The sequence below is a fragment of the Podarcis erhardii genome (genome assembly GCF_964252035.2).
Source record: "Podarcis erhardii genome assembly, chromosome: 2".
NCBI lineage: Eukaryota > Metazoa > Chordata > Lepidosauria > Squamata > Lacertidae > Podarcis > Podarcis erhardii.
The window spans coordinates 93,115,000-93,372,479 of NC_138498.1; the positions used below are offsets into that span (position 1 = coordinate 93,115,000).

At 42.1% G+C, this 257,480-nt stretch overlaps 2 protein-coding genes and 1 long non-coding RNA gene across 19 annotated transcripts; 1 reads left to right on the forward strand and 2 right to left on the reverse strand.

Annotated features, from left to right (window-relative positions):
- Nucleotides 1–958: 958 nt before the first annotated feature.
- Nucleotides 959–5,809, reverse strand: LOC309337405. The gene is made up of 3 exons (XR_014154263.1): nucleotides 5,657–5,809; nucleotides 4,036–4,125; nucleotides 959–1,090 (listed from the first exon to the last, which is right to left on the reverse strand). It is a non-coding gene; the product is annotated as an uncharacterized lncRNA (long non-coding RNA).
- Nucleotides 5,810–6,007: 198 nt separating this feature from the next.
- LOC309337273 (uncharacterized protein) lies at nucleotides 6,008–138,745 on the forward strand. Of its 10 annotated transcripts, none has more exons than XR_014154146.1 (7): nucleotides 6,008–6,664; nucleotides 12,264–12,392; nucleotides 26,288–26,345; nucleotides 26,896–26,978; nucleotides 33,298–34,387; nucleotides 38,482–39,572; nucleotides 52,684–52,769. XR_014154146.1 is itself a non-coding variant. In XM_081854040.1 (6 exons), the coding sequence occupies exons 1-5, from the start codon at nucleotides 6,133–6,135 to the stop codon at nucleotides 51,328–51,330; spliced, it is 378 nt and encodes a 125-aa protein (XP_081710166.1). In that variant the 5' UTR covers nucleotides 6,017–6,132; the 3' UTR covers nucleotides 51,331–51,377; nucleotides 52,684–53,154. The 10 variants fall into 10 exon arrangements, 4 of the variants coding, with proteins under 4 accessions (XP_081710166.1, XP_081710165.1, XP_081710168.1 ...); XR_014154148.1 differs by lacking the exons at nucleotides 33,298–34,387; nucleotides 52,684–52,769 and adding an exon at nucleotides 45,360–45,523 and having other exon boundaries at nucleotides 6,017–6,202; nucleotides 39,070–39,273; nucleotides 39,402–39,572; XR_014154147.1 differs by lacking the exons at nucleotides 33,298–34,387; nucleotides 52,684–52,769 and adding an exon at nucleotides 45,360–45,525 and having other exon boundaries at nucleotides 6,017–6,202; nucleotides 39,070–39,572.
- ITPR1 (inositol 1,4,5-trisphosphate receptor type 1) lies at nucleotides 26,980–242,449 on the reverse strand. Of its 8 annotated transcripts, XM_081852233.1 has the most exons (62): nucleotides 242,245–242,449; nucleotides 239,213–239,319; nucleotides 219,929–220,036; nucleotides 211,458–211,528; nucleotides 176,511–176,626; nucleotides 171,366–171,452; nucleotides 169,913–170,071; nucleotides 166,358–166,456; nucleotides 165,064–165,147; nucleotides 164,825–164,971; nucleotides 163,508–163,603; nucleotides 162,365–162,409; nucleotides 156,880–157,034; nucleotides 156,225–156,324; nucleotides 154,870–155,030; nucleotides 154,180–154,321; nucleotides 153,173–153,331; nucleotides 152,573–152,745; nucleotides 151,250–151,369; nucleotides 150,686–150,880; nucleotides 147,621–147,872; nucleotides 147,123–147,264; nucleotides 145,396–145,549; nucleotides 140,843–141,030; nucleotides 139,383–139,518; nucleotides 138,106–138,160; nucleotides 136,216–136,381; nucleotides 135,950–136,120; nucleotides 134,120–134,185; nucleotides 132,855–132,992; nucleotides 131,329–131,454; nucleotides 130,194–130,394; nucleotides 129,192–129,443; nucleotides 128,652–128,777; nucleotides 127,642–127,770; nucleotides 122,975–123,095; nucleotides 120,188–120,372; nucleotides 116,309–116,457; nucleotides 114,709–114,820; nucleotides 113,258–113,290; nucleotides 104,596–104,631; nucleotides 102,741–102,788; nucleotides 97,936–98,068; nucleotides 96,127–96,317; nucleotides 80,334–80,514; nucleotides 78,925–79,181; nucleotides 76,346–76,546; nucleotides 75,134–75,244; nucleotides 73,394–73,489; nucleotides 72,037–72,159; nucleotides 71,441–71,545; nucleotides 68,834–69,026; nucleotides 66,717–66,839; nucleotides 64,191–64,366; nucleotides 63,650–63,814; nucleotides 61,677–61,872; nucleotides 58,140–58,244; nucleotides 53,505–53,644; nucleotides 52,626–52,791; nucleotides 51,134–51,294; nucleotides 33,194–33,355; nucleotides 26,980–28,809 (listed from the first exon to the last, which is right to left on the reverse strand). In XM_081852233.1, exons 3-62 carry the CDS (start codon nucleotides 220,018–220,020, stop codon nucleotides 28,723–28,725), a joined length of 8,259 nt encoding a protein of 2,752 aa, XP_081708359.1. In that variant the 5' UTR covers nucleotides 220,021–220,036; nucleotides 239,213–239,319; nucleotides 242,245–242,449; the 3' UTR covers nucleotides 26,980–28,722. The 8 variants fall into 8 exon arrangements, with proteins under 8 accessions (XP_081708359.1, XP_081708358.1, XP_081708360.1 ...); XM_081852232.1 differs by lacking the exon at nucleotides 239,213–239,319; XM_081852234.1 differs by lacking the exons at nucleotides 162,365–162,409; nucleotides 239,213–239,319.
- Nucleotides 242,450–257,480: the final 15,031 nt, after the last annotated feature.

Here is a 257,480-nt window from a genome sequence, read left to right on the forward strand (position 1 = left end):
GGAGAATATGCTGCTGTTCCTGCTCACCAATGCCACCTATGCCTTTGTCCTTTCCCTCCACCTAACCAAATCATCCCCCTTTACACCTCATCCACCCCCTCAACATATGCCACCTTGCTGCACACACATTTGATGGAGGCAGGAGGCGCTCCACCTCCGTTAAACAGTTTGCCTGGGCCTGCCTGCTATTCCTCATGCTGCAGTTGCCGTGGCCTCCTATTGGCCATGCAAATGGCAGAATGTGATGACACCTACATTTTTATGTCTATAGCAAGACATACACACATGCATATGTAAATACAGCAAATCAAATTGGTTTAGGCTACAATCCTATACCGCTTATCTAGAAGCAAGCCCCAGTGAACTCAATGGGATTTGCTCCTGAGTTGACATGCATAGGATTATTCTTTAAATCTGCTATATTTAAACAGCAATGGAGAAGAAGGGGAAAACTTCTGATTCTTAAGAATGGGAGTCTAATTTTAGCCAGGTCCATTGTGAGGTAAGTGTGTGCATGACTCAGAAATGATTGTGTGATGTTACATAACCCACTGTATGTGTTGTATTTCTTAAGCACACACTGCTAGAAAGGAAGATGGTGTTTTTGCATCCGCTTCCTTGCCCATAAGTATGCTGGAACATTCATTTCAAGAAAGACCCTTTATGCCAGTCAAAATGTATTAAAAGGAAAAAATAATTAAAAATAGCAGTGGGTTAGTTATGTAATGTGATTAATTGCAGTAGTAGGGTGGAAAAAACCACCATAGGCCTTAAACATTCACATGCAAAGTCATGTGTAGGAGTGAGAGAAGAGGTTGAAATGCACAAATTATCTGTTTCATTACATACATTTCATGGGACATTGATTTATTCCTTGTATAATTTAATCAGCATATGGAGAAATTAGATAAGTCTATGTGATGCTAAAGCAAGCAGGAGAAACTAGTTCAAGACACAGAAGCAAATAAAATCTATGGAACTTTGAAACTCAAGGCACTTTCTAAATGTTATAAAGTCCCTTTGCAGATGTCAGTAGCAAAATAACCTTCCTGCTCATCTTGTGCATCCTGTGGTATTTGCATGCCTTACCCTGAAAAAAAAATGTGCATTTTTTTTTTGTCTACTGCGCCCACATTTCTATAGAAATGGAAGGCTTGCTGTAATAACCTCTTGGAACATTTACAATCCAAGTAACAGAAATTCCGGGATTTTTCTTTGCAATTTGTTTATCAAAGAAGAACTAAAGACACTCAGTGGAACTTTGTCTACGCAGAAATCTTATTTAATCCAATGGAAGTTTATTCCCAGGTAAATGGGGGATTGTTGCGCCAGTCTACATTGTTTCATCTGTCATTGGCTGCCACAAAACAGTGAGTATTGATAAAAGACCAGAGCTGAAGGTGTGGAATGTCTAACAGCGCTGTGCCCAATTTTGTTATCCAGCAGTCTTGCAGAAGAATGTTACATCCTGGAAGCTTTACCAGGGCACATGGCAATGATAGCTTTTATCAATACGTCAATACTTCCGACAGTGCTTCTTGTCACTATGACATCCTTGTATGACTTGTGGTGTGAGTGCTGTGCCACAACTTCTTCTTCTTCTTCTTCTTATTATTATTATTATTATTATTATTATTATTATTATTATTTTGTTCTGTTGTTGTAACTAGCCATACCATAAACCATTACTTGCCAAGCACTAGCTGCTAGAATCAGACCATAAAAAAGGTGCAGCAAAGTGTGTCAAGCTCAAGGGTAAATTTATAGAGATATCATTAAAGCTTCCCCTCAGCTACTTCTCTACAGAGCAGTTGCAGTTTCATAAATAATAGTGGTCTAATGAGACTTTGGTGAGATATTTTTCTTCCAATATTTTTTCTAGTCTATGCTCAGCAAGGGTTATAGTTTAATTAAAGGATGTCAGAAGAAAAGGAAGCTGCCCCTGAGATAATCACTGCCTGTTGTTAGATAAGTACTGAGGTGAAGACAAGCAAAAAGGGCTATCATGAAAACGATAAATTATGGAGGAGAGGGGATGGCTGATGGTTCAAAAATACAACTGACTTTTTTTCCTTTTAACTTATAAAGGATGCACCAGCACTGCTCTCTGAGTTGCCCTGTGCAGATGGTCTCCAAGTGGGAACGATCAGCTCCATGATGCTCATGGGAAGCATGTTTACCTTTCAAACAAATGCCTCTAACACTCATTTCAACATTGAAGAATCTGTTACTCTTGCACAAGCTTTTAATACTGGTATCCTTTCCTTGTGGTATGACTTTTAATATTCTGATCAAGGTCTTAAAATATTGTAAATTACCAAATGAGTCCATGTACATTTAATTATGAAAGGTCAACCAGTAACTAAATTTGCATGTGACATCTATTTGCATGCTAAATTTTGAATACAAAATTTAGGGTTTCAGAATTTTAATGACCATAAGTGTTCAAGTAAAAGGGAAGATAGAAGTGAAATAAAAATGTATGCAACACTGATAGCATCTTTATTAAGTTAAGCCTGTACACAAATTACCAAATCTCTCTCTCTCTTTACTGAAGCACTGTCAAGACATTTGAGTTGTAATTAAGCAGATATAGGATAAGGTTAATTCAAAATATCATCTATATTTAGTGGACAATTTATTTTATTGGTTTCAGGAATGCCAACACACAAAAAGGACTCTAAATGTGTGCAGTTTCACAGCTTTGGTGTCTGAACTACCAACTCCAAGCCTAGCCTACCCCACAGAAACGTAGTGAAGATTAAAAGGGGAGAGGAGAAAACACTGTACACAGCCTCTGGGAGGAAAAATGAGACACAAATCAACAACAACAACCAGCCATCTAACCACGTGCAGTCCCCTTCCCATTTTGCCAATCTTGATAAACAAAAAAGTAGCATTGTGTTGAAGTACAGTCTATATGAATTTTTAACTTGTTACAACTATAAAGTGTTTGATGCTTTTATGGTTGTATTTGCTGAGTCATTTTTTATTTTTGTTTTATACTTCCTGTATAACAATAACTATAAATAACAGCCCAGTGATGGCAATCAGGTCAGGTCAGTGGTAGCTGTGTGTGAGACATGAAAAATGGTGGTGGTGGCAACTTTCAAAGTCACAATTTCTTTTCAGTAGGAAGGAGGCCTCATTTACTTCTGAGTAAAACAATTGCCAGCTAATTGTTTTTTATACTGTAAAGGCAGCAAACTTGGGGAATAAATGAAATAATGTGTACATGGAGGACTCTCATCTGTCCAGTGTCAAGCTAGGAGCAAAACAAACAGCTTCTCCTATTTTTTCTGCTGCTCTAGAGGCCCCCCTCCAGATGTTTGATGCCTGCTGATGCTTTGGAAAGTTGCCTCCACGTTTTGCTTCCTAACTTTCTTTGTACTGCCAATTTATTTACTTTCTTTTAAAAGGAAAGCTAAGAGCCTGGGCCCCAATCAATATGTACCCGCTGAACAAGCCTTGTGAGCAGCCCTGATTTGTTATATTATTAGCTGCCCTGTTAGATCAAGTTAAGTTAGGTCAAGTTAGAAATCTAAGCTAGTGTGCAATAAAATCTTGGCAATGTTTCTGTGGACTCTGTCATACGGGTGGGGCAGTTGTCCTAATTTTCCTAGTGTTGTATGGATTCATGAGCAAATACATTAATAAGTGTTGGTTATAGTTAGTTACAGTGCTTTTTTGCTAAAAAATGTTTAGGGGTACTCTCATTTTCCTACTCATATTAAAATACTGCCCCTCAATGAGGCCAAACTTAGATTCACAAAATGTTTAGGGGTATGCGTACCCCTGTGTCCCCCCAGAAAAAGCACTGGTTAGTTACAAGGCTCGCTGCTATTTCAGTTTCCTCTCAGTCATTCCCACTTCTTTCCTCAGTTAATTTCCATCTTACCAAGAAAACTTGACTAGGCAGGAAGTATATTATATAAACTGAGATGTGATCAGAAACATTGACACCAGCAATCCTGCAAAATATACATTGAAATTTATTGGTAGTTTAGGCTAACAGTGAATTTCTCTTAATCTTACCTCACAAAATATTAATTTCCAATAGAACATCCTGGTTCAGTAGTCTGTGACTTAAGTATAATACTTCAAATATTTTCTGGCTCCTCTTAGCTGAAACACCAAATATACTTTTTCCTTAGTGCACTGAACAAATTATCTTTAGAATATACTGCTGCCAGGGCAACACTCAATGCAAATCTATTGCTACATATCTTTGGTTGCAATTGTAGTCACCAGCACAATATGATAAAATAATGAGCACTGTATGTTTTTCCTCCCCCAATAACCTTTTCCCAAAGGGGACAGGCTCCAAGCTGAAAGACCGAGTGCTTTATCGTGAGGGAGCCAGATTACTGCTGAGAAAAACAGTGTGAGGTGACTATAAATAACACACGTTTTTCAGCCAGCCAGAGCCACATTGTGGCTATTAATCTTTCTGTCAAACGGACATCATTTGCCACCATGAAATTCAGACTATGTCTCCAATTACCCCCCTCCCATGGAGGAGTTGTCCCCCAGAGGGTTTTACATAAATATCTACTGGCAGTTGTGGGGGAGGGATCACTGCCGACAAGGAGATGTTTGGTTTTTCACATTTCTTTTTTCTGTGTCCTAATATTTTTTTTAAACACACACCCCAATCAGTTAAGTAAAGGAAGCATTATTTGGCTTACTATGAGATACAGTCTGACAGTGCATCAGTTTGCAGGTATATGGGTCGAGATGCACGTGCGTTGTGTGTATGTGTCTTTGTCACATGGACATTCATCATTGCCTCAGGAACCTAAGAGTAGCCTTGCTGCATCAGACCAGATATGCCTCTAATCTACTTTCTATTTCCAGCAGTAGCCAGCCAGATGCCCTTAGCCAGGCATAGGCAAACTCGGCCCTCCAGATGTTTTGGGACTACAACTCCCATGATCCCTAGCTAACAGGACCAGTGGACAGAGATGATGGGAATTGTAGTCCCAAAACATCTGGAGTGCCGAATTTGCCTATGCCTGCCCTTAGCTATTAGCAAGGAGTTAAATTTGCCTGGTGGTGGGAAAAGGAGGACAGGGCTCTTGCATTTTCAACAGTTGCACAAAGGAGGGGTTTTCAGCAAGTGTTGCTTGTGGGAGAGGGATTAGGGAAAATCATCTTCATGCTCCGCTTTTGCCAAGAGGCCAGATTCAAACGAGGATGTTGCTACTGTACCACAGCTGTCGGGTAGAATTTCAGCAGGTGCAATCTGCACATCTCTTGCATTCTGGAGTTGAGATGTGTATATCCAAACTTCAGGTTCCATATGTTCTTATATACCAAAAAAAGTAATCATAAAGGGTAGCCCAAGGAGGAGACTATGAAAACGCATTCTGTGAAGATTCAACGCATCCTTGTTTAGGCTGCTAGAACCTTCTTCCGAAACACATTACAAGTCATCTTTCATTGTGACTTTTGTTTGTCTGCTTAATTGGCTCAGACTGTTGTAAACTGCATGATCTTGTTCCTACAGCTTGTAAGCCACCTTCTGTGCAGCAATACAGAAAGGCGGTATACCGTACAAATTGAAAGTGAAATGAAAGCAGCGTCGCACCTGTCATTGCTATTATTCATAATAATGATAACGATTTAAAAAAAAGGTTTGCCTTGACAACCCTACTACACATTGTAACATATGCGAGGCACGGGCTGAAATTCTACGACGTGGGGGGGGGGAGGGGCAGATCCGTCCCGACCCTTATCGTGTGGTAAACGTCTTTATATATTTTTATTGCCAACAGGAGACAAGGCGCAGATACTTAGTTAACGAAGCGGCCGGTGGGCGGGGCGTTGAGAGGCGCGAGAGGGGGAGAAGGGAGCGCGGCTTCTCATTGGCTCCGCGTCGCTCGCAGGAGTCCTCGGGCCAGCAGCCCCTCCCTTAACCGTCCCTCCCGTGCGCTCTCCTCCTCCCTGCGGCCGTTGGTGCCTCCCGCCAGCGTGTGGAGCCGCGTGAGGGGGGCGGGGCCGCGGCGCGCGAGCCCACGAGGAGGAGAACGTGCTCGGGGCGTGCCCAGGGCGCGCTCCCCCCCTCCCTCTTGGCCTAGCTGGCCTCAGCCAGCCTAGCCTAGCAGCGGCCTCGAGGGCTGAGGCGGTTGCATGACCGCCTCGTGCTTCCTCCTCCTAACCCCCCGTCCAGGTCCCGCCCTCACTCGGGTGCTGTCTCTGTGTGTGTTGTATGTGGCCGTGGTCGAAGCTCTGCTGCTCACGGGGCAAGGCGGGGGCCTTGTGGGGCTGACGCGGACTCCCGAGGAGGGCGCCGGGAGGGAGAGGCTGCCTCGGCGGCTGCATTCGCCTTTCCTTTAAGGGCCTAAGCTGCACGTTAGGACGGTGCGGAAAACCCGCGTGGGGTGCCTCACTGTGTAAAGCCTGTGCTTGCGCGCGCCTGACAAATCTGCCTCATGGCCTTTCCCTCGTCAAAATGATCTCCCCACCTCCAGTCTCCGTTGTTGTGTTCCCTGGCTGAGGGGGAAAACGAAGGCACCTCGTTCTTTTTCTTTCTTTCTTCCATCCCCTCGCCGGCAGAAACCGGGGCAGGAAAACGCTTCATGAAAATGATGTGCCAAATAGGGGGGGGGGGGAAGCACTGCGTAGCGGCGGCATTTTAAGCTGCTCCCAACCCCCGCCCCCGGTCGGTCCATTTTTCCTGTACTGTATTGCAAGGAAGCACTGGTCCCTGTTTGTGTTTTGCAGACGCTTCTCTGAATTCATTCGTTTTACAAACGTGGTTGTGTCAGAACGCCCTCTCGCCACGCTGGCCCTTTGCGCCGTCTCCCTTGAAGGTTGTTGCTCCACGTTTTCCCCTCCGTATTTCTTGCCGGTGCCTTATTGACCTGCCCTCCCTCCCATGCGTGTCTGGCTGCCGGGCCTGTCTGTGTCTCCCCGGGTTTGGCGCACCCTGTGGCGGTTATTTCCAGAGCCCTTTCCCTTTTTCTTTCCCAGGGTTTCCAGCTCCCTTTTCGCCCACAGCCGAACTGGCGCTGTCTCGCATGTCATCCTTTCCAGACCGCGCAGGGAATTTTCCAAGCCTGTACTTCCTTTCCTTTTTTTTTTTTTTTAGGGGGGCAGTGCCATTTTTACCAGAAGATAGGTGCCGGAACTCACCATGAACACCTCCCTTGTTCTATAATGGCAGCATGAAAAATAACAGTATGGGGGTGGGACCCAGCTTATGCAAAGAAGTCAACTGCAACTCTTAGCTGGACAGAGATAGCCTTGCAACAGTTATCCATACCCAGATGGATTACTGTAATGCATTGTCGTGCATGGAATGCACCTTTTGAAAATGGTCTGTAAACTTCAGCTTGTGCAAAAAACACTTAGTGATATGATCACATCATGCTGGTACTTTGCTGTTAGCACTGGCTTCCAGTTTATTGTTGGGACCAATTCAAAGTGGTGTTTTTTTAACCTAGTACAAGTACCAGGTTACCTGAAGGATTACATATCCTTCCACATACACCTACTTCAACCCCCAAATCTTCACAGAATGCCTCTGCCAAGCGGAGTGTGCTGGGTAGCTTGTAGAACCCAGCAGTCATGGAATGCACTTCCTGGAGAGGCTGGAACCTATGCTCTGGATTTTGTGTGTGTTTGTGTCATTGAATATATTTTCTCAGGCCTTTTAACTTTAACATTTTTTATGGCTCCATGAGATTTTGGGATAAGAGATTTTGTTAAAAAGGTTTGTAGTCAACCAATCTTTACTCAGAGTAGACCCATTGAAATGAATGGCCATTGCTAATGGCCCATCCTTTTGTTGACAGCTACCTAGAGAAAAAATTGTTATTTTCATTTTTGTATTGTATTGGATGGCAATACAAATACAGCAAATAAACAACTATTATGCAGAACAATACTCTCTAAACAGATAGGTTCCATTTGGCTATCATGGTAAGCCTTGCTCTCTATTCATTTCTTTAATCCTATTTAAAGTAATATGCGCCTGCAGCCATCACCTGTTGCTTTTGTCTGCTAGTCAAATTTTATTAGATAACTTTTAGTGGAGTAAGTCTGTTGCGAGGAGTTCTAGTGTTAAGGGTTATAGAGGGGGGAAAGCCTATCTTCCTCTATACCATGCATCATTTTATAAACCTTTATTGTGTTCCTGTACCCCCTTCAACTTTCCTTGCAGGGAAGGTACTTCAATCCCTTCATATTTCTTAGTTGCTTCTTTTATTGCTGTACAGTGCTCTTTTTGAGATGGGTCAACTAGAAGAGGAGGTTAAGGGGTGATATGATAGCCATGTTCAAATATAGAAAAGGATGTCACATAGAGGAGGGAGAAAGGTTGTTTTCTGCTGCTCCAGAGAAGCGGACACGGAGCAATGGATCCAAACTACAAGAAAGAAGATTCCACCTAAACATTAGGAAGAACTTCCTGACAGTAAGAGCTGTTCGACAGTGGAATTTGCTGCCAAGGAGTGTGGTGGAGTCTCCTTCTTTGGAGGTCTTTAAGCAGAGGCTTGACAACCATATGTCAGGAGTGCTCTGATGGTGTTTCCTGCTTGGCAGGGGGTTGGACTCGATGGCCCTTGTGGTCTCTTCCAACTCTATGATTCTATGATTCATACACTATTCCAGAAGTGACTGCAACATAGAAGTATTATGATACTGGCAATTGTATTTTCAGTCTTTTGTCTCAAAATCCCTAGCATGGAATTTGCCACCTTTATTGCCACAGAACATGTGAATTGGCATTTTCATTGAGATATCATGAGAACAATATCACTTCACTGGTTAGTCGTGGTCAGTTCAAAGCATATCAGTCTATATGTGAATGCAAGGCTTTGTTGTTTTTGCTGCAAAAGACTAATACTGCTATTCCTCTGGAAATTGATATGAGAATTAATAAAATGTTGCCTCAAAGTGTATCAATTTATACTTGTATCGGACAGCATTTGCCATTTTATTGCCCATTCATCCAGTTTGGAGAGGTATTTCTGGAATTTTTTTACTGTCTGAGGAATAACTGGGTCAGGTGATGAGTAGGTTTGGGGGATTCTCTGGTCCTGAATGGGGTACCTGTGCCCCTAAAGGACCAGGAGCGCAGCCTGGGAATCATTTTGAACTCACAGCTGTCCATGGACGTACAGATCAATTTTGTTTCAAGGGCAACTGTAGACCCTACCTGCTTATGCCCTGTTTTGTCAGAGTGGTACATGCTCTGGTTATCTCCCGCTTGGTCTACCGCAATGTGTTCTACCTTTGAAGATGACTTGGAAACTACAATTAATGTAGAATGTGGCTACCAGACTGGGAGTAGCTGCTGGGACTATATAAAACCTATCTTAAAAGATCTACATTGGCTTCCAGAACATTTACAAGCACAGTTCAAAGTGTTGGTGCTGACCTTTAAAGCCCTAAATGGCTTTGGCCCTGTATACCTGAAGGAGTGTTTCCACCCCCATTGTTCAGCCTAGACACTGAGCTTCAGCTCTGAGGGCCTTCTGATGGTTCCCTCATTGCGAGAAGTGAGTTATGGGATCCAGGCAGAGGGCCTTCTCAGTAGTAGTGCCTGCTGTGTGGAATGTTCTCCCATCAGATGTCAAAAGACATAAACAACCCTGTATAGGGAAGTTTTTAATGTTTGATGTCTTACTGTGTTTGATGTTTTAATTTGTTGGAAACTGCCCAGAGTGGTGGGGCAACCAGGTAGGATGGGTGGCATATAAATAATAAAGTATTACTATTACTTTTAAAATTGTGTGTTTAAAAGTAGGTTAATTAATAGTTAAATTTAGAACAAGAAAAAGAAGCAGGTTTTTATTATTGAATTATAGTCTTACTGGAGTTTGATATTTTTCTTTTGAGGCTTAAAAAATATGTTTATTAAGAACACATCTAGCTGTTAAACAAAGAAGAACAGCATTTAATTGACCCAAAGTCAGAGACGTTACCTCATTATCATGAAGTCAGTTATAATTGGCCTTGACTGAGAAACCAGGATGTGGCAAATAACACATTAGTTTGAGGATGGGCTTCATTTTGATAGGCACTGTTCTTTTGAGGCATGCATTCTTTTGAGGTGGCCAGACATGGTATTTTTGTCCCATGCTAATGGCCTATCCAACTAGCTCTGCTGAGCTGACTTAGCTTGCTAGCATAATTTCCAGGGGGTTTCTGTTGTTTGGCAAAATTTAATCAAACCTTGCTTAATTCAAACTTTTACTAAATTATGGGGAATTATATGATACCCAATGAGAATTCTGTTTTGAGCATTAGACTTTTTATTGAAGACTCTATTAGAACAAAACGAAAAAGATAGGTATTGCTTTTTGTGTAATGGGATCAGCAATCCCTTTGGCTCCTGTGAGCATCCAGGGGCAATAGGAAGCATCAGATCTCCCTCTCTGAAAGTGGAGTGAGTGTCACTGGTGAGATCTCAGAGACTGAGATCTGTGTCGGATTCCCTCCTTCCAGCCCTAGACCTACCACCGTTGGAATGGTAAAGCTGAAAAGGGGATATCTGGAGGTGGATTAGAGGTGTGCCAAAGGAGAACTGTGTGGAAGCCTTGGATCCAACACCTTCCAAGAACTCCAAACTCAGAGAGGGAACTGTGGCAGCCCTGGAGTTGATATAGTCCAGTCCCATTTAGTTCCCTCCCATTGAAGGGGAAAGAATAGAAAAGGATGTAGGAGTGCATAAGCAATTCTCCACCCTTATTTCCTCCATGTCAACTAGGGCCTGACACAGTGTTGGATATGACTGATGCCCTGCCATCAGCCTCCATCCCCTGCCTTAGGATTGCACACTTAGGGGATTTTAAATTCCTTGAAGACCAGCTTAAATTTTTTTTTGGATGCACTCCTAAGCAACGCTTAATTGGAACTAGCTGCATTGACTGCATTTGGGCTTACCACAGCGTAGATATGGTTCGAATCATGTCATAAGTGGGAAATAAAATGCATACCAAATGCATTTCTGGATTGCACTATACATTATTTGTGCAAAACATAGAATGGACAAGCTTAAACAATCTAACTCATAGGAATGTAAGAGAAAATGAAACTCCTCTGTTGTACATCTGATTAGATTTATGTCTATTTTGCTGGGCATATTAAGTATTTTAAAATCTGTGAGCTGACATTTAGCTGCTTAAATTATAATATATGAAGTTGCAAACAAGAAATGCCTCATGCACACAATCTGTGAATAAAAGAAGTGATGTATAGAGCTACTGGGTGGAATTCACCTGATGAGTCCCCGTCAACAGAGGTGTCAGGAGTTGGAGTCAGGAGTAGGTCAGCAATGAAAAGACACCGGTGTCAGTGAAGTTAACTCTTTAGTCAAAGAAACCAAAACAGTGCAGGCCTAGTGATCAGAGCAACTCTTCCCAGAAGGTCTTGCCACAATGAGTCAGTTGCAAGGACTAAAGGTTCCTGCCTTCCCCAGTTCTTTCCCCAGCAGCATAAGGCTCTGTCGCCTTGTCTCTCATTGCTTTGGCCTCTTCAATTCTCTGCATGTTCTGGGAGACCAGTGAGGAGGGGAGGTGGTCACAGCAGGATAGGGAGACTCCCTGGATTCTTCTGCAACCTGCTTCATCTCTGTCTCCTGGCCCCTCTCCTCTCCTGCCTCTGAGTCTGTCATGACTTGTCATCTGCCACAGCCTCTTCTGCACACTAAACCCTGTTGCCTCTTCAACTTCCAAACCACCTCCTCCCAGTCTTCTCCCTCTGCATCCAGCCAGACCCTGCACAAGGACTTCCACTAGGGCAGCGGGGTTTTCCCCTCTCTTTACCCTGTACCCCCCAAAAATGATATGGGGGGAGGTTGGGTAGGAGAACCCTCAGAACATTGTGCTGGGGGAGGGGGATAATTCCATCAGGCAAGCTGATCTCATAGAATTGTAGAGTTGGAAGGGATCCCAGTGGCCATCTTGTTTAATGCCGTACAATGCAGGAATCTCAACTACAGCACCCATGACAGATGGCCATCCAACCTCTGCTTAAAAACCACAAACAAACCAATGTATGTATGTATGTGCATGCTGATGGAGCAATCAGAAGAGTGATGTTGAATTCCTCCCACTATCTTTTCAGAACAAACACATTCTCAAAATAATCATTGCAAGTAGGACTAGTGAATTACTAATTTTCTAAAAACAAGTGGGCAGTGGAATTGGGCTGGCAGAACCTTTGAAATATTCTTAAGTACAATCTTCAGCTATAGACTGTGGGTGTGGACCAGGTTTTAATTATTTTGTCTGCACCTCTGGTTTTCTGTCTAGATTGGCAGTACAAAGACATCCACAAATCAATTCACCAGCTCACAAAAACATCTGCTTCCAGCTCTGGAGAACAGAACACTCAAGACCATACAGATCCAGAGGATTCATTTCCACTGCATTTTTTAACAGGTAAGAAACAGCAGGAGACTTTTATGAGTATCAACAGAGAATGTTTCTTACCTTTTCCTTATCTCACATTAATGAGAGATAACCTGCCTCTCAAGCTCTCTGTACATGCCTGAGGACTTGAGGGGGCAGTGGTAGGTAGCTGACTAGTACGCTGAGCCAACATTTTGAGACCCTGGGATATACAGATACCCGAAAGTTTCCCTTCAGTGGAGGGTGGAAGAGTGATTTTAATCAGGGCAAAACAACAGTAAATAGCATCAAATAAAAAAAGCAGATCACTAAAATATAGAGAGAAACAAACATTTAAAAAGAGCCAGGAATTTATATATATGTATGTGTGTGTGTGCGCGTGCGCGCATCAGTCAGATAAAAAGATCACTGGAAAAGTATTCAAGCAATGATGGGATATCAATAAAAAAGGAGCTGGTTTAACATCCCTGGGTGAAGGGTTCCATGTAGTGGACTCCACAGCAGATAAGGTTCACTCATAAGGACCACCGTTCCACTGTATCTCAGGAGGCAAAACGATGTGCAAAAGGCCTCACTAGATGACCTCAGATGGTAGATGAATTCATTTGGGAATGGTGTGATATGATCCTTGGACTTGACACCCAAGTTTTAGTCTCTACAAGTAGCTATATTGTTGCACGCCACCCCAATATAAAAGCAGTGCAGTATTCCAGGTGCTTACCCTGGGTCCATGTTTCCTTTTGGAATGAGGCACAGTGAAGATTGTGGTTTTATTAGGATATATGGTTTATTTACACACTTAGGATATATGGTTTATTTACACACATATGCAATCTGAGCCTATGATGGAGGGTTTCACAGCATCAGCACCCCAAAAGGGCCTTGCTTTCCCCATAGCTACACCCTTAGATTCAAACAGAAATCAAACATTGCTTGACTCTCTGGCTTCCCAGCTCGATGCTTTACTTCTAGCTCACATCACACAACTCTCTGCTCTCAACTCTGCCTTTGTTCTTCTAACCATCAGCGAGTTGAGAGAGGGGACCCCACCTATTTCCCATCTTGCACAGAGCCCCTTTCTTTGTTCCCTTAATGACCCATGACCTCACCAGGAAGCTAGCTTGGCTACTCCAAGAATTAGAAGGGGGCTAACCCCCACGAAACTCATAACACAATTATCTGTGTTGAACAAAGGCATCATGGGAAAAGAAGCCCAAGCACTACTTTTAACATTCACAGGAGCAAATTGACTAGGTAACACATGTGCATAAGGAAGTTCATATTCCTTTTTGCTCCTCATGTAGAAGAGTTTGAATATTGGGCTTTATTGAAACATGACGAGAGAGGAATAAAGCAAAAGCAGCTTATTATACTATAAATGGGAAAAATCTATTTGTATCAATCAGTCTAGTAGTTGAATTACAGTAATCAAGCCAAGGTCCTTCAGATGTTTTGACCTATAGCTCATTGTCCCAGACTCCCATTGACTATGCTGACTGGGACCGGTGGGAGCTGTATTCAAAAATGTCTGAAGGGCACAAGGTTGGCATAGGTTGCATAATAATTTCAAAACTTTCCAGGTTGCCTGGCTGATGCTTTGAGGTTTTAGCATGATAACCATGTCAAGGACTCAAAACTAGTACAGATTAGGGTCACTATTGTATATTCTGTGTACATGTTTATTATTATGAGAAAATAATAAAGTTTAGAGCAGATAACAAGTATTTCTCATAAACACATTTGAGTACATCTCCTGTCCATTGAAAAGCACATAGGTAGCATTAGATTACATTTCTAAAACTCTGTTGACATTTACTTTTTCTGTTCTTTTATTTCACTTGCTGTGCACTTTTTGCTTAGTGTCTAGGGCTAGTAGCCTGGAAGGCAACAGGGGCATGTGGTCAATCATTTGTGTGAATTGATGAGATGGTATTTGTTACCATAGATTTAACTAGTCTTATTCAGACATGACATGCAGATTTCCCTTTTGATAGAGGATAACAGTCATTTTGAGAGACACCCACCCACAAAAGCCACAGACATGATGTCTGACTCAAATCTTTACCCACTGCTTTGCAATGCAAAACTGGTGGAGTTTTTGGTACTTTCTGATTAAAGCAAAAGTATTTTACAGGGGTTTTCCAGCATCTTAGATGGTTGCTCAAAAACAAATCAGCTGAGGTTAGTGGAGGGGGACGGAGACATTTTTTTTTTTTTTTGCTTATCTTTGACGCTCATTCAAAACAAAAAATAAATCAACCCCAAAAGAAATTGAGTGTGGTAAAACATGGCAATGCCACTCCAGGTGTAGGAGAACAAATAATACTGCAAGGGCTTTAGTGGAAGAAACAGCTAAGGTGGGCTTTTTGATCAGCATCCACTCTTACAAGCTCTGGCACCCATGCTAATGCTATTGCACAGTGTTTCCCAACCTGCTGTTTTCCAGATATTTTAGACTACAGCTTCCATCTGTCCCAGCCAGTTTTGGAGTTGCAGTCCAAAACATCTGGAAAGCACCAGTTTGGGGAAGGTTGTTATAGAGGCATAGGAATCACTTTGGAACTTGTAGCATTTGGACACAGCATACCAAAATATTGAAAGCCTTCTACTTGAAAACATCCAAAGCACAAAAGGCATGATATATTGGTTTTGAGGAAGCCTTTATTTCTTATAGTGCAGGTAGTCATACTCTGGGAAAGAAAAAGGACTGTTTCTAGGTGGTCACTGTTGTGTATTGATAAAGTGAATTGATAGTATACTAGTGAGGTATTTCACAAAAGGAGAACATGAATGTGCTTATTCATATACGCAAACCAATGGTGAAAGATGGCGGATGAGAACTTTTAGAAGTAACATATACTGGAGTATTCTTTCCATCTTTCAACAAATCCTATGTATTCAGACGCAAGTCACTCTGGGTTCAGTGGGACTTACTCTGAAGTAAGAGCATAGGACTGCAACATTAGTAGCTTAAATAGAAATGAAGAAGTTTGGTTCAGTTAATATGGCACTCTGTTGTTGAATAGTTATAGAAGTTGTGCATGGCAAGATATGGCGGTTTATGCAACTATATTAGACACAGGAACCCAGTCCATATAAATTTTTGGAGCTCTAGAGAACAATAAGGCAGGAATCTGTTTTGACCCATATCACTTTTATCCCCTTTTATCCAGTGAGACATGCCTAATGTTCAAGAATTTTCAGTTGAAAGTAATGAATTGATGCCACTAATTTTAAAAGCCCTTTTATTGTATGATGTTCCCCCACCCCCATGCTTTAGGTGTAATGGAATGGGAGTGGAAAGGAATTCCCCCCAGATCAGATGTGTCAGCAGTTCTTTTTCCTGTAGTGAGTACAATAGGTGTACTCTGCCTCTGCCTATGTAACTACCGGTACGTATTTTCCAAAGCACATTTTACCTTTGTTGCTCATATTTTCTGCTTTGGCACAAAGTCTGTTAGGGGCAACATACCTAGAGAACCCTGCTGCCTCAGTAGAGGGGATCAGGTCCCTACATTATAGTGTACTTTATTAAAAGCCACCCTCACCACAAAATCATCCTTGTTTGTTGGTTATTTGAAGATGATGGCCAGTTTATTATTTGCATGTGTCCAAGAGCTGTTGCAGACCAACAATGGATGGATATTTTTGTTGTTGTTGTTGTTGTTTAGTCGTTTAGTCGTGTCCGACTCTTCATGACCCCATGGACCAGAGCACGCCAGGCACTCCTGTCTTTCACTGCCTCCCGCAGTTTGGTCAAACTCATGCTGGTAGCTTCGAGAACACTATCCAACCATCTTGTCCTCTGTCGTCCCCTTCTCCTTGTGCCCTCCATCTTTCCCAACATCAGGGTCTTTTCCAGGGAGTCTTCTCTTCTCATGAGGTGACCAAAGTATTGGAGCCTCAGCTTCAGGATCTGTCCTTCCAGTGAGCACTCAGGGCTGATTTCCTTAAGAATGGATAGGTTTGATCTTCTTGCAGTCCATGGGACTCTCAAGAGTCTCCTCCAGCACCATAATTCAAAAGCATCAATTCTTCAGCTCAAAAACATTGCTTTACAACTTCCTATCAAGGCAGATCACAGATTCAGCTGCAAGTATAATATGGAAGATGAAAAATGATATACATGAGAGGCAGTGTTATATAGTGGTTAGAGCTGGACTAGGGAGACCCACATTTACGTTCCCTTCTTAGCCAGGAAGCTCACTGAGGAGGTCATTCTCTCTTAGCTCAACTTAAAGCAGGCAGGGGGAAAGAATTATTTATGCTCTCTCAAGCTTCTTGGTGGAAAAACAGGATATACAGTGGTACCTCAGGTTAAGTACTTAATTCGTTCTGTAGGTCCGTTCTTAACCTGAAACTGTTCTTAACTGGAAGCACTACTTTAGCTAATGGGGCCTCCCGCTGCTGCCACGCCGCCGGAGCATGATTTCTGTTCTCATCCTGAAGCAAAGTTCTTAACCCGAGGTAATATTTCTGGGTTAGCGGAGTCTGTAACCTGAAGCATATGTAACCCAAGATTCCACTGTATATTGAACAGCTTAATAACTTAACAAATTGGGACAACGGCTGCCAAGAGGCATTCTGTCTTTCAGACACCTTATTACTTCTGTGCGGCCCCTGATTTACTTTTGGGGCTTCAACTCCCACCTGCAAAGGGGGCCATAAATGCGATTTCAGTGCAAGTTGTTCTTTTGTGAGTACAGCAGAGGGCCCAATCCATATACTGTGCACTTGGCCCCAGTAATTCTGGTAGTACTCCTGAGGTCACCTAAGCAATCGCCTCGCCACATATATCTCTGCCCAGCAACTGTGTTCCTGATAAGGGGAAATGAAGAGAGTACAGTGGTACCTCTGGTTACATACTCTTCAGGATGCACTAAATTCTTCCAGCCATCTGGAATCAATTACCAACTAGAATTAGGCACCAAGAGTCAGGATGTTTAGACACCCATATTTTTTATTAAGAAGCTTTTTGCGAGATGTGACCCATTCTTTTGTGAATTATTAACTATGTCTGTAGGAAAGGTTTTATTGTTTTTTGAATTTGTAGGAAGCCTTGTCATAGGCATTGGGCGTGTATCTGAGGCATTACAGGGTCTGTTCAGGGGTGGATCCATAGCAAAACGTAGGTTTACGCAGATGGCCCCCAAATGCTGCGGGAAGCCCACTAGCCCTGCACAACTGACTCTTTGGACAAAGACTTCCCTCCAGACCCCTCTAATGTGGTACCCTGTTATCACTGTCACAGGGATGAATGTATGAAAGACTATAGGATTCTACCCAAGGCCTAAACTGCCAAAGCTGTGACTAGTGCTATGGGGAAGGCGAAACCTGCAGAACAGGGAAAAATCCTTCCCAGCCCTGAATATGATGACTGTCAAAAAACCACAGCAAAGCCTGAAAAGGAATTGATTAAAACAGCAAACAACTAAAACGAAGGGAGAGAGAAGGGTGGGTGACGCTCTTGCCTGACTCGATGAGGAGGGTAGGATCGGCTAGGAATTACAGTTGTCAAGCGGACCTGAGTGAAGCATTTCTCCCTCAGGTCCATTCGTCAATCCACGCCCCACTAAGGTGGCCACGGATTGGCTCATTTGAATCAGCGGGTTTGGCGGGAACCCATGAGCCTCCATGGTGGCTGAGGGGGACATGCTGTACATCCAAGCAGCAGTGGAGGCGTTGCACCGGGCCGCAACCACCGCTCACCAATGAGGTACGGTAAGCGGCCATTCTTTGCATTAGAATGCATTTACTTTAACTTCATTCAATCTGCAGAGGAGAGATCACATACTGTTTCTAGCCACTGAATTCCAAATGTGATGTTGGCATCTGTGAGACGATCCAAAGCAATATCTTCAAAAGGTTAAGTACTCTAAATATGGTTCCTCTATTCAGAAACCCAAAGGACAGTTTGAAAATCCAATTATGACACTTGAACTTGATCATGTTATAGACAACTTGAACTGTTGCTGGGAACTACATTATAACTTTTCCGACAAAAGTATCATTCAAGGCTCCCTTTTGCAATTAGGGAGCCATCACACTCAGCCTTTTAAAAATCCCTGCTGTGAGAATACAGACTTTCAACTCACATCTTTGTGTCATATTCTGTGCCAATCAGCTGGAAAAGTGAGACATTGTAATAAACATGAGACACAATGATATAATAGTTTGCCTCTTCTTCTGCAGCTCGTCGCCTCATCTGAAAATTAGCATGACTACACAAACTGAATTTGTTCATTCAGTTTTCTCCCCTTCTCAATATTGTTTGTAAAAAAATAAAAGAATTGGAAAAACAATTAAACAAAAAGTTTAGAAACAATAAAGAGACTAAGAGAAACTGCTTGATGTTAAGAGCAGTTCAGCAATGGAACCACTTAACTAGCAGAGTGGTGGATTCACCTTCTTCTGAGGTCTGAAGGGATGTCCTAGTGCTGGATTTCAGACATCGGACATGGGGGTTGGAATAGATGGTCTACAGGGCCCACCTGTCATTTAGACATACATCATCATGTGCAAGTGTCAAGCACTTAAAATATAGAAAGACAGCAAAGGGGGTGTGTGCAGGGTGAGGGGTGGGGAGCTTATTAACAGACAAAACTTCTGTACAGCAGCTGCACACACAAAGGTGCCCTGTGTTATGGCTTCTTAGTTTTAGTTTTAGTTTTAGTATTACAACTACTGCTAGTTTTGATTTCTTTATTTAAAATGTTTATATTTGTCATCTAACAGGATTTATGTTACACTTAATAATCAATACAAAGCGTCATTAGAGTCTAGATTAAGCCAGCAGGTAATAGCTGAATAACCTCTTTAGCCAATGAATCAGATTAGTAGATGTATTTTTTTTGGTTTTTAAATAAAGTTTCCTCCAATAACCAGGTTTCAGATCTTGTTTTCAGATCTACAAAGAATAAGCACCTTCTGTTACCCCCTGTCCTTGTCACCACATGTATATGACACGGGGACTCTCCTGTGTGAGTGTCTGAGGGCCCTGCTCTTGCCGCTTACCACCTATCTGGCCCAGGGCAGGGCCTGAAGCCTCACAGGGACTGTTGCACTCTGCTGCCCAGGAGGACTCTCCTGTGTGAGTGTCTGAGGGCCCTGCTCCTTCCTGCCACTTACCACCTGGCCCAGGGCAGGGGCCTGAAGCCTCACAGGGACTGCTGCGCTCTGCTGCCCTGGAGGACTCTCCTGTGTGAGTGTCTGAGGGCCCTGCTCCTTCCTGCCACTCACCATCTGGCCCGGGGCGGGGCCTGAAGCCTCATAAGGACTGCTGTGCTCTGCTGCCCAGGAGGACTCTCCTGTGTGAGTGTCTGAGGGCCCTGCTCTTGCCGCTTACCACCTGGCCCAGGGCGGGGCCTGACAGGCCTCACAGGGACGGTTTCTGTCACTGCTGCTGCGGCCCAGGGGGATCCGGAGGGGCGCAGAGTTCTTTTTAGAATGTTTTAAAATTTTCCTTTTCCTTTTTATTTTATTTTTTGTATATGCGGGGACGGGGGGTGGGGGTGGGATGGATGTATAGTTGGGAATTTGTTTGATCTTAATGGATTTGTAATTTTTATAGTTTTTTATTTGTATTGCTTTTTGTTTTCTGTTTTTTTTTTGTTTTCTGGGGTTTTTTTTTGTTTTTTTGTTTTAAGGTCTTATTTTGTTCTTAAGGGGAGGGGTCAGGGCAGCCGGGGAGTGGGTCCCAGCCAACAAAATGGCTGGGCCATGCTCCACAGAGGGGGATGCGCTGGGACAACCGATCTCAGTGATCATGGGGAGGAAGAGGAGTTACGCTAAGACCAGACCATGTCATTACAGAGGAGGCAGGTTTAGTCGTTGTCTGAGGACTATCCCTGCCTCCGGGTCTGGTCTTGACCGGACGGATACTAGAATCAGCAAGGGAAGGTGCTGCTGTGCAATGCCAGGTCAATGATTCATAAGACCACTGCCATCCATGACTTGATCATGGATGGAGGATTTGACCTGGCATGTGTAACAGAGACTTGGTTGGATGAGGCAGATGGGCCTGTTCTTGCCGCTGCTTGTCCACCAGGTTTCTCTTACGCACAGCAACCCAGGCCTTGTGGGCAGGGAGGGGGGGTTGCAGTGATTTTTAGGAAGTCATTAGTTTGCACCAGGCATCCTATTGGGAAGACCCAGTTCTCTGAGTGCATGTTCTGGAAGTTGGGCAATAGGGGCAGTACAGGATTCCTTTTGGTGTACCGACCTCCCCGCTGCACCAAGGATTCCCTGCCCGAGCTGCTTCAGGTCGTGGCGGATGTTCTCCTGGAGACACCTAGTTTGGTTGTCCTAGGGGATTTTAATATCCATGCCGACACGACCTTACAAGGGGCCGCTCGGGACTTTGTGGAAAGCATGGCCTCCATGGGGCTGTCCCTGAATAAGTTTTGCCCAACCCATAGCCGCGGACATGCCTTGGACCTGGTGTTTACCTCCATGGATGTTGGTGATCTGACACTAAGTAAAAGCAAAACGAAAGAAGTGCCATGGTCAGACCACTTCCTGGTGCAACTTGACTTCTCCGCGACCCTTCCCCTCTGCAGGGAGGTGGGACGGATTCGGATGGTCTGCCCCCGCCACTTAATGGATCCGAATGGTTTCCAGAGAGTGGTAGGGGATGCTTTATCCCATGTTGATGGCCTTTCAGCTGATTCCCTGGTGGCCCGCTGGAATGTGGAGTTAACCAGGGCTATTGACTGTTTGGCTCTGAAGCGCCCTCTCTGATTGCATGGAGCCCGGACAGCCCAGTGGTTTTCCACGGATCTGAGGGCAATGAAACAATCGTTGAGACGGCTAGAGCGCGGGTGGCGGATGACCCATTCTGAAGCTGACCGGACACAGGTTAGAGCTCAATGTCGAGTCTACCAAGTGGCGGTAGCGACGGCAAAGAAGACTTTCTTCACCGCCTCTATTGCATCTGCAGAAAACAGCAGCAGGAGACTTTTTCAGGTGGTCCGCAATTTAGCGGAACCACCTTCTACATCGGGGCCCAGTACGGGCTACATGATCTCCTGCAATGATTTTGCAAAGTTTTTTGCAGATAAAGCTGCTCAGATTCGGGAAGAGGTAGACTCCACCATGGGAGCAGGGCCGGGGCGGGAGAGTGCTAGAGTCCTGTCTAGTCAAATTGCGTGGGATCACTCTGAGGATGTGGACAGGCTGCTTGGATGAGTGAAACCAACCACCTTTCTCCTTGATCCTTGCCCATCCTGGCTTATAAAAGCTAGCCGGGAAGGGCTGGGCGATGGGCTTCGTGGGGTGGTGAAGTCTCAAATCTTCCATTCTTGGGCAAGGTGATTGAGCGAGTGGTTGCTGAACAACAACAGGCACGCCTGGAAGAAGCGGACCATTTGGATCCCTTCCAGTCGGGATTCAGGCCTCATCATGGGACTGAAACTGCCTTGGTCGCACTGGTTGATGATCTCCGGCGGGCTAGGGACAAAGGTGAGAGCTGTTTCCTAGTTCTCAGCGGATCTCTCAGCGGTGTTCGATACCATCAACCATAACATCCTTCTGGACCATTTTGAGGGTCTGGGAGCTGGGGGCACTGTCATACAGTGGTTCCGCTCCTTCCTCCTGGGCCGTGTTCAGAAAGTGGTGGTGGGGGATGAGTGTTCAGACCCCTGGGCTCTCACTTGTGGGGTGCCTCAGGGTTCTGTCCTCTCCCCCATGCTTTTCAACATCTACATGCAGCCGCTGGGAGAGATCATCAGGCGGTTTGGGCTGGGTGTTCATCAGTATGCGGATGATACCCAGCTCTACCTCTCTTTCAAATCAGAACCAGTGAAGGCGGTGACGGTCCTGTGTGAGTGTCTGGAGGCTGTTGGAGGATGGATGGTGGCAAACAGATTGAGATTGAATCCTGACAAGACAGAAGTACTGTTTCTGGGGGACAGGAGGCGGGCAGGTGTGGATGATTCCCTGGTCCTGAATGGGGTAACTGTGCCCCTGAAGGACCAGGTGCACAGCCTGGGAGTCATTTTGGACTCACAGCTGTCCATGGAGGCACAGGTTAAATCCGTGTCCAGGGCAGCTGTGTACCAGCTCCATCTGGTACACAGGCTGAGACCCTATCTGCCTGCGGACTGCCTCGCCAGAGTGGTGCATGCTCTGGTTATCTCCTGCTTGGACTACTGCAATGCGCTCTACGTGGGGCTACCTTTGAAGGTGACCCAGAAACTACAACTAATCCAGAATGCAGCAGCCAGACTGGTGACTGGGAGCGGCCGCCGAGACCATATAACACCGGTCTTGAAAGACCTACATTGGCTCCCAGTACGTTTCCGAGCACAATTCAAAGTGTTGGTACTGACCTTTAAAGCCCTAAACGGCCTCGGTCCAGTATACCTGAAGGAGCGTCTCCACCCCCATCGTTCTACCCGGACACTGAGGACCAGCGCCGAGGGCCTTCTGGCGGTTCCCTCACTGCGAGAAGCCAAGTTACAGGGAACCTGGCCAGGGGCGCCGACTTATAAAAAATATTGGGGGGGCCCATACCGGGGTCCTCGCCACAAGATCCTGGCTGCAGGGTGCAATTCGGGAGGGCTCAGCTGGCCGGGCCCAGGCCCGCAGGACTCCTCCGCGCTCCCCTCCCGCGGCCGGGCGGCGCCTGCAAAGGCTGCGGGTTCCGTTGCACCTCCGTCTCTCTTTCCACTGGTAGCGAGAGCGGGTGGGAGGAGGCCACCCGGGAGCCGGAACCGGGCACCAAATAAGGAGAGCGGGGCGGGCCTGGATCCTGGCCTTGTTTGGCGCTTCCCCTCGGCCGGCGGCCCAGCCAAGCCTGCGGCGGCGGCGAGGCGATGCCCGCGCAGGGGGGCGCCCACCCCTTGGCCCCCGCCCGGCGCTGCCGCCCCAGCACCTGCCCGCTCCTCCCAAGGGGCTTCCTCTCCCTCCCGCCTCTTCGCAGCAGTAATATAATTTTCTTAAATTATTGGGGGGGCAGAGCCCCCCCAAACGAATTTTTGAGGGGGCTCGGGCCCCCTCAGGCCCCATGGAGTTGGCGCCTATGAACCTGGCAGAGGGCCTTCTCGGTAGTGGCGCCCGCCCTGTGGAACGCCCTCCCACCAGATGTCAAAGAGAACAACAACTACCAGACTTTTAGAAGACATCTGAAGGCAGCCCTGTTTAGGGAAGCTTTTAATGTTTGATGTATTACAGTATTTTAATATTCTTTTGGAAGCCGCCCAGAGTGGCTGGGGAAACCCAGCCAGATGGGTGGGGTATAAATATTATTATTATTATTATTATTATTATTATTATTATTATTATTATTATTAATTTATTTATTATTATTACACACACATCCAAGAAACACACACTTGGCCCTTTAATCGTGAGCCATGGTGTGCCACAGCACAAAAATGGTGAGCATTCATTGGAGCTGGCAATATTTTGGTTAAGCCTCTAGAGAGAGTAAGAGATGAAAAACCTGATGAGAAGCAGCAGCATATGAGTGACAGGAAGGCAGAGAAGGAGCAAAGCAACCATTGTCAAATAAGGATACAGGATGACAATGGAAAGTAGGCCAACAGATGGGTAAGGAATCAGGTTGGAGCAGTTTTTCCCAACCTGGTACCTTCCAGATGTTTTAGACTCCAACTCCTGTCAGGCCCATCTAGCATAGTTAATGGTCAGGAGTGATGGGCAATGTAATCCAACAACATCTGGAGGATTCCAGTGTAAGGAAAGCTGGGTTAGAGGAAGAAGCCAAAGGTTTATGCAGAATGCATGCAGCCATACATTCCCTGGGGATGCATGGTTGACCAAAGCACTAGAGAGGCAAGAGAGAAATTAGTTGGAGAGGAGGGAAAAAGAGATCAGAGCACAGTTACTACCAAGACAACCAGTGGTGGGTGGGTAGAAGCAACTCTTCCTCAGGGATTTACTCTGCACCGGGGGTCACATGGTTATTCCTTATGGTTTGCAATCATAGAATTGTAAAGGATCCTGATAGTCATCTAGTTCAACCCCCTGCAATACAGGAATCGCAACTAAAGCATTCATGCCAGATGGCCATTTAACCTCTGCTTAAAAACCTCCAAGGAAGAGTCCACAGCTTCCTGAGGGAATCCATTCCACTGTTGAACAGCTCTTACTGTCAGAAAGTTCTTCCTAGTGGCTAAGGCACCCTTTGAGAGAACAAGGTTTAATTATTATTTTTCTAGAACATCTATGAAAAGGCCATGTTGAAGAGCTATAATCTAAGCTGTGAGTTGCTTTGAACGAAAAAATACAGTGTAAGGAGAAGGCTGCATGGTGGGGGGTGGGGAAACAAGCCACAAGCAAAATACAAACATGGTTCTACTTGGGAATTCTTCTTAATGGCTTGGCTTTTTTTACTGAAGTAGTTTTACTAAAGCATAGGATGGGGAAAATATCTATAGTGTTGGTGGGGTTTTTCCTTTCTCACCGTGGGTAGTGAGTGCAAAGAAAAGTCTTCATTTAGTTGTGGGGTCCTATATGTGTTCTACCAGTGGACTTCATATAGTGCTTTCCCTTTTTAGGCCCACAGGAATCCAAACAATAGCTTTGCCACAAGGCATGATTAGGTTGGAACAAAGGGAGAATAAAGCTCATGCCTCCTGAATAGAGGTTGCGAAAAAGATGATCTCCTGATGAAACATAGAGAAAGTATCCCCAAATTTGTTTTATGAAGGATATATTGTGACAGACTTCATATAGTTGTAAGTCCTTGACTGCAAATCTGCTTTGACTGCAATTGCCAGGTGGTTTTTTTTAACTTTGGTTGTTGATTCATTAGGGTTTGTTGGCTTTTTTATTAGTATTTTAAAGTTTTTTTTCAGTTGTATAAAATAAAGTGAAAAAAGAGAAAAGAAGAAAGTGCAGTATATTGTATACAAGCATGGTGGCCATAATGCTAAGGTTGCAGGTTTGATCCCTGTATGGGACAGCTGCATATTCCTGCATTGCAGGAGGTTGGACTAGATGATTCTAAGTGTCCCTTCCAATTCTATAGTTCTATTATTCTTATACGTGCTAATACATATATAATTATTAATAACCACCTATATTCTGTATAAACTTGTTTCACATGAAAGCATATTTATTCAAACAAAGTCTGATGTTGCAAGTGCCGTCATGTCTTCAGTCCATTGATGAAAGGAACGATATTTTTATTTGTTGGCTTAACTAGCTTTTCTTAACCCCATGCAGTTCTGCTGTTTATGCAATGGAAATAATTCCAGGGGAAATAATTCCCTTTTTAAACTTACTGTAAGTAAAACTACTGGATTCTCAGTATTACCCATACCTGAGTTCTCAACTGAAACATCTCACTTAATGACTGTACCTATAAATGCCAAGCTGCTTTCCTTTAAAAGAGAAATGTTGAAGGTTTGCAATATATAAAGTAATATATTCTTTGCAAATTCAGTATTTGACAGATTTAATTTTTAATTATAAACTGACTTATAATGGATTGAAGAGAAGTAAAAGTTTTATCACTTAAAATTTTACATGTACTGATTCTTCCCATTTTGGAATAATGGGAACTTCAGTACTTGATCCACATTTAGGCTGCAGTTCTGAGAACACTCACCCGGGAGGATCACCTATTAAACACAGTGGGATTTCTCTGAGTAAACAGGAATAAAATTATGTTGCAACAGTTGTACAGTTGTGAAGCATTTACAAATATTTCTCCTTGCCTAGTCACAGTCATTGGTGAGATCCAAAACATCCTGCAGCATTCTTCCTATTCACTAAACAACAATTTTGTTTTTCCATGAATATTACTTAAGAGGATTTTTAAAATATATACAAGTTTTGGTGTAAGAGAAATTGTATGATAATGCTCATGAAGAGATGTCCATTGGAAAGAGCATAGTGCTCAGTTGTGCAAGAGTTCTGAACATTCATAAAAAGCTCATTATTCCCATTTGTTTTAACAGATCCCAATCAGCCTGTTCTTGAGACACCATATGAAAATCAGTTGAGCAGCCCACACAGGTAAAAAATATGCACACACAAACACATGAAGATCTCTAGCTTGGAACAACAGGTTTTGTTTTAGCTATAATCACCCATAGAAATTTTTATAGATTCCTCTACATCAGCCTTCCCCAACCCTTGGGTCCCCAGATGTTTGATGTTGTTGAGATGATGACAACTCATACCATCCCCAGCCAGTATGGTAACTCTAACCCTTCATTATAGGCAGGATTGAGAATGTAACTGGAAAGAGAAAGAATTGTGATAAATTCAGAGTTTATATTCTCACATCATGTAATGATTATGAGTAGTGACCAGCATTGCAACTAAGATCCACAATGTAGGGTTCAGAGTTGAATGAATGACACAAAAGGCCACTAGTTTTGCAGGAGGTGTAAAGAGTTTTAACCTGTTTAATATAAATAAATCAGCATGCTTTTTTTTTGTTTGGTAATTCCAGTATGGCATAAGGCGTGTGTGTGTGTATGTATAAGAGAGAAAATATGCAAAAACAGAAGTATTGAAACATGTGTTCCAATAACAGGCCATCTTTTGTTACTTTTCACAGTGCCAGGACCCTAGTTTATCCTTTGTTTCCAGCAACATATAAAGCAAACACTGAGGAACTCAAATACGGAAGGAAACCAGTGGGTAAGGTTAACATGAAATTTTTAATTTAATTAAACATGGGTTTGAAGAGGAACACAGCTATTTTTGGTTTGGTGAAGCATCAACTGCCTTAAGACTAAAAACACTTGCACATAGAAACATTAGCCTTTGCACATTAAAGTAATACCAGATATGCTGCCTGGCTTGGAAATGGACTTTAGTATTAGACACAGTGCATAAGGCTGGTGTAGCAGTAAGTGATCAATCATTATCTACCCCAGCCTTTGGTTTTCAAGCACAGTACTTTATTGGCAAATGCATTTACTTCCCCTTCAGGTAAGCAGTGTTCATGACAGCATAAGCTGAATGGAGAATAGTTTCATTAGTGCTGAAGAAGAATGAGACTATCACACTGAAGTACTATACATTATTATTATATATTTTATTTAAATATCTATATTTATGCATTTACAAACTTTAATAAGCATTCATCATCTCCACTTTTTTATAGCAGAGAATTAGTTTCTGTAAAATGACCATGTACAAAACTAGGCAACAGGTTTTTTCTTCCATATTTCTCAGCTGTCGTGAGCAATAAAAATGTGACCAAGATGGAATGAAAACTAAAATACAATCTCAAACCAGTGGCTCTTTTGCAAGTATTACAAAATCAGTGCTCAGCTAGGAGTCCCAAAAGGGATATTTAACATTTTAATTGGTTTAATGCATGGGGGAATGTACTTCTGTCTGAGTTACAAAGTGCAGATGCTCAACTGAGGTGGTAGCCTGCAAACCCTTCTAGGATCCTCTAAATCAATATGGCACACGCACACACAAGTGGGAAAAATCTAGAAGATTACACTGATCTGCAGCAGTGTCAAATCCTCCTAGTTTTAATTTTTCCATAAAGAAAAAGGTTCATTTCAATACTTCAGATTTTTTCATAAATGAATGCTTTAGCCTCTTCCACACCTCTTGAGATTTAGGGATCAGTCCGCCAAGGTGCAGCTTTGCACTGTGGTGGGTTCTGGAATCCTCAAAGTAACATTTAAGAACTTTGGGTGGTATTCAGAGTTTTACTCAAAGGAGACCTCTTGAAAAATAATGCACCTAACTTAGTCATGGTTATTCATTCCAATGGGTCTATTCTGAATAAAACCTCATTGCTCATTTTAATTTAAATCAAAAATAGATAAAGAGGAATGTTAGGAGGTGGGGGTGGTAAGAGGAAGCACCATTGCCATGATGTGTCAATCTCTCAGAATGCCATGTGTTACAAAAATGTCCTGGAGGACAAAACCTCGCCAGGAACACGGTTTCTCAGCAGCCTTTCTTAACTGTGTCATCTGATGCCATTTAGTAAATGATGTAAGATGACACCAAAGATATGTGCACTCCCTTTAGGACACACAGGAGTAAAGAACAAATATAGTGTGATTGCATAATTCATATTGCACAACTGTATAAAAAACCCATAAATACCAGCTATCTGAAGGTCTTAAATACAAAATACAGGTCACGTACTATTTTAATCAATAATCATTTTCAAGTGCAAGTTAGGTGTGCCCTTCACTTCTTCCTATAAAAGGCATTTTTTTTGGCACAAATGTAAGCCCCCCCCTTCCAATAATGTGCCCATACTTTCTCAATGAAGCCCTATACATACAGTATAAAAAGGTTATTTACACACAATGAACTAGGTATACAGAAACAGCTTTAAGGGTTGAATCTCAACTCCTGTTATGAAAATGGGGAATAGGGTGGGCAGACAAGCCACCCATCTGATTTATGCTGGTTGCTGTGGGTTCACATTGATAGAAGCAGGATGTCCTAGGAGACCAATACGCTGTTTTTGCTTCCTCTGCTCTGTCATCTGGAAAATTGAAACATGTACTTGGTTAGACATAAGCACTTCCTGTACGTCAGACCACAGAATGAGCTATTGCTGTTATATTGTGGTCAAGGTTTATTCTGAAAGCCATTTGCAACAGAAAGCACGATCCTGTTTGATGCATCAAAAACAATTAAGAGAAAAACAGCTACCCCACCCCCGCCCAGTTGGGAAAATCCAGAGAGAAAGTTTGGGAGTCTAGCACGAAGTGCTCATTGACTCCTCATGACAGCAAGCAAGCTACGTGGTAGAATGGAGAGGTTGGGACATGGGAAATGCAAAGGAAAATCCCCACTCAGTCCCCACAGAGCTCAGCTGGGTGACATGGGCAAGCTATCAAATAAGAAGTTCAAACAAACAAATGCTTGCATGGTAGCTGTATTAAATCCAACGTTGGAGAGCCTTCTTTATATGTGGCAACATTCTGTGTGTAGCAGCTCCCTAGGTAGAATGTTCAGTTCTGCAAAATGACAGCCCCATCATTTTGGCTGGCACAGCTATTTGCTATTCTCCAGGATCTTGCAGAAGGGAATAGGAATGGACTCTATTCTATCCCTGCCTGCTGATGCAACCTACTCTAAGGCTGTGTGCCACACATATCCCTGAGTAGAAACTTGAGCTTAGGAACACAGAATGCTACTGGATTGGGAACAGAGTTCAGCCCAATGGAAGGGAGGCAAGTTAACCCTTTGTTAACACAGCAGCAGGCTATGTTAACCTGATCCTGCATCTAGAACTGGTACACTGATTCATAAAATTGGGCTGGAAGGTATTTGAATATGAATTTGCAATGTACCCAAGATATAAATGGCAATTAGAAAATTACATTTTAGGCTGAGGAGATACACTGCACTGAGTGTTTACAACAAGCTGGTTCAAAAATAAATTTTAAGTATCTGCAATGTTACACAACTAGGAGTATATTGCAGTGGACTAATTTCTGAGTAGACATGCATAGGACTGCATTGTAAGAGCCACACCTCTGCAGAAAAGTGCTTTGCCCAGCTACTGAAAAAGTGGCATTTAAGGGCTAAAACAAAATAAAAATAAACACAGTAGCAAGTGCAATTCAAAAGACTGTTTCTGTTACAATATGAATGTTACATTCTGTGGAAGTCAATTTTCTCCCTTTTTGAAAGGAACTTTGTATTACTAAGCAAATATTTAAGCCCCACCCCAACTGCAAAAAGTATTTACATTATTTTTAAATTTGCATATGCTTGAAGCATGTACTAAAATGTATATAATTGTTATTGAGATTTTATGTCTTAAACTACATAGAGAATGGGCAGATTACAAAATTAACTGCTAAAGAAAACAGAACTAAAGCACACTTAGCTAATTTAGTGGAATGAGGGCCTAATCATAATCTTCATGCAATATCTCTAAATGTTCATGAAATATCATTCTGTCATGAATTAGCTACATTTCCATTATGGTGGAAGAAATGTTTAAGCTTGATGCTTCAGTCCCTGATAACTTTCTGTTAAACCAGTTCCCTTAAATTATTTGTTATTTGCAGCATATTGCTTGCCAATTAGCATTTGCAACACATCACTTAAGTGGATCCTGAGGCAAACTATTAGTTGTTTTCCTTCCCTTCCTTTTAAAGGGTGTATGCACCTTTAAAACCTGGTTGTTTGCATATTCATACGAGGTTCACAGAGTGCATTCGTGAGATGTACAGGGCTGGGGTAAGTGGAGGCCACAAGTCACTGCAGAAAGTGCTTGGTCAGTACAAATCTGGTCCATTCTTAGCATTATGGAGAATCCCCCAAAAAATTTGAGTTATGTAATGTGTGAACAAGCAATGTTGCCATAGCAACAGACCCTCCAATTGTTCCTCTTTTCCAAGGACAGTTCTGGATTTACAGAAGCCATCTCGGTTTCTGATTTGATCCCTGAATGTCCCACTTTTCTTTAAGGTGTCTCTATTTTCACTGGAAAAATGTTGGAGGGTATGGCGTTATGAAATCCCCAAGCCAAGGAGACATCTGAAGGCTTTTAAAGGGTATAGGGAAGATTTTAAATGTTTAATGTTTTAGTATATTTTTATATATGCTGGAAGCTGCTGAGAGTTGATGGGCAACCCAGTCAGATGGACAGCGTATAATAATAATAATTGGATAGGGTGTCCCTGTTTTCATTGGAGAAAATTTGGAGCTACGTAGCAAAGGCGGTGGGAGCATATGGGAGAGGTACAATCACATGTACAACTGGATCCTTCTCTGGTATATTGCTTGCAAACTACTAATTTTGTGTGTGTTTGTGTGTGTGCTTGTGATGTAATGACATGCTGTGGAGTGTGGTATAAAAAAAGCAGACCAAGGCATTTACTGAAGAGAGAGAAAATGTAAAGGTCATATTAACTCCTGCATAAGTGCACTGAAAATTCGTAACAAACCAACAACTTTGTATTCATTAAATTGCCAGTGGTATTTTTTTTTTTAATAGTTTGCCAGGAATGTTTACACCACTTGTTGCAGTTCAATAGTGTTTCAAATGGAATTGTTGAATTTTGGCGTTAATGACAGCTCTAGTCTCTAGAAACCAATTAGAAGTGACAGCTGTGAAAGGGAAACTTGCTCTTATTTCATTCAAACCAGACTCTCAGTTAGCTCTTCTTTCTAGAAAGGGTTGTTCCTAATGAGAAAGTGATGTATTGGTATGGTCACACAACTGGTACATGCTGCAACTTGATCTGGGCACACTCAATGACTGCACTTAGGGGAAATTCCAAAGAGTCCTCTCCTGTTAATAAACCTGGTTTCCCCTTCTTCCTCAGCAGGGCAGAGGCCCTCTGAATGCTAATGTCATTCTCATTTTCACAAGGGCAAAGTTTAAAAGCTGGGCAAGTTAAAAGTGGAAGGCTTTAAACATTAAGGCATATTCGGGCTTTAGCTGGTGAGGTTGAAGCAAAAGGTAGGGAAGGAGAAGAGGGGCCTCCCATTGAGCTTGCTATCAAATTCCATTCTGGATTACTTCAGTCACATGTTTTAAAATACTGGCTACAAATCCAAAATGCAGCAATGCATATTGTGGTTGATAAGGAACAAGCAGGAGGCAAAAGGATGTGCAGTATCCAAAGAAATTCCGAGAAGGACAGTGCATTTGAACTGAAATCCATGCCTTTACAGTGGTACCTCGGGTTAAGTACGTAATTCGTTCCGGAGGTCTGTTCTTAACCTGAAACTGTTCTTAACCTGAAGCACCACTTTAGCTAATGGGGCCTCCTGCTGCCGCCGCACCACCGGAGCACAATTTCTGTTTTCATCCTGAAGCGAAGTTCTTAACCCGAGGTACAGTGATGCCCCGCAAGACGAACACCTCGCAAGACGGAAAACCCGCTAGACGAAACAGTTTTCCGTTTTGGAGGCGCTTCGCAAAACGAATTTCCCTATGGGCTTGCTTCGCAAGACGAAAATGTCTTGCGAGTTCCTGCGGGGGGTTTTTCCTCTCCCCCCCTTTTTCTAAGCCAATAAGCCGCTAATAGCGCTAATCCGCTAAGCCGTCAATGGGCTTGCTTCGCAAGACGAAAAAACCGCTAGACGAAGAGAATCGCGGAACGGATTCTTTTCGTCTTGCAAGGCACCACTGTACTATTTCTGGGTTAGCGGAGTCTGTAATCTGAAGCATATGTAACCCGAGGTACCACTGTACTCAGCCCTTAATCCTATGGTGTGTGTTTTTAAAAGATTATTAAGGCATAAACTTTTTTAAGTTTAAAAGGCAAAGAGTAAGTCTTGTAGTGTCAGATAGACAGGGCATGTGCAGGAGCAGGATGTTAGCATCTTTACATATTATATGTAAGTTAGGGATGTACTACGAGAATAGAAGTGAGGGTTGCCACATTGCCAGAAATCAAGAACCAGAAGCATGCTTATTTGCATGTGTCAATTTCCCTCTGACTAATTTTAAGCTAGAACAAATTAAAAATCCCGGTGGAACAAAACACGTCACAGAAAAAAAACAAATAACCCCTCTTGCTAGGCCAGTTTAAACAAGCCTGGTGAATGGTAACCTAGGATATGTGTGTGTTTGGGCTTCTAACTTAGCAACCAATGTCACCAACCCTGCAGAACAAGCAAAGAATACCAATAATTTTGAAGCTTCTTGCTGTATTACCTATTACCCATCATATCAAGGCAGGGGGAGAGTCTGTCATACTCTCTCCCAAGTCCAATATTATTTTGTAAATTGAAGGCTGCATTAAAAACACAAACAGTTGGTTTCCCCACCCTCAGGTTTTCCATTCAGTGACACTTATTAAATGTGACTAGGACATTTCTGGTTTTCCAAAATTTGTGAAAACATAAAGGCTTTGTGTAAACTCATACCCTGTCTGCATCTTCTGGAAGTCTCTTACCTGCTCTTTAAGCTCAGACAGCTGATTAGAAAGATTGGACACTAGCTTCATGGTAGATTCAAGCTTCTCTTGCAAGTTTCTAAGTTCATTCTGTTCTCCTTCAGAATCACTGCTCACTAGCGACATGGCACGCATCCGAGGGAACCAATCCAGATTTCTCTCCTGAAATTCAGGCATGACAATGACATAAATGCCCGGCAAAGACACAATTGCATATTGGCCACTGTAAATTCACTTGAATATGGGTAACTCTCCAAAAGGTTGTTCTAAAATACAATTTTGTATCACTAAAAATGCATTTCATGTGCTTCTGGTGTAAAAAAAATAATCCAATTAATCTCAGACAATTTTAATGACTATTGCTCAGAAGTCACAAAACAATGCAATATTAGAATTCCTTCACACCTCATAACTGTGAAGTTATTCCATGCTTAACTGTAGCAATTCAAGAAGAGATTGTTTGTTGTAGCCTCTGCTTTTGAATTACAGGTAACATGTTCCCCACATTAATTTTTTCCATTTACATATCTAGTAACAATGTTTTCTTGAGCCCTCTACACTTGAAAAACAAGATGCTCATTTATATGTCTTATGAAAACTTAAACACTACTTAATTGTAAAACCCCCCAAAACCTCTATGTGGTTTACAAAAATAGAAAATAAAACATTTTAAATTATCTATAAAAACAGTTAAAAACAGGTATTAAAAATATTAAAAGCAGTAAAATCAACAGTAGCTAAAAAGAAAGAAAACACATGTAACTTCTATATGATGGATAGGCTGTGCCTAAAAATTTTTTAATCAGCAGTATGTTTACCAATCAATTTTATTCCCCAAATTATGGGAGAAGGCTAAAGCTTCACAATGCTAACTTTCATAATAGTAATGTGTTCTGTGATCCTTTCAAAGTATTCAGTTAAAATAATAAGATGCCTTCACAAGATATTTGGGGCGACTTTACTCACTAGTTGGCCTCTTTACATCTATTACAGGTGATTTGGGAGTAAGTCTTGGGATTTCCCTTGCAACTTTCCTTATGAGACAAGAACAACTGAACTGGAAGATTCCTTGTGTATTTGAAACTCCCTGGTTCTGCAGGAGAGAATCCATTAGAAAGCTGGTTCTTCCCTACAGAATATGGGTTCCTTGCAGAACCTAAGATCTCCTGGTGGTCTTGTTACTTTCTCCCCAAGGTGAGGAAGTGGAGGAGTAACCTCTAGTGAAATCAACATACAGTGGTGCCCCGCAAGACGAATGCCTCGCAAGACGAAAAACTCGCTAGACGAAAGGGTTTTCCATTTTTCGAGGTGCTTTTCAAGACGAATTTTCCTATGGGCTTGCTTCGCAAGACAAAAACGTCTTGCGAGTTCTTGCGAGTTTTTTCCCTTTCCCCCCCTTTTTATAAGGCGCTAATAGCCGCTAATAGCGCTAAGCCGCTAATAGCCGTGCTTCGCAAGACGAAAAAACCGCAAGACGAAGAGACTCGCGGAACGAATTAATTTCGTCTTGCGAGGCACCACTGTACATACCAACACTTATTGACAGAATCCAGAGGAGCAAGTAATAAGTGAATGCTAAATCTAATGTTGAAACCCTCCCCACCCCCAGTTCTAGAACCTGTTTTGATTACATATTTGGGGGTTCCACAGCTAATTGCTTACAGGTAAATCAACTCTATAAATGTGATGTTGCATGCTTCTGTACTAATGTATACAGTTAGTGATGCAAAAGAAAAGGGAAGGAAAACTGGCAAAAAGAAAACCCCCTAAGTACTGTGGGAGCAGAAAGGGAAGAGAAAGGGTGCGTAGCAGACAAAAGTTTCTCAATTCATTAAAGGCCAGTACTGACAGCCATTCAGTGCTACTGTTTGATTTCTCTCCCCTCCCACGTTGGAGGCATATCTTTAATGCTGAAGTTCAGACGAGGAGGAGGAAGCAAGAAAGCCTGGGTGTAAGCAGATGCACTTTAATACTACCTCATATGAAACCTGGGACAAAACTAGTCTGATAGCCAAGTTTTATCTATTGTAACAATCAATTTCAACCACACGCTATGACAACTGCCAAGTTCTAGCTATTTCCATTTAGTCAGTGGAGCATCTCTAGGTTAGGCAACAGAGGTTGTATCAAATGCTGTGCCAGTGGTACTCCACTCACGCAACAGGACTTCCTCTCCCTCTGCCCCAAATCTGCTGCTGAGGATCCTCCAATCCTGTGGTGCAGATTTTGACAGTGCATTTGGGGGAGAGGGGAAAGGAGCTGCAGGAAAGAAGGTGAAGTTCTGTTGCGCAAGCTGGCGTCTGTTGTGTGAGGAAAATAGCAGCATCGGATACAACCTGAGGAGAGGAATCTGGCATTCACCTTCATGCTCCACAGAACCACACCTGAAATTGATAGGTGGCCTTTCAAAAACCAGTTCTTGCTTTAGGAACCAATATTTTATTATTCTGAGGTTCTAGTGCCTTTGAGTGTACATATACACATGTACCAATTGGATCAGACCAAAAGTTCATAAAGTCTAGCGTCCTACTTTCTAGTAGCCAGCCATGCACCTGGAAGGCACACAAGCAAAAACATGGTGACCATAGCCCTGCTGTGCTAGTTGCCTCTATGTGGCATTAAAAGTACCATTAAAAAGTAAAATGTCATTATATTAAATGGAAAACCAGAAACAAGTAAAAACAGAAATTCAGAACTAACAGCTCAGTCCTATTACCATTTATGCAGCTGCACCATCAATGTAGATAGCGCTTTAGAGCACCTCAAAAACTAAAGCAAATTATGTTGCCCTCTTCCAATGAATTTACAATCTAACTTCTATTTTCAACAGGCATATGCTTGTAATAGTAATGGGTGAATCAAAGTTCTCACTGCAGATGAATGGATCACAAGATCTTCTCAGAACCATTGTTACCATTTTTGAACTTGTTTTGCAGCATTCTTGTAATCTAGTGCTAGCATTTTATCAGAAACATAACTAAAAGAACAATAGAGTTGTAGAGTTGTAAGGGATCCTAAGGGTCATCTAGTCCAAGCTCCTGCAACTTACGTTTCTGGAATCCCTTGTGGGATCCCTGTCCATACGTACTCAACTGCCACAGTCCCCTTCCATGAAAACATTTATTCTTCTTCTTCTTCCCCATGGGTTTAACGGTATAGCAAGGCCATAGATAGGTCCCATTATGGTCAGCAGCTGGCAACAGTGTGATCATGTTTCAGTTACAACCTTTCATATGGCCTTGTCCCTTTTGTAAACTGCCATAAATTCTCCAACACCCCCCCCCCCGAGTGTCTTGTCCCAGAGGGCAGGCCCCACAGACAAATCTGTAATACCCAAATCATAAAACCCATGTAGGACAGGCCCTCTATTTTCTATATAGCACAAACCCATAAAATCTGATCAGCCATTTCCCCTACCTTATAAACCTCACATGTTACTCCATAGAGCACAATGCACAATTGTCTGAACTCTGAACAGACCAACTTGTTTCTCCTGCCCTAAGTTTAAAAACTATAAGAAACTATAAAACAAATCCTTCGGTGATGGACAAAAGGAGAATGCCGTCCTACCAACACAACCCATCTCCCACTGCCTTTGCCATTCACCTGACAGAGTCTCAAACCATTTTCCTTTGTAATGAGAATTGAAAATGCATGAGGGAAAAACATCCAGTAACCAGAGAAGAGATTCTCAACTGGATTTTTTAAAGGCATACTGAAGAACATTAGGAGAGGTGGCTTGCTTGGCCCTCACCCCAGCATGAGGCAAGCAGTACACCTGCCGAACCTTACGTATTCTTCGCTGTTACTGGATTCACCCTTTAACCTACTCAAAGCAGTAAATGGGAGCAGTGGTGCTTGGCAACTGGCTGGTTTTATCACAGATCTATGACTGTTAATCCCAGCTGGCTATGAAACCTAAGACAATGACCCACATTAGCTCCCTTGTCAGCTGCTGAGGATATACATCACAAAACATTTCTGTATGGATAACTTACTTGCATGCATATCTCCACTTAATAATTAGTGGTTTGTGCACATGGGGAACAAGGGTTTCAGTACAGTAATACCTCCGTGAACGTCTGCCTCGTCTAGCGTCTGCTTTGGCTAACGTCCGTGGCAAACCCGGAAGTACCGGAATGGGTTACTTGCGGGTTTGTCGCTCACGCGTGCACAGAAGCACTAAATCGCACTTCGCACATTCGCAGAAGCGCAAACCGCTCTGCGCACGTGTGCAGACACAGCACTTTGCCCTGCGTCCTTTTCGGCTAGTAGCCGGGGCTCTGGAACAGATCCTGGTCGCAAAACAAGGTACGACTGTACAATAGAAATAAGGGGCTGCTCATTAAAACTGGGCCAGCAGCTTGCTGTGATTTGTGGGAATCAATCAAGGTACAGTGGTACCTCCGGTTACAAACTTAATACATTCTGGAGGTCCATTTGTAACCCAAAACTGCTCATAACATGAGGCGCGCTTTTGGTAATGGAGCCTCCTGCTGCTGCTGCGCTGCCGACGCGCGACTTCCGCTCACATCCCAGGGCAAAGGTTGCAACCGGGAGCATCTACTTCCGGGTTAGCGGAGCTCATAACCCGCAGCGTTCACAAGGGGGATGGTACGTAACACAAGGTTCCACTGTAGTTAAATAGGACTAAAAGCAATAAAGCACATATATAACATTTTATGCAAACACCACTCCATACTCTTCCTCCTCCTCCCAGAGTCATGATACCTTCTTAAATCATAGAATAGAACAATTGAAGAATAGTATGGAGATACTGACTATACATACAAGTTTGTGTGCCATAGACTAATGGGTTTAGTTAATGAACATGACTAACTTAAATACATTGCTTTCTATGGGTTTATTTCTAAGTAGAATTTTGTTGGATATAACCCATATATTCTCTCTCGGTCATCACTCTTCCTACCAGCTTACCCAAGAAATGGGTATTTGTGACTGGGTGGTAGTTATAAACCATGGGCTGTATTTAACAACAAAAGAAGGGGAGGGAGCTAGAGTGAGTGAGTGGTTACCACCGTAGAAATATGGTGCCACCCCAAGCACCACACTCCTGACACATTCAGCAAATCTGGTTTTCAGAAACCCTACACCGATTACGTTGGTCTTCAAAGAAATATCAAAAGCTGTGAACTCCATACGTAGTAAAATGGAACAGGTACACCTTCAGGGTGGGAGGAAAGGGGGGGGCAGATAATAGTTTCTGTTGCTGAGAGACATACAAAACAAATATTTTTGGCAAATAACTTGACACCCTTGTTTCACAGATCTTGGTCATAACCCAACAAGCAGCAAATCAACTGGATTAGTAGCAACTGACATGTTTCTGCAAGATTGCGCACCAGCTTTGCTTCTCAATTCCCTGCATGAGGTTATATTGATGTTTTCAGGAGACATAAGAAATGAACCTGAAACGTGCATTCAAAGCAGCTCATTTTGCGGGCCAAAGAATTCTACAGCCTATATAACAGAGTGCACCTTAACCTGCTTCTCCCCTCTCCTTCATCTCACTATCAAATCATACCCATTTTGGAGGATTGTTTGTTTTTTATTAAAAAAACATTCAAAAGTTACAATACAATACATTTTAAATCAATATATCCCCTCCAGAGACACCTCTGCAATGATGGTGGCATTAAAATAAGAACAGGATATTTTAATTTTGGAGGTGGTGTGTCCAAGGAGTAAGCTTGACAAGCAGGTTTCTGTTAAAAGTTCAACAAAGCCCTTAAGGTGTCTGGTCTTGCAAGCAACACATGTTGAGTTAACATGGCTCCCCCCACCTCCTTTTTGCATGCATTAAGTGAGCCATAATCTTGAGCCTTTATGTTTGGTCTGTTTCCTTGCCTCCACAGGCACACCCCTTTCCTACTGGTGTCCCACATACCAATGCTGTTATGCACTGTCTGCTTTGGCCCTCCTACAAGCCTGGTGGTGCCGTCAGCTCCCTCTTCCCGTCACAGCAGCAGCTTCCTCTCTTTAAACAGACCAACTGAATTAAGCCACTGACGGAAGCTGGCTAACCACAAGTGTTGTGTTTCTGGCTAGCTCTTTTCTAGGTAAAGTTGGAAAAGTCCCTTTCAAGTAGCAATCGTCAGAATCTCAGACACGGGGGCGGCGATGGCCAGAGCTTTTAAAATGTCCATGATTGGTAACTTGTTTTGTTTTTTCTTTCTTTCCAAAAAAGGAAGCTGCTCTGTGCGATGGAAATGATAATTCATTCTGAGAAATCTCACACTTCCTTGCTTTCACTGAACTGAGCTTGCTTTAGGGGTCTTTCCAACCTTGGATTTTATCTTTATCGTTAAAAGTCAAATCTATCTTTCAGTGCGCAGTCCTGATCTGTAGTTGATTGGAGGTGAGTGGGGGATAGCTGCACTTTTACCCTCTTTTAAACCATGGCATATGGGTTCAGCACTCGGGGGTTGTGGGGGGGGGGGAAGCGCACCTTCTCCAAAAGAACGAAAAAACAGCATGGCAGCAAATGTATTTCAAAGACAATGTGCTGTTGCGGTGAGGAAAAGGTAACTCTGTTCATCTCATCACATTTCATCATAAAAGAATGCTACAAAGAAGTAAAATTAAAGACTTTAAACAATTCCTAGAATGGTACAGACATGAAATGGAGTTTGTAGTTTGTGTTACTATGGTTAACACATGTCATATCTAATAGGACCTCGTGACTACTACTTACATGCAATCGCCACATCCTACACCTGCAGTAACAATTGTGGTGGACATACTGGCCGGAGAATTTTATTTTATACAGTGATAAATATCGGAGTGCTGGAAAATGCAGTATCCCTTTCTGGGGGAAAGACATCTGAACTTGCAATATATGAATAGCAGTATTTATTGCATTCTGCATGGATCTTTTGGGTACAGTGGCTAGGAGAAAAATATCCAAGAGTTATTGTTTGTACCACTTTTTTAAAAGATAGAGAAACCTCCACTGAATAATAGCCAAGTCTGAGATCCTTCTCCCAGTTTTTAATTTTCATTCTTGGAATCTTACTAACAGCGCACAGCCATTTTGTGGAAAGAATGACTATCCCTAACTCAGACGGGGATGTATCTAAAAGGATCCTGAAACAGTTCAGCCTACTGCCATGACTATGGGGAAAGACCAGTTGAAGCCATTCCACATTATGCTTATAGCCATGCTGTGAATTGTAGATGCAGTCTTGTAAGAACTGGAAATAAATTCAAAATTTGTTTGAAAATCAATGCATATGTAGCATGAGAATTATGGTCAACAATTCTGTATATGAAAAGGGCAAATGAACTCTGGCGTGGGTAGAGAGTTTTGTTGTTGCCATGTAAAAAAACAGATGGAGAAGCTGTGGTCCTCTAGTTGTTGTAGGACTCCAGCTCCCATCATCCCAGTTCATTGGCAATACTGGCTGGGGACTGATGGGACTTGGAGTCCAACATTTGGAGAGCCGTAGGCTCCACATCTCTAAAAAAAAAAAAGGAGAGCGAGAGCGAGAGTGAGCACACCTGCATCTGCTGGTGATTCTCTCCTTAGGCCTTTCTCAGACGCAGAAAGCTAGCCAGTTGCTTCCAATGCTTTGAGTTCAGTTTAGTTCTAATATTAAGCAACTTTAACCACACCCAACACCACATGCCAACCTGTGTGCAGAGAAGGAGACAAGGCAATTCAACAGACCATTGATCTTGGTGGAAACTTTTCCAGGTAGCAGCCCTTCGCTATTAAGAAATGAGTTCTTCTCAGTAAGCCACCACTCCACCCAGAGGCCAAGCAAGACAAATACTTGAGAGCTCATTCTTTCTTTCTTTCTTAATTTAAAATAGTTCACTGGCTGCAGGGAAATTCACAGCTCACAGCTGTTTCCCATGATGAAGTAATTTTCATTACGAGCAAACCTTGCCCAGCTTTTACATAACCAGTGATGAAGAGCTGCTGAGGGATTGCCCAAAGGAGGTTCCCTTTTGTGTTTCATACTATGACAGTGCTGGCCCTTCCGCTAACCTAGTTCTTGTTTGGTACTGTAGGGATTACATAAGTAAACCAGGACACATTATATCATGTGCAGCTGGGCTAGAATTAATTGGCCGATTGCATAAAATGGATCATTAGAAAAACACAACACTAGCATACACACACACACACACACACACACACACACACACACAAAACAGGGATTGTCTATAACCTGCCCATGGTAATGAATTCCACCCTAAAATTATTGTGCAATGGATAAAGTGGGTAGTAACCAAGGTGTTCTCTGAGTAGAAGGGCTAAGCAGGTAATGCAGAGCTCCACAGCATCTAGGCTGGGTACACGGAATATGGCAGCACACAAGATGGGCTAAGAACCAAGCCAATGTATGCTGCAAGTATTTTGGACTGGGGAAGCTGTGATTGAAAGATGCAGTTTTCTTAAAGAGAAAGAAAAATGGAAGCAAAATTAATATTCTTGAGTAGGGATGGATCTGTCAGTTTCAGTTCTCAGTTTCTTATTTTTCCAATCTTAAATTTATTCTCCACATTTCTACAGCAGTTTTGTGATTAAAATTAAAATAAAATAAAAAACCTCATGAAAATTATTCAGCATTTTAGTATGACTTTCTCCAATAAACACATTTCGTACTGAGTACTCATGCACATATTTTTGGCAAGTGATTCCCCCTAGTATTTGTATGTTATTTTCACCAATACAATTGCCTTTACGCACACTTTCCCCTAATATATGCATTTTGGTTGGAGAACTGCACTGCAAAATTTGGATAAGTGTGAATTTTGAAGGACAGCTATATTTTGTTTCTCACACTGTTGTGGAAAGTGTGATTTGGTAGAAGCACATTTAAATCAAGCCAGATTGAGTCCCTGCCCCCCTTGAGAATTTCAAACATTATATGAAATTCCCTGTTATTATTTTGGGACACGAACAGTTTCTTATAAACCGTGAACCTGAATTTCTGCACTCACAATCTCCTTCTGGACCTCAGCTATGAATAAAAAAAAATAGTACTCCGTGTTTTTTTAAAAAAAATAAATCTGCAAATGGCACAGAAACAAGAGACTTCCAGTATTCAAGAACTTGAGAGTTCTTAACTTACTACTCTGTCACAACTTCTAGTTGCTGCCCTACTTACAAAAATCCCTTTGCACTTGCTTCTTCATCCCACTATGACTGGAGTGATCATGCCCACAGGGGATGGTTCTGGGGCACGGCTTTCAGCTAGTCAGCACAAGCAAAGCTTTCCTCACAGACATGTTGGCAGCTTGGGCTTGTACTGAATGGCTGATGGAAGGTCCCAAAGACCTCTATGGGAATGTTCAGTTCAGGGAGACTTAGAAAAGTTTAATCATTACCAAATTCTAGCAACTACTTCATACCCACATTTCAGAAAACAGCAGATTTCCAGAGGGGACAGCCACATTAGTCTCTTGCAGTACAAACAGCAGTGTGAGAAACACATATTTATTTTGACATAAGCATTCATGGACTAAAGTAAAATTTATTTATAATCCAAAGAACGCAATTCTATATACCACCCCCTGCATTTCGTGTCAATGAAATGCAACCTGTTTCTGAACACAGCACTCTACATAGCACTCTGGGACCCAAACAATTTACAAGAATGGACAATTCCACACAAAATGTGAAACTTCAGTGTTGCCATGAATGGCAGCTTCTCTAACCTTGTCTCTCTGGACTAGGATCCTGAAATTGGGAGGAATGGCCCATCCTTCCTATAACAGAAACTCCCCTCTCATGCCAAGGGACAGGGTACCCTATCAATCCCGCCCATGTACATGCACATATTTTGATCCCGGCCATTGGAACTTCCTTCCTGTCCAGAAGTTACACACTTTTGTATAGATCATGCACAGGCATTAACCATATTGAGAAGGGTTCATGCACAGGGTTTCTGGCTAAATAAACAGATGGCAATAATAAAGGGGTTAAAATTGAGTCAACACACAGGACTTGGAGGGAGGCATACTGGATGAGAGCAACAAATGTACTTGAACATAACAATCCAGGTAAACAGAATAGATAACTCATAGATTAGCAAGAGAGTGAGGCAACTGAACACCTGTCCTGAAAGTTTACAGTGAGGCAGAGCCACAGTTATCAGTCTAGCACTGGTGTGCTGCCTTTAAATTTAGTGCATTAGCTCACCTCAGTGTTCCACAATAAGCCACTCACTGGCGGAAATTGTTACTGTTCCTATTACAGCATGTAAAGGCTGCAATCCTTGTTCCACTAATCTTCATGACAACCATAGGAAGGTGGTAATTAATGTTCCCATTTGATGGTTAAAAAGCAGCCATTAGTATGGCCAGCTTCAGCCAAGGCAAAGCAACAAGTTTATTATATCTACTTTTTATCAGGCTGCAGGGCAGAGGGAGAGAAAGGAAGCAGTACAATTCCATCATCTCTGTGGAAAATCTGGCTGTTTTTTGGTCCGCCCCCTGCAAACTTGGGATCCTAGCTATTTGTTGTAAGAAGTGTAAGCTTAAGAATTACTTGAGCTTACTTCCCTTGTCCTCCCTCCCTCTTCCTTCTTTGTGTGTCAGATTGTAAGCCTAAGAGCAGATACTTGTCTTACTAACAATCTTTGCAAGACATGGTGGGAATTGGCAAAAATGCTTTAAATAAGTGTAATGGTTCTAGGGGTTGCTCGTGCGTAAATCGGCGCCACGCTTGGCTGAGTTACCTGGGTGAACCCTTTCTGTCCGGACAACCACTCACCCATGGCTGTCTCAATCGCTGGCAGAATCTGTCAGTGGGCATTTCTTGAACTTCTTCCAGCAAAGAAGCTCTTTGATGCCTAGTCTCTGCCTACTCTCCCTGCGCGGAAGCCTTCTGCGCAGGGAGGGTGTGGGCAGCAGAGGACCCGTGCTCTCCCCGCTGGTCTCCGGCGAGGAGTCATGGAGCCACCTCGCCGATTCCCCCATCTGCCCCCCTTCTCCACTAGTGTTATGCTGATTTCCCTCCCCAGAAGATGGGCTGCTTCTCTCCCTCCCGGTACACTCTCTGGAATCCCTCTGGAGCCCTCCCTCTCCCTCTGGCTCCGATGGCAGTTCCCTGAGAATAAGTAAATGAATAAATACTTGGACCATGTGCACTTTCAGATTTGACACACAATTATCTCTTTCCCTCCCTCTTTTAACTTCCAATAAGTTAAGCAGTGGCACAGCAGAAAGACTCTGAATAACTAGTTCGAGCATACTTCAAATGCAGTTTCCGACTTTACGTCTAGAGGACAGAATGTACTAGATATGAACAGGACAGACTTGTTTCTCCCTGCAGCAATGGCTGATGTGTGGCACACCCATTTTTTTTAGGCCATTTGTTTCAACCCTAGCATTATTTAGGCACATTTAATCCCGAGGCCTAATGATACCCAGCTTCCAGCAGCCTTGGCCCAGTACTAGTGACACAACATAGTGTTGCATGCCACCCTGATGTTCAAGTGGTGCAAGATCCCAGGGTTTCTAGGTTCTGACCCAGGGTTTGGTTTCCTTGGAATGTGGGGCTTTAGAATACAGTGGTGCCTCTCAAGACGAAATTAATTCGTTCCGCAAGTTTTTTCTTCTTGCGAGTTTTTCGTCTTGCGAAGCACGGTCTCCCATAGGAATGCATTGAAAATCAATCAATGCGTTCCTATGGAGACCGTCCGGGGACAGAGGGGAAGCGCCGCGCGGCTTACCCTCTGTCCCCTCTTTTGAAGCAAGGGGCGGAGGGGAGAAGATCGCTTCTCCCCGTTGCCGCCCCTTGGTTCAAAAGGGGTCCGGGGACAGAGGGGAAGCGCCGCGCGGCTTCCCCTCTGTCCCCGGAGCTTGCGGGGCTGGCAACGGGGAGAAGCGATCTTCTCCCCGCCGCCCCTTGCTTCAAAAGAGGTCCGGGGACAGCGGGGAAGACGCGCTGCGCTTCCCCGCTATCCCCGGAGCTTGCGGGGCAAGCTTCATTTTGCGAAGCAAGCCCATAGGGAGATGCGTCTTGCAAAGCGCTAAGAAAACGAAAAACTCCTTCGTCTAGCGAGTTTTTCGTCTTCCGATGCGTTCATCTTGCGGGGCACCACTGTATATGGTTTATTTACACATATATTCAGTCTAAGATGGAGGGGCTCATGCATTAACACCCAGGAATGACTTGCTTCTCCCATAGTCACAGCTTTGGATTCTAGCAGAAATCAAGCGTGGCTCTCGCTCCCTGGCTTCTGCCTGCTTCTAGCCCTGCTCTCTCTCACATACTGGCTATTGTCCTTCTCAGTACCAGCCAGGTGAGGGAGGGGCTCACACACATTTGATGTTTTATTGTGTTTTTGTATTTTGCTGGAACCACCCAGCCACCCAGAGCGGTTGAGGCAACCCGGTCAGATGACAGGAATCACCATCATCATCATCCCTTGCACAGAGAAGCTTCCTTTGTTACACTAAGGACCATACTTTAGTACTTCGGTGGCAACTATGACCCTTGCCCGGCTAATTCAACAATGGAATTCTTCGTTAGATTTTAATCCTTGCTGGATCCAGAGGATTAGAAAGGACTCAGGCATTATACAAAGTGACACCCCCCCCAAAAAAAAAACCCATCACAGCAATAGTTTTCCTTTGCTTCTGAAGTTATTTAAGCATGTGATTATGTGAACTGGTTCTCTAGACATTTGGGTGGCGACAAAGCATCAATTAAACTGTACCCTACCGTAATTTTAGTCACTCATGCTTCATTTGTATGGGTACACTGGTAGTTAGCTATCATTCTGGGTCGAAGACATATCACACACATAGCAAAGAAAACATACAAATGAGGCCAATCCACTGAATTTCCCTTACCCAAACAACATCCATCAAAACCAACAAATTTCACTGTTGTGGAGCTTACTCAGGAGAAGAGTAAAGTGGATTCTGCTCATGATCAGCAGTTCAGCGACCTCAAGCTTAGGCCAAATATAGCACTAAACAGGATGGTTAGAATAACAGAATCATAGAGTTGGAAGTGAACCTGAGGGTCATCTAGTCTAGCCCCCTGCAATTCAGGAGTCTTAACTAAAGCATCCATGACAGATGGCCATCCAACAAATACAATGAAATGGAATCTGTGATCTGCTCACTGGCAAAAATAATTAACCTGTGCAGAGACCCAGGTATCCCTGTAATCCAGCTAACTCAAACCAAAATTTCATGTTTCTGTGCTTCGCAGTTTCTTGGACTGTAGTACCACAAAAGGAAATATTACAAAAAAGGAGGAGAGCCAGTGTGGTGTAGTGGTTAAGAGCGGTAGTCTCCTAATCTGGGGAACCGGGTTCGCGTCTCTGCTCCTCCACATGCAGCTGCTGGGTGACCTTGGGCTAGTCACACTTCTCTGAAGTCTCTCAGCCCCACTCACCTCACAGAGTGTTTGTTGTGGGGGAGGAAGGGAAAGGAGAATGTTAGCCGCTTTGAGACTCCTTAGGGTAGGGATAAAGCGGGATATCAAATCCAAACTCTTCTTCTTGTTCGAATTCTTTCTCTACTCAAATGCTATGATGATGCCAAGACTGCAAGAGCAGGTAATCAGAAACTATGGCTGCAGCTACCTACTGCACACAATAGAAATTTTATTGTGGTCTTCCCTAAAAGGCAGCGGACCACCTCTTCTTGAGATTTCGCTCTCTCTCTCAGAGCCAATTCTGATGTTCTGCTTTTGGTAGGGTGCAGCTAATAATCACAGCCGTGTGGGCAAGGCTCCATGCAGCTTAGAGAACAGTTTGATGCTCTTTCCCTATGAGTCTGCTAAATCACAAGGGAAAGAACCACGCCAGCACTATTCTTCCCCAGAATCTAGCAGAAGAGACAGCATGCAGACTTCTCTCCCAGTTTGACAGACTCACGTGATAAAGGCATTTGAACTTCCTTGCAACTTCACAGGGCCTTGGTCAAATGGCTCCATCTTGTAAAACATTTGAACCAGGCCTCAAGAGTAACTTGGGCTAAATATGAATCAGTATCTGAAAGTAAAAGTGACCCGTGCATCTCATTTCCTCACTTCTCCATAACTTCCACAAGTGGAAGTTTCACATTTCCTCCTGTGGTTAGACTTAAAACTGTCTCCACATTTAAAGCATTCACATCTTACTGCAGAGGGAGAAGTTCACATAGAAGCACAGGGAAGAGGAAATACTTGCAAGTCCCTGTTCTCTGAACCCCTGTCTCTTGAGCTTCTGAAGCAGGGGAAGGGATCCCCAACCAGCTCTTTGCATTTTTAAACGTCTTCTGATATCTTAATTTCTATGGTGTATGCCACTGTTATGCTTTTCTAACTTCTTTCAGAGCACGTGTGTGTGTGTTTTGCAGCAATAGAACATAAAACCGTACAATAAAAACCATATGAAAAGTTAACTTTGAGCTTACCAGTGTGGTCACAGCTGGCATAACCAGCAGGAACTGGTAAATAGTATTCTTGGCCAAGGGTCATTGGGACCTCTGGTGATGGATCAAGGAGAACCCCCAGGCTGTGTATCTGCTCTATTATTTTGGGCAACTGGTGCACCATGTCACTTCTGTCCCTCTTACTGAGCCCTAGGCATGGAACTATTATGAAACTGGAAAAACAAAACATACATATATTCTCTCTCTCTGTCTCCCTTGAACACACACCACTTAAGTCACCCTCAAGCCATGCTGTGCCATGGATGCTTGACTAGCAGAGTTCAACTGCTGGCTTTTCTTGTGTTCACATCCTAAGGAAATCTATAGCCCCAAACCTTTCCACTATTATGTATGCGACTCCCATGATCAACATATTTTTTTGGGAACAAACTCCTGCAGGGTGCAAAAAAACAACAACACAAAAAACACACGTTACATAACCCATTTTAAAGTTCTGCTTCGTTCCTCGATTAAAACAGACATTTAGGCAAAAGCACAATGAGCCTTCTTCCAACAGTCTTTAAGGAAATAAGTTGTTTACAGTTATGATACTGCATCACAATGCTGAAAATGTGCTACAGCATATGTAAGTGACGAAGAACAGAAAATTCAGGAACATTGCGATTTGAACTAGATTTAATAACTGCATTATGGAACAGACTGCCCATGCATCTTACAAGTGTGTGAAACTATAGCACTGGATTTTGGAAGATTCAGGACAGATAAAAAGGAGTACTTCTTCATGCAGCACATAATTAAACTATGGAACTTGCTCCCACAGGAGGCAATAATGGCCCCCGAACTTGGCTGGCTTTAAAAGAAGTCTGGACAAATTCACAGGGGAGAGGGCTATCAATGGCTACTAGCCATGATTACTTTGTCCTGCCTCCACAGTCAGAGGCATAATGCCTCTGAACAGCAGTTGCTGGGAATCACAAGTGGGCAGAGTGCTGTTGCGCTCATGTTTACTTTACAGGCTTCCCATGAGCATCTCTTCAGCCACTGAGAGAAAAGGATGCTGAATAAGAGGATGCTGAATTATGAATGTGGCAGATTAGCAGCCAGACCTAAAATGCATATTGCTGCTAGTTAGCCTGAGAAGGGGCAAAGTCTACAGTGCTGCCCTGATGACAGGCAGATCATCAGACCACAGAAATACAATTGGTAGAGAGGGCTCCGTGTGATGTCATCTCTCCTGGACAGGAATGAGCATACTGTACTTCCTGTTCATCTCTCTTCCTTTGACCAGCATTGGATGAAGACATGCCTCTGCTTGCTCCAGCCTCAGGCATGCTTATATGTGTTTTGCAGGTTAAACAGTAAATACAAGTGTTTTGCCTGCATAGTTTTTTTTACTGCTACTCTTACTGTGAACCAATGCATGAGTATTTTTAAACTTAATTTACAAGTTCAATGCACTTTACAGGTCCAACACCCAAGATGCTCTTACAGAGATTTTGTCTGCAAATTCCTATGCTTTTCTCAGACATACATGATCACAAGGGTAACACCTTTTTAAGTCTAGGCACTTTGAAAGGAAGACACTATAGCTTTCCAGCAAAACATGGAATTAGAAAGGTTTTCCATATGTTATATTAGCATTCCGTCTGAACTACAAAATCCATTCCAACAGAATGCTGCATTTCCCTGGCTGCTGCTTTTTCTAGCATGCCGAGGAGCCATAAAATAACAGGCTGTTTACACAGAGGACTGCAACATGCTTCACTTCACCACTAATCCTCTGTCAGGTGACTACTCACAAGATTTCTTTAAGCCCTTAGGAAGCACTCCAAAACCAGGACATAAGAATTCAATGACCCTGAGATAATATAGGTTACCTAATAAGAGATTTTGACAACAGGATTTATATTCCCAACAAGTTAGCATATGTTGCACCTAAAAAGGGCAGTTCCATGCCTTTAAGAAACATGCAAAACCAGCATTTAATTGGATTTGCCTCATAGGAAGTTTTGATGCAGAAGCTGGGGGGGGGGGATGCAGCTCACTCTCCTGACCAGTCAATGTGCCAATCAGCAAATCAGACTATGAAGAGAGAATTTTTTTTCAGGACTTATTAATCTAGTATGACCAGGAAAAAAAGGGGGGGTCCACTTTTTTCTACAGAAAAGTGACTTAAGATAAAACCCTCATAAATCAACATGAAGTACCGTATTTTTTGCACCATAGCACTCACTTTTTTCCTCCTAAAAAGTAAGGGGAAATGTCTGTGCGTGTTATGGAGGGAATGCCTACGGGTGGCATGCCTACGGATTTTCCTCCTCTAAAAACTACGTGCGTGTTATGGTCAGGTGCGTGTTATAGAGCGAAAAATACGGTATATAGGATAGGAACACACAATAAATGTGTCCTGATTTAAAGTTTTCTCACTCATAAGACAATTGTTTTCAAAGTAAAGTAAACTGTCTGCTAGGAGGCTGATCTCAAAACACAATGGCAAGACTTTGCTATTTAGCCCTGTTTATTTGGCTCCCTTGCATAAATATGTTAAAGGCTTAACAACTTTAGTTATGAAGATGCTAACACTGATTGCTGCAATGAACATTTGGGTCTCACCAAAGAATCCTTTGATTAATTTAATATTAAATCAGAAAGGAACCTAAAACAAATTCACCCCTCCTTTGCTTGCATATTATGGGACTATTGTCATTACAGAACCCAAACTAAGGTAAAGGTAAAGGTACCCCTGCCCGTACGGGCCAGTCTTGACAGACTCTAGGGTTGTGCGCTCATCTCTATAGGCCAGGAGCCAGCGCTGTCCGCAGACACTTCTGGGTCACGTGGCCAGAGTGACAAGCTGCATCTGGTGAGCCAGCGCAGCACACGGAACGCCGTTTACCTTCCCGCTAGTAAGCGGTCCCTATTTATCTACTTGCACCTGGGGGTGCTTTCGAACTGCTAGGTTGGCAGGAGCTGGGACCGAGCGACGGGAGTGCACCCCGCCGCGGGGATTCGAACCGCCGACCTTACGATCGGCAAGTCCTAGGCGCTGAGGCTTTTACCCACAGCGCCACCCACGTCCTAAACCCAAACTAATCCTAGTTTAAAAATTAGATGTATTTGACGATGACTCCATATTAATGAAAAAGTAAGAAACAGTATTAGTAAATTTCTCTTTTTTGGACTATTTTGCAATTAAGTAGTAGTACATTAATGTTTCATCTTCACCACCACCACCTCTTCTGATGCATATTTTGGGATTGGGAAAAGCCAACGTACAGGCAGACAGAATGGCACACTACAGCCTCTGGATAGTGACTAGGGTGGTAGGCAAAAAAACCAGTCACCTGAAAAATAATTGGAGCATTTACCACCTTTTCATGCTTTCTGCATGTTTAACCAACAATGAAGGAAACAATACTAGACTTGTTTGATTGATTGGGATACTTTTGGTTTCCCCATCTTCTTTTCCTTAGGTCTCACTTAATGGTACAAACTGGATTTGCATTTAGTTAAATCAAAAGCAAAGAAGTCTGGAAAAGCCACAGTTCAGGAACAGCATGCCCAACTCACCTTTATCATTTCAGCCACGTAGCTTTCAGGCCCAGTATATTCCGTAGAATCCTTTACTTTGACCAAGACAATGAAGAACAAGTAGTGCCACATATTATGCTCCTCTTTAATATGCTCTTCAAAAGTGACAGTCTTATTATCAAACTTGTCTCTCTCCAGACCTAAAGGGGGACACACAGCCAAGTCACCTCCCTTAAGATTTTTACAGTGGGAAAATTATCACAATGAGATGAACACATTGATGGTAACAGGATTTCCCAAATTTGTCCACCTGTCCCTTCAGAACAAAGGCTTCCATTTACACTGGTCTGTCATTTGTTCATATGGGTGAGCAGGATGTGTTGGGGGAGGAAGGCAGTTTGGCCACAGCAGCCTGCAATTCTGACCTCCCACTGTTGACATGTGGGTGCCTGGGCCCCTATAACCTAAGGTGTTCCCACCTTAGATATCATAGATTGCAACCAGCAATGGAGACTTTTTCACCTGTGCAATGCGACTTCCTCTTCCCTCCCCATGTGCCTCCAAATCTGCTCTGGAAGGCTGGAGGAATTTCTTAAAATCTTAAACAAAACCTACTTCAGGGAAGAACAGTGAATTGGGTTTGTGACCTCACTGGTCCCCAGCCAATTAAGGCATCAGTGCTGCTCCTGCAACCAGGAACGATGTGTTGCCCCTGAGCTCAGCTGGAGGTAAAGTATTTATGTCTGCTCAAATTGCAGAAAGTGGGGCGCTACCACGGGCTCTCTGCTAAAATTATGTCTTGACACCCAACTGGAGCTTTTGGTTTCAGCCACATTGCGGGGGGGGGGGGGATGTTCTGCAGCTGTTGTATATGAAACTGCTTTACGTAGCACACTTTTTTCCGCTGCTTAAAAAACTCAAGGTATTCCATATATTGCAGAAAAAAATTGTATGGGCTTTATAGTACCCATATAAAATGCAGATGCTCAGCATGGTGCAGACCTAGAAACATTATAACACATTATAAAAACCACAGTCTTTTCTAAGCTTTGAAGAAGTTCAACTCTCTTTTTTTTGAAAATGAAGTATCTCAACTCTGCATAAGTATCTGATGACTATTTATATGCCATTATTAACACTGAGTTTGTGAAAACACAATTGTTATCTGCCATTCAGGTGCACATTTTACAAATACACAAGTAAGCTTGTACCCACAAGCAATTCATTTATAAAATAGTTTTAAAAACATGTATACAGACATAAAACAGGAATGGAAAGTCCCCTTACCAAATCAACATATTTTACAATATCAAATCAGTCATTCAGATTTACATGGAGATTCCTTCCTTCCATTCATTCATTCATTCATTCATTCAAAAAGTAAGAAAAATTCTACTAATTATACAAGTGATTACAAACATCATCATCAGGGAAATACTGAATCTGCTGTGGAAGCCATACATTACTATTACTGCATTTGACTCTGGGGCAGAACAGCTGCTAGTTTCATAGCACTGGGTTCAACACTTACCACAAATAAAGCATGTTGTTTTTAGTATTTCTTCTTTCTTTTGTTTCTCACTTCTTAGATCCGCAAAGGTATCAATAATAACACCAAAAATCAGATTGAGGACAATAATGATCACCATGAAGAAGAAGAGGAGGTCATAGATCACTCTTGCAGCAAAAAGGGGCTCCTAAAATAAAATAGTTTTAAGATGAACAAAATTGGAGCCTAAAAGGCTTTGGCGCAAAGAAGAGCATGCTGCACAATGCAACATGAAAAGAAAAATGATATCAAGAGGGGCGTAAACTTGTGACCACTGCATACATAGATGTGTGTTTGGGGGGAAGCCTTGCTATTTATTTGCAGGGGGTGGGAAGAATTTATTTTTTGTACCTGTGGCCTTATTAAAATTGTTAGTAACTACTGTAGTGCTAGCATTCCAATAACATTAGAAAAGTTTTTACAGTAGTTCTGATATTGCATGTATTAACTGCTGCATTTCATAGGAACCTCTTTGCGTGACCAAAAGATGCTTGTATGTCACATATAGTTTTTTTAAAATCACAGCATTGTTGGGGAGTGCTTGCACAGAGCTTAATTATTACAGCAGTATTTTTCCACTTAAGAGTACTTTTAAAGTATAAGTCTCCAAGTACTCATATTCCCTTACTCTTGACAGTACTAGAACCTGTTCATTTAGTAAAGGCAATTACACACACCTACACTTAAAGTCAAATAACCAAACTCCTTTGTACATGGCGCACAACTAGACTTTTTTCCAATTGATGCAGCAACATATTTCCCCCCCCCCCATGGAAAAGTGTTCTAATCCTTTAATGGGCATCTAACCCTATTTGGTTCTCTCTTGCACTACATCCCCTTTCACACATGGTGGTAATTTACCTCCTTGGAAGGTTTCCTGAGGACATCTCCAACACCACCCCCACTCCGCAGGCCATGGCTAAGCACAGTAACGATGCACATCAGCAATGTCTCACACGTATGTTCTTTATCCTCTTCCTCAGCTTCTTCAGAAAACAGCTCTGTTAAACAAAGCAAGTTAGGGTACCATTGTGAGACAAGGTTGGTTTGGAAAACTCTCATCTAGTATATTTTTATCTTTGCTTGAATTTGCACCACTGCTTTGAAGATACTCATGAAGTCAAAGGACAGACCTCCCTTTCTTTCGCCTCTTGAGATGCCACACCTTGGGTACAGAATGACACAAGTTGTGAGGGTGTAAAAAAAAAATTGCACCCATTAGGAATATGGCAACAGCACACCCCATCTAGTGATAAGGGCTCAACCGAGTTGTGGGGACTTTAAAAATACCTCCAGTACACATAGGAGTGATATAGGTAATCTTTTAAGACATAGATGAATAGAAAATCCTAAAGCAAACCTAAATGAATCTTAATATAGTCCTTTATCAGTTCTAGAAACATTGAACATAGTAGCTAAAGCCAAACATGTGCACATGTGAACACATACAAAAGATACAAATCTCAATTTCTTGTTACTAATGCAGAGCACTGAATCTCTCTGAACATAATTTTTAAGCTCACAAGAGTTACTTTGGAGCAGGACTATGGGTAGTTGTAGTCCCCCTATGATCTCCATCTCCCTGGAAGAATCCCAAATGCTGTTTGCAGCTCTTTCCCACCTCTTCCTGGAATGGTCAGGGATGATGGGATTTGCAGTTCAGCCACTGGTTAGCCACCTCGGATTGAAAGTCTACCCACATCTATCAGATGTGCAGGTAGAAATGGAAAATTGCCTGTGCCTTTACATCTGCACTGCCCTTCTCTTCCTGGATGCAGAGGTACATGACGCAGCTGGGGACAGTTTTGCCCGTGGAATGCAGCTAGGCAGCCAAGTTGTGTAGCGCAGACATTTCCATTGCTCCCTGGGCCGCAGGGTGAGCAAAGCACCTTGTGGGCTACTGTCACCAAATTCAACAAGGTCAGAACAGAAAAAGGTACAACAGATAAATTTTAAAAGGAGGGGCTGAAAGATGGGGGTGCAGAGAATGCAATGGCTGGCCAAGTTTAAAGCCATTTTTTAAGGAGATGCGATTAAGCCAGTGTATGCTCTTTGTAAGCAGAGAAGAACTGTTTTGTTTACCAAGAGGGCTAAATAGAGCTGGTCCTGGAGAAACAGAAAAATAGGAGTGTAGCTCTGTGGTGGTACAGAAAGAAGAATGTGTATGTGCTGGTGTGATCAAGCTATGGGGTACATCCAATGGAGAGAAAGAGAACATTATGGACAGAGAACAGGAGACACAGAAGAGACCACGTGGTATGGGTTACAGAGAAGAAAGCAGGGTGGTGGTGGTGGTTTAAAAAACAGAGTCCAAGTTAAATTATGAGTATTTCTTCTTCTTCTTTTTCAAATAATGCAGCAATGTAGCAAAGAGAAAGTGATTTGACTTATGCACCACAATCATCCAGAAAACGTTTCTGTTCTGTTTGGTTTATTTAAAAAAAGTACAACATATCTCCTTTTTCCCCAAGGATAGAAGCAATCTACCAAGAATGACTACATCCTCGTCAGGTCTTCCGACACCACTTCCTCCTCCTCAAGGTGACTGGGATGAATCATTCTGTGCTTCTTAATTTGTCTTAAGGAATGAACCAGGGTAATCTTAAAAGGACTCACTGACCTTCAGAAGTTTGAGATCTTAAAACCCTTTGTCTTCCTAAGATGCCAAAATTCCATCTGGGCCTGATAGCATATATTATTCATTGCAGTAACAAACAAAAAAAGTTGCAGAAAATGATGGGGGAAATGGCACTACTTAAAAGTCAATCACCATAATAAATGTGACTGAACAATCAGCCGCTCCTGAATGCTTCCAGATGGGGGGTGATCCCTTGCCAACAAGCCACTCAGATCCCATTTTTTTCTGTGTGCAGTTGGCATAAGAACATAAGAAGAGACTCTTGGATCAGGCCAGTGACCCTTCTAGTCCAGCTTCCTTTTCCCACAGTGGCCTATCAGATGCCTGCAGGAAGCCTGAAGCAGGTACCTGAGCACAATAGCACTCTCGCCTCCTGCAGTTTCCGGCAACTGGTATTCAGAAGCATATTGCTTCCAACTTTGGAGGGGGAAATATAGCCTTGTCCTCCATGAATCTGTCTAATCCTCTTTTAAAGCCATCCAAGTTGGTAGCCATTTCTACCTCCTGTGGGAGTGAGTTGTACAGTTTAGCTCTTTGCTGTGTGAAGAAGAACTTCCTTTTGTCTGTCCCAAACCCTCCAGCATTCAGCTTCATTGTGCAGATTCAATCTTACGCTTTTCAAAATGTATCTACAGGAAGCGCTTAACAGAAAACACAACCAACTTATATTCCCATGTTTCACAATGGGGTCAGTGGAGGTTTGTGCCTTTTTCAGGGGCTGGACAACACCCATCTCCATTTGTTTGTTTGTTTTTGAAAAAATAATCATAATACAGAGGTCTTTCACCAGTCTGAAATTTAGCTGTATTATTAATAATCATTTATTAGTTGTTCACTATAAGAGAGTCTCTGAGTGAAAAATTAAGACCTGAAGCCAAAGCATAAAATAAAGAACTGCATACAGTAGACCATTAAAGGTAAAGGTACCCCTGACCATTAGGTCTAGTCGTGGACGACTCTGGGGTTGCAGCGCTTATCTCGCTCTATAGGCCGAGGGAGCTGGCGTTTGCCCACAGACAGCTTCCGGGTCATGTGGCCAGCCTGACTAAGCTGCTTCTGGCGAACCAGAGCAGCACACGGAAACGCCATTTACCTTCCCGCTGGGGCGGAACCTATTTATCTACTTGCACTTGACGTGCTTTCAAACTGCTAGGTTGGCAGGAGCAGGGACCGAGTGACGGGAGCTCACCCCATCGCGGGGATTCGAACTGCCGACCTTCTGATCAGCAAGCCCTAGGCTCTGTGGTTTAGACCACAGCATCACCCGTGTCCCACAATAGACCATTACAGTGAACCATCAAAGCAGACCCAGACAAACAGCAAAACTTTAGCAGCAGAAACTAGTTGCAGCGGAATATACTGAAATGCTGATAAAGAGGTCTTGTGCTGTAGAGTAAACTGAAACTCTGATAAAGAGGTCTTGGGCAAGACCTTTGTATTAAAAATAAATTAAAAAACTCCTGGTGCATGTACAGTGTTTACAGTCTCCAAGGTAATCTCCCACATAGGTTGAGAACAGCTCTTCTGAGCTGGATTATTGATGTTCTAATGTGCCTTCTGCATACAGCAATTGGTGGAAATAGCTACTTTCACTCTCTCGAGTTGTTAACACATTTTTTGTTTGCAGACTGGTTAAAGAATAAAGTTTATTTGATAAGGTATTTGATTCCCCTAACGAAATACAATGGTTCTAAGTAATTTTAGTTTTGTGTATACACTGCTATTTTGGATTGCGGGCAGGCTGGTGGCTGCAGGGTTGAGCCTTCTTTTGATGAAAGACATCATAAATTTTAATATTTTAAAAAATGGTCATATTGTTTGGGACACTGGAGACAAAATAGCAAGGTTGTGCTCAGTTGAGGAGCAAATGGAAGTAGAAGCGTGGCAATAGAGAACAATCACAGAAACGTTACCACGTACAACAAACCACCCACCAGAAAAAAAGTAGAGGAAGCACTAACAAACTTCCACACCAGTGGCAACTACAGATGCATAATAGATTATTATTATTTGGATTTTCCTCAGTAAGAGGAAATCCAGATTATATGGGCAATAAAAAGAAGAAATAAGAAAAAGATGGGCTGGCATTTAATTAAGACCAATGGGGCAAAACACTTGTGTGCATGAGCAGCACTGATTCTGCAATAAACTTCCTGCTGGGGGGGGGGGACACATCTTTGTGGAAATTGAATTTTGGGGAGAAAATGATTTTGGGTGGGCAGGCAAGGGTTCTGAAAGGCAAATTTATCTGCAAGGAGAGAAAAGGCTTTGAAGCATAAGTAATGGTAATTAGATGCTGCTGCTCCATAAGAATATACAAAGATCTCTGCTAGATCAGGCCTGGCTCAGGATTCTGTTTCCAGCAGCAAGCCATGAACCTCTCTGGAGGCTTGCAAGAAGGGCACAAGGGCAACAGCGTACACTGCATCTGAACACTGCATTCCTTTTAGATGCAATAGCTGGTAAGAGCAGCTTCCATAGGGCTGAGCTTTGAGCATGTGGATCCCAAGGAAAAGGTTGGGTGGGAGTGGATTGTACCTTTTAAGTTTTCACTAGTTCGTGTAAACATTGTATGATGCCGATTTGCTGCCTCTAACAACGCCACTGAACACCAGACCACTGCTTCTCAGCCTTTTGGCTAAGACCAAGCATGGGTTATCAGAGCACCAGCAACAACCAACATTGTTATGTGGGTCCAATGCTCTATGCCAGCTTGGGATTCTAGCACAGCATCACGTGTTGTCATCTCAGTATGTGGTAGGACTAGCATGCAAAGGAAGTTGGTGTGTGTAGGTTCCATATGACATAGAAATCATGCATTGAGGAGCTGCATTTAAAAACTGGTACCTGATACTTACCTGCCGAAGGAACAACAGAAGAGCAGTTTTCCCCACTCTCTATTCTGCATACGTTAGAATACAGGAACTCTGCGGTCATTGCCTCACCAGCTTCAGTATGCTGATCTGAATGTGTGCAAATTAAGAGACCAAGGATGTAGCTTTAGAAACAATACACCAAAGTTCTTACTCAACCATTAGCATGCACGGTTATCACTTGTTTTTTTAAAAAAATATATATTGTGAATTTTAAAATGTCTGTGTTGCCATTCAGTCTAAATAGACTCTCAAGAGGACTTGAAACAAATAAAAATGTATAAAATTTATAGGCAAAGGAAAATGCGTACTGTACAAGTTTTGCCAGCTTTCTTTATAAGCTCACCAGGGTTTAACATTCAAAACTATTGATATTGAATTAAATGTAAAAAAAAAAAAAAAACCCACCAAAACTCAATTGTTCCTGTTTACTTCATTCAAAATGATACAATTACTCCATATCCCTGCTTAAAAATCTGAACAACAGCTCGCAGTCATCATATATGTTGCATTTCCAAAACAGACATGGCTTTGTGACACTTCTTTTTTGTTCTTAGGTACTTGTTGTATGGGAAAGGTAGCATGTATGGAGCAGGGAAAATATTTCATTTGAATCTGTTTGAGAGATGATCTGGCATTTATCACATGAGATTGGGGGGGGGGGTTAGTGGATTTGCCTAGTATGGGCTATATCCCACATCTCATTCAAGTAAAAAAAAATTCTCTGAGCCAAAGTTAACACAGTTTTTTCTTGACTTCTTTCATATGGCAGTCAGAACTGGGCCCAATTCTGTGGCAAAAAGAGACTCTTCACCTAAGGACAGCTAAAACGTGATCATGACAAAATTCCTCTAATTCATTCCACCTGATGAATGGCTATGGCTAAAAGTGTTGTTATGCCAGCCCTGCAAAAACCTTTCCAGTACTGCTATCCTTATACCAGCCTAATTGGTAATCCAGATTACCAGCCTAATCTGGATGTTCCTACCTAGTCCCCTGATACTGGTTATGTTTAGGGAAATACAGCTGAGGGGGAGGGGGGAGGCTGCTGCAAAGTTGATTGTAGCAGCAGTGCTAGGCAGACAGGGTGAAAGGGGAAAGAAAAGGACTTGGGGTGGGGGATTCTGCTTGCAAAGACAGCTTAAAGAGAAACTGTCAAGCCACCCTCTTCCAGTGCCCCTGCTGCAATGAACTATACAGCCCCTCCCCTTATTTCCCTAAAACAAATAAACAAACCCTGAGCAAGGCTATAGCTGGGGGGGTGAGGTGGGCCCCCGCCAGAGGCGCAGGCAAGGGGGGGCACAAAATCAGCTGCTGAGACCCTCTGCAGCCCAGGCAGAGTGGTGAAGAGGGCGTGCTGGGCGTCGCCAGCTCTGGGCTGCCCCCCTTGCCCCTCCTGGTAGCTGGCCTGGTGGAGCAGCCCTGAGTGCCTCATCCTGTTTGGCCTTCTGGCTCTGCCTCTCCCAGACCTTGCTCAAGGTCGGGGCTGGGAAGGTCCACCAGCCTCAGCCCCTGACACTGCCTGGGCCCACCTCACTGCCTGCGCCCCTGCCTCTCCAGACGCCAAGCCTTCTCCGGAGTCGCGTCACTTCTCTCTCCTTTTGCACACCCTCCCTCAAGGGTGCTAACTTGAATAAAATATATGGGGGAGGGGGGTAGGTAAGCACCACCCTGTATAATTGACCACAAGATGGAGTGCATGCACACTATTTGAATGTGAATGTCCATTAACTGGGGGGGAGGGGTAACTCCTCAAATATTTTCGGGTGTGTGTGAAGGAACCTTGGCCCAAGGAGTTGGCTCCCATGCCCTTCTCCCTATTAAAGTAGGGTGCTCCGCGCGTAAGTAGGGAGACGCCTATATACCATCATTTAGGTCAGCCTTCCCCATCTTAGTGTCCCTCCTTCAATCAGAATTCATTAAAAGGTGAAGTGTGTGAGGAATTGAATGGGTGCGGGGGGGGGGAGGCTTGGAGGAGAGGCAGAAAGAAGAGCTAATTTGTCCGTGGCTAGGGGGCGCAATATGGACGGTTCTGACAGGGGCGCAAGATCACCTAGCTACAGCTCTGACCCTGAAACAACTTAGTGCTGCCTGAGCCCCACAGTTGTTAAACAGAATGCAGCTGTAGGAGTTATTACCTACCACCATCCTTCCTCATCTGATCTATTTGCTTCGATTTCTAGCCAAAATACCCTTCCCACATTTGCACCACACAACAGGTCCCAGCAAAAGTCAGTATGGTTCAATTTGCTCCCTTCTTTAAACTCCCTCCCAACCCAACCAGCGCTTAACTGCCTTCACACTCCATTGGCCAGTATGCAGGCATATACTGTATTTTTCCATCTATAAGACGCCCCCATGTCTAAGACTCCCCCTATTTTTGGGACCCAGGTTTAAGAAAATAGGGGGAGATGTATCCATGTATAAGACGCCCCCTAATTTTTGACATTATTTTTTAGGGGGGGGAACCTAGTCTTATACATGGAAAAATACGGTACTTATTACACTTTTGCCAGAGCAAAAGTTAACATTCCCCTCCCCTTTTCTTTTGCTCCAGATCAAGTTAACCTTTAAGCTGCACAGTGAGTCACTCTAGACTTTTCCTATGACTCTGCTGATAATCTGCTTTATTTTGGCTACAGAAAGTTAGAGATGCAACAGAGGCAAATTGTATGCATGCTTCTCTGCCCCACCCCTGCCTGGAAAAGCAACTGCAGGTGTCCAGGCATGCGGGGAGTTTCTAGAGGCATATGAGTTTGCATTTCCCCAGTTTGCATTTCCATACTCTTTGCATTTAAATTTTCCTGGACCAGAATTCCCCAATCTGGTGCACTCCAAATATCCCTGGAGTCTGATGCCCAGTGCTTTTTTCTAGAAAAAGAGGTGCCAGTACTGCGTACCCTTGCACACCCCCCTGAAAAAAAAGCACTGCTGACACATTTCAGCCCCTGGCAGTATGGCCAATGGATAGGGATAGCATGAGCTGCAACCAAGCAACATCTGAAGAGCAATGGGCTGCGTGAAGCTATCTTAGGCATCCCCAAAAAACTTTTCTTTTTTTTCCTTTTTGCCAAAAATGTACAACTTGGAAGCAGAAAAAGGAAATTATGTAAGATGATTATATGATCTTTTTAAAATCACAAGTATGTCTAGAACACCTAACATGATTATATTTGGTCCTCTGCTGGGTCACTATGGGCTATTTTGGAACACACGCACATAGTTTTGATCACAAAGTACTAGATAATCCCTACTGTGTGCTACGGGGCAAAAAACATCCACATTATTCTCTAAAGGAGATATTGATGCAGTCATGTTTTATTTTCAGCCTCATTATCTATGCTTTCAAAGCACCGAGACCTAAATTTTTGGCAGAATGCTCTCTAAGGAAATCTGATTTTAGCAGGCAGTCATCTGCGGAGAGAGCATAATATTCACAGGATAAACCCCTTGGTGCATTTGCACGGATAGAAAACTTTGGGGGGCGGCGGGGGGGAGGTTTAAGATGATTCTGGTACGAACCTGGCGACAACGTCTCATTAGGGAGCTTATCTACTTCCAAGATAAAGTCATCCTTGAAGAACAGGTAGCCCACTATCGAGAACAGGTAAACCAAGATAAGAGCAAGAACAGCAGTCAGGATGATGGAGCGTCCATTGCGAGTGACACTTTTAATGACATTCAACAAAGTTTCTTCTCTGTACACCAAGTCAAAAAGCTGGAAAAAGGGCAGTTCAGAATGTTTAATAAGTTCACTTTTAACTACAGATAGCACCACGATACCTAGTAACCTATATGAACGGTGCAATATTTTGATGTATATGCTTTTCATGGTAATTAATTTTTGGAGGCCTCGGTTTAGAATCACTTTCTAAAACAACTCTAACAAAATTAAAAACAAACAAATGAAAACAGCAACATTATTAAACCAAGAACGTGGAAAGCCATAGTAAAGGGGTGTATTGAGGGCCAGAGTTTTTCTTTCAAAATCCCCTCAAAAGTTATAAACATAGCTGGTTTTCTTGTTCCAGAACCTTGCTGAACTTAGCTGGTTTCTAGCTCATAAATTACAAGATATGCCAAGTCACAAATAGTGTCATAGTGATCACATCACTGCATCCTTCGAGTTTTTCTCCACTGCCTGTCTGCTCCGTATGCATACCATTGGGCTGCAATATAATCAAAGACTGAAATTGGACATGGAAATTCCCATATGAGTAGTTAATGTATCAGTGAAAAGCCACAATGCAGCCTGATGGAAAATTTGCTGCATCTTTGACTGCAGTAACACCAGAAGACAGTGAGCCTGAGTCAAAGGAAGTTAGTCACCCTGAAGTTCATTGACAGAACTATACATTACCTTGTAAACAGCATGTCCCCAAATCTCAATTTGCTCAGGTAACAGAACCCAGAGGTGGATGGATCATAATTAAGGGTCACTTCAAAAGTTTCTCAACAATATCCCCCACTTTCAAGTGAGGAGAGATTTGAGGTGAAAGAGGCCTGTTTCAATCATGCTCACTCTCCCACTCCCCAGGTTTTGTGGCAGTGGCAATATCCCTACGTAACTAGCTGCCTACTCTTCCCCACCCACCTGGGAATGATGGTTTGTTATCACATGACATCATTCCAAAGGGAATTAGTTTTGTTTTTTAATTTTAAGAAAAGGTGTCTGTGTTATTTAAACCCAGCAATGCTACTTGTAATGATGAAACGGCGTAATTCACAGGAGCAGGTGGTGGTGGTAAAATGTCTTCTTCCTGTCACCAGAAGAGCTACTGCAAGCATTCTGTTTTGATCCCTTTGTCATCCCCTCCTGAAAATTGCCGAAAATGCCTGCCATATTTGCACCCCACAACTGGGGTGGCAAAAATGGTTGGGGGGGGGGGTTCTGGCTCTTGGCACATCTGCAGTAGAGATGAACAGGATGTGAGAAGAAAACTAGATGGGTCATTGGCCTGATTCAGTAGGCTCTTTTTACATTCTTAATAGGTGTTCTCAGTGTTCTGTAGTGATGTCATTTGAAGTTTGCAATATAAATTGGCCAACTCATAACTTTAGGCTGCTTTATGAATTGAGCAGCAATTCACCCATAAATTCTACTCTGGCTTAGAATAAAAATGAGGTTCCGTGCAAGGACATAAAAGCGAGCTGCTTTGTAGTCACATGTAAAAGATTTATTTCACATTGAACTGCCTTTGCTTATGTAAACACTTGTTAACTGCTGTGAAGTACATGACCAGATCACATGCTGAATATCTTTGCTGTTTTGGTAACTGTCAATGATTTCTTGAAAATATTGTATGTCTAACCTAAAACCTTCTCTTGTCCCTTTGCGTATTTGTTTGGAAGTGGCAGTTGAATTTCCGAGCTGTTTTCTGCCATGGCTGGTGCTGGGAATCATCTGAAAGTCAGCTTAAACCCATTTAGGGTCACTAATATCTACAGTCATCAAGTACAGTAAAAAATATAAATTGTTGGGATTAAATGCTTACCAGCAAGCTGTAGAAAAATTCATGAACGAAAAGCCCCATTGCGCAAATAAGAAGATATAATAGATGATAAAGGAACTCCACATCCAAGATCATGGCTTTGTATCCTCGAGTGAAGGTTCCACAGTTACCAACAAAACTCATCAGAAATATTATTTTGTTACAAACCTGTGGAGCATAGGACAGAAGATGAATGTCTGGAGAACATTCGTTCTTAAGAATACTTTAGAAAACCTATTAACACACCAGTTCCAGCATTCTTCTTTTAAACTGGGGTAGCTAACCGGTGACTCTCCAGACCTTACGGAACCACAGTTCCCATCATCCACAGTGAGTGGTTAGGGATGATCGGGAGCAACATCTGGAGGGCTGTAAGTTAGCCACAATTGGTTGAAACCCTGGGGGGGGGGGTTGTTGTTAATGATTTATGATTAATGATTAATGATTTATGGCAGAACAATGAATTTTTAACATACAAGCATGTAGAGAATATTTCATGGTGCAGGGCAAGAACATTTCAGAGAGACTTCTATCTGATACTTACATTGAAAGCCCCCAGAAGAAATAATGTTGGCTGCAAGCCTACAGAAAATATTAGCCGCAGTATTGTGGAAGCTATTAAGGCTCTAATGCCGTGGGGTTTAGGTAAGGCAACAACTATGGCAAATGATATCAGCATGGCTGTCCAAAGTAAGCCTGACAAGTGGGGCTCCAACGTACCTGAGGAGAGGAAGACACCCAAAGACAGTTCATTGTTTATTCAGTTTAAAATTTATCCTGCTTGCTCCACAAAGCCCCCTGGGCTGCTAAGAACAATATCTCAAACAATATCAGTTTGAAATATGCCAACAAACAGCATCTATATCTTACAGACTGGCATAGCCAACAGAGCAAGGCATAAAAAAACAACTAAGCAGTAGATTATAGTAAACATGCACCAGCCTTCCCCACAGCCCCCAGACAAACCATCTAGGGAGGGGGGAATTTAACTGCCCTGGTTTGGCAGCATCCCTACCCACCTGACACAAAATTTTCAAAACTACCCTTGGAAATGCCATATTCTGATATACACATTAAGTATTGCTTATTAACCTTTTTGTCTAGACCTTACTGTTTTCAGACTGATAAGTGATTGAGTACTGCAGACGCCTAAGTAAATTATACTTAAAAGTCTGTTGTGGTTAGTCACTGATCAGTCTAAAATGGCCCTGGCGCAAACAGCGCACTTTTGTTCCTTCTGTTCCTGTTTCAGAAAACATCCGACATGAACTCCAATGCGGTAGCCAACATCAGTCAAAATACTCTTTTCATTTTAAATAAATATCTTGAAAACCTAGCTAGGAATGTGTCCTATGGGGATCCAATAGAAATCACCTGACATTAGAGATACACGGTCTTGCCATCATTTTAAGGGAATTGGAGTTATACTGAAAGTAGGGCATGAACTCACCCTACTTCTCTCCCCGCCTTGTAAACAGGCTTTTGTATAGTTTCACAAACGTTACACCTTGAAGGAAAAGTGCTTAAAATAATAATATGAAGCAATTATTGCAGTGCCAAAGTTCTCATTGCAAGGGTCCCTCGTTGCCAGTTTGTGAGCACTCAACACTTTCTCCTTCCATGGCCAAAATTGGTGAAGTCCCACTTCCACATGTGAGAACTAGCTTACTTGTCAATGGCCCATAAGTCAAATGGTGGTGAAAATTGTGTGTGTGTGTTTAAAGACCTGGTTTTGGTTTCTTTCTACTATTTCTGCTCATTATCTTTTCAAGTCTCAGTAATGGGAACCTTGTGCTGAATGGCCTCATATAAATATACCAATTAATAAATTAATACAAAATAATGGATAGAAACCTGCATTAAAATGTGAAAGCTGTCATATTAATAAAACTCCAACTGAACTTGGAGCTCAACTCCAGTTGAAATGGATTATAAATCACGCCAACATTGATGCAAAAGCATGTTCTTACTTCTCTTTCCCAATAAGCCACATAGAAATGTGACTTAACTGCAACATGCATTGTGAAGCCCCCTTATTTTAGGTTTACAAAGTAGCTGCAGTGGAGCAAAGCTGGTAGGATGCAGCTCTAACATCACAGGCTATATTAATGAACCTAACATCCATTCCATAGCCATTGGCTGAAGTATTTATGGAGTGCACTCAGAACATAACTTTCCGCAATATTCTGCTCTCTTGGGGCAGATATACACTGCAGATACAGATTGGTTCCATACGAGTTTAATGGTCATGACGTCCTCCAAAAACTCCTGGGGACTCTAGTTTTGTGAGACTGCTGAAAATTCTGAATCTGGGATCTGTTTTATACAGCTATCATCCTCAGGGTTCCCTGAGGCAAGGAACTGCTGAAACCATTTTTAAGTAGGGAAATTTGCAGCTTCCAGTCTAACTTGAAGTGTACCATCTGGACTAGCATGCATGCTCTTTGCTCAAAAACATCAAAATGAATGTTAAAATTTGCATTTTGAGATTAAACACCTTTAGACCTGTGCATTTTGAGAGCCAACACTTCTCCCAGATCCTAATCTGACACACTGCTTGAGATGTAAAGGTGAAGGTAAAGGACCCCTGACAGTTAAGTCCAGCCGCGAATGACTCTGGGGTTGCTCATCTTGCTTTACTGGCCGAGGGAATCGGTGTTTGTTCGCAGGCAGTTTTTCTGGGTCATGTGGCCAGCATGACTAAGCTGCTTCTGGAAACCAGAGCAGCGCACGGAAATGCCGTTTACCTTCCCACCAGAGCAGTACCTATTTATCTACTTGCACTTTGACGTGCTTTTCAACTGCTGGTTGGCAGGAGTTGGGATCAAGCAATGGGAGCTCACCCCATTGCAGGGATTCGAACCGCCGACCTTCCAATCAGCAAGCCCTAGGTTCAGTGGTTTAGACCACAGCACCACCCCTATATCCCTTGAGATCTAGAGTGTGCTTAATAATACAACTGATAAAAATTCACCAATACTAAGATGCTTAAGTTAGCTGCCGCCACCCACCTGCATTGTGCTTTGATTTTTGTAAAAAACTACATTTTATAACTTTGAAATACTAGTACCTCCTTTGACTCCTTTAAAAGGATAGAAAAATGCTACCAAAAGATTCATAAGGACTGCAAGATTAAAGGAAATACTGCTCCAGAAGGACATGTTGCGCGAGCACCAGTACAGTATATGCTGAGCTGCAAAAAATAAAAAAATAAAAATGTTTACAAGGGATTCAAAGTACAAGATTGCCCCTAACAATGAATAAATCAACAGAGATCATTGTATTGCCAACTTTTCCTAGAATCACACACTGTGAACTGTAGTAATCTTTATTATTTGATTTAAAGTTTGTGCTTTAATTGTTGTTTGCAGAGTCCATAAGTTCAGGGCACTTGCTTCCTAGAGAACCTTTTTTCAGATCAAAGGCCATACTGAACAGAAACCAACTTTTTATATAAACACTTGGTTTACAAGCACCAGGAGAGCAAAAGCTGATCGTGCGTTAAAAAACACAAAAAGGTCAGAATGTGCTGACTGCATGCCATGGCACTCTGCACTGTGTGAACTTTTGAGACCGACACACCCTCATTTTCATTTCCAGTCTTTATTCTCTGCAGTGGAAATGGTGGCTTCAGAGCTAAACCAGATAATTGCACCTTAAAGACCAACTAAGTCAGTTCTTGGTATGAGCTTTCGTGTGCATGCACACTTCTTCAGATACACACTGAAGTGTGTATCTGAAGAAGTGTGCATGCACACGAAAGCTCATACCAAGAACTGACTTAGTTGGTCTTTAAGGTGCTACTGGAAGGAATTTGTTTTGTTTTGACTATGGCAGACCAACACGGCTACCTATCTGTAACCAGATAATTGCATTATGCATTTAATGCGTGACTGGTAGCTACTAAATGGTAGCTGTGGGACCAGATTGGGACCACAACGTTCAGGATGGAGGACAAGAGAAGATTTGACCCTTTAGTCCTGTTAATGGTCCTGCTCAGGATCACCCAGCCACAGATGCTATTCTGCGGCTGTGTAGTGACAGTGGTGCAATCCGAACTGTGGCAGGGGAATAATATCCCTCGGCTTCCATGCTGCTCTAGATCACCCTTCCCCACTCAAGCTATTTAGTAAACAAACATCAAGTATATCTTGATAGGTTTAATGTCACATCAAGTTTGGCCCCCGATCATTACACTGCCAAACTTCAAAATGATGCAGTGGAATGTGAGCTTTAGAAAATGTCATAACTGAGAAAGCAACCAAGATATAAGTGGACCATTGTGCCAAGCAGATGCAGCTGTCTCAGTGGTTTCGACTTCCTGCCTACCTAAGGCCAGTATTGCTGAATGTAATGTTTGGTTCTTATTTACAAGTTCTTCTCCTTTCGCAACTGTATCAGCTGAAATGATGTAGCCGCAAAAACAATAGTCACAGATGTGAGCTTTTGTAGTTTGAACATGGGCATGAGCATAGGCATGGTGCAGGAGAACGGTGATAAGAGTCTCCTGTGATTATATACATATGTAATTTTAAAGCGAATTTGATCAGAGGAGCAGCACTGTGAGACAGCTGGAGTTGCTATTAGCCCTGCAGGCAATATGTACTATATTCTCTCCCCAAACTCCACTCTGAGCTGATAGTAGCTTTGTACATTAAGAGGTCTGCCTCCAGGAAATAGTGCAGAAAAGGGTGCAGCACACTTTCTCAGAGAGCTACTGCCCCAAATTAGCATCCCAATGCAGCTGCTTGAAGTAAAAACCAAAGCAAAACCCCACAGGAGATTGTGAACACAGATCTCCTGTGTCATGTCTAGTTTAGTCCTTATGTAACATATCTGACAAGGATCCTAGGGCAAATTGCCCCTAAGATTAATGGCTGGCCATTCCCTTCCCAATGATATCCATCTGCATAATCTTCTGGCTGCTTCAAAGCATTTGTTTTCACAATAGTAATCAGGAAATGTAATGCTGGAAACACACAACAATATGCACAGCTAATGATTAAACCAAGTCTTTCTGAAAATATTTAAGATACTGAAAGCAAAATTACATGGAGAATAATTTTGTGCGAGGATAAAATTCCCCAGAGGCTGAAATTGCTTCTCTGACACAGAGAAGAACTTTGCAGTCTCTCAGATCAAGAATTAGTATCTTGAAAAATTGCCTTTGGCAGCAATCCAGTTTACCTCTGAGTTTCTTTTGCCAGTTCATTTCATTGAAGAGGTCTTCTGATCTCAGGAAAAAGTCATTTATCTTACTGCCTTGCTCATCCCTCTCGGTAGTATAGTACACCCGTAGTTTAGATTCCTTCGTGAGGAACTCACATATACTGGGCACAGGGAAAACTATTTGCTCCATGGTGCGATCTGATCTAACAATCTATAGAAGAGAGGATTTAAGTATTACTTTGTATGGCTGCCCCTTAAAACGAGCATGTATCATCCCCCACGATGCAAACTCTTCCTTTATCAGAACCTCACTTATGCAGTAGACCTGCTACTCTCCTCACAAAAATACTTCATGATTTCCAAACTGGGAGGGGTGGCTAACACCCTAGAGGACAGGATCACACTTCAAAACGACCTTGACAGATTAGAGAACTGGGCCAAAACAAAGATGAATTTTAACAGGGAGAAATGTAAAGTATTGCACTTGGGCAAAAAAAATGAGAGGCACAAATACAAGATGGGTGACACCTGGCTTGAGAGCAGTACATGTGAAAAGGATCTAGGAGTCTTGGTTGGCCACAAACTTGACATGAGCCAACAGTGTGACGCGGCAGCTAAAAAAGCCAATGCAATTCTGGGCTGCATCAATAGGAGTATAGCATCTAGATCAAGGGAAGTAATAGTGCCACTGTATTCTGCTCTGGTCAGACCTCACCTGGAGTACTGTGTCCAGTTCTGGGCACCACAGTTCAAGAAGGACACTGACAAACTAGAACGTGTCCAGAGGAGGGCAACCAAAATGGTCAAAGGCCTGGAAACGATGCCTTATGAGGAACGGCTAAGGGAGCTGGGCATGTTTAGCCTGGAGAAGAGGAGGTTAAGGGGTGATATGATAGCCATGTTCAAATATATAAAAGAATGTCACATAGAGGAGGGAGAAAGGTTGTTTTCTGCTGCTCCAGAGAAGCGGACACGGAGCAATGGTTCCAAACTACAAGAAAGAAGATTCCACCTAAACATTAGGAAGAACTTCCTGACAGTAAGAGCTGTTCGACAGTGGAATTTGCTGCCAAGGTGTGTGGTGGAGTCTCCTTCTTTGGAGGTCTTTAAGCAGAGGCTTGACAACCATATGTCAGGAGTGCTCTGATGGTGTTTCCTGCTTGGCAGGGGGTTGGACTCGATGGCCCTTGTGGTCTCTTCCAACTCTATGATTCTATGATTCTATGATTCCATTAGTGTAACACCATTTACTGTAGGTCTCTCCCTTTTGTTTCAGTAACATTTCAAGTCCAAAAAGCTGGGTATATACATATATCATTATGGTTGATGGCCAACTATTCCTTTTGTTAGGCAAATTTAACAGTCCAGGGTGGTTAAATTATGTTTCTATTAAAAAAATGAGTTACAGTGGTGCCTCACAAGACGAAATTAATCCGTTCCGTGAGGCTCTTCGTATAGCGGTTTTTTCGTCTTGCGAAGCAAGCCCATTGACAGCTTAGCGGATTAGCGCTATTAGCGGTTTAGCGGCTTTTAGCGGATCAGCTGATAAGCGGCTTATCAGCGGATCAGCTGATAAGTGGCTTAGGGCTTAGGAAAAGGGGGGGAGGGGAAAAACTCCGCAGGAACTCGCAAGACATTTTCGTCTTGCGAAGCAAGCCCATAGGGAAATTCGTTTTGCGAAGCGCCTCCAAAACGGAAAACCCTTTCGTCTAGCGGGTTTTCCGTCTTGCGAGGCGTTCGTCTTGCGGGGCACCACTGTAATGGTTATTTGGTGTCCTGAAAGCTAAGGACCTTTCTCTCTCTGTTTTTGAATGATACTCTCATCAGAGCTTAGAAGAATGAAAACATCCGTAAAAAACAGGTTTTCATTTGGAATTTCTAAAAACAGAAGAACAGATACGAGAAGTTGAAACACTGTGCCATGTCTCTCATTAGCAGTGCTTTTTTTAAAATATGAGGTGCCTATACTCACATGGATACCAGGACAAAATGATTGCAATGACAGTGGGGGTGGGGTGGGGGAAGGTGACAGATCTCTGTCCTGGTGAGTACAATCACAAAGAAGGACTGCTCATTGGGATCTGAGATAGGGCAACAGTTCTGCTGGGATACAGTTGGTTCTGATATTCATTCAGTATTTGCAAATATAGCAAATGTCTTCAACACTCACCCCTCAGTGAACAGTGTACACCCAGAACAAATCAAGCCAAACAGTCCTTCCCCTGCTTAAGTGGGGGATATGTCAAAGTATGAAATTTTGTCCGTATATCTCTACTACAATTACACAGAGCTATGTAGCTAAGATCCACGTGGCTAATCTGTCTTGTCTAAAGCTTGCCACAAGCACCATTTTTTAAATTTAAAAAATGTTTGATTTAGAAAAGAATTGGCAAACTCAATTAAATTCAAAAGAGGATGGAATATAAGCCAGTTTAGAACATATTGGATAGCATTGCATTTGCTATAATATTCCATAGGTGCAAGTTGTTTTTGATGTAGTACATCTGCATTGTTTGCACAGGACACTTCTGCTGGTGTTCCCGCCTAATTTTAAAACAATTTCTTGGTTTATCTTTCCTTGGACTGGCACAGCAAATATTACCCAGAATTTCCTGTAGCCTTTACCTCAATCTGAGCTGTGTGCTTAGCATAGAATTCCAAAGCTTCATCTCCATCAATTTGACCTCCAGGCTTCAACATGTTCTGCAACTCTTTGTTATGACGAGCGAGCTAAAATAAATGAATAGTACATTTGGTGATAGTGGCCTGCATCTCAATGAAAATGTACTTGCATTTTCTTTGTACTCTTCCAGGTGCTGGCTGGTCAGGGTAACTGAAAATAAATTTTTTTCCTGAAGTGGCCTAAAGCTGTTTTGAACCTGTGCTCCGTAAGTTACAGATGTAGCATTTCAGTGGTAAACCAGAAATTTAGGACAAACAGCACCAATGGGAGGCACCAGTCTGTGAAACTTTATGCAACATTTCTGCCAGTGGAATGAATCTATGCTGACCTCATTACTCTCCTGGTCATTTGTGTACGAAAACATGATCAGCATGCAGAATCAGAACATCTGGGCTGTCCCAACAGAGATCAGATTTCCTGAATCTGTGCACTTGAGCCCAAATGATAGGTTACACATGGCCATGCCTATATTTGGGTATAGGGCCCTGCTACTCGTAGAATGTGCCACGAAATTCTCCTTGCATAAATGCAATTGTACCTGATGGGCTAATATGTAAATATTATGCCCCACATTTCTAGGAGATGCAGCAAGATCTTCACCATTCTCTCCATCCTCAAACTCAACTTCACCTTGCAGATAAGCCTTCTTAATCACTTCAACCTGGGGAGAAAAGATAAATACAACACTCAAAACTGTGGTGTTGGTGGTGGTGTGAGAGACAGAAATACCAAGGCCAAAGCCAAAACATACTGCCAGTGGACGACTCCTCTAAAGGAATTTCACATTTATTGCTCCCTCCCTCCCTCCTGAAATAGAGGTCTCCATTTCAAGTTATAAAAAGGTTGGTTTTTCCGTTTTGTTTTGTCTTTAAAGCAGCTGGTATTTGCTGTCAAATTGAGTCTACATTACAAATCACTTGACTCAGTGGAATAGGAGCCAAAATAAAGACTGAAACTTTATCCCCAGCTCACCCCTTTGTTGCTGGATAATAAATACATTGCATCACACACCCGTCTCGGACTACTGCCATAACCAAGGCACAATGTGGCGAGTTTATAGACTTTCGGCCCTGCACTTTGGAATCCCAGGCTTGACGTTTTGCTGTTTATTAATGCTGGATGGAACAAAACGCTTAGAAACTGTTAAATGGCTTTTGTCTCAACTCGTCAAATTGATATCTAGTTGTGATAGATTATTTGAATCCAAACACTGTCACCCCTCATCAACACAGGATGTTTTCATATGGGTGTTGATGGATCAGTGCACTTCACGCTTGCAAGGTTTTCATTTCTTTTTTACAGCGTTGCCAACTACCCATTTGTGATATCTCAATGAGTCACTTGCAAATTAAGCAGCCATACTACTATACAGATGATTAGCAGTTACATCAAAATAAATCTGAGGGTGCAGAGAGGACCGTCATGGAACCTCAGATGTTTTCCCTCCCTCTGCTATCTGATCTTCAAAGAAGCAGGCGGAGTGGACCACCATAGCTTTCCAGGCTGCCAAGAGCTACTGAGCTCTTAGCCCCAAGTTGCGCAGGAGATAATTTCACAGGAATTTGTCAGAAGAGAACTGTACAACAATGCTTCTCAAATCCTTATAGGCTCTGATGCTGCACAAACAGTGCTTTCTGGATGCACCCTTTTACTTTTTAATCTCACTTGGAAAAATTAATTTCCCCATCCTCAACTGACCCGTGTGCTTATGAACTCCCCCAACATCTTTGCAGTCCACTTCAAGAGTTCAGTGAGTGGAAGTAATTACTTTACTTAGATCCTGAACTTAGTATGAACTTAGCCACCCAACCAGCAGCAAGATTATTGCATACTGCCAAATTCGCCTTTGCCACCACAACCCCTGAAAATCTGGAGGCATATCCTTGGAAACGTACCAATTCTTTGGGTCTCATATTATACAGGATCCTTTCTGCGTTCTCACTGTCGTGCCTACTTTCCATTATTGCCAAGAGTAACTTAGAGGCATTGTTCTGGTAAAAGTCAAAGAAAGATATCTGATGAATAGTTGAATGTGTTATAAAAAACTGAAAGAAGTAAAAAAGACAACCCACAGATCAATGTGACTATTTCCAGCTGCATAAACCTGTCAAAGTAACGAAGATGAGCAAATGTGAAAGACCGCAAGGTATCATAAAGTTGAAATCTAACACGATTTCTACTAAGAAGCAATGATGTCATTTAGATACATAAATACAATGAAAGTAGGTTTCAGGCAACACACAAAAGATAGCTGCATCTTTTCTCCTTTTAAACTGTGAAGTCAAGTGTCTATCAGTTTGGAAGCAGAACAGGACCACTATAAACAATTAGGTGATGGGGTTTTTTGTGTTGTTGTTTTTTTTGCATTTGGGGCACTCCCTAAATATGCGGAAGTATAGATATTTATACATTAAAAGATTTTTAAAAACAAAACAAAACAAAAACAACCTATCTGTTAACCTGTGAGCTGACAGAATACTGATGGCAGCTGAGCTTGAAAGGGGAAAAATATAAAGAACCGCAAATTGGTTGAAATCAGGTGAGACTGTGTATACATTACCACCTTAGGACACAGTGAGGTAGCTTTCTCCCTACTGCATTTCAAGTCACAATTGAACTTTGCTGTACACATCAGTATGCTTTGGTATATATCCATGCCACCCACTGCCTGTCTGTTTCAGTGGGCACAGGTGTTTTCCATGGTGTAAGTTGCCTGCTTGGTTTCCTGATATGGTTTCAAATCAGACTGAAGCTGGATTTCTTTTGGGGGCAGGGAGAGAATACATCAAACCACAGTATTTCACAAGAAACTACAGGATCACTCTACACCTCCTGTAATATTGGGTATGCACAGCACACTGCAACACTGTGTACTAGACACAGATGGTAGTTGACCCATCTCCAATATAGTGTGAGGGGACTCAATGGGACTTTTTCCTTTCCTATCGTCTTGCTTCTCCCAACTGCAATTAGCACTGGAAGTCTCCCCTATGTTAAGTTCTGTATATAAAAATTATGTTAAATTCACAATGCAGAAGTCGATGCTGGAAGCAAGATCAGCAACTATGTCCAGCAATTGTGCACTAACGCAGAGTAGAGGCTCCACTGATTTAATTGCAACTCAAAGTTGAGCCTAACCAATGGATCAGGATCAGCACTGGATGGCTTGCCCAAAGTAGCTATTGATCAATAGATGACTGGCTCCTGTTCCCTCAACGTCTATCTTCTGCCTTAAATTGCAGGACAGCTGTGCATAAGACCACCTGATGGTTTCTGTCACAGGACTGGTTATGTATACAGCTCTGATCACATGTCCTAAGCCCCTTAACAGGCTGAAATAATTTTGCAAGTTACAGTATCATAGCTAAGTAATTGTACTTAGTTCTCTTTGAAACTCAGGTTTTGAATGTATGAAATACATTCCATATATTAAATTAAGAACAGGCAAGCAGCTTGAAATAAAATATTATGAAGTCTTTATTTTAAAATGATTTTTTTAAAGAAAAAAACCCCATGTGATAGCAAACTGCCCAGGGCACTCAAGGAGCCTGCTAGAATTATCAAGATCTGGATAGAAGCTTTTGCTTCTTCATTGTGATACTACCGTCCATCTTCAGAGTTGAGTATCCACTTGCCTTCAGTTCTAATACTAGATCCATCCGCTTCTTTCCTAGAGGGTTGATATCATTGAGAATTAATGCTGTAATTATATCTATACCATTGGACTCATGCGTCGCGATGCAGTTCTGCACAGGGGAGAAAGAAACGTAAAAAGAAGAAACCTTTTTTAAGTGGCTAACCAGAAAACATAACCTTTCTTCCCAAAGGCCTGTTAAGTCTCTCTCTGCCCACCACTCCCATGAAGAGTTCCATAGGGAAGAATTCAACTAAATTATTACACTAATGCAAAGGAATTTCTTCCCTTTCCACTCCATGTGTGTATCCCATGTTGTTCCAAAACCTCCTCAAGAAAGTTGGAGAAAACCCCAGAATAGATTGAGCCGGGGAGAGGGGAACAGGGGCAGGAGGAGGGGAAAGTGTCCCATTGCGCAAAGAGAAATCAAAATGCTCACAGAGCATTCTACTTAATGCTACTTTCATTGCAGCCCATAGTAAGCTAAACTACTGGGCTTCCCTTTTGTTAAAAGTAAAGTTAAAGGTAAAGGTAAAGGACCCCTGACATTTAAGTCCAGTCGTGAACAACTCTGGGATTGCAGCGCTCATCTTGCTCTATAGGCCAAGAGAGACGGCGTTTGTCCGCAGACAGCTTCTGGGTCATGTGGCCAGCATGACTAAGCCACTTCTGGTGAACCAGAGCAGCGCACGGAAACGCTGTATACCTTCCCGCCGGAGCTGTGCCTATTTATCTACTTGCACTTGACGTGCTTTCGAACTGCTAGGTGGGCAGGAGCTGGGACCGAACAACAGGAGCTCACCCCGTCGTGGGGATTCGAACCACCAACCTTCTGATCAGCAAGGCCTAGGCTCTGTGGTTTAGACCACAGCGCCACCCGCGTCCCTTTTGTTACCTTACTACAAATCCAACTATTCTTTATTTGCACTAAGGCATTTTCAGAATCTCATGCTGAGACCAGCTATTCGCCTGCACTAAGAAAGAGTTGGGGGTTCTCACTGATGAGGATGCTCTGTTCTAGACTTCTCATTTCTGATTTCTTTGGGGTGTTGTAGTTAAGCAGCACATTTTGGAACAATTGGTGGTATGGGAATGGATGCCCCTTTGAGGTCCCTTCCAAGAGTTCTGTGATAAGTTCTTAGGGTTCCAAATTGTACATGAGATTCCCAATTTTGCGACCACGTCACGTTTTCTACTGCAATAACTAGATTACCTGGTTTTCATGGCATGGTCCCTGGCAGTACTCAGTCAAACTTTCCAGTGTCTGGTTGATCAATGCTACATTTTTCTCATTAATGTACAGCCCAAGAAGTCCAAGTCCTCCAGTTGTGCTTCCACAGATACAGTCCAGAAACTGCAGAGTCTCACACACTAAGTTGTAATTTGTCTTGTTGTTTTGACAACGCAGGAAATTCTATAGATGAATATGAAATAATGGAGAGGGGAAAGTTCAGTTTCATTTTTGAACATTGATGCTGGTCAAAAGAAATCAAAATGTGCTATTTTTTTGCAACAGATTCCCACAGTTTTCCATTCACACATCACTTTCTAAAAGCAATAATGAACATGATCTGAGTGTGATCTAAGCCTCTCAACACACCCATAGATAAATATTTAGGGCTTTTGACTTTTGTAATGTTTTGCAAGTGCCTATAGGTCAATTACACTCATTTCACTCTCCTCAAAACTTTCCTTTTAGTTAGTTGTCTTTGATCTATAAAGAGCAACAAGTTTTCATTCCACCCACTCAAAGTTCCTGCAGATTACAGCTAGTTAGAAATTCCCTCTTTGAGCTTAATTCTTTTATTTTCCCCTCATGCTTGCTAAGTATCTTTGTTCCTAAGTTAGCATCTGGGGCAAGCATTTTTGGACACGTGCCAAGGCTCACTGCCAACCCCAGAGGCTTGTTCTTCTACTATTCTGCCCCTTATGAAATCTTGTCACATGTCTGCCTATGACATGGGGAGACAGATGAAATTACGCTGGTATCTGGGATAGGGGAAGATAAGACAAGCAAGCTTGAAGATGGAAAGAGAGATCAGACATCTTTATGCTATTCACTTATCCCCTTCCAGCAGTGGAAGTCTGAGGGCAATGTTTCTTGCCCATTGCTTTAGCTGCCATTTAATGCCCTGTTGGTAACTGGAAAGCATTTGATCCTGGATGAGCGGGATAACTGGGTGTGCAACAATGAGATCCTGATTTAGTCCACCACATCTAAGGGAGGCATTCACTATATTTGGGTTATATTCAACAGTGTCTTGTTCATGGAGGGCTCTCTGATAAAAGGGGAAACTCCCATGAATGGAAGCAGAGAGCTGGCTGGTTTTTTGGCTGACCGCAGCCTTCAGTCTTTAGCCACCATCACTCCGCCCAAAAAATCTGTTCCAGAGGGTTAGAAAAACCATCCAGAAAAGCATGAGATGGGTGTGTGAGGGTATATTTTTTAAAATTGCCTTCTTCCCTGTTCCATGCACTGAAGCCTCTACTGAATCAAGCCTTCAGCGAATGTAGGAACACATCTGGCTACAACCCATCATCACCAGCAGCCTAAATTTGATGAGGGTCTATTAGGATCCCACTTCCCTTGCTAGGTATTCTATCAGTCACTCACTTTTGAGTGTATGCACCTGGTTTTGTGTGCCTGCCTCCCTGCCTGAGTCTTGTCACTGGGGTGGACCCCAGGTGGTTAAGAATGTGGCCACCAGGATACTGGCCAGGGAAGGCTGCAAGGAAGAACACAGTGTCACTTCTGAAGCAATTTCATGCTCCTCATTTTAAGGAGCTGTTTTTGATCTTTATGATTTTATCTGATTTGGGTCCAGGGTGTCTTTAAAATCTCCTGCTTCGTATGAATCCATTCATAGTGTTTTAGGCTTGAAACTATAAATGACCCAGCTCATGCCTGTAAGATTTGTTTGAGATGCTTTGCTTATAGCTTTTGGCAATGGAAAATATGTCCTGGGCCATCTCACCATTGCGTGTTTCAAAGTAGTCTCGAAGACTGTGGAGCTTCAAAGAAAACATATTGTCAGGTTTTCAGTTCATTGGTTAGACCTGGAACCTTTAACACGCCTAATGCAGAACAAACAGCCCATCTATTGTTAAGCACTGTGAAATTATCACAATCAAAACGGCCTCACAGATAAAACAGTGCTGTAGACAGACCTATCTTCTTGGATCAAAGTAAACCGCACCGAATCAAGATGATCAGGGATAATCTTTAGAGGGAAGCTACATGAATCAACCCTCTTCATGGATCACTGCCTTGTTGTGGTGAAGGGGCTTGAATAACGAGCTATGCCATGCAGGGCCACCCAAGATGGACAGGTCATAGCCAAGAGTTGTGATCCACCTGGAGAAGGAACTGGCAAACCACTCCAGTATTTTGCCAAGAAAACTCCATGGACATAAAAAAAGAAGAAGCTTTGAGAAGAAAGTCAAGAGTTTCCAAGGCATGCTGTGGTTCATGGGGTCAGGGAGAGTCGAACACGACTAAGACGACTAAACAACAACAACATGAATCAACATCTCCCCATGCTTCCTCACCTCTAGCAGGTTTCCACTCAGGAAGGGAAAGTTTTGATATCACATGGGCTTCAGTTCCAAGCTACCACACTCCATCAGAGAAACACTTTGCTCCTCAATGAGCTGGCAACAACATGTCTTGGGAAGGAACTGCTGTTCATTTAGGGGTAAAGTATGCCCTCAGCTCAAGTCTGCTTTTCTACTGAGAGGATGGCAGAAAACCTTTTTTTGTAGAGCTGAGCCTGAGGATGCTGCATAGCCTACCTGCAGGTCCCGGTTGTGGTTTTCACACAGCAGCTGCAAAAACCGCAAGATGGGCTGCATTATTGTGATAACAGGACTCATCTCCAGTTCGTCTTTGTTTTTTTCTGCTGCAGACTGTGCGCCATCTGCAGCTGAATAATGGTCGTCGGGATCAGCTTCCCTCCTGTAAGTGTTGTATGCCTTCCTTGTAGCAGCAGAGGCTTCAACCAACTGATCTCGCACCTCCTCTGTTATTTGGGTCATGGGTTCTCTCAAAGCTACAGAACACAGAGACAAAGGTCCATTAGCAACAACAACCAAGCAGACTCAATTCAACATTTTCCAGCATGTTGACACATCTACCTTTGTAGTAAGTCTTATCCAAATTAATGCCGCAAGTTTTACTGAGACAGCCTGATTTGGTTTATACTACCACACAAGACACAGCAATATCCTTTCTGTAAATGTGAAGGCTGTTCCCTAAAGAATAGATAAGCATCCACCATTACAGTACAGGAATCAAATGAGATTTAGGGGCGGGGGGAAGGATTTGAGAAGTTTTATGGGGAAGCTCCAAAGTTCAATTTTTGCAATCTCCATGTAGTGCTGGGACATACTGTGTATACAATACTGAGCTAGATGGACTTTGGTCTGTGTCCCTATGATCCTGTCATACTCATGTCCATGCTATTCCCCCTGCCCAACCCTGAATGCTTGCATCTGGTGCCTAAGTACATGCTGCAGGGTTACTGATAATGCAAATAGGTTCTTCAGATATTGCAAACGAGACACTAGCAGCAGGGCGTTCTAACAAGTATTGAATTTTCAGTAGTGAGGGTAAATCCTGATTAAATAGGAGGTAATGCAAGAATATGTGCTGGCATTTTGATGCCAACTGACACTGACAAATCTCATATATGAGGGGCACCAACCCCACAACAGAACACCTGACCGTAGGCATGTAAAGTGCCACTAGGAAGCAACCTTTTCTGTTTCTTCCAGTGTCATGTTATTGACAATAAACAGTATGTACTGATGCATCAGACATGTACGTTATAATGATTCCAAAGGAAAAGAGACGTTTGAGAGTGCAAGTGCCCATCTCAATCCCTCTCTTATTACAAACGGAGAATATGGGACGTCTGTTTTTAGCTACAGAATCCTAGACCTATTGCACGCAGAGCAGAGTGTTAAAAACAAGGATTAAGCAACATGTCAAGCTACTCAAGCTGGCTGGCCCATTAATGCTAAAAATACCTGTCACCACCACAGCAACTGCCACATCCCAAATGGATGGAGGAGGAAAGCAGTGCCATGGTAGGGCTGAATTTTTAACTTCCATGTCGTGGACCAGAACCTCTGGATCAATAAAAGACTTCACTGAAGGGTTTGATTTTCATATCCTTCTTTAAGGAACACTGGAGAATTACCTCTTTTCCTGGCTGGTACATCTCTGTCCGAGTCATCATCTTTCTTTTTATTTCCTAAATCACTGGTGTTAACTGTGACTGTAGCCTTGATCTCTTGCTGAGCCACTTTCATGCGGTCATAAAAAACTTTGAAGAATTTTTCTGACTTTTTATCTTCCGTTAGTCGGCAGAAGAATGAGTGCTACAGAAACAAGAGAGATGCAGAACACCTTAAATGGTAAAACCCAGTATCAATGGCACATAGATACCATGTAGTGAACCCCACAGTCACTGACTGAGCTTCTGTTAATGAAATAAAGCAAGTGAAGGCCCCGGAGCCAAATATAGCTCTTGAAGAGTATCAAAATGCTCCCAACTGCAATATTCAGGGCAAGAAATGAGGGGATAAATGTTATGGAAATGGGTATTATTTGGAATATGCTTTGTAAGGGAGGTTTGGCCGCCACCTTTACCTCTCCTCCAAGTAATCCTCCTGTGAAACCAGCTGCTGGGCCCAGGGTCGTATGCTTATAATTGCTGGTGAAAGGGAGATATTCGAATCATGGAATACCTAGAAAACACTGCAGATCCTTCAAAGGATGTGAAATGTAAGTTTGGCTACAAAAGATTGCATTTTTAGTCACTTCTCAATACATCTGGGATTAGGGGATAGCACTTCTGGGCAGAGGGATTTTTTGTTTGTTTGTTTAGCACTTACCTTATAGAATTTGCCGGTTTGATATGATATACTACATATGATGCTTTCAGAAGGGACAGGGAATACTCTTTAAACCTGGCATGAATGCTGCTGATGCATGGGAAAGACTATTCTCTAGTCATAGTCAGACCTAACGTTAGTGTTTCACTTACATTTAGTGTTCATATCATTTCGATGTGGAGAAGTCAAATAAAGCACCATCTCCCCCAAAACTGTGTGGAATACAGATCAAAGACTGTGTGCATGGAAGAAGCTAGAGCAAGCAGCCAGGGACTACATCTGACAGCTATCTGATGAAACCAATATGCTGTTACGTAAATCAGGAACAAAGCTTAAAGCATGACTGCAGGATGAACTTGTAAGTGGGTCACCTTATGCGGGGTATTATGAAATTAGTTAGCATTCTGCAGTGGCTCATGTTGCAACAGCTTCTCCTACAGCAGACTGACACAAAGTCAGATTTATTGGAAAAGCAAATCGAAAAGAGGAAAAGAAGAGGAGGATGGCAATACATCCTCTGAGATGCAGAGAACACAAGGCTGTCCCCTGCACGGTGCCCTTTAATCACTCTCCAGAGAAATTGTGTGGCAAGGTGACTTTGAAATATGGGTAACATCATTTCCCCTTACTTTATGGAAGTATAGGCAGATAAGGCAGCTGTCACAAATACTATGTGAAGCTTTGGAAGAAGAGATTTTTGATACTAAGGACAAACAATTTATTGACTTGTTCTGCATGTGCACAGACTTCCCTGGGAATGCTGGACTGGGTGAATCTTAAGTGTGTGATTAGAAAGTCATTTCTCATATTCTTTGCACCAAAGGAGCAAAAGGGAGAGGATGCTGCAGCCATCTTCCTAAGACACATGGTCCTTTCCTGACATGCACCAATTAATTTCCAAAAATGCAGGGTAAAATGCTTAAGCTTGCCTGGAAGCCATACAGTCTTCTAGCCAAGCTAGAAGTTTCTCCCGGACCCCAGATACATACATGATAAAGGGAGGATAAAGTAATGGAAGAACTCTGCACATGTTCAGAGGTACTTTCAGATGCTCTGCAGCTGAGTCAAGTTAAGCTCCTATACTATCAGTAAGCCTCTATCAATGCAAGCACAGGCAGGCAGTAGTTTAAAGAAGCTGCCTTAAAACTGGTCCACAAATCTAATTCTAATTAGATAGATAGCAAATAAATTATATTAAATAATTACTAGACAAGAAGAAATATAAAACCTGATTAGGCTACCTACTTTATTACAAAGAATTCAAGGAGTGGAGCAACATAACAGGGTGCATTATGCAGCTGCAAAACAGAGAATCTAACTGCTAGTAAAAAGAGCTGCATACACAACCAGCCTCAAAAGTATAATGAACATGTGTTTAAAATGTCCTGGACATTTCCAAGAAGAAGACCTTCCTCAAACAAGGCAGCTGGGTACAAATACTGAGCAAACATGAACCACAGCAAACTGCATGCTATTAATTTTATTTGCTCAGAGATTATGGCTCCTTTGTCCTTATTTGGATGTTGATTTGTTTCCAGTATGCTGAATCTGGGTGGCTAGATAAAGATTTTGAAATATGTCTCCAACATTTCATGGATGAAAATAGAGACATTCTTATTTTTAACCCTAAAAATTTTAACTAATTTCATACAAAATATTAAAACACTTATGTGCTTCCCTTCCATTACACGGTGGTCACATATTATGTATTATTTCTGTAGCTGTGTTAACTTATTCTGGCTTCTAAAGCTATACCAGCATGGTCAATAAACTGACCATAACAATTTTAAAACAAAAAGATCGAAATGTTTAATCCCATCATGGATCTGGGTTAACTTGTTAGAGAACTACAACTCAAAACACAACTAGCAACCACCTACTTTCTGCAAAAAAAAAAGGAATTTTATTTATTAAATTTATATACTGCCCTTCATCCAAAGATCTCAGGGCGGTTCACAGAATAAAATACAAGATAAAACACAAGTAAACAATTAAACCAAAACAAAAGTGCAATTGTTTAATTTAAAACAATGGCTAGTAGACCATGTTTTATTTATTACTTATTTACTGCATTTATGTTCCACCTTTTTTTTCCAAGGAGCTCAAGGTGGAGTGCATGGTTTGTTCATGTCAGGGAACTGCCATCGGAAAGGCAGGTGGTGGAGGGGCTCTCAGAAGCTAGGAGAGAATTAGCAGCGGGGGAAGGTACCAGCAGGGGGAGTGCGGGAGATCAGAGAGAGAGTGAGGCGCAGGAATTGCTCAGGGAATCTTCCAGCGAAAACAGTGGAGAAGTCACAGGACCTCCTATAGGTACACCCACTCCGCGCCGGAAACTGTCGCGCCGAGAATCCAGACGACGCGTTTCCGTTAAGGAGCTTCTATGCTGGAGTCGTTTCCGTAAACGCCCACTGTCGGATTCTGCCAGCGATTAAGGGAGTCATGCTTAAGGGGCTCCGCTGTACACAGAGTCTTGAGAAACATGCCCAAGATCTGAGGGACTGAACTTTTACGCACAAGTAGCTCATAATCCCATCACAGCAATCCGCCAGTCTCCGTAAGCGCTTGTGCAAAAGGCATCATGAGCAACCCAACCGGAGCTGGAGACGCAGGAGGAGCTGGAGCGGGTCCAAGCCTGGAAGAAAGGTACAGGGTGTTGCAACTCCAGCTAGCGCTGCAAACAGCGAGGCTCGAAGAGAGGCAGGCTCAGGATGCAGACAAGGGCAAAACCACCCCACTTGCCAGGAAGGTGCCAGGGTTGGTGCAAAAGTTTGGGGGTGATCCCAGAAATTGTCAAGCCTTTAGGACTGAGATGCAATACGCCCTCAATCTGCAGTTTGATGACTTCCCAGATGAGGAATCGAGAGTGGCGTATGTCATTGGGCATCTCGAAGGTGGGGCGAAAGACTGGGTGAGGCCCCTGATGGCAGGGCACAGTGACGCTCTAAAGGACACGAGGAAATTTTTTCGCGCCATGGACCTGATGTTTTCCAGTGAGATTGAGCAGGGGGTGGTGCGCAGACAATTGATGGCGTGTAAACAGGGGAACCGCTCCGTCCGAGAGTACTGGACTGAGTTTACCATGTTGATCCATAAACAGGGGTGGGACCTGTCTGCAGACCCAATTCAAATGCTTTTCGAAGAAGGGTTATCCTCGGCGGTGAAGGATGAACTTTCCCGCGCGCCCAGGGCGGAGTCTATGGACCAATTGACTAAATCAGCGCTTGCCGTCGGAGCGCGCCAAGAGGCAAGAGCCTTGGAAAAGCGGGAAGGGAAAGGGGAACGTTGGAGTGAGTTCCGCATTCCAGAGATACCAGGGCAGCAGTTACCGACAGTAGAACCGATGGAGATTGGAACAGCGCGTGCGCACGGAGTTTCAAACGCCAACGAAGGGCGGAAGAAAGAGGGAAAGAGCGCCAAGAAGTGTTTCCTCTGCCAACAGCCAGGTCACTTTGCCAGAGTCTGCCCTCAGAGGAAGGGATGGCAAGGAATGGCGGGAGCTGTTGGGGGGGAGGAGGAGGGGGTTAAGGAGCAGGTAAAAGCCAACGCCTGGTTGCCAGCATCGGGGCACAGCAGCCAGGCCAAAGAGCAGTGAATGTGCCCAAGCCTGAACCCCCAAGACCAGCGCTTGTCGTGGAGGTGGTGCTAGAGCTACCAAACGGACATCCGCTAAAGATAAGGGCGCTATTGGACTCAGGCAGCTCCTGCAATTTTATGAGTAAGGAGTTTGCAGCGGAACACCAGATACAGACTGTTCCTTTAAGTAACCCTCTGCAGGTGACAACGATTGATGGGAGGGAGCTGTTGGGGGGAGAAGTTAACCTCCAGACTGTTCCCATGATAATGAGGGTGGCAAGACACACGGAGGTCATAGCGTTTAATGTGGCTACCCTGGGAGGAGCGCCCATCATATTGGGAATGAGCTGGCTAGCGCTGCATGACCCGCTAGTGGGATGGCACCAGAGAGTAGTCTCATTTGGGTCAGCGTATTGCCTGGCGCACTGCAAGGGAGGGGAAGCACAGGCAGAAGCCCAGGCCACGCTAGCAGGGATGGAAGTAACAGATAAAGGGGAGGTACCACGACAATATGCCGACTTGGTTAACGTCTTCAGCGAAAGAGAAGCAGACAAACTGCCCCCGCACAGACCCTTTGACTGTCAAATTAACTTACTCCCAGGAGCACAACTGCCAGTGGGCAAGCTGTATGCTATGTCAGACAGGGAGATGCAGGAGTTAAGGGAGTTCATTGACAAAAACCTCAAGCGAGGTTTCATCAGAGAGTCACGAGCGGTGGGGGGCAGCCCAGTGTTCTTTGTGGACAAAAAAAACACGGATAAACCCAGATTGGTCGTGGACTTCCGGGCCCTAAATGCAGTGTCAGAACCCGTGACTTTCCCCATGCCCAGAATCGATGACATTTTGACCCGGGTGAGGAAAGGGAAATTTTTTACCAAGCTGGACCTAAGGGGGGCGTATAACCTGATACGTATGAGAAAGGGAGACGAGTGGAAAACCACGATGTTCACACCCTTGGGGGCCTTTGAGTACCTCGTTATGCCCTTCGGTCTACAGGCGGGCTCAGCCTGTTTTCAATCATTCATGAATCACGTCCTGGGACCCTTGCTTTACAAGAACTGTGTAGCGTTCTTAGATGACGTCTTGGTGTACTCAGAGAATGAGGAGCAGCATGTGCGGGACGTAAGAGAGGTACTGAGCAGACTGCAAGCAAACCAGCTGTGGGTGAAACTGGAGAAGTGTCAGTTTCATACCAGAGAGGTGGAATTCCTGGGGTACCGGTTGTCAGACAAGGGATTGGCCATGGATCCCAGCAAGGTTCAAGCGGTACTGGAATGGAAGACACCGAAAACTAAGAAGGACGTGCAAAGGTTCCTGGGCTTCGGAAACTTCTATCGGAAGTTCATCAAGAACTTTGCCCACTTAACGGCTCCCATCACTGATTGTCTCAGCAGCAAGAAGAAATTTGTTTGGACGGAAGAGGCGCAGCGAGCGTTCGAAAGTTTAAAGAAGGCGTTTGCGTCGGAAGAACAACTTTTGCACGTGGATCTACGGCAACCAATGAGAGTGGAGACTGACGCATCAGACCGAGCGGTGGGGGCGGTGCTTCTACAGCCGGGAAAAGATACGTCGGAATGGAGACTGTGTGCCTTCTTCTCGCGGAAGTTGAACAAATCCGAGAGAAACTACACCGTGTACGACCGAGAACTACTCGCCATTCATGAAGCGTTCCGGAGATGGCGACATTTGCTGATCGGAGCGCAGCACAAGGTCCAAGTGCGGACCGACCACAAAAATCTAGAATACTGGAGAACTGCCCGAGTACTGAACCAGAGACAAGTGAGATGGGCCCAGGAGTTTTCCAAATTCCATTTTGAAATTTGCTACGTGCCGGGGAAGGAGAATGTCAGAGCGGACGCTCTCTCTCGAAAACCAGAGTCTTTGAAGGGAGAGGGAGCGCCAGAGGAGAGACATATCATTCCCGAGGACCACTGGGTGTGTGGGGCGGCATTGGTGGGGCAAAGAGAACTGGTAGAGAGAACCGAGAACGATAATTATGCCCAAGATAAACTCAGAGGACTCCGGGGAGGTGGAGAGAACACAGGGGGTTTTGAGGAAAGGAACGGAACGTTGTATTACAAGGGGGCACTGTACATACCGGAAGGGGAATTGAGGGGCAGGGTACTCAAACAATTGCACGACAGCCCCACAGCGGGGCACTTCGGGCAACACAAAACATGTGGTTGGTTACCAGGGAGTTTTGGTGGCCCAAGGTGAGGGAAGACGTACGGGAATATGTAAGGGGGTGCGACCGATGCCAACGAGCAAAAGGAGAGAGGCTGGCACCAGCGGGGTTATTGGAACCCTTACCCACACCAGAAAGGCCATGGGAGGCAGTATCCATAGATTTTATGACGGATCTGCCAAAATCCAAAGGGAAGACAGTTGTCATGGTGGTGGTAGACCTATTAACTAAGATGTGCCATTTTATAGCCTGTTCACACGCGGTCACAGCGGAAGAAACCGCCAAGTTGTTTGTAAAGCATATTTTTAGGTTGCATGGCGCCCCCTTGAGGGTGGTCTCAGGCCGGGGAAAACAATTTACTTCCAGGTTCTGGAGGAAGCTCATGAGATTACTGCACGTAGAAGTCAATTTTTCGACTGCCCGACACCCAGAAACAAATGGGCAGGCGGAAAGGGCAAACGGTATTTTACAACAATACCTGAGGTGTTATGTAAATGACAGAAAAAATGATTGGGTAGATAAGTTGGCCCTGGCAGAATTTGCCTACAACAACGCGGAGAATGTGTCCACAGGGATGAGTCCCTTCCTGGCTAATTATGGGTGTCATCCCAGGGCATTCCCAGGAGAAGGAGGGGAAAGATGGAGTGTCCCAGCAGCGGAACACTTTGTGGAAGAGATGGAAGCTATCCACAGGCAACTCCAACTCAACTTAGAGAGGGCCAAGGAAGAATACAAGAAGCAAGCAGACAGAAGCAGAAGGGAAGGTGAAACCATAAGGGTGGGGGACCGGGTGTGGCTGTCCACCCAAGGACTGCCGTTCAAGGGAGGGTGTAAGAAATTGAGACCCAAACGGCTAGGACCCTTTGAGGTCATACTACAGGTCAACCCGGTAGCATTCAAACTCAGGTTGCCCAACCACATGAAACTGCACCCAGTATTTCATAGGTCCTTACTGCCGCCGTACCGAGGAGGGCGGGAGTGGGGGGAACGTGAGAGGGAGGTCATTCAAACACCAGTCATAGAGGAAAGGGAACGCAATATGCAGATGGCAGAAATCATTGATTCCAGGTGGAAAGGGAATCAGGTGGAGTATTTGGTTGTATGGGAAGGGGAACCGGAATCGGAGGAGGTCAATGACGAGGTTCTAATAGAAGTGTTTCATCAACGGTTCCCAAGGAAACCTCAGCCCGTAGCACGGTTCGGGAGGGAACACTTCGGCACCACCGATGAAGAAGAAGAGTTCGAAGGGTTCCCAGAATCAGGGCTGGAGGAGGGAATAGACTCCGACGAGGAAGGGGACTCAGGGAGAAGAGACGGGAGTCAGTGGAGAGAAGTGTTTGAATCCTCTGACGATGAGGAGTGTTCTTTCCGGGGTTTTCCATCCTCACCGCCAGTAAAGGAGGGGGCGGGAGGGGGTGAAGGGGGCCCTGGGGGGGAGGTGGATGTCAGGGAACTGCCATCGGAAAGGCAGGTGGTGGAGGGGCTCTCAGAAGCTAGGAGAGAATTAGCAGCGGGGGAAGGTACCAGCAGGGGGAGTGCGGGAGATCAGAGAGAGAGTGAGGCGCAGGAATTGCTCAGGGAATCTTCCAGCGAAAACAGTGGAGAAGTCGCAGGACCTCCTATAGGTACACCCACTCCGCGCCGGAAACTGTCGCGCCGAGAATCCAGACGACGCGTTTCCGTTAAGGAGCTTCTATGCTGGAGTCGTTTCCGTAAACGCCCACTGTCGGATTCTGCCAGCGATTAAGGGAGTCATGCTTAAGGGGCTCCGCTGTACACAGAGTCTTGAGAAACATGCCCAAGATCTGAGGGACTGAACTTTTACGCACAAGTAGCTCATAATCCCATCACAGTTCAGTTCCGAGAAAACTTTTTTTTATGAGGCAGAACATCAGTTTGACTGTATTCAGCCTGAAATATTTAATCAGATGCTTTCTTTTGAATTGTCTTGAGCTAGCTTGCAGTAACTGGTTAACTACATCTAGATGAAAAAAAACACTGCGATAACAATATATAATTCATACTGTATGCATCCGAAAAAACTGCTTCAGTTTGGAATTTGTATCCTATTAAAATTTGTGGAAAATGCACTACTAAGACTAAGTGAAGTTATTTAAAGTGACTGAACAAATATTAGAAACTGCAACACATCAGTTCTGGAAATGACAGTTTATAGTCTTGCACACAGTAAGATCACAAGTCATTCTAGTGTTTCATGTCAGATTTTATCTGCCGAAAGAATATCGCCTTTTAGGAAACAGTGAAAGCTGTGCTGTATTTCACATACTATTGGCAGCTATATCTTTTCTCAGATTTAAATATTGTTTCATTGCATTTCACACACAAAACTGTATATCCTATAGGGCACTTGTGCTTACAGCTCACATTGGATGAAGATTGTCCTAAAGTAGCAAATTCCACCCGGGTTAATTCCTTCACGCTGTATGCTAAGAGGCAATGTTGTGCTATTTTCTAGGCGTCAACAAGAACCAAAAGTTTGAAGCACCTTTGTCCTGTGAAGTGACTAAGAAACATGAGAATGGGCCTTTCTTGTGGTGGCTCCTTGCTTATGGAATGCTCTTGCCAGGGAAGCTCGCCTGGCACCTTTGTAACATATCTTTAGGTGCCAGAAAAAAACATTCTGCTCCTCTCAGGCCTGTGGCTAATTATGCAGTCCATTGCCTTTTAAACTGTATTGTTTTTGATTACAGATAGGTAGCCGTGTTGGTCTGCCATAGTCAAAACAAAACAAATTCCTTCCAGTAGCACCTTAAAGACCAACTAAGTCAGTTCTTGGTATGAGGTTTCGTGTGCATGCACACTTCTTCAGATACACAGTGTATCTGAAGAAGTGTGCATGCACACGAAAGCTCATACCAAGAACTGACTTAGTTGGTCTTTAAGGTGCTACTGGAAGGAATTTGTTTTGTTTTGTTTTTGATTGTTACTATGCTATGTATTTTTGTGTTTTTGTAAACTGCCCTGTGATCCTGAGATGAAGGATGGTATGTAACAACAACAACAACAACAACAACAACAACAACAACAACAACAACAACTTGAAGGTAACCTTTTCTGGTTCTGGGATATTGAGGGGAGCACTAAGGTTGTGTTTCTTGCCAGACTTAAGGTTTTCAATGTTTTCTTTAGCTATCCCCCAATAAAGAGTTATGAGCTAATGTAATCATATCTTCCTTCTATATATAGAAGGGAGATCAACTGTCCAATCTTGTCCATGCATGAAAGGTCTGAGTACAGTCACCTCTATTCCTTTATTTTTCTAAAGAAGTACTGAACCATGGCATCAAACAAGTGGTTGTTTTTGCTTGCTTGCTTGCTTTTTAAAGGTTGCTAAACATCCCACTGTTATCTTGCCAGTTATGAATTAGGGTTGTCTCAGAAAAACTGCCGACAGGCAAAACTCTGGGAAACCCCTAGTAAGAAACCCCTGTGAATTTCCCCAAGGCCTCAGCAGCAGCAGCAGCAGCAGCAGCAGCAGCCGCCGCCGCCTTTTCCAATTCCAACTTGTTGAAAGTGCTTTCTAGACTTTTTGCTGAGGTCACATATTCAGCCCACCTGCTGTTCTTTGTCACCTCACACTCACTTATGCCTACATTACTACTGCCTCTCCTCCTTTTCCTCTTATTAACAAGGTCCTGACATGTCTCAACAGTGGGAAATCACAACTTCCCCATGTTTCCCTAAAGGCACTGTTTGGAGCCTCACATTTACTTCCTTTTATCTTGTTTCTGGTGCTGCATGAACCCTTCTACTTCCGACTGGTAAGTTCACCCTGGAACTTACTTGCCTTTTCCCTTCCTTCCTTCCTTCCTTCCTTCCTTCTTTCTTTTTAGAAAAAAAGAAGAAAACGTTTGAAAGAAAACTGTACAGTCCCATATGCCAGTGGTGATGGGGGATAACACTTGGGAGAACGAGTCAATGCCAGACATATGGCAAAGCCTGCTGCCATTGATTCTGCATTTTGGAGGAACCGCTGATAATCAGATGGTATTTTGTTTCACAACCAAATCATTTGCCATGAAACAAGAACTATCACATGACGTGCAGAGGTCATGAGGCATGCTTCACAAACGATGGGCATCAGTAGCTATACATGCAGCCCAAGCACACTTTCATTTCTAAACTGAATGTCTTTCTTCTGGTAGGACATTTGAGATAATGATTGTGACTGACTGCCACAGAATTTCAGAAAAGTCATAGTAATTCACATATTTGAATTCTTGCCTTTCATAGCTTTTCTCCCACCCTCCCCACTCCTGATGCCCTCCAGATGTTTTGAACTACAATTCCCATAATCCCCATCCAGCACATTAGGACTGTTGGAAATTGTAGTCCAAAGCATTTGCATGGCACCATTTTGAGGAAGGCTGCTCTGCACTCCATTTAACCAAGCAAATCTTCCTATAGACTTGTGTCTTTCCTAGTGCGCTATATATTTCATTTTTCATGCTTTTCCAGACTCAACCATCCTAGCTGCACTTTTTGGTCTAACTCAGAATATCTAAAATAATAATAATAATAATGGGGGGGGATATAACTGCTTGTTCCTTGTTCCTTGATCCTTTTCTCTTTATTTGCTCACTTTATCACCCCTATTCTGCTTTGCATAACTGCCACAAGTGCACTTCTCATTATTAAATAGCATCCTGTTGCAGCTTATGACTCGAACATTTCCTCGGTATCTGCTAATGCAAGCCATCTCCTGCTTCACCTTTATATCTTCCTATTCCTCCTCATATTTCATCAATTCCCCCATCTGGCCATTCACCACTGTCCTGTTATTTACAATGCAAAGAAGCACAGTGTAATGGAACTCATTCACATTAATTGATCCTCTTATCTAGGTCCATCAAACTGCTGCTGTTGCTAAATAATAAACATTGGTGTCCAGTTATAAGTCAAGGGTTGCATCTTAGTTGGCTGAAGCCACAAATCTGCCCTTTCAAGATTCAGGGAAGTATTGAATAGCAGATCATATGCCTTGCTGATTGATGTCTTCATTCCAAAGCACACTAGAGAACCGTAGTTTAAAAGGTGGACACTCAGCATGGACCTCTCTCTGCCGCTGCAGGTTTGCTGAACTGGTAAAGCATATTCAACTGTTCAGGGGCCAAACTTTTTTATATTAAAAAAACCTCCAACATTTCAGATGCAATGGACTAGTTAAAGGTAGCTTAAGGATTACTCTTGCATATATATGTGGCGTATCAGGTTTTGCTCAGATTTTGAAGCGTGTGCATTTGCCATACACATGGGGAACATTATCATCCCAGTTAGCTGTTAACTAGGTCTGCCCTGCAGTTACAGCTATTTATACTGTAACACACACACACACACACACACACACAGAGAGAGAGAGAGAGAGAGAGAGAGAGAGAGGGGAAACAGGAAAATTTGGATCAGGTGGTGTGGTTTTTGCTTAGACTTGATAATTAGAGGTTTGCTACTGCATAGGCTTTGCTTGTTGCAAGCTCAAGTTGTAAGAGCAGTAGGATTTATCCACATTCCTTCATAAAGAGAACAGTAATGTGATTACAGAAACATTCATTAGGAATATTTCATGCATAGGGTTTCTCACGCTTCGTCATATGCATTCCCCCCCCCCAAAAAATGTCTTTCATGGTATTTTGACCTTGAATAACTTACATGGAACATGCAATCTGAATAAATACTTTTCACATATAAGCATCCATAGGCTCTGCGCTCACAGGCACAAAACCATACACAGGGAGGTAGAGGACTACAGGGACTATGGAAGCAATCCTGCTTCTCTCCTGTATAGTCACTATATATGTCTTTAGATTCAAGACAAATCAATGAAATGCGACCTTAGGTTTCCATTAAATTTTGAAGAAAATGCGCAGAGACAAATCATAAGAGGATCTGAAAAAGGATTAGCTTGGATAAAGGGTTTCTGTAAGGGGGTGGGCATAACCTGGTCACATTAATCACTGCTAAGACCCTTTGGACATACATAAAACTTGTTTATCAAGATATGGGAGTCAGCCCTTTATGCTTTCCCTAAGATTAAGTAAGGTCAAATATTAAATTCTATTTTCAAAGCCAACAAGGCACATCAAAGATGCACTTTTCTTGGCCTGAAACCAATATATAACATATACTTAATTATTGTTAAATTCCCTTGCTCTTCTTCAAGTATCCCCCCAAAAGCAAGAAATGTTCTGGTGGCAGTCATCCTTCTCAGCCTAAAGAGGAAGCTCATTGGGGATTTCTGCTTTGTGCCTTAAGAGTTAATATAAGCTTACAATCTGGTTTTAAAATAACCAGAGAGTGTCATGGGGACATCACGTAGTCAGAGTATGAAGTTCTAATATGAATCAAACGCACAGTTCGGTTGTATTCCTGATGCTTCCCAAAAGGCCAATCATCAGAATTGGATGCATGACATTTTAACAAGAAACCTGATTAAGCAGACACTTTCAAAGGGACAAAATTGTTTAAGGATAGGCTTGGGTTGCTACTTGTCTTCCTTTGCAAGCAATAAAATGGATGTCGGATGGGGCCATCTGTGATATTTGATTCCTGAAAAAGGTATTTCATTTGATGGTTCCTCAATAGGCACACCTAAAATCCTGATTGTCTCCAATTTAAAGGAGGCAGTTAACCAAACAGGAGAGATGGGGGGGGGGGGAGGAAAGGACAAAAGGACTCTGAGACCTTAAAGCAACTGATTGGAGGCTGAATGAGCACACTTTACAGTTCTGCTTCTGTTACGAGGATTAAACATTTAATAGAATGCAGCAGATGATTCTGGTTATGTGCAACGTGTGGGGCTACCATTTCAATACTGCTTCAAAAAACAAAAACAAAAAACGGAGCCTCTGTGTTCATACATTTAAACACAGCTCCACACAAACACATACCCACACAAGTACACGAGCCTTTAAACCACGCAGCACTATCAATACAAGGCAGCACACATCCTACTTCCTTCCTGAATGAGGGAGTTTTATGTAGGTGTGAGAAACAAGGATGTTTTACAGGCTCCTGGAAGTGAGGAACCCTCAAAAAAATTGGGGGGGGGGGGGGAGAAAGTGAAAGAGAGGGGAATTATAGAAAAAACCATAGCAACTAGTCAGTCCATCTTCCCACACCACCCACCAGCCACCAGCTTCATTTGCTGACGCACTTAAAAAAAAAAAACCTAGCAGAAAAACTCAAGCTGTCTCTACCAGCCTGGGAAGGTGAGCAAGCCTTGAGAGCTCATTAAATTCCCTCCTCAGCTTCTCTTGTATGCCTGCAGCTAGTGAGCAAGTAGGATATAAATAGAAGTTATATAACATCTTTGTTGATTCCTGTGCTTACCAAAAAAAAAAAAAAAAAGTAGCATGACCTTGTTTTCAATAGCCTGCCTCTGCCTGCTTGTCAGGGACTTTAATCTTGTTAGGGATCATCTGAAAAGTCTGAATAAATGTTATATAGACTTTGCAGATAAAACAGGGATATCTGGGCCTTCTTGTGTGACTGTAAACACACTACCTTCTGTATATGCCTTAGTTACAGATGAGAACCACCTAGTGCTCAAACGAACTGAGATAAGACAATGTTATCACTACAGCAGCAACTGTTACCCAACTTTCAGAATGTGATTTCTAAGACACAGTACTGCATATAGAGGCATCTTTAGAATGGAGATACCATTTCGGAGGAAGAGTGTGTGACTTCTCTAGGGAAAAAGAAGTTAGCTGACGGACTTTCAAGTGAAGGCACACACTCAGATAAAAAAGACCTAATAAAATAGACCAATGTGCATTACAAAGAAAAAGAACACACATACACTGTGCACAATGATGCAGCTCCATACACCCAAATGTTAGCATTGGTAGATACGAGACAGTTGGCGTTTGTAGCAGCCCGCTCTGCCAGCACCCAAAAAACCTCTTTGGGGATCAAAGTGCAAACATGGAATGGATTGTAACACAAGGGCATTGTCAAACAATAAAGAGTTTTTGCTTTTGTCACATAAGAAGAGCCTATTATGCTATTTCCAAGAGATTTAAAAAAAAACAAAAAACCACAAAACCTGTAATTAAGATGGGAGCTGGCTATGAAAACATTTGTGAATAATATGCTAGTATTTTAATGCTCTCCAAAGTAAGGATGAGTTCAACACCGTGCAAAATGAAAAAAACTGCTGGAGCTATCATGATCACATCAGCTCAAAATACTGCAGATTCAGCTACAAGTCTTCAAATTATATTAAGGGGAAAATCCTATAGCAAGATTTGCTGGGATCAGTGGCTTCAAGATGCAGCAGATCCTCTGGGCTCCGCCAACATGAAGTCTCTAACTCCAGCTCAGCCAAAGATACACTGTTGGAACTTGCTCATCATAGCTCAGAGTTCAGCTAAGGTTGGTGTGATTCCCCCCAAAAGGGGTGTTCCAGGGTGTGGTCAGGACATGACTAGAGGAGGAGGACCTAAGCTGGATCCTAAACCTAGTCAATTTGATCACATGACCTGGCAACCTGGCATAGAACACTCTTTTCACCAGTGTTAGATCGAGCAGTAGCTTGTCTACATTTTTACTACTAAAGAGAATGTTTGTGAGACTTTCTGCCCAAGGTGCTGAAATAACTTGGTCAACTTTTTGTATCATGAACATTGATTGGGATGCAGGGTTGCGGGGTGGGGGGGTGGAGATGGAGAAAGGGGCTGTTCTAACTCAGGGACCAAAATGTCTTGCATAAACCCTTGTACACAGAGAGAAATATACAGGCATGACAGTAGATGTTGCAATATTTGCATGCCGAGACTGCTTAAGAGTTTGGGGCATAGATGTGAAAAACCCAGCCACTAAGGAAACTGCAGTCTTATGCAAATCAATATTGCTGAACATAGCCTAACTTGCAGAGTATAGTCTATTTGATAAAGTTTCAAAATTCAACATTTTTTTTAAAAAAAAATCCCTGCTGCTTGCGGTTGTTTTTTTTTTAAAAGGAACAGTTTATCAAAATTATGTTTGTCTAGAAATCTTTAGTTAGCTTTACACATCAGTGCTAACTCCTAATGCTGCTTTTTCAGGATTCCCCAGACCTGCCTGGGAAGCTGCGGCCGAGAAAACCCTGTTAGATTTTTCCTTTGAGTACTAAATCTGCCACACCAGTATGACTATCTCCCCAAATCCTCCAGCAGTGAATCTAGAGCAAAGAGTGGAAAGCAAAGTTATTGTACTTCAGTATCAGCAGAGTGACTTGAACATGATGGATCCCACCTCTTTACAATGCACTGGGCTCACCGACTTTCATGTTAAACCCACAAAGCTTATCAACAGGAGTACACAAGCACTTTCCCTACCTGTATAATAGTGTTTCCACCTTCCAAAAGGGCAATAGCCAGAAGGATGCTTTCATGAAAAACTCTGTCACTGGTGGCATTCATGATGAGATCTATGACCAGATTGGATGCACCTTCCTTATCCAGGTGACACTGGACTTCTGACAAACTCATTTCACCTCGGTTTGCTGGGCTGGAACCAGACCCGCCTCCTACAGAAAGGTAAATCACACAGGTTGAGCAAAATGAAGCTTCTTATGAACCCAGCTTCATTATTTCTATCTGAAAACATTGGTCACTCACCTATAAAAACGAATGAATCAAAGTGTAACTGTGAACATATTCCATTTATTCACAGCTTTATTAACCATTAAAGTGAGAACAACATGCTTGCCTCTTAATAATACAAGCAGATGATGCTGTCTTTAAGACTGATTGATTTATGTAAAGAGCATTCATACTCTCCCGCTCCTCAACAAACCCACGGCAGCTAACAGACGTTAAACCAGTCAGTTAACAGTACAGCAACAAACAATAAATACAATTAAACAGCCATGACATACAAAATCAACAGAGAATAAGAAGAAAAATACAACGACCATAAAAAAAACCTTTCCAAAAAACAGAGCAACTGTTTGTGGCCCAAAAACCTATCTAAAAAAAAGGGGGGGGGAGCTATATAAAGGACATTAAAAGAGACAGACAATACATTTTATTTCTCTAATTACTTTCAGTTGTGAAGAAGTCACATGAATTCTTATATAAAATAAAATCACATAGGGGCTACTTCTAACATGTAATCTTGGTCTGGAGTAGGAACATAGGAAGCTGATTGATACTGAATCAGACCATCATTGGTCCATGTAGCTCAGTACTGTGAAGCTGTTCTCAACCTGTGGGTCCCAGATGTTGTTGGACTACAACTCCCATCATCCCTGACCACTGGCCAGGAATGATGGGAGCTGTAGTCCAACAACATCTGGGGACCCACAGGTTGAGAATCACTAGTCTACATGGTTTGGCAGCGGCTCTCCTGGGTTTCAGGCAGGAATTCTCCAGTCCTATCTGGAGTCGCTGAGGAGTGAACCTGGGGCCCTCTGCCTACAAAGCTCTACCTCTGAGTTACAGCTTCTCAATACCAGGAGATTCCAAGTAAACATCGGGGGAAACTTTCTGACAGTGGATCCATATAGATTTTTTGTATTTTAATGGGATTTTTTTTGTTCACTGCCCTGTGAATCTTTGGATTGAAGGGCAGGATATAAATTTAACTGATCATCATTATCATCCATGTGTCAGAAATCTCTTTAAATAGCAAGGGCTTGGACCCAACGGCAAGTCATGTAAGGTTAGTGGAAAAGGCACTATCTTGTTAACAGTAGGCCATCAAGCCACCTCTGTTTCGAAAGCAGTACTAAGTCCTTCAAAATGCAAATAAAGGTTTTTTTAAAAACAAACAAACAAAAAACGTGTGAAATATGACGAAAGACCACATGTTGGGAATGGACTTCTACATACAGATTTTGGAAACTGGCAAGAAATTGGACCTAGAAAAATATATATATATATATATATATATATATATATATATATATATATATAAAATTGAAAAGTCTAGAAATGGAAGGATGGAGAAGGCAATTAGTGGATTAATTTTCAACTTTTTAAGGAACTGCAGTAATTCTCTTCTGTAAATGACAATGTGAAAAAAATACCTGCTGACAACCTGCCAAAGCTATTAAATAACTGATTTGTTATTCAGAGACAGAACGTTCAACATGGCAGGCTAGAGTCACACAAAATTCATAATTAGCACAGCGAACATCCTACCTCCTCCCCCAGCTTTGCCAGGACCTCCAGGAGACAATGGGCCATTGCCAAAGCTGGTCAGGCTCTCTCTTCTTCCTGTGCTTCTGACGTTGCCATAGTAACGGTTGACCAAAACCTGTCTGAGTGCCTCACCCTTAATTCAAACAAGATATTAAATTAAAGAACAACAACATGTAGACAAATTATGAGTGTAGCAGGGTTGCAGGACTCAACAGGACTAGCAAAAGTTATTTTTAGTACAATTATACAGCAAGACGACAACAGCAATGGGGCTGAGAAAGAGAGAGAATGTCATTAAGGGATTAAAATATTATAATAATTAAAAAACACTGTTGCCAGATATATACTCCTTCACTTCAAAAAATCTGTCTCCATAAGTTGAGATAAATATTATGAAATAGTAACAAAAAGATGCTATTTCCAGAATTTATCCTGACCTTTTCTAACTAATACCAGTTATTATTTATTCATTAAGTGTTATGAAAGCATATTTTGAAAGGCAACATTCTTCTTTAATTTCAGACTTGATACAAATTTATTCGCTACTATGTAACAAGTGTCACTACCTACAAAGTATTTTGAATATGATCACTACACTTAGAATAAAGCTATTGTGGTTCAGGTTATCCCTGATTTGTTACATTCATAGATTTTAAGGCCTATTACCTCTTTAAATCAGACAGCTAGTCCCCCTACTATAAACACACTCTATGAGCACTGACCTCTTAGTCACCAAGATGTAAGGCCCCACATGGTGGGTAGGATATCTAGGTTATTTGAACAGATACATCACACAACAGGAGATAGAACCTATAGCCCCCTTCATCTACTCCCACACACCTCACAACACTGGAAACAGTCACTAATTTATCTGCCAGCAAATTATGGGAATAAGTGGCTGTGAATCTTCACTGTAGACTGGATGACTTTAGATAGTAAAATTCTCACTAACTGTCCAAGAAAACAAAAGGTGATATGTTGAAAACAAAAAGATACCCAACTCCGCAAAGAATGAATCCAATACCTGATCTAGGTATGGTCTTTGTATCTCAGCCTTTTTTGCTCATGGTGGTTTAGAGAGGAGTGCAGATGTTCATATACAGCAGGGACATCCAACTCCCAAGAGACTGTGATCTACTCACAGAATGAAAAACTGGCAATGACATTTTTTTAGGGAGGGAGGTCGGAATTGTCAACCTTTTTCTTAGGGGTCGGGGCAGCAACAAAAATAGATAGACAAGAAGTCATCCCGCCAGCGGAGACTTCATCTTCCGCTTTTGAAATCGTGCACGGATAAAGGAAAGAGGTATGACGCAAGGCCAAATGGGAAAAGGAGCCCTGAGTCAACTAATAACAACCAGGGGTTGACCTGTCGATCGCGGTCGACCTGTTGGACATCCCTGATATACAGGATCTGTGCTTTCCTGATATAGATTACAGCAATAGGCCTCTACTTGGGGCCTGACCTTGGAAAAGGTTTGGAGACTACAGCTGTGGCAGAATCCAGTGGCTCAGTTTTTGAGCACAGTGACTAAAGGACAACACATCATTCCAGTTCAGAGAGCACTGCACTAATCTGTACCCAATTCAAGGTACAGATACTTGTGTGGTGATTTGGCGGGCCTACCATATGCTCCAACCACTAGGTGCCAGTCAGGAGGAGAGGCCTTTCTCTCACTACAGCTGCCAGTATGAACACAAGAGAGGACTTTCCCCATGACAGTGTCCTCTTCTCTGAAACTCCCTCCTGGGGAAATCTGGCACTCCCTTCCCTGGCTTTCTTGGGGGACGGGTAGGAATATTCTGCTCTTTAACTTGTTTGTCCCCACCTCCTTGCCTAAATGAACCATTGGTGCTGCCACACACACATAACTGGCACTTTTAGCTCCTCTCCAGTGAGTTGTTGTAGGGCTGGGTGAAGATTTGAGAAGCCGAAAGTCATAATAGATCAGTAATAGGCACTGTACATTAGTTGCCCTTTGATGAACCACCTTAAGAGCTCTCCAGATGTTTGCAAAACATTATTTGCAGCCTATTTCAAGATAATTCATGTAATGAAGTGTGTTTTTTAAATAAAAATATCCCTCTTAAGCACTCCCTCATAGCAAGAGATATGCTGCACTTGGGACTTGTTCAATGAAGCATATTTAAATGGTATCATTGGCTTTGGGACTTCCTAGTACTTTTCCCATCCACAAACCTGGATGGATTAAGCCCAGAGAGACCCACATCTGCTTCTGAAAGTGACAATGCTCATCATAATGGAGTGACCGTAAGTTTTTAAGTAGGCACTAGATGGCTCCCAGACTGGCAGCTCTCCGTGTTAGTAATCATTGTTCTTCACTCAACTGAATCCACCTGTGAAAAACTAATGAAGCAAAAGGATATATTTAATAAGTGGAATTGAAAAGGAAATGACCCGTTTAGTTTGAATGCTTCCTTACTCTTTACTTTCAGGAGAAATGCACCATAAGTTGCAGATTCTCACTGCTCTCCCTAGATAGCCTTAAGCAACTAGTTATAGAAATGTCCTTATCCGTTACACTAGCATTCGTTTGACAGCTGCAACAAGGTGCTTCATTCTTCTAACATACCTCCATGTTAAAGGTAAACGGGTTATAAACTGGCTAGAAAAATCCTGACATAGGGCAGTTCGTCATAATCTAAAAACAACCGGTTTCTACTGGAGACAGAAAAACAATAATTTTCTATAATCAGAATGAACTTCATGGCTTAAATATTTTCATATTTTTCCATCTAGTAGAAAATAGATGCACTGGCCTGTTGGCCACCTTTAGAACAAACACAGAAGTCCAACTTATACACTTACTTACCTGAGTAGGATCATTCTTCTGTAGTGGAGGAAACTGGCTTATTCAGATTCAGATCATTGGTCTACCCGGCTCATTACTGTCTGCCAGGGACTGAACCTGGAGCCTTATGCATGCAAAGCATGTGCTCTGTCGCTGAGGTACAACAGTGCCTCGTAGACATGGTAAGGAGAAGAACACATTCCATTCCTTCCACCATGGAACAATGATCTGTGACACAGTGAGTGAGCCAGTCCAGAGACTCAAATGTATTTTAAGCATCTCATTTTTAATGAGACCAAACTCCACCTTTCTCACTAGAGTTATTTCTGCCATACACACAAAAACACATTGTGGAACATGTTCCACCAAAATATTCTGTTAATAGTACCCACTATCTGCATTTTCCAGAAACAACTAAATATATTTTTGTTCTGTCAGGCTTTCCTAGCTACAGAAACATCTATTTTGTATGGTTTCTGTCTTGTTTTAAATGTATTTTTTGTGCTTTAACTGTTTTAATAATTTTTAGTGCAAATTGCCTTTAGATGGTTATTTAGGAGATTATTAATAAATCAATTATATTTAGTGGTGGCGACAACGGCGGCGGCGGCAGTGGTGGTGGTGGAGGAGGAGGAAGAAGAAGAAGAAGAAGAAGAAGAAGAAGAAGAAGAAGAAGAAGAAGTTGTTGTTGTTCAGCATCACAATGAAGCATTAATGACAATACAGACCTCACAAAACCCAATTCAAACAATCATGGGGTGAGTTAATTAGAAGGAGACAACAAAATCTGCATAGCTGTCTATGTTGACATCAATCCTGCACAGTTTGCATGGCTGGAAGCAAAGCACATACAACAGACCCAGGCAAGTTTAATAGGCATCCAATTATATTGTATTTCCTCCCCCTAGGAGAAAATTGATTTATGTTAATGAAGTGCTAGAGCTGAGTTTTATATTCTTATTTCTACAATATTTACTACCAGTTGCCGTTAACAACTGGCCCACAGAAGTCTTTCTCAGTTCCTGTAGGGCCCCCTCCATCTGTCTTGGCTGAAGTTCAGGTTGCAGTATGCGGTTTTTGTTCAGGGTACACGCAGCACCCACAATAGTTCCTCCTGTTTGAAAATGTGCCCACGGGGCCTAAAAGATTGGCAAAAGCTGATCTACAGTATATGGAACAGTAGTATTGATCCTCAAGCCCAGTAGGAAAAAGAAGGCATGCCTCTTCAGAATATTAGTATGGGGCAGCTGTGTTACTTCCAGTAAAGAAAGAAATCACATTGCTAAAATCATGCATTGAAATAGGCAGACAGTAGGCTACTGGAAAAAACACAAATAATTTTGTGTATTCTGCCGCTATATTTCAGCATTGACTTCAAGAGTTTTCCAACTGATTATGTTAAAATAAATCCTGAGCTTTAGGACTACTGGGTTGGTCAAGTGAAGACACCTCTATTTCTAATAGTCTATGCAGCAGAATACTGCAATATTACAGGACCCCTAGAGATACACGCCCTCTAAATTACAGCTTTAGAAGACTTTGAGGGACATGGATTTACTACAAGTGGGGAGAGGGGCACACAAGGAAAGAGACATTGCGCCAATGTTTTTTCCCTAAAAGCAAGCCCTAATTTCTAAAACACTTACTACCAGTTTCCACTGCAGCTACATCTATATTAACTTAATTTACAATGTCATATGTCACAAGTCAGGTGACACCATTAAAAATAAATAAAAGAACACACCCACACATTCTCTAACATCCGAAAGCCTCCAGAATCTAATCTGGACCTATCAAATGGCATTTGTCATCTTTGTTCAATAATATTTTATTTTATTTTTAAATTTGCAACAGCAACAAACAGATGGATCCTTCAGCTACTTCCACATTTTCTTTAAGCTATTTAAAAAGTGAGAAAAAGGAACAAAGAAAGCCCAGGTATAATTAGCACCCAACATATTAAACCTAAACACCACCACAGAATATACGTACCCTTTTATGATCTTCAAGCTGTCTCTGTGGTAGACTTTGATCAAGCTCCTGGCGAGTATGCAAAAATTCTGTTTTAAAGTCTGATACTAAAGAGACACTAAATAAATTTAGCACCAATAACTAACTAGTTGCTGCAATGGAATTTGTTCAACATTCATCTAGCTTTGATAGCACTGGCTCTAGCATTCTTTCTCTACCTAACCATAATGAAAGAAGAGAAAAAGAAATTGCCAATGGTTGCCTCCATGCAATATACAGACACATCACAGTTTAATGTGCAGTTATTCTGGACACAATTCACTCCAACTCCCTGTTTCAAAAAATAGAACTCAAGAAAAAGTACTTCATTTCTGCTTGATGTAAACTAGAAATGTTAACTTTAAAAGAAGGGCCAATACTACAAATGGATCTTTTATTGTCAGTCTTCATTATTAGTTTTTAAATAAATGTTTTGGAAACTTGGTCTGGTTTGTAGATAAGATAAACTATGGTTTAGTGTTTCATGCAGAAGCCATAGTGAGTTGTGGCTTTAAGACATTCCCTTTCTCCTCCCTCTAGCACAGACCTGAGGAGAAAACACAAAGTATCCACTTCTGATTTTAAACCAATCACAGTTGTTTCCTATGTCTGAATTCTGGGAACTCTGGTTAGTTTAAAAGCAACAGATTTTAATTTCCTCTCGTGTGTGAGAAGAGGAAGAAAGGGGTGCATGTAAGTCTGACTGTGGGTCCAAGCACAGTGAGCCAGTGACCTGGGTGGTGATTTTGTAATAGCAGGAATGATGACAAAATAATAATCTGGGATTTAAATTGGCCACAACTTCATTGATTACAGATGTAGTAGACTTTGGAATAGGCACTGAGTGTGTATCCTAAATCAACCAACCCACTTGCTGATTGATTACTCCTTCAGGGTTGATGGGGGATTCAAGGATCTCCCCATGACGCAGATCAAATGAGGCAATCCCACCAGGGCGCCAGTAGGATGTTCTTTGGCCTAACGGCCCCCGTCTGGACCACTGGACAGAACCTTCCCTCTGGATCCTTTACTGGGGTACCCTGAATTAAGTAGACCCACTGAAATCAACTGACCAAATGACTAATACGGGATATCACCCCAAAACAAAAGTAAAAAGTTTGCAAGTAACATGCAAAGTACTCTCTCTGATAAAACGTTCACACATGACAGTCACCAATGTTTACGCATACAAAACACTGAACCACACTTTCCCAATACATGCAAGTTCATTATGTTACTGAGTCATCCTGTAAGAAAAGGTCAGTAAATCCATTTAAAGTAAAGTAGCTTATTTTCAAACAGGATTACACGGCCTACAAGATTAATGGGCATCATGTTCCACTTCAAAAGCCTCATGGAAAGTGGTATAAAAGTTCAAAAGATAAATAATAAAAACAGAAGCACATAGCTCAAGGGCAATCTACTGTAAATGGAGATCCAAGTACAGGCTTCTCTTGCTACACCAAGGTGATAGGTATTTTGAATTTCAAGAGACTAAGTACACTGCAGTTATATTTAAATATTCCAACTTTTTGAAGTGTTCAATATTTCTTTGATAGTAAGATGTAGTTAGGCATCTATCAGAATTAATAGACATAGCCCTTTGCTATTTTGTTTTTCCATTTCTCTCTCTCTCTTTTTTAGTGAAGCAAGATGAATTTGTCCACTTAGCACTATAATCCAAGCAGTTGGAACACATGCAGAGATCACTGGTTAAACTTCACTGATCTGAACGGAACTGGAACCACCAAAAAGACAGACAGACATCCAACCACAGCTACTTTAAAAACCACCAATATTTGTATGTTTTACAAATATAGGTGAGCGAGTGACAGACCTCTATGGAGCTTTCCATTTCTGGTGACTGTGGCAGCTATTTAAAAGCAAAATTGTAAAAAGAAAATTCATTAGTCATCAATCTTTCCTGTAAGCCAATGATTGGCACATGGAGATATTGACTTTTTTTTTTTTACAAGACAACAAAATACTAATTTGACAAAAGTACAGAATCCTGTCCCCCATCCAAAATAAAAAAAATTTAAAAAGATCCTTGGAAAAATAGGCATATGCCTAAAGTACATGGTCATTAGCAGAATGACCACATGCATATCTTGCTCAGAAATGTCAATCCCAGTTGTATACACATCAATATGCTAGGGATGTAGTGTTAAATATCTGTTCCCAGTTCATACAGTTCCCTTTTATTAATTTAATTACAGTGGACTTCTCACCTCCAGTCCAAAATAATGGAAGAAAAAATGTTCAAGACATACACAAGCAGGAATGCCATGTCCAAGAATACACAATTAGATTCTCACCTTTTCCAATACCAAACCTTCCTCTTCCACAATATATGTGGTACAGATTTGCTATGAGCAGCAGCAAAACAGAATGTCTGCATAGCTGATCAGTAATGCTTTCAGCATTCAAATGTTTAAAAAATGACTAAGGAACATATTCAAAATGACTAAGGAACATATTCAAACTTTAAATGACTACACCAAAATCCATTAAAAACATGAACATCTATTGCAAACCAATACCGCATGCACAAGGAAACACCTAGGAAAACACAAGGAAACTGAAGGCAAACTACATCACACAGACACACCAAGCACTGGACTATCACCTGTAATAGCAGCAGTAGTAGAAGTAATGATGATGATGATGACTTGGAATTCGGTCATGTTACACGAAAAAGGGATGCTTCTCATAATATGTTTAAATATATGGAACGGCAAGATTCGGGTCTATTTCTGAAAATACGTGTAAATTATAGTCTTGCCAAAGAACATTACGAGCAGCTAACACCCAGACAATCTTCTACAATGTCCAACTATTTCTGGAGTGGTCTCTTTTCCTGAACTAGTTCCAAGAAGATGGATGCTTGTTTTCAGGAGACTTCATAAACCCTTAAATGAGAAGCAGCTGTAGTAGCTTATCTACCTTCACCTAACATCTAGCTCAGGGGTCAGCAACCTTTTTCAGCCATGGGCCGGTCCACCATCCCTCAGACCTTGTGGGGGACCGGACTATATATATATTTTTTTGGGGGGGGGGATGAACGAATTCCTATGCCCCATAAATAACCCAGAGGTGCATTTTAAATAAAAGGACACATTCCACTCATGTAAAAACACGGAGATTCCCAGACCATCCGCGGCCGGATTGAGAAGCCGATTGGGCCGCATCCGTCCCACGGGCCTTAGGTTGCCTACCCCTGATCTAGCTCATTCTGGCATATCTATCCTCTTTTCAGATCATACTGGAAGTTTTAAACAAAATAGTATTCTTCCGGTCCAAAGTGTATAAAAATGTTAAATAGCTTGCCTACAACTCCAAGGCCCATTCACTCCAATACTACCACCTTTTAACAACAGGATTGCAAGGTACAAGCAGTTAAAGGAAGAGTTCCATTCCCCAAAAATGTAATTCTGAAAGCATTTCCTTGCTGTTTTGCTATACTGTTGTTAAGTAAAGGGGGACTTTTCTTGGCCAACTATTTACATATTATCAAAGATTTAGCAAAGTAAAGTTACTGTAATGGTTAAGCATATATATATATTGCTGAAACAACAAATCTCAAAAGAGAATTTAGTCATTATAGATTAGAAATTAATGAATGCTAGGGTTTTAGTTATTTGTGATAGGAGAATGCAAGCTGCAAAGGTTGGCTGGCTTAGTAAAGAGAAAACCTGTTAACATGACAAAAGGTCTTGATTGGCCACTGAGGAGAGGAATCCTTCAGCCTGGGGGATAAGATGTTACCAAGGTGATGGGGTGTGTGTTTGAGGGGCAGGAAAAGGGAGTTTTCAAGCAAGGGTAGCTTGGAGAAAGAATCAGGAAGAGGGTCACACCATGGAATTCAAACACAAGGATTTAAAAACACTTTAAGGGTAATAAAGATTCCTTGGCCACATTGTACAGTTAAAAAAGTGTGTTGTTGTTTAGTTGTGTCCGACTCTTCGTGACCCCATGGACCAGAGCACGCCAGGCACTCCTGTCTTCCACTGCCTCCCGCAGTTTGGTCAAACTCATGTTTGTAGCTTCGAGAACACTGTCCAACCATCTCGTCCTCTGTTGTCCCCTTCTCCTTGTGCCCTCCATCTTTCCCAACATCAGGGTCTTTTCCTGCCCCCAATTTCATTGGTTCCCCCAGGTCAAGAGCTCAAGAAATGTTACCTCCAGTTTTGCAGGTAAGGAATGGACCGGTGAAACTGGAGAATAATGTTTGGCCCACCTTTAGTTTGAACTAGTGTGCCCCAATCTGATGGCCTTCACATGGACTGCAGCCCCAGTTAACCCAGCCAAGTTGTAGTCTAAAAAAATATATGGAGGGGACTTTGGTAATGAGAGAAGGCTGGTTTAAACTATGGTTCCTTGGAATATGCTAGCTTCAGAAATGACAAACTTATTTTTGCTTGTTTCAATGAACCATAGTTTAAACTAAGCACAGTTTATCCTTTCTGGGCATAATGCTACTTATTTCCTCTTCTGGGATGCATCAGAAAAGAGGGAATGGGAGCACTGAAGCTTGAGACAGAGGCAGTCTTGTTAGTGTAGCACTGAAATATGGTTTCAGTCATTAAAATATATTTCATACTTTCAAAGAATGTACCAGTGCATTTTGGGGGGACTTGACTATACAGGTACAAAATAATCACAAGTCCACTTCATTACTCTTCAGTTTAAGTGACCATTAAAATGAGAACAGAACGTTTTCAAGGAGACATAACCTGAATAGTACACCTGGAGCTATTCTTATCCCTATTTGTGGCTTAGGGCAGTTTCCTTAAAGTACTTTTAGTCAGCAAAATTACAAGTTTAACTGTGTCCCAAAATTTCAGCATTCCTATTTCCAATGCATATTTTTTTCTAAACAAATTCTAAAGTGACAAGCAAAGCGTGAAAACAGATTAAAAGCAAATATGCAAAAACATGAATTGAAAAAATTCACACACACACGCACATACATACTTTGTCTTTGGGGTCTACTATAGTATGCTGTTCCCCAGATTATTTATTTGTACCTGCTTGTATCCAACAACACTGGTCTGCTTGTGCAATGAAACTTCCCACTCCTCTCCTCTGCAGCCCCACACCCATCAAAATGTGTTCCAGCAACCTGGGAGACATTCCAGAGCAGATTTTGGAGAGCAAAGTCCTTATGTGACAAAACTCTGTTCACACAGAGTTGCACGTGTGTATATTACTTCCCTCTTCCCTCCATGCAGGGAGGAACTTAAAACGAAAACCTTCCCTGAGTTGGTAACAAGTCAAGGCAATGCTGGCAAGGTTAGTTACATTAGTGGACTGACCCCTCTCCTCCAACAGCAATCTACAGCAGGGGTAGGCAACCTATGGCCCATGGGCCACAAACAGCCCACGGGGGTCATTTATCCGGCCCACGAGCCACCCCCGAACCAAACCACCCGCTTGGTGAGTCCTTGCGCACTGCACTAAACCAGCACAGTGCGGCACGGGGACTTGCTTCCACGGCACTGGAAATCGCGTCTGTGCAGACACAGACACCGGAAATTGGGGGGGGGGCACTCACACACACATGCAGTACAGCCCACAGAGGGATCTCTGCTGGAGTGAACCGGCCCAGGTGAGGTAAACCTTGCCGACTCCTGATCTACAGCTTCTATGTAGGAGAGGAGAGGAGAGGAGAGGCATGAAACACTTGGCTGAAAACACTCAATATTATGACTAGTCTTGAAATGCTTCTCTTTCCCCCTTTCTCGTTCCACACAGCTACTGGAGCTGCTGCCCTTTCTTCTGGCAAGACACCCAACAGTTATAAAACAGTGGCCATGGGAAAAACTTCATTTGTTGAATGTGTGCCTGGCATGCAGCCGAAAAGGAAAAGGCTCAGAAATACTCCCTTTATCCTATCAGTTGTCTTTGATAATAAATGCAAATATGCTTATGATGTACGCATGAAAATATACACGGGGATGGGGGAGCTCCCTTTAAATACAATCACTTAAGCATAATGAGCCGCTTAGTAATCTGGACCAAAGTCTTTTATAGACGAGCAAATTCTCCAGCATAGGGCTGGTTATAAAATATTCCCTCTTTCTTTTTGTATGCAAACCCCCACACACACACCTCTCTTGCTTTTACAGCGCTATTATAGCTTTGGGCACAGTTCCCTGTATGCTTCCTTGAAGCTGTATTAGCATTTTAATGTTGTTGCTTTTTTCTTTTTCTTTTTTTAAAAAAGAAATGCTTTAGCAACCACACAGACTGCAATATCTGCCAGCATAGTCTGGGATACTGACAGCCAGAGTCTGGGCTGAACTAACAGTAAACAGCTCCACCACATTTTATTGGCAATTACTGCTGAAGGTCACACATCAGCAGTGAGCCTAAATTCCAGGAAGAAAAAAAAAAAAAGATGCCTGTTATGTAACTGCTGCTTGGCTGTTGGCAGGTGCCCAACTGAGCAGTTCACTGCAATGTAGGAGGGAGAGAGAGAGAGAAGGCAAGTAGGACATCTCTCTGTTCCATTCAGCATCACCAGAATGCCCCCTTCAGGCAAAGTTTAATAGTTTCAGAAGAGAGATCAGTTCTTCTAAACGCTATCTCACTCCAGTGTTCCATTTGATTACTTCTGCTTTCTTTATCAAGGCCATTAAGATTTTCAATTACTCTTCCTCCTCCTTTTTTAAAAAAGAGATAAGGCTTATTTAATATATCCCAGTTGTTACTGAAGGAACAACACACCTCCAAAATCAATTAAAGGTAAAGTGACCCCTGACCATTAGGTCCAGTCGTGGCCGACTCTGGGGTTACGGCGCTCATCTCACTTTATTGGCCGAGGGAGCTGGCGTACAGCTTCCGGGTCATGTGGCCAGCATGACTAAGCCGCTTCTGGCGAACCAGAGCAGCGCACGGAAACACTGTTTACCTTCCCGCCGGAGCGGTACCTATTTATTTACTTGCACTTTGACGTGCTTTCGAACTGCTAGGTTGGCAGGAGCTAATTAATTGGCAGGGCACTTAATCCATTTATGTAACCAGCAGAAATACAAAATTAAAATTATATTAGTCCTACATGCATATATATCCCCCCCCCCAGCACAGAAACCCATTTCACATAAGGTCCTTGGGCAACAAAGCTCTGAAGCTGGTTCTATGTAGGAAATACCATAGAATCATAGAGTTAGAAGGGACCCCTAAGGGTCATTAGGCCAACCCCATGGAATGCAGGAATCTCAACTAAAGCATCTGTGACAGGTGGCCATCCAACCTCTGATTAAAAAACTCCAAGGAAGGAAAGTTCACAACCTTCCAAGGGGGCCCTTTCCAATTAGTTAGTTCCTCATTTCCCATTTGTTCAATCCCTTTTGTCCAGTATGGCCAGATTCACCTAAGATGGCATGTACTTGCCTTTATTCCAAGACTAACTGTGCACATTAGGGTAATTGTTCGCCAATGTTTTCTGTTTCCTTCATTTTTCTTAGCAGAACTGCCGAAGGAGTTTCCAGGAGCTGGAGAGTTCTTATTCTGCCATTCTTCTACCTTAAGGCAGCAGTTTCATGACTGCATAATTACTATTCACTGTAATTTTATCTCACCTTTCTTCTACTGATACTTGTTCTGAGGTTAGGTTTAATATAACCAATGGTTCACACTCCAAAAGGAATTTGCTTATCAGCAGCCAGTCCACAACTGCAGCAATGGAGTGTTAAGTTGAAAGCCCAGCACTTCAAGCAGAGATTCCATTGGAATAAATGGGGTATTTCTTATTTGGAAAACTCCACAGCTGAGTTAACCATTGCACTAGGCTACTGCTATTCTTTGTCAACCTAGCCAGGATCCCTTTCTTGACTTAATGTGTCACACAGTATGTGCTGCTGGTGATCAGTACAAAGCACTAGTTAAATGGAGGACGCACACCCACAAAATTAAGTACTGCTACTTTTATTTCTGCATTGGACAAGGTGAGTTCTAGTACATGAAACCTTGTGGAAGAGACCTGCAGTTCTATACATGTCAGAAACCAAAGACATATAGTTGGGCTGGCAAAGAGGATGAGCAAATAATTGGACTTGCAAGAGCGTATTTTATCAGAATGAACACTAAAAGGGTGAGTTTCTTTCATTCCATGCTTTTACACTGGCTGGTGGAAATTACACAAAGGAAAACACTGCGGCTTCCTTACAGAGGCTTCAGGGAATCCAGACTACTGCCAGAAGACACTTTTAATAAACAGACAGCGCTCATTTCCTATATTTATAAACACACCTGCTTGAAGCATGAAATCCCTTCCATGCAAGGCAGCCAACAAAGTTCCTACTTGAAATCAAGAGCCTAAGTTCTAAATCGAGCCTGATCACTGTAGTTGATTTACTGCAAAACACAGCAGGCTACAATGGCCAGAGGCTTGGGTGGGGAAGAGGGAAGAGTTTAAATGAAAGTCAAAGCAAAAAAACAAACAGCCCCAAACTCCATCTGAATTTGTCACAAATTAATTAGACAGAGAAATACATGAAGCTTCTCTACACCAGCTTTCTCCAACTCGGTGCCCGCAGTATGTTTTAGAGTGCTACTCTCATCAGCCCTCTAAGCAGCTGCGATCCAAAACATCTAGAGGGCATCTGGTTGGGGAAAGCTGATCTATACTTTGAAGCCAATGTGGTCTAGGATGAGGCTGAAGAAACTTAGCACCTTGGAGACAGCGGATTTCCAATACAGCATTCTAGGAAGGAGTTCACTTTAGTACAATTTTTTTTAAAAAAAAAGCCTACATATCAATGCAAAAAGGCTACAATATGCTTACACTTGATCAACTCTGCCACTTAGGTTATGCTCTCTTCCAGAACCTTGGAAGTATCTAGGTCCTAGAGTCCCTAATAGCAATGTAGACATAGACCAGATCCTAGTGGCATTTAAACAGCAGCAGTCAACTTGGATCGGAATGAAATTTTGGCAGCGGAGAAGACGACCAACACTACCACCTTAAGCCAAAGTAAAAGCAATCTAGCCCTATCCATTTGCCTGAGAAGGAGCAGCTGCAGTAGGCTTGTTCCCAGTCAACCACTCTCCAGACACAACTGCCAGTTGTCCTAGGACTGCAGCAAAACATATCCTGGCCTGTGCTATCAGCTAGGGGACATAGGGTTGCTGAATTGTGTGGACTTTGTGTGCATCTTATTGCAAACTACTTTACGCCAGCTTTGGGATCAAAAGAGGTGAGATGTAAATATTCTAAATAAACCTTCACCATTTTCTCAGAGCTATTCAGTGGAGAAATAAGAAAATTCGCTACACTTAAGAGACATTTCAACACCCATCAATGAATGTCTTCATGCTTTCAAAATGTACATTTTTCAAGTTATCTAAAGTGTACCCCAGTTCTACCCATGTCTACTCAGAGTAAACTTTAGAATTCAATAGTTCTACTCCCATATGCAAAGGTTTGCTGATTTTGCTTTATAGGTGTCACCTTCAAAGCTGCAGTCTTATTCAGAATTGATTAATTAATCCACAATAAAAAATTCACCACTTGGTTTTGCTCTCCCATCATTTACCTAGATTCAACTTTCCATTCCAAGTTTTAGGGCGTATGGCCACTTTTCACTTTAGGAGATAAATGTAAATCTTTCAGCGTCACTGATCCCAGCTCTCTATTAGAATGAAAACTTTGTTTTGGTTTTTTAAAATTGTCTTTATTTTTTGCATTTCTGTTTTTTCTTCCCTTTTTGTTATAATGTATTAACTTTGAAAACTTTAATAAATATTTAAAAAAAGAATGAAAACTTTGGGTCAGCTAGTCACTGACCCACTGAAAGACTTACTCTGTTTAGGTGTCAGCATAGGAAAATTAAACAACAATATAAACAGTTAATATTGGACTGCACTGTTCTAGGGTGGTGTCTCCCTGGTAGCAACAGTCATTTTCCAGGATCCAAGGCATCACACAACTACTTCTGCATATCTAAACATACTTTCCTGCTGCATGGCAAACTATTTTGGAAACCGAAAGTCCTTTAAAAGGCAATTTGAGATATGGCATGGGCTCAAAAACTTCACTAGACACGCTCAAGTCTATTTATGAATAATGAAACTATTTGGATCCCTTATTCTAGTTGTCTTTCCCACATTTAATTACTCAGAATGGCAGACAATGGGACAAAATTTCCTCCATCCTTGCATCTTCATTAACTGCTTCTATATGCACGCAAATAATCTTTGGGTGGGGGGGGGGGGGTTACATTATGTTTAGTAAATGATGGCTACCTCTCCATTCTACCTTTCAAGAGAGGATAAAAATGTTGCCTCCAGAGGACATTTGGACAAAATTAATGTTGAAGGATAAGAGACAATATAATTAATTGTTTCCTCACTGCAGGCACTGGCAAGTTACATTCTACTACGTCACTAGTACAAGTACACAAACCACAACGCTTAAGCACTGGCAAAACAGCACAACAGATTACAAGGCTACAAACACTACATTTTGAGGGGGAAAGAAAGAAATGCAAAACCTCAGCATTATCCAATTCACCAAGTGCAATCAACTGGAAAGTGGAAAAAAGGAGGAGAAAAAGTTGAAAACAAGAATTAATACAAGAGAAATTGCAAGTAACCAGGTGATAGGAGCACCAAGATTCACAATGCATACTCTACCCACAACCACTGCCAATATTGTATTTGGAGGATACTGTAACGAAGAAAAAAGGTGGCAACTCATAGGAATGCAAGGTTGCCCGTTTAAGTAGAGTCAAGGAAGTAAGTACTTGTCTAAATTCACTGAAAACAAAAGCAGTAATGGATCTCTTCTTCTACTTTTTTGAGACAGTAGAATCTTCTTTATGCCTACCACATACTTATAAGCATCAGAACGCAAGTGATCCCATGCAGATGATTTAGAGCGAAACCAGTTGTTATTGTTTCCTAAAGCGTGGAAGTCACATGCCCAAAAGAGAACCTAATATCAGATAAAATATTAATCCTGAGTTCTTAAAGAGGCATGAAAGGTTCATGGGTTTTGTTCAAGAATATACTTGGGGAACAAAGGCGGAAGGACAGAAAGGTAAAATGTCCCCTCCCTATGTGTAGCCATGGCTGGAAGGGAGAGCTTCTGGGACTAAGAAATACAGAGGGAGCCAAGAATGCTTTTCTGCCTCCGAGTCAGGGGTTTTAAGAGCTCACGCCTCATGCGTGCTAGTTTTTTGCAAAGCCCCTGGATTTCTTATCTGATTCTTAACTGAATGAACTTCACTGACACCTCAAAACTTACATAACCTTAAGATTCAGATGTAACATATAGTTTATCCTCATACAAGTGGACTTCATAGATCATATGCATTTTTATTTTTATTTTACACTAAGGATCCTGGGAGACCATGTGAAGTATAGTAGAACAATCGTTTAGGGTTTACATTGGGGTGGCTGTCCTTCGGCCCACCGGGTTTTGCTGGACTACAGTTCCCATCACCCTTGACCGCTGGCTGGCTGGGCTTGGTGGGTGTTGAGGTCCAACAGCATCTGAAAGGCTGCAGGATAGTCACCTCTGATTTAAACCATTGGTTATCCTAGGCTAGCAGCCCTACAAGTATTTTCACTGATTTCAACATTTTCAGTATTTGTTTACACAGTGAGTAGGAAGGGAACCCCTGGAAAAAAACCAGAATCACTTTCCCCTTGATTCTGTATTCATGATGTGATAAAAAGCCAAGTAAGCCATTCTATGATCGGTTATCCTCAACAGCAAAGAAAAAGGTATGTTTGAGGTACTTTGGTATTCCCAGCCTATGTTAAAAATACCTGGAATAATAATAACAGCAGCAATTCAATTGTGCACAACAATGTTTCAGATGTTTTTACAATGCAGAAAGTAGACAAAGATAAGGACCCAGTACTGATGTTTGTTTTACTACACTGCAAATAGAAAGACAGAATAAAAGACAAGATAATATACAGTAAATTAAAGTACCTTCTCTCCATAGCCTCTATCTTTGGTCATCATTTCCCTGAGTGTCTGTAAAACTTTAATACAAAGTTTCTCCTCATTTTCCTCCAGCAGCTGTTTAGTATGTTTTATTAACCTGAAAACAACCAATTGATCACAGTTTGTTTCAGTACTAGAATTTCTAATTGGTTAGGAAGGCATTCGTGGCTATTTAAAATCAAGGGTCAAGAGGGAGAAGAAATTAGCTAGCATATGCCATATTCATCTGTTGTTTATATTTGCCGTGTTACTGGTGATAGGTGTCACGTAACAAGATAATTTTGACTCACAATTCTTCTATATGTAAGGACTATAAGGATTAATGATAAAATAAAGGCTGCTTTAAATATGCAATAAGGAAACTATAAGTGTGCAAATGAACCATGTGATTCTGGGGTGCTGTTTTTGGAAAGTATTGGGTCACTTACCTATTTTCATGCTCTAAAAGTATTTCTGGTCTAAAAGTTATCAGACTCTTTCATTGTGAATTGTCCTGAAGGACTGAACAAAGGAACATAACTACAATCTAAAGAAAGGCAAGCCTCTGGGCACTTAGGGCTGAACTGTTACAAGAGATGCATGGCTTCTACCAAAAACAGCAGCCCCACCAAATCCCACATAAAGTTTAGCAAATAGAAATGACATGGCATCCCCACACTTCTGAGAATGAGAAAACCCCAAACATGACAATGATCTCATTCATCATGGCTTAGCATGAACAAGCAAACGTGTTGGTTCCCAAGGAGAATATCACAGTCACCTTGCTCATCCCTAATCATCCTACTGCTGTGTTGCGCTAAGCTATAGGATTGCTTGACCCTGGACTTGTGGTGTAGCTACCACAGACAAACCATGAACAGCAAACCACAGGGATAAAGAAACATGGTTACAGCTCATGGTTTGTTTTGAGAGCGCTAAACCACAAGCCTGGGTTCAGATGACACACTATAGCAAACTGCAGCTTAGCTCAGTGCACCACAGGAGTAGAACGACCAGGGAGGAGCAAATCAGCCAGGATCATATCTCTGGAAGCCTTCATATTTGTTTGTTCATGCCAAGCTATGGTTAACACTTAAAGAATGATGTGTGAACTGGGCTAATATGACGCTACACATTTTTTTCATACAAGTCATTATGGAGGGAAGGCTATTTTTGAGGGCAGTCACACGTCTAGTTTTGTCATTGAAATCCTGGGAACCAGCAGAAAAAAATGGAAATTTCTTCAAAATAAACTTGAGAAAATGCCACTGTCCTACTGGTCCTGATACCGCCCACACGGCAGGAAATATGGTGAACAATAACTCTGCATCCAGGTTGTTGAAGCTGCACTTCATATTTTGGGGGGCCCCATTGATCAGTGTTCCTGTTACAGAACCTGCAGTATAGTATAGTTTTCCTCAATCATAAAGATGTTGCCTGTATCCAGAACCTTTTACTGACAGCCTGATCCATGTGCAAATCTGCAAATATCTCACCAAAGATAAATGATAACAAGCTGAGATTAGAATACGGTGCAACATCCTAAAAGGAAAAAGAACCAGGATTTACTGGAAGAGAATTAAGTAAACACAACTCCACCACTCACTTGCAGATGAAACCTCCACTTTCGCATTTCCTTCTTGCATCTGTATTCTCTGGGAAGAGCAGCTCTGGTCTATGAAGGACGTCCACCAATACAGACAACTCAGCCTGGACAAGCGGGCGCAAGCGATCTTCCAGAGCAGACACTATATCCTGAAGTACAGATATATAACAGTTTAAAATTAACATTGGGAAATTCGTAGGGACTAAAATGTTTTTAAAGGGACTAAAATGTTTTAAATGTTTTCTGGCTACGCCCATGAGTCAGTGGTGGATTTTTGCAGCCCTCCACGGTCTGTGAAGAAGTTCAGATAGGGGAAAGGGAGAAAATGTGGTATAAATCCTCCGATGCTTCTCTGCGGGGTCTGGGGAGTTCACTGTATCCGGCAGTGCCGTGTAATCCTGTGTCTGCCAACTTGAAAGGCAGAACAGGAGAGACCTAGGAGTGTGTCCCTGCCATGGAAGAGCCTCCGTTACTGGCATGATTTGTGAATACAGTGGTACCTTGGTTCTCAAACGCCTTGGTACTCAAACAACTTGGAATCCAAACACTGAAAAACCTGGAAGTAAGTGTTCCGGTTTGTGAACATTTTTCAGAAGCTGAACATGCTCCATTTTGAGCGTTACGCTTCCGATTTGAGTGTTACACTGAGATCTGTCTGTTTTTGCTATTTATTTTGCATTTTTGTTTTTGCAGCTCTTGTTTTGGTTCGTTTTTGTGACTGTGTGGAACCCAGTTCAGCTACTGATTGATTGTGTGACTGCAGTACATTGTTTATTGCTTTCGTTTTATGGATCAGTGGTCTCATTAGATAGTAAATTTCATGGTAAACTGCTATTTAAGGGGTTGTTTTTAAAAGCCTGGAACAGATTAATCCATTCTGCATTACTTTCCATGGGAAAATGCACCTCGGTTTTGGAACGGACTTCCAGAACGGATTAAGTTTGAGAATCAAGGTAGCATTGTAGTTCCTCCTTAATCTGGACAATTGGCATTAATCAAGAGGCGCTCATGAAGCGACATATGCTAATGGACTGCAATCAATCAGCTGCCAAAAGGACTGGGCTTGGCTCTCTGAAGGTATTTGACTGTTTTTCTGAAGCTTGAGAATCCTTGCAACAGCTGGGAAAGGAAGGTGCTTTGCGCTTTATGGTTTCCAAATGGTCCTTCTTTTTCTTGTCCTCCACTGCACAATGAAAAAGACGTGTGTAGTCGTTGCTTTGTTACTCTGTTTGACACTTTGAAAAAGAGGGGGGAGCCTTTTAATTTATGCTCAATATGGAATTTAATGAGGTTTTGCTATGCCCTCCTCCCTCAATCGAGGCAGAATGGACTTTAACTATGACCACTTCTTGATGGGGGTGTTGTCAGAGGACTGCAGTAGGGGGGGAAATAGAATGTCCTGCAGCCGAATAGATGTGGAAGAGAGGCTGAATTTGAGAAAAGACCTTGCTGTTAACTGTGTGCCGAGAAACAACTCCAGAGGGGAACTTAATGGCGGAAGCCTGGGGTGCACCCTGTGAGTTATTTATGGCTGTGGTTCGTAGGTTAGTTTGAGAACAGTGGAAAGAAATGGCATGTGACCTTGTACCATCCAGATAAACACTGCAAAAAATTGAACAAGAACGAAAGAAAGAACTGAACTCTCTCAACACACCAAGTCTGGAACAAAATGTATATGAAGGATTACACACATGAAATGGATTATATATTTATAAGATGTAACAGAGCTGCTGTTTGTAAGGTGAAAATTGGTCAGCTAGAAGAACCGTTCAATGGCAAGTGAAGGATGTCAACTGGAGACAAAATAAGAAATGAAGCAGCAACAGGGAGTATTATGGACATATGTCTGCAACAGGAGCGGAAACCTGATTTTAAGAAATCGCATTAAAGTAATTTGGTTTGATTTGTAATAATTTCAAAAAATATTAAAAAAATGTTTTTAAAGTGTGGGAGAGTAAGTCTGATGCTTACTAGCAAATGAACTTGTCATTGGGAATGCTAGGTCTTTTCAGCATATTGCAAGCTTGCAGAGCTTTAATCTAGCAAAAGCATTTGTTTCAAGGAATTATTTTTCCTATCTACTAATAGGAAACTCATAGTTTTGAGTGGCAATCCTTATTTAGCCCAAATGGCACCATCTATGCAGAAGAGGAAGCTATAAGCAGGCTTGGGGGAAAACCCAAATGTTTTAGGAAGTACATATATTTAAAAAGATTTAGAAAAAGAAATAAAAAATGAACTTTTCAGAGGTCATAAATGAACATGCTCATTGGCCATGAAACTCAGAGTGTCTGTTGGGGTGGGGGAATGTAATGGATTATCTGGAAGAAGGCGTGGCTGATTGGTACGCTGAATATTCCTCATCCCCACTGCTACAATTCCCACCAATTTAATGGTCTGTGTCTTCTAGACTGTGGTATGGGAGGAGGGACTTCACACAGCTTTCTAAATGTGTCATCTGTGCAGTTCTGAATTACATTGAATACAATGCTCATTGTGCAAGACACATCCCTGTTAATGAAAGTATGTGTGGCTTAACAGAAGCAAGACATGCTGTCTTGAGTATCTCTTCCACAAGCAATTAATACCATTTCCTGTATTTGCGTAAATACAACCTAAACCTTTAAAAAATAAATATGAGAAGACTACTGGCTGGATCAGGCCAATGGCTCATCAAGTCAAGTGTCCTGTTCTCACAGTGGCCAACTTTGTCTATGGGATGTCCACAAGCAGGACCTGAATGTAACAGCACTCTTCCTGCTTTTGATTCCCAGCAACAGATACATAGAAGCGTACTGCCTCCAACAGGGGAGAACTGAGCATAGCCATTGTGACCAGTAGCAATTACCAGGCGTTATCCTCTAGTCTTATGAATTTGTCTAATCGTCTTTAAATTAATGGGAGGATTTTAAGCAGAAGTTGGATGGCTATCTTTTAGAAGACAGCTGAAGGCAGCCCTGTTTAGGAAAGCTTTTAATGTTTGACGGACTATCGTATTTTAATATTTTGTTGGAAGCCACCAGATGGGTAGGGTATAAATATGATGATGATGATGATGATGATGATGATGATGTCATGGATGCTTTAGTTGATATTCCTGCATTGCTTGGGGTTGGACTAGATGACTCTCGGCATCTCTTCCAATTCTACAATTCTTTGATTCTATGGAATGAAATCTGTAGTGTTGTGTGAAGAAGTACATTCAGGTTCACTGGATGAATCTGAGTTCTAGTATTATGAGAGAGATCTAGCCATTTTCTCCACACCATCTTCCACCTCTATATCACATCCCCTCTAACTTGTCTTTTCTCCTAACTAAGAAGTACCAAGTGGTTTGGTTGCCCCTTTCTGAAACTTTTCTAGCACTAGAAAAGCCTGTTGGAGGTGATGCAACAAAACTGTACACATTATGCAAAGTGTGGTCTCAGTACAGTCGTACCTCGGGTTACAGCCACTTCAGGCTGCGTTTTTGGGGATGCGGACCACCGAAACCTGGAAGTACCGAAATGGGTTTTGGCGGTTGTGCATGTGCAGAAGCGCTAAATCACGCTTTGCGCATGCGCAGAAGCACCAAATCGCAATTCGTGCATGTGCAGATGCGGGTTGCAAATGCTGTGGGTTAAGAACGTGCATCCCGCACAGATCACATTCGCAACCCGAGTGTCCACTGTATATGTTTCTATTAAAAGTTTTATGTTTTATTTTCAGTCCATTTTCCAATGACCCCTAACACTGAATTTCACCTTCTTGCAGCTTCATGAAGCTATCTACCAGAACCCCAAGGGCTCATTCCTGGGCAGTCACTGCCAGTCCAGACCCCAATAGAATATTTTTTGAAATTTGGATTTTTTTTTCTGTCCCACTGTGCTATGTACGTACCTGCAATCTCTCAATGATGTTGCGGTAATCCCTAGAAGCAGCCATCACCGAATCTCTCCGAGCGGCATTCCTTGCTGTCATCCTCCAGTTCATTGCTGTTTTTTGTACTATGTTATGAGATTTCAGGAAGAGGTTGTTTACTTGGCTGTCCAGGTCAACCGGGATGGCAATTGCTCTGCTCTTTGCTGAAACAGACAAATGAAAGTGTCTCCATGATCCAACAGTATGTCACAGAATGTGCATTTCAGAACGTTTCTCTTCTCATAAGGTGCTTATTCATATTGATCATACAAAATCTAGATGTATTACGGCGAGTTCCAACAAGGAATTTTGTTCACCTCAGGGGAGGGAGGTAGAGAATTGTTGTGAGTAGAACAAACAAATGTTGTTTTTCACTCCGTGTAATCACACACACACACATTGTTGTAGCACACTATGAAATAGTTGCATGGGCTGGATCAATAATTGTGCAGATGAAAGGCTGCATGTGTAATTGGATTTTCTGAGCTGTTCTCTCCACTACAGTACCCTGAACTTTCTGTTCAACATTTTAATGACTTGGACAAGGATGTATATAGGGGGTGGCTTATCAAATTTCCCTATGACCCAAAGCTGGGAGGGGAAGCCAACATCAAAGATGACAGAATCACGATTCAAAATGATCTTAACAGCTGGAACTGGAATTGGAATTTAGCAGAGATAATGAAAACTCCTGCATCTTAAGTACAAAATAATAGCAAAGGGTGCAAGGACTGGAGAGAGACCAGGTCTAGGTGTCTTGATCGCAAGTTGAACGCAAGCCAGTGGTGTGATGCATCTAGAATTTCAGGCTATTTTAATGGACATATAGAGCCCAAATCATGGGAAGTAATAGCTCTGCTCTATTCTATGTTGGTCAGACCCATACAATTAGTACACACATCAACTGAAACAGAACAGTGTGTTAAAACTATATTATGAACGTAAATGTCCACAAGCATATTTCTGCATTACCATGGTAATGAACTGTTCTAGCCATTAAAGTTCTTTTATTCTACTTAGATTTAATTTCTTAAAAATGCTTTATAACCATCTCATTCTTCTACACAAGTCACATTAAAGTTAAAAAGAATATATGCACAACTGTATATTAAACACGGTTCAGTTATACAGAAAAGCATGGCCCCTTGGCAGTACCTTGCGGCAGGAACAACCATAGGCTAAGGATGTGAAGCAGTTTTCAGTATGCAGAATGAACAGCACATATCTGCACTGATGGAAAAGCACCCCAAGTACCACATATGTAGCAAGTTTGAGAATGTTGTTAATATTTTTGCCAAAAACAAAAATGCAAGCAGCCAGATATATACGCTTTTGCAAAATTGTAGGAAGAGCGGAGGAGGTCTCCTTCCACATCTTCTCAATTCTGGATTTCAGAACCTAAGCCATGGGTAGGCAAACTAAGGCCTGGGGGCCAGATCCGGCCCAATCGCCTTCTAAATCTGGCCTGCGGGCAGCCCGGAAATCAGCATGCTTTTACATCAGTAGAATGTATCCTTTTATTTAAAACGCATCTCTGGGTTATCTGTGGGGCCTCTCTGGTGTTTTTACATGAATAGAATGTGTGCTTTTATTTAAAATGCATCTCATTTTGTGGGGCATAGTAATTCGTTCATATATATTTTTTTCAAAATATAGTCCGGCCCCCCACAAGGTCTGGGAGACAGTGGACGAGCCCCCTGCTGAAAAAGTTTGCTGACCCCTGACCTAATCTTTCTGTGTCAGGTCAGGTCATGCATCCATAGCACACAATGAAATTCAGCTTTTACCAATTATGGATGTGGCCTCAAACCAGTTTCAGGAACCAGCAAATAGTTATTTACTCAACAAAGTTTACACACCAGCATGAAGCTGATTTAAGCCAATGAATTCCTGAGCAAGTATGTGAATTCAGCTGTCATTTTTTTTAAAAAAAAATAATCAATAGAAATAGACATTATTTGAATCTGATGACAAATCCAATCAATTGCACCAATATATACATCATTGATATACATCAATCAGCACATGAGAAGGGCAAAGTATTAGCAAGGGCAAAGAAAAATATTTTGTATGTACCCAGAACATATGTATATTTTGCATACAGTAGCAATTACATGGAAGGGCTGTTTTGGTCTACGAAGAACATCCACCAGTAACCAAGAGAGACAAGTCAGCCTAGATAGCTGAGTGATAAGGTTAAAACAAAAACAGCCTAATAAGAAGTCATGGCTTGTATGCATAAAAATTTGTAGAAGGTTTAGAATGGCAAAATAGTGTCATCTAAATATAGAGAGTATTCGAAGTAGGGCATGGTTATTTCATCCCTCATTTATCTGTTTAGTAAGAAAGTCTGTTTGTTCTTTCAAACTGACAAGAGCTTGCCAGGCAACTTCAGGACCACTTTATTAAGTGATGGTACTCCAGATCTGCTTATTGTCCCACATGGCTTGGGACTAAAGCCAGCCACATCTCAAAAATCAACTAGAAATTGAATATCTCATGTGTGTTGTGTGCCTGATCTTTGTCTTTGTAACCAACAACAGTTCAAATTATGTATTTTATTGGACTTGCTATTATTGCTAAGGGCAGTAAAATTTGAGATTGCCCAGAACTTGGCCTGTAAATCTTAAAAGGCTCCTAGGCTCATCAGTACAAATTGGAGCACTTCTGCTGCCACTCAACAGATGTTCTGATAAGCACTGATGTAATATAAAGTAACAGATGTTGCATAGATTATGTTTAAATGCATGCACACAGTTTTCTTACCTACATCTGAAAGTACTCTGATACAGCTTTCCACTGATGCTTTTTGGCTAGGCATGAGCCAGTTGCAGTGATACACTCTGAACACACCTTGCAAGAGCTGCACAAATACAGGCTGGCGAGTCTGAAACAAGCACACACACAAGCATAAGTCTGAGGCAGGGGAACAGTTCCAAAAGCTTCTTCTTATATTTGGAGAACTAAGGGGTCTGTCAGGATGCTAAGCAAACTAGTGGGTTTGTTCAGGAGTCCAAAGACACTTTGAAAGCAAAACCAAATTGAGCTTCTGAGCTACATATGCATTGTAAAACAGTAAAAAGATTGTGACTGATTTTGATGATCAAGTTTAACTAGGATATGCTCAGCACATGCTAATTTGATAAAGGAAAAGATAGAAAAAACATTTTTCTTTAAGAATTTACGGAGAAAAAAGTAATTAAATTTACAACTGACCAGCAGGTGGCTCTATAATGTTATTAAAACTTAAGGAAGGATGAAGAAAATATTAAAGCTCTATTGCACAATTAAAAGTGTTCCTTAATTATTTTTATTTTGATCGTTCTGGAACACAACTTACCATATTTTTCCAAAATTAAGAGATTTTTCAAAATTAAGAAAATGCACTATGCACTATCCGTGTATAAGATGACCCCTTACTTTAAACTTCAAAAATTCAGGAAAAAATATAGTCTTATACACAGAAAAATATGTTATATATTTTAAATGTCTCTAAAATCTACATTCCTAGCTTCAGGGTTGAAAGCAACATAACCAACTGGTGTGGAACAAAGAGATACAGGAATATATTGTAATATTTTTCCACTATGGATAGGCTGGATACCCCGAGATTATCAGAACTCTGCTGTGCCAAATCTCACCCATGACTGACATTTCCTAAACCAGTAATATAATTACTGTGTTGTAGAGCAGGAGTAGTAATTTTGTTCAAGCTCTGTATTTTAGCAAGGACTAACAACCCCAAAAGGAAGATTTTCCAGGGATGTGTAGACAAGCCTACCAATAGTAGAAAAAAACCAATTAATAAATAGTAATATCTATTATACCTATTATCTACATCTTAAGCATCTAAACTAGCTAATGGAAGTTAGTGACACTAACACAGAAACTAAAGCAGATCAGGAGCTTCCAAAAAGTACCTCTTTTAGTTTGGCAAAGACTGATTGCTGTTATATGGAGAGAGTATGTAAAAAGCATTAGAGAAAAGAAGGGGGGAACGTATTTTGAAAGAGCATGGGCAGGAAATAAAAGCAGTCATTACCCACAGGAACTAAAACTGTCAGTTACATTAGAGAGAAGTCAATTTAAATACATCCATCCATGTCATTTCAGGTTAAGCTCAAGCACTCGTGGATAGACTTTCAAGCCATCACATCTTCCTCTCTATTTCAACATGGGGACAGTAACAATTTTCCTGGCGTAACTGTGGGAAAAGTCCCTGTATTTCTATGGGATCCATTGACAGGCACAATCCCAAAACAGTTGCACGGACAAATTGATTCAATTTAACCTCTCCAAATGCAATATCTCTCACAATTCTCTCTGGTTTAGATAGAAATGGTTCTACATCCAGTGCACAAAGTGATCCACAACAGTGTCTATGGCAGCTGCATATCAGCATATACCCAGCAGATGCATCCCAATTGCTAATCTGCCAGTATTGCTCAAATACCCAGAATGCAATGAAATCCAAACATAAACCTAGCCATGTTTTTGAATGAGTTTCCAATAGCCACTGCAAAATGTGAGAACTGAAGCATTTGGTGGGGGGTGGTTGTAGAGAATAGTAAACCACCCACAAGGCACCATATGAAAAACTATTTAGAGGACTAATGACAGATACTCGGAAAGTTTCCTCTACTATTAAAGTGTCACTGAATTCAGCCATTCGCTGCTATTGTGACAGGAGCCGATGAGCAGCTGTCAAGGCTGCCACACAGCTCTCTGGAAGGAGGAAAAAGTCAGTCGTGCAAGAAATGGTACAAAGGAAGACAGGGGAAGAATGAGGCTTTCTGCCACCCCCTGCGCATTAGTCTTGAGGGATTATATGTAGGGTGAGGCAGAGCACATTGATGCACGGGGCACATTGATACACCAGCAACATTTCAGTTTTGAGAAACGTTATTCGTATCGTGACATCATTAAAATGTGTCTATACATGTGTGAATACAACACGCTGCCCGCCAGTTAGCTGTTGGCGTTTGATGAGAGTAGGTGTGTTTTTAGTGCAGCCAACTAGAAAAGTACGTGAAATGTAAAAGTGTTCCAACGCTGTTTTATGTCATTTAGTTAAGATTTAAAAATACCAAATACTGAGTTATTCCACTCAGTAATCAGGTTTACACGTGATTTTTAAATAAGTTCAGTGGTTTTATTAATAAGCGTTAGTTTTTTTAAAATGTCCATTGGGGTACTTTGATACACTAAGACACGGGGCACATTGATACGTATAAAAGTGCCCCGCTAGTGTACAATAGTGCCCCAATATACAAGTTTGCATGAAATCTCTAAACTAGTTATTCTGTTTTCCAAAAGATGAGGATATAAATTTTGATGTTCCCAATCCTGAAATGTTGGAGATTTCCTACTCATTAAATTTGAAAAGAAAGAAAACTGTTGTTTACTACGAGGCCAAAGTCATTTCTAAATATAATATGACCGATTTTCAAATGTCGTATATCAGGGAAAAACCAAGATCTTGTATGTTTGTCTTCCCCATTGTAGAAGATAAGGCAAGCGCCAATTTCAAGGATGTTGTTTTGCAGTTGCCAAAACTGAATTTCTCAAAGGGCACATCTCAAACATCATCTCTTTGTACGTTTTCTATTGACTTCAGTGGATATAATGTGCAATAGAAGCTAAACATTAAGTAATTATCTTATTTCTTACAAGAATTTTGTTTAAATTACTATTTTTTTATGATCTAATGTGAGTTCTTATACTTTTTAAAGTTTTTTCAAAGTTTTCTTTTAAATGGAGAAGTGTTTGAGGAAAGATTAATACAAGTTTTGATGTTTTGTTAAGAAAACCACAAAGTCTATGATATGTGTGAAACACTGTTGGTTTTGATACGTTATTTAGATTTTAAGTAACAAATTGTAAGGCTGATTATGATCTCTCACAATAAAAACTGTTTTTTCTTTAAATTTTTGTAAATAGTTACCATTCTCATAAAATTTACGCTTTGTATCAAAGTGCCCCATCCCATGTATCAAAGTGCCCCGTAGGTGGGGCAGAATGATACAAAACCCATTTTTTTACTCAAGTCATTATATTCTTGTTATCTTCTAACTACAATGGTTCTTTTGATTGCTATTATAATATTGATTAGTTAGTCCATGCATAAAGCAAAAAATATATTATTAGACTCATTTTTTGTTACATAAAATATGATATTGAATTTTTCTGCATCGATCTGCGCCACCTCACCCTAAGAGGACATTGTTCAGGACTAGGAGGCACAGGTCAACATAAACATTCCATGAATGTTCACTTTATGTTGGCCCTAATCTTTTTTTATAATGCTGGGACAGGTGTAGAAAAGGACAATCAAAGTGATTAAGGGCCTAGAGAAATTCACACCAAATATTACAATGTATAGAGCTTCTCAGTTTACCAGGAGCAAGGTGTTGAGAAAATGGATAGAGAGAAGTCCTCCCCACCCCCTCTTTCATTAATACAGTGGTACCTCGGGTTAAGAACTTAATTCGTTTTGGAGGTCTTTTCTTAACCAGGAACTGTTCTTAACCTGAGGTACCACTTTAGCTAATGGGGCTTCCCGCCGCCACCATGCGATTTCTGTTCTCATCCTGAAGCAAAGTTATTAACCTGAGGTACTATTTCTGGGTTAGTGGAGTCTGTAACCTGAAGCATCTGTAACCCAAGGTACCACTGTATTAGAACTGGGCTCATCCAATGAAGCTAAATTACATTTTCCCTATTTATAGACCACTTAACCATCTGGAGGTTCCAAAGTGAATAGTGGGAGATTTGGAACAGGCAGAATTTTCTGCTAAAGGATGTGGTGACAGCCATCCAACTTCAAAAGTGGACGAGACAAGTTCACGGAGGGTTATCAATGGCTACTAGTAACTATGGCTAATATTCTACCTCAGCATGCCTCTGAATACCAGTTGCGGGGAACAGCAGTATGAGAGGGCTAATGCCTCCCTGAGCTGGTTGTCAGTTTCCCACAGGCATATGGTTGCCCATTATAGGAAACAGAATGCTCAACTTGATAGGCAGCAGTACATGTCTCAGTCATGGGGACTGGGGCAATCGCAGGAAACATGCACACAGTCTGCATGGAGGGGAAATGTGTCAAATTTTTCCTGTTTTTCAGGGACTTTCCCGTACTCCAGCATTACTAAATGAGTACTAGAGATGAGCAGGAAGCTCCCATCCCCCCCCCACACTTTTAGGGAAATGAGAAAAGACCGAAGCAATGGACTCACTGCTTTTGTAAGGTTCACTGCCGTTAAGTTAACCACAGAGAAACACTATCAGAAGACACCACCGTTTTCAAACTCATGTTGGTGTTCTAGTCTGATGCACAAATGCTGTTCTGCTTCACAGGTGGAGCAAATAGTAAATAGTAGAACAAAATATGTTTGTGTGTGTGCGGGTGTAAATGATTCTTCTTGGTTTCTTACCTGCAGAGTTGTGCTTTGATCTGAGAATGGGGAACTGAAGAAAGTGGTAACTATACTCATCACTATTTCAGTCACATACTTCTCTAATACAGAATCTGCATGCTTCCTGTCACTGGTGTTGTTGCAAGTCTGGAAAACAATTCACATTAAAACAAAACAGAATAAAAACATAAACAAAACCCTATACAATAATAACAATTCCCCGACAAATGCAAGCTAATATCATTGTGATATGCACTTTCTGAAATACCACAGACTGTACTAGACATAAACTCAAGTGATACATCATTCCTGATAGTAATGAGCGATACCAGGACTATAGTAAAAATTGTGCCACTGACAACTGTGAGATATCTCAATTCTCAAGGGAACTTCAAGGTTTGCAAAAAGAAGCGGGGGAACCTGAGGCAGCAAAAGAAAACAGCCCGTTGAGGACAGAGCGTGTTCTGTGGTCATGGAATAGAAAGTGAAATTGGATTGTGAGGGTGGGAGAGAATAGAATGCTCTCTACTTAAAGGGAGTGGCCAGCTGAAGATCCAAACAGAAACGCTCATTTTAGGAGGGAGAATAAACTCTGCAACGTTTTGTTGTATGCAGCATTTGTACAACACTGTAGCAACGTGAACTAAGGAAGAAGTTCCCACAAATTCTAACGAAGAGACGACGAGTCAAGAGAACAGAGAATTTCCCCCCACCTAATTTCAATACTTTATTTTGTTATAGCTAGAAGCAACCCAAGAGTGAGAAGGACTAAAGTGCTAGGAACCTTGACTATGTGAAGAGCTTTCAAGGCATGCGCAGATGTGCTCTGTACATATAATTAGCTTTGGCCATGCATCATCATTATCATTGAATCCTATAGCCATGGATGAATGAAAATGTATGAAACTAAGGCAATGGATATTACTTTCATGAGTGTCAACTATATGATGTGATGTGATTAGCAGTCAGTTATGGGTGCTTTGTGTCACTCAGCTTTTTTAATATTTCCAAATATTGAAAACACTTACCCTACAGATGTCAACGAGGAAATTCTCAAATAGCTTCCACATGTGATTGCTTGTATAAATCTCTTTCATTTCAACTTCTGTGTCTACATAGCAATGATTTAGGAAATTTATATAGGCAATTTTAACCTGCAGACAGGAAAACACAGGCGATAAGAAAACCTTAGTAATGACTTGCCATCAAATTATCTCTAATAATAAAGTTAATTGTTCTGCTGATAGCAAGAATAATCTGCAGTGAACAGGATTTAACCCTGCTTCTGTAGTTTCCCCCCAGTATTATATGGATACTGACAACCACAGTGAGGTTAATGTGGCAAAACGATTGTTTTATAGGTAGGTTTTGAATTTATTATAAAGTTCTATACTTAAAAGCTAACTTGGAATCCTTCTGCCGACTTACATAAGCCTCTCTTAGAAAACTTGTCAGGGAGCAGCAGGTCCTTAAATTTGAGTGACAGATAAAAGTGACCAGAGAGTTATTTGGATGAGACCTCTGAATGAGAGAGAAAGGGGAAGAAAGGACGATGGACAGAACCTCACCTCAGGTATGCAGTCCTCATGGGTCACCACCCTAACAATGTCATCCAAAGGGAGGAGAGAATTGCACTTGATTTCTGTGTAGACATTTTTGCCCTCAGTGCAAACAGCCAACAGCTCAACTAAATGGATATGATACATTAGAGCACTGTTTTCATCCATCCTGTCCCGTTCTGATCTCATCATCTGCACTAGTGTCTGAAAAGAGGCCCTGTCATTGTAGAAAACAAGGACATCTTCCCCTGCGTTGACAAGCTGGCAAAAGAATAGCATTATTGTCCCATTAAACATAAAAAACAGAGAAAATGTAAAGTAAGTTTTCATATGCACCAACATGCATGCTATCTCTGTCTGAAGATTAATGATTTCTACAGCTCTATCAGTGTACAAAGCACTTTACGATGTTTGTTTTGATTGCTTATTTACTTATTTCCTAAATTTATAAGCTACCACTAAAGCACCAGACTGGTGCAAGCTACAAACTTTCAAAACATACACAACTACAATGTACACAATTTTAACAAAAGTAAAATTGCGGAAGCAGCAGTCCATAACCAGATTGAGGGTAAACAGAAAAGAACCAGCTAGTTAATATAATGAAATGATGGATTAAATCAAAAAGTCTTTCATTTCGCTGCCGGACATTGGTGATGGTGACATGCAAATTTCTTTAATAAGAGACTTCCTAATAAAATGTTCCTGATTAGCTAACCATTTTGTTATTTTTTAAAAAAAAAACCTGTGCTTCATGTGTTATTGTATACATATTGCTGTACACTGCTCAGATATTTCCTGAGTTAGCAATAAATACATCCTCCCCACCTATGCGCAAACGGCAACACCAGAAAATAAAGAATTCAATTCCAACTTTGTTGGAGACAGCCAATGCAATTAATCTGAAGTTTCATAATGCTGACACCTAGGCAGCAGTGCCTGTGCACTCTTTGCATGGATTTTCCTCAGGCTGATTTTATGCTCACGAATATGTATACACAGCCTTCTCACCTCAGCCATGACCATATCCTGGCACTTCTTAATGAACTTTCCTTCGGCCTTAACAATTGTCTGCAGGAACTTAATGTACTGGACATTCCGTCCATGAGTTTCAATACAGTGCACAAAGTGTTGAACCACCCGCTCATTAATCTCGCTGCATAGCTGGAAGTTATTCATGAAGATATGTTGCATCGTTACAGCCTCCAGGATCTATTAAAAGGGACAGTAGTAGAGAAAAATGTGAATCCTGACAAAGTCAACACTACAACATTTGGAAGCTTTTAGGGAATGCATATTAGAGCAGAACAGTAGATTTAGTGCTAACAGACAAACTTCCGAAAGCAAGCTGATGGAAGGCGAGTTTGGTCAGAGAAGATTCAGAAATCAGGCATTCTGAACATATTGACACAGAAGTAGTTAGAGGCTATTTTCCTTTGTCCCTGAACTGCTTGAACTCTCTTTTTCCTTAGAAAACCCCCCCGCAATAGGCGTACACCATGCCAAAAGCAACTTAGCAGCAATGTATTGTGGCCTTCCAGGTACACTACAACTTTCCCTGTTTTTTGCAGTTCCAGCAAACCAGTAGAAAGAAGAAGAAAAGGGCAGGCTGCACTGTAAGCTGTAGTGCATAAGGAGCATAAGTTGTGCAGGCCTAGTGTGCACAATGCAAGACATCTCATTCCTTCCAACTTATTATGTATTTCCTCCCCCACCCCTCCACATACAGAAGCACAATCTCACTACAACACTGGGGAAAGGACACTGTCCTCCATGCACCTGAGATCAGCAGAAATAGTCTAGGGGTTAAAGAACAGCCTTACTGCCTGAGATGACTGTCCCACTCTGTCTAATGAATGATAGTCCTGCCGAAAATCTGGAAAACTCATGAAAAGACTGTAAAGTGCCGAAATGCCATAGCTGTGGTGATGGGCTTGTAAGAAATTAAACAAAGCAGCTTGGAAAACGAGAAGCAGCCCCCAGGAGAGCTTTTGGAGAACACAGGGGGTGCAGTAAGCAGGGCAGGGGGTGTGGTGTGGGAAGCTACTTTGCAAACGAGGATTTCCACACTCAAGTAACTCTGGTTACAGCCCCCAATCAGGAAAAGGTTTGCATTCTTTTCTATATTTTTAACTTAACTTCTTACCCCAGGGTTGAGAAACAGATTTATATGCTTGTGGAGCAATGCTTGGTTCTGTTGGTTGCCAGCACAGAAGTTCTGCAGGAACGCATGGGCGAGCTTCATGATCTCCTGCATCCTTGTATCTTCAGCCTGGAAATATAAGGCACAAGTGCTCCAGAATAAATTAAAGTTAAATTGATTTACGAGGTGCTTAAGCAAACTGACCTGTCTGCTCAGTTCTAATTTCAAAATACCAGTATTCCCATTCTCTTTTTAAAGCATGCTGCAAACTGGGATAAATTGGGGGGGGCTGGGGGAGAGAGAGAGATTAAGTTTTTAAAGGCTTTGTAATGTTTAAATGGGGACGCGGGTGGCACTGTGGTCTAAACCACTGAGCCTAGGGCTTGCTGATCAGAAGGTCGGCAGTTTGAATCCCCACGAAGGAGTGAGCTCCCATTGCTCGGTCCCTGCTCCTAACCACCTAGCAGTTCAAAAGCACGTCAAAGTGCAAGTAGATAAATAGGTACTGCTCTGGTGGGAAAGTAAATGGCGTTTCTGTGCGCTGTTCTGGTTTCGCCAGAAGCAGCTTAGTCATGCTGGCCACATGACCTGGAAAAACTGTCTGCGGACAAACGTCGGCTCCCTCGGTCAGTAAAGCGAGATGAGCGCCGCAACCCCAGAGTCATTCACAACTGGACTTAACTGTCAGGGATCCTTTACCTTTACCTTTACATCTCAAGCAGTGTGTCAGATTAGGATTAGGATCTATAACAATATGCCTTGAAATATCAGCCAGAACTAGTTGCATTATTTTTATTTTTCTGCTTCTTAACTAAAATACTTGTAGGGCTGCTATGTTTGCTTCCCTCCTGTTTTACCCCCCCCCAAAAAAAATTATGAGTCCAGACTCCTTGCCTAAGGATGCACAAATCTCCTTCCTTCTCATTTTCTCCAGCACAATGCTTTTTTTTTGCGTGGACTAGAGGACTTCCAAGACTAAAAATGGAATACATATGCTCCCCCCCCCCCATTCTGAACCACAGCAACATGTGCCTCCATTATCTTCATTTGACTGACCATTCTGGAAGCAGATACAGCATATTGCCCTTTTATAAGGTCATTTAAAGCAGGTAAACCAACTTGTTGCTGTGACTTAGAATAATTACCACTGTGTGAACTATACAGCTTCAATTTGTCTTTCCACAGTAAAAGGGTTTGGAAAGTCCTCAGCTGACTTATGAAGAATTTGTACAAGAGAAACTCAGAAACCTTGGGGGCACCTTTGTAATGTTATGCCTAGTGCCTCCTTGAGACAGCCAGGAAAGACTATATAAACCTTAGTTCCTATTTTGTTCGTCCTTGCAATAATTAATGTATGAAACTGCTTCAATAAACCCAAAACAAATGAATTATTCCTTAAGACATGAATATTTAGCAACTGCTCCTTTGATGTTCAATGCAACTTGTAAGAGACAACTTTTAGGAAGATCTAAAGACACTTTAGTGGTTTGTTGATGGATTGTAAAGTAACTGATGCATGCAAACCTCACTTTCTCATACGGGATCTGTAAGAGCTCCAGGACCACAGTGTGAGCTCCCATGTTTCGGAGCAACCTCTGTTGCTGCTTCCGGCTTTTCCTGACCAAGATGCTTTCTTGTACACAAAGCTTGCTAAGTCGAAGCAAAATCTGCAGAAACACATTTCTTTTAGAGCCAGATGACATACTAATGTTTTTTCCCCCCAGACAGGCTGGAGGAAAAGCTCGCTTTCAATAGATCACAGAATAACATTAAACAAGCAGAGTGAAATTAAGGAGATAAAGACAAAAACGCGTACACCATGTTGCATGCAGCTGACACAGCAATTACGTTTGGATGACATGTATTGCATCATGCATGTACAGGAAACTGGCACTGGCTAAGGTATCTTGGCTTTCCTTTACCAAGGAAAATGAATGTCAGCCTTTAAGTGCTACAATGACAAGTCTTCTGGTGCCTTCCAGATGTTTCAGACTACGACTCCTGTTGGCCATGCTGACTGGAGTTAATGGGAGATTCAATCCAAAACACTTGTAGGTGGAGGGGGGGAGAGAGGCTGGTTTAGACAACGCCAGGCAAAACTCTCATGTCAGTAAGTATTATTTCCATTATATAGGGATCAAGCCTTCTTTGCATCACACAACTTTCTTGCCCTTTCCAAAAGGACCAAAAGAAGCAGAATGCTGTGGACAAAGTTGATTCTTTTGCCTAATGTAGCTTTTCTTTCATTCACATTCACAGCTTTTTCTTTTTACCTCATGTAGCTTTTCTTTCATTCACACACGACCCTGAATATAACCCTATAATTAATGTTAAGACTGAAAGACTGTCCGTGGAAATTATACAACAATGTTGCATAAGGTTCTTCTTACTTTCCTTCTAAAAACTAGTGGTAAACCTGTGTAGATTATTTTAAAGCTCGCACTTTGAGTACATTTTAGTGCATGCATTATATAAATCATTAACACGTACATTAACTGTCTGTACTTCATTAGTCTAGTCCATAGCACTATGAGATTTTAATGATTTCGTTAAATCAAGTTATTATACATACTATACACCCAGGTGCTGTGATCAACAACTCATTTGGCATACAAAGTCTCCAGTATATGCACAGAGCTCTTTGTGTGCAGAGGCCTATTATCTTCTAGGAGGCAAGGAATATTCTATATTCAGACAGGTAAAGGTGCATGGTATATATTCATAGCATTCCTCAACTCATAGAAAAGAAGAAGAAGGCAAAAGTAATGGGCAGCTGGGAAAGGATGAGTCTTACCTCTTTGACCACCCTGTAATTATAGCTACTAGTGCTTTCGGGTTTCCGTGATTTGCTGTGGCCTTCCTAGGGGACAAGCAAGATTTATTAATTTATTACATTCCCCTTCTCCCCACCCCCAATTCTGGTGATCATTACAGTGATACCTCGGGTTACATACGCTTCAGGTTACAGACTCCGCTAACCCAGAAACAGTACCTCAGGTTAAGAACTTTGCTTCAGGATGAGAACAGAAATCGTGCTCCGGCGGTGCGGCAGGAGCAGGAGGCCCCATTAGCTAAAGTGGTGCTTCAGGTTAAGAACAGTTTCAGGTTAAGAACAGACCTCCGGAACGAATTAAGTACTTAACCCGAGGTACCACTGTAGTACAAATTTTAGCAGCTATTTCGCACCAAAAACTCTCCAGAAGTTTTAAAACTTCTACCAACCTTTCTCCCTTCACCAATATTCAGTTTTAACACAAACTTAACAGCGGTATTGTCGGAACACGCCTGGGGGGCACATGCAGCCCCCGGAATGAGACAGACCTCTCTGGGCATCTTCCTGATGAAGCGCAGCCCGGGACATTCACAAATCAGTTCCGATGCACACAAGTGGCACATATCAAAAGACATGTGCACGCTCATTCAGCAGAGTATAGCAGAAACAATTGTGGAGTGTGTATAAGCACTCTAAGTGATTTATTAAGCAATATATACAGGACAAAGTAACTATGGTGTCCTCTCACTTCTTCTCCAAGAGAGAGAGAGAGAGAAAGGAAGTACAAAAGTACAGCACAGTGGAAGAGAGATAAGACTGACTTCCGTTCTCACACTTTCCAAGCCTAGAAAGTAAACATTGACATGTGATGTAACAATCACACATCCAGCTACTGAGGAGTGAAATGCTAACAGGTATTTCTATAGTGAGTCTTCACAAATTATCAAGTCACACACTCGTGCTATTTACCTAAGGCCCCCTTCCCAATTCATTTAAATGGATAAATCTTATAGCAGCACAATAATATAACTGCAGCATTCAAAAAAAAATACTAGTTACATTAAAGGCACAATATGATTAGTGGTACTGCTTGCAAGTAAACAGTGAGGAGATATTACACATATGTACACTGCATTATTGGTCTTTTATTCTAAATTTTAGTTTAATGTGAATAGCTATGGAAGAGGTGGTTGAGGCATAGGGACAGGGGACAGGGGACGGAGGTTAGAGGAAGCATATATAACATGATGAATGGAACAAAAAAGGAGAAAATCCGATTTTAGGGATAAAAGCAGCTGGGAAACAGACCAAGAAACCTCTTAGAGGAAATCTTCAGGATTCCCATGAATTAAAAATGAATAAATATGTAAATGTAGCTTTAATAATATATTGCACAAACATGAACAACGATACAACTGGCCGGGAGCAGGGGGAATAAACATAAACTGTGGAAAGAGAAAACAGCAGCAACAACAACAAAGGTGTAAGAAGATGGTGAGAGGGGTGGGAGGAGAAGAGAGGGAAATCAAAATGATAAAACTATGATTCTAGCATAACTTTGCTAAAGTCTTTTAGAACTTATGTTTAAAATATAATACTTTTAAGGTTGTGTACAACATTGAAATGTTATTCATGTTAATCAACCCAGTCAACCTTCACAAAAGCCATCTGAGTTAGTCAATGACATTGTTCTGGAGCATAGGGCAGCACACAAAATGAAGACTGCAAGAAAGCAATTTGCCCCAAAGCCACCATTACTTTATATAGCTTCAGGCTGAGATGAAATTTGAACTCTCCTGCTCTTGACCACTACGTTACGCCGACAATGCAACAAAGAAAAGCTATTCTTACCTCCTTTTTCTTATGTTCATTCTCTCCTGTTGTTACATCCATTGTTTCATCAGGTCCCTGGCCTTTGTACACCCAGAGTTCGGATTTTTCCACAATTGATCTCAACTGATCCAAATCTTGCTTTATCTGCTTGTAGTTGTCCACATCTTGGCTGGTGACAAGCAGTTGGACCTTACATGAATTGCAATCCATTAGTTGCATAACACCCTTGCATCATCACACAAATTTAGAGTGAAAGTGTAGACGGTATAGAACACTACATTTACCTGTTTAAAGGCCTGAAGGACTTCTTGCCTCTGACTAAAGTGCCTAAAGAGTAGCTGAAGGGCTCCAGACACGAGAGGAGGGTAGTCGTGCATCGTTAAATGGAGCAATACTCTAAGGAAAGTTCTGCCACCATGATCATCCAAATCTAGTGGTGTATTCTCTTCACTGAAAATAATAAAAATATATAGAGTAAAATTGGGGTGGGGGGTGGGGGGTGGGGAGGAAATGGTTCCATTTAAGAACTTCCAGGCAGCTTCCCTAACTGTGTTAGTCTATCTGATGTTGGGAAAGGAACCAGAAACCACCACAAATTCAAATTCAAATACAGTGGTACCTGGGTTTTCGAACGTCTCCGTTGACAAACACGCCTCAAAGTCGAACAAGCCACGCAGCTTCCGCTGAGTGTAAGATCCTGAGGCCTAGCTGTCAGCTATCGAGTTTTCGGTTTTCGAATGTTTCAGAACTCAAACAGTCTTCCGGAACGGATTACGTTTAAAAGCTGAGGTATCACTGTACAGTGTAAGCTACCAGTGACAATGGAGGAAGGGCACCCTTTTTCATATTAGAATCATAAAACTGTGGAGTTGGATGGGACCCAGAGGATCATCTAGTCCCATGGTTCCCAACATGGCCAACGTTAATGGCCTTTTAGGCTTCCTCCATTTCTGAATAATAAAAATTATATGTCACCGGGGGGGGGGTCAGGATTTTAGAGATGCTTAAGTGGGGCAAGGCCAAAAAAAGTTTGGGAACCACTGTTTTAGTCCAACTCCCTGTAATGCAGCAATATCACCAACTCACCACCACGATCTCAGCACTGCGAGCACCTCACCTCCTCATTTATTCTCTTGAAACTTAGCAACACCCTAAAAAAAGTATTTACCTTTCTCTAACTAATCTAGACCAAGGTGGGAGATTTGTGGCTTTTCAGATGTTTCTGGACTCCCAACTCTTATGAACCCCAACAAGCATGGCCAGTGATCAAGGATGATGGGAGTTGTAGTCCAGCAACATCCCTGATATAGACACTTTTTAAAAAGAGCAGCCCTCATCATAGTCACTCTTTCTCCAGGCTTCCCTCCACAGCTAACACCTTGGATTCTGCAAAGTCTTCTCCCCTTTTGCCATTCTGAAAACATTATTTTTTAAAAAGTTATTTTTCCCCTAACAGCAAACACTAGCAAGGCTGTCCGACCTGGCAGTGCTACCCAGTCATTGGCAAACTCTCCTCCTCCCATCAGTTAAAAGTGTATTTCTTTGATTTACATTCTTCTTCATTTTAGGAGTACGTATCTATCCCATTAAATATTCTGGGTGACATTTAGCAATGACTGCTTGCTTGCACCACCAAAATCTGTTGTACAACAGGATACCCAGTTTTTATTCTTTCCCCTCCTGCTCCTACATGCCCCCCACATCTGTTTCAGGGAGTTCCCCACAATGCTCCTGGGCAGATTCTGGGGTTGCACAGGGAGCTGAAGCAGGGAGGAAGGAGATGTCTTGTTGCACAAGCAGCTGCTATACTGTATCACACCCCTGTTCTGCTGTATGGTATTCTTAACACCCACACACCCCACAAACAGACACCCCCACCCACTGTTTGCAGGGGAGGGGGACAGACAATGGGGTCATGAAACCATAGCTGCAAGAATACTGTTTACATCCCCGGTCTGCCCTCTCGTTTAGTAAGTACCTTAGGAAACATACATGGATAATTCTTTTTAATCATTCATGATAATTAAAGTAACAATTAATGTATGAGCAAATGGGTGCATGAATGATTAGTGCAAGTGACTTGCTCCTCTGAAGAACTGTGACCTGCAACTGTCCAGAAGCAGTTCCACATACAGTTCAGAACAGACAAATGCAAATCGCAATAGTTTACTTTCCTGCCTCCAAATATCCCTTCTGCTTGCTCTTCAATGTGTTCAAAGTCAAGAGCTCCTGTAAAGGAAAACAAACAGTTTTGTCTTCTATGCGAAGCTGAAAATATAGCTTAAAATTCATTAAGGGGAACAGAGGAAGCAAGCTACTATTCTTTCCATCACAGAAACTACACTATAAGAATCCTCTGCTGAAAGGCAAGGAAATCCTCTGTGAAATAAGATCCAAAAGGTTGTTTTTCGATCCACTTGTATAATTGTATAAATTTAATCCAGTTGGCATCCATTTCAGTTGTATGGGCAACTACTGTGTGAGCTGTTTCAAACTATACAGTAGAATATGTGAGGGTATTGTGTGAATGCAAACTTATGCCTGCATCCATACACAAACACGCAATATTTAAAGGCAGCCTTGGATTTTTCCAGAGGAGCAATATAGCAATTTGTGCAGCCTCCAGCTTACATAGTTTCAAAGGGAACTAATGTCTTCCATAGTGTGAGACTGTGCACATATGATTTCTTTATTAAACTTTATTTTTGGAAATAAAAGTTTAAAAATGAAACAAAAAGTGCAAAGGATAAACTCAATAACTATGCATGCTGATAATCTTCGTATTTTCTTCACAGGGTTTTCTTTACAGAAATTTTCCTCACAGGATCAAGATGTGGAGGTAACTAATGAAGTCCACAATCTAGAGGAGTGTTTCCAAAAATTAATAAAGTCATTATAGTTTGATAGCATATTATTGTATCTTGCTTAATTAAAAAAACCCCACATGGACAATGGAATGGCTGTTTTTCTGCTTTTATTCACAAATGTTTCAATAAGTCATTACTGAGGGAATATACCATGTGGCACATTGGGATGCAGGTGGCGCTGTGGTGTAACCACAGAGCCTAGGGCTTGGTCTCAGCATGAGACTCTGAAAATACCTTGGTGCAAATAGAGAATAGTTGGATTTGTAGTAAGGTAACAAAAGGGACGTGGGTGGCACTGTGGACTAAACCACAGAGCCTAGGGCTTGCCGATCAGTAGGTTGGCGGTTCAAATCCCCGCAACAGGGTGAATTCCTGTTGTTCGGTCCCAGCTCCTGCCCACCTAGCAGTTCGAAAGCATGTCAAGTGCAAGTAGATAAATAGGTACCACTCCGGCAGGAAGGTAAATGGCGTTTCCGTGCACTGCTCTGGTCAGGGGTCCCTTTACCTTTACCTTTACCAAGTGGCCCATACCGGCACCTAAGAAAATTTTTACAGTACTTTTAAGAGAACATGTTGTAACTCACCTGGTACATTTGGCATTTCTTGGTTATTACTTCCTGTAGGTGAATCAGGTGTCTGTGCATTGCTTTCATCAAACTCATGTTTAAATATGCACAGAAGGCATGAGATTCTATAATCCAATCTCACATTCAAAATGAACTGATGATTCCATAGTGTTTTTAAAAAGAAGAAGAAGAAAGAAGCTTCAATAGCACAACTCATTACCTCCCCCTTTTGCATTTTTAAAAGCAAGGACCTTCCCTTTCACGTGCTTAAAGCATGCATTTAAAATATATTATATATCAAAAGTAACTCCTACTGTGAAAACCAAAATCTACCGGTCTAGTTTGTATTATATATATTATATATGGCGTCTAGACAAAAGCATACACAAAACAAAACACAAAACACCTTTTTCAAAACAACACAATATATCAGATTTTTTCCTGTTGTAGCTAAGTAAAAATAAGAAGATGGTCATTCTGGCTTTTCCTGTTTTAATTCACATTGGCAGCATCAGTCAGTACTACCCTGTCAGTTCATGCTTATACATTTTGGTAAGTTAACCAATAAATCTGTATAAGCATAACTAGGGAACGAAAGGAACTGCCTTGCTCATGAAGCCCAGTTCTGTGGACCCTGTCAGCAGCTCCTCAGGGTTTTGAGCAGAGAGTTCCCTTTATTGTCACCTGTGACAAGATGTTTTAGCTGCAGAATGCCCGAAAATGAACCTGAGGCCTTCCACTTTCAAAAAAATGTACTTTATCCAGTGAACTACAGTCCCTTCCTCATGGCATTTATCTAAGAGTAGCACAGGCTACAGAGCAGACACAAAAAGTTTCAGTTTCCTTCTAATTTATAATATATTTTTTCAGTAGTTATCCAAGGGCTGTGCACTCTGACCCAGAAACCTTGCCCCAGTTGGGTTGATGAAAATGCATAGCACATTGAACGTCAGGCAGCCTGTTGCAAAGCCGTAGCTTTCAAAATAGGATCTGCAGTGGAACTCAAACAAAGCCTTGGAAATACTGTCACGGGAGCATGCAGCTTTCTGAACACCTCCATTGGATTGCTCTGCTCCAACTCTCCTGAATAATGTCTGTCTTTCAATCTGACTGCTCAATGTTTTATAGGAGCTGGGTTATTTGAAGTTACCTTGCACGCAAAAGTTTTAAAGTATGTAACTGGTTTAAATGAGGGCATGGGTTAAACATCTGCAACTGTTTGCAATAAGTAGTTGTTATTAGTATTTTGTTATTAATACTTGCAACAATGTTTATTAATTTTTTTCCTAATGATAATTTTTTAAAAAAATAAAATAAATAAAGCTTACACGCAATCCATCCAGTGAAAAAATTATTCATTTCTAATTCTGTCAAAAAGAGAACAATAGTCTAGAATGAAAAATCCCCAAACAACATAAGCATGACAGTACAGCTCTTGCGTCAATATAGTTCTCTAAGCTATGTCACCTGAAGTATACCTGAAGTATCTCAATGATTTTCAGCTTGGTGTCCATTACCAGGATGTCTTCTTTCTCAGGTTCAACCTGTTTCACATTACCTTCTGGGGCAGCAGCAAGAGGAGTCATGGGCAAGAACCCTCCACCCCTGAGCACAACTTGGGTCATCAGCTCCCCAACACCGTGGATAGATCTCATCACATTGCTCCCTTCAGAGAGACAATACAGGATAAATTTTGTAATACAGTAATTAAGGTAAGACCTGTCTCAGCATTACCTGTCTCAGCCTATTACTCACATTACTGTATAGCGGAATCAGATTTAATGTGTACCTGCTTCTTATCTATCAGGTGCAACATGTGCAACCTGCAAACTGCAGAAATAACGTATTTGTAGTATTCTGCTATTTATTAAAATGCTTTGAGATCGCCCTTCATCTGCAAAGATACAAAATGGGCATGCAAAGGCAGAGAAAAATAAAACAAACAAATCCGATATAATACAATTAAGGATACAACATTGTTATAAAAATTCTACATGCTGTGAAATAGGCAACACCCTCCACACTTACAGAAAGTAGCAGGAACGTTTAATGGATACTGTGTTGTACGAAGAAATTTCTATTCCAGGTTGTAGTTATAACAGCAGTTACTTCAAGAAATAGGACCTGTTTTTCTTCCCTCTCCAACTCTTTCTCCTTGTGTGACATATCTTTTACACTGTAAGCCTAAGGGCAGGGACTGCCTTACTAGTGATTTTTGTAAGGTGCACTGAAAACCTTTTCAGTGGGGCACCAATGCATTAAATAAAGAAACAAACCCTACCACTATATCATATTGAAGGGAAATCCACAAATTACATGCAACATGGGAGTTGCCCCCAAAATTTGCATCCTTATACTTTATTTTTCCTCTCCCCTGACCATGTGAAACAATGGCAAAAGAAATGGATCTTTACCTGCCTCTCCTCCCCCATACTATGCACCTCAAAAATCTGCTCCAGAGGTTCCTTCAGCCCTCCGGAGCAGATTTTGAGATTACATGGAGGGCTGCTGGGGATGGGGAAGAGCAAGGTAAAAATATGTTGTATGAGTGGAAGTCCATTCCGTTTGTGTACAGACAGTGTTGGATGCATCCCACTGATAACATTTGGGAACAGATGCAAGCCAGCTATAAATGAGATGCTGAAGGTTGCACAACAGGTATAAATGAGATGCCATGCATTTTGTGCCACCAGCCCATATGCTCAGTCCACGTTCAATCATGCAGTTTCAAGCTCATGAGCATGTTGTTGTTTAGTCGTTTAGTCGTGTCCGACTCTTCGTGACCCCATGGACCAGAGCACGCCAGGCACTCCTATCTGCCTCCCGCAGTTTGGTCAGACTCATGTTTGTAGCTTCGAGAACACTGTCCAACCATCTCGTCCTCTGTCGTCCCCTTCTCCTTGTGCCCTCCATCTTTCCCAACATCAGGGTCTTTTCCAGGGAGTCTTCTCTTCTCATGAGGTGGCCAAAGTATTGGAGCCTGAGCTTCACGATCTGTCCTTCCAGTGAGCACTCAGGGCTGATTTCCTTAAGAATGGATACGTTTGATCTTCGTGCAGTCCATGGGACTCTCAAGAGTCTCCTCCAACACCACAGTTCAAAAGCATCAATTCTTCGGCGATCAGCCTTCTTTATGGTCCAGCTCTCACTTCCATACATCACTACTGGGAAAACCATGGCTTTTACTATACGGACCTTTGTTGGCAAGGTGATGTCTCTGCTTTTTAAGATGTTGTCTAGGTTTGCCATCGCCTTTCTCCCAAGGAGCAGGCATCTTTTAATTTCGTGACTGCTGTCACCATCTGCAGAGATCATGGAGCCCAAGAAGGACACAGTTCAAGAAGGACACTGAGAAACTGGAACGTGTCCAGAGGAGGGCAACCAAAATGGTCAAAGGCCTGGAAACGATGCCTTATGAGGAACGGCTAAGGGAGCTGGGCATGTTTAGCCTGGAGAAGAGGAGGTTAAGGGGTGATATGATAGCTATGTTCAAATATATAAAAGGATGTCACATAGAGGAGGGAGAAAGGTTGTTTTCTGCTGCTCCAGAGAAGCGGACACGGAGCAATGGTTCCAAACTACAAGAAAGAAGATTCCACCTAAACATTAGGAAGAACTTCCTGACAGTAAGAGCTGTTCGACAGTGGAATTTGCTGCCAAGGAGTGTGGTGGAGTCTCCTTCTTTGGAGGTCTTTAAGCAGAGGCTTGACAACCATATGTCAGGAGTGCTCTGATGGTGTTTCCTGCTTGGCAGGGGGTTGGACTCGATGGCCCTTGTGGTCTCTTCCAACTCTATGAGTCTATGAGTCTAAGAAAGTAAAATCTCTCACTGCCTCCATTTCTATTTCTATTTGACAGGAGGTGATGGGCCCAGTGGCCATGATCTTTGTTTTTTTGATGTTGAGCTTCAGACCATATTTTTCACTCTCCTCTTTCACCCTCATTAAAAGGTTCTTTAATTCCTCCTCACTTTCTGCCATCAAGGTTGTGTCATCTGCATATCTGAGGTTGTTGATATTTCTTCCGGCAATCTTAATTCCGGCTTGGGATTCAACCAGCCCAGCCTTTCGCATGATGAATTCTGCATATAAGTTAAATAAGCAGGGAGACAATATACAGCCTTGCCGTACTCCTTTCCCAATTTTGAACCAATCAGTTGTTCCATATCCAGTTCTAACTGTAGCTTCTTGTCCCACGTAGAGATTTCTCAGGAGACAGATGAGGTGATCAGGCACTCCCATTTCTTTAAGAATTTGCCATAGTTTGCTGTGGTCGACACAGTCAAAGGCTTTTGCATAGTCAATGAAGCAGAAGTAGATGTCTTTCTGGAACTCTCTAGCTTTCTCCATAATCCAGCGCATGTTTGCAATTTGGTCTCTGGTTCCTCTGCCCCTTCGAAATCCAGCTTGTACTTCTGGGAGTTCTCGGTCCACATACTGCTTAAGCCTGTCTTGTAGAATTTTAAGCATAACCTTGCTAGCGTGTGAAATGAGTGCAATTGTGCGGTAGTTGGAGCATTCTTTGGCACTTCCCTTCTTTGGGATTGGGATGTAGACTGATCGTCTCCAATCCTCTGGCCACTGCTGAGTTTTCCAAATTTGCTGGCATATTGAGTGTAGCACTTTAACAGCATCATCTTTTAAAATTTTAAATAGTTCAGCTGGAATACCATCACTTCCACTGGCCTTGTTATTAGCAGTGCTTTCTAAGGCCCATTTGACTTCACTCTCCAGGATGTCTGGCTCAAGGTCAGCAACCACACTACCTGGGGTATACGAGACATCCATTTCTTTCTGGTATAGTTCCTCTGTATATTCTTGCCACCTCTTCTTGATGTCTTCTGCTTCTGTTAGGTCCTTTCCACTTTTGTCTTTTATTATGGAAATCTTTGTACGAAAACTCCATGGACAAAGACAACAGGCTCATGAGCATATGCACATGTTAATAATGTGCATTGACAAGGTTGGATGATAGCAGCTTTTCAATATCACCAACCAAACATCACGGTCTGACAATGTACCGCAATGTTGAAAAAGTAAGCCACATTGGCCTCAGCCTGTGAGGTGCTGGGTGCAATTGCGACAGCACTCACCACGGGTGCTGAGACAGTTTCACCTCAGTGCCTGGCCCTAGCGGGTTGGGGAAACGCAGCTTGTTTGTATGGCTCAGCTGGGGCGTGGGAGGGCTGAGCCATCCCTGGTGCTTCCGGCTCACAGACAAGTGGGGAAAGTACCAGGTATTTCTTGTGCGGCTCTGCCAGGGATGGGGAGGGCTCCCTATCTCTGGCAGAGCCATCCCCAGTGCTCTCCCCATTTCCATGGTAGCCAGCACCAGGCTGAGGTATCATTTAACAGCTCGGCTGAGGGGAGCGGCAGCCACACACTTCTCAGCCAAGCACTTTAAAGATGAAGAGGGAGGAACAAGCTGTACCGGCGCCTCGTGGATGCAGCTTTTTTCTCCCTCTGCGCAGTATGATGTATGATGATATATCGCTACTGAAACCACCACAACTCCTGAGTCCCTCTGCTAGCAATGCTCGCTGGAGGAAGTCGCTAGTAGAGGGACTCAGGAGTGGTGGCAGTTTCACCAGTGATATAGCTGACATTGCGGTCTGCTCCTCATATACTGATATATCGCCCATGCCTAGCATTGACTGTTTCTTTGGCTGGCACAGACTGAGAGCAAAGGAGAAGCCATGTGAAAAATGCAGAAGCCATGTAAAACTCAAACTCCTGTGAGTATTGTCTGCAACCTGGAGCAACGAACCACCACCATCATTAACCAGAGGAACCTTCTCAAATACGGATGGAAAATTAGGTGTTCCCCATACCTGACTTTCATGATAAGAAGCCTCCACAATAGGAGTCAACTTTCTCAGGAGGAACAGTGCTAGATAGCCTTTCTTTTACAATTTACAAGCCTGCTTCCCCCACTCCTTGACACAGGGTGACAAAAACGAATGGCACTGACAGAGACCAATCATTCTTCAACAGCACATTTTTCTTCCTCTATGCCTCATGGCCATTCATACCTTTACTCTCTTCTCCTTTTGCAACCTTTGTGATAGGAAAGATCGTAGCAACATGGACACAGTCCAAAATAGCCAGGAGGATTTTTGTTAGCCTGAGCAGGTCACAGAAATTGTAGAAGCCAAAATAGATCAGGTTTCGGGCCAAGTTTACCACCTATTGTTTTAAAAAGAAACAAAGAATGGTTTGTTACAATCTCTATGATATGTACCAAAGCACCTGAATATTGACTTTCTGGCACCCCTATTCAAAGGATCTGCGCGGAGCAAGTGAGGTACACTGGTAGACTTCAAACGTGGAGATGAAGCTCAGTGGAAGATCTCAGGCTAGTTACTAATTCTAAGCCTATCACAATTGACTGGGCCACTGGGAGCATTAAAAGTTGGTGACACCCTGAATACCACCCTGAGCTGCTTGGAGAACAGGATGCAGCTATCCTTTATTTTTCAGAATATATAATCATAACACACCATGCTGTACCACTTCACTATACCTTGCTGTCACAATAAACATAATTTTCTGTATTTTAATAAGCATTCTACTGTGCTTTACTGCATATACAGATGTATTATATATAGAAACTGAATATTCTGGATTTAAAACTGCCAAATCATATTTTTTACGATTTTTTACCATTGATTTTTGGACACCAACCTAAGGCATTGCCTTTTCAGAGAGCTTTTCTCAATATTTCGTAACAGAACCGATCTCCTGCAACTGTTTCTGTGGGCTTTTTAATGACTTGCTATTCTTTCTGGTCTTTTTTGTATAATTTCACTTGCTATTGTTGTGCTTTGATTGCTTTAATTTACTGATATTCAATGATATCTGATGTTAGCAATTCTCAAACTTAAGTTCAATGATTTCCATGGGTCTGGGTCTACCCAGAGTATGAATTACTTGGATATCACCTATAGATTTAAACTGAATAGGGTCAAAGCTACCCCGCAGACATTTTAGATCAAGGGCACTATTGTAGTGCTCTAATAAATGAAAGTAAATAAATATTTGTGCATAATGATGTGATCTGCCACAGGGTCATTTCAAAGAAGCAGAAAGTGGTGTACGTGAAGCCAAAAACCCAAATGTCTTTGGCATTTTGTTGCTACTTTAACCAGGTTGCAACAAGGCAAGCATTCATAGTACAATTTTAGAGCAAGCTAAACCTCTGGCATCTCCAGTGACAAAAATCTCTCTTCCAATAGGGCCTGAGATCTTGAAAAGCCATCTCAAGTTAAGAGTGGACAGTACTGAAAAATATATGAAACTGCCTTACATCAGGCAAGGTTATTTCTTCTGTATTTTCTACAGCACCCTATCCAAACCTGGTGCCCTGCATCTGTTTTGGACTACAACTCCCATAATTCCCAACCATTGGTCATACTGTCTGAGGCTGATGCGAGATGCAGTCCAACAACATTGGGAGGGTATCAGGTTGGAGAAGGTTAGTCTACACTGATGGGCAGCAAAACTTCCCTGTCACTTGCTACCTCATCCTTCCAACTGCAAATGCCAGGGGTTGAAAATACCTGGGACTTTCTGAGTGCAAGTTCACTAAACTGCAGATGGACCAACTGCCTGTCTTAGTGTAAGGAAGTTTCATCTGTTGATACTATTAGTCCAACTATGTGGGCAATTTAGGATTAGCTCCAGCGCAAGTTAGCATCTACTGTATTCAGAAGTCTTGCAACTCAGCTTTATTTTTATTTTTTTAAAAAAAGATATTTACCTCAAATGTGAGTTTATTTTTTTCTTTGTCGGAGAAAGGAAATCTCTGACAGACAACATCTCTTAAATATTCCTCAACGAAGTCCATGGTTTGTGCAAACCGCTCCTTGATTTCATCTTTGGAAGTTCCACTGCTATCATAGCTGAAGAAACGAAACGAAAAACTTCGAATGGGTGAATGCCATAGGAAACTTATGGTTCTTTTCCTTTTCTTGAGTCAGTCAGAAAGTACACAGAAAACTGTCTCATGCCGAATCAGACCACTGGTCCATATAGCTCCATTCTGCAACATTTTTAGCATATATTTTTTTTAAAAAATGTGGCTCCTGAAGCAAGCATTCCTGCTTTCCAAAAGCCAGCCACCAAGCAGTCACTCCTGACATTCCTGAATACAGTCTCACAGTAGGACTGCTACAAGGCATTGTGCAAAGGAGCGAAAAAGCATCTAGGTATTTGATGGCCCTCGTTTCAGAGAACCATTTGATCACAAAATACTCACTCATCGATTGCAATTTCAGAAGGTATCTCTGACCACAACCGGGCATATTTTACTGGTGTCACTTGTTCTTGCGGATCGCGGTCAACATGCATATGCAGCATCAGCCGGCAGAACGACGCTCTCAGGTCATAAGGCAAATTTTCGTCGGACATGCAGCGAAGGATGAGATCTACATCTAGCTGGCCAGATATTTCATTTATAGCCAAGTACTGCCGATCAAGGCACATCCTAGCAAAAAGATTCAGCTGGTACCTTTGGGAGTTGGGAGAGAAGGAGAAGAGTATCATTTTGCTTGCCTGGGACTGAAAATTAGAAGATACCTCAGAGGGAACAATACAATGCATATTCTGATGCAGCAGCAGAAATAACACTTCTTCAGGAACAGAAGTACATTAGCAGTCCATGGGAGGCTAAATTTCTCACTTCTGGACCCATTACATACATACATACATATACATATATATATATATATATATATATATATATATATATATATATATATGCAGGTTTTGGTGTCCTCGGGTGTCTTCCCGTGTAAAAGTTGGGGTGTCTAGGCGACGTTTCGACGAGGTCTCACTCGTCATCTTCAGGCTGGTGCTTTCGGCTTCTTGTTACTGGAACAGAGCAGGATCTCAGTGTTTGAGTTCCTATAAATACTGTAGAGGGGGTGTGGTGTATAGCCTCCAATGTTCTGGGCAGAGAGGAAGTTCCCAGGCTAGTGTGCCTTTTCTTCTTTTGTTCCTTAATTACTTGAGAGATATCTTGAGTGATTTCTTGAGTGATATCCTGAGTACCACTTAGGTGGGTCATTAGGTGTGGATTAGTTGTTAAAGTCTTTGTGTCTTGACCTCTTGAACTTTGTGAAGAGTTTTCCTGAGAAGATGGCTGTACTGTACTTAGTTGTGCTCTGGCTTGGCTTCGTGTATAGGGGCGAGCTGTGGTTTTGTGGCTTGTGTCAGCCAGATCTGTGTAGGGATTGCAGGGGGGTGCAGCATCCGGAGGTGCCACCATGGATTGGCTACTGGATGGTGTCTGTAATTCATCTGTGGAGAGGGTCTGGGTTTGGGTCTGGTGTGGTTGATTGGTGTTGGCGTTCTGTGTGCCTCTGGATCTGGTGTCAGTTTTTGTGGGGAGGGCTAATTTCCAGATGTCTGGCAAGCGGGATGTGTCGTCACGCTTGTTCATGTTGTGAGGGTGTTTCTCTATCTCGATGGCTTCCATGATTATTCTCTTGTGGTGATGTTCCGTGTTAAAGAGCAATTTGGAATCTGCAAAATTAATTTCGTGTCCTGTTTCTTTCATGTGTTGGAAAAGAGAGGAAGTTTTTTCTTCTTTTTTGACGGCATTCTTGTGTTCTGCGATACGTGCATTTATTCGTCTGTTTGTTTGTCCAATGTACGTGGCTGGGCAGACTTTGCAGGGTATTTCATAGATCCCTTGGTTTTCCAACTGGATTTTATCCTTGGGGTTTCTGAGGATATTGGCTATTTTTTGGTTGGTGCAAAAGGCTGTTTTGATATTGTGTTTATGGAGGATTTTGCTAATTTTATCTGTAGTGCCCTTGATATAAGGAAGGAGGGCCATGCCATTGTTTTCTTCTGTGTCTTGGTTTTTGGGGGGTGTTTCCTTTTGGATTAGCTTCGTAATCCTGTTTTGCTGGTATCCATTGGCAATTAACACGTTTGAGAGATTCTGTAACTCAGTTGTCAAGTGGTCTTTGTCAGCCAGGCGTTTGGTTCTGGAGATGAGAGTCTTGGCTACGGAGTTTATTTGTGCAGGGTGGTGGTGTGATTGTGCATGTAAGTAGCGGTTGGTGTGTGTTTTTTTCCGGTAGATAGTGTGTCCTAGGGAGTCATCAGGTTTTTTGTAGATTAGGACGTCAAGGAAGGGAAGTTGGTTGTTGGCTTCTATTTCCATAGTGAATTGTATTTTGGGGTGTAAGTTGTTGAGATGTGTGAGGAAGCTATCCAGTTTTTCCTTCCCGTGTGGCCAAATTACAAAGGTGTCGTCAACATATCTGAGCCAAAGTTTGGGTTTGTGTTCTGACTTGTCTAAAGCATTGGTTTCAAAGTGTTCCATGTACAGGTTTGCGATGACCGGTGAGAGGGGTGATCCCATAGGTGCTCCTTCTATCTGTTTGTATCTTTGTCCATTGTGGATGAAGTACGTGTTGGTTAGGCAGTGGTTGGTCAGGTCCAAGATGTATTCGGGGGGATTGTATTTGTTTTGAATAGCTGTCAAGGCTTCATTAATGACCCACCTAAGTGGTACTCAGGATATCACTCAAGAAATCACTCAAGATATCTCTCAAGTAATTAAGGAACAAAAGAAGAAAAGGCACACTAGCCTGGGAACTTCCTCTCTGCCCAGAACATTGGAGGCTATACACCACACCCCCTCTACAGTATTTATAGGAACTCAAACACTGAGATCCTGCTCTGTTCCAGTAACAAGAAGCCGAAAGCACCAGCCTGAAGATGACGAGTGAGACCTCGTCGAAACGTCGCCTAGACACCCCAACTTTTACACGGGAAGACACCCGAGGACACCAAAACCTGCATTCCTGTACCCGTGAAAATCTACGAAAGCAAATATATATATATATATATATATATATATATAAAATCTATATATATCTGCATATAATTCAACATTACTATCATTTCTTTAAATCCAGTTTGAAAAATATCCCAGATGAACTGCTGATGAATGAACCTTTAAAAAAACTAATGTATTTTATGTATGTATTTTAGAAATTTGGACAAGTTCCACCAAACAAAGATGAAGCCTCCAAACAATTTTAAGGATTTTATAATACAAAAGTAGATTTGAACAACCAATTCTGCCAATGATCAGTGAAAAATGCCGCTTGATTGTAAAGAATCAATATCACAGCTGTATGAAACTGTTATGGAAAGCATCATTTGAGAGCTATCTCTTTAACCAATTATATCAATTAACCTTGAAGTCTTCTAGAAGCTGGTTAACATTACAAATAGCTAGAGTCAGTTGTCTATACACTTCAGGTTACACTGCCGTAGCCAAATATCGCTTGCGGTGTTAACCTGTAGTAGCTGAGCACATCCCGGTCTTCCTTCTGCCCTTCTTTAGCATCCTGAGCCAGCTCTCTGATACTCTTACTGCGGACCTCTTTGTTGCTGTCTCTCCAGAATAACCAGACTTCTTCCTCATCCTCACCAACCTCCAATGAATTCTCTCCAGATGACAGCTCTTCAAATTCAAACCGAGACAGGACCAGTCTAAGAATTGAGCAAGAGTGAAAAGCAATTATTCATATGAAATATCTTAATGAATCCGCACAAGTTTATTCTATTTGTTATCAGAAATCCATTTTCTACCAGCCAAAACTACATACAATGACAACAGCACACCTCGGCGTAGGGTAAAGGCTTTTGTTAATTTTAAATCTACTTCATGACACACCTACTTCTAGGATTAAAAGCTTGTTGAAGAATCCATTGTTCCATCAAAAATAATAATAATCTACATATTATCTGTATTTTCCCCAAACTGGAGGGGGGGAAATTTATGTGTCATTATTGTCAGGTTCAAAACACCGCAATCTTCTTATTTCTAAAAGAAAGTTCTTGAAAAACATCTCAACTTACTTGGTTTCAATGAGTATGTCTGCATTTGCTGGGTTTAACACAGCTTTACAAATCAGCTCCTGGGTCACCGGAATAGATTTGTTCATGGACACACAAAGATCTGAAAGGTAATCCAAGAACCTAATGGGGAGGGAAAGCGAAAGCCCATTAAACTTTGTACAATGTTTCAGATGCTAAAGAGCTGTATTAAGGAAGGTGATAAAATATACCTCCCCCCACCCCCGGACAGGCCCTCAAAAGATTAAGGCCTAGGGTATGCAACAAATAACTTACCAGATGCACCTAACCTACCAAATCATTTTTTGTCATCAGACATCTCATTTTTAAAATCTCCTTTTCTACAAAAAAAGTATTTTTAAAAAATCATAAAATCAAAGAATTGTAAAATTGGAAGGGACCCTGGGGGTCATCTAGTCCAACCCCCTGCAGCGTAGGGATCTCAACTAAAGCAGCTATGACAGATGGCCACCCAACCTTTGCTTAAAAGCATCCAAGGAAGGAGAGTCCACCACCTCCTGAGTGAGAGCATGCCACTGTCAAACAGCTCATACTGTCAGTAAGTTATTTGTGGTATTGAGTTGGAATCTCCCTTGAATCCATTGGTTTGGGCCTACCCAGTGCTCTTTTTTTAGAAAGAGCCATTAAGTAGTTGCAGCAAATGCCACGCTTTTAACATTTGAAGAAAAACAAAGGTGCTGTTACTACATATCCTTGAGTATCCCCCCTCAAAAAAACCAACCAACTACCAGTCCTACCCTCCAGAGCAGGAGAGAACAAGCTTGCTTCATCTTTCATGTGACAGTCCTTTAGATATTTAAAGATGGCTATCACAGCTCCTCTCAGTCTCCTCTTTCCCAGGCTAAACATACCCAACTTCCTCAACTGTTCTTCATAAGGCTAGGTTTCATCATGACTACTCCCACGAAACCAGTGTTTATTCATTTTTGAATCAGCAGTAGATTTCACCCCATTAGGCTGCATCCAGACATTATAACATATGACAGAAGTAGGTGCCTCCAAAAATATTCACTGGGTGTCTGCTGACAACAGCACAGGGCACAGGCACTGATAATAACCCCTACCTACCTGTAACAATAACCCCTTCAATAACTTATGTTGTGCCCCTTGTGCATCATTACAACTCATGACATCGTGTGGAAAGCTCACAAGTGTTGTTGGCACGTCAATTTCTCCAAGCAGAAAGACCCAGGCAGGCATGAAAACAGACTACTGACCAATCGTTCAGGTAGTTTCAGAAACCTACAGGAGTGTTTATGCACCGTTTATTTTGTCTAAGCAGTAGAAGGAAGAGTCTTCTCTTACCTCGGCTCTCTGTTTTTCCTTACAAGGCTAACAAAGGTATCAATCTCAGCAGCAGTAATGTGCTTCTCCAACAGCTTGCGGTTATTATGGAGCAGTGCTGTTATGGTGTCTTCTGCCAAGACGTCATACCCAATTTGCTTCTGCATAAAGCCAAACTGCTTGGCTATATATTCCTTGCAAAGAGAAAGTGGGTGGGGTGGAGAGAGAGAGAGACACTAGATACTTACATCACTTAAAAACCTTAGAGTGAAAGGAAATGTGAAATTATCCATTTATGTTGATTTCTTAATGTGATTTCTTGTTTTTAGGAAAAGACTACTGAAAAGCAGGGTGTGCATGATCCTTTTGTCATATGAACTGCCCGGTCTAACTTGGATTTGCAGTTCCAGTTTGCAATCAGCCCAATTGTTCTTTGCGTAAGTCATAGTTTTTTCCGGTTTGGGTTCAACAGCAAACAATTGTTATTATTGATCATTATTGGGTGGTGGTGGGGAGGCTAGAGAATGTAAATGATTCAAAAGCCTTTACACCAAGCAGTTCAGTTGTCCTTTATGGTTACATTTTAGAAACACACTAGACTGTCTCAAACTCCTTGCTAACCTGGTTCTTCCTGTAGTCTTGTTGGGAGTGTCTCAAAACTCTGTAACAGAGCCGACATATGTGTCTGAAAGGAGCGTGGCGTTGGTCTCCAAGTTCTTCTAGTCTCAGCATTGGTCCATCTCCACAGTCAGTAAATGGTGCTTGTAATAGCTTGAATATCTGGCAAATTATTTTAGAAAGAAGAAATGAATCAGCATTAACATTGCAGCATTAGAACCATGAGTATCAAGTCTTGCCTTAAGTTTACCATGAGACTGAAGTGATCCTGTCTACATGCCAGGATCCTTGCCTACAGCAACTAATCACATGATGGAGAAGCCTATATTGCCAAGCTGCTAAACCCTATCCATATGCAAATTAGCATTTTAAAAAATAGGCTTCCGAGCATGGCAGGTGACACCAGACAAGCAAACTTCCCCTTATAATCAGTTATATAAGGGCTGGTTCACATGTTACAGTAGACCATGGTTAAAGGTTTACCAAGAATGAGCAGACTGATTTACTTCATTCCTCTCCTAACATGTGCGGGAGCAATCAGCCACACTCCTTGGCTAAGTGTTATGCCCAAATCAAGTATCATAGTTTGTTTTGCTCACACCATAGCCGGGAAGTCAACAAGAACAATCACTGGCTTTAGATCATGTTTGCTTGGAGCAAATATTCATTACTGTCATGCAATGGGCTGACACTTTTTCGTAGAGATATTCACTATGACTTCAACTTCTCTCCCCCAGTTAGCATACACCCATCACTGTAGATGTGAACTTCAGATATTTGCCCCACTATTCACAACTTACATTGAACAACATTTGATATTTTGTTGCCCATTTATTCAGGGTCCAATTTCCCAAATACTTCTCAATTGAAATCTGGGATTCTGGCCAGGGATTTATGTTGTGGCATCTCTATTTACAAGCCCCTTATCCCAAGAAGTCCAGACCATCAGCTATTTTATTTGTGACATCTATGTCATCAGAAACAACCTTATTAAACACAATTTACTGTACCTGTTTCAAAATATTTTGCTCTCTCATTAGCTTTTGTCGTTCTCTGTTTGGCTTTGAGAACATGACTTCAAGCACATCTTGTCCAGAATTTGTTCCGCCGGTAACAAAATATACCAAATCTTCCAGCAACTTTGTAACAGACCTACAGTTCATTTGTTTTGAAAGAAAATCCTAGCTGTTAATCCAAAATATAATATGAACAGTGAAAATATCACCCTCTTAAAATAAATACAAGCCACTGAGTTACAATGAAGAAAAGATGCTCATATTAAAAACAGAGCCCTGTATTCAGAGCCACCCCAAAAATGCATTACATTTAAAAGTTCAAAGTTATATTTTGATTAATTGTTGAAGGAGAGGGGTTGTTAAATTCATAGGTATCAAAGAAACTGGTACAAGAAACTCATGCAAGATCATTACAGTATGTAACAGTTTTATTATTGACTCCTTTTTGAACAATCCCTAGCATGTTTTAAAAACTAAAAATAACTTGATGCTTATTGTTGCAAATGCTCCTTTTCTGTACCACTCTGTGAAATCCACCTGAAAAGCAGCATATATGGTAAGTAACTTAAATATTAAATTAATGAATGAAGTAAACAAAGTTGCCTTCTCTGCCTTTCAACCCTTGTCTTATGTTGGAGAACATCTTTTTTCCATGAAGAAGCTCGCATTATTATTTTTCCTTACCTCCGTTCATTCTGGGTTATTGTCCCCTTTTCCAACTTGCCAGCAATGGAACCCAATACTTTGCTTGCGTCATTTGCAAAATCCAAGTCTCGGACTTCGGCAGGAGAAACTGGTACTATAGCAAAAGCTTCTTTGTCTTCTTTTACTGGAGAGGTGCCAATCTTTAAAAACAAGGCAATTTTAGTCACAATCTCACAGAGAAAACACAGTTGTAATGAAGACCCTAGGGAAACAATGCTCAGGTTCTCGAAACATTATTGTGAAATTGTGGTAGGAATAGTTCCATTACCACAATAGGCAATTCATTGTCTTTAATTATCATAGTTCAAGCCAAACTCATTGCTTCAGATTCTTCAGTTTTTTTATTGAATATTCTACTATTATCCATTGGTTTTTATTTTATTTTTTAATTATGGGCTATGATCTGACTTCTGTTTTCCCCTTTGACTCTAGTGCTAAACCAGAAAAAGCAGCAGGGACAAAGATGATTTGTTAACCATTTTCTTATCTTTTCTGATGAAAAGCAGTACACCAATGCTTGAAATAAATAATTGGATGAGAGACTAGCTGCTGTGTTGAGACAGTAGAGGGACTTGTCATTAGACAAATGGACAAGCACTCAGCACAAGTATCGTACCTGATACACAAAAACCTTTGCAAGGTCTTCCAAGCAATACTTATTTCTTTCAATTTAAGATGCAAAGTGTTAATTTATGCCCTTCTACTATTCCATTTTAATAGAATCATAGAATCATAGAGTTGGAAGAAACCACAAGGGCCATCGAGTCCAACCCCCTGCCAAGCAGGAAACACCATCAGAGCACTCCTGACATATGGTTGTCAAGCCTCTGCTTAAAGACCTCCAAAGAAGGAGACTCCACCACACTCCCTGGCAGCAAATTCCACTGTCGAACAGCTCTTACTGTCAGGAAGTTCTTCCTAATGTTTAGGTGGAATCTTCTTTCTTGTAGTTTGGATCCATTGCTCAATGTCCGCTTCTCTGGAGCAGCAGAAAACAACCTTTCTCCCTCCTCTATGTGACATCCTTTTATATATTTGAACATGGCTATCATATCACCCCTTAACCTCCTCTTCTCCAGGCTAAACATGCCCAGCTCCCTTAGCCGTTCCTCATAAGGCATCGTTTCCAGGCCTTTGACCATTTTGGTTGCCCTCCTCTGGACACGTTCCAGTTTATCAGTGTCCTTCTTGAACTGTGGTGCCCAGTTGGACTGGCGTTGTGCCAAAGCAATCATGTGTGAATCATGTCCTAAATAAGAATTGTGTTCATCAGTGTCTTCTCTGAAATAGCTTTATTGGTAGCAGAAGAGATGAGATTCCATTGCATGACTTACTTTAAGCATCACAGGTTTTTCTTCTTCTTTATCAATGGGGATATTTGTGCTGTGAACCCAGGTATTTGTACACAAATGTCTAAGTCTGACATAGGAGTTCCTAAAAAGAACCAGGTATTATTTATATTATTAAGCTCCTCAGTAAGCCAATACTTTTCAAATAAAAACAACACCTTTTCAATCTCCTTTTAATTTTTTACTTGCAAGGTTTTATTTCAGCTGGAATATGAAATGCAGCCAAGTCTTAAATTGCAAGGTATTCAGTATGTAATGACTTCTATGAAGCCTGATTCACTATTTCAAACGATCTTTCCCAGGTAAAAACAGGATGCTAGTTGCAGAGGTGTAATATGACACTGTTTTTTTAAGGTGAGATCCAGTGTTGTGCTGGCAGCTGCAATGCTTCATCCTGCAGCCCTCAGCTATTCCAGAGGGGAGCTCCCCAACTCACTGGCACAGATTTGGGGGGAGTGCTGTTTCCTAGCCATAAACATATCAAGGAAGCAATGGAAAATAAGTCACAGTTTGTTTCTGCAAAAGTGCTGCCTTTTGTAACTGTCTGCCGCAGCTATCTAAGACTGCCTAGCAAATGGTCTGGCATTTTAAAGTGGTCTCACAACAGCTGCAGACACCTTCATTCTTTATAACATCGTACCTTGGGACAAGGCTGTCTCCCCCTCGTAAAGTAGTGGGGTCAAGCTCAAAGATGGAAGAGATATCATTTCCTTCAGGCACAGAGACTAAAGAGTATGCCATCTTCTCTGGAGTATTATGCAAGCCCCTTCTGGATGCATCCTGGTCAGGATCCAGCTGTGGAAGAAATTGCAAATCAAATCAACATTGCAAAGCTGCCTGCCCAGGCTGGAAGGCAGAGCACCTCATGGTTATGACTGAAGCATTTCAAATATAGATACAGGCACAAGAACTCAATGGCACATCACATCTAATAGGGTTAACTAGAACTGGGCAGAAGACTTAGAAGCAACAGTAAACCATCAAGCTGGGTTGTGTCAAAGTCACTGAGAAGCCAAGACATAGCCTAGGGTTTTCCAGAGCTCCTCAGTCTCCTAGAAAGGACAATTCTACCCAAGTTAGGCAACCAAAATGACAGCTGCCAAGTTTTGGCAATCAACAATTAATTCATATTTGTTCTCATTGTTTTAAGGGCAAGTTGATATCCTCTTAACCCCTGAATTCCGCTTGTGTAGGGAGAGGCCTACACAAATCTACTTGGAGGGTTGAGAGACCCTCTGGAGGAGCATGAAAGGTGGTGTAGAGGGCTTCAGAGAGAAGGGGGGAAATAGTGGAAATTGCCTCCCACTAAAAATAAATCTTATGAATTAAAAAAACTGAAGGTTCTTGGAAAGGCCAAGGATACAAAGGGGGAAAAAATGAATTATCTTTTCTTCAATTTTTATAATAAATATGAAGGTGCTGGACCACCCGGAGATCTGTGGCTATAAGGTGATATGTAAATTTAATTAATTAATTAATTATATTGTTACAAAGCTGAATTACAAGAAAGCAACCCTAAATACAAAAGGGCATACGATTTTTACTTGGAGGAAGTAACAGTTTCTATGGGTGCATGCACATAAAATAAGTAACTGCAAAGCGGCTCGTCCATGCATCTTCCTAGAGGCAAACTTGAATCCCTTGCAACCCCTCCACAGAAAATGTGAACAATCCCTTCTGCAAAAACACCTCACAACGAACTAGAAACATTGTCCAAGAAAACCATAGCGAAGAAGCACTCCGCAGCGCTGTAAGTGAAAGGAGGCAGAGGAAAAACAAAATTCAAACCACCGAACAAATCAGATGAAGAAAGGTAAAAGTGGAGTTTGGAGTGAGGGGAGGTGATTTAGTTGAGGCACCACAAACTGCCCTGGCAGTGTATGGACGGAGCAGTAAAATGCAGATCTAGAAGGGGCAGCATAGATCACCTGTATAGATTTTGGCCCGATGTCTTGCTGAGTACACTGCCAGGTATTTCTAGTTCAAAAAGAAGAGAACTTAAAGGAGCCTGATTTGGTTGATGTGGAGCTTCAGGGAAGTGGGAAATTTCAACCTTTTGGGTTACATTCCAAAAGACAAAATTGTGCCTTCTGCGCAAGAGACTGAGCCCTTGATGTCTTATTTTACTATATGCTTATGTATCCAGCGACCATCTCCACACCATCTTGTCATTTCTCTTACACATCCTGTACATTGTTGTACAGGAAAAAAACCAATTTGCCTCACACTATGTTTATCTTGCTTACGGTCTAATCTCGCCATCTGGTGGTTAAAAGCAAGAAAAGAGGAAATAGTGCTAGTAAGACCTCCAACCTCTGTGTGTGTAAGAAACGTAGTTGTTTATTGGTTTCCCAGTTTCCCCCTTAAGGCTTTTGGAATGTTGCTTTTTCTGTTTTAGAGTAATATGTAACAGAGGAGGAGAAGATAACGATGCAGCCCTTATGCCAAGACAAGAGCAGTGCCACATGGGCCTGTGCCACAATCATGGGGACCTACAGTAACACAGTTACTGGCAAGACAACTCGTCCTATCCCCAAAGCCCATAGCATTGTGTAAATGCTGTGGACAACCCTGTTGTGCACCCTAGTGGCTCAGCACCCATTTAGCAAAGTCCCCTCACCCTTGGACAGTGGGAAATCATGCTCAGAGTGCACAAGCCCCCAGATGCAATCCCTGATTACACAGAAGGGATATCAAAGAACTACAGTCGAGAAATAAGTTAAATAAGGCATTCCTGGGATTCCTGCTATTTTACTTGATTTAAAGCAAACCCTGGTAATAAACTGATAAAGCAAAATACCAGGCCTGTTAAATTATTCTTTCCCTCCCGAGGAGACTCTGACAGTATCTGTCAACCACAAAAGTGACCTCACCAAAACTTAGCATTTCCTACAGATTGTATTGCAAGCAAAATGTGTTGAAGCTAAAAAAAGAAAAAAAGAAAATGAGGAAACTGGCAGCCATTGGCTCTGAGCATATAAGGCAGCAATCTCTGAACCTCAATAAGCTAGTTCTTCTCATTAAAAGGACCATGCTGCAACAGTCTCCTTCTCCTGAACCTAAGTACTTTAGCCCTCTTCCAGCTTCCACTGTTTCTGCTTTCTTATTTGTAGCATTTCTCCCACTCTAACCAAAAGGGCTCCAAGATTGGCTTACCAAAGTAATAAAAAAAAGCTCCCAGCTCTCAGGCCTACAATCTAAAATAAAACACACACACAAGGAAAATGTGATGTGGAGGGAGGAAGAAAAGGGTAAGTTAAGGAAGCTGGTTATTTTTAGTTACATTTCTTATAACAACCAGCTGGGATGGAATGGCTGAAGGCAGATTAACTTTCAGCAAAAGGGATGAAATAGACTTGCTTCACTTGTTAGCACTTTTCTCAGCAGTTCCTTCATTGTCTGCTTTACAGATTGATTTCAACTTCAATTAGCATTGTTGGATTGTAAGCCGACAGGGGAATGTTGGAAATTGGACATGTTGATGAAGGTGGGGATGCTGGCTGCAAGGAAAAGCAGCTGGGTTCTATATTTAGATGGATGTAAGTTGGATCAGCACCACTTTGGTGAACTGACTGAATCTGCCCTGTTTAACTCCTGCCAACCTAGCAGTTCGAAACACGTCAAAGTGCAAGTAGATAAATAGGTACCACTCCGGCGGGAAGGTAAACGGCGTTTCCATGCGCTGCTCTGGTTCACCAGAAGCGGCTTAGTCATGCAGGCAACATGACCCAGAAGCTGTACGCTGGCTCCCTCGGCCAATAAAGCGAGATGAGCGCCGCAAACCCCAGAGTCATCCGCGACTGGACCTAATGGTCAGGGGTCCCTTTACCTTTACCCTGTTTAACACAGCTATAAAGTGGGGAAAGGGGTTTTGGGTGGAAGCAAAGAAAAGAGGGAACTACTTTAATTCCTCCCCCCTTCACTAATATTTAGGTTCAGGGCTAGGGCGCTTCATGTGTGTGTTTTGAACACTCTGCAGGACCCTTCTTCATAACCATATAAAAAAATATATGAACAGCATTATTTTAAGGTGCTACTGGAAGGAATTTGTTTTGTTTTAGCATTATTTTGTGTGACAGCCTATATCATGCATTCCAGGACCTTAAGTGGTAAAGAGAATTTGGGTTTGACATATTAATGATGATTGCAGTGATGACTTACCCACCCTTCATGCAAAGTCCCCGGGCAGGTTACAGCAATTAAAGTAGAGTGTTTAAAACAGTTCAAAAACAACTTACAATTGCTGCTTATAGTTGCATTCCCATCCCCCCTTCTCCTCCTGTCCCCCCAAGTTCTGTGTTGCAGAAGGCAAAGCATGATAAAATGCTGGAAACAGCTATGAGAAACAAGCATCTCTTACAGCAATTAGCATGTAGAAACAGAAAGGGGAAAACCCCAAAATTTCTTTTTTAAAAATTATCTGAAATCAGCAACCTTGTAATGAAACTAACATGTTATTGAACTTCCTCCGTCTTTTTTTTTTTTCAGAAGTTACAATTTTTTGATAAGTGTCCTTAAGGGCTTTTCCAAATTCCCCTGCCCTCCCCAAGAGTTCACAACTCTAAATAGGAGAGAGTCTTGTCTGGGCCCTGGGGTGGTAATTCAATGCTGTTTGCCAGGAAGGAAACTGTCATTAGTACAGGGGAGGGAGCTAATCTTCGGTGCTGCTTCCTAAAGGCTCCCTAACCCTCTAAATCTGCTCTGGAAGGTCCTAAATGCAGGGGGAGGGGGCTGCAGGGAGATATCTCTTAAAAGCACCTCAATCCCCCATTTTGTTAATGTATTCCTTCAGCCAGTAAATGAGCAGCGCTGAATGAACAGCACAGAATACCCACCTCTGTGATTTGCTGCGCACAAACCACCATTAGAAACCTTTTAATAGTTTCTGAAAGAGCTGAACAAGTCTCCTTAATTTAGCACTGAAATCATGTCCTTCTGGTTACCGACACTCCCACTGTCCTACACAATATCCTCAATCAGGAGATGGGATACAATTTCCTGTATCTATACATATACTTTCTCTGTCTCTCTTTCCACACACACACACACACACACACACACACACACACACTTCCTGAGGTCCTTTAATTACAGCATCTCGCTTCCAAGTGCTTAGAACCCTGTGAAAATGCTGCCGCTCAATTCACGGACAAAGATCTGCAGTTTCACCTCCACTATTCGTACACAGTGTGCTCCCTGCACTACATAAGCATTTCGAACTGCAACAGCTAGCTTGGCACATTCAAATGCTGACACACACATCCCACTATTATCCATACATTGGAGACATGACCTTCAACCTCCTACAGTCTGGAGGACAATCAGCAGCTGCATATACCATACTTCCGAAAGACTAAGTCAGGAGTGGGGAACATTCAGCTCCTTGTTTTTTTCTGGTCATGCAGCACAGAAAATGCTTGCTCACTGTTCTGGAAACTTATCAACAGACACATCGTTTATTACAAGCAAGAGTGGAGAGTGACTACAATTTCAATGGAGGGATATAATTTCCCTGTTTCTAAGGTAGAGAAACACTGTTCTAACCAAGGTGTAAGAAGGGCTTTATAACATGCTTGGATATATAAAGGTGAGATTACAGCAGGCAGAAGGATAGCAGATTTGTTTAGCTAGGTATCTTACCTAGGTAACTAAAGATTACCACAGCCCAGTATCACTGAAGACGGCAGTGGAAAACGCCACGTTTAAATACTTCATCAATTAAGAGGTTAACAAAAAGCTGCAATACTAACCCTGCTTAGTGAGTAAGCCCCACTGAATTAAATAGAACTTTTTTTCTGAGTAGACATGGTTATGATTGCACAGTAAGCTTTGATTTGTCTACATGCTTGCCAATCATACCAGGGCCTGTGTCAACACCAGTGCTCAAATTACAGGGGGCAGGCGGGGCTTAGCCCCCTTATTTTTTGTGTTGCCCCCTTAGAGACTTACTTTAGAAACTCTAGAAGCATATCAGGGGCATAATTTAGCTAAAATTTGGGGGGGTAGGCAGGGGTTGAGTTTGTGGATTTTGTTAAGGGCCCCCTTAACTTCCACTCCCCCAATAATTTGAGCACTGGTCAGCACCCCTTGATTAGAGGCAAGAGGATACTCTTGCCTATACTTACTGAGGACTGACATTCCTGGTAATCTTCCACATAGTCAGGATTTACCTGATGGAAGAGAATCACAAGCAGGTCAAAACAACAACTAGCTTCCCCCCCCAAAAAATCTATAACACAGTACACAATGAGCATAAATAAATTCATAAAATGCTATCATAGCCGTGCTATGGCCAGCCACTCACAAAAGCAAGCTAAGCAACTGTAAGGCTAAAGCAAAAGAAAAAAGAAAAACCCATCAATGTAGTGTGCTGGCTCAGCTCTTTAATATGAGCAAATTTGTGCAGGACATAGGAAGAGCTTGCTGGATCAGATGACCCATCTAAGTCCAGGATCCTGCTCTAACAGTGGCAAACCAGATGCACGTGAGAAACCTGCAAGCTGGACAAGAATGCAACAGCTCTCTGTCCACTTGTGATTCCCAGCAAGTGGTATTCAAAGGCATATTGCCTCTGACAGTGGAGGTAGAATGCAGCCATTGTGACTGTCGCTAGCCTTGTGGCTCCATCAATTTGTCTAATCCTCTTTTACAGCCATCCAAGTTGGTGGCCCGTGGCTGCCTTCCGTCGGATAGCGTTCCGTTGACTATGTGCTATGTGAAGAACTTCCTTTTATCTGTCCTGAATCTTCCAACATTCAGCCTTCATCGGATGCCCATGAGTTTTAGTGAGAGGGAGAAAAACTTTTCTGTATCCACTTTCTCCATGCAATGCATCATTTTATAAACTTGTATTATGGTACCTCTCAGTCATCTTTTCTCTAAACTGAAAAGTCCCAAAGGCAGCAACTTTTCCTCACAGCGGAATAGCTCCGTCCCCTTGATTATTTTGGCTGCCCTTTTCTAACTCTACAACATCTTTTTTGAGGTGACTTTATCAACCAGTTCAAGATATCACGGTTTTCAGGGCACTTATTTATTAAAGTACATCCACAGAACTCTATAGTAGGAAAGTCACTTATGGAGAGAGTTTAGTCTTTGTTTCAAGCTTAATTCAAAGAAATGTCGGTCCTGCCTAACTTGCGACCCCTTCAGATTAAGATATTCTTTCCAAGTCTCAGTTTAGTTACCCAGCACTTATCCTGAGTAACAGTACCTATAAAACAAAGGAGGAAGGCAACACGTAAGGAAAAGGTTCTCGGGATACTGACCTCTGCAGCCAAGTAGTGTCCAGTGGCAAGATGTTTGAACCGAAAAAGGCTATTCCAATATCCCGCACCACCTCGACAAGGGTCATGCTGTACTACCTGTAAAGCAATAAGAAGAGATGCCCTTCCAGAAACCACCTCTCATTTGTCCTTAAGAGGGTAATCAAGAGAATGGGCCAAAGCTAATAGATAGGAGGAAGAGAAGGGGGACGATCAACAAGAAAAAAGTTGTCTAAACAGCTATGACCAAATATATTTCCAGAAGTTTCAGGTAAAAAGTGCTTGGTTATCTCGTTATCTCAACATGTTTGTGATAGTGCATCTTCCTATGATGAGTAGCAATGCTACGCTGAAAGAACATTGGCACGAGTGAATGTAAACAGAATGGCTTGGTGTCGGAGGATAGCTGCCTTGAGTGAGATCAGGAAGGAGTGGTTCTATGACCACAGGTGAAATGGACTGAGTTCTGGAGGAAAGGGTTGTCTTTGGTGCCTGGACTCCTCGCTGAGAGATAATGTAACATCCATATTTGAGGATGTATTTGTTTGTGGAGATGTATACTGTGCATTTATTGGTCCCACAATAAATGTTGTGCAGGCAAAATGGTGCTGTGATTAATAATAATACTAATAGTAATAATAATAGTAATAATAATAATAATACTAATAATAATAATAATAATAATAATAATAATAATAATAATAGATTTATTATTTATACCCCACCCATCTGGCTGGGCCTCCCCAGCCACTCTGGGCGGCCCCCAACAAAATATCAAAACACAATAATGCATCCGACATTAAAAGCTTCCCTAAATAGGGCTGCCTTCAGATGTCTTCTAAAGTCTGGTAGTTGTTGTTCTCTTTGACATAATTGGTCAAGACACAACATCCTCCTAGCCTCAACAGTTTAGAGGGCTTGTTTTTAGCACCCTCTAACCTGGTCTGCAGGTGCTGCTCTGAAATGCCACTCTGGCAGGTGGAAAGGAAGTTTAAACACCAGCCTACTGCTTGAACATCAAGCCAGCCTGCAATGTGTAACATAAATCAGGTGAGACAAGGGTGAGGGGTAAAGCTCTCCTAAAGTGTTCAACCAGCTTTCCAGGCACAACACCAGGTGGCCAGGTATCCAATCCAGTTAATAACCTGTCCTTGAGAACATGTTGCTGTTTTTGAAATCTAAACAGTGTTTCCAGGTAGGGGGAAAAATATAGGATGGGAAGCGCAACAAGCTTTAGTGTATGTGGAGCTTTCCATCTATCTTTAAATAAAGGCAATACTCATAACAAACCTATTCAGAAATCTCTATTCCCATCTTTACCTCAACTTCCCACAGAGCTTTTGAGCTAGTTGCAGAAGTAGCTGACTGTCTCCCAGTGGTTCTCAGGAAGACGTGCTGCTTCTTTCTGTGCTCATCACAAGTCAGAAATTTTTCCTGCTCTGCATGAAACAACCGCACCACATCTCCCTGCAAAGGCAATGAGAAGGCAAATGGGTAGGAAGCTCAACAAATACTTTTTAAATTTAAAACCTAGCAATGAGGCGCATTGTTCATCTTACCCCTTTCAGGATATCGTCTTTGTTATCGCTCCATTTCATAAAGAGGACTATCTTCCAACTTGTGTTGCAGTTCACCGAGTTCACCTGTAACAAAAGCAAGCATAAGCAATTAAAACAGAAACATGCAGACACATGAATTGTTACGAAATACTTTTGTTCAGTTGGTGCCTTTTTTAAAAAAAACCAACACACACACAAACACGCTTCATCGGTGATATAAATTTTGCAAGGGAAGTGGCAGTGTGCATGAAATATTTGGAATGGTAATGGAAACCATGACTGATGCTAACTAGGAATTTCTCTCATTGAGGGCTTGCTAACCATGGTGAGAACTGTCCTTTTTTTGGAGTTTTATTTATTTATTAACATTCTTATGTTACATCAGTAAACATTATCATATTACATATTACATCACAAGGCTTATTATAATTTTCAGCATGTATACAAAGTTTATATACCTAAAGGAAAGAAACAAGGACAAAAAACTATTCCAAAATCATATATGTACCAACACTTTGGATTTCCTGTCTATTCCTTTTTTACAAATGAATGTACTCTTATTATTGTATATTTCTTTACATTTTATCTAATGAGAGATGTCTGATAAATGGAATTTCTGGTGAAAGAGCAAACACTCCCAAAGCTAATTTCATGCAGCATAGTCAAGTCTGGGAGCATTCACCAAAAATACAGGGAATCTTTACAGTTTAGGAGACAGCTATAGAAACAGACAACAAAGCTTAGTTCAACAACCTTACTGAGGCTATGATTCTGAACAACTTGAATGCAGCTGCCTAGTTTGCTCAGCAAAATTTACAGCATGCTTATGCAGAAGTTTTCAGAATTCGAAAAGACTTACAGTGCAATCCTACTTATATCTAATCAGAAGTAGATCCAAGTTGAATTCAATAGGGCTTGCCTCCAGGTAAGCTTAACCCAATGTCCCTAGGAGTAAGTTCCATTGAAATCACTATAACTTACTTCTGAGAAGACATGGGTAGGTTTCTTGAATTTAACAAATTTACTTCTTCATAAGCAAGTTGGGAATTTTGCTGTTAGTGGTCAATTCAAGGCTCTGTCCTTCAATAACATCTTTAGTAAAGCTAACTGAGCTACAGATGAAAAATGTGTCACAGCAATATTACTATTAATGTAGTATTACTATTAATGTAAGTGTTGAAACATCTCACTTATACTCTTTATTTGCAGCTTAAAAAAACCACTCCAGTTAATCTGCAAACCAGTTTATAGTCCAACAGTTTTTTATTGGCTTAGGTACTTTGTTTTAACTTACCTCATTACAGCCAGGATTGTCTACTAGTTGGTGACTACTGGCGTGCAGAGGCTGGCCAGCATTAACCGGGTTCAATACCACCTTGTCCCCTATGACGACCTGAAAAACAAAAGAGTAAAGGTACAGTGTTGCCCCTATAATTCTAGTGACCTCCTGTTTGCGCTACTGCAATGTTCTCTTTGTGGATTGCCCTTGAATTAGCCAGATGCAGAATGAGGCTGTCAGGCTGATGCATGGCACAGTTCAATAGAGCTGTGTGTCATTGGTCCTGAAAGTGCTGCACCGCCTACCAGTGAGCTTCAGGGCCCAATTAAAGAGTGTTAGCGCTAGAGTACAAACCCATAAATGGCCTGATAACCCAAGCAGCATCCTAAAATGTCACCTTCTGAAGGAAGCCCACTGTTAGTGGTGCTGCTGAATGGCTGACACTGACACATGACAGGGCTTTCTTGGTTGTGGTCCCCCATTTATGTTGTTGTATTGTTTTTATTGTTTGCCACCCTTTGTCCCGTTCAAGAGGAAGGGCAGGATAAAAATCCAAAAAAATAATATGAATAATGAAAAGGATATTTCTACAAGTTCATTTCAGAGTAATACCATTATTAAGCCAACCGAAACGTCATGAAAAAGTGTGTGAACTTTTGAGTTTCCCAGAACTCTTCTTCAGGCTAGATGATTTTATTTAAAACACACACAAACAAAACAGGTAGGGGAGAGAGAAAGAGAGAACAACAGTTGGTGTTTGTCAAGTCCTCCATATCCACATCTTGTTAAGTTTTAAGATGGAGTGTGGGATGAGTTAGCAGACATTCAAAGGAGGCACTTTCAGGTGCGCATGAAAGTTTCAGGTTGCGCTTTTGCCTCTTGGGGGAAAAGAAACACAGAATGGTTGAGCCACAATCTCTGCATATACAACAACCAGCTGCTGCTCTGTTCTGCCTCATGGAAACTTTGAAAAACAAAGTTTCGGATGGATTGTTTGACCATCAAGTAATGGAACTCAAGACAGAGGCACAGTTTTTCTAGTGCTCCTTCCACCAGCATTCATACTTCGAGGTTAATCTGAAAGTTGACAAAGTGAGTCTTTTTCCATCCACGACAGTTCAGAGATTAAAATATTTTATCATCTCTCTCACAGACATGACTCAACAACATCAAAAAGTATAACCAAAAATGCAAAATAGCGAACAATAGTTTACTTCAGCGATGCCATCCGCCTTCGCTAGTGCATGTTATCATGAGTCACGGAAACCTCTCTTTAAAAATAATAATGCTTAATGCATTTTAAATGAAGCTCTCGACTCTTGAGCAGTATTTCCACAGCAGTACTGAGACATTACTTTAAAGTGTTCACACACATGGGGGGGGGGGAGACAGCAAGGATGGAAAGTACCAGCTCCACCACCCCCATCATTACAGTTTGCTGCTTATCAAGTCATTCACGGAAGGCAGATGCCTGAAGCAGGAAACCTTTTGTAGGTTCCAGGGCACTTCAGAACTCTGAACAATCAGAGGTCTAACAGGTACAGGGAGTCTCCATGAAGACAGGAGGCCCTCCCTGCCATATTGTTGCCTTCCATAATTTGGAAGGTGACAGAAATGGTAACCAAGCGTAAAGGCTATGCACTTGTCCCTGCTGCTCTTCCTCACATGTTAGCAAACACATTTAAATAATTCCCGAAGAGGGTTCATATCCTCAATAAAGCTACACTTAAATCATTCTCACAAAAATATGTACGGCAATATAATCTGGAGCCTCTCTTGAAAACTGGCTATTTAAAGTGCTTTGGCCAAACTGATACAGTACTTGGCTGTGTTTCCTGCTTGCACTATTATAAAAGGGGCATGTGAGGTGCATCAAAACTTCATAAGCTTCAGAATCTTGCAACTATAGTACCCAATTATCTACCATCACTATCAAGAAACAGTATACTAGAGTTGCCATGTCCTTCATGTTATTTCCATAAAGCAAAACAAAACATATTAAAAATGTCTCAGTCATACATCTTCTGCCACAGAATCACCTATGTGGAAAATCAAGGTCATGGAAAGAATTATAATGTGCCACGTTAAAGATTCCCAACAAAAGCCTGGAATCAGCAATGGACTGGATGAAGGCCAATAAACTGAAACTCAGCCTTGAGTTTTTGTGGGAAAGTTATCTGGAGAGAGAGAGAGAGAGAGAGAGAGAGAGAGAGAGAGAGAGAATTCTCCCTCAAAGAGCTAGTATTTTGGGGGTACTCCTAGATTCAGCTGTATCCAAAGTGGCCTAGGTTTTTCTCTGCCTTTCTTCAGATTAGGCTGGCGTGCCAGTTGTAGCCTCTATTGGACAAAGGCAGCCTATCCAGTATGTTCTAGTAACATCCGGTTTTGCCTAATATACTATGTTATATGTTAGGCTGTCTTTGAAGACTATTTGGAAACTTTAATCAAAGCAAAATACATTCTCATAAATCAGTCCTGGGTTAGAGATTGCATCTCAGTAGTATTAAAAGAACCTTCAGGTCCATTTCCAAACACAATTCAATATATCAGGACAATATATCACTTAGGACGCAGGTTCTTAAAGGAATGCCTACCACTGCCAACTTGCCTGAGATAAGGTGTGCAGTGATCAGAGGGTGCACATTCTCAGAGAAGGCACCGTAGGTCGATTTCCTTCCCTAGAGAGACGTGTCTGACACATATTGTAAGAGGCAAATGGATTTTTATTCCCCCAGGCTTTGAAATGCATTTTAACATTTTCATTCTTAAAATGCACAAACAAACTATTACATATTCAGCTCTACTGAAGGGGATATATACAACTTTTAAAGAAATGAACAATACTAGCCCCATGTAACTGAGGGGCAGACATGCTAAGCTGTTACAGAAAAAGCAATGGAGACTACCATGACACTTTAAAGTGAATGGGTGACATCCAACAGGGTTTCTCCTTCCTCTCTTCTCCCCATGCAGCCACACAAGTGCCTCCATATTATGCTCCAGAGGATTAAGAAACTATTTGGAGCAGATTTTGGAGTGTGCCCAGGGGGCTGGAGGGAGAAAGGGAGAACAAGAAATCCAGTTGCACAAGTAGATTTCTGTTGTGCAAATGGGCAGACAACAGAGGATGTCGCCCAATGCTAATTTTGGCACACAACTTTCATGGATGCTGTGCCCCCTCCCCCCAGTTTTTGCTGCAATGAAAGTAAATTAAAAAAAAGTTCCCAATCGTTTTATGATCAGGAAACTAAATGCTTGGTGCATTGCTATATTTTAGCTTAAGAACAAATTAATACATCAACAAAATAACTTAAGTGTTTTCATAACCATTTGAAGTAAGTGGAGATTTAGATGGCTACTGTTCCAGTCTTTAAAAAACGTCCCTTGTTTCCAAAACATTTGTTGCCATAGCAATTCACCTCCCACTCTCTTCAGTCCAGGAAAAAGAGACATGTATATTGTACAAACTCTTGTGCATTTAATTAATCACAAGAAAGTAAGCTACTGATGAAACAGCTTTGCAATATATTGCACCGCACACCGTTTTCTCTGACAATCCTGTAAACTTACGCTATCTCCTATGGAACGCAGTTTGTAGAATGGCTGTATGTAAAACCAGGACCCTTCATTGCCAGCCTCATCCAGAGTCACCCTCATAGCATTCTTCTCTAGCAGAGCTGGAAGTCTCTTATTTACCGTCAAGTATTTGTTGCTTTTCAAGTGCAAAAGCTAGAAGTTAAAAAGAAAAAAGGGGGAAAGAGGAGGAAGGGCACCACAAACACAATTAAAACAAAACAAAACAAAAACTTTTATCCCACTGACTACAATAGTCAAAGTTTTCATAGGAACGATGAGAAAATTCATTTTGTTCCTTAATGCTTTCACATACTGTACTCATACGTACTGTACTTGTACAGTTCATACTGAGGATGAAAGCAGAAGACAATTCAGTTTTTAAGGCCCCCTTAATTATCCCAAGACATTTCTTACACGGAGTGGGAAAGCTAAAAGTTGAAACCGCCTACCCAAAATTCTCCATAGTTGAAGGAATACTGCTCACTATGGAGTAAAAATCTGTAGAACACCAATATAATTAAGAGCTATATAGGGTGCTATAAAGAGCATTAAATGTTCACTCAGTATATTTATAAATACCTTACAGCTATTACTGCATATACCCTTGTATCAGCTTTAGGAAGATGCTAAAGGCTACAAAGATGCCTAGGCTACAAAAGCTAGCAACCAATCTAACACCCTCCAAATACCATATTTTTCCGTGTATAACACCCCCCCGTGTATACGCCATCCCCTATTTTTTGGGACCCCAAATTAAGGAAATGGGGGGAGATTGCCCAGAGTTGTTAAGCTTTTAGCATTTTTTAATAATAATAATAATAATAATAATAATAATAATAATAATAATACATTTTATTTATATCCCGCCCTCCCCAGCCGAAGCCAGGCTCAGGGCAGCTAACAACTATAAAACAGTACAAAAGTACAGCACAAACAACACTCTACAATCATTCATTATAAAATTAATTCGAATCAAGCCACTGGCAACCATTGGGCCAGAGCTCCGCAAAGATTGCCGAGGGAGGGAGTCAGGCTGTGCTCTGGCCAAAGGCCTGGTGGAACAGCTCTGTATAATAAAAAACATCGTCTAATGGAAAAATCTACATGGAAAAATACGGTACTTATTGGGATTTTAACCTGCGTCTCTCATATTCAAACCCATCACTCTAGGTGCTGCACCACATTAACACCTCAGAAGAATGCCTACATATATATGGATAAAAAGTACAAGGCCCAAAGTGCTGTGACAACACAGGGCAACAAGTGCTCACTAAAGCACAACCTCTTGTGAGTCGAAGAAAGGCTATGATGCTTGTGCATCTCTACTTGCAAAACAAGGAAGTTGCAACTTCATGTCAATTCAAGCCAGTCTGTGTGGCATATACAGCTGCATAGAATTATGGGTGCCAGGTTCACGGAGACTTCTTGAAACACAGCTGCAGCATACCTGAATAACATTGCCATACTGGATAACTGTGCCAAGCAACTTCCTATTCTCTGTCTCGTTCTGCTTCTTCTCCAAATCTGCAGCATGCTACAAAGAAAAAAAGAATGCTGATAAGCAAGGATGGGAAACTGGGTGACCAACTGCTTGCTTTAGTAAACCAACCAACAAACAAAAGTATTTTATGAAGACTGCTTGTAGAGCAAGGCAGCGGTGAAGCTTGGAAAGAACAGAGTTCTAGGGAGGAAAAATACCGTGGAAGTCTAAAAGGATGGCCCCTTGCTGAATGCTAGTTTTAAAACCATCTAGCTTTACTTATAGTTTAAAACATTTTCAAAAAAACCCCCACAACCACCCCAAAACCAAATCAGGACTCAAGTTTCCCAAAAATACAGCTATACAAATATATAAAAGCCAACATTATGAATTAAAGTGATATGTGCTGTTGCTGTTTTATTTATATCCTGCCTTTCTCCCTGACAGTGACTCAAGGTAGCTTACAGCTCAAATAAGCACAGCTCAAATAAAAACGGGGGTGGGGGCGACAACAAAAATTGAAACACACACATACATGATTCATTAAAAAACATACCGATAATTACAGTAAAAACAGCACAACACCAGCCCTTTCATTAAAAGCAGTCAGTACAGGGATAGAATCAGTCTAACTTCTCTAGGGAGGGAGTTCCAAAGTTTTGGAGCAGCCATGAAGAAGGCCTTCTCAGGACTAAGAAAAAGGCCTCCCTCAAGCATATAAACCCAGGCACGTTCGTATGAGGGAATACAGTCTTTCAGAAAGCTTGGATCTAAAATGTACATCTAGATGGTTTGTGGCTAGTTCAGTTCCATCATGTACAGTGGTGGCCTACAGTGCATTACAAAAGGAACAAGAAGTCCTGCACTGTGGAAAAAAAGTCATCTTTCGTATTTCACAGAATGTCTCCTAAGACAAACATTCCTTTTTGACGTGCTTGTTAAACAGGCTAGTCAGCTTTCCATTAAAACATGCTGGAAGTGGCTTTACATTGTAGAACACCAAGAAGGATATTTTGGAACAACCATATAAGGTTAGACAAGAAGCGGGATATAAACCCAAACGATTGTATTCCTCTAATCCATCCTTTAAACAACAACAAAAATCAAAATGAAAGAGAATACTTCAAGTGTTTCTTACACTTCATTCTTTCAAGAAGTGAACATTTTTGAAAGGTGTTAAATGGAGGTATAGGGTCCCACAACTCTTGATACTCAGAATCCCAAAAGTGTTAAATTAAAAAGCGTTCACAAGACCAAGAAACCTAAAATATGGGGTTACTGTCTACTAGTAGCAAAGCTATTATATTTATCTAGATCCATTTCAGTCAGACTTGGGTGAGGAAGACACCTTGGTTAGCCCTGGGTAGCATGGGAGCAGCAGTACTAGAGGAAGAGCACTTCGGCCACAAGATTTGGTCCAGGAACACACACAACTGCTAATTTGTGCTAAGCCATGGTTTGGCTTAGTGTTGTAATGTGTGAACTCCATCAGTGTCCTGGAGTCACAAAATGTTTCATCATCGGTTCTGCTTGGAAACCTCACAGCACTTTCAAAACCATAAACCAGAGTGAACTTCTCAATTGAGGTCCTGAGCTGCTGGTAGAGGTGGCGAAGAACTAGATGTGGGTTAACAAGTATAAACATCACAAAATGACAGCACTGTAATGGCTTACTGTAATGGCTTACACACAAGGGGCATACACATGGAATGACCAACTTTTGATGCTGAAGAACAAACAAACGAAGCACTATATGAAAAGGCCACTAGGTGTCAGCTTTCCAAAAGGAGCATTGATTTTTGATGCCGGTCAAAAACTTCAGCGTCCCAGATTCCTAAATCCCTTAAATGGCATTAGCTTAAAATAACCTGACCCTTCGCATTGGTTGATCTGCAACAGAAGATGCTGAATTCCATTGGTTGACACACAAGCCAAAAATGCAAGTGATTAAATATTGGAGTTTAACGTTTCCTTAAAGATTACTCCAAACCCACATGACACAAAAGCAGTAAGACAGGAAACTGCTTTCACGTTCCGCAAAGACTGCCCCAGGAATTCTCAATGAACAGTCCTCACACACTAAGATGCTTGTGTGCTTCTATGCTGGCAAGAGATTCATGCAATAATACACACCATGGTACCACTTAGGCATCTTCTAACCATATCAGTTTGTTTGCAGCACAAACAGCAGAAGAGCCCATTGGCATCTTGAAGGCTAACTCATTTTATTATGGCATTATGCATTGTGATGAAGGTTCATGCTGTAATAAAACTGCCGTAATTAAACTTTTACTGCTACAGGAAATTGTGGTGTCTAGGTCTGCGGTCTACAGGCACATGCTTCAGCTGTGAAACAGTAAATATGTTTTCCTTTAGATTTACCCCTGAAAAACAAACTCTGCTACCCCTCCTAAATGCTTTTCTTTTTATATACTCATGTGTGTAGTTTAGGTTTGATAAAACAAATTATCATTGTTAAAAAAATCTCCTGGTTGATGTGATGGTACGCTCAGATCTTTTTCTGGATGAGCCATTCCTTTAAAAACTCTTGTATATGATAGAAATCCATCACTTGTCTGCCACAGTTAAGTATAGCACTGAGATCCATGACTTGCTGAGGCAGAGATCTTAAAAATAATAATAATAATAATCTGCTTGCTTTGAACAATCCAAGTCCCAATCCCTCTGTTTCAGAATAAATTGGTCATGAGACACTGTGAGCCGTTGCGAATTTGCTTTTAAAAGACAGACTCGTACCTGCTGTGACTACAGTGAAGGTTTACAAGCATCCAGTGAAGGTAGTTTTTCATATGTGGAACTGACCTCACATGCAAGGTCAACCCATTATTAATTATTTCCCAAGAATAAATTAAGAGTTAATACACTTGGCAATTATACACTCTGCTGGTTCTTTGGATTACCTATGTCTCATTCCTTTCCCAGAAGAACTTAGCATAGTCCAATGAGCATTTGATTTGTTCTAGCTAGATCGATACGTGCAGGGGTATTTTCAGGCCAAAGCATGCCAAATACATGGTGCCAACGCAAGAGCTATATACAGTGGTGCCTCGCAAGACGAAATTAATCCGTTCCGTGAGGCTCTTCATATAGCGGTTTTTTCGTCTTGCGAAGCAAGCCCATTGACAGCTTAGCGGATTAGCGCTATTAGCGGTTTAGCGGCTTTTAGCGGATCAGCTGATAAGCGGCTTAGCGGCTTAGGAAAAGGGGGGGAAAGGGGGGGAAAACCCGCAGGAACTCGCAAGACATTTTGTCTTGCGAAGCAAGCCCATAGGGAAATTCGTTTTGCGAAGCGCCTCCAAAACGGAAAACCCTTTCGTCTAGCGGGTTTTCCGTCTTGCAAGGCGTTCGTCTTGCGGGGCACCACTGTACATTTATTCTGAATGGAACATATTATATTCAAAACCGAACATTTAGTGAGTCCTAATCACGATGTCACAAAACTGATCACCAAAAGGATATCCATCCATCTCAGAAAGGAAAGAATTAGGGAAAAGAGGAAATAATAATAATAATAATAATATATTTATACCCCACCCATCTGGCTGGATTTCCCCAACCACTCTGGGCGGCTTCCAACAAAAGATTTAAAATACATTAAAACAGTCATTAAAAACTTCCCTAAACAGGGCTGCCTTCAGATGTCTTCTAAATGTCAGATAGTTGTTTATTTCTTTGACATCTGATAGGAGGGCGTTCCACTGGGTGGGTGCCACTACCGAAAAGGCCCTCTGCCTGGTTCCCTGTAACTTCGCTTCTTGCAGTGAGGGAACCACCAGAAGGCCCTCAGAGCTGGACCTCAGTGTCCGGGTTGTACGATGGGGGTGGAGATGCTCCTTCAGGTATACTGGGCTGAGGCCATTTAGGGCTTTAAAGGTTTAAAGGTTTAGGACTTTAAACTCACATTTCAAATAGGTTTCCTTAAAAAAAAACAAAAACCCAGTAATTTTTTATAATGGGAATATAATAAAATAATCATTTGTTTAAAATATGCTCCTATTTCAACTTGAGTGTAAGCCTTTGCCTTGTATTTATGTACTTCATTAAAAAGTATTTTATGTACTTTGTGTAGAGCCAGCTACAAACTGCAGGAATAAAATAACTTAAAAGCATCTGACTTCAATCATTAAGTTTTTATTTTCAAAGTAAGATAGACATAAAGCTTATTCCAGTTTTCTTCCCTACCCATGTAGAGAAGTTTATTTTCAAAAATAACTCACACCACACTTTCGTAGTAAGAGATTTGCTTACTGCAGAGATGAGAACTGGAAAGTTTAATTTTTTAAAAAAGCAGACTCAGGTACCTGTCTAAACTATGAGTACTTTCAGCAACAGGCTTGTTATGAGAAACTACTGTGTAATAAGAGGTTTCCCAGCCTTTCTTTGCCAAGTTGCTACCACATTTTTAATGATTCAGGTCTGGGGAAAACACCTTCTCCCCTACCTAAAAGGGGGTAGGCATTGTTTCCCTGTGGAGCTCTCTCGTTTTACGCATGCAGAATCTATTCAAGGCCCATGTCCCTCATTTCTATGCTCTTAGTTTCTTGCACTCTCTTATACATGTAGCTGATTACAGATGTTAAGAAAAAGTATCATCAACTCTGATTCCTCCCCCATTTGACCTGGGTTGGTTTGTTCACATTAAAGCATGTATTGAGAAGACTTTGCTAGCCACCTTTGTCCACACCTAAACAAAGACACACACCCTTCACACCTCCCCATCCCTTTGCAGTTTGCTCCAAGCACCTCCCCTCACAGATCACAACAACCCCCACCCCCTTTTAAAGGAGAGCAGAGGTGCTTCCCAGAGTAGCTTAGTAAACCGCTCTGTAAAGTGATACTCCATTCAATTAAACAGCTCGCCTAGGCAACCTGCCACCGGCACTAATTGCCTGCTCACCTGCGTGTCGTTTACCATGCAGGAGTTGGCATGGCTGCCTGTTGAAAGCCATATGAACTGCAGCATGGCAACAGTCTTACATATATGCGTATGCGTGTGTGTGTGTAAAAATGATTATCTAAAAGTACTGTAATGTAAGATGTTGAAATAAAAAAGCAGCATAAGATGAAGATCAAGATCAGTACCATACTCACATGTAGCTTGTTGAGCAATACAGCGTCAGTTGTGCTGTTAGCTCCTGGCTTAGCAGCTTTCCAAAACTGCTTCTGTGCAGAATAGCGATTCATGGGACATAACTTGAAGAGGCAATCTACAAAGAGACATAAGAAAGAGCCACAGTTTAGCCATAGTTACATGATATTAGTTTTATCAACTATTATTACGTTTTAATACCGCACACCAATTTAAAATATTTGAGAGACATTTGGAAGATTTTTTTTTTAAAGGAAAACAAACCCACTGTATAAAACAGAAGAATTCATTATTCCATGATTTATGATAAACACCAGAATGGTGGTATTTGACTTCAAATCTGCAAAGCACAAATAGTATGTTGATTTCTATACAATCAAGCACGTGATAAAAGAATTTGTGCTTTCCAGGTTTCTCTTTAGCTCTAGTACACAAATCTAGATTTGGCCATCTAGATATGGCTTGATTTTTATTTTTATTTTTTGAAAAGATAAATTGATGATTCATATAATATTTTTTGAAAACTCAGAGGAAGGCTGTGACATTTATAATTCTGGGATCAAATTTTTATGCCCTACTCTTATATGGAACTGAAATAGGGGACTTTAAAGTAGCACTAAGGAGATTGCTGCATCAGTACAACCATTTCTGCTTGTTTGATGGAATGATCTCCATTTTTCTTGCCCCACATGCTGATCTGTGGGTTCTCCCCAGAGCCTATTAGGTGGGCAAGAAGGGAGGAGAAGGGGGCAAAGCCCTATTACACTAGCAGGACTTGACAAACTGGCTACCACTAGGCACAACTATTTAATTCTACCCACCCTTTTGACAGTACAACTAATAAAATTTTGTTTTCAGAATAAGATCTGGCAGGTCTATTTTACGAGCACCTAACCTAAGGGAAATCCCCTCAATTCTTGTTGAGGGCTGAAACTGGGATATTACCTAGCAGAAATGAAAGTTCATACACAGTAGAATTTTGACTTTCAAGACTTAATCTAAGCAAGCAGATGCAATCTTTTTCTGACTCAAATGTTTGATTTCACAAAGTTGCTCATATGGTTCAGCTATATGTGTCTTCTACGTACTGTTTTCAGGAAATGTAGCCACTGAACACAAACTGGAATCCAAACGCAAATACATTATTTTTGGGCAGAGATTTTGTTTATTGGCAGGATTAAAAGCACCCTGATATGCAATAATTAATACCACCTATCAATAGCCCTATCAGATTTCATGCCAAGGAGTGTTCCAAGCCTTCTGCGTTTTCAGTGAGTTTCCTCCACAATTTCAGACAAATAAAGGTTATACATGCCTATGATTCTATGTGTTGTTTAAGTTACGGCATCATACTTGTAGAGGTACAATGTTCCCTACAATTCCACTGTAGCCTTCTTCAGGAGGTATGGAAATGGGGATGTTACCATGTGATGGGGCTGCAGCAGGGTTATAAGCATGCTAGAGCCAGCTTCCTGGGTCTGTGGCTTTCCAATAGTTATAAGGCCTCCATGAATACATCTTGTAAAATCCAGATTGCAAAATGTGTAAGGAATCCTCGTGGATACAAAAAGTTGTCCACTGCAAAAAGTCACATTCTAAATCATGGAAGGCAACTAAAATGGGGACAGAGGGTGGCTCTGATATGTTATCAGATATCTGATATCCCTCACCTGATACATTTTTTATTTCCACAGTTCCTGTGGAGAGATTGGGTTATATCTCATAAAATGCAATGAATAAGCTACTGAAAAATTAAGAAAATTATTCAGACCAGCAGAAAGAATAATCTATCCTGGTCAGTGAAAACAATGACAGGAGTCAAAACTATGGAAACTTTTGCCTTGGCAGCTGTGAAACAATGGCAAACCTCTTGTGGCTTGAATGAAGCTGAGATGGAAGCTTTTATTTTATTTAAAAAAAAAAAAAACCACACCAAAAATAGCTTCCTTCTTTACAAGCAAATTGCTGTGTACATTTTAACGTTGTTGTTTATGCTTTGGTTCTATGATCACTTAGATTTACTTATTGTTTAAGTGGTTCCTTTGGTCTGACATTTTCTTGTTGCAGCTTACAGATAAAACAGCTTATGGCTAAACCTAACAAAATCTAGTCAAGCAAGAAACGCTTTTTCAAACACCAAAATAATTGCATTTTGAAGCAATGTATTTAAATAGCATAAATGGACCTAAACAGGAATTATGGGCCAAATCTACTTATGCCAACAGACAAATACTAAAAAGGTTATAATAGTTGTTTGTTCGCAGAGGTTTATACAAGTTGCAATACTCTCTTCTACAACTGGCTTAACATTCCACCATAGAATGTGTGAGCGCCACTAATGTGCAAAGTTTCATCTCTACATCCAAAGTAAAGATTACTTTGCCATCCCTCACAGCAGTACTAATCTTCTGAGCAGCTATAATTTAAAGGACCCATGACTATGTCATCAGGCTTTTCAAGCTGAGAGAGAAAGGCAACTGTAGACAGGTTCTGGACATTTAAGACCTATGACTTCCTTCTGTTTTGCCATAAGCACCAGTGAGCAAGCGCGTGACATTTAACCATTTATGCAGGCAGTGGCAACATGGCAAGAAGAACAGAGATAAGTAGCAAAACAGGTAAGAGACCTTCTAAGGGCTGCTTATGGAGTTTAGGTTGTCAGTCACTGACTGCTGCTTGTATTTGTGGCATGAAGCAAATATATTAATGTATTGTAAGTTGCAGCAGTGAGGGTTTTTAAATAGAACGTGTTTTAGCAAGTTCAAGATGCTATTTCCACCAACAACTTGGGAAGCCACAATTAGATATAACTACTTGGGAAAGGGGGAGAGAAAAGGAAAAGAGATTCTCCCTAGATCAGAATAAATTTTCCCCTCATCAGTTGCTAAGCAACAGATAATGCAAAAATTAAATCAAGCTCTTTCAGAATTGAGTGCTCCAAGTAACCATTAGAACTTCTAGCTGCCAGAAAAGTGAAAAATAGAACAGCTGTTCCAAGTGCCTCTTTGCAATTATGCAGAAATAAAACTTTAGGCTGTTCATTATGTAATGCAATAGACAATGCAATGTTATATGCAGTTGCATAATCAACTTCAAAATATGGCTTAATATCCTGGTTTGTCCTAGAGCAGTTAACGATAGTCCCCCAGTTCGGACAAAACAGGAAACGATGGTTAATTAAGAAATTTAATCACAGCTTGCTCTGTGCATGAGTAAAAGGCTTGTGTATTGTTTCAGCTTAATAAGCAGTATAGGATCATCTGAAACCTCTTACTAAATTAAGGGGGAAAACTTACTTCAAGGGCTCTTAGTATCCCACATCAAGTTGTTGAAAAAGACAACAAATGAGCCAATCTAACCTATTATCCTATTCTGCAGGTAGTCAGTCCCAATAATCTTCAGCAGAAAAAATACATTGATGGCTCAAGGCTCAAATCATTTGGACCTGGAACAAGAAGTCACCTGGATCTTATCACTGAAAGTTATTTACTATCCTACCCGCACAATTACAATCCTAAACTCATTTCAGAAAGAGTCATGGCAAAATGAGAACAGGAAATCTTGGGAGCCACAGCTAAATAGTTAGATTTGAACCCTAGCAGGTAACCTGCAGGATTTTAGATACAGAAGATCTCCAAACATAATTCTGCCATTAGACAATGAAAATACTTCAGTCCTAGGGGCCAGAGGAGGAAGTAAGAAGCATGCATCCAGGCAACAGCCTAATGAGAACTGGATATGGGGGTGGGGTGCAGTATGGAACAGGGAATAGAAGGATGGACACTGTATTTTAGGTAAACCACCTTGAGATTCTTCTAGATCAAAAGAAAGAGCAGAAAAGAAGAATAGAATTTTCCATTTTATTGACCATGATCACAACAACAACCCCTTACCAATTCCATAAATCAAAACAAAAACAAAGCAAGAATATTTGACTTTAAAAAGAAGGAAATGGAAGAGGGGTTAAGCTTTCAAGTTGAGTTTTTCCCCCAGACACTAATGTTTCGAATTTACATCCAAATGATTTGCAGAGAATGACAGCTGTGACTAACACAGAAGGTACACTTCAGGCTGGTATTTTTGTATTGCAAATTGTAATCAACATGCCAGCCACAAAGAATCTTCATTTCTACCCGAGAGAGAAATGTATTCATTTGCCATTAGCAATCAGCAAATGGTACTTCCAGGAATGTAATAATGCAGCAACCTGGAGAATCAGGGGACAAAAATATTTCCCAACCAACTGGAACGTATTTAAGTTTGCACAGATTTTAGACCAAGCTAAGGAACCTGTGGTCCTCCAGAAGCTGAATGACTCGAATTGCCATCCATTTCAGCCAGAATACCAAAGGTCGAAATTATGGGAGCTGTAGTCTTGCAACATCTGGAGATCCACATATTCCTCATTTCTGGAGTAGAACTTCTGGATAATGCCATGGGTTGGGCCCAGAACATGCAAGTGTGACCAAGACAGCTATTGCCTCCACCTGCCTACTCATCCTCTCTCCAGGTTGCACAGCAGAGAGAATATCATGCTTTCTTGCCCTTTCCCCACCACTTTGAGAAGATGGAGACACCACCCATTCCTATTGCTCACATGTTCCAAGGGAGGGAGACGCTACTGGGCACAGTTTTAAAAAGCCACAATTCCATAATGAAACAGGTAATGCAGTGTGTAACGGACATTAGAAGCAAGGACAGAAGTGCTAGCATTCTAAGCAGGAAAACTAACACTACAATCTCTCTGTCTGAATGCTCCCAGGGAAAAAAGGGGTGAGTTCTGTGATAGTGTTGCAACTTTGAATTGTTTCCCCCCAGTTTGCTAACCTGACACCTGGTTTCCCATGTTTTAAGCACCAGACTATATTTAACTGATTTTTGACAGTAAAACGACAGCACCACCTGGATGTACTTTTCAGTTATTGTTTTTAGTGTGTGTGTTTGTGTATAGCAGCTTAACTTGTGCTTCATTCACCTCAGGCTCGCCATTTAAAAAGTTACAGCATTGAAAGAGACATGTTGATAGCTCATAGCTTATCAGTGGATGCCATACAAAGAATAAATATACAGAAAACAAAACCATGCATTTAAATTACCAGAAGGATGTGAAGAATCGGTTGCAATGTGAGAGGATATTTATAACACAACCCTGTTGTTACATTTTAACACTGGTAAAGAGTGAACTGTATGAAGAGATAAACTATCAGTTGACTTCTGACTAAAGCCAGGAAGAGATGCAATGCATAGGGGTTCAGTTGGCAGTTTTCCAAGAAACAGCTAGGCTGTTGGTTTGTGGGGTTTTTTAAAAGGTCTTTACATACTTGGAAGGTTTTCTGTGATGGCAATTAACACCAGAACTTGGCTTTTGTACAAGAAAGGAGAGTTGGGAAAGGGTCAGATTATGATAGTGGAGATTCTATTTAAAAAAATAAAATAAATCATCAGTTCTTAGTTGCCACAGATTCACAATTCCAAGGAGAACCTAATGACTGGCCAGAGGGATCTGACTGGAAATACCATAAGGGCAAGCAGAGCACTGTTTGAGAGGGAAGGGGGCTAGTCAATAAGTGTCGAGGCAGAAGCTGAGAAGCAGAAAGGACAGGAAGTCTCCAGAGACAGTTTTCTCAGATAGCCTCTGACCAGAGCTGCGGTCGCCAACAGCTGGCCACAGGAGGACTTCAGAGGAGGCAACTGCAATATTTTTGTGGGAATCTTCAAGTTACCTGACCAGAAGGAAGATTTCAGGGGAAAGCTGAAGGGAGCCTTTCAGAGGAACAGAGGCAGCCTCAAGGAGATTGAATCTAGCATGAGTGATGAGCCAATCTTGGACTCCCGGCAGTGTGTCCACTCAGCCCCAACTTTTACCACGGCCATGCCCACTTGCAGCCCTATCCAGGTAAATTGTAGTACTGTAGTAGCAGTATTGGCAGTAAGCAACACTGTCAGGGAAGCCTAATATTGTACTAAAGGTACAATAAGTACGATGACCCTTGAACAGATGGAACAAGCCACTTCCAGAAACTCTAGAATTTCCTTTCAAACACACTTAAGAGAGGGCTGGGCAAGAATCTCTCAGAGGCCAACACAGCTCTAAATGCACTTATATTCCATTTACTTATTTCCCACAATAATATAAAGTTAACACTATAAATATTTTAAAAAGTATGTGAGCAAAAAGGAAGAAATAAATACACAAATAAATGATCAAATGGGCTAAAACACGTTAAATTAATGTTTGAAATGCTAAATTTGTTTACAATATAAAATAAGGATTAACATTTACTTGTGCCTTATTGCACCAATGCATGATAAAATAAAACCCCCAATTTTTTAATGAATAAATTATCTGGTTCTTTACCCTCACTCACACTTACAACATTAGTCAACTTATGGGTGCTGGCTAATTAAAAAATATATTTATAATCCATTATTTCATTGTAAGATGCTCCATTAATTTTAACAGGATTGAATGTGCATATCTCTGCAATGAATTGTGGTTACTGTCTCCAGCTGGATTAGACTACTGTATTTTTCCATGTATAAGACATCCCCTATTTTTTTTTGAACTCTAAATTAAGAAATCAATATTTTAAACATCTGAGATCGCCCAAACATGTTGACTTTTTTTTTTAGGAAATTCACCCAAATGTGCTGCCGCTGAGGGAGGGAAGCAAGGCAGCGCAGATGGGTGAGCGATAGCTAGTGACAGGGAGCAGGAGAAGGATTCAGAGTCAAGCAGGGCATGAAGATGGCGTACACCAATAAGAAGAAGAACGAGCAGCTGAAGTGCTGAACCGTATTTTTCTGTGTAAAAGATGACCCCTGTGTATAAGACGGCCCCCTATTTTGGGCTAAAAAAAAAAAAAAGCAGCAAAAACCCCCACCTCTTATACATGGAAAAATACGGTACCTGCAAAGTGACTTCTGTTTTTTTAAGGCAAGTGGAGAAAGACAGGCTCCTTCCTGCCACTCACCATCTGGCCTGGGGCGGGGCCTGAGGCCTCACAAGGACTGCTGGACTCTGCTGCCCGGGAGGACTCTCCTGTATGTGAGTGTCTGAGGGCCCTGCTCCTTCCTGCCACTCACCATCTGGCCTGGGGCAGGGCCTGATGGGCCTCACTGGAACAGTTGCTGTTACTGCCGGAGGGGTGCAGAGTGCTTTTAAAATGTTTTAAAATTTTTATTTTGAATTTTTTGTATGGGGGGGGGTGCGGTGGATGTTTATTGGGCCTGGGAATTTGTTTGATTTTATGTTTTTGTAATTTTTGTAATTTCTATTGTTTTTTGTTTATATTGTCTTATTTGTGTTTTGTTTTTTTTTTTTTTTTTTGTTTGTTTCTTAAAGGGGTTATTTTGTTCTTAAGGGGAGGGGTCAGGGCTGCCGGGGAATGGGCCCCAGCCCATAAAATGGCTGGGATATGCTTCACAGGGGGGAATGCACTGGGACAACCGATCTCAGTGATCACGGGTAGGAGGAGGAGTTACGCTAAGACCAGACCATGTCATTACAGAGGAGGCAGGTTTAGTCGTTGTCTGAGGACTATCCCTACCTCTGGGTCTGGTCCTGACCGGATGAATACTAGAATCAGCAAGGGATACCCACATGACCTGAAAGTGTTGCTGTGCAATGCCAGGTCAATGATTCATAAGACCACTGCCATCCATGACTTGATCATGGATGGAGGACTTGACCTGGCATGTGTAACAGAGACTTGGTTGGATGAAGCAGATGGGCCTGTCCTTGCCGCTGCTTGTCCACCAGGTTTCTCTTACGCACAGCAACCCAGGTCATGTGGGCGGGGAGGGGGGGTCGCAGTGATTTTTAGGAAGTCATTAGTTTGCACCAGGCGTCCTATTGGGAAGACCCAGTTTTCTGAGTGCATGTTCTGGAAGTTGGGCAATAGGGGCAGTACAGGATTCCTTTTGGTGTACCGACCTCCCCGCTGCACCAAGGATTCCCTGCCCGAGCTGCTTCAGGTCGTGGCGGATGTTCTCCTGGAGACACCTAGCTTGGTCGTCCTAGGGGATTTTAACATCCATGCCGACACGACCTTACAAGGGGCCGCTCGGGACTTCGTGGAAAGCATGGCCTCCATGGGGCTGTCCCTGAATAAGTCTGGCCCAACCCATAGCCGCGGACATGCCTTGGACCTGGTGTTTACCTCTACGGATGTTGGTGATCTGACACTAAGTAAAAGCGAAACGAAAGAAGTGCCATGGTCAGATCACTTCCTGGTGCAACTGGACTTCTCCGCGACCCTTCCCCTCTGCAGGGAGGTGGGACCGATTCGGATGGTCCGCCCCCGCCACTTAATGGATCCAAATGGTTTCCAGAGAGTGGTTGGGGATGCTTTATCCCATGTTGATGGCCTTTCAGCCGATTCCCTGGTGGCCCGCTGGAATGTGGAGTTAACCAGGGCTATTGACTGTTTGGCTCCGAAGCGCCCTCTCCGATTGCATGAAGCCCGGAGAGCCCCGTGGTTTTCCACGGATCTGAGGGCAATGAAACAATCGTTGAGACGGCTAGAGCGCCGGTGGCGGATAACTCATTCTGAATCTGACCGGACACGGGTTAGAGCTCAACGTCGAGCCTACCAAGTGGCGATAGCGACGGCGAAGAAGACTTTCTTCACCGCCTCTATTGCATCTGCAGAAAACAGCAGCAGGAGACTCTTTCAGGTGGTTCGCAATTTAGCGGAACCACCTGTAACATCGGGGCCCAGTACGGGCCACATGTTCTCCTGCAATGATTTTGCAAATTTTTTTGCAGATAAAATCGCTCAGATTCGGGAAGAAGTAGACTCCACCGTGGGAGCAGGGCCGGGGCGGGAGAGTGCTAGAGTCCTGTCTGGTCAAGTTGTGTGGGATCAATTTCAATCTGTTACCTCCGAGGATGTGGACAGGCTGCTTGGACGAGTGAAGCCAACCACCTGTCTCCTGGATCCTTGCCCATCCTGGCTTATAAAAGCTAGCCGGGAAGGACTGGGCGATGGGCTTCGTGGGGTGGTGAATGCTTCCCTCCGTGAGGGAGCCTTCCCAGACCCGCTGAAAGAGGCGGTTATTAAACCGCTTCTTAAAAAACCATCTTTAGATGCGGCCACGATGGCCAATTATCGCCCAGTCTCAAACCTCCCATTCTTGGGCAAGGTGATTGAGCAAGTGGTTGCTGAACAACTCCAGGCACGCCTGGAAGAAGCGGACCATTTGGATCCCTTCCAGTCGGGATTCAGGCCTCATCATGGGACTGAAACTGCCTTGGTCGCACTGGTTGATGATCTCCGGCGGGCTAGGGACAAAGGTGAGAGCTGTTTCCTAGTTCTGCTGGATCTCTCAGCGGCGTTTGATACCATCGACCATGACATCCTTCTGGACCGTCTTGAGGGGCTGGGAGCTGGGGGCACTGTCATACAGTGGTTCCGCTCCTTCCTCCTGGGCCGTGTTCAGAAAGTGGTGGTGGGGGATGAGTGTTCAGACCCCTGGCCGCTCACTTGTGGGGTGCCTCAGGGTTCTGTCCTCTCCCCCATGCTTTTCAACATCTACATGCAGCCGCTGGGAGCGATCATCAGGAGGTTTGGGCTGGGTGTTCATCAGTATGCAGATGATACCCAGCTCTACCTCTCTTTTAAATCAGAACCAGTGAAGGCAGTAAAGGTCCTGTGTGAGTGTCTGGAGGCGGTTGGAGGATGGATGGCGGCTAACAGATTGAGGTTGAATCCTGACAAGACAGAAGTACTGTTTTTGGGGGACAGGAGGCGGGCAGGTGTGGAGGATTCCCTGGTCCTGAATGCGGTAACTGTGCCCCTGAAGGACCAGGTGCGCAGCCTGGGAGTCATTTTGGACTCACAGCTGTCCATGGAGGCACAGGTCAAATCTGTATCCAGGGCAGCTGTTTACCAGCTCCATCTGGTACGTAGGCTGAGACCCTATCTGCCTGCGGACTGTCTCGCCAGAGTGGTACATGCTCTGGTTATCTCCCGCTTGGACTACTGCAATGCGCTCTACGTGGGGCTACCTTTGAAGGTGACCCGGAAACTACAACTAATACAGAATGCGGCAGCTAGACTGGTGACTGGGAGCGGCCGCCGAGACCATATAACACCGGTCTTGAAAGACCTACATTGGCTCCCAGTACGTTTCCGAGCACAATTCAAAGTGTTGGTGCTGACCTTTAAAGCCCTAAATGGCCTCGGTCCAGTATATCTGAAGGAGCGTCTCCTCCCCCATCGTTCTGCCCGGACACTGAGGTCCAGCTCCGAGGGCCTTCTGGCGGTTCCCTCACTGCGAGAGGCCAAGTTGCAGGGAACCAGGCAGAGGGCCTTCTCGGTGGTGGCGCCCGCCCTGTGGAATGCCCTCCCATCGGATGTCAAGGCGATGGACAACTACCTGACATTCAGAAGACATCTGAAGGCAGCCCTGTTCAGGGAAGTTTTTAATATGTGACATTTTAGTGTGTTTTTTATCTCTGTTGGAAGCCGCCCAGAGTGGCTGGGGAGACCCAGCCAGATGGGCGGGGTACAAATAATAAATTATTATTATTATTATTATTATTTAGAAGCAAAATTCCATTTTCATATCAGCCACACATGCTTTTCACAATATACATTTAAGTATGCAGGTCATATATTAAGCGCCTATGAAATACCAATCCGCCTGTTCTCATTCCATGATAGTAATTAAAATAATAGGAATTCAGGTTGATTCTAAGTTCACAGCTCCTTTCAAATAATAATAAAAAACATTTGCAAGTCTGAGGTCACCAGTCACCCTAGCTATTATTTCAAGATATTTAAGTTTTATATTCTTCAAAATTATTGGAAATAGAATCATTAAAAGGAGAACTGTGAATGGCAGGCAGGAGATTGCAGGGTGGATATATGCTAACATCCTGCCCCATCCTTATGACAGAAACAAAATCTCTGCCTGTCTCTGTGTATATCAATATTAGACAGAGATACCATGAAAATCCCCATGGAAGAAACAATATTTTCTGGCAACAGAATCTCAAGCATATCTGGTCTAGCAACAAACAGCACTCTATATTTCTACTAAGGGATTCATATTCACAGACTTCCCTGGTCTGACTGTCACAATTTCCAATTGATTGCATGCATGCTTTAATAAATGGGTAGCTCTTTAAAAAAGGCTTCAGATAATGCAAATCTGAAGAAAGCAGGAAAATTGTCATTTGGTTTGCCTGTAAGTAGTTGATTTTTTAGAAAACAGTGAGAGGACAAGCCAGGCCAAGACAGGGACAACAGTTTAGTCTCTTTCCCTCATGAACCCAAACTCATAACCCTAACCCCTCAAATACTAACTTATTTGCTTTTTTAAAAATGCTATTCAATGACAAAACTATGTGACAAATGCCACGTCTAGTTTTGTCCTAAGTTTTCATTCCTAGATTGGCATGGGACAGGGAAAATAACTGATAAATTGAGAAGGTAGCCTTCAGTAGTAGTGTGAAACTTTGCATTAAAAATGCAGACAGCCACAAAAGGCTCAACAAGAACTGTAATTCTTGCAAGGTATTTTATATTCAGGTACAGTTAACCAAGTACAAAATATGCATAACGTTGTCAATGGCAAAGGGTATGCAAATTTCAAATGTGACTTTCCCCCTTTTTGGAGGAGGGAAGATTTAGGCTGTGTAGAAACTTCTGAGCAGAAACAGGAAAGCCACATTTGAAACAAATGCACCATATTCAGCAATCTCTTGACTAGCATATATCAGCTGGTGACAGAACGGTGGGAATACCCAAACTCTTCCTTCCCAGCTAGAGAAAGGACAGTAGCTTTGAATCCCCGTTACCAGAATTAGAGCTGCCCCAAATATTATCCATTTTGTTCTCAGAAAGAAGCTAGCAAACTAGGTGGAGCGCTATTGTCCCGTCCCCTGCCAAAGAAAAATGCAGTTTATGCGAATATCTACCCTACCCCACCCTATCCAATCCTGTTTGACACCATTATTCTCTCTGATGGCTGCTGTTTCCTCTTTCTGCAGCTCACCCAAAGGAGGAGGATGCAGCAAACTCAATGCACTTAACTGCACACACAATCAGATTTGGCTACGTGACAATGTTGGAGGGGGGCCTTGAGGATGTTTGAGAGAAAGGAGGCAAGTGAGGTCAATGTAAATGAATAAGGGAATATTTTCAGAAGTTCGGGGGGGGGGCATTTTGGGAATTCCTAGAAACAGTATGCTGAAAAAAACCAGCCTAGCTGATGCACTCTACTTGTAGAATATCAGAGTCTTATTTTTTTTCAATGCAATTTAGTAGTTGGCCCAAGAGATAACTGAGTGAAATGGAGATAAGTTGGAGATGGGTAGAGCAAACTGGGATTTCATAATAATCATAATCATAATCATAATCATAATCATAATGCAGTATTTCTTTGCTCCGTATTTTCATATTTAGCAGCAAAGTAAATAATACCTGGGACGCGGGTGGCACTGTGGTCTAAACCACTGAGCCTCTTGGGTTTGCCGATTGGAAGGTTGGCGGTTCAAATCCCCATGACAGGGTGAGTTCTGTCACTCGGTCCCTGCTCCTGCCAACCTAGCAGTTCAAAAGCACGTCAAAGTGCAAGTAGATAAATAGGTACCACTCTGGCAGGAAGGTAAACGGCATTTCCGTGCACTGCTCTGGTTTTGCCAGAAGTGGCTTAGTCATGCTGGCCACATGACCCGGAAAAACTGTCTGCAGACAAACGTCGGCTCCCTCGGCACGGTAAAGCGAGATGAGTGGCGCAACCCCAGAGTCGTCTGCGACTGGACTGTCAGGTGTCCTTTAGTTTAAATAGTACCTAGCTTCATGTGATGTTTTCTAACACTCACCAGACAGATAGTTAGAAAGGGCTTGGGGAGTCTCAGAAAGCAAAGCAAGTTATAGAGGAGATAACTACGTTTTAAAAGGACAGTGTTTGTCAAACTTCTATCGGCAGTCTTGATTGTGTGAGGTGACATGCACAATCCCCAACATTTAAGAGCTAGTTTGTATGATCAGCACCTTCATGAATTTCTTGCCTAAAAATGCAAGTGTGTGTGTGTGTGTGTGTGTGTGTGTGTGAGAGAGAGAGAGAGAGAGAGAGAGAGAGAGAGAGAGAGAGAGAGAATGAATGAATATGAAAGAAAGATCAGGAACAAAGCCCACTGGTCATTTTATAAAGCTGATCAAGTACATTGCCTAATATTAAGACTTAAACAAGGGGGGGGGGAATACATCCCTGAAACTACTACTTAACTAGTCAGCTTTAAACTATCATTTTCAAAGCATACTTGCCAATTTTTTGGTAGTACTACTTCCCTATTTTGTTAATGCAACTTCCCTATTTTGCTCAATAGTGCCCTTTTGCATTTCTCTGAAACCCGTAGAATAACATGGCTCAAAGCTGCTTTTTGAATGTTGCACAGTTCTTGTTTAATTTTAGATGCTTTTAGGGAAAGACCCAACTGCTCAAGCTCAGAGGAATTCACCCTTCTCTTCCCTTCTTCCCGCCCTGCTGAGCCCTTCAAATCCTTAGTGGAGGCCCAAGACAGTCTACATTAAACAACTACAATCTTTTGGCAGAGGATCAAAAATTATTGTAACATAGCATGGAATTTCTCCATCAAGACATTTTTAGAGACGTGGCTTTGAAACAGTCTCCCACTTCTTCCGAAAAGAAACAGAGAAAGTTTCTGACTTGGCAACCCTCTTGTAATCTGAGATAAAAAGTCAACAAACAAAACCTGAATTGCTCCAAATATTGAAAGATAAGTACCTGTTAAAAGGTACGACCCCAAAAGTTTTAAGTGCAATAAAGCCATGTGTGGCAAAATGAACATAGGCTTCAGCCTGATCCAGCATAGTGTTCTCCAACTAATATGTTATCAGAATGGCCAATCAAGAGGCCTCTGGGAAGTCTGCTAGAAGGGCCTAACTGCAACATGGGAGTGGTCTAATTGCTCCCACACAGCCTCAACCTATCTTGGAATACAAAGCTCACCTGTGACCACTGAAGCTTCCAAAATCTCTATAGCTCTAACTTCCCCTATGAATGTAAACAGAGAGAGACTTTGGGCAAGTTGGTAAGCATCTCTGACTCAGGGCTCCATGATTGTCTCCAACACACTACCTGCTCCATATTGGCGCCAGGGTCCTGGGGAAAGATGCCTGCAATGGGCCCCATCTCCAAGTGGGCTGCCTCCATGTCATTGCCCAAAAGGAGAGGGGCAAGGGAAGTGGAGGGTATTGCTCTCTTTGGCCCATCACTACTTGCATGCTTGTGAAGGGCAGGGGAAGGAAGGAGCAACAATGATGGGAACCATGGAATTAGTAGCCAGCCCATAAATTCAGGAGTGTTGGCTTTCTGAGGTCCTCAAGACCCACCCTGCTCACCAATTCTCTTCTTCTGCCTTGGTCTGATCCAAGTCTTTGGCTCTTACCTGGACTGTTTGCCTATACGTGTCCTTAGTGTTCTCCTGACCCAGCTATGCCTTATACATGCCCACGGCATTCCCTTTCCAAAACTACAGAAGAGGCACAATATCGTCAACTCAGCTATTCCGGCACTTTTTAGAACACCGAAAGCCATTCTCAGAGGAATTGGCAGACATGGGTGCCCTGCATGAAGACATTGAACTAAGTGGACTTTTAATTCTCCCAAACGCTTAAAGATTCAATGACACAGATATACACAGAACAACCTCCCACCAAGCCTATTTCCTATCCACAATAATCCAAGTTGATTAACACTGACGATTTCCCTATTACTGAAAACAATCTCCTTAACTTCGGAGGAAGGGAAACGAAAGTGGAAAAATAGTCCCTAAACTAGCAGAACAGTTCCTTCCAGAAGCAACAAGGAGCAGAGCGTTACCAAATAAGGCAAGTGAAAGCTAAACGCCAGAAAGAAGCAGGCCTCATTGTGGGTATTTTTTATTTTTTATTTTTTTGGTGGTGTGTGCTAAAGATCAGACAGCTGGATAATAGAAAATGCAACTATACCAGCATTATTAGAGTGGTTCTCAGATGGGAAGAACAAATGTTCAGAAACCATGAACGGAAGCAAGGTCTGCCAGAAAAAGGGACCTAAAGGCATTTAAACAAGGCTTCAGAATGCTACCACATATTTTTAGACACAGAAGAACATATTAAAGTCTAGAGTTAAACAGCCTATCCTGTCTTTTTCAGCAGGGTAGTTAAAGCTTAATATTTGCTTGCGCTGTTGTTGCTCATGAGATACAAGCAATCACTAGATAAACAACTGCAAGTTTAAAATGCAGAGTGCACCCCAGTATAATATACAGTACTCTACATTAGACACTTGTGTTTTTGTGGGGGTTTCCCCCTTTTTTTCTTTAAGTGCTTTAACACCTCTCTTCTAGGTGACTGTCATTTCCACTGTAACACTTAAGCAAAAACCATGCAAAATGCTCTAGACATAAAGGTATTCACACCTTGGAATGTAAATGCTGCAAGATAAATTCTGAGGAAAATTTTTGAAATGTTGAGGAGCATAGACAGCTTAACTATGTGCTGTGTGAAGAAATACTTTCTTTTGTCTGCTCTACATCTTCCAACATTCAGCTTCATTGGCAGTCCCTGTGTTAACAGTAGTGCCCTGAGAAAGAACTATCTAAGATTGTCAATTAAGTTCAAGGCCACGGCAAAATTTTAACTAGGACTGCACATTTTGCCAGCTTTAAAACCTTTATTTCTTCAGAAACCACGTTTCTTTCAAAAGCTAAATTGATTTCTGCTTCGAACCTACATCAGGAGAATAATATGAAGCTATTCTCATTCCCTATTCACAGTTACAAAGCCCTAAATAGCACGGTCTTTGAAAATCCTACTTGCAGAACCACTTCAATATGAGGAGCATTCAAATTAAGAGAGCCTTACAAAGCAGGATTTTAAAAAGGCGTCCTGTTTAATGGATGTGCGTTTACAGTAATGATAATGTGCTTCAATGTCTCACATCTTTTGAATGCCTTAAAAACAAAAGTGATTTCTGCATATCACTTTCAGGATATTAAGCTATATTTCAGTAAATAGGATAAGCCATAAGAATATAAATGCATGGGTGGTAGCAAAAAGAGAGGAAGCGGCTAAGCTGGGGCAAAGAAATGAGAATGTGGTTGAAGTATGATTCAACATTAAGTTGTCCTCCAGCACAATCCTTTAGTATATTGCTCTGGGAAGCTGCCTAAGACATTTGTCAACCAAGAGAAACAGAACCAGCAGTCAACCTGCATTTCCTGTTTGAGCAGCCAGTCCGTGGCTCAAGCTTCTCTCCACACATCTGGTGTTCCCACGGTTCCCCATATAGACACTCACCACTGAAACACTGCAAAAACATGAATCAGAGAACTGGGGCCTAATTTGAAGGTTCCCCAAAGAAAGCTTCTACAGTGTGAGCATCGTAGAAGTGCCTCTTACTTATGACAGGGTTGATGCATGCTATTTTTAAACATAGGCTACATCACATGCTATACCAAGCTGGGCAGAAGATATTGCAGAAGCACTTGGGAATGCTGAGCATATTAACAGGTCTCTGAATAAAAGAGAGAGTCCTTTCCATCAACTATTGGTTCAATTTTCTACAAATATTCACACACTTTGCTTTATTTATATCCTGAAAATATGATGGGTAGAGTGTAGAATTCACACTACATGACCATGCATGCTTCTAATTTAAAATATGACCATTTTACCCACTAGACAGGAACAGTGAATGAACAGGTGCTAATTTACAAAAGACAAGAGGATTGCGATAGAGGAAGGTTAGACACATGGTATCCTCCAAATGTTGTGGACTAAAACTCCCATCCGCCCCGACCAGTGTGACAAGTAGTCAGGACTGATGGGAGTTGCAGTCCACAATATCGGGAGGGCACCAGGTTGGCTACCCCTGTGCTTGAACATTAGGAGAGAGAGAAGAAACATAAGAGTAGCTCTAACTGCCTCCTGAAGGAATCAGTTGCTCAGTGTCCAAGAGGAAACATGGTTGACGTGAGTCTCTCAGTAACAATAAACAGAAGTCCTGTGATAGAGGGTAAAATCAAGCAGGCATTTCAAAGTCAGTAGCAAAGATGTCCAGGGCCTCCCTGATCAGCTTTAATGGAAAGAGTCTCAATTGTTGACACTCCAAGACTGATGGTGGAAATGCCTGCTCTAAAAATTAGATAATACTCCCAGAAAGAAGTAATGTGTGATTGGAGAATGTTCCTAAATCCAGGTTCTCTCTGGGATGCCCAAGTGCAGGTAGTGTCCAGGAGCATGTTTCATCAACAAGTGGATTTGTAAATTATGCCCCTTCCTTTTAAAAAAGAGAGGATTTTTATCATTATGGTGTGTGCCCTGGGAACCTCCTGAGCAGACTAATATATTGTATGTGAGGCTAGCCTTTAAAACTGTTGAGAAGCTACAAAATGTGGCAGTTAGACTGGTTTCAGGTATGAGACACAGAGAACAAGATGCACAACTTAGCATGAACTGCACTGTTTGTCAATTCCTTTGCAGGTTAATCTGAGGTGCTGCATCTTACAGTCTTCATAGACTGGGACCAGCATCCTCTTTCTTCTTGCTCTTTGAGACCTAGCATTTAAAATGTGCTGACAGTATTATTGGCAACACAGGTTGCTGATGATGGGGTGGAGGTGCAGAGCTTATCTCGAGCATTTTTTACTAGCTAGTATCGCAGAACATTTCCACTGCTGCAGAATAGTACCAGAATAAAAACATATAGCATGTTTTTATAGCTTGCCTTCTATAGCATGCTTTTATAGCATGCTTGTCTCACTATGCACAGCCTTCTATAGCATGCTTGTCTCACTATGCACTATGCAAAGGACGTTCATGTGAAAAAATACAAGTCCAACCATTTTCAAACGCAGAGCTGCAAGGCTTTGCACATCTATAGATTTCTGAATTCACCCCCTGATACCATTGCCATGTTAGAACATCAAGGACACGAAGATAAAATCAATCCAGAATTCGCTGCCTCAAGACTTCGCCTGCGCCTGTGCCTATTTCAAAAGCAGTATTAGGGCTACTTTTGAGTTACTGGGGCATTTTACAATTTTTAAAGTTACATTTTTGTTTCATTTTAGCTAAGTGGCTTTTATTACTATAGGTTGGTGGTTTGAATCCCCACGAAGGGGTGAGCTCCCGTTGTTCGGTCCCTGCTCCTGCCAACCTTGCAGTTCAAAAGCAGTTCAAAGTGCAAGTAGATAAATAGGTACTGCTCTGGTGGGAAAGTAAATGGCGTTTCCGTGCGCTGCTCTGGTTGTGCGAGAAGCGGCTTAGTCATGCTGGCCACATGACCCGGACCCGAGCTGTACGCCTGCTCCCTCGGCCAGTAAAGCGAGATGAGCTCCGCAACCCCAGAGTCGGCCACGACTGGACCTAATGGTCAGGAGTCCCTTTACCTTTACCTTACTATGGGTTATTGGTGGTTTGTTTGTTTGTTTGACAACCTGTTAGCCACCAGATGACATTAGGATAAAAGACTGAAAGATAATTCTATATGTGTCTATTCAAAAGTAGAAATGAACAAATCTATGCATTTTGGTTTCTCTCACTTTTAAAGTACTGTACAGTTTACCTCATTTTTTCCATCAGTGGACAAACTTCATTGAAATAAAGAAAACCCTGCATGAAAAATTATACTCATTCTCATGAACGTTTTACAAGCCATTCCATCTATTATTTCTGCCTGCTATTTCCCCAATATATACGGTTGGATGCTTTTTGTTGCTGGAAAACTGCATTACAATATCCAAAGTATCACTGTGCAAAGAGCAAAATTGACAGGTTCACATCAAAATGCAAACCAAGAGAACTTCTCCTTCATCCCACATTATTTTTATTATGTATTTTGTGGTTTTATATCTTTATTTTATTATGTGAACTGCCCTGAGACCCCCAGGTATATGGCGGTATATAAATTCAATAAATCATCATCATCTCCTCTACACAGAAGCAAGTCCTGCTGAATTCAACAGGGTTTCCTCTTGGGGGAAACGGGTAGAGAACTGTATCCTGAATAAGCTAAATTAGCATGAAGTGTGTGAGCAACGGAAAGGGCAGAAGAAGAACAGGAAACAAACTCTTGCACTGGATGTTCCACCACTTGTTTTCTTGCTGTTAGTGTTTTAGAGAACTAACAAGGTCCTCCTACTTCAAAAGCAGTCCACCAGGACTGTATCAGCAGTGACATTTGATATCTCATTCTACACCGTACCGTGCCAATTTCTGTTCGCTACCACAGAAGAAAACTGGCTCCCAATTAAAATGCCACCATCTGATATTAGGCCTCCCACGGGAAAGGTTTTCTTCCAGGCAAAAGAAAATCTCAAAATTTAAAGCCAGAAACTTGACTTATTACTGAAGCTGTTTGCAAAAATTAATTGACCCCTGAGCTTCAAGCACAAGTTTTAGCTTTTAATCCTCCCGTTTTAATCCTACGCCGTTTAGCTAAAATCTGATTTCCTATCTAAAAACCTGCATTTTCCTTAAAAGCAATGGCATTGAAACTAGAGGCTCAGGTGGCCTCAGTAGCTATGGCTGCCTATTTCCAGCTCCAGCTCCTTTTGAACAGAGATGACCTGGACATTGTACTCCATGCTCTGGTAACTTCCAGACGGGATCATTACAACGCATTATGCTGGACTCCCCTCCAAAGATAACTCAGAAAATTCAACTGGTCAAAAATGCAGTAGCCAGATTCCATTCAGAAAGCATACAGTCCCTGTGATAAAACAGCAGAACTGGTTGCCAGTTCATTTCCAGCTGTCGCACATTGGGTCAACATCTTCATTGAGCTATCCACTATGATCCTGAAGTCTTGTTTGTGGTCTGTCAGCACCAATTCATATCTCATTAGCATATGGGTTTTTGGTTGTTGTTTTTAAAAAAAGGGGTTGGGTTGTTGTTGTTTTTTGTGTCCCAATGTACATCACTTTAGATTGAATTGTATTTTCCATTTAACTGCCCATTCACCCAGTTTGGATAGATTGTTTTAGAACTCTCTGCAATCTTTTATTTTTAAGCATGATGAGCAATAGGCATCAGCAGTGATTAAATAATAAAGTAAAGGCAGCAAGCAGTGGGGAAACACCCTTTTAAAAAAGCCTGCTTCTCCGTTAAACAGTTTGTGACCAGAAGGACTACCTGCAACCATATGAATCTCCCTGTGCTGTAAGGTTAGTATCCAAGCTCTTCCTTGTGGGTCACCTTTAAAGATCAGTTAGACTGGCAGACACTAGGGATAGGGTCATATTAGTCCCTTCTCCAAGAATATACAGTTGGGCCCTTCAGTTGTAATATTAAATAAGACGTTGAAAACCCTCCTATTTCAATTAGCCATTACTTGATGTGAGGTTTGTTTCTATAGCTCTGGAAACGGCTTTATGAAGATTTATATTCTAACATTGCTATTTCATTAATCATGCCTTAATTTTAGTGGGTCTACTCAGAGTAGACTTACACTGAATACAACACACTGGGTGAGGTTTACATAACCAGCCCTATCAGTGGAAGCCTTGTGCAAGGACTTCCACTTGTGTGATGGGACTCCCCAATTGCATCCCTCCAAAATTGGCTTGGGGCAGTCAGGAGAACCCCTAGAACAGCATGAGGGGGTGGAAGGGATAGTTCTACCTGGCAAGCTGAAATCCTTGTATAGGTAGAACAACTGAAAGAGATGGTGGTGTTGTATTTCACCCAATGATTCCAATTTTCAATTGAAAAAACAAATTTACATTAGACCAAGTCAAAAATATTTAAATTCCATTCACCACTGGATATCATACAAAATAGATTCTGATGAAGTTTATCCAAAATTAAGTTAGCTTAATCTTCTTATTAAAATTTTAATATCCTGGTTTCAGAAATATTATGCACATTCATACTATATAATCTTAATATACTATGTTTTGCTATGTTTTTATATACAGTATACTGTTAGGCACCCAGAGTGGCTGGGGAAACCCAGCCAGATGGGCAGGGTATAAATATGATTATGATTATGATTAGCATCATCATCATCATACATTCTCTCTCAGGGATACAAAGTTTAGCCCTATAGCTAAACTCCCCCAAATGGCAACTCAAATCTCTGGTTTTAATTGGCTGCTGCTGACCAATTGCACTCTATTCCCTTTTGCCTATTACCTGATCCTCCTTTGCCTCCTTTTAGCATCACAGCCTCTGTCCTTTCCTACTTTGCCCTTAACTTTTCTGAAGACCAACTCAGGTACCAAGGCAATACAGAGGACAAACCCATTTCATCTGCTAGTGGAGCAAACCTATGCCAAAGTGAGGGTTATTTAAGGTAAGTCTAGCCTGGCTATACATGAAGAACTGCTGCCAAGGAACTATTCAGTACCACTGTTGAGAGCCAGTGTGACGTACTGAGTAAAATGTTGGACACGGGCAAAAGAGACCCGGGTTCAAAACTCCCCTCAGCCATGAAACTCATCGAGTGACCTTGGGCCAGCCACTGCCTCCCAGTTTAACCAATCTTGTGTTAATACAGTACAGTGGACAAAATCCATCAGCCCCTTGGAAGAATAAAAACATGCTATTAAACTCAAGCTAGTCTATATTTTCTATCTAAAGTTGTTTTGGCTTAAAATAAAAGATTGTACTGCTTAATAGAAGAATTCTGTCTTCTGATGGAGGACAGAATGTTACTTTGTCTGTGCTTAAGATGCTAATCATGCATCCATCACCTGCTGAAGAAAATTATATCTCTATTGCCAGGTACAGTACTGGCAGTTAAAATAAATCTTTAGTTTACGTTGAAAGGCAGGGGGTACAAAGAGAAGCGGCCAAAACTCAAAGTGAAAAAGGACAAGGATTCAATCCAGTTACGCACCCTGTTTTACAGAACAATCAGCTGAATAGTTTCAGTCAAGGTCTCAGCTTTCAAAATATGTAGGAGAAATCTTAGGGGGTCGCATATATTAATGGAGCTTTAGGTCTTCCATGAAGGTACCAGAAGTCATAAATCTATCCTGCAAGCCAATATTGCTCGATCCAAAAACGAAACAAAAATCAGTGATAGATCTGATTTTGATTGGGTAACAATTTTCAAAATAAATAAATGCAGGCAAACAGTTGCAGCATGTGAGGCTTCCACAAATCTACTAGATAAGTCAACAGCGACATTTGCCTTCCCCTCACTCCAACAGCTACTCCTGTCCCACAGCCCAAGCAGAAAGATTTGCTCTGCAAACTCTCCATTACAGTGGTACCTCGGGTTAAGTACTTAATTCGTTCCGGAGGTCCGTTCTTAACCTGAAACTGTTCTTAACCTGAAGCACCACTTTAGCTAATGGGCCTTTCTGCTGCCGCCGGGCCGCCGGAGCCCAATTTCTGTTCTTATCCTGAAGCACTATTTCTGGGTTTGCGGAGTGTGTAACCTGAAGTGTATGTAACCCGAGGTACCACTGTACTTGCAGAGAACTTGGAAGAAATAGATTTTGCTCTCCCTTCAGTAGAAGCCCAATGTGAAGCCTAAGGAAACACCTCTCCCTTCCCTTGAGTTCTTGGCACATGCCACAACACTTGGGGGGGGGGGGAGGTGGCAATTAAGAGCCAAAACAAAAGCCAAGCCAAAGATACATGGCTCTTTGTTCATAGAACTATAATAATTTCAGAGAACTGACTCGAATTTGCAACAATTGCTTTATCAAATGTTTCTCTGCTGGATGAACAGTTTTGCTTATTTAACACATAGCAGTAACTCCTCGCAGCAGAGAAAAGAGAAAACAGCCTCAATAAATTGCTTTGTGTCGGTTACTGCAGTCAACATGCAATGCAAGGAACTTTGGCATCTAAAATCAGAGGCGAGTGAAGCAACCATCAGGACATGCCCAAAGTGTTGGCAAGTAAAAACCACCACTTGGCCACTTGATGATGCACTATATTCCTTAACTATTAAGGATGATTAAGTACGGTAAGTTCTGAAAGTTCTATTTTTCCCCAGGCTGAAATCCACCAGTAAGTCACAATAGATGGGGTATAGATGCTCTGCAACCGAAGCATACCTAATGTTTGTATAAAAGCTGTTTATCTTTGAAGACACAACATTCGTTCTGTGGTTTGCTATGCTGTTAGTGAAAACTATAAATTCACCTCCAGAGCTTACGCACTGAATACAGGGAAAGTCTCCAGCACAGACGAACTGGACAGGCAGGTTTTCATAGCTTGCATAACAAAATGACTGAAACCAGCATACTCAAGGACAGAAGTCAAGGACTGGATGGTTGGTTTTGCTATACAGATATAATTACAGTTGCACAAGCAGGTGTACTGAAACTGTAGAGAGAAAGAGAAGACAAAGGAGAAAAGCAGAACAACATTGACAGCAGGAAGTCAATGGCCTTTTAATCTGAGGGGGGGGCGTTATTGTTTTGTTCATTGTTATGGTGTGTATTTTTGTGTTTTTATATTGTAAACCGCCCTGTGATCATCAGATGTAGGGCAGTATAGAAAATTTTAAAATAAATAAATTGTTGAATGCACCAGGTAGTGATGCCATTAGTTTCATTTAGTGTAATAATGTATTAAGTGGTGAGAGTATCAGGCCATGAATGCTTACTCACTGTAGTACAGAGGTGGGTTCATAAAGAGAACAGAATTGCAGAGTCTGCCATCATTTGCACTGTACTTGTACAAATTGATAAAACTTCTCACACATACATGCATTCCTTCCCCATATTTTGTTCACCGTTTCCCCCTTTCCTAAAAAAAGGAAATATACTAAAACATTTGGATATATTATTGTAAAAGCTGAACATATATGCATCATGAATACGGATAGCAAGGATGCAATCCAGTCATACTTTGTGTTGTGACGTGGGGTTTGTGATTTCAGCTCTCTTGACATGCTGGAGACAGCTCTCTAGTAACACTTCTTTATTAAAGCAACAAGACTGAGACTTGAGGAGGGGAGAGCTACATTTATAGGGACAGGGAACTAGCTAGAAAGGATACATTTTGGAGGGAACAATATCAGGCAATCTCAGTCCTGCCTTTTGGAGGCAACCAATAAGACAGAGGATCCAAATACAGTAGCTTAAATGAACCAATAATAGCTGTACCCTCTGGAACCAAAAGGCAGTTACTTTACCCTAAAGCAAATACAGACAGTAATAATACAGATATAAAATCCTTTGACTCAATACACAACACTTTGTATGAATTCATATTTCAGGAACTAACAGTCCTACTAGTAACAGTGTGCATATGGAAGGATTACTTGCCTTAAAGATTTTCAAACAGCCCTGTCTCCTCTTTCAAAAGTGCTTATTTGAGAGAGGAAAGGAAATATTGCTTTTTAAAAATAAAACAAAGCTAAGTAAGTATAGTGTTATGTTGTCTGCCATAAGCATGCTGAGAACTGAACATTCTGTACGCAACCATGTGTTTTGTCAGTTGTTTATTATTTTATTTGTTTTGGTATGTTACAATCTCAGCTGGAAGGAACATCAGGGAACCAACCTTGAAAATGTCAATTTGTTGTGTTCTGAATATCCATAATTCAGAAAGCTAAAGGTGGGCAACCTGCGTACACCAAATTTGTGCAGGATTCTGGACTTACAGTCTCTGAAATTGTAGGCTGCAGTCCTAACCCTGGAAGTAAGCTCATTAAATAGAACTCCTGAGTTATCTACTAGGATTGGCTACACAGATGTGTTAACAATATACAGTCGTACTTTGGTTTTCGAACAGCTTAGTTCCCAAACATTTTGGCTCGTGAACGTCGCAAACCCAGAAGTGACTGTTCCGGTTTGTGAACTATTTTTCGAAGCCAAACATCCAACGGGGCTTCCATGGCTTCTGATTGGCTGCAGGAGCTTCCTGCAGCCAATCAAAAGCTGCGATTTGGTTTTCAAATGTTATAGAAGTCAAATGGACTTCCGGAACGGATTCTGTTCAACTTCCAAGGTACGACTGTACCATCCTATCAGCAGAAGGATTTCCCCATTTGTGCATCAGGACTTTTCCTTCTCTCCTCTCTGAGCATACACTAAGGTTACCAGATTTTTTTTCAATGAATCTGGGAACACTTTTCAACTTCCTACTAAATAAACTGATTTTGTCAGGGGATTGATTTGTAAATCCGGGGACTGTCCCCACGAAACAGGGACGTCTGGTAACCTTAGCATATACCCTGAGCCCTTCCCAAATCAGCTCCAGAGGGTTGGGGAAATATTTGCAACAGATTTGGGGGGCACGCAGGAGGAGGGAATGTTCCATTGCTCAAGCAGAAATCCTTAGCGCTACACTGGATTCCACCGTTAGTCTTTCAGGGAAGATACTCAGACCACCTGAACATTATTTTCACAGTCACACTTCATTATGCACTTTTAATGGCTTTTATGAAGCTATAAGTGAGGCTAAGCCGTCCTGAGCTCAACTCCCCATAGATCCAAAGTATTTCAGTCCCATGGCATATTGTAACCAAGTATAATATTTCATTAAATATCTTGCTCATACCAGCTTATTAAGTAGGGAACACACTAATTTTAGAAAACTGATTATCTAGTTCTTTCTAACATAGTGTTACTGCAGTTAAGGTCAGATTTTACACAGCAGCTATGGCAACAAATCTGCAATATGCCTTTGTCTACAATGCTGGAACTAGATTTATTTGCCGGAGTGTTCTACTTTATAGCTAACTCAGCCTTTTGGCATGGTTGCCCTCAGCCCTACCCAAAACATTATGTGCTTCTTTGCAAAAGTGAAGAAGGTTGGAGGAGGGAGGAGTTAAATAAGCTCCTTAAATACACACTCACCAATTTTAAACTGGCTACCACTGGTATTCATTGTTTCCCAGTTATTTAGAGGCAGATCTTGTCAATGTCTCCCTTCACCCTGCACAATGCCACCTTACAAGCATATTTCAAATCTACTCAGCAGGGATCACAGCTAGAGGCGGTCATGAAGCAAACTGGGTAGCTTTTAGGCCCTGCAGCACAACTTGATTCACAAGGGTTCACTTAACCCTAATTCTTAGGTAAGCATCATCGCATATGTGTTGTATGAAGGATGTCCCAGTTTCTATCTCCAGCTAGAAGGTATGCTACAGATGCCAAGCTGGCCTGGTATATGGCATGACTCTATGCTCTTAATATGACACAGTGCTCTCCTTTGTTCTGCATCGTCCTTCACACCCACACCACACATTGAAAGCAGCAGCACATTTAAAACACATTGCTTTCCCCCCAAAGAATCCTTGGAACTTTGGTTTAAGGGTGCTGGGAATTATAGCTCTGTGGGGGGGTTAAACTACATTTCCCAGGCTTATTTGAGGGAAGCCATGATTGTCAAAGTGGTATAACTGTGTCCTAAATGTACGGCACTGATGTCACCATTATCAGCCCCCTATCATAGCAAGCCATGCAAGCTATTTAAAAGTCAAAATGGAACAATACCACATATACTACTCCCTGAACACTTTCGATTTTTTTTTATTCTACTTGCTGTATCTTTCGCTCTATAAGACACACCAGACCACAAGACGCACCTAGTTTTTGGAGGAGGAAAACAAGAAAAAAAATATTCTGAATCTCAGAAGCCAGAACAGCAAGAGGGATCTCTGCGCAGTGAAAGCAGCAATCCCTCTTGCTGTTCTGGCTTCTGGGATAGCTGCGCAGCCTGCATTCGCTCCATTTCCCCTTACTTTTTAGGAGAGAGAAAGTGAGTCTTATAGAGCAAAAAATACGGTACGTTTGGAACCTATAGCTTTTTCATTCCTATTGTTTGAATATATCTCACTTTCATTTAAGAATAGAAATCAGCTGTTTACAAGGGCTAAAATGTTCAGTCATTCTAAATCATACTGTGTACGCTGCTTCAGGGAACTGCAGCAGTCCAGACACACCAAGTAACACATTTGCCTGTTTTTCTTTCAATTTGGGGAGATTTAGATGTTCAGAAATGCCAAATTAAACCTCCCATCTCTATGGCTCCCTAGGCTTCAATTTTATCACATTTGCTGCTGTCATCTCTGCTGCAGCTTGTATTTCAAAGTAACAAACGTGCAGTACCTTTACAGTTTATTTCCATACTGGAGAAAAAGGATCCATTAAAAAGGAACTTAAATGCTTACTGCCACATTGATGTTTAACATTTGTGGCCCTCCAGACATCCTTGGACTCCATCTCTCATTGGCCCCAGCCCAAATGACCAATGGTCAAGGATGAGGAGAGTTGGAGGCCAACAGCTAGAGGACCAGTTGTTTCTCATCCTGCTTTAAAAATTGTGCTTTGTGTATGCATGTTGAATATTTGGAGAGGACAGCAGCAAGAATAAATAAATATATACAATATGGTGGATATGTTGCCCTTCCTTCTCGTAAGTCTAGAAAGAAACGAACTTCAAGGAAGATGTTCAATTCCCACAAAGTTGTAATCTGAGGGAATGCAGCCCCAGTTCATGTGGCAGTCTAAGCTCACTAAAGGCAGATGAAATAGAAGAAGAGGAAAGCTTTAGCATCTAACATTATTAACATCAAAGTCAACATCAGCAAGGTTAGACCTAAGCTGAAAATTTGTTAGTGGATATGCACAAGACATTTGATTTGATTTTGTTTTCTCAAGTCCTATATCTCTATGCATTGCACTCTTCATCCAAGGAGCTCTACCTACATTTCTTAAGTGGCTTCCTTGAAGGTAGGTCACGGGAAGTGCACTTCAGTACAGGAACTGCATCATGTCCCTCCAGGCCATTCTCTCAGCGTAACATTAGCATCACCATGACACCACCCAAGGAGAAGTTCATAACACTTCAGAAATTTCCCATGTGGTCAGACAAGAAAGCATCAATCTACCCAAGTTTCTGGAAACACATCATAAAAATATGAATAGGGCTGAACTGAAAAGTCAGAGATTCAAAAATTTAGTATGCAAAGCCAACCCATGGTTTCAAAATGATAAATTTCCCCCTCTTCCTTTCAAAAACTAGCAGAGGGGCCCAAACATGTTGAAAATGGAATCAAAGTACAGTATAATCTGAACTGCTAAGTTTAAAGATACATTAAATACTTGTGTTGGAGGCCACAAACTTGCACCATAATAGTTTATGGAATGTTTTAGCAAACAATGCTTAAGCCTTTGCAGAAAAATACCTACCAGAGATCTAACCTTGTAATGAGTCTAGACTTATTGGGATTCTGACAGTTATAAAGTTCTGTTTTACCCTGAATGAGCCAGAAATGCAAACATGTTATCCACGGAAGCCTATTACATATAAACCCAAGAGTCGTTTTGATATCTAAGGGGATTTTGTCAGTCGGCTAGACTAGCATCTGAGTCAGAGAGCAGCCTAATATGGAGATAACTCTGGTCCTCTAACTTGGACCTAGAGCATACACTGCACTCCTATAGAAGCCAGTGACATCATTCACAAGTCTCCAGTTTCATCTAGAAGGCTACAAGTTGGTAAACCAATTGTCAGTGCCACACAGAATGTGTTGTGACCTACTATGATTGTGATGTAACAGCCATAGAGATGGTAGTGATGAGACAAATCACATCATGTCTCAAACTGGGGAAATTGTAGGGAGTGTTTGAACTTTCACTATGCAATCATTTCAAGGTTCCCTGACGTCACAGTGATCTTGGGGCAGAAGGAACGAGAAGCAAACTTGTCGCTCCCTTAGCTTGCCAAATAATTGCCCAGCAGCCAATGTTGCTATATTCACCCATGGCCTTCAGAGTACATAGCAACATGAATCAGATACTAGCCCCACAAAGATAAAAACTGCCGAGCATGTTTAAAAAGGACACAGTAAGAATACTGAGAAGTCAGGAGTATGCAGCTATAGCCTCTGTGGTCAATCAGCAGGTCTGCTGGAAAAACCTATAGACTTCTGGGTTCATTGTCCAATTTGTAGTAGGAAATCTGTGTGTGTGTGTGTGTGTGTGTGTGTGTGTGTGTGTCTGCTAAACTTTTGACATGGCCCTAAACTTCTTTTGATTTCAGAATCTAGTAAACTGTGCATGAAGCACAAAGCTAAGCAGAATTTTCCATGCTATCTAGCATTTTGACACCTCTCCAAAATATGTATATTTTTTTTTTGTTTAGACACTCAACAGTAGTTATACCCTACTAAGCAGGCATTATTTAAAACAAAAACAAAAAACAAAACTGTGTGATACCAGTATTTGGAAACCTCAGCAAACATGGTATGGTTTGGTGTCAAAGAGCCAAACAGAATTGAAAACTACTTGCCATAAGTTTGGCTATGAGGATTTTCCTCATTATATACATTTCATGGACTCCATCCTTCCAACAACATGCTTTAAAAATTGTGTCACTTAGCAACATAAGGCGCAATTGACTCTAAATCAACCATACTAGGCACAAGTTCATAGAAAGAGTTTCTGTAAGCCAGACTATGTGATGAACATTTCTGTCACAATAGATCTCCAAGGGAGAAAGAAATGGTTTACTTATGGAATTATCCATTAGATACAGAGAGCCATGCGGTGCATGTTACTGAAATAAAGGGAAGCACCACAAATAAATTACCAGCTTCTGAAGGTCTCATCACCCTAGATCCCTATCACAACTGAAGAAAACTGTTAACATTCCAGCACAAAGATGCTCTACGACCTTCTTCCTGGACAGCTGATGGCAACAGGTCTCCACAAGCCTTGAGGAAATAATGCCAACTCCCACTCACAACCAGGTGGTTGCATGCTGCTAGAAACACCTTGCAGAATGGTCCACAAAGTGCTTAGATCATCCTTTTAAGACACCAAAATACTGCCATACTTTAGGGCTGCAAACTAGACTGAAGGTGCTTTGGAAATTTTGGTTCCAAGTGTGTTCATGTTAAGAATGTTAAGATACTAAGGAGTACAGAATGTTAAGATACTAAGGAGTTTAGAGGAAACCAGATCAAGGAAGGCATTATGATTTAGTAGGAAATTGTGGAAAAATTCATCATAATCAGTTGGAACATATACCCAAGTCTCACAGCCAGGGATGTGGCAGTTACAAGGTGAGGTTCACCCATAAATTCTGCAAGTTAATATATTCATGAATGCAGAACCCCTACATTATGGAGCCACAAACTACTACAGCTTAAGAATAGCTGAACAGGTTTTTGTTGTTGTTGTTGTTGTTTTTAAAAGGAAGCAATGATCTGGCTTGCTTGTGATGCATGGTTTAGTATGGAGGAGCAAATCTGTGGGTTCCTAGAGAAAAAAAATAACCATGGGCAATGTACTCCTGTCCAGGTCCTGCTCCTGCAGAACCACCCAAGGCTAATCCATGGTTTGGCTCAGCATTATACCTGGGCTCATGGTTTGCTTCACTTCAGAGAAACCACAAGTTGTAACCAAGGTTTGTCCTTGTTTTATTCCTCATAGTTTGTCTACAGCAAGACCAGGATTCTGATAAACTGCTAAGCCCCAGGTAGCATGGTAGCTCAAGCAGCAGCAGCAGGATTAGTGGGGGAATGCAGTGGCCAAGAGTTTCTCTCTGAGAACCTGCATGTTTGCTCTTTCACACTAAACTGTGGTTTGGCTTCACATTACGTGCTACCTGAGAAACAGGCTTAAACTCACAATATTGCCTTGTGTTTGTCAAGAGTTCTGAAAGCTACAGGGGAGGTAAATGAAATAAGCTTATTATTCCACACGTTATTTAAAATACACAAATAGTTAAATATGCCACTGTAAAGGTTAACATTGCAATCCATTTCAAAATTACCTAAGAGTAAGTAAAAAATGATTTATTTATTTATTTTCTATATTACCCTATACCCAAAGGTCTCTGGGCGGTTCACATGAATAATCAAATACATAAAATCAAAACGAAAACAACCACCAAATTAAAAATCCCCAGAAGAGCCAGCATTTTTAAAAGGGCATAGGAAAGGCCTGGTTAAAAAGGAATTCAAAGGAACTTTAGCAGGCATAACAACAGACTGTAAAAGGCACCAAACTCAGCAAACCTGGGCTGCAATCCAATACCCAATTACCCAAGAATAAGTCCCACTGAACTCACCTGGGCTTACTTTTGAGAGGACAAGTACAGGATTGTGCTGTTATTATGGCAGAGACAAAAGCCTGATCAGGATCCTACTAGTATGATATAATGGTAAGCACTGGAGCAGAATATTGGATTCCAGGGTTCAAGTCTGCCCTCAGCCATGAAACCTGTTGGGTGACCTTGAGGCAGTCACTGCCTCTCAGCCAAACTCATATCTCACAGGGTTTTTGTGAGGAAGAAATGGAAAGAAAAGAACCATGCACAGCATACTGAGTTCCTTGAAGGAATGGTGGGATTAAAAATGTAATAAATCAGAAACCTCCTGTTGCAGTGAGTATGTCAGACGTTAAGGTTGCAGCAACACAGCCAGCTCTTGTAGAATTGAACAATATGTAGAACAGAGTTGCCAGCAACAGAGAGCCCTCATGCAAAATACCTGCATAGAATTAACTCTAGTGGTGGCAGGAATGGGCAAATTTGTCAACTTCGCTTTCTTTTTCCAAGGGGCTATTCAAATCAACAGTAGCTAAAAAGAAATAAAACACTGAGAAGTGTACAATGAAGGTGCCTGCCTGATATCAATAGGCAGTGAGATCTAAACTATGTATGCTTCCACATTAAAAGATCAATTTCTTACAAGTGCAGATTAAGTATGATGTACTATACTTGTAAAAGGGAAGCGGGTGGCGCTGTGGGTTAAACCACAGAGCCTAGGACTTGCCAATCAGAAGGTTGGCAGTTCGAATCCCCATGACGGGGTGAGCTCCCATTGCTCGGTCCCTGCTCCTGCCAACCTAGCAGTTCGAAAGCAAATCAAAGTGCAAGTAGATAAATAGGTATAGATAAATAGGTACTGCTCCGGCGGGAAGGTAAACGGCATTTCCGTGCACTGCTCTGGTTCTCTAGAAGTGGCTTAGTTATGCTGGCCACATGACCCGGAAGCTGTATGCCAGCTCCCTCGGCCAATAAAGCGAGATGAGCGCCGCAACCCCAGAGTCAGTCACGACTGGACCTAATGGTCAGAGGTCCCTTTACCTTTACTATACTTGTAACAGCACAAGTTCTGCAAAATAGGGCATTTTGTATGTAATTTTCACTAATATAATGCACACATTATGCTAGTATATGCATTTTTGTACACATTAATTGCAAAATTCGGAGAAGTACAAATTCCAATAGATGGCTGTGTCGTCATATTTCAGACGGTGAAAATTAGGTAAGTTTGCCTTTAAATGCAAACTGAACTGAATTTCTCTCTTATCTCTAATTAATAGGATAAATTATCATAACCAAAAGGAAAGCAGAATTGAACAGATATCATTAAAAAAAACACCTCTTAAACCATCTCACATTTCGACCAATTTCCTGATTTGATAAAATACAAATTCTTAACACAATAATTTAAGATTCACATGAACAAGAAGTCATCATGGAGACAAAAAGAGCCTTCCAAGTCTTATTCTGCCAGGGAAGAAACTCAACAACCACTCATTTTCATATCCCAAACAGACTCATGGATAATTACAAAGGTGCCATGTCTGAATCTGCTAGTATGCTAGTCAAGCAGTACGCTGCTGAAACACACACACGCATGACAGCGCAGATAAAAAGCAATGCCAGCTTCTTTGGAATAATTCTGTACTGCTGAAAGCAATGCAGATAATAAAGGGACCATCTTTCCCTCCCTCCGCCTCATCTAAAGAAATGAGACTCTACATTTTATGCAGTAGCATATAAGTGTTAGCATGTTTCTTTTAACAAAGACATGAAGCTCGAACAACATGCCTGCAACTGGGAATCCTAATTTGACTGTAGCTGCCCAATACTTGTTCATAGGTCATGGGAAGCAACAATGCACCCCACTACTTTTTTACAGTGAAAACTGCTTATATTGAAGGATAAAGGTGTTGATTAGTTTTGCCAATGGAGTCAACCCTGTGCTCCCACCAGTGCCCCCAAAACACCACCTCACCATGCTAGGATGCAGCAATGACATCACTAGGGTCCACAGGTTATCAATAATTACTTCCATTGTTGCCTCTTAGTAATCTATAGTGTTCTATATTCCATCAAAGCACTTATTCTCTTCAGACACATGAACACACACATGGAAGTGTGAGAATATATGGGAATCAAATAGGTGTGGTGAGCTTTGGGTTCACATGGTCTTTCCTCCCATCTCCTTTTTTTCCACAGCTATAAATGGAAACTGTAGGCTTCCAGGGTTTTTTTTAACAAACCACAGCCCGCCGTTTTGTTTGAATTAATGGAAGTGTGGCTTGTCCAAAAAGCCACAGTTTGAACCTGGTTTGCTCTCACCAAGTTTAACCCCCTCCTTCTCCAGTTTCAGATACAACGAGAACTGTTTGTGTAAAGTGGAAGTGAAAACTTCTCATTGTGCCCTTTGATGCATGAAAGGAGGAGGGTGGAGTGGGGTGGGGTGGGGTGGGGTGGGGAAGAGAAGCACACAAACCCAAGACTTGGTGCAGCTTGTTCACATAGTAAGAAAACACATGATATCTAGTTACATTTGAAGTGGGCATTGCAGAGTTCCCTACTGAGTTAGACCTTGCATTTCCTCCAGCAATTACTAAGCATGTGTCCAAACCATTAGCTCTAAATCATAAACAATGCTTCATACAGTACTACTACTACTACTACTACTACACAGAGGTAGTTTCTGCATTATTATTCTTATTATTATTAGTAGCAGCAGCAGCAGCAGTAGTAATAGTAGTAGTAGTAGTAGTACACCCTCAGCTGGGATTAATAACCCAAGTACAGGTTGCTTGAAAACAAGGTGTGAAGCTACTGTGTTATGCATGAAACAGCAATTACACCCCCCGCTCCCTGTGTATCTCACTATATGATGATCTTTTATTTCCATTTAGTCTGAAGCACCCCATTAAACATCCACCCACTCACATCTCCTTTAAGTACTCAGGTTCCATCAACACAACATTGGTTTAATTTTGTGTGGAACACATAATTCCACCACTGCAGTGCAACCAAATCAGTGCACACATAATTTTGTAGGATGGTTGGTTGGGGGGGGGAATCTATCATACTAAGATGGTCCAAATAAAATGTGTTTCACCTAGGAATATAGGATATAAATGCCTTAGTGGACACTCCTTGGAAGAGAATTTAACAGTTGTGTGTTTATTCAAGAGTCCTCTTTTATAAACCAAAGACCAGAGTGTTTTTTCATTGAAAATCAAAGTCCAATGAGAATACCCAGCAGCATCACTAATTCAGTTAATATCCCCATGGAGGATGATTGAATTCAGTCACTTCAAAGTGCCAGAAGGAGTAAATAAAACACATTAAAAAAACTATAACAAGTTTTGCCTCAAAAAAGAAGACCAAGTGTTATATCTCCATTTTACTTTTGTGAACTGAAAAGTTGCTGTTTAAAAAGAACTAGGTTAATTCCCGTGACAAAGCCCACTATTTGCAAAAATAAAATAAAAATCTAAAGGAGAAAGGTTGTAAGTTCACAACACACTGCTGAGATTAAGCCAAGAGTCATGTCTGAGTCAGTCAATGGTCTGCCAACCCATCTTTTTTTGCTTGTTTATTCAATACTAGAATGAGTATTATCCTTCACACCTGGAGAAAAGCAAGTGAAACTACACAGACATCCTGTTAGTCACAAAGATGTCTTGTTGCACATTCTCAAATTTATGTGGATTCTTAGAAGAGGTAAGTCAGTCTGCTAAAGTACAATAAAAACAAATGTGCAAGGCTTCTTCAAGGCAATACTCTTTGTATTGGCAACCAACACCAACTTTGGAGCCTCAACCCAAAAGACAAAACACCATTATATTGCAAACAAATAACCAAAACTATTGTTTCATGTGCGCAGCTGTTATTTTGGACAAGCTAGACCCACGTACAAAAAGGAGTATCGTATCAACATTTCAGCAGATGGCTGAGAAATCTCACCTCTGAATTTTTTGGGAGGGTTGTTAAGGTCCCCTGTTTCTGGCTGTACAACACACCGGTCATCCACAAGTCTGAAAGAGAGAGAAAATGGAAAACATTTAAAAGATTGTCAGAAAACTGCCCTAGCTTTCCGTGGGATTGGGAACCCTGGGGAAAAATCAGCACTCCAATAATTTGTAGTCATGCAAATTCTGTTTAGACCTAATAGGTTAGAGGCAAGGACAATAGGCTCAAACCTACTCTTCATCACACCTACAGTGGACAAATGATTGCTGCATGAATAGGTTAACACCCTGGATTGCACCACACTAAATGTTTGGAAGCCTTATGCAGCAAAGAAGAATGAGCACAGTAGAAGCAGATGGTAGGGTGGGATGGCTTCACTCACTTGGCCTCTGGCTGATCACATCACTGCTGCTTATGAGGAAGGGGAAGAGAAGGCAGCCTTGAGTTTGGCATGGTGCAAATGAACTGGGGGAGCCAATTAAGCACCTGACCTTGCTGCCCCCTGTACCCTCTCTACCTTTGGGTAAGGTAAGCATCAGCAGCAAGGCTGACTGCTGCTGCACCACACCATCTGCTACTGGAGCATAGTTTTATCCAAAAACTGAAGTCCCACAGAAGGCAGGGAACCAGTGACATGAAAAAAATGGCTAGTGAAGTTTAAAGGAAAGTTTACATTTCACAAGATTTTGAGCTACACAGAATTGACTGTCCCTTTTACCATCTTCCTTAAAAAAATGTTGAACTAAAACCCAGAGTCACTGTTCAAAAGTCACCTTTCTTCCAACATCAGAGTGGAGTTCATTTTCTTCCTGCTGCGCAACACATAGATACTGTCAACCTTGTTAAGCATAAAATAATAGTCTCAATAAAATGGGTTAAGTATATAAGTCAAAGTTTAATGTGGTCAGTAAAGTGTGTGTGTGTGTGTGTGTGTGTGTGTGTGTGTGTGACTTTTCCATTTGATTAAACATGCAGATTCATCTTCTGTTAAGTGGGGAAATGAGAGATCAGGTCCCTGATCCTTAGATGGATTGGAAAACAAAAACCAAAATATTCAGTATCAAAACTCCAGGTCATTTTTTACATCAGAGGCATTGTTCATAAGTACATGGTAACATGTACCATCTTCAAGGTACACGGTACTGGTTTTAAGACACTGAGCTAGTCCAGCACACTTTATGAATAACTTTATGAATTCATTTCAAGATTCTGTGAGGCTGATGATGTACCCAAATAATTACTGTGCTCATTATGACCCTGAACAAAATTAAATTTTGTTCAGTACCGCTTCCTGTGTCTCCTGCTCAGTGACAGGTAGGCTACCATCCAACAGATTTACGGCATGGTGGGGGGGGCGGGGCGGAGAAAGATCCGGATATTTGCCGTGTACTTCCTGGACCCAGAAAGACGCAGAGAAGTTGTAGTAAATGCAACAGTTTTATTGAAACAGGCCCAATGCAAACTGTAAATGTAGAGCAAGACCTGTTGTAATGTTTTATAGCTGCATACACAGACTCAGTTTGCTGAGAAATTCAGGCCAAGTAATTGCTAAAACCTGTGGTGGAACTACTCTGATTCTCGCACACGGAAACTATCACAAAACATGAAATAAAGGTATTTGTGACTGACTTAAACATTACACCTTTCAGAATACAAATGTCCTTGTTTGCACAGAGATGTGAATCTGATACACAAGCAAGCATTTATCTGGATTACTTCGGATGACAGAATATGGATGTCGTTTAGGACAGACACCATTTTAAAAGTTCTATTATATGGAAATTACTGGTCTCCAAATGAAAACTGAAGAAGGCAATGACTGATTTCTAAACAGTTTCAACAGACAGTTTAAAAGTGCTTTGTGTTTTCTTCACATGCTTGTAAGCTAGTGTGGTGCAGAGGTTGAGAAAAACTGACTAGAATGTGGAAACATGTATTTGAATCCTCACCTGAGTCACAAAACAAAATGACTGAAGAATTTTGGCCAGTCACTACCTCTCAACCTAACTTACCCCACAGGGCTGTTGAGAGAATAAAATATGGAGGTGAACCATGCACACCATTCTGAATTCCATGGAAAAAGGAAAAAATGTCCAAGGGTGTTTTTGATTTTTGTTAAAACCACCTCACTTTGGAATTTAGTTCAATGAATACTTCACCTAACATGCTAATGGAGCTATTTTAATTCAATTAATTTACATGTTATGAACCCATGGTAAAGTATCCAAAAAATATACAAGAAATAAATCTGAACTTGGCTGTAGAAGACAGCTCCCTGAGTTGCCACTCCCACCTCCAAGAGTTACCACAGGGGCTTCTGCGGGACCACCTTGCCCAGAGGGGAAAGTAAAAGAGGCAATGGCAGCTACTTCTCAACAGCTGTCTTCTCCATTTCAGTATAACACTTTTCACTGCTTTTCATTTTGGTAAAAATGAAGGTGCCACTATTCATACATTGATAAAAATGCCATGGGTGCCAGCACAAAATGGCCGCCATGGGCAGCAAAATAAGAGGCGAGGGTACTCCATACTTGTGAGTAGTGCCACAAAAAAGCACTGTTATTTTAAACCCACTCCCACCACTGCTTTGTGAGGTCTGCCTGAGAAGCGGTGTATTAATTACCTTACATTTTTAACAAGTGGAAGTTAACTGCCACAAACAAAAAAAGTGTGAGGAGCGCAAACACCATGGGCAGGATCCAGCTAATGAGTCCTGCCCATGGAAGTCCTCCATGGGCTTCTGCAAGGGGGGTCTTCCCCGCTGCACACCCCCTTGAAATTGGCTTCTTCCAACCCCCCAGAACAGTGCAAGGGAAGAGGAGAGGGGAGATAATTCCATCCGGCAAGCTGCAATGCTAGCCCAAATGGAACAATTACCTCAGCTTGACGCTGAATTCCTTCCACTATATTGCTATCCAAGTCTTGCTTGCATGAGAGATGTTTACAGTCAACCAAGTGACATTCAAGTGGCTAAAAGCTTCCCTTGATCTTTAGAGACTCTGTAACTCTTTTCACACATATAGTCAAAGTTCAACATATAGTTCAACCAGCTCCCAATCTGAAATGCCAACATTTCAGCCGCTCTCCTTGGCTAGAAGCATATACAGTTTTGCCCAGTGGCTGCTTACGCAGCCAGCAACCATCTTGTACTAGAGCTATTATGCCTCTTTTTCCTTCATTTGTATCTCATCTTTCCTCCAAGGAGCTCAAGCTGGCTGCAGAGTTCTTTCCCCTCCATTTTCATCCCTCCCCCTGCATTTCTTCTACACAACAACCTTGCGAAGTAAATTTAGGATGGAAAATATAGTGAATTCTGCAGCTGAGTGGAATCTGAGCGCAGGTCTCCCCAGTTGTAGACCAACATGGTAGCTTTTAACAACTACATCACACAGACTCTAACAATGGCTCACATTAGCAATCTAACTTCGCAAAAGGACCTTGTTTTACTTTGACCTTGTTTTACTTTGACCCCAGAAGCTGATGAGCTGGTCATCACCTGCAGAATTTCTTTCCCTCTAATTATTATGTTTGCAGTAATAAAATGGACTTTGGTGATCAATAAATAACAGTGTATCTGTTAATTTACTGCAGTTTAAAGAGGCACTGCAAAGTATAAAACAAAGAGTTACATTTGTAGCAGTCAGCCAGGTAGAAGTGGTATGTTTTCATTAGACTATTAAAGCACAAGGAATATTTGACAGCCACTCTCTCTGGAGAAGGCGTTCCGTGGTTATAAAATAGTGTATCAACTTTGTAAAAATGAGCAGAGCATCCATAAAGTCTCATATTCCATATGCCAGTCTGAATAAAATTGCCTTAGCCTGATGTTTTAAAGGACTACAGCAAAAGACGTTTATTTATTTTTAAGACCTCTTTGGAAATGCTTTCCACCAGAAAGAAGGTTCTGCTCTAAGTCCCTGCCTGTCTAACATGGAAGACAGAAAGTCCCCAGAGAGGGAGTATTTCAGACATACTTTGATGCAGAGAAACAGGAAAGGAGAAGAAACCACTATTACTGTACAGCACGGTGCTCAAATCCATTCTCATCATCTATTGATAAACCTCTAACATTCAGAAGGTACCTTCAAGTGGTGGATTTGTGGACCAAGTACTGTAAAGAAAGTCTATTGTCTATCCAAGTGTTCCACTAGCCAAGGCAGGGATACTTCATGAAGACATTCTAATGGCAACTTTCAGGGTCTCAAAGTAATAGAGTTCAGCTGCAGATTTAGGAGGGCAGAAGATGAGGTGCCATCTTGGCCTTCTTCCCCTTCTAAATTTTTATTTTCCCAGCATGCTCTTCCAGTCTCAATAATTTTTCTTCTGTAGCAATGTGCAGCAAGGAAGACCACAATAGAGATAAGATTGCAATAAAAACGCCCTTGGTTCGTGAGAAGAGTTAATGGCAAAAAAATTACAATATATGCAGTGGTTTTATATATATAGTTATATATGCAATTGTTTATATATCCTGTGAACAATCCCAAGTATGCACACTTAGGAGCACACTGTAAGCCACTTAAAGTGAAAATAACTCCACCAGGGAGGCATTCAATAACAATCTGTGTAGTCCATAGGAACATTAGTTTCAGTGGCCATGTTTGCAGCAGCAAGCCAAACCATGACCTAGCACAAATGAGTAAACGTGCTGGTTTTTAGGGAGGAGATCCCAGCCACTTTGCTCTTCCTTGTAGCTCAACACAGCATGCCACGCTTGAGCTTTCTCCTCCTTAATCATGACTTATACCCATGGTTTGTTCTTTGCTAATGATTGTGGTGAAGGAAGGGGGCACTTAACCACAATTTGATGACATGTTAAGCCAAACTTTGCCTTTGCTGCTGAGCTACACTGAGTTAACGGACTGGGAGGAGCCAAGCATGTTGGCTCTCTCTGCACCTGGTCAGCTCACCACTATGTGTAAACTAGGTACAGTGGTACCTTGGGTTAAGAACTTCGTTCTGGAGGTCCGTTCTTAACCTAAAACTGTTCTTAACCTGAGGTACCACTTTAGATAACGGGGCCTCCCGCTGCTACCGTGTCACCACCATGCAATTTCTGTTCTCATCCTGAAGCAAAGTTCTTAACCTGAGGTATTATTTCTGGGTTAGCGGAGTCTGTAACCTGAAGTGTCTGTAACCTGAAGCATCTGTAACCTGAGGTACCACTGTAATGCCCTGAAGATATGTTGATACTGTCAGTTATTTTTAAAAACATCTTCTTAATGGATTCTGTGGTCCAGTCAGTCACACGTCATAGAAATTCCGCTTAGGACTTGCAGTTATGACTTGCCCCCTCGACAAATGAAAACAACCTTCCACCCCAGGGCTTTCATATGAGGGAAATAAATGTTATATGGCTCCCTCACAACTCTCCCCCCCCCCAAACTAAAGTTCAAAAAGGAAGGAAAGAGTCCAGCTCTCAGCCTTAGCATTGCTTTAACAGGACTAACATATGCTCTGAGACTATGAATAAGGACATACTCGACCTTCATCCGCAGCAGGGGATAAAAACACCCAATGCAACAGGGAACATTGCTTCTGTAACTTTAAAGCAAGAGGGAATATCAGCTAGACAGCTATTCACTGCTACAGCGCAATGATGTGAAATGGTGAATCTGCTGAAATTCTCTGTTGCATCTGCCCTCCCACCTCCCCAGAAGTATCAAAGGATGGGGAAAGACTTGCTCAGGAAAGGGTAGGAGGAACTGAGTATCAAAGCAAGAAATCACCCTAATTTTATGAAGTTCAAAAAAAAAAGTCTTGCAAAAAGCATCCAGACAGCTAATTCTAGTAGCTGAAAGATTCACCTTGTTCCAAAAATAGATCACAGGCAAGGGAGCATTATTCCAGGCAAACAGATGATCAAAACAAAGATTACACAGCTTGCTTAGTGTTCAAAAGGCAATTAGGTATATTACAAACTAGGAACCAAAGCCATTGGAGCACTGTATTTAGAAAAACAGAAGCAAGGCTGTGGTTAAGCTTCAAGTCATCATCTCACAGGAATATTAAGCAGGATTCAGCTTCAGAGAAATATTTACTTGAACAAAATATCATTACTGTGTTTAGCTATATTCAGTTCCCATTGTTCTTGAGCTCTTAACATGTAAACCCTTGCACAGTTGCTCCGAAAGGGTGTTCTGGTGGTTAATGGCCAGCTTGACTGTTTGCTGCCCAAGGCAGAACAACAAATATCGTATCCAAGGCTGAGCAAGTTATTTTGTCACCTGAGGTGGTATCTAGCTCTGGGAGCAGTGTTAGAAACTCGGATCTATAAGCCAGGCACTAAATGGCTCCTTAAACCAAGGTTGAAGTCACCAAAACAGAACGTCTAGTTGCCACTTTGGGGGGTGTCTATAAAGTCTTATTTTTTCGAATGACTGTCAGACTGTGATTGATTCTCAGTTAAACATCCGACTAGTTCAGATGAAACCTTGAGCTAGGTATAGAACTTTGAGAATTTAAAGAAAAACAGTAAGTTTACCCAGGGAGAGTCCACATATCTATTGGCCTATTCAGACCTCTTTTTCTTAATGGTGACTGCTCCTGCTCAGGCTGCACAGAAAAGGCATTTTGGTTCCAGAAATTCATTCTGATTGTGCAGATAAAATATAACTGATAGAATTCTACCGGTGGTGTGCGGGGGGTATTAGTGTGTTAAAACAGTCCAGGTCCTATGCTTCCCAGATGGTGGAGATGTCAGGCGCCAGGCATCTTCACTTGGTCAAAAGCCAGGTATATACTCTGACTGTATTGGACATCTGCTTCTAGAACTTCACACTGGGATCCTCAAAACACACAAATTAATTCTGCCGAGGAGGAGGAAAGAAGCCCAGGCCAGAAAGCTTAAACTTATGTCATTACATAGGGGAAAAAAGAAAAGAAAATACACCAAAACACTTCTTCCACATATGAATTAATTATAAAGGTTGGTAGGTGTGGGGAGAGAATCATATTTAACAATGCACAACCTTTTTCATCAACTTTCCTGGCTTTACTTACTCAGAGGACTCAACATTTAGTGCAGGGAAGGGGAACTTCAGGCCTGCAGGCCAAAGTGGCCCTCTGGACCTCTCTAAGTGGCCCTTGAGACTATCTCTCCATGTCCTCTTTGAGTGCTTCTGCCCAGATAGAATTAGCAGGATATGCTAATTTAAACACTGATGTCTTCAAAACAGAGCTTTATTCTTATTTATTTAATCATGATCCACCTTTCATCAAAAATTGGGAGTCCAGGGCAGCAAACAAGGAGATTTAAAATTACAAAAATGCAACAAGAAAAAGGGGAATAAAACCATTCAACAGCTATAGGCATTGTTCTAGAATGCATGGGCAAATTAAAAGGTTTTCACCTGCTGCTGAAAAGAATACACTGTTGGTGCCAGGTTTAATTCCCTCAAGAGGGCATTCCACAGGTAGGATGCCACCACAGAGAAGGCCCTCCTTTTTGAACATGTGTAAGACAGTTCCCCTTAACCTGTTAGCACACGGGCAGGTTGGTATGGCACTCCTTCAGACATCTGGCATCCAAGCAGGGCCAATGCTACCATTAGGCCAACTAAGCCTAGGGCACACAACTCAGAGGGGCACAGTTCTGGTCTTTGAGGAGCATAATTTTACACATATTAGTTTATGTTATAGCTTATAAATTTCTGAGAATATTTTACTTTCATTTTATATATCAGCACCTTGAATTAGTAGCAAGTGGGGGGGGGCAAGGGAGTTCCTTTAGAACTGATGTAACACAGATCAATTTGGGAAACCTGCCAGTATCCTAGCAGCCAAATTCTGTACTAATTGAAGCTCTGAAACTGTTTAAGGGCAGCCCCACATATAAACACCTTGCAGTAATTCAGCCAGGAGGTTGTAAAATAGAAGAGGTTCCAAATCATTAGTATTCGCCCTGTCAAGGGTCTCATCATCGTGCTCGGCACACTAACTCTTCATACAACCTTCCACATTAGGCTAGAGAATAGTTTCGGGTTCCCTACTGTCGTTCAATTTGCTATCATGCCAATAAGCTCCATTCTGGTCCCTCATCTCACTGTTTCCTCAATTTTCTTGGTAATAAAGAGTGCCCCCTAAGAAGCAGAAGGCAATGACATGTTGTTATTCTCTCTTTGGATTCCGCTGCCAGTTCCTCATCTAGATATTAAACCAAAGAGCTCTGGGCTTCAATATTCTGCCGAGACTGCCCTGAGCAACAAAATGAAGATGAAGAAGCTGCTGCAGTTGTTTTTTTTAAAATCTATCTTAAGTGAAATGTTTAGATTCTGCTGAAGCAGATTCACTCACCTGGGAAACTTCTTATCCCAGGATTTATAGCTGCAGGGAAGGAAAGAGACACCCAGCGCTGTTAAACACATGGCGATGACAGCGTTGGCTTCTAGACAACCATGCCTATTTTTTCTCCACTGCCAGCTCATTAAACACACCCTGCAGCACCTGAAAAACGGCTCACTTACCCCAACGTGCTGATAAATCCATTTGTTGATCCCTCTGCGTACAAAGAACATATGTCTCCAATATGCAGGAAACTTGACATTTTGTCGGACATCTCTGGCTTGTTGGCCCTAAGGGAGAGAAAACAAACTCATCATTATTTATTAGACATTTGCTCAATTATACTCTAAGGGCAGGCAATTAAAGTCAATGGAAGTTTTGCCACATATTTATTGTAACTATATATTATTTTTATTATTATTATTGCATTCCCCGGAATACAAGTATCAAATATCTAAGCCTTACTGGCTGAAATTAATGAATGTGACTGTTAGGTCCATTACAGTTTATCTACTTTGCATAAAAGTTAGCTGAGTGCCACCTCTACAGATTAAACCATCACTATACCGCTTGCAACAAACTCAGTAACTCGTGATCAAAACTAGACATTTAAACTTATTCATAATATATGCAATGCCCAGGTTTGAATTATAGCCTGCAGTTCAGGTACCTAAAACCTACTGTTGCTAGGGATCATCCAGAAGGAGCTGAGTCGAATGACATTTGTGGCTTTTTGTCCTCTCCTTTGTGAGTTAGGGAAGAGGCATAGCTTAAGTGGTGGAATAGAAGGTCCCTGATTCAATCCCTGCCATCTCCAGTTAAAATAATCAGGTAGCAGTGATGGGAAAGGCCTCTGCAGGTAACTAGCCCAGATAAACCAATGGTTTGACTCGATATAATAGCTCAATATGGTAAAAGGTAAAGGTACCCCTGCCCGTGCGGGCCAGTCTTGACAGACTCTAGGGTTGTGCGCTCAATATGAGCTTTACCATATTCTTCTAGAAATGTTGCTGGGCATCATCTTCTCCTACGATAAATACTAATGCAAGGGAATCATCAGCTTATCACTGACGCTCAAAAGCCCATGCAATATGAGAAGAATGCTGGGTTGACTGGACATCAGTTTCGAAATATTGGCCAGCACCACATTATTATTGTTCTCTGGTTTCATGCAATGCAGCAGCTGAACTGACAGGCCCTCCAGTTCATTGCTTTCTCAAGAGTAGGTGAAAACAGCTCTCCGACAAGTGTTAAACTCAGTGCCTCAATGAAGAAAATCAAACCAAAATCTAGTTGTCCACAGACAATTCAACAGGTTGTGAAGTATATTATTTATGAATTGTGAGACTGCTAAGCGTAACTGTATAACAAGCATAAAGGTGATAGTGCAGGGGTCAATGTATGAACAGTATGCCCACATTGGCAGGTCCAGTCATGCAGAGCTTTCTCAGCCAATCAGTAGCCTCACAAAAGGGTACTTGTCTGGAAATAACCCATTCAGTCTTCTCCATTCATGTGGTTGCACTATTCATACACGCAACTGCATAGCATGGGATTGTGCAACTAGGAAGGAGCCCCCATGATATGGGGAACACTTGTAAAAGTTTGCCCCGATTCCTCTCTCAGCAAGAAGTGCACACAAGGACAAACAAAAAACCAATGGAGATAGATAAATTATTAAACACAGCATTAGAGTTGTTTGGAAGTTAACATAGTAGTATCCAATATTTTTATTGCAATGTAAACACAGCCTCTGATCTGCAAATACCAACTGGGTTTTTTTACTTTTGTTCTTTAAAAAAAAGGTTTATACCTTACTCCTATAGAGGAAATCATCAAGTATACAGACACTTGGGAGTATAAAAACTGAAGGGAAAGAATGACAATTGTTTCTGAACTAAACCGCTCTGTGTGCTGTGTTTCATTAACAGTCACTTGGCTCTGCTTATTCATTTTTCACCCGCTGACCCTGAGAGACCTGTGACTAATTAAAAATTTCAGGAACAAGCCAGCATGTTGTAGCTCTTAAGTGTGACCAAGTGCTCCACCACCAGTTCCCAACACCCACCCCTAATGACACAGCTCAAGTAGACATGCAAGCTCTGAGATTATTTCTCTTTTGGTGGAGAAATGGCTTCAATAGCAAGAAATGTGGCACTTATTGCAAAACACAACCCTGACATCATAAGGGGGAGAACTGTTCCCATTTCATTGAACATTAACTTGTTTACAGTGAAAGGTACAGATCAAGCATATTAAAGCCAACTGCGAGATCAGCCAAGGACAGCACTTGCAGCCCACACAAACACACCTGAAAGAGAGATTTCAAGCTGTTTAAGCTCATTTGGGCTAGTTTGGGTTTCTCTCATTTGGGCTAGTTTGGGTTTCTCCCGAGGGCCTTTTTAGTGTAACGAACTTGAAAGAGTTTACAAGCAATTTGAATCTAACCTGTGATCTCTCAGAAGCCACGCTGAGAAGGGGAGGGGAGTCTACAACTCTGAACAGCCCCAGCCAACAAAGGCCAATGGTTGGGGATTATGGGAATTCTATTCCAAAATCTGGAGAACACCAGCTTAGGGAGGACTGCTGTAAACCATCAGTGCTGACTACTTTGACTGGCTAAGGACGTAATTTTACAAATTCTAATAGTACTGTCTTGGCCTGAATATAAGCCTCACTTTTTTTCCAAATTCCGATTGTGAAAAGTTAAAGTGCAGCTTAAATTCGCAGGTGGCACTGTGGTCTAAACCACTGAGTCTCTTGGGCTTGCCACTCAGAAGGTCGGCAGATCGAATCCCCGCGATGGGGCGATCTCCTGTTGCTCAGTCCCAGATCCTGCCAACCTAGCCGTTCAAAAGCACGCCAAAAAAGTGCAAGTAGATAAATAGGTACCACTCCAGCAGGAAAGTAAACAGTGTTTCTGTGCGCTACTCTGGTTTCCAGAAGCGGCTTAGTCATGCTGGCCACATGACCCGGAAAAACTGTCTGCGGACAAACGCCGGCTCCCTTGGCCTTTAAAGTGAGATGAGCACCGCAACCCCAGAGTCGTCTATGACTGGACTTAACTGTCAGGAGTCCTTTACCTTTTTACAAAAATTGGCTTTTACGATATCATTGCTGAAACAGACATACAGTAAAACGGAACTGCAGAATTTTAAGTACCCCATAGGTTCAGAGGATCCTTTACTCCTGAAATGTCAATTCAAGGTTATCATTCCTAAGAACTGCCTTCTAGATTCAGCCAAGTCTGTCAAGCCGCAAATTCCTCCTCAGACAACAGCCAGAGAGATGCTGTTTGGAGATCGCAAGCAGGAAACGATAGCAATACCCTTCTCTGGCTGTCCCCACCATCTGTTTTCCAGGGATATGTCTGTAGCTATCGTTATTTTTGTCCTAGCTTTCTGCCCAGGAGTTTGAGGTGGTATACATAAATCTTCACTTTCCCACTGCATTCTCATAATCACACAGTGAAGTAGGCTAGGCTGAAAGACAGTGACTGTCACAAGGTCACCTAGCGAGCGTCATGGCTGATTTGAACCCTGGTCTCCCAGGTCCTAGTCCAACACACTCTCTACAGCACCACACTGGCTCTGTTAGGATTGCCCTCTTAGGATTTGAAAATGATCTCCAATTGTAGATCATTAGGTAGTATCCTTCTATCAGGCAAGGAACCTATCATATATTCCCGATTTTTAAATAACAATGAGATTCCTTTAGAAAACAAAGATAACTACTTTGGAATAAAGTAGAAATAACTTGTATGCATATTCAAGGCAGTTTGTAATCAGTTTTCAAGGCTGCAACAAAGCTAGTTATAGCCCCCACGGAATTCAGATCCTTAGTCAGAAAAACAGGAATGCTGTCAGTAGTACAGAACGCACTAGTTTAGACTGGAGGACAATGTCAGTAGCATGGAGCTGGATCCAAAATCTAGCAGATATCATTATGCCACTCCATAGCTATACAGTGGTACCTTGGTTTTCGAACGTAAACCATTCCGGAAGACTGTTCGAGTTCTGAAACGTTCGAAAACCGAAAACTCAATAGCCGACAGCTAGGCCTCAGCATCTTGCACTCAGAAGAAGCTGCATGGCATGTTCAACTTCCAAGGCGTGTTCGAAAACTGAAGCATTCACTTCCAGGTTTATGGTGTTTGAAAACCGAAATGTTCATCAATGGAGATGTTCGAAAACCGAGCTACCACTGTATCTATATCTATATATTCAAGTCACAATGCCGAGTCAGACTGGCGTAACTCACCAGGTTACTTTTCCCTCAAGCTCTGCTACTAAATAGTATTTTAACAGGGGACAACATCAAGGGTCATATGCATGCGGCAATTATGACCCCATCTTTAGGGTTGGGCTATCATGCCCTTCTTCAAGTATAACAGGAAGGTAGGGAAGGGTTCCCATACATTAAGCCTACTACAAACCATGGTGGCAATTTTAGACAGGGTCAAAATAGAGCTCAGAATGAATCATAAAAGCATCACTACAAGAATGAAGGATTGATGAAAGAGCTCACAGAAGTACTCAGTCAAGGAAATGCTTCACAACACACAAACTGTAGTAATTAAGCACTTGACATAAATATTCCTCCCTATCACCATTATCAGTTTCTGAGCCACTGTTATCAGGGCATTCCTTAACAATACAAACATTAGGCAGTTGCCCTAGAGCCATTGCCATCATTCCTTGTCTTATACAGTATTCTAACTTCAGCCATCCCCAGCAGATACTTGCTTGATTCTAGCCAATAGGGCTGCAAATTATAATTGGTCATTAACCTACTAAATCTTCAGTTACGTGACCAGAATTATGCTTCTTTAGCATATGTTCTACATCAGTGGTCCCCAAGATTCCCCCCCCCCCGGACCACCTGAAAACTGCCAAGTGTCTTGGCCAACCATTTAACGGTTTTTCTTGCCTTTTGTAGCAGTTGTACTGGATGGTCTTTAAATGTGTTTTTACAGACCTTCCATAGACCACCTGCCGCAGACCACTTGCTGACCACGAGTGGTCCATGGACTGCAGTTTAAGAACCCCTGCACTACACAGGGTGTGGGGGGTATAGCACCGTGAGGGATAAACTACAGTTCCCCCCCCAAAAAAAATAGGGTCGAGGAAGTAATGTGATTTCACATGTATGGTGTGGATGTGATCTTATTCATTGAGGTGGTGAAGCAGTGGTCTGGGGCTGGATTACTTCGGACTGCAGGTAAATGCTCACACAATGAAAAACATTGTCAGAACTTCCCCCACCCCATAAAATGTATACACCACTTGATTGTAAAAAAACACACAAAAACCTTAAAGAAGTTTACAAAAGATAAAACAGTAAAATCAAGAAAAAAAACCACACCACTATTTTAAAACATACAAAAGTTTAAATGCTAAAACAGATTAAAATTACCTCACATTCTAAACATCTGGGTAGGCTTATCTAAACGCAAAGGTTTTCAGCAGGAACCAAGAACACAGGACACTAGGTATCCACAAGAAGGGTACCAACCGAGATTTTTCAATTTGACTCTCTCTACCTCACATATAATTTTTCTTTGGGAAGGGCTTTTTATTTTATGCATGCATCCAACCTGCAGCCTGACTGACACGCACATCACTGTCAGACTCAACATCTTTTTATACTTTGGGGGAACAAGACTGATGCAACTTTCAATTTCTTCCGTTTCATTAAAAGCAAAATGCTTATTCAAAATTATACCTGGAGGCTAAGAAAATGACAGTGTAGTCTTTTAAAAGCCACAAGTTGGTGAGGAAGCATGACTGCCAAAAGTGTTTAATAATATTAAAGAGGAAGGTAGATAAGGACACACCAAAAATAAAATATAAACAGGAACAAGGCAGTTGGTGCAATTCATCTCCATGTTCATATATTTTATCTAATCTATCTATCTACACACACATACACAAACCTCTCACACACAAAGCAATAATGAGTACACTCTGATCTTTTCAATTTGTAGCCAAATACTAGCCTTTTAACATGTCAACTCACTCTCTCTCTCTCAGCAGATTAAATCTGAATCCAATCCACCATTACGCACATTTTTGATATGCAAAGTGATTTATGCCAAAATTACTACTGAGTCGTGTAACACTAAGTCATACTGTTGGTAAGTTAAGTTCATTATTTCAGAGGGTCTACTCAGACTTACGTTTTATACTACCCACTGTACAGTTAAAAAAGCACACTTTCCATATATCAACCTATGTTCTTAGTCCAACCTACTTTATTTTTCAGTATGTGTTACCCCACCCACCCCTCTTCTAATGCCTTCTACCTTCCCCCCAAAGCACCTCATTTCGGATGCAGCTGCGGCCCTTCTTCAGACTTCAGGTTCCTGGAATAAAAAACTGGGAACAGTTCCTTGCTGTTTTGGATCCCTGCAGGAAGTCTGCCTGCTGCTCTTCCCAGCAGCAGCAGCAGCAGCAGCTGTCCTCTCTTCGCAGAGGCTGGAGGTGATCTTAATGCAAGCAAAACTAGCCTCTTGTCTCTTACAGCTGCTTGTGCAAATATCCCGTCTCTGCAAGAAAGTATCGGGATGGCTGTATGAAACGGATGTGCAGCAGTCACCTGAACAAGCGCATGCTTTATATGAAGAGTGCCATGGGAGGGCCAAGAGATCTAGTTTTAGAGAGGGGAACAATTCCCATTAGGATAAAAAAATAATTACGAAGCTCTAGTTTCGGCCCACATAATGCTAGCTTTAGACTTCGCCCTGAGGCAGAATGTAACACAAAACACGAGTCAGTTAAAATGACATTCTCCAACGTTTCAGCAACTTACACTTGACCCTAAATAAATTTTACCGGGGGGGGGGGGGAGTTAACTCAAAAATGGGTTTATTTCCGATTATGTTTGCTAAGCTCCTGATGTCCATTCCCAATGGGTTGTATTCAGCAAAAGCATCCATTTAGAGCAGGGGTCAGCAAACTTTTTCAGCAGGGGGCCAGTCCACTGTCCCTCAGACCTTGGGGGGGGGGCAGACTATATTTTGAAGGAAAAAATGAACGAATTCCTATGCCCCACAAATAACCCAGAGATGTATTTTCAATAAAAGCACACATTCTACTCATGTAAAAACACACTGATTCCTGAACCATCCGCGGGCCAGATTTAGAAGATGATTGGGCCGGATCCAGACCCCCGGGCCTTAGTTTGCCTACCCATGAATTAGAGCAAGGACTTTCCTGAGGAGGAAACCACAGTACAGATTTGTGGGGAAATGTGGGGGTGATAGGGAAAGGAAGTTCCACAGCAGAGGTGGAAGTCCTTGCACCAATGGGACAACTTCAATGAATTATAGTCCATTTAATCTTTACTGTATTAACAATAACCAAAGGATCTAACAGGTTATTTTAGGTCACAGAAGACAAATTCCAAATGAGCTCTTGAAGCCAACTCTAAAGGCACAGAGCCCAAGAAAAGTAGCCAAGTGTCTGATTCCACTAAGCCCTGCCTGTCAAATCTTCCACCTAGATTTGAATTGTCAAATTCTTGGCTGAATTCCAGAGTTGCATTAAAAGGATGGACAGTTTATAAGCCTGCAATGTACACACTCTTTGCCCATAATTGGATGAAATGCACCGTGCATATAAAATCCCATAATGAGAAAGTTGTGATACAGGACAGAGTAAATTCCACATGGCTTTTTTTTTTTTTGTAATCTACTTAAGTGAATTTCTTACAATTTTTAAATAATAAAGTAAAATAATAATAATAATAATAATAATAATAATAATAATAATAATAATAATGAAGTATTGCACCAGATGCCTTCCATGCCATGACTTAAAATGGTGAAGTAATTCTACTATTCACCATACCTAGATATAGGTTTTTTAAAAAAGTTTCCATTCTGCTTGACAGTTCTGAATGCAGACTCACGTAATCCCTTCACTCAGGAAAAGATAAAATGAGGTTCTTGCTAATCTTTATATTAAGTCATATGTATGGTTCTATAAAAGGCATCTTCAAAGGGAGACAGCTTTTAACCTTGTTCACTAAGGCTGCTTCACAGCTTATAGCAGAGATTCATGCATTTCTCTGCACATATATACAGTGCAAGGGGCTGCAGCTTTTTGGAAATTCTGTGTACCACATCACATTCTTGTTTGAGCCACATTACAACATCAATGAATTTTAAACGTTAAGGCACATAACAGTCCTTAAACTACAGTTAGAGTTTGTCAATCCACACCATTTCTTAATATATCTTCCATCTTCCACAATACCCTTGAAATGAACACATACTGACAACTTGGTCCTCAACGTGATCAGTTAGAGGTAGGTTGTTGTTTTGTTTTTTTGCTTGCAGATTTGCTTGTTGTTTGTTTTTTTGCTTGCAGATACATACAGCCTTTGAGAGAGATATCTTCCCTGAAAGCACTACAAATCACGCTTAGAATTAGCTTTCACAGTTACTGCATTTACAATTCGAAATGCTAATATGAACCAATATGTATATTTGGTTTTAAAAGATAAACAACAATCTTCTAGTTCCAGCCATCCAGCAACACATTCTAGACAAAAAGGGGTCTCATGACTCAACATAATGCATTGGGAAAGGGCTGGTAAGCATTTCCTTGCCCCTTCCTCACTTTCACACCACGTGGCTTTAAATGAATGCCTAACCAGGGCTTTTGTCTCTGTGGGACAGGGGTGGAGAACCCAGTGCCCTGCATATGTCGTTGGATTACAATTCCCATCATTCCTGATCACTAGCCATGATGGTTGGGTCTGATCTGCAGGGCACCAGGCTCCCAACCAGTGCTACAGAATTTGATACCTAAAACATAAAAGATATAAACCTATTAATTGCTTGCCTTCTGTCCAGATGCAATTATTACCATTCTGACTGGGTCAGGGGAAGTAATAATTTTAAAAAGAATTAACAGCAGGTTTGTCTTGCCAGATCCTCAAGACCAGCATGCCTCCATGGCGGCCATCTCTGCTTCCTCACCCTCCAAGCATCTGGTACTAAGGGATACACTGCATCTGAATGTCAACATTACATACAACTAGCATGGCTGATAGTTATTAACTGGTCTTTTCCTATCTCAAAGCTATCTGAGCTAGTAAGCTACCATCTTGTGGAAGCGAGCACCCTAAGTTAATAGGGTCATGTGCGAATAAATTACCAGTCCTAAACCTACAGCTAATTTCATTGGGTGACCCTGAGTTTTCTGAGGTCTTCTCAATGGGAATAAGGAGAAAGGCATTCTCTGTCACAGCTCTGAAATGGACCACCTAATTTCCTCTTTATTTTATTTCTTTCACCTGTTGAAGACAGGGCATTGTATTTAAGGGATACAAAGATGGAATTATATTATTATTATTATTATTATTATTATTATTATTATTATTTTATTGATTGAATCTATATACCACCCTACATCCGGAAGTCTCAGGGCGGTTCACAGAACAAAATCAAAATATAAAACCACAATGTATATAATCAAAATAAAAACAACCCAGTAACACTCCACAAAAAACAACCACATTTTAAAAGAGACTTACAGCCTCTCCTTTTTTTTTTTTTTTTACACTTATTGATACACAAGTGTTAACTCTCCTGAACCAAGTGAAGCCCTGAGAAGTTGACTAGAAGTTCTACGTAATACCTCCCCACAGACTCATTTTCTCAGGGGACGGCCCTTAAATGAGAAAAGACCTTAGCTATAGGAGGGAGGACTTAGCGCTAAAATGCTTCGAAGTCTGTTTGTGGGCGGCACTGATAATGAAGGCATAATCTCTAGCATATAGATGAGGCATGACTCCATTCAGCGCTCTATGCAGTACATATGAAGCTTTTCCCCCAACAGTTTAAGCCCATTTAAAAAGCAGTAGCTGCCCCTTCAAGTGTGAAGCGACTGCACAATCTGTCACACTGCAATTTTTCTTGACTTCTTCCTAACTAACCAGAACAAATTAAGTGGGGCAAGCTAGCAGGTGAAAGGATGAAATTCAGCACAACTGAGGGATGGGCTAAGGGAGGATTGACAAAACCACCACCAAATTATGGACCAATACCATAATGGGAATTCAGCTCAGTTACCTATTTTTCACACTACTTCTTGAGTCCTGGAAAGTGACGGATAGGTTCCATCACTTCTCTTCAGTATGGCCAACGGGCAGAGATGATGGGAGTTGTCTACCAGGCTAGGAAGCCCTGTGCAGAAGATGAGTAACATTTGGAGGGCCCTAACTAACTAGGAGCAACTGTGGACAGAATTACAGCAGATAGCAAGTTTGGCATTATACTAAAGGAAGGAATTTGTTTCCAGAAACCCAGCTTTCAGACTCCATTAATAGCCAACTTGCTCAGCCATCTGACACAAAGAAGGTTTCCCAAGCCACAGTTGTGAGAGGTAGAGCGTGGCACTTGCTAGTGGAGAAGCAAGCCCTTCTTCAACCCAGTTTTGTGCAGACCAGTCTCCTTTGAGCCAGCCAGTATCGGATACAGGGCTGAGTTCTCCCGATCTGAAATGAGCTTTCTAATGTTGATAGAGCACCCTTCATTGATCACACAAGGATATTGTGTAACGGGATTTTGCAATACAGCTCAGCTCTTTGCAAAGAGTAACAGGTTTTCAAGTAGCCAGAAGAGGAACATGTTTATTTTGCCTCTGGGAAGCATGAAAAGATAAACCACAGCCGCATTAGTTACTAGCCATAGTTGGCTACCAAGGCCAGCCACAATTGGGAGGATCCCTTATGACGGCTCAGACCCAAGTTTCACAATACAACTTACTGGGAGAGGCCTAGCTCAGAATGGAAAGAGTTTTTAAAGACTTTGGGCTGAAGTCCACATAGCACTAGATAGGATAGATTAGTGTACATTGAGGAATATGATCTGAATGCATGCAAATGCTAATACAGGATCCCAAATGTTAGGTGCCTTCCCTTGCAATATATTCCACATTAAGGGAGACAGACATCTAACTTTCATAAGATACACTTGTCTGTGCCTTGACTGATACTTCACCCAGTCAAAGGAAGCAGTCATATTGCACAGATGGCTTTCAGGAAAAAGAGAACACTTCTGTAATTTCGTGTGTGTCCCTCTCAGTTCCAAATAACAGGGATCTGCCCTGCAGTGAACAGAAGAGAACTGCTATTGCAATTTAGGAGGCCCAAACAGAGCCCTTTGTTGCAATCCAATATGAGCAGATTCAGCTTACACAGTGCAATCTGGGATTTAAAAAATGCAACACTGCTTTATCTGCTATAAATGGCTGGCTTTTCAGCTCAAGTTATTGTGTGCTAGCAATTCTAATCCAGCATATAAAAACATTCCACTTAAACACCAATTTTATAACATTAAACCTGCACTGATGCAACAGGAATCCTATTTTTACACAATAACCCATGATCTTCAATTCATAAGGTCCTCTGCCTTTCATGAGCTATTTGTTGGCAGGGATGAGAGCCATCTCTCTTGCCGTACATTACCTGCAAACAGTGCTTTTTTCTTAAGAAAAAAATGTTTAGGGGTACTCTCTTTTTCCTACTAAGATTCACAAAATGTTTAGGGGTATGCACCCCCTGCATCCCCCCCAGAAAAAAACACTGCCTACAAAAGTAACTTGCACAACATGTTGGCTTGTAGGCTCACTGAAGTCATGCATGCAAGCACGCTAAGGTATGGTAAATAACTTGGGGTTCTGAGAAGCAGTTGCAGACACGTTAATCTGCCCTCAATGCAACTGCAACACATCCTCAGGGTGCTTGAAGCCTAGCAGTCCCAGCATGCAGCAGCACAAATTCTTAATACAGCTTAATTGCAATAAACTGAAGGCTTACAAGTGTAAAACCAATTACAAAAACATATCCACACACAATGAAATTTCATCAAAACATTTAAAACATCCATGATTAAGAGGTCTAATAAAACAAGTCTATTAAAACAACATAAGAAAGCAGATAAAACAGCAATTAGATCACAAGGTTAAGATCAGGAGAATGTTTGTTTAAACAGGTGTGTCTTCATGAGCCAGCTGACTGCCAAATGAAAGATTTATAGGGATATACCAGCTGAAAGTTTGTGCCAATATCCCTGCCAATAATTTTACTCATTCAAATGTATGCCAGAACCAGAGAGATGCCATGGATAGGATCTAACCAGCTAGATTGCCTTTCCTCCCCAGCACCTTTTAGTAAATCGGAAGGAAAGGACACATTTTAGAACTCAGCACAAATGTTCCCAAACTGATAGATTTTACTTCCCTTCATCCCTTGATTCACTCAGTGAACCAGACATGTCCAAATCTAAAGCTACCAGAAAGCGAAGCAAACAAAGAGTCCTAGAATCTCAAATCATTTTAAGCTGCCTGCCCCTCAGAGATATACAAAGGGCGTCATCCCACTGCTCCCACTCAGTCCCAAGGCATACAAGCTATACACTTCTCTGTCTTTGGGTCCTAACCTCATACAAACAGAAATCTTAATACAGTCTCTTTCACTGAAAACGTAAGTACCCATCTTCAGATAGGGTATCTGCAACCTGAGGGACCCCATTCTAGGCTGGACTAGCCAAGGACCGGTGGGATGGTCAGGCTTTGACAAGAGTTTTTCATCTTTTCCATGCGGCAGGTTGCTTGGTTTAGGCCAGAGATAGACAACTAGGGGTACAGGTCCTGGCCCAACCTTGATGCACATGAAACTGTTGTTGGGCCCCGACGGCACATCTATCTTTTAAACAAGGTGTGGTAAAAATGCAGCCCACAGATTCGCACACAAGGAAAAGAAAATGCTTTTCAAAAACTGAGAAGTAGAGATAACCCAACACCTTTTTTGTGTGTTTTATATGGCGCACCTTACTTATTAGCCCCTTAGAGAGCCTACCCAGTTCCAAGAGGGGTTTTTTGTGTGACATCTTTTTGTGGTGGGAATTTTTGTGTGGCATCTTTTAAAAATGAAGAAGCAAAAACCAAAGCTTGGCTACTGAGCTCCAGTAGACTATCATACATGATGAAGCAAGGGTGCAGACCTGCCTTAGGTGCTCCGAAGTCCTATAATTTCAGTCATTTAAATAAACATTTGAGTAAGTTTTAAAACAAAGATTACTTTTAAAAAATCGGTGAGCTGCTTTGCGTAGCCTCACTACTAGAACTAACACTGGTTTTGCTCCCCACACATTGAATCTTTTCCCCTCAGTCCAACTTTTTCTGTAGTTAACAAGTTTTTCTATGATGAGAAGTTCAGCGTACATAATGCCTTGCCACACCAAGTATTTTTAGCATGTGCTCCGGCACTAATTGTCAGTACCTGTGAGTCTCAGCCACAGACACCACCAACTAAGCAGAAAACAGGAGTCAAGATAATGCACATTTTGTAGTCACAGGGACAATTCCTTATTTAGAACTTGCAAGCTTGTCAATACCTGAAGATTAGCTTTCAGAACAGAGAAGCCATGCCTGGAATAATAACAGAACTGTCATCCAGTATAAAGGAAATAGTACTCTTGCTACCAGCAGCTTCCACGATCAACCCAATCATTCAGAGATGTGCTCCCAAGCATTTTGCCAAGTACTCAGGTGCTGCATGTCAACCTTCATAGAAACTGGAGCTTTCTGCCCCCTAAAACCAGCATTTATCTTGTGATCCCTTGTAGTACATTGGTGGGGTGGCTGGATGAACTCTTTAATCTTATGCTCACACACAAGCCTTTTCTCAACTTGGTCCAAGAAAAACGAGCAGACATCTTTCTTACCACTGTGGTAAAAGGTAAAGGGACCCCTGACCATTAGGTCCAGTCGTGACTGACTCTGGGGTTGTGGCGCTCATCTCGCTTTATCGGCCGAGGGAGCCGGCGTGCAGCTTCCGGGTCATGTGGCCAGCATGACTAAGCCGCTTCTGGCGAACCAGAGCAGCGCACGGAAATGCCATTTACCTTCCTGCTGGAGTGGTACCTATTTATCTACTTACACTTTGATGTGCTTTCGAACTGCTAGGTTGGCAGGAGCAGGGACTGAGTGACGGGAGCTCACCCTGTCCCGGGGATTTGAACCGCCGACCTTCCGATCAGCAAGTCCTAGGCTCTGTGGTTTAACCCACAGCGCCACCCGCGTCCCTTACCACTGTGGAGTAATCCATTTATTATCGTCATCTGGCACCCTACCCACCTTTTGTCAGGGCAGATAAGGCTCTGAAGGAGGACTATGCTTTTTGGACAGTGGTGATGCCTCAGAGTCCCCTGCACCTTTAACAAAGGCAGCAGTCAAAAAATCTCGCGTGCTGTCATCCTTTGCATGATGTATTTCTTTTATCTATTTAAACAATCTATGTACCACTTAACTGCAGTCACCCCTGCGTGATTTACAAGGATACAATACAAAAAGCAAATGGCATTTGAAACTATAAACCCACACTTCAATTAAAATGCTTGCTAGGATATTTAAAGAGTCTTCAGCAGGCCACAGAAGTTCTGCACAGAGGAAGCTGCAACTTAACTGGAAGTCAGTTCCATAAAATTGAGCTCACAATACTAAATGTGCAGCTCCTGGTGGGATACGAGCCATGCATCTAAGCCACACGGGACCACTAACAGTGATTCACCTGAAGATTTCAGGGATCAGGCTGGGAATATAAGGGACTGGGCAGTCATTGAGTATCCTGGACCCCAATTGTTAAGGGCCTTGCAAATAAATACATACAAGAACCTTGAGCCTGCCCCAGTAGCATACAAGCGGCAGCCAGTGCAAAGTTTTGAGCCCCAGTGTTATGTGCTAGCACTAATCTGTCCCCATCAAAAATCTAGCCACAGAATTTTGCGCCTGCTGGAGCCTCCAGTCCAGGCACAAGCATACTTCTTATCTATTGGCATAAGAGAAGGGGCTGTCTCTGGTGCAGCTGGCGGAACGCTCAAGGTGGTACCTTACTTTTTCTAAGGCACCCTTTAGCTCATCTTGTGGCACAGCAAATGCATTCCAGCAAACACTTACTGCCGGGAAAGTTAGTTCAGCTATAACTGTCTGTAAAGGGATTCCAGGGAGGGTGGGAAATATACGTCAGACATTCTCAAAGCCTTCCCATGCCCAGCTGCGTTTTACTTTGCAATGGAGACCACATCCCCCTTCCCATTCACTGTGATGCTTTAGAAACAAATAAAGGTGGCGGTACCTGGAGTTTAAGCTTGTTGAACCTGCAATTCCAACATGAAGGGGACTAGTCATGGCATTACTCAGCAGAGAGAGAAAGACACTTTGTATATGCAGTGGGAAAATGAGTCAAAAGAGGAGTTCCAAGGCTGAGATCCGGGTCAGATTAAACCCGGCTCACCCGCAAACAGAAACAAAAGGAGCCCCAGTTGATGTTGTCCATTTATTGTCTGTGATACTGCACCCTTTGCCAGCTGCAAGGGTTATGAGTGAGGCTAACTGATTCTTCACTATTCAGAGTTGTGGGTCAACCACATGCACTCTCTCCATCTAACGCACCTTAAGGTTTTATCATGGAATGAATACCAGGACAGATTGCTCCAGTTCAGTTTCCCCCCTGAGGTTGCCAAGAAGAATGGCAGGTACACACCAAGTTGTATTCTTCTATGATAGGCTTGGCATCCAAGCAAGCAGAGTAATTAGTTGCCTTGTCCAGCATCCAAAAAGAATGCCATCTTGGATGTAATTTCTGGTGTGCAGAAGACTTCAGTTTGGCAAGCTACCCATCTCAAATTAGCTCATCTGACTATACAGCAACCTCACCAAGACTCTCAATCAGCATTTCTCAGACTGTGCAATAGGATGCCACAGGAGGAGCTGAAACGTGCTTTGAAAAATCAAATCACTTTACTAAAGGTATCCATTACTATATGCCCTCAGAACAGGGAAGTCCCATGAAGCATCTATCTCCCCATCATCCTGAGAGAGTGGGAACATTTGCCTCAAGTTTCCCTGGCACAACCCACACTACAACTAACAGAGGCAGGGCATTCAGGGCATTCAGGAACATTGCTTCTGCTCAGAAACAACAAACCTGTCTCCCAACTCATGAGTGACTGGGCAAAGAGGAAGATGGGATGCTAGGAGAAAATATTAACTGGGCTACCTTGCAGTTGCAAAAAGGGGTGCCTATTCATGGCTTTGGATAACTAATTGAAACAGCTCTATCTATATACAGTTTCAGCTATATGCTATCCAAATCACAAGCACTTAACTCCTCTCTGGTTTATTAACTGTTGCAAATCCAATTGCCTGGCACGAATCTACAATTCTTGCAATACAAGTGCGCCTTGAAAAAAGGAGTACAGCCTACACTTTCACTCAGAGCAGGGTGGGAGGGCTCCTCACAGAGCCGATAAAACTGATTACAGAAGATACATACCATTTGGTCTAGCTTCTCAGGCACCCAGGTAGGAAAGCAATTGCCCTCAAGGCCCACTGTCAACCTGAGGGAACACCTCTTAAGCAAATACTTGGGAACAAATCGAATGGCTTAGGATTCGTTGCTTTTCTTTTGTGGAGACCCTTGGCTTTTAGCTAGGATTCCATACAAAGTCCTAAGCCAAGCTCGCTCGGCTGAAGTGAATAAAAAGCTGTATCCATCTCAAAGCTCCACTTGCCTCCTCACACGCATCCTAATTTCCTGCTTTTATTGCACCTTCACTCTCCTGCTTATACCTCACCAATGAGATTTCAGCAGAGAAGAAACACTTGATGTACTTGTTGCTCCATTAGACGATATCCACTCCCAGGGCTTTCATGCTGTCCATGTCTACGTGAGAATTCTGCGTGGTAGCTACACTGGTACCTCGCAAGACGAATGCCTCGTAAGACGAAAAACTCGCAAGACGAAAGAGTTTTTCGTTTTTGAGTTGCTTTGCAAGACGAATTTCCCTATGGGCTTGCTTCGCAAGATGAAAATGTCTTGCAAGTTTGTTTCCTTTTTCTTAAAACTGTTAATACCCAGGGTGCATTCAGGGGATGCAGTTGCGACTCGACTTCGAGGAGCAACTCATAGCACGTGGTGTGGTAGCCTTTTTTGAGGTTTTTGAAGACTTTGGTGATTTTTGAAGCTTTTCCAAAATCCGTGCTTCGCAAGACAAAAAATTCGCAGGACGAAAAAACTCGCAGAACGAATTAATTTTGTCTTGCAAGGTACCACTGTACCACCTAACTGTCTGTCTCCTGCTACAATTACAGGAGCATCACCTATGGGCCTCAGGACGTTTGTAATAACCGAATTTATGTTTCTCACCTAACCACACTGGGTGCCCATGCTTTGCATGCAGAAGGTGGCAGTCCCAGTTCAATCCAGGCCTTGGCATCTCCAGTTTGGCCTGGGATAGACCCCTGCCTGAGATAGCTGCTGCCAATCGGTGTAGACGAAACTAGGCGAAAGGGATCTGTAGTCTGACTTGGTAGATGGAAGCTTCCCATGTTCCTAACATGCAGACACAAATAAAAGTCTCTAACAATTACCAGTAGTACCAGTCTTCTCACCAGGCAGCATACTGCTGTAAATTTTGGAGACCTATTAGAGGAGTACTACACTGATCAATTTAATGTATTATTATTATAATATTATTATTATTTTTCCTGTTACAGGTGGGGACTTTTTTGTGCTTTCTGGCTTCAGTAACAAAATATTCTGAGCAGTGTCTGATTAGTCTTTAAAAAGAAGTCAACAGGAAGCTAAAGAACACACAATTGAGAAGTATGTGGCTTTTTTCCCTCCTCAGGCCCAGTTATTGTAGTCCAGGAAACAACTAAATATTTAGAGTGTTAGACTAGTTACCAAGACCCTCAGAACTAGCCAGCTGCAACTGCCCATCTTTTGACCATTTAAGACCATCTACAGCCAAATCTGCAACAACATTCATGTGTGTTTATATAATACATCCTTTAACTTATGTATCAAGTATTCTTAAAAGCTTGAGAGAAGGGACAATGCACTCTCAAATGACTGTTAAAGAGGCCTATCCTAGCACAAGACTGCACATTCTTAAAAAGGCACCATGGAGGGTGAGGGCTGAGGGAGGGTTCAAAAAGGAAAAACAGCAATTCAGAAGTACTGGCAATATTCAAAGTAACAGCCTCTTTGCCCAGCCGAGATACAACTTTAATAGTTCTTTTGGAATTTATCTGACACCATGTACCTAGGGATCACTTTAACCCTGTGAACTAACCAGGTGGCTGCCAGGAAATTGCTACCTTTCAGTCTCCCATCTGTATTATGGGAACACAGACGCATTTGCCTTACAAGTAAGCAAGACCTACCTTCCAGGGTTGCTTCTTGGGAGAAAAGCAATGACAAACCTAGACAGCATCTTAAAAAACAGAGCCATCACATTGCCGACAAAGGTCCCTATAGTTAAAGCTATGGTTTTCCCAGTAGTGATGTATGGAAGTGAGAGCTGGACCATAAAGAAGGCTGATCGCCACAGAATTGATGCTTTTGAATTATGGTGCTGAAGGAGACTCTTGAGAGTCCCATGGACTGCAAGAAGATCAAACCTATCCAGCCCTGAGTGCTCACTGGAAGGACAGATCCTGAAGCTGAGGCTCCAATACTTTGGCCACCTCATGAGAAGAGAAGACTCCCTGGAAAAGACCCTGATGTTGGGAAAGATGGAGGGCACAAGGAGAAGGGGACGACAGAGGACGAGATGGTTGGACAGTGTTCTCGAAGATACGAACATAAAGTTTGACCAAGCTGTGGGAGGCAGTGGAATACAGGAGTGCCTCGCGTGCTCTGGTCCATAGGGTCACGAAGAGTCGAACACGACTAAACAACAACAACATAATGTGCGTGAAGCACTTTGGAAAATAACGTAACACTGACTCAGCTTGCAGGTGACGGAGCAACTCTCAGCGAGAATTGCTCTCCACCATCTCCAACTCTCCATTAAGTCAAGTCAGTTGTTGAATCGCCCAATAGCCTACTTCTGCCCACTCCCAAGGGTAGCACCTTGAAATCTGAACAGTGCCCTAAATGGTACGGTGCATGAAACCTTTTCAGAGCCCCACTGTGGCACAAATATAGTATTTTCCCTCTCCTTCTGAAAATGAAAGAAAGATATGACGTACACCAGTTTCACCTAACATGCATCTTCTAGTAAAGCAGAAGCCAACATGGTGCTTCCTACAGATGTCGTGGGACTCCATCTCCTATCAGCCCCAGCCAGCATGACCAGTGGTGAGGGCTGCTGGGAGCTGTAGTCCAGCAACATGTAGAGGGCACCACAGAAAGTAGCTATGCTTGTCCACTCCTAATTGCAAAGGAAGCTGCCTCATTTTATACCAAACACGGTAATGTGGCTGTTGAAATCGAGCCTTTATCATTATACTCAACCTGCTTTGTGATAGTTCAGTCTTTTAGCATAATGTGATCAACAGCTAGAGACTTCATTGTGATGAATTCAGACAGGGAACTCAATAGAGCTTCCTTCTAAATTGACATGCACGGGATTGTATTAATAACGGGTAGGATGCAGTACTGACCTAGTCAATATCCCATTGATTTGAATGTGCAGCCTACAAATTTAGCAAGGTCACTGAAAGTAGACTCCACTCTTGGAAGAGAAGCTTATTCCACCTATCACAAGGATCTAAAAAGTGAAGGCGGGGAGAGAGAGAATATTATATTTACAAATGATTAAAGTGGAATATTGATCAGCATCAAATCCATGCATGCAAATATTGGCTTTGCTTATATTGAAGTCTTTCTCTACTCCTCCCCATCATCCAAGCAATTTTAGGGATACTTGGAATATATGGAGACACCCTTTAATAAGCCTTATGAACAGCAATAAAGGGGAGAGGATCACAGCAATTCCCTCAACCACAACTTGCTCATCTTTAAAACAGAACACCCACACTCATAGGGTTGTTGTGCAGATGTTGCAACAAACTGTGCAACAGCTATAAAGTGCAAGTGAACATCATCACTACAAACATCAGTCTCTTTACCTACAAACTGGAAGACAGCCCAAGAGGCCTGCCGTTTCCTGGTTCCATTCTGGAATTATTTTTGACAAACGAAGTGTTGTGGTGCCTAACAGCTAGGTAAAATAGCAGAAAGAAGTATTAAAGATGGAATTCTGAAATACTGATTGGTGGGAGAGAGAAACGCTTTGCTAAGGAAGAATCAGCATGCCTTGGGCAAAGGGAAGTCCTGTATCACTAGTCTTTTAGATCTAAGTGTGATAAACAGGTTGACTGGATGGTCTTGAACAGCGCATACTTAGGCTGTCAAAAAGTCTGTCACTAAAGGTGAAGTGGCAGCCACTAGATAAGACAGGTGCACTTATGCATCAGCAACTGGTCAAAACAAAGAAGCAGCAGATCATAAAGCATTACGTGGACAATAATTGCAGTGCCGGAATGTCAACTGGATCTGTACTGGTACCGATGCTATTTAATCTGAGTCAGGGTGAACAGTAATGTAGCCAAGATTACACCAAATTATACAGATGCAAAGAGCTCTAAATGAATTACTCCATGCTGGCTGAATGGGCAACAGAACAGCAAATGGTGTTTTATATAAGCAACTATAAAGTAATGCACACTCTCATTCACAAACTTAGGTATGTTATATATTAAGCGCACACAAGCATGTACACATGCAGATGGTATCTATCTGCAATTTTCCGGGAAAGAAATCTTGGGGTCTTGGTGGCAAGCTCAATGAAAGTATTATTTAAACATCTATAGACCACTTCCAATCTAAACTATCAAGGTGTGCTGCGGCAGTAAACATGGTCAATTCCTCGCTATGTATTATTAATAAAAGGACTGAAAATAAAATGGTGAGTATCATAATGCCCTTATGTATGGTGCAGCTGCATTTGGAATTTTGTATCCAGTTCCAGCACCCTCATTAATAAAAACTAAACACTACATTAAACACTCCGCCACCTGACAATTATTTCTCATTTTACCTATTGTTTCATTCATTGCCAACAGGTGCAGGTGTAGGGAACAGGTCTCTTAAAGACTACACATATCTCCTTTTCGTCAAACATTCTGTTCCTGCACACTGCATGTACCCAACTGTTCAGCTACCTCCACAGGAGAACTGCACCATGGACTACTGCACGTGTGAACACAACCTGGGTGTTTTGTTTGCTTTTCCTAAGAAGGCATCATTCTGACAGACTTGCACAGCATTAGAACCTCCCACCCCCCCCAAAAAAAACTAGACACCTAAATCTCTAAGCAGGTGCTTCCCAAACCTTTCCCCTCCTATGGGGCACTTGAAAACTGCTGATGGTCTTGGCCAACCACTTGATGATTTTTCTGCCTGTTGCAGCAACTGCTATGCACTGTGCTAGACGCCGTATGATTTTTAACGGTATTTTTATTGCTTGTTTTATACCATGTATCACAACTTGAATCCCACAGAGTTCAAACTGCAATGCAATGCATGACACATACAAAGCCGTAAGAATACAATTTAAAAACCGATATGAATCTGTAATGTGGGTGTGCTGTGGACCATCTGAATGAAGTTCATGAGTGGTCCAAGGACCACAGTTTTGGAATCCTTGCCCTGAACTAAAGTGAAAGGAATTTTAAGAACCTTTTTTTTTTAAAAAAATGAACCCATTAAAACTCCAAAAGGCAACCTTCCACATGCCCTTCCCACATTAACTCGGGCCAATTTGTGTCAGCTTCCTTCCACTCTGTTTGATGCAAAAGCAATCAAGTTAATAACTTAGGAACTCGTGTTGCTCCCCACAAGTCAGAAGTTTGCTGCCAAAAAAACAGACCTACAGAAGGCTAGAGAAGGCTCGGCTCTCGCTTAAGACGACAGCAGAGATCCGAGGGGGGAAATCTGCCAGTGTTTCCAAGAAATGAAGGCGAGTTTAAAAACGGAAGGGGAGAGGATGTCGAGCCGCAACATCTTGCCGAGACCTTTGGGAATCACCCGTGTTTTAACCCGTCTCTCCCTTTTTTCCGCCCAAACCCCAACCGCACACACACAATCACACCTCTCGGATCCCCGCTCTAACACCCGCCTCCTTATCAGCTTGCTGCATCAGTAGCCATGAAGTTTTAACAAGCCGGGGGACGCCGCCTTTCAAGAGAGGTCGATGCCTTCCCCACATGATTCAAGCAGCATTTTTTCTTTTCTTCCTGTCGCTGTCAAGAGTTGCAAACTTGGGCGGTTGGGGGGGGGGGGCTGGATTTAGGATTCAAGAAAGGAAGGAAAAGGGAGCGTTATTTGATCTGTTGCTTCTTTCCCCGCCGCCGCCGCCGCCGCCAAAGCCACATTCCCTCCTGTATAAACAGGATCAGGGTGATCTGATAATAAGAAAGGCAAACCAAATATATATATATATATATATATTAAAATAACAACCAACCACCCCCCACCGGAGGTTTGTAAAGGGCTGCAACGAAAAGCTTGCAAACTAAGGCGAGTCCAGCCTGGGCTTTTGAGCCTCCCCCTCCCCCTGGAGGGGAAAAGCCAACTTCTGCTGCTTCTGGTCTCTTGTCACTGCCGCCCCCCGCTGCCTTTTGCCTTTTACCTGATTGCCTAAGGGGCTCGGCTCGCCCTGGAGCTGGAGCGGGTTAGGAGCCGCTTTGTAATCCCATGTTCCCGGAGGAAGCCCTGTTGCCCCTGCCGAGGAGCTCCGTGAGGGATGGAGGCTCGCTAGCCCCCGCTCCGGCTCCCAACCCTCCTCAGCCAAGAGCTGGCTCAGCAGCACATCCACATGGTTACTGCACTTCTCGGGCTCTCTGCGGCTGATTATATAGTCCCCGCCGGCTCCATGGGCAATGTAGTCTCCGCCGGAGAGATCCTGCCTCCCGCTGCCAGCTGGCGGGGCCTCAGCGCGGAACTACGTTTCCCAGCATGCACCCCGCTCCAAGGGTGGGCTGCTGAGGGAGGCTCGCGGACGGGGCAGTGTTACACTCCCTGTGTCAGATCAAAAGGAATGTGTTGCAAATGAGCGCTGGAAGCCAAAAGTATTTCCTAAGCCGCTATTGGCTGAGCTTTTTCCCTTTATCCCCTCCCCGCTTTCCGCCTGTAAACCAGTTGTTTGGCCCAAAAGCAGCCCACCTTCCCCATCTCCAGTGTAGGGAGGGGTTACTCCTGTTTCCCGAAGAAAATGTGTTTCCATTCAATTTCATAGACATGCTTCTAGAGGAATTTTGTTTGGAGCATTTATTTCACACACACACCCCAAAATACTTTTTGGAGGCGGTCAACTGTCCTTTGAGCTGTCTTGGAATCAGCCAAGAATTTCAACCATCTGTGACATTAAAAGAGAGAGAGAGTCTGTTTTGGGACAGAATTGAGCAACATGCATATGTAGTATATATTGGAAATCTCCTTGTAATAACTATTATGAAAGGAAGGGGGGAAAGAGTGATGACAGAAAGACAACTCATTAGTCTAAGGATCAGCCAGATGTAAAAGTACGCTGGTATGTGACAAAGGACATAACAACACCCCATACTGCTATGAATTTGTGGCTGGGACCAATAAGGCTTGTGTGTTAAAACTGTGTGTCCGGTTCCCACATGTTAGACTCTCAGCAAGACCTGCATGTGTTAGACTGTGTGCAAGACACCTCTTTCATCCTAGGGAATCAGCAAGTGTTAAAAACTAATTAGGTCAGGATAATTTCCTTTTGAGGTGATGGCCTGGGGATGACTCATTAAGACAACAGCAAGGATCAAAGATGAATCTCACCTGCAAATGAGTGGGCTCCCTCCCTCCCCACAGAAGATAGTTTAAAAAGACAATGCTAGCATTTTAGGTTAGAGTTTGGGGATTGTGGTTAGGAGTTATGCAACAGAGTTAGTAAACTAGTCTGGAGAGAGAGAGAGAGCCAGAGAGCAATATTTGAGAGCAATGGCTGGCATAATGCCAAAGCTGCTGTGGCTATGGAAGACGCAAGAACCTCTGGGAGTTTTAATGCTGCAAACCCCTCCATCACAGGCTCAGGTTGTATATAGGTGTAAATAAACCATATATCATAAGGACACCGCAGTCTCTTCTGTGCCTCATTTCTAAAAGGAAACACAGACCCTGGGTAGGCATGCCTGGTACCCCTGGAATCTTGCACTGCTGTGGAGAAGGGTGGTGTTTAACAATGCTTTTGAAGCATGTCTCCCTCTCCAAAGAATAATGGGGCCTGTAGTTTGTTAAGGTTGCTCAGAGCTGTAGCTCTGTGAGTTCTCAGGATTGTCTGGGGGGAAACTACTATATGTGGTGATGGATGGCTTGCATGAGATGTAAGTGTTGTTGAGGCAGTTGGGAGCAGTGACCATAGTGCTATTAAATTAAATATACATGTAAATAGTCAATTTCCCAGAAAATGCAATGTGGTCACATTTGATTTCAAAAGAGGAAACTTCTCCCAAATGAGATTGAAAAAAAAATAAGTTGAAAGGCAAAAGCAAGAGGGTCAAAACACTGTCCTGAAAGAAATGTGGGCTGTGCAATAGTGTAGGATTTCAGTTTAATGGGGTTTGCACTGAAAAACTTCCGAATTAATGGAGGGAGGATGCCATTTGGATTTCCTCCCTCAACTATCAAGACATCTTGGTGCCAACTCTGTCCTGGTCTTTGCTTATAGTATGTTGCTTTACCAGAAGCACGTCAGTCATGTTGGGAGTTCTGCAGGGGATCAGGCTAAGCAGGATTCGACCTTGGAGCAGCAGGCTGTGGTTGATTACCTTAATTTCCAGCAAAGGTTTTATGGTTACAATCCACCAACCACTGGCACTAATAATGCACAGCACTTCCACTAACCCATGCAATCAACAGATCTAATCCCATTTAAATGCAAGCTTGATGGTTTAAGTGGTTTGTCAATGGCATAGTAAACCCCCTTAAATGGTTTTTGACTAACACTGCACAGTGTGAAGCAAGGGGGAGTTACTTTTATTAGCAATAGCAATGGGCACATTGTTGAATTTCTGTGAAGTTTGCAGAACTGTTTTGGAGTCCTTGTCCCAAGTAGCAGGACAAGGTCACTGAACTTATGTACCACAGGAAGTAGTGTGTTAAGATTCAGCCTTTGTTCATATTCACATTTGCACCAGTGATGCACTGGGTGGCTTCAGTTAGGATGGGCTGAAGCCTTGGAGAACTTCTCCTTGGGAAGATAGACAACACTGAACAATCCTAGATGTGCCTATAGCTTGACCCAGCATAAAACATCTAGGCTTAAACCAGAGCTTTCAAGCTCTGCAAGGGGCAGTTCCCATGATTCTTTTGGAGGAAACAATGAATGTTAAAGTGTGCTTTCAATGTATGGTGTGGATGATCAAAGTTGATGTAAAAATGGATTTCCTGCATCTGTAGCAGATAGGGTTAGATTACCCTGAAGAAACCTTCTAGCTCTATTATCCTCTTACCAGGGAGTAAGTTCCATTGAATGCAATGGGGCTTATGTGTTAGTAGATATAAGTGAACTATGTAATAATAGTAAAGCACTTTATATGCTGCAAAGGGCTACTAGAATATTAGTGCATTTATATGAAGTCCATGCCTTATTTTAAAATGTGCTTTATTTCATTTTTGCAGCCCTACAAACTTCCTGTGGTGGGCACCCCAAGGAGCTGTTCTTGTTTTTTAAAATGGAAATCCTTAACAAATACTTCCCCACCCTTCTATATTATTGAAATCACTCTGACCTTACGTAGCTGCAGAGGTTTTTTGTTTTTTGTTTAAAGGGGGAGCTGTAACTAAACAAGGTTATGTAACAGCCAACATCCATCAGTTGGAACTTACTGTTGTTTAAAAGTGTGTTTTATTCAAAAATCCCACTAATAGGATTAGACACAGTTCCCATTAGCAATCTTATTACTACTTGTTCACAGTACTCAGATCCCAACTTAGTTTCCCACAGGCAAGGGAAGAAGGAACATGCTCGTTTGTTTAAAAATTTCCCACTGGCATTCTTTCTTAAACAAGCATTTAAATATATAGTACATTCACACACAGCCTGGCTTTTTCAATGTAGTTTCACCATAGCAGATGCACTAAATGAAATGTGCTCGTGTTCCCTTGTGTCTTCCCCAGGACTCTTCAACCTCGGGGCCCCAGATGTTGCAATACAATTCCCATCGTCTCTCACCCTTGGCTAAACTGGTTGGGGATTATGGTAGTCCAGCAAAATCTGGGGATCCAAGGACACTGACAACAGGCTATGTGCGCAAAGTGCTTTGTCTTCAAGGTTCCCACCAGTAGAGTTCTTCCCAATGTGCTCTAACTGTGCACAATCTGCCAAAGCTGTCAACTTTTCCCTTTTCTTGCAAGGAATCCTATTCGGAATGAGGGAATTTCCCTTTAAAAAAAGGAAAACGTTGACAGCTATGTCTGAGACTAGAAAGAATGTTCCCCCATTCCGTGCAGCCCCTCATTTAATTAACAGCATCCCTGGATAGGATTTGCATATGGGTGGTGGTATGCTATGATCATGCCCTATCCTATACTCTACTGTAGCAACATGTAGAGCAGAGGAACAAAAGAGGAGCCGTACTGGACCAGATCAAAGACCCCTCTAGTCTAGCATCCTTTTCTCATAGCAGTCAACCAGATGCCTGTGGGAAGTCCACAAGCAAGTGGAACCTGAGTGCAACAGCACTCTTCCCATGTGTAATTCACAGCAGTGGCGTAGCGTGGGTTGTCAGCACCCGGGGCAAGGCAAGTAATTTGCGCCCCCTAACCCTGGATTTGCGCCCCCTAACCCTATCCCTAACCCTAACCCCCAGATGTTGCGCCCGGTGCGGCCTGCACCCCCCACGCTACGCCACTGATTCACAGCAACTGGTAATCAGAGGCATACCAACTCTGAAACTGGAAGTATACAGCCATTGTGTCTTGTAGCCATTGATAGCTTTATTCTCCATGAATTTGTCTAAGCCGCTTCTAAAGCCATCCAAGTTGGTGGCATTCATTTCATCTTGTGGTACCAAATTCCAGAGAGAAACTGTGCGCTGCTATAGTAATTGTAAAATTATTTTTTTCCTTCTCCAATAGGACTTCATTTTCCACTAATTCCTTGTGCCAGCTGTGAGGTCACTGTAAAGTTGAAAAGCCTCTCCCCATATGAACCAGACTGGAACCAGCAATCATCATCTGAGGCCCTTATTCAAGGTCTGGAGGGTGGCAACATGAGAATGGGCCTTTTCTGCGGTGGTTCCCCGTTTATGGAATACATGCCCTGACACCTTTGTTACATATCTTTAGGTGCCAGGCAAAAAGCATTTCTCTTGTCCCAGGCCTTTGGCTAATTAAACAAACTATGAAACTCAGGAAGTGGGTGTTTATTGTTTTTGTTTGTGACTATGATATGTATTTTTCTAATGTAAATCACCCTGTGAATCCTCAGATGAAAGGCATAATAATAATAATAATAATAATAATAATAACAACAACAACAACAACAACAACAACAACAACAACAACAACAACAACTGGGCCATCATTCTGAGGTCAGTGAGATACATAGGTTTGATGTATTTTAGAGGCACAGCAGGTGCTACCCATGCCTTCACAAGCAAAGATGTTGATCCAACAATATCACTGTTAAGTTGCGGGTGAACATATCAGACAACACAATGATTCTTCAAACAGCTCTTGTTTATTCACAGGCCGGAACAGAACTGAACTGAAGGGTTCAGCCAGCCTGCTTACATAGAGCTCCACTAGAACGCAACAGTAACCATTTTCTGTAACTATCCAATCACTGAACGTCACTTTCAATCCCTTATTTGCATATGTGGACCTGAGTGAAAGCTATCTACAGTATCCCCCTGCTGGCCCAGGATGAGAACTTCAGTACATAACAATCACGTCCTCTGCAACTCTGGGAAAGGGGTGGGCACAACTTAGTACAGCAAGACTGGTGAGGAGATGGGACAAGGTGATGAAAACCTGCCTTTCACTGGGACCTTCCCCAGGATTCTCTTCCTCAGGCTCTCTGATCTGGGTAGGTATCTTCCCAGCTCACTGGATTCCCCCACCCCAGGTCACTCCTCTGGTCTGTCCTGTCCTGTCCATCACCCCCAGGGCCCATGACAATCTGGAGGGATATAGACTATGGCAGAGCTTTCCAAATTTTTCATGTTGGTGACACACCTTTTAGACATGCATCATTCTGTGACACAGTAATTCAGTTTTACTAGCCAACCGGGGGTTAAACTAACCCTTTTCCAGCCCCTGGAGGAGTGTGGGGAGCGTTCACACAACACACCTACACACTGCAGCTGACACACTGACATGTCACGACACAGATTGGGAAGCTCTGCACTATGGTATAAATGTGTTCTGCCTCTTTTTAGCCATTCCAGCAGCAGACTTTTACTAGCATTTAGCAGATGCAGTAGTGACATGTTAAGCCAGCCCATCTGAAAACCTGAGCCAGGGAATCTCTTTTGGTGGTGGCAGCCGCATATCTTACATCGCACTGACATTTTCATGCCCTGTGCCAATTCTTCTTAGAAGAGAAATCCATTTTTAAAATTTGATTCAAACATCTCCAGGGCCATTGGAACAGAAATACACCAGATGGTAGCATAAAAATGTTCTCAGAAGGAAACGTGGGAAATGCAAGGTAATGCTGCAGAACAGAATCACATCCAATACCGACATATTTCAGAAAAGTAAACAGGACAGAGGGTTGATTCTTTAATGGTACAACCAAGACAACTGTATTCTTGCATGCCTATATCAAATGTGTGGGGAAATCTTTCTTAGCGCTTAGAAGGTTGATAGAGATTAACAGGCCAATATATAAGATTTTCTCCCTAGGTCATTACACAGTACTAGAACTCAGGGTCATCCCCTGATTGGCCGGAGATTCTGGGCAGGCAGAAGAAAGCACATCTTCATACCATGTTCAATTTATTTATGGAACCTGCTGCCATAAGTTGCTATCAGATGGTACCTTTAAAGGTGGCTTTGTACTACCTCCAGTATCAGAGGTGGTGCCTCTGAATACCAGTTATTGGGGAGTGAGATCTTCTACTCTTGTCTTGCTTTATGAGCTTCCTAAAGGCATCTGTTTGGTCACTGTCGAGAACAGAATGTTGGACCTTTAGTCATACCCATTAGGGATGTTCTTATGCAAACCTCTCCACCCAGCCTGCAAGTTAAACCTAACCGCTGTCAGTTTTAAACAGAGACTAAAATTAGATGACTCTAAAGCAACATCAAAATGTTAAAAGATGTTAAAAGACCTGGGAGAAAAGGAATGTCTTCATCTGCCACCAAAAAAAGTCATTAAACAAAGTTTAGTGGATAAAATAAATAAATAAATAAATAGTTGCATTCGAGAGTGCGTGAATCTGTGGAGGATAGAAAGCAATATATTGAAAGCAATGTCATCATTTTTTCATTTTTATTTGTATACCATCTTTCTATCTTACAATACTCAAGGCGGTTTACAAGCTGAAGAAACAAAAAATGTACATCTTATAACAATCTAATGCAACAGAAAAATGTGATGATAAAACAAAACTTTAAAATAAGCAACCTACATCAAAAAGTAACATTCAACAATTACTAGAATACTATAAAATAAAAATATCAATATAGAAAAGTTAAACAGAAATCCACTCAACAGTTACAATAAATAATTTCTAAACTATAATCAATAAAACAACGGCAAGCCACAGTACATAAAATATTACAATACAAATTGAGAAACATACAAATATATTGCCTGCAACCATGAAAGCAATATATTGTCACACGCCACCCCAGTCTCTGAGCTGTGTGAGATTCTAGGGGTTCCAGGTGCTTACCCAGGGTTTGTGTTTCTTTCTGGAAATGAGCCACAGCAGAGACTGTGGTGTCTTTATGATATATGGCTTATTTGCACATATATACAACCTGAGCCTGTAACGGAAGTGTTCACAGCATTAACATCCCAAAAGGGTCTTGCTTCTCCAGTAGCCACAGGCTTTGATTCAAGCATAAATCAGCCACGGTTTCTTCTCTGCCTCTTCAGCCCATAGTTCCCCCCCCCCCAGGTGACACATTACACATACTTTTCAATTCTAAACTCTGGCTTTTGTCCCGCTAACTATCCAAGAGAGGGAAGAGGACCCCCACTCCCTTTGGCACAGAGGCCCCTTTCCTTGGCTCTCCTAATGGCCCATCCCCCAGGTGACCACTTAATGAGAAAGATATCTTGATTTATATTTTCACAATTGCTGGGATTATAGGGATTAGAAGTCAAACTCATCACAATATTATTAAATGCCTGTTCAGCAGCAACACCGGGTGATGGCTAGAGGGTTGTGTTTGGGAACAAGCCTACTGGATTTGATGCACATTTGGACTCTGTCCACATTATACCTTTTCAGAACATTTGAAGTACATTCCTTCCCTCAACAAATTCTGGGCAGTGTTAGTTTGCTAAGGGTTGCTGGGAACTGTAGTTCTGTGAGGGGTAAACTACATTGCCCAGAATTCTTTGTGGGAGAGAATGTGTTTTAAATGTGCTTTAGAGGTATACTGTGAACGCATCCTTTCTGAACGTAGTTTCTGAATTCTGTTCCTCACCCAAAAAAGTGGTGGAAAGGTGGAATGATTGTTCTGTGCACTTCACACCAGGGAATACAAACAACCCATTATTACAAGATAAAAGGATATTTAGCACAGCCCTGACCCCAAAAAACAACATGAGCAAATTGGCTTCCTAATTAAATTTGATCTCAGTTTGTTTTTGTTTTACTCTCTTGCTTTGCTAAAGATGTCACAATGCTGGAGGAAACCAAGACAGATAAACGGAAACCATGCTTGTGCAAGCTTTCAGCTCTGTATTCTTAACTCCCTGGAAACTTCCAAGGCTGGGGGAAAGAACTTTGTTAATATGTTCCTATCCAAATCCTAAAGACAACAAATCATTCCTATGCCTTCGTTATAAGAGGCTGCTTATTTTTATTTCACAGGACAAAATAAATGTTCTGTTCAAATTAAGATGACATTTAATATGCTTTAACTGTAAAAATGAATTAATGAATATTTCTTTTCTTTTGAGGGCTGATCCTGCATTCCCAGTGTCTGGCTGCCTGCCTGCCTGCCTGTTGAACCAGTGGCGTAGCGTGGGTTATCAGCACCCGGGGCAAGGCAAGTAATTTGCGCCCCCTAACCCATGGATTTGCGCCCCCTAACCCGTGGATTTGCGCCCCCTAACCCCCAGATGTTGCGCCCGGTGCGGCCGGCCCCCCCTGCACCCCCCACGCTACGCCACTGTGGCAGACCAAGGTGACTGAATTTATGGGACTGGCAGAGATGACCGGCAGAATTCGTGACCAGAGGAGAGAGACAGTGGAAGAGGACTGGAAAAAATTTAAAATTTATCTTAAGAACTGTTGTAAAATTTCGGAATGCTAAGATGTCAAGGGGTATGATGCAGAGAATTACAGCTGTTAAAATTTAAGTTTAAGAAAATTTTAAAGAAAATTAAACATAAAAATGGATGAAGGATTGCTAAAAAAATTTAAAACAAGGATGCAGTGAAGGGGAGGTATGGGGAAGTCGTGCTATGTTTGTTTGTGTTGTGTTTTGTTTATTCTTTTTTCATGTTGTAAAACCAATAAAAATTATTATAAAAAACAACAACAGAGTGCTTAAATGACTCAGGACTGTAATACCTCAGAGTCCATCTTTCCCTTAACCTGGACCTTGCAAGCATCATTTGAGGCCTTCAAGTTCCCCCCTCCACGAGAGGTCCATAGGATGGCAACATGAGAATGGGCCTTTTCCGTGGTGGCTCCCTTTGTGGAATGCTCTTAGGGATTCTCACCTGGCACTTTCGTTACATATCTTTAAAATGTTGCTCTACAGCCAGGCCTTTGGCTGACTGAACCATCCATAGCCTTTTAAATGAGTTTGGGGGTATTGTTTATTAATATCATGTTGGGCAATTTGTGTTTTTATGGGCTTGTTGGGTGAAAGGCAGTATATAAATGTAATTTTTAAAAAGAAATGGGAGTGCAGCTGCATTCAGGACAGTCAACTGTCCAATTCTCAAGCACCAGAACCAGCAACCCCTAGTAGCTCCATCCTGCCAAGATTCAAACTCAGTTTATTTCCCCTCAGCCATCTCACCAGATGGTGAAATAAAGCTGGGTGTCATCAGCCTTCTCATGGCACCTTGTGGCCCCACCACTTTCCTGAGGGCTGCCCCACACCTGGTGTTGGCTCTCTTTAAAGTTGTGCACTCACTTTGGGACCAAACCCCACTGAGGACAGGGGGACCTCCGTTCCAAGCTGTACATCCACAAGGTCAAGCTGTAACCTAAAGAAGTTTCAGACTGATGTGCAAATATTCCTTAAGCCAGTGGTTCTCAACCTGTGGGTCCCCACCCAGATGTTGTTGGACTACAACTCCCACCACCCCTGAGGTCTGGCCTTGCTAGCTAGGGGTGATGGGAGTTGTAGTCTAACAACATCTGGGGACCCACAGGTTGAGAAAGGCTACCTTAAGCTGTTTTAAAACCTAGTAAACGAAACGAAAAATAAAAATTCTAACCCTCCAGCTCCAGATCAATGTAATTCATGGGAAAACATAAATTTAGGCAGTTGGCTATATTATATTCCGGAAGCAATGGTCTCACAGGGACCCATCGTTAATTTATTACAGCTAATCCTTCATTTGCTTCGGCGTGGAGCAAAGCAGAGCACGTTCGCCTGCGCCTGGGGATCCTTCTGCGGCTTATTTGGCAGAGTGGCGTCCTGGACCTCCAAGGCTCCAGAGTCTTGCCCTGTGCCGCTCCATAGCCTCAATTCTGAGGCCGCAGCGCTCTCCGATCTCCGCGAGGTCAGTTCTCCGGCTGCTTTGCAGCCTCGCCGCGCCCGCTCGGAGCCGCGTTCCAAGAGCCTCATCCAGAAAAGTTGAGACTCACCCTCCACTGCTATGCTCATGCGGTGCTTTCCTTCTCCGGGAGAACCGCCAAACAAGCCCCTTCGGGCGCGCGGGAGGAGCGAGCCGCCCGCTTTCCCGCCCTCGCCGGCCTCCTGGGGCGCACGCAGCGCTCGCGCCCTCCGCAGCCCGCCCAAACGCGTGCCAATGCCGGGCGACGCGCAGGGCTTCTAGCGGCAAGCGAGTGTGCGCGCAGAAGGCGGCGCCTGAGGCGAGGTGGCGAGGGGCGGCGTCCTGCTCTCCCGCCCCGTTTCTGGGCTGCCTCCTCCGAGCCGGCAGGGCGACTTCCTGCTCTTAGTGCTCGGACAGGATTGGGGAAGCACCTGCAGCGCGCCGCCGAGAGGGTGCAGCTTGCCGGGCTTGAAGCGTCGCAAGGAGCCTGGGCTGGGGAGCGCGCAGCCTCGTCCCTTCCTTCGCAGCCTGGTAGGGGCAGAGAGCTCCGAGTGCGCCCCCAAAAATGTTGCGCCCGGTGCGGCTGGCACCCCTTGCACCCCCACGCTACGCCACTGTGTTGAACTCACCATTCTCAACATCTTCCATCTCCCCTGTAGCTTTCCATGCTTAGATCTTAAGTACCTTATTTGGAAAAAAAGCTCCACTGAAATGAATATGACAGTGTGGCAGATTCATGCCATACATTTAAAAAATAATAATAATCACGGGAACTGTAGTTTCCCTTTCACAGAGACACAATTCCCCAAACTTTTAACAAACTACAGTAAGTAAGTAAGGTGCACAGGACTAGCACCACCTCTTTTCCTGTAGTAGTAGTAGTAGTAGTAGTAGTAGTAGTAGTAATAGTAATAATACAGTGGTACCTTGGTTCTCAAATGCCTTAGTACTCACACAACTTGGAACCCAAACACTGCAAACCTGAAAGTGTTTCAGTTTGCGAACTTTTTTTTGGAAGCTGGACATGCTCCGTTTTGAGTGCCACACTTCCATTTTGAGTGTTATGCCGACGTCTGTCTGTTTTTGCTATTTATTTTGCATTTTTGTTTTTGCGGCTCTTTTTGTATGTGCATGACTGTGTGGAACCCAGTTCAGCTATTGATTGACTGATTGTATGGCTGCAGTACATTGTTTATTGCTTTCATTTTATGGATCAATGGTCTCGTTAGATAGTAAAATTCATGTTAATTTGCTGTTTTAGGGGTTGTTTTTTAAAAGTCTGGAACAGATCAATTGATTTTGCATTCCTTTCCATGGGAAAGCGTGCCTTGGTTTTGGAATGCTTTGGTTTTGGAAAGGACTTCCGGAACGGATTAAGTTTGAGAATCAAGGTATCACTGTAATAATAATAATAATACATTTTAATATCTAGGTAAACAAGCATAGAACACCCCAAATAAAAACTACAGGATGCAAAAAAGAAGAAATAGAAATACAGTGGTATCTCAGGTTAAGAACTGAATTCGTTCTGGAGGTCTGTTCTTAACCTGAAACTGTTCTTAACCTGAGGTACCATTTTAGCTAATGGGGCCTCCTGCTGCCACCGCCACGCGATTTCTGTTCCCATTAGAACTGTGCTTTGTCCAGTCTGGTCAATCTGAACTGGGCCATCTTTCTACACCCTTGTTTGCCTCATGGACCACCCCACTTGAACATGCCCTTGCATAGCCCCACTCTTGTTCCTTGTTTGGGGCTCTGTTTTCCTGTACCTAGGATTGGCCCTGGATAGTACTGCTTTTCTCCATGCTACCACTGGCAAATACCCAGATCCCACCTAGTGCTTGTAGGACCCAATGGCTGAAATTCAGTTTGGCAGTTCCGTGCCTTTGGCTCCCATCATCTCAAAGTATTGTAAGGAGTTGCATTTGCCTTGGATAGCAATGAGCTGAAGGGAAATTATTTGTTGCAAATGCAGTTGGACGTACCTTGCTTTTTAGCTGATTTAGTGATCTAAATGAAAGCTTAAAAGTGCATGTCTGATGTGTTCATTTCCTCTTTATGACACATCATGAGTTTTTCTATTAAGTGCGATGGATTTTTTATAGAACCAGGACTATGTGTAGACCCTTATGATGGGAGATAGCTTTTGCTTTTGAAATTGTAACTCATCCCAGTGCAACAAGGGTGAGCCAGCACCAGATTTAGGGCAGTGTGGGTGGTTCCCCTGCACAGGGTGCCGAGCCGAAGGGGTGCAAATAATAAAAGATTAAAAAGGAATTATTGTGAAAATAAGAAATATTTTGTCCTTGATCAGGGTGCCATATTACCAAGTCTACCCTGGGTGAGCTGTTCGTGGTGGCAGGCTTTCAACACCTTTAACTGCTTTGGATGCACATCTGGATGAGTATCCCTTTCTACCCTGTAATTATTACTTGAGTTCTGTTGCAACATCTGGGTAAGTCTTTTCATGTAAGTGAAGGTGCACATCCTCATTAAGGGACGCCAGTGGTTGCAAAGCTGCTCAGAGCTTGAGCTGAATTGCTAACAGAAAATATAATAAGAATAATAAGAAAAAGAATAATTTATTATTTCTACCCCACCCATCTGGCTGGGTTTCCCCAGCCACTCTGGGCAGCTTTCAACAGAACATTAAAAACAGAATAAAACTTCAAACATTAAAAACTTCCATAAACAGGGCTGCCTTCATATGTCTTCTAAAAGTTGGATAGTTGTTTATTTCCTTGACATCTGATGAGAGGGCGTTCCACAGGGCGGGCGCCACTACCAAGAAGGCCCTCTCTGCCTGGTTCCCTTTAACCTCACTTCTCGCAAATATTAAGCTGTAATCTAATTGTTACAACGGCAAGAATTAGGGCTTCCAGATGGCTTCTGTTTTAGGTAGTGCCCCCTGTTTTAAAGGATTATTTCCCATGTCACAAATTCACAGGCCTTCAAAACACTTTAACTACTATTTATTTACAAGAAGCATAGCCAGAAATATTGATTTCGTACTCTAGGTTGCAGGCTATATTCTCCTTTTCTCTCTCACACATTCACACTATGGGTAAAATGGAGATAATAGGATGAGTCTCAGTGATGGGATGGGGGAGCCTATAGACTCATTTCCTCAGACTTTCCCCAAAATATAGGCAGTGTGGGATGTGGCTGGCAGGGGATGTGGCAGTGAGATCATAAACAAGATTATCCATTAACAGCTGCTATTGATTTCAGTGGGATTTACTTCCACATAACTGTGCTTGAAGTCTAAGAAATTTATTAGACTACAATCTTTTGCGAACTACAGTCCACTTCATCAGGTGCATGAAGCCTTATTATGAGTTGCTGTGCATGTGTCTCACACACATGGTTAGCTGCGTAGTTGGTGAGATTAAATATTGCATTTCCTTTCCTTCTGACCTTACAGATTACAGGCTCCACCCCCCCATTCCCCCATCTGCGCTATAAATTTAAAGTAGCATCTTACCACTTTTTTTACACACATGGTTTCTCAAAAAGAATCCTGGAAACCATAGTTTATTAATGGCACTGAGAGTTGTTAGGAAACCCCTATTCCCCTGCAATTTTCAGTTCACTAAGAAGAGGGATTTATTGTTAAACCATTCTGGAAATTGCATTTCTGTGAGAGGAATAGATGTCTCCTAACTATGCTAAGCACCCTTAACAAACTATAGTTCCCAGGATTCTTTGGGGGGAAATGTTGACTGTTTTAAGTGGTATGATACTGCTTTTAATGTATAGTGCAGATGGGGCCTCACTAACAATGTGTGTGTATAAGCACAGGGTAACACTTTATTTATCTCAAGTAGTGAGCTGCGATGCACACACATTTATGGCACAATAATGTGTTAGTTTTTTAATGCCACAAGGCTTTTTAGTTGCTTATGCTGCAGGAGACTAACATGGCCACTCCTTTAGAAATTATAATTATGCTGAAGTCTTACAGTCCACGAGGGCATATTAATCCTCCCCTGCCCCCCCCATCTGTAAAGTAAAGATGACAGAAAATAAATAGATAAACATAAAGGATCCAATACCTGATCAAAAAGTAATGGACTTTAATTATGCTTAAAGTTGGTAAACAGTAGTTCTGATATTGGGATTCATTGTGGGGAAAAATATGAATAATACATGAGAGCTGTAGTCCCAAACACACTCACTAGGGAATATGTTCTGTTGAACTCAATAAATCTGTTTATGATCACTTTGCAAGAGCTTCCAAACAGTGTGCAGTGTTTTAAGAGCTACAGGAAACAATACAAGTTTTTTGAACTAACTTCATAATTGCAAAAACACAAGACATTGCAAAACTGGCACAGTGTTTCAGAAACAATTAGGTACATCAATAGTTTGGAAGATCTGGTCCATTGTAATTTCACAGCTTTTTCTAATTACTATTTTCCCATTTCTGACTTGACTGAATGTATTTCTCTTTAATTCAGCATAAACAAGCCGTTATGAATTCCAGACATTAGTATACTGTACTGAGATAGTGGTCCTCTGCCATTGTCCTTTCAGTTAACATACACAATAACTTTAAATGCTTCTTGTGGGGAAAATAGTCCATCTTTATCATGGGTGTAATTTGGAAAAATGGGTGAAAATGCACTAGTCCATGTCTTGAGCTGCTCATTCTCCATGTGTGGATTGTTTAGAGTTAGTACACCAGTTGCACTGGGTGGCTTAGAAACAGTCCGAGGCTAAATGCCTGGAACACAATTTATTTGCCCTCCCCTTCTCTAAGGAATGTGTGTATGTGCATGGGGTATAAAGATGTGGGTATAAAGCCAAGGCTGAAGAGTTTTTGCTCAGTGCAAGGTAGCAGCAAAGAAGCTGAAGGTTATGTACTGTATGGTTCAATATAGTATGGTGAGCCAGCACGGTAAAGTGCTAGCGGATTTCTCTGTATATTTGTATCCTTACAAGGTTGACTTTTAAGACCAGAAGAACTGTATTATAGT

Excerpts from the sequence above, each read along its gene's own strand:
- LOC309337273 (XM_081854039.1), top strand. The coding sequence starts at position 6,133 with ATGACCGCCTCGTGCTTCCTCCTCCTAACCCCCCGTCCAGGTCCCGCC. Across the intron at positions 12,393-26,287 it reads TCCACTGCATTTTTTAACAG|ATCCCAATCAGCCTGTTCTT; the intron begins GTAAGAAACAGC and ends TTGTTTTAACAG. Across the intron at positions 26,346-26,895 it reads CAGTTGAGCAGCCCACACAG|TGCCAGGACCCTAGTTTATC; the intron begins GTAAAAAATATG and ends TACTTTTCACAG.
- ITPR1 (XM_081852232.1), bottom strand. The coding sequence starts at position 220,020 with ATGTCCGACAAAATGTCAAGTTTCCTGCATATTGGAGACATATGTTCT. Across the intron at positions 145,550-147,122 it reads AAAATAAACTCACATTTGAG|GTGGTAAACTTGGCCCGAAA; the intron begins GTAAATATCTTT and ends TTAAAACAATAG. Across the intron at positions 127,771-128,651 it reads TCCTCGTTGACATCTGTAGG|ACTTGCAACAACACCAGTGA; the intron begins GTAAGTGTTTTC and ends ATTGTTTTCCAG.